This window comes from Platalea leucorodia (assembly GCF_965183815.1).
Source record: "Platalea leucorodia genome assembly, chromosome: Z".
Classification (NCBI taxonomy): Eukaryota; Metazoa; Chordata; class Aves; order Pelecaniformes; family Threskiornithidae; genus Platalea; species Platalea leucorodia.
Window position 1 is genome coordinate 38,050,385 of NC_138858.1, and position 270,899 is coordinate 38,321,283.

Genomic DNA, 270,899 nt, shown 5'->3' on the forward strand with positions numbered 1-270,899 from the left:
GGTTGTAGCGAGGTTGGGGTCAGTCTCTTCTCCCTAGTAATGAGTGATAGGATGAGAGGAAACGGCCTCAAGCTGCGCCAGGGGGGGTTTAGATTGGATATTAGGAGAAACTTCTTCACCGAAAGGGCAGTCAGGCACTAGAACAGGCTGCCCAGGGAAGTGGTTGAGTCTCCATCCCTGGAGGTATTTAAAAGATGGGTAGACATGGTGCTTGAGGACATGGTTTATTGGTGGACTTGGCAGTGCTAGGTTAACAGTTGGACTCGATGATCTTAAGGGTCTTTTCCAACCTTAATGATTCTATGATTCTATGAAGCTGGGATGACATTTAAGCAGCAGAAACGGCCAGTTACTGTCAAGTGCTTCAGGCCTTCACAACTTGAGGCTTGTCAGTCTTTCATCAAACTCCCTCATGTATGGCAGTCAGTTCATTAATTTGTTAGTAAAAATAAGAATACTAGACCCTGAAGACCTGTCTCTCTGAAGAAACTGATATGCATAGCACAAACTGGTAGCTTGTGGAGAAGATTCATAATAAACTAATCTTTTCAGGCCTGTTTTTAGGTAGGGAGCTTGGGAACAATTAGTCTTTTGCATTTTTTCTTTTATAATCTTGCCAGCATCACAATGACTTTGATTGATTGTTTTATCTCACTGCTTTTGTCACTGCTGTTTTTTTAATAATGCTGCCTGCTAAAAATATTACACTGCCTTCCTAATCTGCTGCCTTTAATGTGGCCTCTAGAAGAGGAGGCTGAAGGAGGGAGGGTGTAACAGGAACAAAAGCTTGCACCTGAGGAAACCCAAAGAAGCATGAACACAGGATTTGGGTTTGAAGCTGTAGGGAGGAGGGAACTGGTGTCTCCTGTGCCAAAATGAGGTGGGAAACTTGGGAGAATGTGATGGTAGAAGGCGACAGCAGAAGGAGCTGGCTTAAGGAAGCTCTGATCCTTCATGTGTTCAGAGCTACTATCAGAATACTAATTAGTGGTAGTTCTTCCCAGCTCTGCAGAGACAAACTACTGTCTACAAAGAAGAGTAAAGGAAAAGTCACTAACTTGCCAAGCTGGAGAAAATCTGATGGGGTCTGAAAAGAAACACAAAGGTCCTGCTTCTGGGTAGGAAAAATCTCATGCACCAGTGCAGGCTCAGGTCAGACTGGCTGGAGAGCAGCTGGGCAGGAAAAGATGTAGGGTTCCTGGTGGATGCCAACCTGACCATGCGCCAGCAGAGTGCCCTCACAGCCAAGCAGACCAACAGTGTCCTGGGGTGAACTAGGCAGAGCATTGCCAGTAAGTGGAGGGGGATGATCTTTCCCCTGTACTCAGTGCTGGTGCGGCATGTCTGGGTGCTATGCCCAAGCCTGGGCTGACCAGTACAAGAGAGACTTGGATATCCTGGAATGACTCCAGTGAAGGGCCACAAAGGTGATGAAGGGCTTGGAGCATCTGTCACACAAGGGGAGGCTGACTGAGCTGGCACTGTTCAGCCTAGAGAAAGCTTGGGAGCAAGGAGAATCTCATCCATGTGTCTAAATACCTGATGGGGTGGGTTGGGAGTAGAAAAGACAGCCAGGCTCTTCTCAGTGGTGACCTGTGCCAGAAGAGGCAACAGGCACAAACCCAAACTACAGGAAAATCCACTTAAATGTTTTAACTGTGAGGGTGGTGAAACACTGGAACAGGTCACCTGGAAGGTTGTGGAGTCTCCATCATTTAAAAAATGCTCAGACATGACTGGACACCACCCTGCTTCAGCAGGGGTTTGCACTGCAGACTTCCAGGGTTGCCAGCCAGTCTCAGTGGCTCTGTGGGGATGGGTGGCAGCCCAGAACTGCTGGGAGGAGCAGAGGCTGGCTTCACCTGGTTACCAGAGTAGTTTAGCAGGATGTTCTGCCATTTTTGCTTAGGTTTCCTCAAGTTGTTTTCCTTTGGCATTTTTTTCCCGTTTTTTCCTGTAGTGTCATATTGCCTGAATTCAGACCTTGCCAATTAAAACTCATTACATATATGTGTTCTGTTTCCTTGGGTTGCAGAGAGATGAAATAGCAACGTTTTGGGTTGTGACCAGAGTCCGTTACTTGCTCTGAAGCTTAAGGTATCTCTGAGTTTGCAGCTGAGCTTCAGGCTTGCTGAAAAGCTTTGTCCTTGAAGAGCAGAAATCCTGCCACAACTGCTGTTAAGTTCAAGGAAAAGCTGATGCTCCCAGATAGCACTTCTTGTTTGTCACCGTGTTTTGTATCACAGGTTTTGAACTGCTTTTAAGGTGTTAAGAGCCTTCTGCAGTTGCTGGCCTTGCAAAGTTTTATTGCAGACCCTACTATAGTAAACTCAGGAAGTGCACAGGGGCAGAGAGTGAGCAAGCACTGCCTCATTAACCTCTTCCAAGTTAGAGATTTTATTCATCCATGACCTAAAGCCATGGTGAAAGCAGGTTGACTGGGAAAATCCAGTATGGATTTACCAAAGGCAAATCATGCCCAACTAACTTGAATGCTTGCTACAACAGAATAACACCTGTCAAGAGGGGGAGAGCAGTGACTATTGTTTAGCTGGGCTTCAGCAAAGCATTCAACAGTTTCCCACAGCCTTCTCCTGGACAAACTGTCAAGATACAGACTGGATGGGTGGTCTGTGAGGTGGGTAGGAAATTGTCTCACAGGCCACACTCAGAGGGTGGTGATCAATGGTTTCTCCTCAGGCTGGCAGCCTGCCACAAGCGGGGTCCCCCACAGATCAATACTGGGACCCTCGCTGTTCAGCATCTTCATAAGTGATCTGGATGATAGGACTGAAAGCACCCTCACCAAGTTTGCTGATGACATGAAATTGGGTGGTGAGGTGGACGCGTCAGAAGGGAGAGTCATCTTTCAGAGAGACCTGGACAAGCTGGGAGAGTGGGCTAGCAAGAACTGCATGAAGGTCAACAAAGACAAGTGCAAAGTCCTGCATCTGGGAGGCATAACCAAAGAGCCCAGCACAGGCTCAGATCAGTGTGGCTGGGGAGCAGCCTTGCTGAGAGGGACCTGGGGGTTGCAGTGGACACCAAGCTGAACACAGTCAGTGGTGTGCTGCTGCAGCAGCCAAGGAAAATTGGGTCCTGAGCTGCGTCCACAGGAACATTACTAGCAGAGACAGAAACATGAACATCCCACTTCACTCAGTGCTGTCAGGCTGCACCTGGAGTACTGGGTCCAGTTCTGGGCTCCACAGTTCAAGAAAGATGCAGATGGGAGAGGGTCCAAAGGAGGGCCACAAAGATTATCAAAGGGCTGGACAGACTGCCATATGAGGAAAGACCAAAGGACTTTTACTTAGGTCTTTTCACCCTGGAGAAGGCCCAGGGGAGACATCATCACATACTTAAAGGGCGGCTACAAAGAGGACAGAGGGTCTTGCTTTGCAAGGAGCCACATGGAGAAGACAAGGGGCAACAGGTACAAGTTGCACCAGGAGAGGTTTCATTTCAGTGTAAGAAATTTTTTTACAGTGAAAACAATCACTCACCAGAACCACCTCCCTGGGGACATGGCAGATTCCCCATCACTGGACATTTTCAACATGTAAGTGGACAGGGCACTCAATCTCATCCAGGCTTTCTCTTGAAAGGTTGGACCAGGTGGTCTTCCAGGGTCCCTTCCAACCTGGGCTGTTCTGTAATTCTAAGTCACTGTGTGCCTGATTTCCACTTACAAACCCAGGACTGGTGAAGGAAGCAGCAGAGGCACCACAAAGGGAAAACCAAGGAAAAAATTCAAAGGAAAATTCAAGGAAACAAGTGATGGAAAACAGTGCAGGGAAGTTTTCTGTTATTGGGGATTAGACTATCATTTCCTGGCTCTGACAAGGCCACGCATTCTCACTGATGGCTTGACAAACATAACCAGCATCCTACCCACTTTTTCCACACATTAGTAATTAGCAGCCTATACAGTAGGATGTTCTTGTAAGAACACAGGTCTCTTCCAGGACACACTATGTGAGTGCTTGGTGACCTTGACCAGAGCAGGTGCCTCTGAATTGCATGGAAGTACCCGTTACTAGGATGCAAAAGAGAAGGCTAGACAGTGCTAAGAAGTTAGTCTTGTATATTTCTCTTCTGCAGATTACTGTAAAATCCTCAGCATTGTGAATTTAGTGAGTGCTAATCTCATACTTAAAACATGAGACCCCCTTTTGCTTCACAGTGCCTGTTGATGACTTCTTTACTGTAAACATTTGTAATGTGTGTGTGCAAGTTGTTTTTTAGTAAGCAGGTTAAGGATGTCATATGAAGAATATTTGACTGACAGATGATACACAGACTTACCCGTATTTTCTCCATAGCAATTTTTGCAGCTGAGACACTTAACATTAAATTATAAGGGGATGTGAAAGGTACACTTTTCATTTGAGTGAAGCTCAGGCTTAACAGGGCCTATATGGCTATCTTCACTACTAATAGAAAAGGCCCTCTTGTTTAAAGTGCAACTAAAAACAACACTGATATATCTAGTTCATCTTGTATGAAATAGTACCCTCTTAAAATTTTATGAAACTAGCCAGCATTCTTGTTGAACTCACGCTTAACTACTATTGCTAACCCTCTTTGTCTTTTCTGATTATGTAGTTCATTTGTCATTCAAAACTAGCCTATTATTCTTCCACCTGAACAGTTATGCTGTGCAAGACAGCTTAAATGGAAGCTTGGAGCAACTGCTTTGGCCAATTCTCTTGGTCTGAGGCTTCTATTGCACACACATGCCTCGCAGCAAATTCCACCCAGAGATCAGCATCCCTTCTCCCTAATACAAACCAAAGTTCAAGGATGGCAATTTGATCCTTCTGAGCCCATAACCTACTGCCAGCAAGTCATATGTTCCGCAACTCCCATTTTCTAGAGTCCAGATTCCACATTCAGTGTATTAGAAAAATTACCTCTAGACGGTCAGATGGGGTCCTGACTTAAAGAGCCTTGCCATGCACAAAGCAGGGGGGGGGGGGGAGGGCAGCGGAGGGAAGCTTCCTAAGGTTGTTATAAAGCTTAATGTATTGAAGCTTTTATACTGGAAATAGAAGCACCTATCTCAACAAAACCTGAAGTGGATCCTGATTACTATTTTAAGAACGACTAAGACAATCTATTTAGCCGCTGGCCATTCTAACATCAAACACTTAATGTGTATTCTTAAGTCAGAGCAGAATTCCCATCACCCTTACCCGGTACTACGTCTGCACAAAGTACAGTCTGAATACATAAAAACTGTAAAGTTTTTTTTATCCTTGAGTCATATTTGAGTCAAACCTTTTAATGGCTGGCTTAATCATGCTCAGTATTCAGTACGAATGTCAAGAGCAGAATGCTGAAATACTTAATAGAATCATATAATATGTTCAGTTGGAAGGGACCCATGAGGATCAAGTCCAACTCCCTGCTCCTTGCAGGACTACCTAGAACTAAACCATATGACTAAGAGCATCGTCCAGATGCTCCTTGAACTCTGACAGGCTTGCTGCTGCGACCACTTCCCTGGGGAGCCTGTTCCAGTGACTGACTTAATTGCACTTATTTCTGCCAAGAATCAGCTGATGGCTTTCCATTTTACCTATCTTACACTCAGTATCAAAAGCAAGTGACATGATTCCTCATCTGGAAACACTACCCTGTAATTAAGATTAAAAAAAAAAAAAAGAAACAAACCAAGTGAGTTCAACCCACCGCTCCTGAAGATTAGCTTAAGTTTAGTTCCTGTGGATGCTGCTGAACCATCACACAGGATTTTGCCGTTACAGGCAAATCCTGCTTGTAGAAAAATCAACATGCATGCACAAGGTTATTATAAATTGGAACATCACACTAAAGACAATATATATTACAAGTTCTCAAAAGAGAACTGAATCAAGACCAAGTGGTTCCAGTTTGGCCTACATGATGCAGTTAGTCTCGACTACTATTTATTTTAAGAGATGGCCAGTAACAATATGCACTGCAAAGTCTCATACTGAAAGTTAACCACAAAAAGGGTTTATTTCTAGTATCATGTACATCTTTACTTCTGACTTGACTCAGACTTAGATGTAGAAGCTCTCAATGAAGAAAGCCGGCGTCTCTTCGCAATCTGCTCCTGGCGTTTCTCCTTGGCTTCCTGAAAAGCAAAGCAGCATGAAGTGAGTACTGAGATGTTACGTGTAATCAAGTGCTTCAAAACAGCTACAAAGGAACAAACTAGGGAAAATGCAACTTGAAGAAAGCTACCGGAAAGAATGGATTCCTTAAGTCAATAAAGCAAAATAGTTTCCTTTCTTCACAGATCAGAATAATTCTACAAGTATCCTAACCTGTACAGATGCATGTCTCTAAACAATGTGGACTAGTGTCCAAATTACAGTAAAAACACTAAGGCAGAGTTCACGATATACTAGAGGTCTATCTACTCTCAGTTTCTGTCTGGAAGTCATGAAACACTCAAGTACTCTGTCAAATATTCCAACGGTATTGCTTCGGCAGTCACTGCTGTTTTAGGTGCAAAAGCAAACTAATCCAAACAAATAGCTTCTTGCCAAGTTACCTTCCATCCCAGTCAACTGCTGGATCCTGTTTCTCACACAGTCACTCTAATGCTTAGGCCTCTGAGTTCAACTACAATTCATTTGAACTAAAACTGCTTCCTGCAAAACTTATCTTCATGGGCTGTAACTGTTCATTGTCTTCTTCAAGATCAATTCTCAGTTAAAGTAATTGGTCTGGTTAATTTCCACTATTCTAGGACTAGCAAAAATGGATAGAAATTCTTGTAAAAACATTTGACCAGCAATGTTTATACTCACATTCAGGCATTCCTATTCAAAATGGGCTAGGTACAGAGCAGCTGTAAGTGTACAGTCAAGTTTACCAAGCCCCTCAGATGCTGGGGTATGAGGTATTCCATATAGCCAAATTATAAGGGCAAACGCACCTTCATTCTCTTGGCCAAGAGCTTCGCATATTCTGCCGCTTCCTCCTTATTCTTCTGAGTGCGCTGCTTCTTCAGAGCAATACGTCTGCGCTTATGTTGCAGAACTCGAGGGGTCACTAGTCGCTGGATCTTAGGAGCCTTGGTTCTGGGTTTCTTGCCTAAAAAAGCATTGCGAATCAGCAGAAGTGGTAGATTATCTTCTGAAGAAGAACTAGGAAACTTAAGAATAAGTTCCATTTACTACTATGGTAACATTATTTAGTGGATTGCATATTATAGCAACTTATACAGAGTTCAACCTCTTGACAGATTTTGCACGAAAAGCGATCAATTACTGTGAGACATAGCATTAACAAAATATAGTCATGATGCTCATTATTTATTATCAGCAATGAAGTGTAAGTAATGCATCCCTAACTCCCTGCATTTTTGTGAAAACTCCTAGTTTCTCAGCAGGCCTGCCTTCAATAATTCCCCCTAGACTTACAATGTTTAAAGAATATGGAAACTCATAATCTAGCTTACAGAACAAGCCATTATGCTGTCAGTGCCAGAAAGTTCTCTACAATTCTACATAGGCTTGACATGTGTCTCTCCAAAAAACAGATCTACATAGTGCATAACAAGCAAACAACACACAACACCACACACATCTGTAAAATTTCATTTCTCAATCCTGCCTGACTTCAGTAGTCACAAGCAACAGTCCAGTGTCCACCAGGATCACATTCTTTAATGGACAGAATAGTTCCAATGATGCAGAAAATAGTGGTCTTCTACCCAATAAGCTTTCACAATGCCCAAGCTTTATCATGTCCTTTCTGCTAAAAATCCTCCCCCCCTTGTTGTTCCCTGATCAAATGCAAAAGAACCCGGAATTAAAATCTTACACTGCAAAAGACAGGTGGTAAGCAAAACAGTGCCCTGCCAATAAAAGCTCATTTCGGAGACTGCCACAAGCAATGGGGAAAAATCTTAGTATCTTCTCTATATACTGCATTTTTCCTCCGCCTCTTAAAAACATTTCAAAAACATTCCACCTCATATTTAACCTTCTTTTAGTAACAATTATTTTTGCATTATTCTTAGAACCACTAGTAAATATTACTCCAGATTCTGTCAAACATTAAAAAACAAATTGTGCCACAGTAGATGGAAAGGGAAGAGAAAAGAAATGGTGCAACCAAGAAACTCCCCTTCTTATCCATAAGTTACAGCTGACAAAGCTTAAACACCATGTCAGTCAACTCCTGGATCTACTACTATAGTGTGCTTCATTCACTGCAGTAGGCTGGACACCTCTTTGCTGGTCATCACATGAAAGCAAAGAGTTGCAGAATTTGACTTCTTACCCTCTTTGTTCAGAGGCTTCCTCACAACATACTGGCGAACATCATCCTCCTTAGACAGGTTGAACAGCTTGCGGATTCTGCTAGCCCTCTTGGGACCAAGACGACGGGGCACAGTTGTGTCTGTCAGCCCAGGAATATCCTTTTCACCTTTGAGAACATAAGATTAAACATGCCAATTAATCCTGCATCTACCAAACACCTGCTTTGTTAGTGAATTTCAGTTATAAGTTTAAAATGCATAAAAATTCAAGATAATATCAGATAATCCTTGGGGTTCTACTACCAATAGTGCCACCCCTAGCTACACTTTGCTCATATAATATGATCAGATTGCTGGCAACAGTAAATGTTTCAATGATCAGTTTTAAAATTACAAGAATGTAATGCTGAGAGGCAATTTCAAGACACATTCACACTCTAAACTTGGGACTGCATTTGCATTCTACAGACCTCCTCAGCCACTAGCGAGCAGGCTCCTTCTGGGTGCCTACTTCTACCTATTACTTGCTTCATCCAGACTCTTACCCTTTTTCACTATGACCAAGTTCAGAACACTCAAGTTGGCATCAACGATGCAACCACGAACGGATTTGCGTTTTCTCTCTCCAGTTCTTCTGGGGCGATAGCAGGAGTGGCCCTTGCTGAGCAGAAGGCGGACACGTCCATGAGTCAGGACACCTTGCTTCATAGGGAAGCCTTGTTTGTCATTGCCACCACTGATCCGGACAACGTAGCCCTATGAAAACACAGAAATACGCTTAAGTTGCTCACATCTCTATTACTTCAATGAGAAGTAGTGGCTATCACAACACACTGTTCAAAACAATGGGGCACTGTGGCCATGACTCAGAAAAAGTCACTGATACTGCCCATGCAAACAACTTCTTTAACCAACACCACTCCAACAGTTCAGGAATTTTACTTAACAGATGTGAAAAATATCTGCGTGTACCAGAATTTACATTTATTCTACTTATTTTCAAATATATATGCAAAAATTAAATTCCTATCCATTCAAAGTTTTGTTTAAGCTACACCAGACTGAATTTTGTCCATTACTGTCTAGCTTTTCTTTAATCCTAAACCTAACCAAAGCCTGTTATCATCACAAACTGGAAAACTCCATACAACACAAGAACATCTGGAGTGGGGACACATGGGTATCACCTAGGAAGAGAAACCTAAAGCTTTTTTTATTGCCTTCCTTGTGGAGGTGGCAGCAGAAAAGATCAACTTACCCAAATTCAGCTGGACTGTCCATATTAACACTCAACTATTCCAAGCCCATCCACCAGGCCCAACATACTTTTTCCCATGCACTTGCAACAGTTTAAACACAATGAAGGCAATTTTGAACTTGTTGTTCAGTAAAGAAGGGATGACCAGTTTTACAGTATAGATTTAATTTGTCCTGAGTACCAAGATGGCACTCACATGAAGAACAGAAAACTACTGCAAAGAGCAGCAATAAACTCCAAAATCAAGGCTGAAAAAAAAAGGCACCTAGATAAATCAAAGTAGCAGAACAGGCTAGCCTAATCACCAAGTTCAGTATATACAGCAACAGAAACTTTCAACATACCTGCCAAATGTACACCATACAAGCACTCTACTGTGACAACTGCAAACTGGAGAAATTTTGTAATTTAAGCTCCTCGAATACAGCTCTGACACATCCTTCTACACTTCTTACCTTCCACTCCTCACCAAGAGAATCAGCTGCAACCTCCGTGGCCATCCGTTTCTCATAGAATGTTCTCAGCTTGCGCTCATCATCCACTTCAATGAGTTTCTGGCAGCCAGTGGCTGGGAAAGAGATGTTCAGCTAATAAAAGGGGGGAAAAAAGATTTAGTTGAAACCTCACCTGAGACATTTTAACAGAAAATTAGCATTTGTCTGCTGGTTTCATCTTAGCATTTCAAAGCTGAAATTCCCCATCTGCTTACATGAACGCTTACTAGCCGTAAGTTATCACTGCCATGCATGGAAAGGCAGGTAGGTCTGTCCTTGGCCACACTGGGCTGCATTACTCGTTCAGCTACACAGAAAACTGACTTTACCACAGTTAGAGCTTGATCACCTTCAAACAGACTGCAATCGAGCAAGTCAAGGTGAGGGCAGCAGAAACCTGTTCTCTCTTCTTCTGCAAGCCCTTCGCAGCACACACTGTATTACAAAATTGCATAAACAACCTAATGGAAGCGACACTTACCACTGGTTATTACTTGTGCTTCTTGGGGTCCGGGGCAAAGCCCAGAGCCTCGCGGACGCCTCCTAGCACTTCCCCCTCGAGCACGGCCTAGTATCAGCACAGGCCCAGCCCCAGCGCACACGGTGCCTCCCTGCTAGGCCCCACTCTCGACAGCGCAGGCCTCACACTCGCAAAAGGCCTTCTAAGCGCAGCAACCACCGCTACCGGCAGTTGGAGTGCCCTAGCCCGGCGGCAGGGGAGGCCGCACTGAAGGAGCGGGGCCCGCGCGGCCGCCATGTCACCCCGCCAACAATCCGCTCCCATCCACTCCGCAGCAGCGCTCCAGCGCCGCCACCAGAGACCATCGCCCTCCGCCAGCGGCCCCGCACGTAGCGATAAAGCCATTTGTGGCGGGGGAACCCGAACCCTCCCGGGACACGGCCCCGGCCCCAGCCCCCCGCGCCGACCCACCTTCATCCTCGCCGAGCCGCGCCGCCGCGAAAAAAGGCCGCACTTCCGCCCGCAGCCCGCAGATACATCCGCCAACTCTCGCGAGAACGGCACGGCCCCTGCCCCGCGTGACCGGGGCTAGCCAATGGAGAGCCAGGCTTCGCCAGCCGAGGGGCGTGGCGGGGAGGAGCCGGCTCTGGCCGTTGGCGGCGGAGCGTTTCGCCGTGTGGCGGCGCCCGCGGGCGGGCGGCGGGGTACGCCGCTCACCGGCTGTGCTGCGGCCGAGGAAGGAGGGCCTGCGGGCCGCGGCGGGCGGGAGCAGCCCGTCTGGCCGGGGGTGGCGGCAGCTGCCCGCGCGGAGGAGGGGAAAAAAGGAAAAAAAAAGGAAGAGATTCCTTGCAGATTTCGCTGACGATAAGAAAGTGCTGTTCGATGTCGGGACGAGCAGCAGAGTCGTAGCGGCTCCCAGCCGGCTGTGCTCCCCACCGCTACCGCCGGCTGTGCGCGTCAGGCGCTGGGCCGGCCGGCGAGGGGCGCGGGTCCCCGGGAAGCGCCCGTTCTCCGGAGAGGAAACCCCCGGTGCCCAACGCAGCAACAGCCCGGCCCGCGTTAGCCTCTCGCGTTCGGCAGGGGGTGACAGGCGCACCCGGCTGCCTCCCTGCGGGCGCCTGTGCTCGCAGCCCGCAGCAACCCGCCCCCCCGGCCCACAGCCGCAGCGGCGGTGGTGGCGGCGCTCCCCCTCCCACCTCGCCGGCCGCGCAGGAGAAGGCGAGCGGCTGCCGCTTGTTCCCGTCAAACTGTTTGAGCGAATATGCTTAAGGCGCACAAAGGAGGGGGGGAGGCCACCCGTGTGGGGAAGCGGGCTTCTCAGGGCCGCCGGGGGAGCAGGGAAGACGCGCCTCAGCCCGCCCGGCTTGCAGGGGTCCCCCCGGGCAGACAGCCCGGCCCCCGCCATCCACCGCCCCGACTGCCGGGCGGGCAGCGGGGCGGGCCTCGGCGAGCCGGGCCAGGCGGGGGGCTGCCTGGCCCGCCCGGCAGGCGCGGGGAGGCCGCCCCGCCCCGCCCCGCCCCGCCCCGCCCCGCCCCTCAGGCAGCCCGAGGCGCGGCGGGAGGCGGGCGGCAGAGGGGGGGAGGCAGGGCGGAGCGGCCGGGCCGGAGCGGCCGGGCCGAAGCGGCGGGCGGGCGCCATGGGCGTGCTGCTGTGGTGGGACCAGCTGCGGGCCGGCAGCTCGGAGGTGGACTGGTGCGAGGACAACTACACCATCGTCCCTGCCATCGCCGAGTTCTACAACACGGTGCGTGGCGGCGGCGGCCGCCTGGCGGTGCGGGAGCAGCGGCCGTCTCGGCGCCGGGGGGCGGCGAAGAGGCGCCGGCTCGGCGGGGCGCTCGGCGGCGGGGCGGCGGGTGGGCGAGGGTGCGGCGGCGGGCCGGCAGGCGGGTGGTCCCGCCGGAGCCCCGGGGCTCCTGCTGCCTGCCGAGTCCGTGTCATGCAGGGTTTCCATGGGATTGTAGAATGCCCTTCTGTCGCTGCCGGCTTCTTCCTTCTCCAGTCCCTGCTACGCCTGAAATTAAAGAAAAATGAGCGCTTTGGTGTTGTAGGTATGAAATCGGGAGGTTTAGAGAGGGCTCGTGTCAAGCCGCTCGGTAAACAGTGGGCAGCGGGCCCCCTCCTCGCCTGCGTGGAGGCTTGGGGCAGCCGAGCGCAGAACTTGTGGTGATGGGCTGCCGGTGTCCGCTACCCGTCCCACAGGTGTCAGCCACTTGACGGCATGCAAGGCGGTGATGGGTCAAGGAAAAAAACACGTTTGCCACCTTGTTTGGAGGCAAAACTGGGTTTCATCCGGGTAGGTTTGGCTCCAAGAAGGCAAAGCTTTCAAGAACAATCTGCCTTGAGGTTGCAGGATGAAGTCAGCAATGTACTTTTTGAAGAAGAGATTTAAGAAAGTTTGAGAGGGTTTAAGAAAGTAGCTGAAGAAATGAAGGAGAGGGAAGAGGACTAACGTAGTTATTGCTTCCTTCCAGTAAGCCATGGTTCACCCCTGAGTCCTCTCACGCCATCGCAATACCTTTCAGCTGCTGGAAGGAACTTGGGAAAACATAGCCCCAGCACCAGAGCCAGACTTCCCTGTACCACACATCTTGGAAAGGGAGCAATGCTCCTTACATCCTGTTGATGTAAAGAATTGCAGTGACAAGTAGATCCACCAGAGTGAGATAATGTGTCGGGCTTTCCAGTAGTTTGCCTTTTCATGAAAAACACATGTCCAGGAGTGAACCCTGCAAAAATTTTCTGTTCTGTAGCAGGTGGTGTGTGCACGAATGAGAAGCTTGGCCTTCTGCTTTGCCTCTTTTATACTTTAAAACGGTCTCTTAGGTTTTTTTCTCCCCAATTCTATCCTTGTCTGAGCTGTCTCTCCCTTTCAAGCTGTGTTTCTTTGACTGATAACATCCAGTGGAAGAAAGAATTAGGTGCCTGGCTTTACTCACTGGAGTGTGTATCGTGGGGGTTGCCACACATATAGAGCAAGTAATTCCATGGCACAGGGTGTACGTTGCTAACCTGTTGTTTTTTCTTATAGTTTGCTGCCAAAGTCGTCTGGGTGGTGGCTGGTCTGTGCCATTGGAGAACGTTGAGGGTGTGTGGGGGAAACTGTCTGCTTTCTTTGTGTCTGATGTCACTGTGCAAGAACCAAAAACAAAGGGAGGAAAAGGCCAGGATAAACAAATTTCATGAAGACATCAAGTGTGTTTTGGAGCCAGCTGTGCAGGGGGATGGGTATCCTTCTGACTGGACTGAGCTGATTAGCAGTGGTACAGAAGTTTGCAAAATGCTAGGAGCTGCAGGTATGTCTGGATGAATAACTGAGGTTGCAGACAGGTTAACAGAGAGACAGCAAAAAGTTTACTGTGAAGCAGGCTGTGTTGCGGCAGCTGTGTACAAATCAGTGAGCTGTACACCGAAAGGGGAGGAAAAAAGAGGCTGTGTTGAGGGTAGTTATGTTTCGCTTCTCTTCAATAGTAACAAGTCATTGTAAGGGTTTGACTCCTGTGTTAGCAGCTTCTGAAAATTAAGTGGCTTGCAGTGGATTGATGGGATTGTGGAACTGTACCCCCAGACAGCCAGATGCTCACAGGACAGCTGGGAAATTTTGGACCTACTGTAACAGGCACCTTAAGTGGAGTCTAAATTTTGTTCCTTCTAAGATGGTTCAGTTCTGACTCTGGCTCGAACCCTCTTGAAGCTTCAGGAAGGACTCTTCAGCAGACCTTAATCTGGCATCTGGGTCTTTAAGCTGTAGATTAAAACCTTGCTAATCCGTATTTTAAACTGTCATGGCTGAGGTCAGAGTTGTAGTTGAGGTCTCATGCAGTATTCACATAAGCACAAAACTGGAACAGCTTATCTGAAATGTATTTTTAAAAAATCATTAATTTATTCTTGTGGGACTCAATCTTCATGTGTTATGCATAAATTTAACTTGATTTAGTTAAAAAGCAAACCAAAGCGCTCAGCAGGATTAAATCAGTAGGAATATATCTGTTCAGAGGTTTAGTACAAATTGATCAGACTAATTTTTTAAAACATACATGAGCTAGACTAATGCGATTTTTTGTTCAGGCCTTAACACTCTCAGTAGAGGCCACGAAACACTTTGTAACTCAAATTGAAAGAATAGTTATAGGAAAACTAGCTTTTTCTTTTTTTTTTTTCCCCCGTGTAATGAGTAATGTGTCCTGATGCAGTGTAACCCTGCTCCAGAACATAAACAAATGCCTCCACATGATCAAAAGAATTTACCCTGTGCAGAGATATTTACAAAAAACCCTGTTGTCTGTGTTTTAAACACCTGAAGACAGTAACTTTTCTGTTGCTAGTAAAGTAAGTACTTTGCAGTTCAGTATGTTGCATTCAGTTGTGCATGTAATACATATTTCTTGCCAAATTTCCATCTATAGAGAGAATTGCCAGTGTTTTTATTCCTCTTCTTTTGTTCCCTAGTGGCATGGAGGTAAAAGTTTTAAAGAGCTATCAGATAGTCTTAAGAGTGTGCGAGAATGCTCGTACTCTCTCTACATCATCTTTTATACTACGGCAGTCTTTTAGTGTATGTGAGTGGCATGCTCATAGATCAGGATATAGAAGATACAAACCCTCTGAACTCACCGAGAGCCACTTAGTCCATTTTTGCTTTCTCCTCACAAGGAGGTAGTGCAATAACCCAGTGCCGTGGGGTTGAATGCTACAGCTGCTGTCTGGGAGATGTACCAGATAGAAAAGAATACTTGAGCTTTGGTAGGACTGCCAAAAACATCCTGTGTCAGGACTGTGGCCAGATGTGAGTGAAGTTACGTGGTCATGATCTGAGCAAGCCTCTGGCATTCCCTCTGTGGCCCATGTCCTATATTCCTTTCAGACAGTTAAGTAGTTGGAAATTAAAACTAAAGGTCCAGAATTGTATGAAGCCAGAGGATGGACTGTTACTCATGGACTGCTTACCTTTTTTCCAGAACTGTAACGTTTAATCATTGCCTTTTGCAGATCCCAAAGGAAATTCTCTGTACTACTGTTATTAATTTTTACACTAATCTTAACTGTATCAGCATTTGAATTGTATATTGTCAAACCATGCATGCCAACTGTGTATTAAATAAAAACTTGCAAGTGCCACATACTTCCTGAAACCGGACCCTAATGGATAGGTGCCTCACTGGCTTGGAAAGGGTGGTGTTAACAGTTGCAGTATATCTAAGGGTGTGGTCCTCGCAGGGAGCCAGGCTGGTATGAGAGTGTGAAATCCAGCAGGTCAGTTCTAGTGTTGATCTAGTTGACACTGAGCTTGAAACTAAGAGAATTTAAGCAACGTATTTCAGAATATGTTCGAGAGTCCTAATTTGAGTATCACTTGTGGAAAATACTATTTGTGGGATATGAGAAACAGAACTAAGCTATTGCATGAGAGATACATGATTATCACATTTTTTGTGAACTTAATAGAAAAGAATTTCAATACTAAAATTATTTCAACTTTAACAATGTTAGAAAATCTTCCTGGTGGCCATTGCAAAGAGTACAAGTCATAGCAAAGCTCGAGGTTGCAAGGGTTTTCTTGCATTTGCAGGCAGGACCTTAGCATGAATGGGAGTTCAGTGCCAGAAGAGCACTACTGTAGGGCAGAACTGCTCCCTTGTTGTCTAATCACTAGTATAAACCTGCATTGCTACAGGTATGGTAAGTAGGTGTGTTCCCTTTGTCATCTTGTTCCTAGGCAGAATAAGGACTTTCTAGCTAAATTTTTATAGACTGTGATTACCTGGTCTGATTTTCTTCTTTCGTCAGTTCTAGCTGTAGAGATGGAAAGGTTTTCTTCCACACTACTTTGTTTATAACCATCTTATTTTTTCCCCGTGACACCTCTCTTTGGCCTAACTGTGGCTAAAAGCCTAAAATGTCTAGAGCACTCCCAGATCCCCAGAGGACTTGCTCATACTCTGTCATCCCTGCTACCAGTCACTGTATGCTTCCTACCTGTTTTGGGGGTGAAGGGAGGCCTCCTGCTCTGTGCTTGTATCAGCACATCGCTCACTGGGATCCTGGTCCATGGCTGCATTCCCAATGTTGCTAACGGTTTCTGCTGCACGGAGCTGGTGGGTTTTTTATTAATGGAAGATGCTTGAGTGAGCCTGTTTGGTTGAACGTGTAGGTTGGTTTACATGGATTAAGCAAATTGATCTGCCTCTTAAAAATCTGCTAAAATAGGATATTAATTTATAAATAACTCTTTGGTCTTTACCTTGCCTCCCCAGGGTTGTGCAGTATACTGCCCTCTGACATTGCCGGGTGCCCCTGTTGTCAGCCTTCCACCATCTTAATTTGTGAATGACAAAGGCAAAATTTGCTGCCTTGGTGGGGTGAAGGATTTTCTCAAGATGAGTCCCTTTATTCCTGATGAAGAGGTGCTTGGTCCATGGCACTGTTCATCAGTTGGTGTCCCCACAGGTTTTTCACATCTGGTTTATGAGGCTGGCTTGTTACGTGGCAAAACACACTGTAGGAGCTGGTGATTGGTGAAAAGATTCAACCCTTGCGTTGGTTCAGAAAGGGCAGTCCAGCGGGAGGTGGCTCTCTGGCACCTTTCCCTGGAGTGACTGGTCAGTGTTGTGGCCTGACTGCAAGGAGGCCTCTGCATTAGCAAGTCCTTGCTTGAGCTGTGTGCTGTTACCAGGGTGCTTTTGGTAGAGATTTGCATAGTATTTGCATTATAAACTGTGTGGGTGATGGCTCTTTCCAAGTATTTTAATGAAATCTAAAAGCCAAGACTTTGGAAGGAAATACAGCTTGTCTGTGAGGATGTACCTTTAGCATGAGGGAAGGTGCCAGGCATGAAGTAGATGGTGCTGAGAAACTGCTTCTGTAATTATTGTCATTTTGAATGCCAGCCTAGGAATATGTTTTGATGAGCCTTGCAAATGTTAAATGAGATGTGTCCATTTTAATCATCGTAAGCTCTGTTCTGAGACCATGTTGAGTGAGTGATGGACAACAGTAGCTGAATGAACAAATGCCGCCTTCTTATGTCATTCTTGAATCCTTTCTCCACTAGATTTTCATTAATGTCAGTAAAAGTTTGTAAGTCTCTGTGAAGAGGGGATCTGTCCCAAAGGAGTGCTCTTGTCCCAGAGTTGTTTTCTGTGTCTGTTTTAGGGGAATGTTGCTGGGGATGATTTTCTCTTGTGCTTGGGCTAGGCAGGGGAACATGAGGAAGCTGAGGCTGGGGAACTCATCCTGTCCCACGTCCCGTTGTGAAGCAGCAGTAAAGTCTTTCTGTAACTGCTCAGTTCATAGTGTCATGGCTGGCCCTCAGCACTGGCAGCTCCTTCCAGGGAGAACCAAGTGATCACTACAGTCACAGCTCCTGTTAATTGCGGTAAAGTGTTTTCAGCGTTTGACTAGAGAATCAGGCTTTGGATTGTTGGTAAGCAAGAGAAAATATGTCTTTGTTCAGCTCTTACATACTAAATTAAAAAAAGCTAGCAATGGTCTGAATTACGAGACTTTTCACCTTCTTCTAACTAGTTTTCAATCACATTCAGTTGTTTCTGTAATGGAGAACCCAGACAAAAAATGAAGTGTGAAAGGATTTCCAGCTTCAGGGTCTCTTTACCCTTCACAAAAAGGGTTCTAACTCTTTTAGCTTAGCTTTGTATTTCAGACCTTCCAGACTATAGCTATTGCTCAGTGACTTGACTTCCACAAAGCTAGATTAGCCCTGTCTAGTGCCAGTACTTCTAGTGCTTTTTCCATGCTAGGCTTGACAGCCATTGAGAGGACAGGTCGCTTGACAGGACATCCTGTTCCTCAGCTGCTTGCTTTTGTAGGCAACAATTGCAACAGTCTTGAGTATTTCTAGACTCTCAATAAAATTCCTCTGGGAATAGACTTGAAAGGTAATTTAAAGATGTGACTAGCCACATTTTACGTTGCTTAAAGTTTTTATGCTGTTATTAGTTTAATGATGTTAAACAAAACAAGTTCGCAAAAACAGGTCAGCTTTCGCAGAAATTGAGGGCCATAATTTGTTGAGCTGGGGCTTTACTGGATGACACAATGTTTTTCTAGATGCTTTAGGTGGCCTATGAATATTTAAGGTTTGTTTATTTTCTGTCCTTCTGATACTGTTTTTTTTTCCCCTAGATAAGCAACATCTTGTTTTTTGTTTTACCACCCATATGTATGTGCTTGTTCCGTCAATACGCAACCTGCTTCAACAGTGGAATATATTTAATATGGACTCTGCTAGTTGTGGTTGGTAAGTTGGTTAGTCTCTGTATGCCTGCTCGTGCATGAACTGAGAAAGGCAATCAGTTTTTCCTGTTTGCGCTTGATTGTTTTGCAAAACAAAGCAATCCTGACATCTACAGAGGAATTTGCTTGTACTTGCTTGAAACTGCAGCAGCCATCCTTTCTGAAAGGAAAATGCCTTTTGCAATTTGAGGTTGGTGGGAACTTTGGCTTTAGTTCTGTTCCCTTCCTGTCCTTCCTTTGCATAACCTCTTTTGTTTATGTCTAGGCTTACTCTACAGCAGTGCTGACCCTCCTTCCTCTGTTGTTGTTGCTTAAATGAGAGCTGAAAGTGTCCAGCACAACTGAAGAGGATAACAGGTTTTGCATTGTAGTGAGAAGGCCCAAAGGCTTAGCTGTTTTGTAGATGTGAGATTCTTAAACTTTTTCATTCCTGGAGGCACTGAGAACTTTTAAAGGAATAATCAGAGCCCTGTGGGGCAGTGTGACACTTTCCGCCTGTAAACCTGTATCATGGAGTAGTCATCAGATGCTGCTTTTCATCTTTGTCTTACCTGTTGTTGAGCTATTGAGAACATTCAGAAACAGTATTTGCCTTTTATTTCTTAATTGATTTTGCATTTAACTTTACCACCTGATGTTTTTTCACATATATCTGCTTTTCTAGTAGAAGCTGGCATCTTGAGCTGCTGCTTTTGTAATGTGTTTGCTTCGTAATGAGTGAGGTGCTGATGATTTAGATTGCCTTCTTAGGGAACCTGGCATTTGTTTTCCAGTTTTCTTTTTTTTTTTTAACCTTTTCTACACCAAATGATATCCACCATTTGCTATGAAGTTCTGAACTTGAGCAGTGTGTTTTAGTGTATACAGTACTGCAACTATTCGTATTGCCTTTTGATTGATTCTTCCAGGAATTGGATCTGTTTACTTTCACGCCACCCTCAGTTTCCTGGGCCAGATGCTGGATGAGCTGGCTATTCTCTGGGTCCTGATGTGTGCTCTTGCCATGTGGTTCCCTAGGAGATACCTGCCCAGAGTTTTTCGGAATGACAGGTAATCATACAATCATACATGTACACTTTGATGTTTCTTGAAACTTCTTATGCTAACACCTCAACCTGCATGTAATGGCACTGAGTTATCATCCAACCTTACCACTGCCACCACTATCTTTTCTCACTCCGTTCTCTTCCTGTTGCTTGTATCTCAGCCCATTTTGTTCAGAATTCCTGAGTCTGCAGTTGCTGATGGTGGGGTTTACACCCTGTAACTTTAGATCTTGGGATGAGGTGACTAGCCTCTGGAAGTGCCTCTTCTTGTTGATTCTAGGGAGACCTTTATATGAGTAGTTTATATAAGTTGCAGCTAAAGTAAAGTAAGAGACACCATCTTTACCTCTTCCTTTTGTGTATCCTCAAGTGTACATACAAGCAGACCTATGGAAGTCAGCTGAATTTTCAGCTGAATATTTAAGGCAGTGGTTAAGGATGGTGTTTAAGTATTCAAAGGCTAAGTGTTTAGAAGCCTATTGTTGTAAAAGGCTTTTTTTTTTTTTTCTTTTTCTTGCAGGATTAAAAAAGGTGCATTGTAGCCAGTTTAAAGAATCTGGTTGTGGTTTGTCCCCCCTAAAAAAAATGTGCTATAATCTTTGCACACATTGCTCTTTTATGCAGTAAAGAAGTTGAGGTGGTGGAGAGGTTTGAATGGCAGCACCAATGTTCTTCTCTCTGAAAATTGCTAAGGCTGCTGCCTCTTGCCTTCTTAAACTGTGACTATCATCTGGGGGGTTTTCATGGTTTTTTTTCCCCTTGATGTGTACCTGGTTAGAAGTTGCTGTGGGGAAGAGGGGAGAGAAGGTTGATGCCTAGATTGACCATTCCTCAAAATAGCTTGCACTGAGAAAAGTGTGTCTTGACGTACCATGTACAGTCTATGCAGTCTAATGGCTTTGTCATGGTGTGAATTTAGTACTTCAGCGATTGCAACACAGTGCTATTACAGGACACCATCAACTTAACAAACAAACAGGTTTTACTGGGGTGTTTTGGTCAATGACATGATTTTTAGACATTTAGTTCAAGTGAAAAAGAGTTCAGAGTCTTGAAGAATTTCTGTGACTGCATGTAAATTATTCCTCACAAGTCTAAGGGGGTCATTATATGTCATCTATCACTATCTTCTGATAGCGTGCTGGGTAGGTTCATAGTATGGGCCAAGAGGTTAAACAGTATGCTTTTTAAAAGGAATAGTAACACTTTTGGGGTGAAATCCTGTTTCTATTGAACTTGATGTTAAAACTATAAATAATAATCTCCCAGGTTATAACTGATTCATTAAAATACTGAGATGAGGTGAAGGATGTCCCTTATCTTAAATTTCTCAGAACACTTCTTCCTTAGAATCTGTCAAGGCAGTTACGTGTTAAGGTCTTGATTCCTTTCTGAAGTGTACAGAAGAAGGATGTACTGGGCAACAAACCCTAGTGCAGAACAGGTTTGGTTTCTATTTTTGGTTTTTTCTTTGCCTAGCTAATCCTCTGATATTATATCTATCCTGTGCTCACTGCTGTGGTCTTCACTTTCTTCATCCTCAATCACACTCTGGATTTTCAATGCTGCAAATGTTATTGTCTACCATGACCAATTTGTGGTCTCTTTAGTTATTAAGACATTCATGTCAGATCATAACTGCCTACTTAAGTAACTTGTTGCCTTCCAGCAGAAGGAAAAGCTTTAAAGCAAAAGGCAGATGGAAGGAGCTAGGTGAAGGTGAAGGTGATGACACTTGTGGCCAGGGAGTGGTGCTGCACAAGTATACTGAGACCCTACTTCAGACATAGAATAAAGGACAGAAGAGCCATCCTTGGACAGAAACTAGTTTTATAAAGCTATGGGCCAGTAGTTGAAGGGCAGCGTGATGATCCTCTGTCTGCCATAGTCCTGCCACAGACTGGAAATGCATTGTTTGAACTCCAAACTTGAGGTTTAAACAACAGTGAACATATATTTAATTTAAAAGTTGTCAGGCTGTCTATACAGGGCCTAATTGTGATTTCATTTATGCTAAGAATATACCAAACTGTAATCTTTAAAAAGTGTGGGAATCCCTCACCTACTCTTGAATTTGGTTAAAAGAAATGTTCTTAGTTACCTTGTAGTTTTCAGTGTCTTTAAGGCTTAAAAGAGATAGAGGAAAGAAAATAGACTGTAACACGACTCTAACATTGGGGCATTAATGGTAACAAAATATCCTAAAAATCCATGTTAAAAGAACGAAGAAAGATGACACAACACTGCTTTGAGGAAGTACAGTGCTGTGCGCAGAGATAGACTTGTTCCTGACTTATTGTGGGAGGAGGAAGACTGGAGTGTCACCTCTGGATTTTGAAACCAGTGATCAGTGTGTGTGTGTGTGTGTGTGTGCACGTGTATGTATACACACACATGGCTGCTTCAGAAGACCACAGTCCATCAAAGATTTGTGTATATGACTAGCTCTGCATGCACATGCAAGTCTGTGCAAGATCCACATCCATTTTATGCACATTGTCATTGCACCTCCTGAACACACCTAGAGAAACCTATATTTTGTTACATTATTAAAATAATTTTAAGATTTCTGGTTTTAGTAATTAAAAGTTTTTAATTAAAAGCAGTTTTTCTCCTGAAAAAAAACTTATTCAGGAGCCGATTTAAAGCTGCTGTGGGTGTCCTCTCTGGAGTTACTACCTGCCTCGCCTTCATTAAGCCTGCCATCAACAACATCTCACTAATGACTCTGGGTGTTCCCTGCACAGCTTTGCTCATTGCTGAGTTGAAGAGGTGAGTACGTTTCTCCTGAATGCAGCATTGCCGTCTCAGATCCTTAGGCCACTGTGTGATCATACACTAGATATGGCTTCAGTGCTTGTGATAGCAGATGAGAAATGCTTCTCCCACATGCAAGCACAGATCTGGTATAAATTTGCTCTGCCAGTTCAGACATTTTGGGCAAGGATGTTTTTTTTTTTTTTCCTAGGCCATTATACTAGGTCAGATGTTATCTGTCTTCTTGTGACATATCTCTTGCTGCAACCTGATCCAACTCAAATTTGTTTGTTTATTGTGGAATCAGGGCAAGGGTTTCGCTCTACTGACAGTGTTTCTGCTATATAGTCTGCATAAGGGTGAGGTGATTGCATGATCATGGTCTGGGTACAAGAGGGAATGTGGAGCAAGGCCCCAGTATGCGTGGAAGATGTTCCAGCTCTCAAAGTTGTACTGTGAGCCTTACACCATTTTGTCTTCTGAAATGGGTAATATGATGGAGTCAGACTGAAAAAGACAAGGTTAATCACTAGGTTGTAGAGGATAGCTATCCATCAAGGCCTATAATTTCTACTATAAAACCAGAATCTAAACAGACAAGAACCTGAGACTGATCTTAACATTTTAAAGAGTCCTACTGTGATGGCGATACCGGCAGCTGTCCAGAGACTTTTTTTTATTTTGCATCTCTTCACCCACTGAATAAAGGACCAGGCGAGTACCAGCATATGAACTTGTCCTTTCCCCCTCTTCTCCAGTGTCTGAGAAGGATTTTGCAACTCATGTTGGCTCTTACATATTGCATATGTAAATGCCCATCAAAAGAAACAAGAGTAGGACCAAATGTCTGCATTCTGGCTGCTGCTGTTAGAACAGAGATTCTCTTGTTTGCTACCTTACCCTATTCTGCTGTTGCTTCTCCGTACCGTGGAAGCCTCTGCTAACAATGTTTTGTGAAGGTGTTCATGAGTCTTTTCTCATTAGAAGTCCTGCTGGGCAGCATTTTTTTCTGTGGTCAAAGAAACTTGGGGAGCAGCGCACAAGTTAGTTGTAGACAGTAGTTGTAGGTCAGTAGTTGAAGAATGTTGGTGGAGGTGTCTCATTTTGATGAAAGTACCAAGGAACTACTGACAGGGCAAATGGAGATCTGGTTGTGGCATTGAATAATTTATGTGAACTCTCTACATATCAGTTTTCCAGGCATCAGCTCCTGAGAAACTTAAAAGGATGAATAGTTAGTGTCTCATAAGTTTGACTGCTATTGCATCAAATCTAGGAATTGGTATGCCTACAGACGTTTCCTTTTTAAAACTCCTTCTGAAAGGTCATATCTTACAAAAATGTGTGGAATTTCCCTGTCTGTTTTTTCAGAGAGAATTAAGGACACGGATAAACCTTCTTTTGAATTAGTGATTAAAAAGGGACCTAAAGTGACATATGGCCCTCTTAATTGTGCATTGGGATGATGTAATACCTATGATATTTTTTGATGAATTCCTACGTGTAAAAGGCAAATAATTAAAGGTTTTATTTTAAGCTATGCTGATCCCTAGGAGATTCAAATGAGATATATTCTTGTAAACCCAGAGGAGAGGAGTCATCTCATCCCTTTTTTACAGGAGAAAAAATAATTAAGCATTATTTAAAATGCCTGCGATTCTCCCATTCTCTACTAGCACAGTCAGTAAGGGGCTACACATCCAAGTTCTGGCAGTCTGCAGTGGAAATTTATCTGTGAAACAGGTGTTTGGGGAAGGAAGGAGAAAAGCCTCCAGAGCAGCCTTCCGTGCTGAAGTTTGTGATGTGTTAGACCAAAACTCCCTGTTGTTATTCCTGTTCTAGGCTGGTGTCAATCTTGTACAGAATGCTGGTGAATCAGAACCACTGTGTTTTCAAATGAGAGTTTTCTGCCTCTCATTTGTCCTTGATGAGGAGATAATGTCATGAAAGAGCATTATGTTATTAAATGCGGAGCTGGTAGGGTAGAGTGTATGCTAGGAAGTATGGGTGGGAGATGATCAAAACCGCAAAAGCTAGTTAAGTGCATACTTGTCCTTGAAAGACAAAGAAATTGTAAAACTTTATTCTCATTTCTGTCCAAACAAATCCATTCATTTGTTTCATTAAAAAAAAAAAAAAAGCTCTCCTTGGGGATGGTATCAGGAAGAAAGTGGATGTGAATCCTTTGTTTTGCTGGTCCAAGCCAAATAACCATTGAGATTATAATGTAATCAAACTAGTATGATTTAGTGAGTCATCGTCAGGCATGTAACTACCTCCATGTGCAGATAGATGCTAGAATATTGTTGCTCAGCTGACATATGAGCCTTGAGCAGTGAAGGTTTACCCTAGCTTCAGGTCTGTCCATTCATATTTGATTTTCCTACTAGAAATCCGGCTGAGGGGGAGCCCTGCTTCACTGTCGAAGGTTGCTCACAGTTCCCTTATTTCCTTGACTAAAAGGTTAAGCTAAGTTAAAAATTTAAAATATTCCTTAGCATATAAAGGGAGATACCTGTGTCAAAAAGAATCAAGCGGTTCATTGACATCCAGCAACTTGCACTGGTTTGAAGAAAAGCTGGTATGTTTTGATGGGGGTGCCATGACACTGGAAGATAAAGCTGCTGAAGTGTGTACCAGCCCAGTCCCTCAGATAGCAAATGGCTGGGGCACACCAAACTGCTGTTTGTGTTAAACCAAGAACACTGTGCGTTGTATAGGCAAAAGGCGCAAATGGAAATGCAAGCTTTGTGGGGTCCAGTTTCTTTCAGACTAGTGTAGGGAAGGAGCATGCCACAGATCTCTGCACAGCAGCAAGAACACCCCTTTTAGACCCTCAGCTGACAGGTTCTGTTTCAGTGGTAGTTTGAATGATCAGTACCCGTGTCTAGTGAGAAATAAAACAAATGGTTCGTGTCTGTGTCTCTTGCCAGCGTCCAGGTGGTATTTGCATTACATCTCTGAATTGTGGTAAAAGCAGTGGCAGGTAGGAAGTTTTGCAGTCCCCTGTCTCCTCAGCAAGCCCATCCAAAGCACAGTCAGTGCAGGAACTGAAGACTTCATGATGCGTGATCAGAGAAAACCTGGGAGTATTGCACAGATCAGCAGTGCTCTCCTCATTGCGCTTGACTCTTTCTGTCTTAGAGTAGTCTTTTGCAGTACACCCTGCAGCATGTAGTCTTAAGTTTATAAAAGTAAATTGCAGTACCTGATGGTAGTACTGAGCAAGACTGTCATTTCAATCTACCATTTCTATGGCTGATCTTGCGTTGGGAAAGTTTCTTCAAGTCAGCTTTCAGTTTTCCTTTGCAGCCTTGAACAATTTGAACCATGCATGTTAATTGTCCTCTCCTCTTGGTATTCAAACTAGTCAGATACTGACAGGCATGGTCACTGACTAAAGGAGCTGGATGTTTGAGGCCAAGCCTCTTATCTTAAATGGCATGCAGTTGCACATGTTTGTTTATGTCCTTCAGACAAGTCCAGGAAAGCCTCTGTGTTCTCAATACACACACCCTTTCCTCTGTCGGAATGCATTGGAAAATGAGGAGGATTTGCCAGTATAGTTTTACTGATAGAACTGTGCCAAATCTTGGATGTATTTCTTACTGGGGTGTCTCATAATGGAGTGTAAGGAAGAATGCATGTAGCTGTGCTCTGGCACTTGATAGGCAACTCAAAAATCTCCTTACCCTTTCTTTTCTTCATGCTCCTTGTAGCCTTTTTAAATTTAAAGGCACTATTTCAGAGAAACAAGCCTTTTTTACAGTATGCAGCACAGACAATCTTGAAGCCATCCTGGGCAAGCCCTGTCTCCTCTGACTGTGTGTTGGTGGTTTGCCAAATGGATTGGAGGATTCAGGCCTAAGAAAAAAGCCATTTTGGTTTATATGCTATGTAGAATATTAAGTTTTGTGGCAGTCATGTAGGTGTTTTTGTTATGAAAACAACTATTGTGATAGCTTTCTTGTGGAGATTACAGTTTAGTCAGTAGTTGAAGCACTTTTTTGAATTATAAAGATAGGTGTGATGATTTTGAATGCAACATTATTTACAGATGGCTTAAAAAAAATGCCAGACCCTAAAACCAACTGTGCAAAGGACACTGGAGAAAATCCTCCATCAACAAGATTAGGCAGTTGGTAGCTTTTCTGTCATTAATCCAGTAGCTATAAAGGTGCCTTCTGCTCAGCCTTAGGAGTTCCTTAATCCCAAATGCCTGTTAAAATGTCAACTGAAATAGCATTTCAAGAGTGAAAAAAATATCCTACAGGGAAAACTGTACTAATTCTTTAGCTTGCAATACACCAGAGCCAGGTGTACCGCTGCTCCTGCAATACATTCAGAAAAGTGTTCGTGGACAGAGCACTCTGTGTATGTGTTTAATTTTTCTGAATGCTTAGCTAGGCTCCGTTAGCAAAGCTCCAGTACCAGTGGCAGTTCTGCTTTTCCACCACTGGAAGTGGAATGCAGGAGTCGTTTTCTGCCCCGTCCTCCTCCAACTGAGTAGTTGAAGATCATCTCACACGTGTGGGGAGAGTGTAGTGACAAATTTTAGCTTGGGGAAAGAGCTGGCATTACTACTTCCCTGACAGTGCATGCAGGGTAGCCTGTGGCTTGCAGGCTGTGTGTGGCCATGGAGATAGTTAGCAGTAAATGTTGGAAAAATTAGAACTCTGTAAACGTATCAAATGACAACAACAGGTTTCAGGCTGACAAGTATTTTGTGTGAAAGACAGAAGAACCAAAGAGCTTTTTGGTCTGTGCGGCACTGGGCTAGTCAGTTGTCAAGGACAGTCATGTATAAAGAAGTTCAGGGACCATAAATACACACAGTAAAGATGTGTTTGCCTATTCTAGCTCCCTCCTCCAGGGATACACATTTTAATTACTTCTGAGTGTCACAAAGAGAAGTGTCCCTTTAAAGGACCTGCTTGCCAGCCATTGCTCACCCTCCAGATGCAGTGAATGAGCCCAAGAATTGTGTGGAAGAGGACTGGTGATTCAGTGTTTAGTCTACTGGAGTGACTGGAGCAGAGAAAGGTTGGCTTGTGATCTGCTGGAGAGGAAGAGGCATGCAGACATTACCAGTAACTTTTTGGCAGAGATGTAATACATAAAAGATGAGTGTGGATTAGAGGAGCCACCCTTGAAGACCTTGGGACAGAGGAAGGGATTGTGGGGCACTTGGCATTAACTTGTTTTCCTTCTAGGATGTATAAGGAGAAGATAGGGGCCTGTAACCCTGATGAAGGCTGAGTATTCCTTGTTGTACTGGCTAGAGATTTGGCTTATTGGTTTACTCTTGAGATGTAGCTCAAACAAGTCACTTTAAACAAATCATTCTGTCATCTGATTAGTAGGTTTGGGAGTGCTTTGAGAGGTCATATCAGTGACCTGAGAAAAGCAGTTCATTGAAGCAAGAATTTTCCAAGTGCACTGAATGGTTCTCAGATCCTTGGGAAATTCAGCAAGAGTTTAACAACAAGAACAAGAAAAAGCAGGGGGGAAAATCCCAAATCATAGCTTTGTTCTTGCAGAAGGCAGAGGAGCTGAACCACGCCTTCCCTTGGTCATGTAGGGCTGGTCACGTCCTGATCTAGCATTGCTTTATAGGTATCGGTAACAGCAGAGCTGCATTTACTGGCACCAAGAAGCGTAACCCCAAAATAGCAAGTATAGGTAGACAGCAAATTATTGACCTTAATAGCATTTTGGGACCTGAAGATTATATTGATGCTTCCTTTTTCCTGATTGTACTGTTTTGAGCAAAGCTGCACAGTTGTTAGGATAGTTCCAAGACGTGGAAAAGAACAGAGCATCATACAGGGAAATAAAATTGTGAGCTTTTGAGTAGACCTGCAACAGAGGTAATGCTATGCAAGTATCCTGGCATCTGCTGTTGTGTTCATTGATGGTCAACTACAGACCACGTTGCATGTGACCACAGCAAATGGTTTGTGCTTTCTTTCTCTCTGGTGTACCTCTGTATGAACAAGTCAGGTTTCTTGTGCAGGAAGAGAACTGCAGCTTAGTCAACAAGAGGAATTCTGTCTGAGATGTGGATGCCTGTGCCATCTACTAAAGCATGCCCTCTGAGTAGAGGCTCTTACATTAGAAGTTCTCTGGAACTGTTACATTGTACAATACTAACTTTAGGGGGGAAAAAATCAACTAACCAATTAAAAAAAAAAAGCCTCATCCAGTTCTTTTTTTACTAGTCTTTATACAGTGACAAACAAACAAATCTGAGCACTTGCTGTGTGGCTGGTTGTTACCAGACAGTTACAGTGTGTAACTAATCGCTAGTTGTCCTAGATACCTCTCCCTAGGTATGGGAATGCTTTGATGTTTGCCCACCATTTGCACGTTGGTATTTAAGATAATACCTAAAACACAGCTACTGATTGAAAGATTTGTTTTGTCACCTCACCACTGCCTTGCATCAGAGCCATATTTATTGTAAGTAAAGTTCCTCTGTTAAGGATATTTACAGTGGAGCCATTTTAAAGATGTGTGCCTGGCAGTATGAATCCTACCCTAAAACACATACAGCCAAAAAGCATCAAGCTGCCATTGAAAAGCAAATTTTGTTTTGTTTTATAACAACTTACTTGTATTTTTCTCCTCAGGTGTGAAAACATGCGTGTGTACAAACTGGGTCTCTTTTCAGGTCTTTGGTGGATGCTTGCACTTTTCTGCTGGATCAGTGACAAAGCATTTTGTGAGATCTGGTCCTCATTTAACTTCCCCTATTTGCACTGTGTATGGTAAGTGTTGCGTATAAACTCCACAGTTTGATTCAAATGTGATATGTCCTCACTGCATTACCCTTGTGTGCTGCCTCATGGCTATTTCTGGTTAGTGCTAGATAGAATTACTGGTAAGATTTTAAGCCCAGAGCAAGTCTCACACTATCCAAGGTGGCAGATTTAGGAGTCTCTTTGGCCTGGTCAGATTCTTCAGACTCGAAGTTCATTAATTATAACTGATTTCCTTGCCCTACTGGTTACTAAAAATCCCACAGCACTGCTCAACTGAAGCAGTTACTGTGAAAGCTTAAACTTCCACTGTTAACAGCTGAGGGTGAAGTGGGGGAGCAGTGAAGGGGTTTGATGCCTTTTCTCTTTTACCACCCAGCAAATTGTGCTCTCTTATTCAAGGTGCCATATCTCAGCATTTCTGCGCAAACCTGTCAGGTGCAGAGAGGCCAAAAAGCTGCAGCCAGTTTAGACCAAGTATAAGCTACGGTTTTGTAGTTTTCCTTATTCTCTATATTCTTTGCCTGCATGCAGAGGGCAGACAGCAATGCTATGGGGGACTCAGGGGAAGGTGGTGAAGGACAGACTGATTTTAAAGCATGGTGATATATTTGATTGCTTTATTGAAGTCATGTTATTGATTTTCTCTTTTTTTGGGGCGGGGGTTGGGGGCGGGTGTCTATTCTCAGGCACATTTTGATTTGCCTTGCGGCGTACCTGGGCTGTGTCTGCTTTGCTTACTTCGATGCTGCCTCTGAGATCCCTGAGCAGGGCCCTGTCATAAAGTTCTGGCCCAGTGAAAGATGGGCGTTCATTGGGGTTCCCTACGTCACCCTCCTCTGCGCGCACAAGAAGTCACCTGTGAAGATCACATGAAGTTGGCCATGGAGTGGGGATGGAGTTTCAACTTACATTCCAGCACAGACACTATTTAAATAATGATAAATGAATAGGGTTGTATTTTATCTTCTTCCTAAGATATGCAGCACTTCAGGTGTCATAGAAAGAGGAGGCAAGTGTGTTCTTTCCTCTCTCTGGAGAGGAGAGAGGAAGCAGGAAGGTGGAGGCTCTTGAACACAAAAGTAACCACTAGCTTCTCTGGTTGGCTCTGTTTTGCACTGTGTTTTCAATGTAGCATTTCTCTTGATAAAAGCTCTTTGCGAATACCAGGGTCAAGAATGATATTTCTGCAGTAGGTCACCTCTGGTGCTTGATTCACTTCTTTTGTAACTTCTGGCTTAAGGTCTTTGTGAAAGAAGCCAGTCCAAGATGCCTACATGCCGTCCTGTGTCCTTCTCAGCTCTGATTTTGATGTGATTGCACTTGGCCACAAGAGTGTGCTCGAAGCACATGCTCCTCCCAGCCTGGTGTGTAACAGAGGGAGGCCGGCTCTGCATCACATTGGATCACGGAGTATGTGATTGCTTCCCCAAGTACAGCAGGAGGCCAGTACAAGGTGATTGCAACTGGGTAGCTGAATCAGTGCAGTTAGGCAGTGTAAATGCAGGAATAGCTGACAGAAGATTCAGTCCCTGAAACTAAATAGGATTTCAAGGGTTTGGAATTTTCCTGTATTTCCACTGACCTGTGGACATTTGTATGCTGCATATTTCCCTCTTACAGAACTGTCACAGAAATCCCTCTCTACCTCTGCAGACACATTTGGTCTTGAATTTGGCGTTGAAGCTCACACAGAAGCGTGAACATTAACTTCAGTAAGAGCTCAGGTCAGCATGGATTGACAGTGTGATTAAAGTATAAAAACTCGTAGGTGCCTAGCTGTATGTCTAATTTGAGAGTTGACTTCTCACCAATGCATTGCAAAGTGACATGAACAATAGTCCAGTCCTCTGCTAGTTATACTTAGGAAAAAAGTAGATAGCCGCTTAAAAACCAAGCTGAAGGCTTAGATTTCAGTGATCAATGAAATATGACATTGAGTCTTGCATTCTTACAAAAGAATAGTAGATTCAAATTTTCTGTTTGTTTTCAGCCTGCTTTGTAAAGATAAGGGATGTCTAGATCCATTTAGTTTTAAGGTTATACTTTGGGGTTGAGGTTCAGGAATGGCTGTGGTTCTTGCAAGCAGTTTATGCTAGGTGTGTTTAAAAAATGATGAAAAGTGCAGGCATATTTTTCAAATATTATCAATTGGAGCTGCTAATAGCTGCAAGTCTTGGAGAAAATAGGGTCTGCTTACATTCCACCTAATATCAGAGCTGTAAGTGAGTAAAGGCTTTGGATGTATGCTTTTATTAATAAGTGATACTTCCTTTTGAATATTGCACCAGGACATACCATTTCCTCTGTGCAATGTTAAGTCTTATGTTGTATTTCTTTATTATCACTGTGAAGATGTATTCTCTAGAGTATCATCTTTAGGAAAGTGGCTTTCAACAAAGAGCTTTGGGGTGAATTAACTTTAAAGCATCATGAAACCTTTCAGATAACTTTTGTACTCAAATTTATGCTTAGAAAAGAAGAGCTAAGGTGTATGCTGTTACACTTACAGCAGAGTTTTTAGTGGGAGATATGACTGTCTTCTTGAGAACTTCAAAGTGGGTAAGTAGCCTACTGTCAGATTAACTGATAGATCATAAAAGCAGCAAAATCCATCCAGTGGAACAATGCAGATATATACTTGCTAGTAGATTTGTCTGAGAGAAATGTGTTTTTTTGGACACACAGTCATATAATTTTTGTATGAAACTTGTTTGTAAAAATTCATACAGTAATATTTTTTTTGAAACACAGCTGCTTTTTCCTTTTCCTTCCTCTCTCCCTAACTATGAAATGCTCAGTTTCAAACACTTCTCAGGTGTTAAAAGTCATATGATTACATCCTTATACAGATAGGCTTGCTGGCTGGAACCCAGCTAAGGTTGCTGATGCCTGCCATGGCCCTGCTTTGAGTAAGATTTTTCAATATTGTTTCCTAAATTATTATGTTATGGTAAATAAATTCTTTTCAGTATTGCTTGGCAAATTAGTAACTGCAGACATAACGTACTACTCAAAATGACTGAAGCCTTCCTACTTAATATTTTGTTTGAAAGCAACCTCTGACTCAAAGGGCTCTAATCAACCTGCTGTCAGCTGCTGTCTTCTGCTCTGCAGAGTCTGACTGCTCTTAAAGAAGTGATTTTATAATTTAAATAATGGCAGTAGTGCATTCAGCTATTGCAGAGGTGAAGGAATGCAGGTACAGGCCAAGAATCATCTCCCGTAGTTTTATTAACTAACCCCTAGCCTTCGTACTCTTCATAGGAGATTGTGTGGACAAAGATCACTATCTGATATTCAAAGCTCCACTGTAGAACTGGTTGGGAGTATTCCACTGTAACAGCAGCCCACCACTTTAGATGTAGCTACTGCACTTTACATTAAATTAATATTAACTTACATGTTCTGACAAAAGCTACATTTATTTCAAAAAAGAAAAAACTTGCGGTTTTTACCAGATTCACAGCTTTACAGATTGCACTTTGGACTAAGGCTTCAGTTCACAATAACGTTAGTACCCAAAGAAAGAAGTGTGTGATTGGTATACAGAGGGGTTTGTGCACTGCCCTGATCATACAGATGAATAGACATGCGCACAAGTAGCTGTATTATGTTGGAGTATAAAGTGATGTATATGCACCCTCAGGTTTTAAAGCCCCAGAATGCTTTCTTCCCTTGCTGGCAGGAAGTGAGTGTGGGTTCCTAGTCCTTAGGTTCAATTAGTAGTTTAGTTTAATTAGTGGGATGCAATAGTGTGTTGAGCATAATGTATATCCTGTATATTGGCGTGTGATATCCGTCATTCCTTGAATGTTAAACTCTAGGTTATTTAAGAAAGGGTGTTTAGCTCTCAGTGATGGCAAACACTTGCCCAATTCACAGTCACTAAAAACTCAATAAATAATACTAAAGGAGTGGTGTTGTTTTGTTTTTTTTTCCCCGTCTCCATTGAAGTCTGTATGCTGAATGTTTGTGGAAAGCATGTAATACTTTGCAACATTAAATTGCATTCAGAATAAATATTGTTTGCCTTTTCATACATCATGTTTGTGGAGAAGAATGCAGCTGCCAGTATAATGCCTCGAAGTATAGTAAGGATAACTTCTCCTTCACACAAGTAACAGAAGTTCTGACTCTTAGAGAGGGAGGGAGACTGCATTAGATAGAAGACCATTAATTGATGAGATAGAGATTACTTTGCTGAGCAAACTGATTTTTTGCAAGTAGAGCAAATACTTGGAAAACTGCAGGCCCATGAATCAACAGGGACAAGTAGCAAGAAATGGCAGAAAATGAGTGGTCGGTATTTGCACAAATCCAGCAAACTGGGTCAGAGTGAGTATGTCTGGGAGAACAAAGTGTGAATCTTCAGTATTAGTTACCCAAGACTGTGTTCCCAACTTAGGGAGGGAGATAATGGCTGTATAGTAGCCTTGTACCTGCCCCTCCACTCCTATCTCCCCTTTACCACAGTTCCCCTTGCTCCACGTAAAAGGCCTTCTTTGAGACATTTGCGCATCCCCATAAGCCAGTGTGATCGGGCTTGAAATAACTGTTGTGTGAAAGCATAGCTATAATTCAAGAATGTTACTCAGTCAGTGTTAATGTCTGCAGTTGGCAAGATTTCAAAAACAGCTGGTGGATTGGCTCATATATCCTCTTGTCAATCAGCCTGCTCTATCTGGAGATTATTGACATGGTTTCCCATAGAAACAAGGGGAACATCGTCATACCACTGCATTTCTCTGATAACTTCAGAGCTCCTGGTTTATTTTGACCAAATCTGACAGAGGCAAGAGTCTTAGAGATGATTTCCTACAAGCTGTGCAAGACAGATGGTCAGGTAGAGAAGCCAGGCCTCTGAGACAAGCTGTCTCAAGAACCATGTTGTTAAAATAACAGAGAACTTACCCAGGAAGGAAACAAAAGCAATGCTCATGTTCTGGATGGGCTTTGATTGCGGCTCATACCAGCTGCAGCATGAGGAGCCAGTTATACATGGAAGGAGTTTCACAGCCTTCTGTTCCAGAGACGGAGGAATTACTTCGACGTAACACACACAAACCTGCCTTTTTCTCCAGACTTTTGTGGTAGAAACTTCCCCAAGAGGGGCAGTTGGAAATCTCGTATCACCATACACTTGGCTGTCAGTTAAACACAGTGCAAGCTGAGAAAGACTGAAGTTTGAAGGAGATGACTTCTGTGCCCACAAACTCAAGAACCATAAAAAATTGTAAACTCACAGCATATAACAAGGAGGTGAGTAAGAGTTTGTCAAGAACAAGTTGTGTCTACCTGATTTAGTTTCTTCTGCGATAGGATATTTGCTGTCCCTGTGGCTATGGAAGAAACAGTATACTGTTAGATTTTCACACTGATAAGATTTCTAGCACTATCTGACAGGACATTATTATAAAAGTGCTAGAAAACGTGGGTTTGATGATAAAAATTCTGTGGATTAGTGTGAAATTGTTTGGATAGCTGCTTCTGAGCTGTTCTACGTGGTCCATCATAAAATCAGAAGAAGGTGTCGAGTGGAGTTCAGCAGGGAGTCTCTCGTGGGTCACCTCCTGTTTAATTGCTCAGCAGTGCGCACATGGAAGGTATTGATAAACTAAAGTCTGGGAAGGTTCACGAATACCTTGAAAAACAGGGCTAAAATCCAAAGGTAGCTTGTTGAATTGTAGAAAATTGAACAAAATTGAGTAACAGCAAGGTATTACACATATATAGGCATCATTGACAACACTGAATGAAGAATAACTAGGTAAGCAGCAGTTCTTCATACAAGAAACTGAAGGGTCAGTGTGCATCAGGAGCGAAATATAATACAGTAAGGCATCACTGCATTAAAAAGAAAAAAGATAACATCATATTGAAAAAAAAAATCTGTAAACCAGGAAGAAATCCTTTCCCTCAGAGAAGGGTAGTAATGAGGATTACCAGCAGTTGCAAAAAAAATGGCCTGTGTGGAGAAACAGGCTTAGCCTTAAAAATCAGTGTGAGATGGGTGTTAACAGGATGTAAGTATGTAGAAAGAAGTGTGCAAAGATTCAGACAGGGCATTAGGAGAAGTGAGGTGCCGGAGGCACAGGACTAGACTGACTGTGGGGGCTCAGAACCTCTGTCTCTTCACAGAGACAGCTGTTTAAGGAGCAGTTGGAGAAGCTATAGGCATTTATATAGGCCATGGGCATAGCTGATCCTGCCTTGGGACAGGGGCATGGGGTGGTTGCTGACAGCGTGGTGACTCAGACACTGAATTTTTTTCCTCTCATTTCTATGCTTACGCACACAGGCTGGACACAGAATGGATTGTGGACAGAGCTGGAGAGACAAGGACTTGGCCTGATTGCCCTGGCAGGGAAATACCAACTGTAAATGAGAGCATCTGTGCTCTCTGAAAAGGCTGGGCTTTGTAAATTGTCAGTGTCCCAGCTTATTTCCCATAAGCATGATCACGGCTAGACCTTCATGTTCCTGGACTGTCCTAACTTAAGAGTCCACAGAAATCACAATGGAAATTAGTTTCCAGTAATGCTCACAATGCTTACCAGTGGGAGGGGACAAAGGGGCAACCCAGAGAAAATTCAGTGGTATGTATACTGTGGAGCACACATATTTAATCACTTTCCTAGCCCATATTCTGACTGGCTCACTCTCTCCTTGCTGCTTTTATTACCCTCAGCATGCAGAAAGTTGCCTAGAGAGACACTGCCTGCTCCGTGTCCAGCTTTCTCCAACATAAGTACTTTTCTTTTAAAATGTATGTCTTCTGGAAAGTTTACCATTTCATTCCTGATGCAATAATTAGTTCAAACAAAGCAAAGGCCTATATAGAGGCAGCCCAAAGCCTGGCTTTCTCAAAGCACAGGCAGAAAAAAACCTGTGTCTTCTTGCCTATACTCACCCTCAAGCACAGTGTCTTTTAAGCTTTCAATAGCTGATTTGTCATGTAGGGCTGACATAGGATGTATTTCTCTTAAGCCCAAGAGGAACATGACTGGCACAGTATCAGACCCTGTAGTATCTGGATGCTGTCTGAACCTTAGCTTTGGCAAGAAGTTGGTCCCTGGTCACCATTTTTATTAGCTGCCAGGACTTGCTCATACTGAGGGGCTTTCCCCTACCAAGGAGACCTGACATTCCCTTGTTCAATATTCTAATCATTTCAGGGGTTTCAAAGGTTCCCAGGTCCCTGGTTCACAATTTAATTTGTGAGAATTTGCCCCAAGAGACTCAGCAGTAAGAGAAAGCATGCTGTATGACATCATAGCTTGTTGTTGACCACAATGTACTTGACTGCCAATTTAGAAACCAGATTGCATGTGTCATGTTATCACATACATTAATTCGTTCAATCTGTGACTTACCAGAGTTACAGGATTTATCTTTCTGAAGTACTCAGTGTCAGCTTTTAAAGTGTCAAAATGCAGACTCCTTTTTAAAGCATCTAGCTTACTTCTCTGCATTGTTTTTAGAATTCGAAAAGAAGCTCTGAAATTTGAAATTTCTCTACATCATTATTAACTATTCATGTTTCTTCTTCATATGCTTGACCAGAAAAAAAAGAGGTAACCAGTGAGTAGAGAGTCCACACAGCATTCTTTGAGTTCATTGGTTTTTACGTGTGCTTCTGCCAGAGTCTGGAATGGTCTACTGAAATAGTCTCAATTATCTTTGAAAAGTTACCAAAGGAGTTACTCTACTTCTCCTCCTCCATAGCTTCTTACAAAACATTGAGAAGTACTGTGGTTCTGTCTCTACTCCCATTATCCCAAATATCTTTGTTTATGTCAGGGTTCCCACCTCAATGCCAAAGTAAGTATAGCACCTTTATTTTGTTGCATGGATTCTGTTAGGTCAGTTAATCCTGTAAAATTTATTTTTCATTTATTTCATAGACTATGTGAAACATTCTTACACTTACAAAATGATCAGTTTAATAAATACTAAAGAAGAATGAAAATACCTGCAACTCAAAAAAGCAAGAACAAAATTCTAAGCAAGTTGTTTTGATGCTCTTGTTCTGTACAATCTTGGTATCAGCAGGGAACATGGAGAGTTCAAGGAATCTAAAGAGTCTGGAAGTTCTTTTTGAATGACTTGCATGGGACTGGATAAAATATAAAACATATTTTGGTCAAGAAAGAACAGCGCAATACAGTCAGGGCATGGAAAATTCAAGTGTTAAAAGACACATAGTAACTATGTAAATACAAAATGAAAGCAAAAACAAATGGATAAAAAAGTAGACATTTAATGTAAAAAGGTAAAGGTTATTCTAAAACACTAAATACACTCAATATTTACATTATTGGCTGTAGGACCTCACTACGTTTGAAATGTATGACTTGTATCCACATTTGTCAGGTGCTCTTTCTCCACAGAAAGGAAGCTACAAGCCCTTGCAGATGCTAGTTTACATTGACAAGTGAGTGACATGGCCTGGAAGAAACTGTTTTCTGAGAGGGAAAAAAAAAAAAAAGAGTGCATTTCTAAACAATGAACAAGAGGGCAAAACCTATGAAAGGCTGGATATTGTGTTTGCACAGAAGTGAGGGAGGCAGTCCTGAAGGGCAAAGGAGTCCAGGAAGGCTGGACGTTATTCAAGGAGGAAATCTCAAAGGCACAGGAGCAGGCCGTCCCCATGTGCCGCAAGTTGAGCAGGCTGGGGAGAAGACCGGCCTGGCTGAACAGAGAGCTTTGGCTGGAACTCAGGAAAAAAAGGAGAGCCTACCGCCTTTGGAAGAATCATAGAATCATAGAATCATAGAATGTCAAGGTTGGAAAAGACCCTTAAGATCATCGAGTCCAACCGTTAACCTAACACTGCCAAGTCCATCTATACCATGTCCTCGAGCACCACATCTAGCCGTTCTTTAAATACCTCCTGGGATGGAGACTCAACCACTTCCCTGGGCAGCCTGTTCCAATGCTTGACCACCCTTTTGGTGGAGAAGTTTTTCCTAATGTCTAACCTAAACCTCCCCTGGTGCAGCTTGAGGCCGTTTCCTCTTGTCCTATCACTCATTACTAGGGAGAAGAGACCAACACCCACCTCACTATGACCTCCTTTCAGGTAGTTGTAGAGAGCAATAAGGTCTCCCCTCAGCCTCCTCTTCTCCAGACTAAACAACCCCAGTTCCCTCAGCCGCTCCTCATAAGACTTGTGCTCTAGACCCTTCACCAGCTTTGTTGCCCTTCTTTGGACACACTCCAGCACCTCGATGTCCTTCTTGCAGTGAGGGGCCCAAAACTGAACCCAGTACTCGAGGTGCAGCCTCACCAATGCCAAGTACAGGGGCACTATCACCTCCCTGGTCCTGCTGGCCACACTATTCCTGATACAAGCCAGGATGCCATTGGCCCTCTTGGCCACCTGAGCACACTGCTGGCTCATGTTCAGGCGGCTGTCAACCAACACCCCCAGGTCCTCTTCGGCCAGGCAGCTCTCCAGCCACTCCTCCCCCAGCCTGTAGCGTTGCGTGGGCTGGGGAGGCTGAGGGGAGACCTTATTGCTCTCTACAACTACCTGAAAGGAGGTTGTAGCGAGGTTGGGGTTGGTCTCTTCTCCCTAGAAACGAGTGAAAGGACGAGAGGAAATGGCCTCAAGCTGCGCCAGTGGAAGTTTAGTTTGGACATTAGGAAAAACTTCTTCACCGAAAGGGTGGTCAAGCATTGGAACAGGCTGCCCAGGGAAGTGGTTGAGTCTCCATCCCAGGAGGTATTTAAAGAATGACTAGATGTGGTTCTCGAGGACATGGTATGGATGGACTTGGCAGTGACAGGTTAACGGTTGGACTCGATGATCTTAAGGGTCCTTTCCAACCTTGACGATTCTGTGATTCTATGATACCCATTATTGACATTAATGACTACTTGGAGAAATTACTTAAAAGCTGGGATGCAAAACAAGTGCCTTGCTAGACATCTGTGGGGAAAAAAAGAGCTGTGGAGGAGGTGACTGTCAGTTCAGGGAAGATGTTCCACTGACAAGAGAAAACTGCTAAGTTGCCCATGAAAGAGGTGGGAAGCAGGCTGTGAATGATAGCCTTACTGGTAGGTAAGAGGGAAAAAGTCATAAGCACACAGCTGCTTAGGGAGAGACTGTGCAGGGAAAAACCTCAAAGGGAAAGTGGGAATTGTAAGAGGACTGCAGAGAAGGGCAGATGACCTACTTTATTGCAGCAGCCCATCCAGCACTGCAACGTGATTTTCCATGTGAACATTTTGGAGTGAAACACTCCTTATGCTCCTGTCTACAGGGAGGTGGTCTGCTTCTCAGCTGACAGTGCACAGAGCGATGATCGCAGTGTCCTAGGCAAACAGATAACACTATGTTTCAATATTGTACCATCACAGCTGCGCACAGTATCTCCATAGAGGTATGATGTGGTCTATCTTGCTGACCACAGTGCCTGGACAACCTTTGTTAATCGCTAATCTCCTTTGCGAAAAGGAGAGAAGTTGATCAAGACAGCAAAATCAATGTATGAAGTCTGCTCTCAAGAAGTCATAGCAAAATAGGGCTAGAAAGGTTCTCAGGAAGTTGTCTAAACCACCAGCAGCTCAAAAGCAGGCTCAGCCCTTCAAAAATGCCCCAGGAAGATTTTTGTCTAGCCTGTTCGTCAAAGCTTCCAGTGCTCCAATACCCACATTTTCCCTTGGTTCCAGTCATACAAGCAGAAGGGACCGGTGGACAAACAGGCTGCAAGCCTTTTACTGTCAGCACATTTGTACAAATGTATGAGGAAGAACGATGCAGCAGGGGAAGGCCTCTCTGCTGGTCCTGCACTCACACGTCTGGCTTGGCCAGAGCTTTAACAGTGCAGAAGCACCCTGAGTAATGTGCCAGCTAATTTGCCACCTCTGCAAACTGCAGTGAAAGGGATGGGTCAGGCAAAGGGTAGGAAGATTCTAACTCAGCCTTATTTTCTAATTTAAGCCATCAAAAAAAAAAACCAAACCCAAACCCAAAACAAAACAAAAAACATGGCAAAAGGGACTCACTAAAGTACTGACACCTATTACATCTTCCTGTAAAAACAGATAGGTGCAATCACAACATGACTTTTACTAATCCACTTTTGTAATCTGAATAAGCTCTGATCCAGAAAAAGGGAGGACATGACAGCTACCTTTGAAGTCCCATTATGGTATTTAGAATAAATCAAGAGTTAGCGATGTAAAGAGTAGGTTAATTCAAAACTTAGACTGAAGCAATCTGTTTCCAGAACCTGCCCTTGACAGTTTTTTTGTAAACTTCGCAGTTATTAGGGCCACTAATATGGACCATTATGCCCTAACTTGTGGTTTTCCTGGTATTCATGAAGCTGCAGTCTTATGAAGAGCTGCTGAATTGATTTTTGTGGCTGTATTAAAGTACTGTCACACTTTTGAAAGTCAATGTAAATCCTGCATCTGGTGGCATGTAATCAGGCAGAGGGCTCCAATGCCTTTAAAAGCATACCACCAATGGGACTGCTCTGGCATATTCATGTATGTGTTTGTGTGAATCCCCTGAAATGCCTCTGTAACCATATGGCATACCTGCAGGGTCTTGCTGATAATGCTACCCTCAAATAAAGCTCTGTCTCACTGCTCACAGGTGATTAGGGAAATCCCCATCAAATTCAGTGATACTCTCCTGTGCATTAGAAATCGGAGGACCAGGTATGAAGGCAAGACAGGCAAGCTCAAGAGATGTTATTGTGAGTCTTTCCATGAGGTAGTGAAAAAGTTTGTGTCAAAATGCTATACTATTTTAAACTGTATGAAAGTGAGACTTCATTCTGGTGTTAGCTCACACACACATACAATGTCTCCATTCCTTGCTTTGAAATAAGAGCTACGCCTTTGAGCCAGAAGTCAACAGTCCATGTTATTTCTATGGAACCAGGTATCACAATCGATACATAGAACTGAGGCAAGAAGTTTGAGTGACCTCAGACCTTCATCCATTCAGGAGAATTAAGTTCTCTCTGGCTCAGCTATCCTGGTCTCTGAACTGCAGCATGATGTCAATTCCCAGAGAGTGCATGTTTCTTTTCACGCTGTGAGGTTGTGCCCTTGTCAAAATAAGATGCATTTATAAAAGGTTTAAAGATAAATAAAGATCCTTGCACCCGATTTCCACCACATGAAGTGTTTGCTCAGCTGAGATAATGAGGAGCAGACTGGGTAAGTGGCACAAGGGAGAGGAAGAGGGTTAATGACACAGAGCAATGCCTCACAGAGCACCATGTAAGGCACCCGGCAAAGGAGAGGCTACGTCTGCTCTCTAACAAATGCTCTCTTCTTACTTCATGCTCCGTGTTCGTTTTGTGTCACTTCCCGAACTGTGATGGACAGCACTATGTATTTCCACTGAGGGAAAGGGGTAATTAGCCTGGAGAGGGAAGATGCCTACTGCACCAGAAAACAGCTGTGATGTGTGTTGCCAGTACCAGTTTCAGCTCACCTGCAGAAAGGAGAAACACTGCAAGGAGAAAAATACATAGGTAAGGAAAAAAACCCACAGTATCATAACTGATGTTGGTGAGAGTGCTTGTGGTGCTTTGCAATCGGACACCATGTGGCCCAACAGCCTTGTCCTTTGGCCTTGCTGCTCAGTGATTTTTCCGCAAATCTTTTCATGCTGGTCATCTGTTTCGCTTGTTACCCTGATGTGTGGTTGTCCAATTTGACATTTCTTTGAATTTCTCCTCTTTTCCTCTCTCTCTTGCTCTCTGCAGCAAATAAAACTGGTGTGTCCTGGCTTTCAAGCTAGCACCTGTGATAGCAGTTATTCAATCTTTAATTCTTTGTCTGTGCAACTACTGCCAGTGATTGCGGCACTGAAAACTAATACAGACAGGAGAGCTACATGATACCTTCTAACCTGCTAACACTGGTGGCAGTTTGTAGCCGCAGTGTTCAGCAACATAGAAATACCTACATACACTAACATACATTGGACCTGAGTATACAAAGTGTAAGAAATTTTACTGTAAGCTGTAATATATAGACCCATCCACAAGGAGTGCTCTGCTTGTGCCAAAAGTGAAAGGTCTTGCAAGGGAGATCCGCTTCTGCTTAATGACTATGTTATTTTAATGCTGCACATTGCTGTCATTTATATGAAGGGCCAGTCCTCCACTGAGCCGTGATGAATGCCTGGCTTCGAATATACCTTGTAGCTATGAGCATCAGAATTTAATTGTAAAATGTGAGGGTTTGTTCCTTTTTAAAAGTGCTAAATCTTTTGATTCATTATTTTTATACTGGGGAAAAATGAGGAATACAACTCAAGATTTGTCTATCCTCAGACTGTAACATGCTGTTTTACAGCTGATAATTACCTACAATAATGAAGAATAATTAAGATATAACTTAAAAATGGGTGTTTTATCCTGGTCAGTAATTAGATGCAAGGATTAGGTTTTGTTGTAAGGCTCTGGCTTTTTTCTAATAAAGCTGAGCATTTATATAAGCAAATAATTATGAGAATTTTAATTAACCACAGCTAATTTCCTGCTTATCTACCACTAGAGAATTATATTATCTGTTAATACTACTACTTCCTTTTGGGAAACTTAGATATGGCATTTGTAATACAATTCATTGTCTGTGTACTGTGGTCACTGCAGCAATCAAAGCTATAGCACAGGCAGGACAATGACAACTGTAACATGGAGTGGAAGACAGACTGGGGAAAATTGCAAAACTCTTCCCATCTGCCAGCCCTGACTGGCGTTTGTGGCAGATTAAAGTATTACATCATAGAAAAAGGCCCTGTATGCGGCATTAGCGATGTTATTAATTGGACCTAAACAGCCTTTAAGAAGTACATGCAACCTTGGGAATTTCAGCCCATTTAGTACCTCAGCTGGATTCAGAAATGGAAGGGACAGGAATGCAGTAAGAACTGCCATTTTTTGTTATCATTTAACTTTAATGGGTGGGTGATAGCATCTTGATAGTGTGAAAAAATACATAGAAAAAAACCACTAGACTGTGAAAACAGCTTTGAAATCACTGACAGAGGTTTGCAGCTGGATGCCAGCTTAGGTTCTCCATGAGAGCTCATGTCAAGCTCTCTCTGTGAGGAACCATCTCTGTTTCTTTTTTATGCAGAACTGGCATAATGGAATATGTGATGACCCTTAAACTGAGCCTAGCAATAGCCACACTGGCAGGAAAGAATGGACATCCTAATGGAAAAAAACTTGGAAATATTCTGCAGTGATCTCATGTTTTGCTCTGTTGCCATTGCTCCTCCCTTCTCTGACCCCAAATGTTCGTTCTAGGAAAAGGACAACTCACACAACAGAAAACTGCCTGAGGTGAATGTGGGCATGTATGGCATTATTTGTGACCATATAAATGTGCATCTTAAAAGGTTGTGCAGCCCTGGACCTTGCTTTAAAAGCAGAAAGGTCTTATAAGGTTAAAGCATTCAGAAAAATGGGTGAGACATTGCTTTCTGTACGTACCACAGTATCTGAGTACCAAAATGCATGCTAGCTGATAGAGAAGATGAAACTGATATTTGTGTCATCTAACATAGATACTTCTTTGTTTCTTGTAGCAGAGGTTTGGGGTTTGGTTTTGGTTTTTTTTTTTATAACCGGAGGATTTTACAGTTCTGTTAAACACAGGAGTACTTCTTGGTGCCTCTCATCACTCGGCTAGGAAAGCCAGTGATAGGGACCCTACTATGGTATATAGGATGCAGACATTCAAAAGTGTTTCTTTCAACATCTCACCTTACAGACCCCAGACAAAGTGGAGGGTGCTGTTCCTTTTGGATTAGCTGTATGGTGAGGGAAGGAATGGGACTGGTAGCTGTTAACTGCTGTTGGGTCTGAGCACTTTACGAATAGCCCAGCCGCTCCATCACCCCTTCCAAAACTCTTGGTGTGAACTCTTCCCCTCCGTGGTTCCAGGGGAAGAGAGTTGCTCTCTGAGGTTGTCACTCCCATTCCATGAAATGTCACTGAAGAGAATGGACAAACCTGGTAACTTGACCTTGCATGTGACAGAGACAGGCTGTGGATGCTATAATGGTTTGTGTTCCTGACTAAATGGCAGATGATAAGTGGAGGGTTAAATCCAAGCAGCAAGGAGTTCCTTATGGTACTTTTACCTCTTCTTTAGCACTATCTGTGAGTTTACTGCACTAGATTTATCATCAACCGTATGACTGTCATCTGGATGCTACTGTTCTTCAGAGAGAAAGAAGAATGGGAATGGTGCAGTCTGACAGACATTTCAGTTCTGTCCAAATCATCCAAATATTCTGTCATTTGAGTCTCTGTTGTCTTCACATGAACCTTATCAGCACCAAATAGGATCTGCAAAAAGAATCTTTTTTCTTTATGCTGCTGTCAGATAGGCTTTTTAAATGAAGCAATAGTTCACAACAATGATTTTTCTTTCATGGTCTGGTTGGTGCAGCCTGCAAATGACTCGGCTGTATTTTGTAATCCAGGACAGAAATATTTGACAGTAGTATTATTTCCTGAAAAGCATAAACAGACCTAGTAGTATGATTATCCCTAACTGGATGAACAGGATACTTAAGAAAGATTTCAGTAGGCTTGCTTCTAGAAAAAGAGTGATGAACTACTAAGTTATAGTTTGTGAGGTTAGCTGAATCTATCAATAATTTCCTGAGCACTGTTGAGACTATTTTGTTCTTTTAGGTGGTGGTAATTTTTACCTTAGAAGGTTTAGGATGTCTGGGTTTAAGTGTTACTGGTGTTCTTACCTTTCCTCCATTGCCAGGATGTACCCATGACATCAAATTTACAATTAGCAGAATCGTGGGGAAGAATCTGAAAATTCTGTTAGGCTCTGCCAGGGCAAGTTAGGAAACAGAAAGTCTGTTTATTTGGTCTATGTTTGGCATGTTGCCACTGTTGTCAAAATCAGTCTTGTTGATGGAATGCAGGATAGCTTCTCTGTGAGCTAGATTACTCATTCCTTGCTGCAAGAGGTTGTGGGCTTTAAAGAAAATAAAACTCAATGGGTGAGGATTTATAATGCAAACTTATCAGGCCATTGCTCAGTGGATGCTAGGGGGAAGACCTGTTGCAAGGATTCTGCTTTCAATCAGCGCTGGTGTGGGGGCTCAGGCTGTGATAAATGTCTTTTGAGTCTAATTCTTTTGCTGCTAGAGATCCATAAGAAAACCAAGGGTACTGGCAGATTACCACACATTTCTGTTGAAGTTAATCACTAGGGAGAGAGAGAATTCATCTTTTTTCTCCCTGAAAACATGCTTAGCTGTACTTTAATCAGAAGGCTAGGAATTAACCCAATAGGCAACCTTCCAAGAAAGAAGAGTTTACAAAAATGTCATCAGCCATCAGTATTAGGCGTGCAATTCAGATACAAAGGTCATCTTTCTTTTTGCATGTTTCCTTTCAGATATCCTCAATAGGAGAACTCCAACATCAAATTTCCTTCTTAATATAATCTCTATAGCCTTTTTAATAAAGAGTGTGGAAATACTTTCTAAACTATAAGAAGTTGCTTAGTCCACCCAGATGAAGAAACTTGTCATGTTAAGCAAATAAAGGTCTCTGATAAATGTTAGCCTTTGATGGTGTTTAAACCTGCCCCCCCCCCCCCCCCCCCCCCCCATATTCAGCCAGGATACACCTCAGAGATGTATGTGGTGTAATACACATAGAGGAACGGCCCAAATATTACCCCATTGCAATGAAGCATGATATGCAGGTTGGCTTTTTCTTGTTGTTCAGAAGTTCTTACATTTCTTCCTCTCAGGAGACTGATTTTATACTTAGCACTGCCAAACTGCTAGCCTTGCTGGAGAACGATCATCTGGGATAACTCACAGTCCTCCTCCCCATGCTGCCTGCTCATGGCTGGCACTGCTGCAGGGAAGGTGCCTGCCTCAGCCCCAGCCTGGGGACTCTGGGCAGCAGCTTGTAGCAAGCAAACAGTGTCTTCAGACCCGTATCCTCCAATGCTCCACAGTTTTCCTAACCCCACACACTACTTGCAGGACTGCTGCTACAGAAGAGGCTTTAGTCACTATAAGAGCTAGCCAGCCAAGGAAAGCAAAGGATGCATGAAGCTCCACAAACTGATGAAGCTGGACTTACTACAGTTCTCTGCCTTACACACAAATTGAGAGACTTCATGTCACTGAGGTACTTATAAGGTCTCTGGCTCTCCCTCCTGTGACTTCTCTATGTCTAATAGCGCAGAAAGTCATTCACCTCTTTTTAAACAGAGGCACTTGATAGCAACTCTTTCCTCCGCGCTAAGGTGGCTGCTTCCATGAAGCTCATGGGAACTGAATTGCCTTTGAGATATTTGACTTTCTGTCAAATCTGAGTGAAACCAGCCAATGAGTAAAATACAGGAAAAAGTCCTGACTGGGAGAGGCGTAGGGGCAGGCAACCTGCCATGTTTCCTAAGAGATCATATAAGATTTTCAAAGGAAACATGGACAACTGAGATATTTGGGTAATGTATTTGCTATTGATCCCCTATTATTTTGACTGCAGTAGACTTAATACTTTCAGGTTATTTCTTCATTACACGTTGCAAGACTGAGGTAATTGTCTAAAATCAGCAATTACTGTTCCACAGGATGCATTTTATATTTTTTTTTTTTGCCCACAACAATATAACGAATTTGAACTCCATGTACTGTCTCCCCAGCCCTTTGGTTCGTGAAGTACTGCACAAACTGTGTTCCTCTGTGTGTGTTTTTAATCTTTCATCTTCACTAATGGATTTATCTTGCTTTCAGTTCTCTTGATACAATCTCTGAAAGCAGCAGTCCAACAACTAAGACACAAAGTCACTCTTTTAGACTCACTCTTCGTGCATCTACTACATCTCCCACTGTGAAGCCAATGGACATTTTGCTACGACTGGGGGCAAGACCAGGCGTGTAGAGGCTGTTTAGACTATGAAACAAGCTAGCTTGATAGTTAACTCAGGCTGCACTACAAAATTAAAGACAATACAGACTCCAGTAGGAGTAATGCAGACCTGTTAAAGGGGATAAAGAACTATAGACCTGACAGAAACAAAACAAGGGACTGTGTCATGCAGAAAAGAAAATGCCCCCCATCTCTCCTTCCTTTTCTGCCATACATCTCTCTCCCTTTTGTATTCTCTCCCTGACCTCTTCTGCCTGTAACTATGGGATGATTATCACTCAAGCAGCAGAGCTGTGCTGTCTGTGGCTTTGATCTGAGGGCTTTAGGGAATCCTGTCATTGAGGTCTCCTGCCTGAACTTTTCCCCATTGTCCTCCAGACAAAGGCACTGAAGGTAAAGCGAATAGATTGTTCTTCACAGCTACTCAAGGGGCATTCCGCCCCCCCCCCCCCCGCGAATCCTATGATTCCCAGTATTGCCCTTGACCCAGATAACGTCCCACAGTTAGGGGAACTCGCAGACCCTTTTCAGCCTCAAGGTCTGAACATTGTTTATCCATGACAGAAATAACTTCCTTCAGACACAGTCATGTAAAAAGACTGGCAATTATGGAAATGTGCAATGTATTGCTTTGGGTAGGGGTCTCAAGGATGAGAGATCGTCACTCCTCATGGGTTCTCACCCATGATGCTGTGAATAGAAAGCTGAAATGCGTGCTAGAGTGTCTGGTATCAGACTGAAGAGAAGTCAGTAGCAGGAATGCTATAGTCAAGCCTATTTTAGCAGAGGGTGCTCTGTTACTTAGCATGTGTTGCACTGAAAAATGAAATACACACTGGTTTCCAGCAGCATTTGATTTTTAAGATGTAAAAACTGTCTCAGGCTAATAATGCACATAGAAAACACATGTGTTTGTTCTGATAGATTTTCATCCTGTGTTAGCTACCACACCCCAGTTAGGAGGGTGTAAGGGGAGAAAGATGTTAACACAGCCCGCCAATGCAAGGGAACCAAGTTTTCCTCTCCCATAGGTTTCTGTATCTGTTCTTGTGAGAGTCCAGAGAGACTGGACACCTTAGGCCAGAGGAGGGTTTTGCCCTAAAGCAAATGTTCACAACTGATAAAAATGAGCATCTTTGCAGGATGACTTTCAGTAGAACAAAACAAGTGATTAACTATTTCATAAACTGGAGGACAGACACAGATGAGGAGCTGTAACCTCAGGAACTCACTGTGCTATTACTCACAGGTTAAAAAAAACAGGCAAGCAAGACAGTTACACCAGGAAAGCACTGAGGTCTACAGCAGTCTGATGAACGTAATACATGGGAAGCAATGCATAAACACTGAATGCCTGAAAATTGCATCATAAGCTATATTCCAGCAGCATATGTGAAAAAAGTTGTCAGACAACCTGTAACTACAGCATGTTCTATCCCATTTATGTCACAGCAGACAGGGGTATGGGAGGGGTTAAATTCAAGGGACACCACTGCTACGTTAGGGCAAGGCTTACTCCAAGTGAAGTTAACTACTGCTTACGATAAAGCACAGAAGTATTTTTAATAGCTATTTTGTAATTCTTGTGGAATCAAACATACATTTTCACTATTTAAAATATTCTGAATAGCTGAGATCCTTGGCACCGTTTTTTTTTTTTTGCAATTTTGGTATCACAAAGTGGATTGCATTTACCTTATTCCACAGCAAATACCTCCATATTAGCATGCAAAGCATACTCCCCTAGCAACAAACTCACATGCCCAGATGGTGCCTCCCAGTTCCACAGAAATTCCAGTCCAAATATACTCACTAGATTTCTCCTAGTTCTGGTTTGACAGCCTTTTCCAGAGACAAATAAAGGTATTATCTTCTCAAACTAACTCTGCCCACAGTAAATGGGAAGTCCAGGAAGAAGTGAAGTTTTGGCTAGAAAAATTACCTGCCCTATATGAATTTTCCTGGTTGCTAGTTCATTCAAATTAGCTGCATATTAACTGAGATTAAAACAAGACTCCAACCTAGGGGATAGAGAGAGATTCATTGAGCCTCCTCCCTTTGCTGTCTCTAGCTCTGTGTAGGCTGATACTATCCCCTTCCCAGCTTCTCAAAGACATCAAAGCCTTTTTCACTCTGCTGCTGACTCACTGGTGGTCTGCAGAGAAAAATCAGCATGGCCTATGCCTTCAGATGCAACCAGTCTGGACAAATCACTCCCTGAGGCCTGCTGGCAGGTTGTGGGTTGCATGGTGAGTTTGTGTAGCTCTGGATGCTGAGCAGATGTGTGCTTTCACCCAGGGCCCTCCTGCAGGTGCATGGAAACCTTCACCATCCCTTCCTCAGGAAATGATGGGATATGCTCCGTTACTTGGCATGCAATCAGGACACGTAGTGAACAGGAGAAGGAAATCTGTTGAATTCTCAGTGTAGAAGGAAAACACCATCTGCAGCTCTTCACAGGTGTGTGGCGGGGCTGAGGAAATTCACACAGTGTGAGTCTAAGTGAGAAGCCACTCCCTACATGGTTGATGAAGAAAGGCAATGATCCGTGTAAGTCCAGCTGCTGTCTGACTTACCTGGGACTGGTGCAGGAGCCTAGAGAAACCTAGAGCAGTGTTTAGGCACCTACTCTGAATTGGCAGATGTAGTCAGTATTTACTGCACTCTCCGTATTATCTCTGTCACTGCCCTTATTCTGTGATATTCAGAATTGAAATCAGCCCAAAGGATGATGCTTTTGTCGCAAGGAAGGCCAGCAGGGATTTTGACTGGGAAGGAAAACAGCTGCTGTAACGCTAAGAGAAGTATATATTCGGAACAAGGACACAGGGAGGTGTACCATCCTGCTTACTGTGCTTGCCTTGGCTGCATGTTGCTTTCTCCTGCATTATGGGTTTTATTAGTATCTCCCTGTTGTCAGCAGGGATGATTGCTTGCAAATGTCTGCAAACACACCTGCTGCTGGACACTTTGGTATCGAGGTAATTCCAAGAAAATGAGAGCTTCAGCAACCATGCTGGCACGAGTTATTAATCCAGATAAGCCACCTTCTGTGCACTGAGGACATGACCTGTTTATGTTGCGGTCCACCTACCTCCCCTGGCACTTCCAAAGACTAGTGCCTTTCTGGGAGATCACCGTGCCCACCTCTTCCTGATGCAGTTTGTGGCAGAGCTGGTGGCTGGCAGATTTTATTTTTTTGCCCCTTCCCAGAAGTGTCTGCTCACAAGGTCTGCATGTTGGGGTCTGTGCCTTTAGCTGCTCTAGACAAGATGGAACAGGTGCCAAAGCACCATTATGCCGATAAATAGTTTCTATTTCCCTTCTGTAAGCCAGGAGTGGTAGAGCTCAGCAGGGCAGGTGAAGCAGCAGGTGCATGTACATAGTGTCACCTTTCTATTGGTATCCAGACTTTGGCACAAACCCACTGTGAAACGACTGAGGACGCCCTGCTTATGCCAATTGGTCTCTGCTCCTTCTATGACGCCTGGTGGTGCCTGCAGAGCTGACCCTCACCACTGTACTTTCAGCTGCCAAGTGATACCAAAGACAGCTAAAAGTAGGGTCAGTTGTGCTGCCAGCTGGGGCAAACTGGCCTTGCCTGGAGGACAGTAGTCCCTGCAACGTACCTGAAGGAGTACTGCGTTGGCATCAGTCTCTTATGCTGCTCTTTTCTGTAAGCAAAATCCACACTTCTCTCACGGGTCTAACAGATTACAAAAGCCTAAGTAAGTGGCCTACTGGGATGCTAATTAAGATGAAAAAGGGTGAAAATCCCAGGTAAAAATAAAAGAAAACTTCAAGCAGAGAACCTGAGTTACAACAAGACTGTTTCATGCCTGTTTAGCCAGGGCTATGGATTTACTTCTAGATGGGGGGTCTTTCCCACTGCCTGAACCTTATGAACGGTAAAAAAGGCCTGAGCCCTTCATGCTCTGAGCATCGCCTGCCCTCCACTTGCTGGGGCACCCCTTGTGACAGCATTTATTTTGGATGCTGGGCAGTGTGGGGAGCAGAGAGGAGAGCAGTGTAGAGGGGACTGGGGCAGTAAAACGGGGCTGCGGACAGGACAGGTTTGGCTCCACCATGCTTGCCCCTGCCCTTCTCAGGACAACACCCTGGCAGGTTTTAAACAGGTTTTTAGCAGGGCAGGTGGTGGTGGTGGGGAGAGGTTGTCCAGGAAACTTCTTTTTGGAGGAAAAATTGTTTATTAATAATAATGAACCTTAAGGAATTTCTGTTTTTCAGTCAGTTTCTGGTAAGAGCTTTGCTGAAAATCATGGTTCTGAGTAGAGAGTAAACTGGGTTTTTAGGAAATATTTTTTTTAAAATAGGCTATAAAATAGAACAGAAGACGGGTTTACTGACACTTTTGACAGAGGCACAAATGCTGAACAATACAGCACGTTAGCCTGGAAGGAGTTAATGCTTCCAATACCCAAACTAATTTTTCTTGAATAGTCTTGCATGTTGTGAGATATGTAAGTCAAGTTCTTTAGAGCTACTTTTGGCTAGAAGTATCTCATAGCTACAAAGGATCAGGCTACGATCCCTTAGTCAAGAAAATGCAAATACCAAATTAGCAAGAGTTGGTCATTGCCATGGGAGGCAAATTCTGACCAGCAATATGGCAAGGTATCAAGGCAGGTAGTACATGATGACAAGAGTAGGTCTAGATCTTCACAGGGGCGCAGAAAATTCTGCGTGTAGTTTCCCTTTTCCTTCATCCTATTTAGCAACCAAGAATAGGAAATAAGTGGAGGAGGTGGTGGCGGGGGTGGTGGTGGAGGGGAGCAGTGTTTTTTTTCGATGTCACCAAATTGAAACAGCGCACAAAACCATTCCTTTGTTTGCAATAGAATTAAACTGGGCTGCAGAAAGACAGGAAGGAAACTAGTGTATTAAGTGTCCTTTTAGACATAAATTGTATCTGATAATTTTCTTATAATTTTCCTCACAGTCTTCCCCTCCTGCCCTGCTCTCTGGAATACAGCATCAAACTCAAGGCCCGGTGGAGTATTTTCCCTAGCAAGACAGTACATACAAACGTACCCTCACACTCACCTCCTCCTCTGCCTCAGACAGCAAGCCAGACCTCCTCTTCGGCTCTGACCCACCCCCCCGCAGGCAATCCTCCATTACAGAGAAACTAGCACATGCAGTTTTACACATTTATGGCAGCAGTTAGAGGAAAGTTGTAGTGGAGGGCTGGTATTTACTCATCATTGCTGGTGAACAGGTGAAAAGTGGTTGCAGGTAACAAAGCTTTGTGGGACACCTTGTTCATTCAAAGATCCTCATCAATCTGTTGCTTAAACATCCAGTTTGGTACTCTTTAACTTAGGGGATGCTGGTAACTTGTCTGCCTATGACCCTGCTATTTAGCATGCGAGAAATGGTGCAGTTTGGGTTTGAGGTCTCAGAGGTAATACTGTAGATTTACAGACTAATCACTGGTAACTCATCACCCTGCACAAAAAAAACCTTGCCCACAACAAATGTATGTTATCCAAACTGTGATGAGGAAATTTGCATAAATAGGAGACGAAGGAATGATTAAAATGTCTCTTTAGGGCTATAATTTGTAGTCTCTCTCTCTCTGTATTCTTTGCAAGTATCTGGCACAAATACTTATTTCTCTGAGACGTGTTGACAGGAACGGAATTCCCTGTTTTAAAAAGGGAAGCTCTGAAGTCTTTGCAGGGGAGGGATCAAATACTCAGTTTTAACAACACACATCGCTTTTCTTCCTGTCAATAAACACGCCAAATATAACTAATTGTAAATGAAAAAGTAATAGTGAATGAACAGAGGTTTGTTTCTTCGGGCACTACAGATAAGGCAGTGAAGTACTTGTTCATGGAAGGGGACACATGTGGCAAGGAAATGTGCCATCATTCCCCCAGGCAGGATTGAGGAGGATATTTAATTTAGTTTTCTTCTTTCCCTGCTGACACCAGTCATATACCATCAAGGCCTGCTGTGGTAATGAACGATTTTAAATTCCATTCAAAAGTGGCTGAAGTTGAGGCAGGGATCAAGTGTTACCAAGCACTGGGTTAAGACAACACACACCCACAGAGCACAGCTGTGAACATCTCTGTGTGTGTATGTGTGTGTATGCATATTCACTTCTCAGATAAAGCCTAACACAGTCTTTCTTTCAAACTCTCCAATGTAAATTTCAAAGCATCCCACATGTGCCATTGTGACTTGCAGCATACACCAACTTTGCCTCTTGTAGGATGTGTTTGATGTTGTCGTTTTTCCCATTTAGCAGGCAGGAATGTCTCAGGACAATCACGATTCTCAACTCTTAGTCTATTTGCAAATTTCTTCAGTTGTTTCCAATCTAAAATTTTAAAGCTCTAGTATGGTTAAAGATGAATGAAAAATCTCTGTCCTGAGCTCACATTTTTAGGGTTGGCACAATGCGTCATAAAAAATGTCTTAATTCACTGTGGAGGACGACTTCCTGGGGCTACTATGGGAGAAATAGTAAGTAATAATGTCTATTGCAACCTTTTATAACTTATGAAGATGGAAAGTTTGGTTGATTACGGGAAATTTTTAACATTACCAATTTTCTTTTGCTGTTATTTATTGAAGATCATTCTTTTGTTTAAAAGTATCATTCATCCAATGACAGACTAAAAAAAGGACAAACATCCTAGCTGGCAAGGATGACAGACTGTGCAGCCTGAAGATTAAACGAGAAGGTGTCAAACTGAAGAATGGCATCCAAAACAACCTGTGAGCAAATGTGTCAGTAAAGAAATGTAGGTGCACTTGGCCCAAATGGGACCACAGGTCTCCAGGCATACACAGCTCCAAGAAGTTGTCATCTGGTAGATTCACACTGGGCTGTAGATGTAAAGTCCTTGTTTAACTAAATATTAAGTTCACTGGAACACAGATGTTTTCCTTACTCTGTGTATGCACAGCAGGTAGCACAGTGACATGGCAAGAGGCAGTTAGTGCTGCCTGAGCACTTATGATGACGAGTAGCATGGCAGATTATCATTCAATCCAGAGCAGGTAGTTAAAATACTATTTTCAGAGCCATAGCAAGTCCAAGACAATTAAGACAGAAGATACTGAGGAAAATGACACATTGTTAAGTCTTTTTATTAGTATTTATTGTTGTTATCGTTATTCACACTTAGACAACTCAATTATTACATAGTGATTTATATGAAGAGCTCTGTATCAATATCATAAGGTGAGAAAGTGTACATGCCACAGTGAAACATTCTGTAGATACAGTGAAGTAAGACCTTTGATAGAAGGGATTATTTCCGAGAGCCTATGTACAAATAAAGGTAGCTTTCATACTATATACAAACTTACATTCACAGAAAATATACTGATTCAGAGATACAAGAGTTTAATCTAGTGAATAATGATCCATACACATAAACACATGAGAAAAACCAGAATTTTCAGGGGGTTGCCCGGATTGCCTTCCATGGCAATGTCTTTTTTTTAAGTTTGAAATGAGTCAGATGGGGGACTTCTTCAGATTTTTCTTACAGTAACTTGAAAATGAGAGGTGCAAGAGTATGAAAACTACAAAGTGAAACAAACAAGCTAAAAAAGCTTTATTACAAAAATAGCATCTGATTGTCAGTTATAACACGCTACTATTATTTTCACATGACAATACAGTGGCCTGATCTTGCCATCGCAAGTGACAGAAATAATTTCTATGCATGTGAGTCAACTCCCCAGAGTCAGGATTGCAAAATAAAAACTGTGTTGATAATGGAAACTAACACAAAACCAAGTGATATCCCTTTGGCATTACTTAATTTTGATGGGGGATTAAAATAAATGGTTGATTTCTATTGGATAGCCTGACCCTGAAAACTTTATCTCTTTCGTAAAACAGATGGAACAGAAGTAACTCATCTCATGAACTTACTAAAATATGAGGAGCTTCCTTTGCTGTGATCTTAGTGGGAGAAAGCATTAGAGTAACACGATGATTTAATTGCTTCATTGGGCTTGACTCTGCAACAATTGTGTTCCTTCTTCTGGGGTGAACAAGGATGGCAGGATTGAGCCCCTGCTGCAAAGGCAGCGTGCAGCATTTTGTACCGTCCCAGAGGGAAGCTCAAGAGAATGAGCAAACTCCCCCTGACTAACTCACAGCTTCACTAAGGCAAAACCAGATCCTGCTTTACTGTACATTTATTTGACAGTATTTTACATTATACCTTAAACAGAGACATGAAATGGATTTTTTACTTTAAAATTAATGATCCCCTTATTTAGAAACCCCATACTAGTCTTCTGGGTTTTTTATGGCTTCTTTTTGCATTAAGACAACTATGTGACATAAAATAAAAGTAAAAAAAATAGTAAAGTGCAAGATCTTTAAAAATGTATACAAATTTCATTGTTTGGATTGGTTTTGTGTTTGATGAGCAGTGAATTTACAATAAATCTACACGAATGTACAGTTCATTTACCAAGCTTGAATTATATTATTTCTTACTTGTCCTGGGCCACTTATGGCTCATATAGGAACAATGTGGCCATTTGTGTGTCTGGCCTACCCATACTCCAGGTGGTTACATGGCTTCTAGGCTGGGGCTGACCTGCATCTGGCTGGCTGGGAACATGGGCTCAGCGCCACGCTAATGTGATTACATGGCTTCTGGAGAAGACATGGCTTACGTCCAGCCAGGCAGGAGCATGGGCAGAGGAACGCGGAAACTAGCTGCACCCATCCAGGCAGACAAGTCCTGAGATGCCATACACTGACAACTAGCAACACATAGCAGATCTACAGGATGACTTGTCTGGACTACAGGACTGTGATCCATATACAACTTCTGTATTGGACAGGTGCACTGAATTGCATAACTTCAATCTGGACGTTATTCTCCCCAGTCCTAATGGAAATGATAAATATTTCAATACTGATATTCCTGTAACTGATGGCAACAGATCCAAGAAGGATCATCTTAACATCAACCAGGAGTGAAACCCACATCTGTTGCAGGGCTGGAGCAGAACTCTTCTCCATACTGTTGAGTGCAAACTATCCCATTTGCTAATCTCAAAATCACTTTCTGCAGATATGTTTCCAGCTGCAAGTTCTTGCATCAAACTTTCCAGGAATAGCAGGAAAACAATAATCATCTGCTCAAAGGAACTAACCATGCCTCCTTCTCAGTTAGTTGTGTCATTGTTATTTACAAGAGGTAAAATGGTTTCCAAGAATACAAGTGAATGCAATTTTTCTCTTTGTACATAGCTCCCAGGACAACTATATTTGTTACACCAATGCATTCATGAAATATGGGATCCTAAGATAAAAATCTATATCTTGCCCAAGTTAATGGCAGAAATGTTCTGGATTTCAGTGGGCCAGTTGTTGGAGAAGGGATTATTTCTTTGTTATAAATTAAATAAATCCATCTGATACAGACTCATATTTGATTCAGAACATAAGTTATATGGACCACGAGATGCTATTTTAAGGAATTACTGCTGAAAGAAGAATAATTAAAAAACATTGTATATCCCCTTTTTTGTGAAATATGTAATGAAGTAAAAGACAACCAGAGAAATAATCCCTTAAAAAACACCCAAATATTAAGAATATTTCTAAGCATCTATTTTTTACAGTACTCGGATTAACCACATGTTTAACCTACTGCTTTGTGGACCTTCATATCCACACACAACAGTACCATGAGTGACAGTGACCATAAACTACTTCAGAGTAGCACATGTGGAAATTACATGGTAGGTTCATTGCCATTACAAACATCAAATGACATCTAAATAAGCTTCTTTGTCACCCACTGTGCTTTATGCTTCATGAAGATTATGCAGACAGCCACATCAATTGAATAAATAAGCAGAGGCGTACAGACACAGAGAGCCTGTCTGCACTACAAGAAAGTACTAGGTTTCAGTATAGTTAATTTAAAATACACAGAGCTTTGCTGAAACATTTTTCCATGTCTACACGTAGTTCTTGAGGAGATCATCCTCATACCACACTTTTTATCACACTTTTATAGCATTTACCCTACACATTCGACCATGCTGTCTTCTACAGAAGGAAGCTGGCTTTTTTTTTTTTTTAGTGGAAAACAGCAAATACTTGTAGGACTCCAGTGGTATTTTGTACTGATGGGGCCCATTCTCTTCTTTAATTCCAATGAAGTTAGTGCAGAAAATCTTTATAACGGGTTACAACCTGACCCACAATCCTACTCAAATGCTACTGGAAATCCCTTCCAAAAATCATGTACCACATTGGTTCTGTTCAGGTGTGATGGTGCCACAGACAGTTGGCTATTTAACCTGAAGTTGCATTCTTATCTTACTTACTGTGTTGCCAACCTGGTGTTGTCCTGAAAACACTAAGCTAGAACGGGATCTTGATCATAACACCAATTCCTGTATTAACTATTCATTTATGCTTCATAAGGATTATGCAGACAGCAGCATCAATTGAATAAATGAGCACAGGCATACAGGCAGGTGGAAGAGGCTTCAACACCAACCAACTTGCTGTAGAATTCAGGCAGGTTGTGAGACCAGGTCCCTAGTGAAGCCATTCAGAGCCTTGACTGAAGAAAATAGAATTTAATTTGGACTTCTAGCCTACAATGTTGAGAAACGTTCATAGATCCCACACTGAAACAGTTATGAACAATGAGAAACACTTTATGCTGGGAAATGGCTGTCATAGTAAAATAGGAGTGTCCTAAGAAGTGGTGTGCATTTTTGGCAGCATTGAGCCTGGACAGCTTATGGACATCCAGTCACTGGGTTGCAGCAGCTCTCAGCTGTTCTCTCAGCACTCCAGTTTAAGTTTTTCAAACTCCTCCTGCATGGGATAAAGGCCATGCTTCTCCCTCCATCGCATTCCTCTCTGTTCTCCACCAGCACAGCTGTTGCCTTATAATCAAAGAGCACATCAGCGTGCAAGTAACGTGAAACAGTTCTCCCCAGCAGTCAGCCAGAAAGCTGCCTTGGTAAGTATAACCAGATTTCACAGCCAGCCTCCACAGAAAGCACCACGCAACTGAAATCTCTCCTATTACTTCTGGAGTTGAGCTGCCACTGACCACACAATTATTCAGCCACTTGAATCATGGTCTGCTCAGCAGACACAAGGCAGTGGGAGCTACGAGGTGTCTCATTCCTGAGGGGAAAAAATTACTTTTAATACCTTCCAAGATAAATATGTTGACAGGGGCAAGCAGACACAGGAAAGAAATGAGTCAGATATATTTTAAGACAGTATACAAATCCCATTACAGGATACCAGCCCTTAGTCCTACACATGAAATTCTTCAAGCTGTTGATGCCAGCTTTGGACTGAAATATTCCCCGCGTGTAGGGCTTTTGATCAGTTCCTCTTTTCTCAGTAGTGTCTGCCCTCACTTTGCAGAGTACACCAGTGTGCTCTTACAGCTCTCAAGGTCAGGCAGGGCTTTTTGCTTTCCAGTGTGGGAATTACACCATGCTGGCCACGAAGTAATTTTAAAAAAAAAGCGGGGGGGGGGGGGGGGGGGGGGGGAGAAAAAGAAAAAGGAGTAATGTACTGAACAGAGATCAGGCTGTTGCCCTTCCTTGGTTTCTTGATTTGAAATGTCAGACCAGTGAATCTGGGCATCTTTGTATATTGTAAGCACCCATATACACAGACCTATCATGATTCTGTACACACTCTTTTAGATTGCTGTGTCTTATTCTGCTCACTTGGGAAAGGATTGCCTGTTTTGAGCACTGTCATCAGAAATAAAAGCATTTGGTGACTCCTCTGGGACAGATTACACTGTGGAGTCAGGTCTGTATTTTGGGACAGCTGTCCCATTTGAGCTCAAGAATTTGGGTTACAGATTTGCTTTTGCAAGATTGCTGTTCTTGTCAGTAGAGGGCAATGTAGGTATGTATATACCTATCTTTCCATTGTGTACACCCGTAGAAACAGATGTTAAGAGGTGGGCAGCACTATCATTACGACAGGTGAGGATTCTGGAGCAATGAGGGATCTTAAATACACAGACAAATTTTTGCTCACAATGAGAGAAGCTCACATTAAAAAGCACTAAGAAGCAAGAGATGTTGCAAATATATGGTCAAGATAAAATACTGATTCTGGATGTAGCTAGGACTTAATACCTTAGGACAAGACACAAGTAGCAGACATTGTAACTCCTAGTTTTCTTGCTTTTGTTCATTAGTATCTCACTTTTTTCTTCATGATATCGTATAATATTAACATTTTAGTAATTTTAATACATATTTTTTACTGTTTTCTCTACCATTGTTTTCTGTCAAGTCCTTACTCTCTAACCAGATACTGTTACATACAACCACATATAACAGGAAAACAGTGAAGGACAAAAGGGATGAGTGAGAAGCAAACAGCATGGAACACAGGAAAACAGACAAGACAAAGTGTGCTGAGCCTTCTGGTACACAGTTGTGAGCGTGGCATTGCCATTGTGAGCACAATATGAATACAAAACAAGGCTGAAACAGGTCACAGAAATGCGCTGAAATTTCATGAACTCTAACTGCATAAAAGACTTGAACAAACAAATGACAATTACTTGAAATAATTTCTTAACACCCATTCCAGTCCTCCCATTTTTTTTTTTTTTTTAATCATCCAAACTACAGGAAAGATGAACACTTTGTTCCTTTCTCCCTCCTTATTTTTTTGTTTTAGATTTGGACCTTCTCTTTTTCTCAGGATTTCAGTAAAAGAATATTTCATTTTCACTCCTTCCTGGGCTTCTTTAGACATTTACACTTCCAGCAATACTGAAAAATGTTCATGTAGGTTTCCTGCAGCTCCACTATATTTAAATTGTTAGTTTCTCCTACCTAGTTTTAAGATTTATAAGAGCAAATATGAACTGCCCCAGCTTTGTACATCAGCTGGGAATCTCTTCCAGCAACGGCTATATGTAGCTGTGAAGGTCCTTATACCCCAAGTAATAGTGAAAGATAGCCTGTAAAACATATATCCACTTCAGCAACTAGGCTGCCACTTTACAACTACTTTTATTTTCTGTATGGAATACTATGCATAAGCAAGTTAGCCTTTTTCTTCTGGCATGAAGAGGCAAACTTGTAATGATAACAGCATCTTAAAGCCATTGGTACTGTTGTTGGTATTGCTGCATTAGAAAAAACAGTGTGTTCACATAGTAGTTGTATGATCTCTCTGCATGCTGCGTTGCTATTAGAGAAGAAAGAGTATCCCCATTCTGGTCTTTGCATGTGAATGCAATGAAAATCTGCACCAGTTACAAAATGGCCAGGCAGCATGGCCCCTTCAGTGCCAGAGCCAGAGTTCCTGGAATCTGAAGAGTTTTGCAAGACGTAATAAACCACCATTAACATCCTGCTGATTGCCTTTACACACCTGTGATGCAGAGGATCAAAACACCGATGAACTCCCTGGCTTTGCTGAAATCACATCATATAAAGCCACTTATACGAAGAGATGTGCAAGCTCTTCTGTGTCTGTGACTTATGCACTCGACATATGCTTTCCACTCAGGAGTTTCAGCAGATTATCAGAAAAATCCCATACCAGGGTGTGTGTGGGGTGGTGCCTCCACAAAGTTAATATTAGCATTCCCCTTAGAAGATGAGAGCTTTAAGAACTGAGCACGCTGTATGTCTGTGTGTACTACTACAGAGAACAAGAAGTCTGCAGATATGTACCATAGGCCTAGGAGAAGCAGTAGCTTTCACAATTTCCATGTGTGCGCAGCATCTCCCGTACTGAGTGGCGAGGATGTTCTGCAGCAGACAAAGAAAACCTCAGCGCAGCTGGACTCAGCCCTTCATGTGTGACTGCACTGTCCAGCATCGGTCATTCTTCAGCTCTGAGATCCACCCTTTGTATCCTTTTCTTTCTTTCTCTCTTTTAAAATTGAGGGAGAGGAAATGTACAAATCCATGGGTTATTCTCATAGAAGCTTTCAATTGTGTTTTTTTGCTGTTTCTTTTTTTTTTTTTTTCCCCCTCCAGAAACAGCACTTTCCACTAGATGGAGACGGGACACTGGATCACTTTGTCCTCCAGGAGGACACTGACAATCAGGAACACAAAATAAAGCCCAAACATGAGAAAGCCCAGGATTTTATTCATCCTCCACTTGCAGAAAGCGATGGAGAGGATGACAAAGAGCAGCATGATGAAGAGGAGGACAATCGCACAGAACAGACCATTGCTGCTGACTGTCACCGGGGCAAAGCTGTTAATCACAGCATACAGGAGCCATGGAAGAGGAAGGCTGTTAAGAAAGAGAAAAATAAATTGGAAACATTGCAGAGGTGCAGAACGGAGCACTAGAAAGTTTCTGGACGCACTTCAAAATACAACCAGAGGCTTCCTGCATAAAGTGAGGCAGGAAGAGTTTCAACTCTTCTAATATGTACATAAATCTAATTTGTCAGCTTGCTTGTGGTTCTTGGGAAGAACACATGGGATTTAGGCTCCTCACTCTTCCACCAGTTACATTGGTGAACTATATTTCCCTTGACTGACAAATCACCTAGCACCTTGTCTGTGAGCAGGAAGACCCCTTTCATTTGTTTCTGGATTTCAGACCATCTGCGGAAGAATCTACTTTCACTCTCTTTCCAAGAGCCTGCATGACGAGAGAGTGGGTTGCGTAAAGACATGTCCTTGCCATGAAGAACTGGAACTCTGCAAGGCACTGCCCCAAAAATTTGGCCCTTAAAGGCCTTGATCCACATTTACTGTATAAACCTGTGTTAAAATGTGAACTTCAACTGAACTCCAGCTTAATTTCTATTTCTGTATTTCCTGTCATTGCATTTTTCATCTCTGATGCCACAGTACGAGGCAACATCCCTCTGGAAGATGTCAAGCTGAAATAAATATTTAAGCCACTGATCGGAGCTTAGCAGGCTTAGAAGGCGTGAAGAGAGCTGTCAGAAGCTCACAACATTCAAACTTTGAATAAGCAGCTCAAGAGAGAATAATTTATTACAGCCTCAGTACTAACTACACCAGCCTACACCTCAACTGTGCTGTTTCTGTTGTAAATATACCAGGTCTAGCAGACTGCTACAGGACAATGCCATTTCCATTGGCAGGAAGATTAAAAATTTTAAGAAAAGTAAGAAAGCATTGCAAAAGAGGAAAGTTTTGCAATGCACCCTATGTGCTCTAAGTTGAAGCATGTGGTAGTGAATGTTTTCATATATTTTGCAGGTCTGCTGCTTATAGGTGTTATTTCAATCACTTCATGCTTCTGGATTAACAGAAAAAAGTGGCCCAGTTTTTCTGCTGTGTCCAAAGGTACTGCCATTAGCCAACAGATGTAGTAAAAAAGCCATTTACTATCCAGTCTAACTTCAGGATCCATTTTTGTACTTGTGCAGTTGCTGGTATATTTTCAGCAGCAAAAACCATGATCTGTTCTATGACTAGGCTGTTTGGGACTATGACTCTGACTAGACCTGTTCTTCTGTGTATGTGATAGCAAGAAACAATAAAAGATGGAGAAACTGAGAGTATGGACATGACTCTCAGTGCCTCTATCCTGTGTTGAAGATGGGAATAAAGGAATAAAGACAGAGTTTGTCTGCATATTTCCTGGACATTTTTGAAACACTGAGGCATAGATTACAACCGTTCTGGACCTGATCTAGCTCAAAAGGTCAAAAAGGAATTTGAATTCCAACCCCATGCCACACATCATTATCCTAGAGCTGCCGTGAAGCAGTAAGGTGTAAATAGCACTTTTCTGCACAATCTTTCATTGCTTCACATTGTCACAGCTATATAAACGGTCCTTTGTATTAATAGAGAATTGGTTTGTAATTTGTGACTTTCCAGGTATATAAAAAAATCACATGTCAACAACAGCCTAAATAAGCTACACAGGACAATGACATTCTGTTTTTATTACAGCAAATGTGCTGAATACTGCAGAGACAATGAATTGTTCCCATTCATCATTTATAAAGAAAGCTCTAGTATAAGCACAATGAGTGGTAACATAAGCAAACAACAGCAACCTGACAAAATCATAAAAAGCTTCAGAAATTCCTTCTTTGAACAATGCTCTTGCATACTTTTTTAAGTGCAATTCACTTGCCCAGGCAGCTCTGCAATGTATCAAAGAGAGAATTAGGCAACAAATATGTAACAATTCCGTCATGCAGATGTCTATAAATTTCTGAGCACTTGAAATAGTTAACAACCGTTGCATGTTTGCATCACTCTCATTTTTAAGCATCAATGGCAGAAAATTGTTGTAGGCAACACTGTGGCAAAACCACGGCAACATGCAAAGAACAAAGGACTTGTTAAAATAGACACACTTTTCTTGCTGTAGGACTTACCCCACTGTGATGTCAAATATGTTGCTTCCAACAGAACTGGATACAGCCATGTCACCCAGACCTTTGCGTGCTACAATAACACTGGTAATAAGGTCAGGAATAGATGTGCCAGCAGCTAGAATAGTCAATCCCATGATTTCTTCGCTAATACCAATGGTCTCTCCAACCTAAAAGGGTTTAAGCAAAAACAGCAAAAACATGTCCTGCGGTGAAGAAATGCTTCCACTGTAAACCTGTTTAACCAGGAATATTATCCTGGAGCTTGACAACTAGCTTGGAGAATACAGGCAAGATTGGAGAATTACTCGTTTTCACAGATTTCCACATTTCAGGAGAAAGATAAGATTGTCAAATAGAACCAGTAGGTATTGACAAGTTGTTGCTGGTGGCTCTGATGTTACCAGAATGATCAAGTCCTGTGGTCAGGACAACCACAGCTCTCTGAACTACTTTCCATTTACTGAGTAGTGATTTACTTCATCCATGGTTGCAGCTCCTAAAATAAAGCACTACTCAGCATGAGACAGATGATGGACTCTGATTCTAAATGATCTCTCACAGTGCAAAATGCAATGCAGGGCTTCTATTTTGTACCAGTATCACCTCCTTACCTGATGTGCCCACCAGACCATTAAGTAAGAAAAAAATGCAATCCAGCTGATAGAGCCAAAAAATGTGATAGGAAAAAATTTTCTTGACCTCTGAAACAGAAACAAAGAGAAACAGTGAACACCTATGTTGAAGGCTGACATACTGTACTCTTATTTGCCTCTCAAAATGAGAGTGGCCTCTCATTTTTTCTGACCAACTATTCTGATCATCATCAGATGATCAAAATAAATGTCAAGAATGGTAAGAAACTGACTCCCTATACTGGTATATACTTACCTATGCCTCATTCTTCCAACCACTTCAGTTGTAAAGTAACACCTCCTAACAAGTTGTATAATGAATGGCAAGTTTTGGGTTGTCATTTGTATCATATTCTGTTATGCCGCAGTTTGCATATGTGTTTAGCTGAATGGTGGTTTGACTTCTAAATTTCTTAATAACTTCACGCTTATTCACAAAGAATGTTTTCAAATTGCTAAAACAGGTACCTGTACCTTTCATTCATACATCAGTAACTTTGTGCAACACCTTCCACAGTCAGTATAACAAAGGCTGCCATATGACAGAGCTAAAAACCCACACATCTAAAATTTAATAGATCATTTGCTTTTCTTGGGAAAACAACCCACTTTCTCAGTCAGAACAGAAGACACATTAAGCACATATTTGCCATGCTTTGTTTTGTAGTGAAGTTTGTTATAAAAACATGTAAAACACTCTGAGGACCTTCAATGAATTAAAAAATCTGTATAACATGAAAGTAACTTCATTTTCATTTTCAGTGTCTCCCTCATTAATGTCAAACTTCAAATAGATAGTGTTCTTGCAGCCAGTGAATGGGTTATATTCAGATTAATGACTTATTTTGGTTTCTGTTCTTTCCAGTCTTTTACATCATCCATATTTCCTATTGGCTAGCTAGATCTGTATAACAAAAAGAGATCAATTTAACTACTAAAGGAAGGAAACACGACTGCAGTACTGCACCAGGCAATCACTGTCTAAATCAAATTAGTGTTTAAAATTAAACTTTTACTGTGAATGAATGCTACCAGTCTTGAATGAAACCATAATCTTTACGGGCATTGGCCTTCTGAACACAGATCCTCAAGATGACTTCTGATGTGCCACGAGCAGAGTCCTACAAATTTTCATGAATAACCAATAGGAGTGTTCATGGAAGTAAGTTATACCACTTTGAATACTTGTTCCAGCTGCTGCTCAATCCTGCACTACCTTTTCCTGTTAAGTCCTCACTAAATCCACTTCCACTTCGTGATCTGCAGGGGCCTCCAGAATTTTTGGGCAGCGCACCTTGCCTGTACCCCTCTGCACTGCAGGACATGCCCCTGCTGCACCAGGAGACTCATTAGCCTGTGGGTCATTCCCAGGTGTTGTGGGAGCAGACAGGACTGCAGGGCTTTCCCTGAACATGATTTTTGGAGAGAAAATACTATTTGGATTTTTCCAATTCAGCTTGCTCAAGCCATGATAAAGCCCTCTTTTTTAGGGAGTTTACAGAGCTGCATAGCCAGCTTTTCTTGTATAACAGACACAAGAGGCATTTATATGGGAGAGTGTCACATTTTGGAATTGATCAGCATGGGTGGCTGTGGACTAAGAGCTGCTCAGTGAATTGGGCTGGCCATTAGAGCTGGTCATGTGGGAATGATGCTGGCTTTTGTTAGCTGAACCAGAAAAGAGTGAGGCTGGTCTGCAGTGCGTTGAAATTGTGTAGACTCTTTCTGCTGACGTAAATGCAACAAGATCAGGTAATGATGGGAAAAAGGTAAAGCCAGCAATGGCAATTGTGCACACTCATCTACAGGACGGGACAATTAAAAGGTCCATATCTGCTCTAGCAGCAGGTGCAGCTGTAGGCTGTGCTGCAGAACTCTTGCTCACTCCCTGTGGGCACTTTGCATAATGCTAAATGCCCCCCTGAAAACTGAGCTCATAAACATTGACTAAGATGATCTATGCAACTCCACAACTGAATATACATAGGAACACACATTAAAGATGGTACAGATTTAACAACACTCCCAACCCCCCTCATATATAAATAAATAACTGAAATTCATTTGGAGTAAGAAAATAATTCCAGTAGGTGTTTTAAATGAATTACCTTTAAGTATAGGCATAAATAGCCACAATGGCACGCGGAAACATCCTTTTCCTCTAAATTCCATTACTGTCACAAGTACTGTTTCTAGAACTGCCCATAGTACTTTGGTTGATCTGCTTCTTAACTGCTTCTTAACTCTTTACAGAGCAAACAGAGTTACTTTTTCAAGAGAGTCCTAAATTTTTATCAAATCAGAAAATCTGATAATGACCTTCTGATGTTTAAACCTACTCAGATGGACTTCTAAGTTTAAAATCAAAACTTTACATGCATTGGGGGACAGAAGACCTTAGTCTGAAAAGGAACACAATTTGAAAGGAATACAAAGATGGCTGTTAAAATAGTGGTCTGACACCAGTGGGAGCAGAATTGAGTCCAGAAGGGATAAATGAATCTAAACAGCAATTTCCTTTTTTTGAACTAAATAGCTAGCACTTCTTTTTCACCATTCTTAGTAGCCAACTCTTTCAACTTCCAACATTTTTTGTCTTTCTTGTAAAAACTGGGATTTTCTGGCAACACGTATGGTGAATGAGATGATGAAGTGACACGCTTGTTGCAGCTGGTCACAAAATCTACACAGAGCACTTCATAGCAATGCCATTTGAATAATCACTATACAACACTCAAGATATAAGCATACATTGGCTTATGCAAAACTAATACAGCAAGTGTTCTATTGGCTAGTAATAGCTCTCTATCAGTGCGATGCTATATACCAAATGGTTCTTGCAAAATAATGAGACATTGCCTATCTGAGTCAGACACCCACAGAGTTTGGATGGCTAAGAATTACGAGTCAGTAACTTTGCAGCGTGTGTACTCCTAGCCTGTCCTAGCAAATCGTCTCCCAGTAAAATTAACTGATAAGCAGCAGTTCAAGAATAAGAGTACTTTAATAGGCTTAACAGTTTAATTGCCTATTTTAAAAGGGGGAACATTTAAACTCAAAAAGGGCAAAATTTAAAGCTTCTACATATTACAGGTGATGAAATCAGGAATGGACTCCATAGATGCTGCTATATAATTTGCATATAGATGAAATTTTTAAAAAGCAGTAATGAGTGCTGATTCTTCTTTGGATGCTGGATTTTATTTCCAGAGTATAATAATCATCATGCTTATTTTGTAACTAATGACAGCATTCTTTTGAGATTGATCTCATTGCAACTCCCTAGCTCTTGGAAATATAGAGAGCTGCCAATTCCAAGCATTTTCCTAGAAGAATTAGTCACAGACAGCCGACAGTGATACTTCTCTCCACCTTTTCTGGTAACTGTTGTGATGGTTGCGTTGTAAAGACAGAGAGCCCACTTTATTACCAATTGGTTCTGTTGTGGTCATGGTAACAGACAAATGAGAAAAGCCATGTCTCATTCAGTTCATATGCTATTTTCCTTTAACAAAACAGAAAGAATTTTGTAGTTTCATTGTAGACTGGTTGGATTGGTACTGTTCCTGTCTATCAGCAATCTTCTTGGTACATTTTTGTAGACATTTTTCTTGGTACCTTTCTGTATTGATTTCATGGCAATACATTTCTGTATTGATTTCATGACAGTGTCTGAAAAACAGGACTTTTTAAGTAGCAAGAATGATCCAAGCATGAAGGTTTTTCTTCTAAGAGCCTGATCCTGAAACATAGTGAACACTTAATAATTTGCAAAATAACTGTCTTAATTTTAGCCAGTATTATTACCAACATCTTTACTTTACCTTTAACCTGAATGAATCATTATGTTTGTCTTGTACGTAAACTTATCTGCATTACAAGCTTTGATTTTCCTTTCATACTTGACAGTGCTTAAATCCGATTACTCAGAACCTGCTCCTGTAACTGGATCTGTGCAGGAACATCTTGTCCTTGTCCCCTTGGTAACAGTGCATCTCTGTACGGCAACAAGAGTTCATGTAAGTTGTACCTCTTTGTTGGTAATGGAAATTTGCAGAGATACAATGAACTGCCCCATATGGGTCCAGTGACAGTAGGACTGGAGCCCTGATAGCCATTTTTCTGGCCTGTAACACAAAGGGATGGACAGAGCAGTATGGCTATAACAAAAGAGATGGTGTTTAATATCTAACACTAACCCACTGGCCACCCTGGTCACGTAATTTTCCTTTCAATCTTTCAATATCCCTTACTGTAGGAGGTGGACAGTTACGTTTGTGGCCTTTACAGAGCCACTGGGGAAATAAGATACTAGTACAGAAAAAATACCCATTATTGTTCAAAACACCTGAACAAAAAGTCAGGTACAAAATTCCCCAAGGGCACACCTACCTCTGGTGTACTGCCAGCAACATTATTGATGTTATAGTAAGGATTTTAATATATACTGGCTTAATGTAAGCAGGTATTATTAAGCTACTAAACACACATTAAAACATGCCAGCTATTGAATCAGCTGAGAGTTAGTTGAACTAATGCATAATCTACTCTAAGTATATAAAAATATGCATATGTGTACACCAGAGCATAATAAGGCAGCAAGGATTTTGCTAACTTTATAACCAGGGACCTTGTACATGAAATAATTTTTCCAGAGCTTCTGGGTCTCATGGAGCTAGATATAGCCTGGTATAGTACAAGTAAATGCAGCCAAACCATCTCCATTATGTGGAGATAAAATATACTTTAGAAAAGAGACTCTAGAAGGAAAGGAGAACTCATTTTTTTAAGAGTGGACACCCACAGAGGATGTCAAAGGCTCCATATGGTCTCTCAAATCAGTATATAGCACACAAGTGTTCATTTTATATATCCACATGCTAATCTGAGCATCCTGATGCAGAATTTGGGTTTCTGACTATAATTACCACACTTGCAAATCAAGACCCTGACGATAGGCCTACCTACAAAATCTATTTAAGTATTATTTTAGGTTTGTTTTAACTTTTGCCTCACAGATTTCATGGAAAATTGTTTTCCGATGCACATGCTGAGCTGTGATATTGGGTTTTGTTTTTGTTAGGAAGGGAATAGCGGGGATGGCACACAGGCATAAGTGAGAATATTTTAGAGAGAAACACACTAATGAAGTGTCCTTGAAAAGTTAGACAGTTTATGCAACCATCTGGTTAATTCTTTGACAGGAATGATCAAAGTAAGCAGCTTGTCATACTGATACAGCCTGTTACCTCTTCTAGTATTACCACATGTAATTACAAACTACATTTCTTTTACTTCTGTATAAAATGCTACTCCTTTCATTGAATGAAATTTTAAAACTTTGTTGCCCATTGACGTGTCTGGCATATACCACTGTGCTTATTCTTTGTGTTACAGCAGGATATTTTATCTGTAGGATGCCAGTTCTGTTGTGAACAATACTAGTGTTAATAATCACACTCATCACACAGCTGCACTCAACTTCTTGAGATATATGCTTTCCAAAACGGTTATTGTAACAACTGTTCTCATTTATGCAGTGCAGAATATTGGATAAGGCTACATGTCTATTGATGTTAACTTCAGATTTTCAAAATTCAAAATAATGCACATTATTTCTTAGCAGTACTTGCTCATTTGGGGCCAAATTATTTAAAACATTACAGGGACTATTTTGAATGATAAAAGGAGGGCATAAATACAGAAATAAACAATCTTGAAATTCATGTAGTATGCTCTCTGTGTTACCAAACAAAAAGTGTTTACCAGAGTTGTTTGAAAACTTTAAGAGAAGAAAGCTTAAAGATTGGAAGGGAAAATGTCAGTTTATATCCTTTGAGAAACCTTTATCTAAAAATAAATCAGAGGTCTTATTTTAGCTTGTTTCTTGCACTGAACTGCAGTTTCTCAGTGTGTGGGATGGGAAAGTTTTTCAGTGTGTGTGATGAGGAAGAAAGAATTCAGGGTGTTGATTTATAATCTTATAAGCTGTGCATCCCTGTCTTGGAGCAGTTTTAAATTTATTTTTTATCCAGAAAGGAAAAGAGATTAAAACACTGCTAAAGGATTTTTTCATCTCTTAACTTTTTTCTTTTACTTTCCATGAGCCTCCCCAGTGAGGTCTATTTGAATATGTGAATATAAAGTGGCAAGACTTGATAACTTGTCACAATAAGTCACTTGTATTAATTATCAGTCTTACATTACTTCAAGCTCTGTTTGGGACAAAACTAGCAAGAATTTTACACATGGAAGGACTTATGGGTCTTGTTCTAGTATGAAAATTAAAAGATGACAAGCAGAAGACAAAGGTCTAATAGAACATGCATTTAAGAGAAATGCATATCATTATTTTTGAACCACAGAGAAAATTTAGACAGTCTAAAATGTTTCCAGTTGTAGCCTTTAGGGCACTGAAGATAGACAGACTTCCTCAGCACTTATGTGATATTCAGTCAAGATACAGAAATGCAGATGTGAAGGCCCCAAAAAAGTTTTAAGAGCTTCTACTCTTTGTCATAAAATATTAGTGAATACAAATGGCTATCTTTATAGAGCTATTACTGACCAGTGGCCCATAAACACCCATTTGAAGATCTGAAGACTGATGTTGTGACCTCTTCTTCAAAGAAGAAACTATTCAAAAAAATCATTAGCTCTATTTTTACGTAAATCCACTATAGTCCCTTTTTCGCATTTAGCTAGAGAGCCGCCCTGTTGTGCAGAACACACCAACTTACAACAACAGTTACTTACAGGTTTTCTGACATCTGGGAGGGAAGCCCACAGTGGAAAAACAATGGGTAATACAAGAAGGTAGGTGAGCTGCTTGCGTGGGGTGTCAGGCCAGGCCAGGCTGAGAGGCTGGTCCTCATCCTCTTCATTCTGTAAGAAAAGCTGCAGTGAGCAGAATGTTGAAGTGGATGAATGAGGTTAGGGATTCTTTAAAGAGGAGTCCTGAGGACTGTGCTGTGTTTCAGTGAGAACCTATTGGGTCTGAAAACATTAACACGACACCTACCTAACAACATTAGCTAGGACACAGTAAAAGGATTTTGGCCAGATTATGAGGCATCCCTGCAGCAGAGGCTGCCTGAGGCCATCCATTTGCAGCTATGCTGACAGTGATGCTGGTCCCTTGGGATGCACAGAGTAGTGTCATGCCTTCTCCCTGGAGGGGAACCTTGTGCCTCTGACACATTTTCCCATGGGCTCTCCCTTGGGATGTGGGCTAGTCCAGTCAGGGATCAAAACTGGTCTGGACTGCATCAAGCCTGGACACATAGAGATAGGGATAGGCATAGGGATAGGGATATGGATAGGAATAGGGTTAGGGATAGGGATAGGGTTAGGGACTCGGGGGGAGGGGGGAGAGAGAGAGAGAGATATGTGCACGTGTGTGTGTGTGTACACACACACAAACATATATATGCATATAAATAGAAATATATATGTGTGTGTGCATCTATATGTGTACATATATCTAACTCTTTAAGCTTTTGTAACTTAAAAAGTTACTATTTAAGATATATATATATGTATGTATGTATATATGTATTTTCTTGTTCATAGGATCATAGGGTAATTCAGGAATTCAGGCTGGCAGGGACCTGGGGAGCTCCATTGCTCAGCTGGGGGGGGGTGGTCAGACCAGATTGCTCAGGGCTCTGCCTGGTCAAGCTGTGAAACCACCAAGGATGGAGATGGCCCAGCCTCCCTGGGCCCCGGTTCCACCGCTGGACTGTCCTCGTGGGGAAAAGGCTTCTCCTTATCTACAGCCTGAGCCTCTCATATTTAGACCAGCCACAACGTAACAGTCTTCTTCACAGCTTGATGATAAAACTAAAGGAAAGACCTTCTTCTCCTATTTGTGGAGCTGACTTTCACAACTGTCTGTAGTCTCCTTTTGTGATTATGCTGTTCACCTGTCATCTCTATTACAGAGTATGTGCATAGGGACCTTCTCCCACAATGGAAAACCTTTTGGCTGCCACATGTTTCTCTTTCCTTAGACTGCTTCTGCTAACAAAATGGAACTCTCTCAGACTGCCACAGAAAGAAAGCGAAGTGAGCATGATTCATCCTTTTGGGTGTATGTATTAAAATAATTTTTTAACTTTTAACAAATCTAGGCAATGTCTCCAGAATTGCACATGGATCTAACTTATATCACAGAATAAGGCCACAGAAAAAAATGGCCTAAATGGTTCTTTCACATAGATGTGTGTAATGCAAACCCTTTGAGGCTGTGGAAAGATGCCTAAAGAGCTCAGTGAAAGCTAAAGAAGTCCAAAAAAGAGTACCTGGTGAAAACTGTGTTTGTCCGAGAGCATGAGAGGTATACAACTACTTTGTCATGTGGTGTTCTTGTTTTCTTCTTCTGCTAAAGGTAATAATTGAGAATTCAGTCCTCCCTGCAGTGTGCAAGTTACTGCTCCCGTAGATTTATAATACAGGTTTCTTGTCAGTTATTGCCTTGTCTTAAGATTGCTTGCACAAACCTTATGACAATGCTATAAGAAGTCGTCATTTGAATGACCACGTCAGTTATTTTTTTCAAAGCAAAAGAGTTCTTGATGAAATGCCACCATATGTTGGTACTGTTCATAATGTTTTCTACTTACTGCTAATTTTGATTGAAGAACAGGTCTTAATTATTCCACTATTATGAGCTCCTGAATTGTTCAACTACTCAGCTACCTGAAGTGATCAGTACCTACAGAAGCAAGCCCAACTCTTAGCTCAGGCTCTTCCATCATGACTGTATCACCTGACACCGATGGACTGGAAGCAAATCCCTATTTACCTCTTGACACATTGATAGGCTGTAGCTACTTTGACAGTTATGTGTTGATGTCAACAGAAGACAATATTTTGTTAACCCCTGTACTTTGTGAAACTCCCAAGTTGCATGATTGTAAGATGACAGTAAAGTGAACAGGTCATAATGGGTATAATCATTAAAAGATTTAAAAAACGTACATAGGCACAATTTGTCACACTCCACACAGTACTTAAGAGGCTCTTGAGCAGCTCAAGAGGCTAGCTTTTGCCTTCAGCTTTCAGCTCTTTGCCAAAGGGGGCAGATGATGTGCACTTCACTGCTGCAATCTATTAAAGCCTAACTTCTGGGGGACTGGGCTGGTGCAGAAGTTTGTGCGGCTACTTCCTAAAAACCAGATCCATTCCTTTTCCATTCTGGTAGATGCTGGCGGGGTGGGAAAATCAACCTGAGATGGATGCTCAGCTTTGAAATATGACGACTGAGGTAAAACTTGAGCACAAAAGGACCAATTGAAGGGTTGCCTAGGTAACTCTTTCTGAGTGGCCTGTGTGTAATTCAAGCAGCGGACTCAGCTGGAATAAAGCTCCATAAATGACTGCTTCATAAACAGCACTGAGTGACAAAGTACTTCCTGAATTGCCATCTTTAGAGATTAGCCCTGATTAACAACTGTATTTAATGACAACAAAAGCTTTACATTAGTGTGAGTTTGCACATGAGTCTGCAAAATGCATGGAAATTAGTACCTAAGTTGGTTCATGCAGTACTGTACCAGTACACACCGTACTTCAACACTGGGCCTCATTCTGGTCTCATGTCTGTGTCAAACAGCAATGGACTAGTGTAAGCACACAGGCAACATGAGTGGCTGCAGCAAAGGACCACAAAGAATTACATGTGGAGATTTCCAGATGTCTCCTGAGAAACCTTGATCCATCTGTTTGAGATCTTTTCACCTTCAGGTTGTACTGCCTCATCCCTCTCCCCAAGACAACTATCCTCAAAATATTAGGCCAAACTCGAGCTCACAGTGCAGTAGGGCAAACCCCTTTTTCTCCCTAGTTTAACTCCAGGACGCATTACAGATGCTACAGACTGGATCTCCATTTCCTATTTCATGAATCGAAATCGGCATCTGATTTTCAAATGCTGATCTTTGAAAAATCAGTGGAAGTAAGGAAGTTCAATGTATTTGTAAATCTAGCTTCCCTGAATTTCAAAGCAATGCTGAACTATCCACTGAGGTTGAAGTCATGAAAGGGAAATAATTTTGGCAGCTATAAAACCATGCAAATGTGAGTGTCATGCTCTGGACTAAGCAGCAGTGATATAAAATGACTCAGCACAGATTTATGGCAGAGATTGCCTGCACTGTCTGTGGCTCCAACCTATCTGCAATGCACGTACTGAATACACATTCTCACAGTTTGTAGAAACTGATATTGAAACTATAGTTTTGATTTGGTTTAGTCTGTATGATGAAAACTCATTACTTGCAATGTTCAGTATGATTCTCTTCTGCAATGGTAAGAAGAAAAACACAATGATAACATGATGGGTAGTCAGGCACTGGAACAGGGTGCCCGGGGAAGTGGTTGAGTGACCATCCCTGGAGGTATTTAGAAGATGGGTAGATGTGGTGCTTAGGGACATGGTTTAGTGGTGGACTTGGCAGTGCTAGGTTAACGGTTGGATGTGATGATCTTAAAGGTCTTTTCCAGCCTAAACGATTCTATGATTCTATGATATACACACTGGAATTCAGTTGCCTAAACATACATATGATGGTGCCATTTTAGATACCTTCTATTATCTCACTTGACCTCCACATGCTCCATCAGAAGTGGATAATATTCTGCTCGTTTATGACGTACCTGCCACCACTATGCAAAAATCTCCATTTCTTTAGGCCAGCTCAGGCGGTACTACCTACCCAACTATACGCAAACGAGTCCTACCCCAAAACTCATTCCCTGCTATGACTCTGTAGCTAATCAGCTTTAAAGATACTGGAGTGAACATATGGGAAAGTTGCATTAGTTGACATTATGAGTATGTCAACACACATATACACAAAGTTTCATGTGAACCTAAATTTAACTGCTGTCACAAAAACACAGGTCATATTACAGTGAAGTAAAACCTGAAGCTGTACAGATAATCACAGTTCTCCTACATTTCCAAGTCCATTTTGGTGACTTGTCTGAAAGGATTGTCCAGAATATGCTAATGAACATAGAATTGAACAGTTTACTTATATTAATACAAATAGCATTCATTATAAGTGTTCTAGATAGTTATTAAATACATCCATACTGTTCCTGGCAGAAATGACTGGCACCAGTATCACTTTCTCTTAACCGGCATGATCATCTGAAGACCTTTTCCCAGGCCGCATTTAAAGGTTGATGTCTGGTAGGTAATAAGTGATTTGGGGGAGGTGGGAGAGCATAAAGTAGTGTAAAATCTCTACAGTTTTTTATAATACGGTAAGATTGACTGGACTAAGAAGACAGGAACAGTCACATTAAGTCAGACCACAGGCCCATTTACACCAGTATCTTGCTTCTGGCAATGGGCACTCAGGGAAGAAGTATTGGAATGTGGCATATTTTTTCATCTGCCACAAATTCATGGAACCATAAAATCATAAAATAATTTAGGTTGGAAAAGACCTTTAAGCTCATTGAGTCCAACCATAAACCTAACACTGCCAAGTCCACCGTTACACCATGTCCCTAAGTGCCACATCTACCGGTCTTCTAAATACCTCCAGGGATGGTCACTCAACCACTTCCCTGGGCAGCCTGTTCCAGTGCCTGACTGCCCTTTCGGTGAAGAAATTTTTCCTAATATCCAATCTAAACCTCCCCTGCTGTAACTTGAGGCCGTTTCCTCTTGTCCTATCACTTGCTACTTGTGAGAAGAGACTGATACTCACCTCACTACAACCAGCGAAGCTGGTCCTGATCACTTAAGCAGTCTGGAGAAACTGTCTGCTCATGGCTTGACCAGGCATATGCTTTGCTGGGTAAAAAACTGGCTGGATGGCTGGGTCCAAAGAGTGGTAGTGAATGGAGTTAAATCCAGAAAAAAATGATTTTTTGATTCTATGATTCTTTGATTAAAGGTTTAGACATAAGCTGCATTAGATCTTCATATATAACAGTCATTAATGCATTTCTGTGAAATTCTCATTAGTTGTCATAATTCTTTCCACTCTTTATTTATTGTATCCTCATTTTTTTCTTGCTTGTGCTTGGGACTGTCTTTTTGTTACATATACATTTGCAGTGGTGAATATCATTTCTATTCTCATGCCTAGATGGGATGGACGTGGTCCCCTAGCACATATTAATTAGTAATGATAACTATATTAATTCTCTCATAGGAAAATGTTCCCTTTGCATATTCTACCAGGGCTGATGAGGTACATCTTTAAACTACAAAAAATATATTTATGATTCCCTATTTTCATGAAATGAGATTAGAAGTGTTCATTTGCTCCATTCTTTTATACATCTGTAGCAAATATTCTTTTTTTTTTAAACCAATCTATGTATATTCATAACCCTATTCTGGCTACTTCAATTCTTCTTCTATGTAACTCATTACAAACAATGAAAAAGGTACCAAATCTCTGGACACTTCATCTTTCATAAGTTCTTCATCCAAGAACATCTATCCAATACTTGTCTGTAATTCCACAGAAGAAATCTCTTACTGGTTTGCTCAGGACTGGTCTGACAACTTTTCTCAATCTCCCAAGAAAATTTTTCTGAACAGAGGAAATGATGGTGTGTTTCACATTATATAAACAATACAAACATATGGTGACATTTCATCAATAACTATTTTGTTTATAAACAACAGCTTATAGCAAACTCCATCTGCCAAAGTCACAATGTAGTCACTGCTTCCAGCAAACATCAGACAATCATTGTCTCCATGGATGCTTACGCTCGTATTATCTAAGGAAAAACAGTTGCTTTTCTGGCACAACACCAAACTGCATTTTTATACTTTCTTCCTGACAGTAGGACAAAATGGAAAACAAGTACAATGAACCACCTCAAGCTTGTCTCAAATACTGAATCTGCCACTATTTACCAACTAGTCTGTACTGTGTAACAGCTAGAGCATATGAATTATAAATATTATATTCTGAGGATTATTCTGTTAGCTCAACTAAGCCAACGAGCTGAGCTATAAATTCTCATGCTTGTCCATTTCTTGTGCATTTTGACTTCTGATATCATTAATCAGTACAGAGCTAGCATTAGGACTCCAGAAGAAAGGAAACTGCAGCAGGAACTATTCAGAGTTCAATTTGCTTATGTTAAAGTATAGATATTATACCACCTATAAAAAGGCAATTTCTTTCTTTGCCTGATAGTGCTGCAAAGCACTGTTGAGGTTTTTTTTTTCCCTGGAAGTGAAGAGCTCTGTACAACCCAACTTCTCACAATGAGTGAATCAGGAAAAAATTATGACATCTCAAAATGTTACCTGTCTCAGAAGTAGGTACTGATTTTCAGAACTGAGATTGATTTTTTTCTTTAGAATAGCAAATCTCACATTAATTTATTTCACTAGAAAGGCGGAGGACAAAGGGAATTGGAGCCCTATTGTGAAGCGCCTCAAGTCTCTGCTTTCTGTTTCTTGTCTGTAACTTGAATCGCTCAATTTATCTTCTCCTACCTCTCATTTGGAAAAAAAATATGTGAAAGAAGATGAGATAGTAAGGTAGTACAGTACTATGCAATTTCTATGGGGTAACTAAGACAGAAAACATCTTTCCTCATGAATTCTTGAGTGAAATTCAAGCAGGGAGTAAAATTAAATCCCTGAGTTTTCAGAATGCATTCTGTACATATGGATACTCTTCTTAGGGCAGCTAATTTGTATTAATTCTCTCTGCACCATGAACTCACTGAAAAGAGCTACCTTTTGAGTGGAGCCTATGGGAAGGAGCAAGGCTCAGGTAGTTATTTGCTCCAGATTCTGCTGTTGCTGCTTGTGTCCTCTTGAGCTCTTGCACAAATACCTGAAAGCACAGCTCCTGGAGCTTATATGCAGTTTTTTATGCCCATGTTACTGCCAGCACTCTTTGGGGAATTTGAAAAGAAATACTCAGAATGTCATAGTCAGAACTGCAGTCAGCCCACCAGGATAAGTAACAGCCATGGTGTGATGGAGATACATCTGAACAATAAGCCTTTGTCTTCACACCATTTTTCACTATCCTAGTTTTCAAGTGAGTCAAACTGGTATACAGCAGAAAAAAATGTGGAATAGGCAACAGAGCAGCCTTGGAGAAATAAAGCTCAATCCCTTTTGATGGCAGTGCCATTCTCATTAAGTTACAAAGAGCTATACCGGCAAACAAGATGCAGGCATTTACTTTAGACTGAGTGTGGCAACTGAAAAAACGTTTGGGCTTTGGAAAATGCATTTTTAATGATCAATTAAACAAATACCAGGGATGCTGGAATATATTGTGGCCTTACAACAAAGGCTACTGTAATCTCCTCTACCCTCTCTCTACAAAATAGAAATGTTTAATATAGCCCAGAATCATAGCCTGAGACAGAGAACACAACGCTACTCAGATTTACATCATGCTAATTTGATTCAAACAGAGTGAGTAGTCCAGAGCAGGGGAGATCTGTCCCCACCAGTGGCTCTGTCCTGAAATGCAGTGCACTGTCCTGCTGCTCTTTGGTGGGGAAGGCAAAACATGCTTTACCACACTGCTGCTCAGGCAAGTGGATTAGATCCAATGAAAACAATAAAGCATTTGTGGCATTTTCCTACGACATAAAAGTTGCCTTATATTTTCATGGAAAAGTTATGTCTGACATCGTTGGCATGTACATGTTTTCCAGTGGGGTTTCCATGGAAACAGGTAAAAGTGTGCGCATGTGTACGTGTGCGTGCCTCCATATGCATGTGTCCGTGTGCCTGTGTAGGTGAGAGGAAAAGGTGTTATCTTGAGATTGGAAGCTATTTTTAGGAAAGCCACAGGTTAAAACGACTATGACTGAACACAATCAAATGCTTGTTAAGAAGGTGGCAGGGGGCAGGGGAGGGGAGACAATTGGACTTCTCAGAAGGATCATTTCTGCGAAGGGCACCCTATAAAACATTTAATGAGACAGTCAGTGTCCTTTTAGTCATCTTTCATTTCCTCATACACGCTCGGTACCACTCTATGTAGTTTTATATAACAGAGGCTGCTCCTTTGTGGCAAACTGCTAAAGGTTAAGAGACAGAATGCTGTAAGTAGAACAAATTCCCTGAGGAAGATGCAATATCCAGCAGGAGGGAAGGCAATTTCTGGCTGCAAATGAAGCGGGAACATCTTCAGACTGTATGGTGGGAGGAGGTATTGTTCCCTGCTGTGCTGGTTAGGGGCTGGGAAGGAGACCACAGCCGTCTGTCCTTCTCAGCTGAGGATCCCAGTCTTATCAAAGTGTAGGAGATCTGCTGCTGCTTGCAGTGGGATTATGAGAGTCTTACTGTCTGGGACAAATGACTGGGTTGCTGGGGACATTTTCTGGAAAGCCTTTTTGTACTTCTGCAAGCAGCATCAGGACAGAGTTTATCTTGTTGCTCAAAGGCGTGGGGCAGCAAGAGGACAGCTGAGGTTCCCTGGAGGAGACTGGAGTAAGAAGACTGGAGTTAAGGGCCTGGGAAAAAGGGAAAAGCAAGACAGTGGAGTTTGGAAGAGACGAATGAAGAAATTAAAAGGAAAAAAAAAAAAGAAAAGGAAATAAAGTGAAATTCACCTAGTTCATGAAACCTTGTGAAAGTCATTAACAGACAGTGTCCTCAACTCTGTCTTTTGTAGTGTTTCAGCCTTGTGCAATTAAAAAAGAAGGAAAGGAGGAAAGAGTAAGAGTCTGGAAAAAATATAAAGATGATCAAAAAAAACCCTAAAGAAATCAGGAGAGGTATAAGGAAAACTAAATCACGGCATTTGGAGCATTATGTTTTTTTAAAAAGAAGTTTAATTTACAAATATATGAAAACTAAAATACAACATAAAACCTATTTTTTTCCTCTTTTCTTGCTTTCTTTTCTTTCTTTTAGCCTGAGACCTTCCTTTCACAGGGGTCCTTTGCTCAGCATCACACTTTTAAAAGAATAGGGGTTTTATAAGTAAGATGGATTTATTTGCATATTCTCTTTGTACTAGTGGAACATAAAATTTTTAATGTACTTATTTTCAGACAATTCTAACTCCAGTACAGAACTTCATATTACTAAAATGCTTATGTCTAGGGATTTAGACCCAGGCACCATAATCTGCACCAGTGAAAAGTAAGAAAAAACACAAATATGACTATGCTTGTTTTGCAAGAGGGAAAAGCATGACAACCATAGTGGAACTTGACAATAGAGGAGAAAGAATTAGGTCCCTATGCATGTCTTCTGTATCCTCACTGCAAACGTGTTTTAGGAATACTTGATGACCTGCTATGTGAGTACACTCATTTCCCAGTCCACAGTTTTCAGGACATTTTTTCCCCCAAAGGCGCATTTGCAGCTTGGTTCCTCAAGACGGACAGTGCCTCTAATCTTCTCAGTTCTAAATGATCATCACTGGGACATGGAGGCACTAATGCTAAGTTTTCTTAAGAGATTTTCTAAACAGCGCTTATGGATCACAAAAATATATCTTTGGACATACACAGGTGTAAAATTGGAAAGAAGCAATTTTATATTATATTTCCAAATTCTGACACTACAGCACTTCCTTTTGCATCACAGTAAGGAAAAATCATCAAAAATTCAAGCCGCCAGATTGACTTTTGCTCATGGAACAGAAGCAAATGATGTTCTCAGTGTAAAATGGAGAATACTTGTTCACAAAAAGATCAAAATTCAGGAGCATTTTTAGGTCAAGATTGAGCTGTAATGAGTTTGTTCTTGTCGCTCAGCTTTAATGAGAGAGTTTTTGAAAGAGAAGGATAAGCGACTGATGAGGACTGTCTGGCATACTATCCTGTGCCTTCAGTATTACCTTCTTGAACAGAGCTGCTCTTAGAACTGATACCATTGTCTTTGAAGATATACTATTTCCTAGAGGTATGTAGTGTCTGCATAAAGTTTGGAAAAGCTAGAGAGAAGGCTTGGGAGGACAGAGACTGATTTCCCTTCCTCAAATTCTAATCTCCATCAAAGAAAAAGGTCACACAAATGCTGTGTTTGTGATTCTGTCATTGCCTACACTTCTATAAATCAGGAGTAATCTTATTAGTGTCCATGAAGTCAATATACAAAGCAGAAGGAAACTGAATAGCCCAGTGTTAGCTTCAGAGTGATGCCACAGCTTGGGAAAGTGTGTATCAGGAAGCTGTGCACAAAAAGCTAGGCTATACATTGAGGAAGAGTCCCTGTACAGTACAGAGTAGGCAGAGAACCTCACAGCGAAGTAGGGTCCTAAGTATCATCAAGACCTATTTATTTGTTACATGGAAGAGTAGACTATTTTATTATAACTTTTCAAAAATTCAAATATATACTTTTAAATTACAAACTAGGTTCCAGCATATCAATAACTGAAGCAGCCTAAGACAGCAGCAGCTGTCAGGTTATCACTGGAAGAAGACAAAATTAGAAAGGCCACTGGGGAGGAACCCAGCATGGGCCATCTCAAAATGTTATTAGGGGATTGCTATCTTTTATTGTGACAGCAGACACCTAAAATCCTTTCCTTCAGATTGATGGAGCTAAATATGCAGAATCACTCCTCCATCAGTTACAAATCTCCCTGCTTGCTCCATCTTGTCATTTGGAAAAGGATAAATAATGTATCCCTCTTCTGATACAGCACAATAGTTTTTCAGAATGCCGTAATACTTGCTGAAATTAACATAAAAGTTCCAAACCCTGCCTCACTGAAAATTTAAAATGTCTAAAGGGAGATGAGAGGAAGATATTGCTGAGTAATGCACTCTTGCAATAATTTCCCCTCCTTACCCTGCAGTTGCTTGAAACTGAAACCATTGTGTTGAATGATGAGACTGCTTGACCTTGCAGATTTCTGAACAAGCTTAGAAACTGCTTCATTACAATGCAAAATGATAGCATACGGACATTGCTGTGAGATGTGATTGCTTAAGATTGCTTTTCCTTCATTGTTTTCACTGAAATCTCAGTGGAAAAAATCTTACAAAGCAAGACCAGTTTCTTTCTTAAGCTACTGAACTCTATTAGAGTCTATTAGAGTTTTCATACATCCCACAGACTGATTTATGTACACCCTAACAGGTTACACCAGGCTACATCATCCCTTATTGACCTTTGAGAACAGAAGTCTAAAAGCCACTCTGCTTTGGATTTTGTTATTTTTTTTTGCTGAAGTTAAAAAAGAGTTTAAAGACATATTTCACTGCAGTGATGAGATTGGACTCTTGGAACAGGATCCAAATAGATCTGAAAATTGACCTTTCCTTACCTTAGAATACTGAGTGTTGAAGTGCGGTGCTGAGATTTTTTATGACATAAATTTTACTCATCTCATTTACATAAGGGTTGGGCTTTGTTGGGCTGACAAGGATCTTTAAGTGGCATGTCAGTCTGAACAACTTAGATTAACAGAAAAGGTAATTTAATGTTGTACTATGCTCTCCTTTCCACGGCAGATTCATTATCATTACTGATCATTCAGGATATCAAAAACTACTCACCTCTTTTAGATTGTCAATTAGATCCTCAATTTCTATTCCCAGAGACTAAAATTACCTGCAAACAGTGAAGAACTAAAGCTATCTGCCAATATTGGGTGCACTGACACACCAGCTGGCCAGAATCATCTTGTCATTTCTCCATCCCCAGCTGTGTAAAGCAAACAGAATCTTTTCCCAAAGATTCACCCTACTAAACACTGCAGTGTTTTTTCCCAGTCTTGCAGAAAAAATTGGATAACCTCTCCCTGTTATAAGTATGTTTCAGTATAAATTATGCTCCTTGTGAGGGATAATTGTGTTTAGGAAGCAGCCAACAGACATAAACACACTCTGTTACTTGTACAGAACTTCTAATTTTTCCTATGGCTTACAGAACCTTTCAAGGAAAGAATTTCACCTACAGTGATAATGCTCAGGTCATGAAGAAGGCAAGATGATCTCTGACTTGGACTAACAATTTTGCTAAATGATAAACAAGTGAAAGCAACTAAAATATCAGAACCTAAACCTGACATGATTCAAAACAAAACATGGCCATTGCCTTTTTTGTGTGATTTTGCTGTATGTAAATGCAACACAACTCATCCCACTTTGAATAAGGGGAAGCTCATGTTATGGAATAGACCACTGCTCAGCCATCTTTTGCAGTACCTTTCTTGTGTCACTATAGCCTAAGGAGAAGGCTAAGAAGTAAACTGTACAAACAAAAGCATTATAAAAGCTTCTGTGTCAAGGATTATTTTTAACATGACTTTCTCTCTTTATGCAGGTTTTGCTGACTCAGTTTAAAAGAGCAGTGCCCAAGTTTAGCAAAATCAATTCACCAGCATTTTTCTACGTGTTTGCCTACTTGGGATGCAGGTGGTATTAATAAGCTTTTTAAAAAATTAGAAGACGTTAAAAAAGCACTTGGCAGGGCCAGATTTTACAGTCAGCTGCTCTTGAGCATTACAGCTTATTTAAGAAAGAAGCTAGCTCAACTGTATAGCTATTGCAGTAGCCATTGTGCAAGTTAGACACAGTTATGCAGTTACTTATTATCTACAAAAGGTGTAAGTTAAAATAAATACATTTAAGTGTTTACTTCTTTTGCAGATTTTAACCGTATACAATAAGAGTCATAGAAACACTAGTATACTGTATCTCATTCAGCTTAATTTGTTATTTATTTGTCTCAAGAAAATAGAAGGCAGGATGGAGAAGTTTGTGTACAACTCCTCTTTTATAACTACTTTTAACTATCCCATGAAGCAAAACATGACAGGCTACTCTCTTAAGAGAACAGGTTTTGTGCAATGTGATGACAATCAGACAAGCAATTTCCATTAGCTATATTTAGGGCTGCAAACATCTTATCTGATAAGTAAAAATACATTTCTTGAAAGAATACATACCAGACTATCATCTTACCTTACACTGAAGTGCAGTGGCACAAGAGAAGAGCTTTTATATATGGCTAACCATACATTGGGTTCAGTTGTAAATGAAGATTAAATATATTGTAGACAGTTCATATTAACAGCTTCTTGCTATTAAGATGTATACTTTCAGTGAAAAGCACAATCAAGCATGTAATATATTTACCAATATAAAAATAAAAAAGAAGAATAAAAAAGACATTAACCTCTTCTTCAACATTATGGGCAATTCCATTCTGCATTGGTCCTGAATCACTCGGTGGTGTTACTGCAACTTCCACTTTTGCACTTTTTTCTGTGGCGTCATCCATAAACAAGAGTGGGAAAACAACAGAACAGAATATTAAGTAACAAATCTATTAGTGAAACTGCTGTCATATATTCAGTCTGTGTATAGCATCAAATACTGAAGGTGGACCAACAACTGCCTTTAAAAGAGAGAGATAAAAATTCTGTCTTCCGTTTGACCAGTAAACATTTTGAATAAAATTCTTATGAGGGGTGAGCTTGCATTTGAACAAACTGTTCTACTGGTACTCATGTCCTAGAAAAAATTACGTTCTTTGCAATATTCACTGGTCTTTGTTTATGCTAAATTCACTGAGTCTAATACTTCAGGTAAAAAGTGATATATAGCATTCTCCCCAGACATTAAAGAATGCAAGATGTTGCATTTACAGGTGAGGGGATATATTCAGCAAGATATAACTTTTATAACACACTAACCCTTGCAATTATTAAAGTTACTTCCAAGCTGTAATCATGCTCTTTCTCTAGCAAAAATGTGGGGAAAAAAGTAAATGGATGGTCTAATAACATCCAATAACAGAGGATGATCTTTAAAACATCCTGTAGTCCTTGTGCTAAACCTTTACAGGAATTAAAGGGATAAATTTGGGCCTTTTGTTTCTGATGCCAAATTTATTCAAATTTATTCTTACTTTGACTATCTTGGAATTCTCTAAACAGTAATTATTTCTTTAAGTATGTACTAGATAAAATATCAATGGCTGAAAATCCCTTGGACAATATAAAGTTATGGGGAATAGCAATATGAAATACCTAACTCAAGTTCAACATGCCTTACAGTATGCTCTTGTGCACAGCAGTAAATACAGCTGTCTAGATACATTACTGCTATCCTGAGATTCTTCTAAATTAAAAATCTGAGATCACAGTCACAGCAGAGTGTCAGACTATCTGTAATTATTTCAGTGCATGTGTGTTGTCTCTTAACCCCACAGCCAGCATTATGGTTTATTAACAGAGTGTCCCATCCAACTGCTTGATTCTGGAAGCAAATAGCATCTACATACAGCACAAGGTCAGAAAAAGTGTCAACTAATAAAATGATTCAGCTTTCATCAGACACTTTCGCATCTGGTTTTCTAATGCAGAGAACATGTCGAGGTAAAGTAGAGAAAAGCAGACATAGTACAAACTTTCTTTTAGTATAGGAACTTTTGAACCAAAATACAAATTCTTATCCTTAATGGAAAACCATATTAAGCTAATTTTGCACAATTAGCACAGATGGGCCTAAATGACTCTCAGCAAGTAGTAGATAGACAAATCAAATCTTAAATATGAAGGTTGTTTCTTTTTGTGACAAGGGTGATATCACATAAAACACATATTCTCCTAATGCAGCTAAATAAATTCATTAAATTTTCACATATAAACTGTGAGTAAGTTTTGTCTCTCTATTTCTGTCAGTTGAACACATATCTAAAATCAGAATTCCTTTTTTTCTTTTCAACCCTGCCAGGAGGCCTTCTAGATGCCTTAACTGACTTTCCCTTCTTGCATTTAACTCCTGTCCTGTCCAGAAGTTTCATACTCTTTTGCATAGGGAATCAGAATATTTTTACTATGATAGCATAAATGAAATCCCTAAGGATTTTCAAGCAAAATGAAACAGTGAAAAAGGGTCTCAGGAACAGGTGATAAATCTGTACCACTGCACTCACCATGACTAGCAGCTCCATTCTGCCTCTCGCTGTCTTCCACCTGGCACTTCTTTTTGGCGATCTTATGCAGAATTGAGGCCCTTTCCTTGAACTTTCCTAAAATAAAGCATTGTTATTATTAAAATGCAGCCATTTTGAGAAGCAAAGCTTCTTTGCCATAGCTTAGGCTCCATAAATCAGTGCCGATAATCCATTTCCATCCCTCCTCAAACAGCAAACGCTATTAAACACTGTCTGATATTCTCATATATACTTTCTTTTTCTTTTTAGTGGAAATAAAAATGTAATTTTTTTTTAGTGGAAATAAAAATGTAATCTTTTTTTTCTATTCTGAGAACTCAGCAACAAATTGAACAAGAAATTGCAAACAAAACTTTTCTTCGGAAGCAGTCAGTAAAGTTCCACGTATAAACGTGCTGGTGTAGGATTTCAGCCTGAACAGAAGATGAATACAGATGAATAAAGATATTATAAACAAACACAAACAGTTTCAGGTCTCAATTAGTAGCACAGTAACACAGAATTTCAGACAAACCCATATATTGCATCATGGTGACTGTGGTCAACTTTGTCACTTTGCACTCAGCTATGTGTCTGTGACTTCTACAGATACTTCAGAAAGGGAAGAAGAGATCTCCAGAATACATGATTTCCATACCAGCTTCTCAAAGGTAAATTTTCTTCTCAACCTGCCAGGTGGTTTTTGTCTCCTGTAAGGTTAACCATGCAGCTCATCATCTAGACTGCTTCCAGGGCAACCCATCCTGTCCTAAGAGAGGTCCCAGGTCCTGTCACTCTTTATTGACTACTGAGTCCAAATGACACATTCAAACTAGGCAATGTCAAAGATGGCAAATATTAAGTGAAATTAATTTAACCCTTCCTCTTCATTGGTTGATCTTTCTATGTAAGGACTCTTTGGACAGCTTATGACAGTCAATGTCGCGTAGAAAGATGATGTATCTGCCTTTTTTGTTATCCTCATTGCTACTGCTTTTTAAGTCTTTTTAAATCTTTTTTAAAAGTATAACTGGTGGCTATAGTACAGTACACTTCTAATTAAGAACACTATTACCATACAGGGCCCGTGACTGTTTTAAATCTTCATCTCCAGTTAAAAAAATTCATTTAAAACTGTTGGTGTCCCTGCAGCAAAAACAGCACAGGTTTAGGACCAAAAGATATTTCAATGGAATCACATAATTGATTAACAGTGGGAAGTAATAGTGAGAAGTCACGAATGAACTCAGTTAGTTGGATAACAGCCACTGTTTCAAAACTAAAACAAGACACACAAGAATAAATCATTAGTCAAGAAAGAAATCCTCTCCCCCATCTCACAAATGGAAGCTTCAAACCCCTGTATCAACACTTTTGTGTGTGAAGAAGCAAATGCACAGTCCACAGAGACTAGCAGCTATCATTTGCTGGGAAGTGGAATTAATTTGCCAACAGCAAATCATTTGGAAAGTAATAAAAATACCACAAAGATTTAATAAGCAATACTGTCCTTTCAGCAGCCCCTGCCTTTTCACAAACACATCATGCTCCAAAAAAATAATTAGCCATTCACAATATATTGCAAAGATTATCTTTTTTGGTACATGGTACCTAGAGTAAAATTGCCTGCAGAAAAGTATCTAAGCATAGAATATGACCATAAATAGCAAGTCATCTCATTGTATCAGCGCACAGGGTCAGTGGCAGAGATTTTGGTTAGAAGGGGAAGAAGGAACAAAGAGTTAAAGCAAGAAAAAGAGAGAGAGAGAGAAAGGAAACTGCTTGGGATATCAGATAAGAGAAAATAAAAACAGAGGAAAAAATGCAAATCATATTACCAAATATTTTAAGCTGAAATGCTAAGAGTCAAATCTGTTCCTAACTTCTTTGAAACACTAGGGGCATTTTAAAAGTTCTTATCCAGAAGCTTGTGTAGATACTGAAAGGTGCCTGCATAATCTTCATACAACATGTATGTCAGTTTTGCTTTAGGTTTCAGACTCCAACTCAGTTTCATACGTTTGAGAATTTGGCTTGTGATGTCCCAAATACACAAATGCATTTTTCGCAAGAGATGCAAATGATGCAATTGAGACATTTTCTGAGAAATATCTGTGGGACCATCCATGTCTCCACCTACTCCAGGATGGTGTAGGGCCTTTTTATTTAAGGTTCAATTTAAAAACTTAAATTAAAGTGATGCAGAATTCTATTAGGATACTCCAGCCTTTTGTTTGAGATTGTTATTGCTTGAAATTGTTTAGGTTTTTTTTAATAGAGAAACTTGAGCCGTTATTGAACTGAAAAGAAAACATCTCCATAGACATTGACACTGTTTTAGATGAGTTTAATTGAAGTTGTCTTCAATTTTTTTCACATTTTCAAAAGCCTCCTCCCATCTTTAGGAAGAATTTCTTACATTGGCTTTTAACATTGTAATTTACACTGCTTCATTCAGGAGACTATTCCACAGTTATAAGTCACTGTCATGGAAATTAACCTCAACATTTGAAATGGAAACTGTATTTTGGTTTATTTTTATTTCTCAGTACACACATGGTTCAGCTTACATTGTTTTACATCATTGGCTTCCATTTGATTCACTCAGTGTAGGTAACAAATAGTGTGAGGAAATTATTAAAAGACATAATATTGTCTATCAAAAGCATGAAACTGAGGAAAGTTGCAGTACTAGCTTTCATGAAGACAGTGAGATATTAAAAGACAGCAGAGCTATGCCTCCTCCTACCCTTTCCCTGCCATTTTCCTCCTTCAAACCAAATCAAAACCTGTTCAGTGAAGGGGAGGCACAGAGCCACCAGGAAAAAGGACCGGCTCAGGATATTTCTAAGTCATTCAAATTTACAGAAACCCCTAAAGATTTCCTCTTAGGCATAGGTCTTCTCTCATGCCTTTTTTCTCATCTTTAGGTAGGGTTACTAAAATAATCCATAGGAATTTTATGTTACTGTTCTTATTTCTAGGAGAAGGTAGGAGCTTATGTTTCCTCTTTAACAGTCCTATGTACTATGGATTTGACTACCTAAGAGTAATTTTCACACCATCTGGTACCATGAGAGTTTAGGTGAATGAAAATGCTTGATGCCACAGACCCAAAATAGGACAGATTGTTACAGAAAATTCTTAATTAACCTTGATTCACTGAACTCAGACAGATTTTGCAGCTCATTTTAGTTTACAAAGGATGGGGTAGAAGGAACAGGAGATCAAGGCCAGGTGATGAGCAAAGAAGGTAGCTTAAAAACTAAATTGGTTTTATTTGAATATATGCAAACAAATCAGCATTGTATAATATAGATATGCCTTGACCTGCATGAGTAACTCCAGCTGTTGGCATCAGTTGGCAGACATTCTCCTCCTGATCAAGGATATATTAAAAAGCCAATTCTTTGACTACAATCTAAATTGCAGACTACAGATTCCCTGGGTCAGAAAAACTTTTGATTTGATGAGAAAATAGTTTATCTTCAGAAATTCACTCGTTTAAAAAATTCAAGTCTCTACCATTTGTCTAGTTTTCAGTCTCTGATCAAATGCAAATTACTACATCTATGCAGCTATAGCCAAGCTTTCATGAGTCTGAAGATGTCAAATCTGTGGCTGTTTAGCAGTCTGAACTGTACCTAACCATTTTGCTCATGACCAGTTGTGGAATACAACTGTTCAATTCCAGAAATCCACCTCATGTGCTTTCTCCTTTAACTTCAAAATCCTGCAGAAGCATCAAATGAAAATATATGCAGTTTTGTCATGTTGTAGGCTGTTGGTGGAAGTTACTCGACAGCACAAGATTGCTGTGAGGGTCTCTTCCCATCTAGTAGGGTTTAGTTTCTCTCCCAGTTGGGCCTGATCAACTTGCAATTAATTTAAAGTCAGTTTCAGACCAAATAGGAGCAAACAAAACAATACAGATCAGTTTCTAAGACCTGGAGCACAATGGCCCTCTGGCCATTAGGCTATATCTGATTGTGTATTGTGACCTAACCATTACTTTTTGTCTCTGATTGTTCTGATGTAGCAGCAAGAATAGATGCCTGTACTTCTCCACTGGAGGACTGAAAGATTTGCTACCTAACTCCACTCAGGGTTTGAGGACCTGGAGATAAGGCTGAACTATATTAGAAAAAAATCCATGGATTTCTAACTGGGTTTATGTGTTCCTGTGACTAACTTTCTGTACAAAATGAATAAAAAGTTCAGTCAAAAAAGTAAGAGAAAGAGAAAAACGGATAATGCAAATAAGTGTGATGCAGAGTGATAGTGATTATACTTTTGAGAATCCAAACAGAAAGTTCAAAATATAGCACACTTTGATCTAAATACAGCTTCTGGGATAAACTATTCATTACTTGCTTTGTGAAAGACATGTGAAAAAGATGATGACAGTTGTATTTGAGAAGGCAAACTGTATCATAGACTCTTGTCAGTGTTAATACTCCTAAAGACAAAGAGCTTCCTGTCTTATTTTTGCTACTGGAAGATTTTTCCTATTGGATTTTTGCTATTGCTACAGTATGGTCCTGGATAATTTATTAATGAGGAGTGCTTTCTGAGATGACACTGAATATTAACAGCATTACTTCAGCATAGGCACAGTATTAATATTTACATATATTGTATGTATCATACTTGCATGGGTATTTTCCCACAAATAGCTACATTTAACTGTCAGTAGAGTATTTATGAATATCAGAAGGCTACTAATGTAGTGACTACTTTTGAAATGGTAGATTTAATACTTCAGCATAAAAAAATAAAAACCTTAACATACCCAATTCTGAGGCTACAATGAGAAATGACCTTCTCATCTTGATTGTAATGAAGACTGAGATAAGACATACTGCAAAAGCTTTAGCTCTGGTAGCCATATCTGAATGGCCTGGGTTAATGACTCATTTCAGGTGCTTGAGAGGTGTATTTAAACAACATAGACACCACTGTTTGCCTCGTAAAATCTCCTCTCAGGCATCTTTTCTTATATCTGTGCCAACCCTGTGAATCAGCTCGTGAATCTGGGCAACGGAGGGCAGTGAGGCAAGACTGCCCTATGAGCTCACGCCTGCTACAGAGGAAAACAGCATCTTCTAACATCAGGCACAAAGGTGGAAGGTACCATCTGCTACAGCCAGCCCCAGGATAGTATGGTTATATTTGAGTCTCAACAGCAGATACAGAAAATGGGAAACAGTCAGAAGTTATCAGGTTTTTTGCCCTCCCTGGGGAAATGACCATGAGCAAGTCATATAGTGAAGGTTTTCTTAAAACCTTTTTAACTTCAAGATTAATTTAAACTAGAAAATAACTTTTGTTTTTAAAAACAGAGAACTAAGGTATTTGCCTTATATTCCCAACATTAAAAATAAGCAGGAATAGGCGGATAACTTTTCTACAGGACTCAAGCTTATCTCCATCCTCAAACACGCCACTAATTATTAAACTGAACATTCATGAAATGCCATCTGTCTGACATTATAATCAAGAGAGCTGGACAAGAGGCCTTGATCCTACAAACAATCAGTTCTCAGTTTAGGGAAACTTCCAAATTATAGAAATGCTGACTGCACTAGGACTGAAAGCATGTGCTGGAAATTTAGTACACAGTTAACTGCTTTCCTGAATTAGTATAATAAACTGCAATGCTTTTGAATCAGCAGAAAAATTTCCTGAGATTTCACTGAGCCCTGATTCAGGCCCTAATTACTTCCTTCTTGTATTGCTAGAATCAGGATTTAAAATTGCATAATTTTTGCATTGCAATTAAGCATACAATAATACTCCAGGAATAGTCATGCCTAGTTTTTAAAGTTTATTCATTACTTTTGAATAATACAGTAAACTGAAGTCACTTAATAATTGTTCTCAAACTGAGTGATTTGAACATCCATAAATTAATTAATGTTCTTGAATGCATTGTAAAACATGGCATAAAATAAGCATCTACAATCTATGTTATACTGTGCTGTATAATTCGCAAGTGTGGTTTTGCATGTATGTTCTTTAATAAAAGCATTCCATTGTATTTCCTTATCTGAAATAGCAAAACTGAAATGCTGAAAACAAAACCTGAAAGAAGAGCCATAATTGATCGCGCCATCAATGAAGACATGCAAAAAGGAGTTATTAAAAAAAGGAGAAACTGAAAATAGGACTAAGAAAAATGAAGGAAAAAGTAAACACATAAAAGGCGCTTAAAGGGCTTCAAAAAAAGCTGATACAAACAATTCTAAAATATTTCTTACCTTCTTCAGTCATTGTGTCATAATATTTTAGGTTTCCATATGATCCAAGCTCTACAACATCACAGTAAAAGACACAAAGATAAGGAACCAGCAGACATTCAAGAAATGTACATGTTTTTGCATGTGCTTCATGAACTCCAACAGTGATTATGCAAAAAATTCTGCAGGACAGCGAAACATGGATTACAGAAATGGCAGTGCCTTTCCCCCCCAGAAACTTCACAAATCACTGGCTTTAGATAGGTAACTTGCTAAAGTGAGATGTAGGAGAAGCACTGAAATCTAAAATCCAGCCTTTTCCAGGTGATTGCCAATCTGGTGCCTCTACATTTGGGAAACCATAATAAACCTTGACAGTACCTAATCAGAAGGAGCTTTGGAAACTAAGCTCTTTTAACATTCCCCAGGATAGACATTCAAATACTTACGCATCCAAATTAAACAAAAAATCTCAAAACATATAATCTAAGGAACTGTTCATAATGCTGTTCCACAAACATTGTTTTGATACCAGTGCTGACGTTGACTTGCTTTAGAGGGGTTACTTAATTTAACCACTCTCTTGTCACTTATGAAATCAGCAAAAAAGTATTTACTCACTTCACCAGGTGGTATGAGACCTAAATTAATTAAATCATTACACAGATCTGAATACATTGCGTTACTATATTCTAGCAGGGCAGAGAAAAGAATGGAATGCAGATATCTCCAGATCTTTAGGGCTACTATTATTTTTCTGTGTGATACAATCTTGCATGAAATCACCTTTTTTTCTCCAGATGTTGCTTTACACTTCATTGCTTAAAGTACTTTTTTCTTAAAGTTTGGCATATATGTAAAGACATATATAAATACAATAATTAATGTAGGTCTACAAAACAGGACAGAGAAAAATTAAGCACAAGGAGGAATTTGTAAATTATTTGTGTGAGGAATTTGTGGATGATTTCACTCATCATTTTTATGTAAAGTTTGACAACTGAGCTTCTGAGCATCCAACCTTTGATAGAGTGTAATCATTAAAAATGGATACTTAACAGTTTGGTGGTACTGTTTTCTTTGGAAATATTCACTCTTCGTGTTTATGAAACAGCTTAAGCAATTAAATGTACAAATGCTGTCCAATTATTTTGGTTTTAGCTGATGCACCTCATGATCTTTCAATATTTTTCCACAGAGGTGAATTTCAATAGAGGTCTGGCTATTAGTTTTTAACTGTAAAATACTGTGATGATATGCAAATCTGATACTTTGAAAGATCTTTTTTTTTTTTTTATTATATTTGCAGATACCTGAATCTGCCAAAAGAACATTTGTTACATCATTTGCAGAGACAGAGAAAGCTTTATGTAACTAAAAAATACAGGATATTATCACTATTAAATTTTTAAAATAATTATGATTGGATTGTAATGATTTTTTCATAGACATACTTTATCAAAACCAGTTACAAATATTGACATACTCTCGCTCGTACAATGCAATGTCTTACTTGCACATAAGTATGCCCAATAGAATATCACACTACTCTATCTTAAAGCAAAGATGGACGTCCTTTATAGATAGAATTTAATATATTGTTTTATAATGATACACAATGCATCTACTGCTTTGTAAAAATGTTCTTAGTGTTGCAACATAATCTTTGTAGCTGCTTTTACATAAGAGATGCTGTTGTCCTACCATCTTGATTTTAGTCCTAAAGATTTGAATTCGTTACCTGGGAAGAGCTCCCAATAACTTCAGTATGGACTTCCCTGCATACAGCATTTGGGACCACATGTACTGTTTAATTAGGGCTCAGTATCTGCTGTCTCTATGGCCACCACCTTTGTTTAAACTTATTCTCTGCCTTGATGTGTCTGGGGTCCGCTTTGCTAGAACCTGGGGTGAGGCATCCACTGGAGCATGAGGACAGGAGTGGAAAACACATGTCAAATGAAGTCCAAGAGTGATCAGAGAAATTGAAGTACATGCAGGAGACAACACTGCCAGAGAAGGGCTGTATAAACTCATGGAGAAAAAAGATATGGATGCAGGTGCAGGAGGACGAAGTTGAGAAGAAGGCTGTACTATAACAACAAACTTAAGAATTAACAGAATGATAGCATGAGGCCTCTGACTTAATGGATGAAGCAGGAGAGGTTTCAGAGGAAGCCAACAACAATGGTGAATTATGTTAAATCTCCAGAAGAAATAAAAGCAGCAGAAAGGCAGGGCACTTGACATACTGGCAAATCGGTTTAGATCTATATGCTTCTCATCTGAAGTGAGCGATACAAGACAAACAGGAAAGAAGAAAGGAGACTTTGACATTACAAAGACCAAAGAGAAAAGAAACAAGGAGATGCATGAGAGTGCATGATGCTGATGATAATCATGTTCTGGGCACTTCAGCATATGCCAAGGATTAAACTGGGTTAATTCTTGCAGTTAGCAAAATTATTTCCAAGAAAACTCTAATCTTGCTGGTGATATTACGTTCCTCAAAGCTTTTATAGTCCTATACCCAGAGCAGAACATTTTATACAATCACCAGCCCACTGACTGCAATGCACAATGATGATGCCAGGAAATGTCAGCTGCACATACTCACATGAATTATTTGTGGATTTCAAGATCAGTTGGGCCAGTGCTGCTCAGCAACATGAAAGTTCTGCCTCTATACAGTCCGCATCCAATATATTGCACTGGCTTCTGCTGTAAAATTTGGACTAAATCTGTTCTTTGGTATTTATTTTTGAATTTTCCTGTTATAATAAGATTCTGTTCAATATGACTCTAAGAAAACTCAAACTGAATTGAAGTACTTTTTGAAAAAATATTGTATTGAAAAAAGTTCTCAGCTTTTAAAATAAACTGATTTTATATGGAATTGGAAATCTGAATTACTGTGATAAAGGGTACTTGAAAAAATACCCCAAAATCCAACACTATTAAAATTTGGTAATTCCAGTTTCATGAACATGCTATGTGGTTCCCACGGGGAGGTCATAGCAGACAGACTGGCTGACAGCCAGTACCTGCATCCCTGCTGGTCGTATGAAACAAAGAGGATGCAGAGATGCGGCTTAACAGCTGATCCTCAACAGTGACAGAGTTATTGAATTAGTTTGTTCCCTTCTGCATATTTTTACACCAGAAGAGAACAGAGGGTTCCTGGTAATCCTGTCTGACATTCCTGAACGATTACAACAACATTTGCCTTATTACCTACCGTTCTCTACTGTGTATGTAGGTGCCACACCGTATCAAAGTAAACAGAAAGAAGTTAGTCAACAGTACTACATTATTTGTAATTTCCAATTACATTTGAGACAGCCAGCATGGCTTCACCAAGGGCAATTCTTGCCTGACCAACCTAATGGCCTTCTATGATGGAGTGACTACATCAGTGGACAAGGGAAGAGCTATGGATGTCACCTATCTGGACTTCTGTAATGCCTTTGACACAGTCTCCCGCAACATCCTTCTCTCTAAATTGGAGACATATGGATTCCAGCCTGGGGGTCCTCAGCACTGACCTCTTGGAGCAGGTCCAGAGGAGGGCCACAAAACTGATCAGAGGGATGGAACATCTCTCCTATGAAGAAAGGCTGAGAGAGCTGGGGTTGTTCAGCCTGGAGAAGAAAAGGCTCCAAGGAGACCTTATTGCAGCCTTTCAGTACTTAAAGGGGGACTATAAGAAAGATGGGGACAAACTTTTTAGTAGGATCTGTTACAATAGGACAAGGGATAAGGGTTTTACACTAAAAGAGGGTAGATTTAAACTAGATATAAGGAAGAAACTTTTTCCAATGAGGGTGGTAACACTGGAACAGGTTGCCCAGAGAAGTTGTGAATGCCCCATTCTGAAAACATTCAAGGTCAGGTTGGATGGGGCCTGAGCAACCTAATCTAGTTGAAGATGTTCCTGGTCATTGCAGAGGGGGTTGGACTAGATGACCTTTAAAGGTCCATTCCAAGCCAAACTATTCTATGATTCTATGATTCTGTGAAACAATATACCTAATTACTCAGTTTATTTTCAATGTTCACTCACTAAGTGTTGTAGGTACGCTCTGTGGTGAAATACTAATTTCTGCCGTTTAAGCACAGTGCTCCAGGCTGCCACAGAAGGAAAGTGTAGCCAGTATTTCTCTTTGCCCTCCTGCTATGATGATCTCAGATACAGACTGCAGTTGTCCCTAGTTATGTCAGAAATGAGCCTGGCTCAGAGTTTCTCAAAACACTCATAAGACATACAGCTATTTTAGAGATAGCAACCTGCATTGCTAAAGGTGTGTATCTCTTCATGAAAAATGTGAACTCAGACTCTCAAAACAAAGTAATGCATTGTGAGTTTCTTCAACAAGCATAAGATTTTCACTTTGCATAAAAAATATTTGTATGAAAATTCATGTCACGCTTCTCCAAGGTAATTAAACAGCTTCAAAGTTGACGTATCTTTTATATAAAACAAAACTACTAAAGAGAAATCACTGAAGGCAATCCCTGAATTTTTAGTGCAATTCCACTGTTGCATTTACTTGACCTTCCTTGTGTTTGACTTCCACAGTCATGAAGGCGTCAAGGCATAATCCTTCATCAGCATCAGTGGGAGCTTGGCTTAAAAGGAATTGTGAGGCATTCGGGAACAAGCGGATGGAGAGCATATATTTTTCTTCAGTTTTCATACCCATAATTCAGCCTACCAAAAGGCTGAATATGTAAGACATAAGGGAGAAGTGACATGAGAGAGTAAGGGCTCAAATCTGATAATGAAATTAAGAATGAGCATTCAGCCAAGAACTGCAACTTAAAAGCAAGCAAATAATTATTAAAAAGGTTGTAAACATGAAACCTAACCGAGTACTGGAGACAGAAGAGAACTTTTGTGCAAGAGGTTGCACGCATAATTCTGAAAGTCAGCAAGTTTCTGACAGTCAAAGACATTAATTTGGTAATCCACTCTTCCCCTTTACATCCTTCTGATATGACCTCTGATTTGCACTTACTGTTGTCACCATGCTTAACAGGATCCCCTTTTTTTATTTGCATTTTTTTTAAAGAAGGCTGAGGAGTTAGGCCAAAGGACTTAGAATAATTCATATTATAACATGAAGGAAGAGTAGGTTGTCTTTCCCTAATCTTTACTGTAATTTCTTCTAGCTGTCATGGTCTTGAGAAAATTCAATTAGATGATCAGAGACCCATCCATAAACAAAGAAGGAGGCCACTTCAAAAGTCTTGCTAGATAAGTTGTAGTGGCTATCCAATCTAAAATGGAATCAAAGCTTGACTTGGTTTCATCAGTGATGTTAGATGAGGAACAAAGAACTCTCAGTGCTAAAAACTTGTGAAAGAGCTAGTGGAGATTAACATTACAGGTGTAAAATAAGAGTCCTAACCTCTACCAAATCTTTTAATAAAAGGTAATGCCTTTGTATATAAACTATTCGAGGCAAAACACAAAAAATCTCACCGACTGAAGGATATCAGGCATTCTGAATTTTAAAAAGGAAGAATTCTTTTGAAATAATTTTCTTTCAGTGAATCTCATCTTAATTTTGACTCCAACCTTTTATGAACTCCATAACCCTCTTAATTTTCTAATAGAGTACTTATATCCCATCTGGAATAGATTGGGACTGCTGTGGGAGTTTGTATGTATTATCACTGCAGAATGCAGAGGAGAGAAAACAAATATAGTTTTAAAAAGCAAAAGACTTTTTCTCCTACTACCTCCAAATAATCCGAACTATGCAAGTTATAATTAAATGCTGTAGCCTACTTTTTTACTTGTGGACATTCAAGCTGCCAGTTCTTGCAAAATGGAAGCTTTGCCACTGAGCTGGTGCAGTGGAAAATACAAAGGGACCTCTTCTGGATCTGAGTAATACAGCAAATAATAATAGTTGCATGAATTTTAGAATTACATCTTTTTGGATTATGCTACTACCAGTGCTGCTTTATTAACACTCCTAAGCAAATAAAGAAAATCATATAAAAGAAGACTTTCAGGTACTTGACCAGTAAGCAGCACATTGGGAGTAACTAAATTATGTAATACTTTGTGCATCTGAGCTCCAAAAACACTAGTAGTCAAGTGTGCTTACTCTGTTTTTTATTGTAGGTGTTTTTGTCCTGATAATAATCTTATTAAAGTTTTCTGCTTTTATTATAATGAGTTTATTGCAATTTTATCAAATTGGAGTGTGAATAGAAATATAATTAGAAATTTCTATGATCATATCAGTAGAATTCTGGGCAGCTCAGGATAGTCACAACACCCAAAAGCAAGATCTGCCTATTACTTTGCTCTTAGTGCAGCATTTAAAATGAAGGCTGAAACCCCACTGTTCTTGCAGTCCACACTGTCTAGCAAATCTTCTCGTGGTGACAAAAGGAGATTTGTCAGAGGATCCACAGGGTTTTAATTGATATGGGTTAAAGAGCAAATATTTTTAAGGAGGTGATCAATGGCATGTTATTAACACACATACACAACAGAGAAGAAGGTAATTTAAATGACTATTATGTGTCAGACCCTGATTTTGATATTTTTAGGTGATTTATTTTTTAATTTAAGAAAAGCATGAAGTTGCTTGTTCCTGAGGGCTTTGTTTCCTTTTCCATCTTCTTTCACTCATAAATCACCTTTGTGCCATCTGCCACCAAACTCTTGAAAACAGGTGCCATACATTCTCTAGAATGTAATAACACCAAAAGACAACGAATATATAACAGAATTGACCCTGCCTGGATCAAACACAATTCCTGCTGACTTTGTAGGGGGTATTTATCTTTGAAGAATTTTCAAATAGTCACAAAAATGGGAATTCCAAGATGTAGAACTGAAAACCTCGTCCTACTGATGATATTGGGAGCTTTACCACTGATTCTGATGGGGTCAGGATTTCACTGAGTGTCTGTGGGGCCAGGCACTGTGGGGTACTGGATACATACAACTCCAACTGCAATAAATTCCAGCTGTTCTGGTTTTCAGCATGTCCAAGGAGACTAATGCAAGGGCAGCATACGTTCCTCTCACTATCCAGTCATAAAATCCAACCAACCTGTGGAGGATGAAGTTGTCTGCCATGTGCAAACTATACTAAAGGAAGTCTTCCACCTTCAACTTCAATAGAAAGTCCCTCATAGCTACTACTATTCCCTGATCTGTACAGGTTTATGAATTCATGATCTTTGTTGTTAATATTCTTAACAAGAATATTCCGAGTTAGGAAGAAACTTAAAATGAAGCCAAAGCCATTGAGTATGGACATGCATAGTCAGGACAGCTGTATCCTGCTCTGGAATCGTGCTTGTATTGAAATATTCGTGCATTCCTTGCACACTCTGTAGGGAATCCCAAGAAGAACATGCTGTCTGAAGAACAGGGCATCACTGGAAAATATCATGGAGATAAGAGGCAAGAATTTTGCCTGCAGTGAGCAGCTTGATTAGATTCTAGTTAAAAGAATAAAACATGGCATGCAGAAATGAATTGTTGTGAAAACTAACATTTACCACAAAACAAACAGAAGGATTAAATTTCAGATTCTCAAAAATAAATTTAAAAAAACTTCCATTATTTAAAAATTCCATTATTTAAAAATTTGTCACCTACAAAGAGCAATACTGATTTTAAAGGGAGACCTGTTCTTCAATTTTTAAGTAGCTAGAAATTCTATCGGTGATACTAGCAATGAGTGCTGCCTTCTCCCTGTATTTTGGGACCATCTGAAGTTAAACAGACCTGACATTTATTGCTGCAGAGTTTGAAAGTATCACAACAAGGAACTACATTTTGCCATTGAACTGCCCATTCTGAGAGAAATTTCTAAGGGTTTCTTTGCACCCCAAGTTATGTATAACAAAAACATACCCAATTTTTGACACATGTCACTAACTATAGACACATTCTGTGGACAGGATAAAAGTTGCAAGGCTGCTCACCCTACAGTCATGGAATTGCAGCCACTGTCTTTAGAAAAAGCAAGACCAACATCCCCAAAATATGACAAGAATGAAGTGGTCCCTGCATGTATGCTAAATAAACCCACTCAGTAAAATAATTTAGACTTCAGAAGTATACTTCTTTGGTTGTACATTTCTGATTGACATTTAGATAAATCATCTGAACCAAAACTTCATAATAAAATTCTCTTCATTAACCTAAGATATCATTTTCTCTATGCCAAAAGCACACATCTTTGTAGACAGCTCAGGTTGCACAGGTGTTACATTGACATTTATATCTTACGTATGCTACATGGAAGTTTGTAAGTTCAACTGCTATCCATTTTTGGCTTTAAAATCTTAAGTAATACTGAGGGAAACAGCTATTTAATTTCCCTCTCTCTCAACTTTTCTGTCAGATATTAACAGGGCTATCTAAAATACCATCTCTGCCTATTTAAACAGATCTGCCCTTAGCTGCACATAACTGACAGTTTCTACTCTGCCTATGCTGTTGCTCACTCTGGGAGTGTGGGGAGTTCTACCTACAGTTTCTGAATTCAGTTTGATGTTGGAGATATCTGTAAAAATACTCATCTCATCCACATTAACCATGCAACCTCAGGTACCCAAATTAGGAACAAAATTTCTGTGGTCTCTACCATAGCTGACAGGTAAACAAAGGGGAAAAGAGGCCTCACTGGACAGTGATGTACCTCATCGCTTCACCAATCTAATTTAGCTGTTTAAAATCTTCCCTTTAGCTTTGTTCTTGCTAATGATTGTGCAGAGAACCGCACCACTGAAAGCTGAGCTAGCGATGTGCCCTTGCAGCAAAGGCGGCCAACAGCATCCTTGGCTCCACTAGGCAAAGCATTGCCAGCAGGTCAAGGGAGGTGATACTTTCCCTCCACCCAGGGTTGGTGAGACACGTCTGGGAGCTAGGTTCAGTCCTGGGCTTGCCAGTACAGGAAAGTCGTGGACATACCGGAGCAAGTCCAGCATTGGGCCACAAAGATCATGAAGGGACTGGAGCATCTCTTATGTAAGGAGACACTGAGAGAGTTGGGGCTGTTCAGCCTCGGGGAGAGAAGGGTCAGGGAGATCTTATCCACATGTATAAATACCTGATGGGAGGGAAAGAAGAAGAGGGAACAAGACTCTTCTCAGAAGTGCCCATTGACAAGGGGAGAGTCAATGGGCACAAATTAAAAACAAGAAAATTCCATCTGGACACAAGAAAACACCTTTTACTGTGATGATGATCAAACACTGGAATGGGTTTCCCAGAAAGATTGTGGAGTCTCCATTTGTGGAGATACTCAAAACATGACCGGACACAGTCCTGGGCAACCTGCTCTAGCTGATCCGGCTTGAGCAGGGGTTTGAACTAGCTGAATTTTTTAATTTAAGAGATCCCGTCCAACCTACATGAAAAAAGAAACCAATCCTGTGAAACCTAGCTGCATAAAGAGGGTATGAATATCTCCCTTTGTAAGACATGACACTCCATTTTGAAGGTAAGCCTAATTGTCCTTTTTTTTTGTTTCCTATCTTCATATCAGACTGAGATACCATGGGATAGAGATAATGGGAACACACTAGATTATGACTAACAGCTATTAATTAGTATGTGAGCCTGGCAGGGAGCCCCCATCTTGTCTGGCAGAAGTCCCATGCAAACATTCAGCCTTCAGCAGAGGAGAAAGACAAAATGCTCTGAGCACCCTGTTCAGAGGGCTGTTTTTCCCTGTTGGGTCAGAAGAGGAAGCAAGAACTGTTACAAGCTGGGTAAGAACAAGCGTGCAAGAAGGATGCTGAGCTCCTTTGCAAGCCCATGGGTACGCCTAAAGGACACTCAAGAATGATGAAGGATCTAGAGCAGAGATAGTTAATAATATACATAATTATTTTTATTAGTTTTGTCTAGGTTTGCGTATTACCTCATGTTAGATAAAATGCTGTTGTGCTTATAAGCCACTGAAGAATTCTTTCTTTCATCTCTGGCATGGTGCTAGGAAGTACACTGAAGTCCTGCAGCATCGACACACTGAAACTGAGGAAAGTGGAAGTGTTCAGGTTACTTCAGCAATGCAGGAGCTGAGCATTACCCACAATTTGGTGTAAGCTAAGCTGCCTGGCTTTACTTCTCCAAGGATATAACAAATAAACAGCTTTAGCCAAAAAATATTCCCAATGGGAGTGAGCACAGACATCATGGTGCAGCTTACCCAGGCCAACAGAAGAACAAGAGCACAAGGGTTTTGCAAAATGAGACCAAAGCTGGGAGCCTCCTGAGTGGCCAGGCAGGTGAAGGTTATCCAACCTGCGGCAGCTGTCTTTGGGGTAAGCTGACATTTTTCATGACATCTCAGAAAAGAACACAAGTAGCACTAGCACATTCAGCAAAATAGTCTGAGATGAATCGAAAAGCTGGGAAATTCTTAAGATCAGTATCTAGGAACACAACAGGATCTAGTGAGTAATTATAAATAATTCACTACTGTGTCAAAAACTTTGAGGATCACATCATTCTTTATTTTCCTGAGAAGCATGAATGCAGGTTTCTCTTTTTAGTTTGTCAGAGCAGACAGTGACAGTACAGTATTTTTCTACATTCAGTGAAGGAAGTGACAGAATTGTCAGCTCAGCTTTATGTAACAGAAGGTTACTTCTCTCACCAATAACATGCACCATATTTATGTTTAAAAAAAAAGTAAAGCATGTAAGACAAATAACAACTTTTCTGCAGAAGTACATCCTGTAGTTTTCCATTTTGGAAATAGGACTAGAGACGGGAATAGGAGAGAATTGCCAAAGAAACCTACTTCAGACTGGGGACTGAGCCATGACAGAGATTTATATCACACTGATTTTCGTGCAGAGAATGCCATTTGCATATGAGTTATATCTTTGTCACACGGGAGCAACAGAGGCAGCATCTAGCTAAATCCTCCCTTGTGGAAGATGTTTTGTTGGCCTGTGGCACCTTATCAGCAGACAGAAAAGGGGTGGCATGATAAGCAAAAGATCTCATTCTTCCCATACCCTGCTAAAGCTGTTGTACTGGTGCTCTGAATCCATGACCAGTATCTTCCCTTTTCAACAGAGTAGCTGTAGGAGCCTCCAGAGAGGAAAACCCCTCTCCACAATCCTGAAGGAATCACTCTTTAAGGTAATCTACAGCTTGTAGGGAGAAGGTAGGCTTACTATTCATGGCAGATACTTTTCATACAAAATATTTTCCATGCTTTTCCCTCTCCTGCTTCCACTGCAAAACGACAGCCCTCTTCTATTAAAAAATGTGAAGAGATCTTTGTAAATCCTACACTTTCATAACCCCAGAATGTCTGTTTCAAAACTAGGACAAAAGTATCTGAGGTACACGATTCAGAACTAAAAAAGCCACAAATGATCAATGATTACCATGATTTATGTTCAAGTTGCTTGGATTTTGGATTGGGGCCTAACCAACACAGCAGGTCTGATGATGCCATCGTTATTCATATGAGTAATGCTGTCATGAACAGTCCAGTTCACTACTCGGTGCATAAAGGATTGCCAGACCAGCACTTAAGCAGAAGCAAATATGGCACAGGATTTCCTCGGGATTAATGACTGGCTGGGAGTTGATGATAGCCTGATGCACAGGCAGTCATTAATCTTAATCCTCAGGAAATTATCTGTACCAAGGTCATTATTTCTGAAAGAAGATAAAAGCAAACAAAAAACTAATGTCATATAGAATTATATTTTTAGTGAACGATGAGGTTTCAACTGTAATGTAAAGTTCACGTCCCATTAACAAATACCCTACACATTCGCCTGTTAGAGTGGCTGAACTCTTATCTTCTTAGCAGCTTTATGCTGAGACCAAGATTTGGCAAAGGAGAAGCCTTCTTTGTCTTAGACTGTTAAATCCACAGCACAGCCACACACTTTCCTGAATGTAAAGTGTCAAACGTCCAGCAACTCCCACTGATCTCAGCTGTTACTCATCTGTTAGAGGTGTTACTCATCTGAACACTTTGCAAGCCCACTGATTCCAGAGAGTTTACAAGCTGACTTTCACAAGACAGGCATAAGCCATGGAAAAACCACATTTGTGTGGAACGGGAAAAGGAAGGACAGGTTCACAAGTGTGTAATCATATATCAGCATCACTCTGTTTATCTACATTTTGTGGAAAGTAAAAATTTCTTAAAGTAATTTCTCTCATTTCATATTTTCCTACTTACAATCAAGTGCATTTTTAAGAAGCTCTCAATTAAAGTAGAAGTTAGTTCTGACTTCACAAATGAATTATTCAGGAGTAAATATGATAAGCTGGTTTTCTATAAATACCTTGCCTGTTAATATAACAATAACACTGTGTAGGTCAAGCTGACCTTTAATAGTCAGGCAGCCTGTTCATACATTCTATATTGCTTATGCTATCAAGAGGACTTAGATGGGGCTTCTTTTCTGTCAACCTTGCAAAGGCCACACAAGCCCAAATGACAGAGCAGTGTGCTTTTTCATGCCCCCATTTTCCTTGCAATTGTTCAAGAGAATGTAACAGTGAACTTTATTATTGACGTAAAGAGAAAGAAAAGCTGGATCTTCCAGAAGCAGTGCAACAACTAGAAATTTTACTTCTAATGGCAACATTTGATCTGGAAGCTGTGAAGAGTCAAGCACAGAGCTCCCAGAATTTATGAGTGCTCTTCCAGAGACTGAAAACCCAGTTCACTTTGCTGTGCCAGCTGCAGGGCTGCTGGCATCTGCCTGAGAAGTGCCTTCTCCTTCTGCAGTCCAGAAGGAGAGCAAGCACTGAGGAAGCCATCCTATGGGAAGAGGCTGAAAGAAGGTGGGTGCAGATGAGTGAGATGCAGTATAAGGAAAGGCAAAGGAAGTAAACAGTAGAAAAATGGGGAAAGAGGAAAGGAGAGGGGGAGGAGGACAGGAGTATGCTCAAGTGCAGGGGGTGCCAGAGTACCTGTGTATGTGTCAGCTTTGATTTACACTTTTCACACTTTTTTCCTTTGAGAATGGCACTTTGTAATGTTCTCAAATACTGTTCTTTTGCTGCAAATCCAACAAATACAGCTAATGACACAATGTTTTTGACCTATTTATCTAAGTCATCATCTGGCAGAAATACTGAGGGGATCTAAGCTGACTAAAATGGGAGAGAAAAATGCTCAGAACCTCTTTCTGCTATTCCTTTGAGTCTGATCCATACGTGTACTAAATGATTTGGAAGAAATCCTTTGACCTCACAGGTCATGCACCAGGTCCATTGTCTTTCATTACATGAGTGCAACAGAGCTAATTTCTTTTGCTTACACAAAACTCAAACCTAACATGAATCACTCGTTTATTTCTTTATTATGTTTGGGTTTTTTTTGTAGCAGAAAAGGGCGTGTGAAGTGGAGAAAGCAATATGGGCCAAAGAAGGCACGAGGTAATCCTTTACATTTCTACATCCCCCCCAGATGACAGGTTTATAGAGCAAAGGACTACACTTCTCAGACGCTTCTGATAAATACTATCTCTTCTTTTAGTTCTTAACAATGAAATGCTATCAGCCTAAAAAATTACTTAGCTAGCATGATAAAGGTCTGTTAAAGTAAACGTGATGCATCAGTTGATTATTTGATGTTCACTATACACAGGGAGATTAGAACGCAAGAACACGGTGGGCAAAATTCATATAGAGCCAAATAGATAATCAATATTGCATACAGCAGGTACCCATATCCCTTATCACACATATTTCTGAATTGAATGTAAGATTCAAGCACAATGCCATCCAAATTTGTTAACTAGTATTACCTACCTTGGCCAGCCACAGTATTTACATCAAACTACAGTACCTTTTCTTTTATGGAGGTTTGCAGAATTATCTGAATACAGAATAATGAATGTGGGCACTTAAAAGCTCAAAGCTTCAGGAAACAATATGAGTGTTCAGTGGAGATATCCAATACTCCCTGTGTCTGCCTTCCAAACTGCCTGCAGTGCAAAAGATCTTGAAAGCCAAGCCTGCCTACAAATGAGGTGGTGCCTCAGAAATGGTTAATGACCATAATGTGTGACAGAAAAGTGGGTGGATTTTTTTCACATTGCTCCTACAAATCTGGGCATATTTGTAAAAAACTAAAACCCGCGTTCATGTAAAAATATTTACTGAATTGCACTCCTATATTGGCACTTTCGTGTTCTCATTAATTAAAGTTTGAATTTTGTCAAGTCAGTGGAAATTTGAAATATTAGCTCCTTTGATATTAACACCAATTTAGATGTCTGCACATACATAGGCTATTTTCCAGTGTCATCTTGGCCATTTCTTCATGAAAGTTGTGCATTAAAATACAATATTTACTGCAAATATAGGTAATTTTTTTCTCCCTTCGTAAATTTTAACTCAGTCTGTCAGTTTTAATGAAACGTACAGGCGGTTACTGCCTTGCACTTATTTAAAGGCCACAAGACCTTTATATTCCATTTTTTGAAGAATATTAATTCTTAATAGGATATTAATATTAATATTAATATTAATTCTTAATAGGACAAATATAAGAGTTTGGAGAGGGAAAAAACCAAACAAATAGTAAAGTATTATGAGAAAAGAAACCTTGAAGAAAATTTTACTGGAGTAATTTAAAGAAGATTCATCCATTGCAATCATCTCTATCAATCCACATTGATCCCAAGTGTTTTACTGACATAATGAAGAACAGCTTTGAGTGACTTGATAAACTTAATTATAATACCTAATTCTCAAAAGTGCTGGGCTTCTGTGTCTCCCAAGATGGATTTCAGATTTCAAACCCCTTTTTTCCTGCGCTGTCGTGAAGGATGAAGCCGCTGGATCACACTACATGGTGCAAGCTTGCTACAGGATAAAAGTAGTCAGAAAAGGTCTGAACACTGAACAAGCTATGTCTAGGAAACAACTGAAATAAACTTGAGCAATGGAAAAGTACCTGACAGCTGATCTTATTTCTGAATCTTCCTTAACACCAAACTGAACTGCAGTCAACATTTCTACCTTTCCTGTGGTCTTCAATCTGTTATAAAGGTTCTGTCCCTGCTAACGAGCTCTTCCCAACCTGCTTTTGTTATCTATTATTTTTAAAAAATATTTGATGAAGTCTATTTACTCCTTCAGATGTTCATTATTTTTGTTTGTGTTAGCACTATTTGAGACACCACAGATGCATCTGCAGCCCAGGAGCTTTGCTTTAAGGGAAAAGAGGAGTGAAAATGATTCTAACGAAAAATTATAATTTTTCATTAAAAAGTGAAAAATTGAGATTAGAAGTCTTTTCTTCTTCTAGCAGAGTGAAAAGCTTAGCTATCAGGTGGGTAAAGATGAGACTTAATGGGTGCAGCAGTTAGAAAGCCTGCTCACCTGCTGTAGCGATGCAAATAAAGGAAGCCAAATGTATAACTGCAATAAATTTCTTATGTCCGTTTTTGGCATTGAATGGGAATAGATTGGGCACAGTCTGTTGATGACTCCACTCTAAAAGGCACCAGACTTCAGCAGTGAATAGTCCAGCATTAACCAAAGAGAGAAGTGATGTGAATCATGATCAGAGTAGAAATAATGGTGTGGAGATTGCAAGGGCTAAAATTGCCCTTGTGTTGCCAAAATGAGTGTCGGCTTCAGCTTTTGAAGAGGGACATAGAAAAGATTTGCCTTGTCCAAGAGATACAGAGCAATTTAAAAAGCTGTGTGCAATGTTGCAATGAGAAACATAAAGGAACTTAAATGCAAGGAAGTGATACGTATACTTTTTGATCACTGAAGTTTGGAAGGTCTCACTGTCAGTAATATTTTAGGTCTCTTTAGTCCCTCACAATTCCTTCACAAGTGCTATTTCTCAAGACATTTATTAGTACAGCAAGAAAAGTCCTACAGACACACATTCACCAAATAAACACCTGGCCTTAGATTTTTTTGGAAGTCTACCAGAAGCTAAGATTCAAATCACCCCACAATTGCAAAGCAATTATGGTTTTCCTGCCAGCTTCTCAGACCAAAGCAATCATGGGCTTCCTGCTAACTTCTCAAAGAAAAAAAAAAATTACACCACACTTGGATAAAGCAAGCAAATTCTTAGCATGCATGTAACACAGAGGGATGTTTGTTGCATTTTTTCTAATGTCAGCGTTTAACCACCGGAAGTCAAACCAGCAGAGTCTCATTCTTTTCTATATTCCATATGACAAATTGGCTTTTTTTTCCTGATGTACTAAAATAAAAACCAGGAAAGAGAACAAAAAAAACCTGTACGAAAGTATAAGAGAATAGAGCTTTTGCAACTTTTAAATTGCTGCTGAAGCCGGAGGCGAAACGAAACAGTAGTTATGATACGCATCAACCAAGTGATCAGTTTTAGTTAGCACCGCAATGAACACATTTCCTAAGTTGCAAGTCTTGTTGGGAGTATGTACACCATGCCATAAGAGTCCAAAACTCTCTCAGAAAATTCAGACACATTCAGAAAAGACTGGTGAAAGCAACAGAAATGCAAAAAATAGTTTCCTGGGGAGAAGGGAAAACGAAAGTATTTGTTTGCTTTTGCAACAGAAAACGAAAAGAATTAATAGGAATACCTTCAGCAAGCGGGTCAAGTGTGTGAATCATGAGTTGGAAGATGCTGTTCCTCATTAGACTGTTGTGGAGAGATGCAGAGCTTCCTCCCCGCTGGAGCCGTGGCTTGGTCTAGGTGGAAAAATAAGGGAATTAATTTAGAGTTTTTTTGTTGTTTGTGTGGAAACAGGTCTGAAACACTACGAGTTAATCATCTCACATCTCACTACACAGTGAAACATTTTCAACCATCACCTATAGCAGATTATATTAATCTATACGCTGTTTTAAACATTGCCATATATATAAACAATTTCTCTGGAGGGGATGGATCATCAGATTAGTCATTAGTCTCCCAGGGCTCAGGAAAAGATCAGGGGAAAAAAAGAATCCTTCTCTGTGAAAACTCTTAAAATGTTAAGAAAATAAAAACCTCATACTTGCACCAGGAAGAATTCACAATTTGTTTCTTTGTAGAACCTTGTGGTTGAATCCCTGAAGTAAGGTCTAATTTTTATTGCCTTGGTACATTGCAAATATGCATAGTAACAAAATTATGGAGAAAAAGGGCAGAGAGTACCCTTTTTTAATGGCAAAATCCTAAAGCTCAGTCAGAGTGAAACATACTCCTCACTTTGGTTCAATCCATTAAGTACTGATTGCAAAAACGTTGCCAGTGTGGTAAGGCAGTGCAGACACCTACAGCAATGGAGCTAACATACAAGCATCTTTTACGTGCTTTTAAAGAAATTTAAAACATAGTCTGAGGTTATTTTCCCCACGCCATTGTCTAGTACAATAATCAATGCATTTAATACATCCCATAGAGTAAGACTGCTTTGTGGATGACTGTCTGCTTGTTTCAATAAAAAGGATAATCAGAGCCAATAGACTGCTGACTAATATGACCCTGAAATCCAATTACAGGGAAAAATAATCCTGAAGAAAATAGTATTTTGCAATAATATATGGTACATGGATTAATCTTTGGTGTCATACAAATACTAAATGAAAAATGATAGAAACTGAATAAGAAAATTAATTCACCGCTTTGCCTTTGGAAATAAATTATTTAAATTCTATAGCAGCATAGGAGGAAGAAAGAAATCCCAGTAATTTAGAAAAATGCTGATGTGTGCCAAACCAAAGTAAGGCTTTTCTCACCACCCTCCTGAGAAATAAATGCTCAGACACATATTAATTGCTCCCTACCGTCAGTGTTTGGTCATCCTTGTCGCCAGCATTAGGTGACTGCATGAATGGGAAAAAGAACAAAAAGAAGCGTCAGATGGACCATGCATGGAATGGAAAGGCAGTAAAACACCACAAATGTCTGATCCTACGAATGATGCTGTGCTAAGTTTTTGAACCACCCGAATTAAAGCATCCTAGTGATCCAGTAAATCAGTAAATTCACACTGCAATGTTGCAGGAGTCTTTTATTCTTGTTAGTTTCTTGGACAGGAAATGTTGTAATTTCAGGGCCTGGCACACAGCAGCTGGGCTGCAGATCACAATGTTCATTTCATACAAATTACGCAGGGAGGCAAACTCCCTGTACATCAACCTGTTTGAGAGAGTGAGGACTGAAAAACCAAAAGCGATAAGAAACTCAGGATTGACCAACTCTTCAATGAAAAGCCTAAAATGGAGTAACATTACCTTGGTATTTTTCAGGAAGGGACTAGGCAAAGAAATGAAAAAAAGGTGTTTCAGTTGAACCACTCCCAGCAAATGCCCATTTAGCCCACACTGTCAGCTCTCGTTAAAAGCAGGCAACATGGCACATACTGCTCTTCCATGAAGAAAAATGAGACTCTGAATGGATTTTAAAGGCTATTAACGGTTTTAAGTAAGTGACATATACTGGAGATGATTTGTGATTTGTACGTCCTACCCCTAGGAGAACAGCAGCAGAGCACATCACCAGGAGACACTTCTGAGGGAGAACAGAATTTGCACTGAAAACAAGCAAATGCAAAATTTTGTATCCGATTTCTAGTCCCAAGTTTTGCTTGTTTCTTTAGTAGAATTAACATGTGTGTTAAAAGGGAACCCAGAACTTTTGTCATGGAACATGTTTCCATGACATCTTGAAAGTGCTATGATAAAGTAACATTAATTCTTAAGTCATTCTGCTCATCCTGAGGAAGGAAAGTTAACATCAGAATACACAAAATATGAAACTCCAGTCATCAAGTACTAATTAAAACAGGACACAGCGCAAACTCCAGCTGTCTCATATTCATTCTTACTTGATCATAACCCCTCCCCTGCAAGCTGGCATATAAATAATTTCCTCAAGGCTCTTGTTTCATGCATTACATAGAAAACAAATTACATCGCAACTGTTCTTTGGAACAATCGGCCCAGTGCAGTGAAACCCAGTTTTTGGACACACATCAACACTAACTTTCAGGACATGCCTTTTGAGTTAGTGAATTAACCTTGAATGTTAACTGGAAGGCAAGCGGTTATGAGCAAACACTGATAACAGAACAGATCCTTTCTGTTCCATAATAAGTAAAGAATAACCAGAACCGAACTCTTTGTCAAAAAGGTAGCCCCCCCAGCTGTGAATATTAACTTAAAGAAGAGACAATGAGGCAAAGAAACGATCTTTGTTCTGATAAAGGAACTACCTGTCACCTCTGAAATTAGACTGCCCTCGTGTAAGAAATGGCTAGGAAAAAAATGTTCTACGCCTCTGTTGAAGACAACCATCACGGAAAGAACTTTTAACAGAGTGGAAAGAAAAGGAAAGTAAAAGAAAATACAAAATCTGTGTTCTAAAATGTCATTAAAACAGTGGATGCTTCTTACCAAACTTTTGCATAATGTGCATATATATGCGTATATATATGTGTACATATACCCACATGCTCTTTCAGATACAAATCCACACACACACACGCAAATCCTATGACTTATCTGTGCATACTTTGAGGGACCTTCGTGGGAGGGAAAACTTATCTTGCAGCAAAATTTGCAAGAAAGCAAAAAGGACAAACCAGGAAAAATTCTTCTTGTCTCCAAAGAAGCAATTTAGGACAGTTAAATCCTAAAGATCAGTGCGTATAGTTACAGAAGTAAAGTCTGTGAGATATGGATGAGTGTTCAGAACTGGAACATTAATAAAAGTTTAAAAAATTATTATTTGGGACCTTGAACATTTGAAGATAGGAAATTTGTTCCTTCATTTTAATATTGAAAGATATGAGAATATATGATTGATAAATCTGTGTAACTTGTCGTGTTCTACCTGAAGGGCTGAAGAATATCACTTTTCTTACGGCCAAGAGAGCATTCAGCATGCCTCAAAAATACTGAGCATGCTCTAGGCTTAATATGAGGGCATTCATTAAAAAAAAAAAAAAAAAAAAATCATGTTGAAGGAAACACTGTCATTTACTTGACAGGGAATGGGATGAAGCAGCATGAATGTATAAAAACTAGATGATAATTTGTACCATATAATTTAACTTGTAGAAGGTAATTATGTTATAAAGAGAAAGAATAATTAAATACATTTTGCATATGTTAAGGAAATAAGAGTGAAAAACACATCTGAAATAATTCAATTCTTTATCGGCACAGAATTGGATATAACACAGTGAAACAGATTTTTTAAATTCTTTTTTCCACACATGATTAGTAACACAATTGTTTCTGAGCTTAACTCAACAGTCAAGTTAGTTACGTTCTAGGAGAAACGTTCAAGACTGGAATATAAATAGAATTTTAAGCAGAAGTGCCTCCACAGTTTTAAAAACAGGAATGTAAACAATGGTTTGGCATTTTGGTTATGCTAAATACTTATAATGCCTGGATTATCATAGAATCATAGAATGCTTTGGGATGTAAGGGACCTTTAAAGGTCATCTAGTCCAACCCCTCTGCAATTGGCAGGGACATCTACAACTAGGTCAGGTCGCTCGGAGCCCCATCCAGCCTGTCCTTGAATGTTTCCAAGGATGGGACATCTACCACCTCTCTGGGCAACCCATTCCAGTGTTTCACCACCCTCATCGTAAAAAATTTTTTCCTTGTGTTTAGTCTAAATCTACCCTCCTTTAGTTTAAAACCATTACCCCCTGTCCTGTCTTGCTAAAAAGTCTGTCCCCATCTTTCTTGTAGGTCCCCTTTAAGTACTGAAAGGCCGCAATAAGGTCTCCCCACAGCCTTCTCTTCTCCAGGCTGAACAACCCCAGCTCTTTCAGCCTTTCCTCATAGGAGAGATTATCTCCTGGATTAACAATAATAACACCTTAAAATAGTGTTTTAAACTATGGCAGTGAAAAATTCAGTTGTGGTGTTGCTGTTCACATCATGTATTTGATGGCATTTTGTCCCCATTATGATGGCAAATTAAACTATTTTCCTATTGTTTGCAGTGAGGTTTGCATTAACATGTTCATTGCTACGTAATTTGGGTATTACACACTGCATGGCAAACTATTTAAAGTATCATTTTTCCCTGGTAGAAACATTTAGTATTCAGATATTTTATACAACCTTTTCATTTAAGACAACATTTTAAAACTGGTCCAAGGTTAAAATGGTTGTGTTTCTTTGCACTGGCAGTGAATACTCTATTTTTGGACATACTCAATACTGATTTCTTTAAAGAAAAAACATATTTTCTGTAAAGGTAAATTTGCTCTTAAATCACGGCAACTGTTGCATATTTGTTCCCTCAGGATCAGAAAGAGACATAAATTCCATGTCATCTGTGCATTAGATATATTTCTCAAGGAATTACTATTAAAAAAATGTATTTTGCCATTACATGTCATAATTTCTTTAAAACCATGAATTTATTATAGTTCTGCTATACAAAAATGAAAACGATGCGTTCTAGTATACTCTCTTATTCAAAAGTATCTGGGGCACAATCCCTTATTATGTTTTTATCAGAATTATAAAAAGAGTAATCATGAGACAGTTCACTAATTTTTTTAGACAATCCACCAAAATATTTGTTGGTTCTCCTGTATGCCATGGCAGTACGTAAGAGTTTGTCCACCCTTCTGCCTCTATCGGTGGTCATGCATTCAAGTTCACTCCACCTGTAATAAAAGTCTTAAAACATTTTATTTCAGGAATAATAATTAAAAAAAAAGTCTACTTGCTATGAAGAAACAGTCTATGATATCCTTTTCACACATCTCTTTGTCTCAGTAACATAAGTCATATCATAATCAGTGATTAAGCCTGATATCTTCTTTGCCTTATTTGGGAATGTGTGTTCTTGAGAAACAGGCTCCTGAAGTAATTAATGCTAGAGATGATGCCTCACTAACTACGTAGCAAATCTCCTCATGCTTTCCTTTAAAATAAAGGGCATCATGACAGTCAAATGAAGAGCAGAATCTATAAAAAGCTCTAGGTATTTGATACAGAATATCCTTGTTAATAAAATATGGCTAGTAACTTGAATCATCTATTAGATTGTGTATTCCAAAACCAGAATCAGAGAGCTGACTGCCTGCAGCTCTAAGTGTTGCTGCTTTAGTTGAAGTTTCTGTGTTACTGGCTCAACAGCCTGAAACAATTAGCAAACTGGACTGCCCACCCCCTTCTCCTGACATTAGAAAAGCAGGCTGTCAAACAACAGCAGGTAAAAACATAACTGGATTTCAATACCCTTTCTGCCGTGTGGGTTCACATCTCTTTCCTGCTTGCTAGATGTTTTCCAACTATAATAACTAAAAAGCTATTTTTTTTTAGTCAGCTTTTATGGTAATAATGAAAGTTCATGATGTTTGGTTGCTGGCAGCGTGGTGCTGAACGCAATATGGTGTCTCTAATTATTGTAGAATATGATCCCAGATAGGATTTGCTAAATTGTCTCAAGATGTTTTATAGTGAAGGACGACTTCTACTCTGTCTTATGCCTGTTTTCAAAAGCAGCATCTGAACTCTGCAATTTTATACCTATCAGTGAGTAATTGCTTATCAGTCCTGAAGCAAATTACAGGTGATAGTTTTCTTGGTGCACAGGGCTCTCTAATCTTTGCAAGACACTTACGCTTAAGGTCTGTGGGTTTTTTGTTACGCTGAACTTCAGAAAAATGAGATGCATTTCAAAGGCAGCCACCGAAGTCAATCTAGTTAACTTAAGAGGGTCTAGATAATTTCTAAAAATCAGTATACTAAGGAGTGCTAGCAATGTACTTGGAATAGGACTGTTCTGCATTTATTTGAAATTAGATGATAAGTTAGATTAACGCATAACTAAAATCCAAAGCAACTAAGTCAGCTAGACAGATTTCAGAAATAAGCCTAATGAGCTCAGTGAAGGAACAAAAAAATGAAGTAAGGTGTTATTTTACCTAGTTCTCTTAACACATACATCTTTGGATTTTACCAAATTAGAATCTCTTAGACCTCCCTTCTGTGAATATCCCAAAAGAATCCCGTGTTATAACCCTCCTCTACTCCATGGGTAGGATTTAAATGGTTGGCAGGAAGCTCAAAAGTGCAAGTCCTAGTGGTCTCAACATACTTAAATAAAATTCTTCTAGATATCCATAGAAATAAAAGTTGACCATCACCACCACAGTCTACAGAAGCTCTGTCAGGTGCTGCATTGGGGCCAGTACAGCTTACTAACTGAAGATGATGCATCTCTTTACCCCACTCTCTAGATTAATTACATAGAAAGGCTGCAAGTGGCTATAGGGGAACATTTCTTTATTTAAGTTATAGTAAAGTGATGGTAAGGATTTTAACTTACATATTACTGCTTAGTAGATCACTACCTGAATCCAGACTGTGAACTGACCCTGAGTACAGAACCTTGGATCTTATTTAAAACAGAGGAGGAAAAAGCTTTAGTAAGCACACTGTACAAATATAAACTAAAATTCCCTTTCACTTCGCCTGCCTTCTTCCCCCTTTCACCTCTCTATTTCCTAAAAGTAAAGTAAAACAAGGAGTTCTACCTAAATAAGTAGACTTCCGTATTGTTGCAGAAAATAAATATGATTCACAAGAACCATAGCCAAAATTAAATTAAGGTTGTATGCTTGCTTTACTCATCAAAATAAAGAATTTATTAAATTAAGCTTGAACTTTTGAAGACATTGAGCTGGACCATCACATTGGGATACCTGGCTACATTTACAACTGCTTGTTTACATGCACCTAGTGTGAAAGTTGTAGCCCTGGGCAAAGCAGAATGGCTTTGTTCACTCAGATCAGCTGCCTCTTTTATGCCAGTCTGTTCACGCAATTATCCAATGTGCATACACATAAATCCTCATAAATGTTCAGAAGACATGCATCTCAGCTGATTCGAGCAGTGATAAATGGATGGTTTAAGGTATCAGTTGCTAAATCACGTGCTAATGTTAGGTCAACTGATTTAATTCCAGATTTTTATGCATACCATTATATGAAATAGGACTCTTCCAGTCAGCCTGTAGGACCAATCATATGATATTTAGTTATTCAACATGTGTAAGAAAGTCAGAGTCTGCCCCATGTCTCTTACCTTCTCTGAACTTGCTTAAAGTCAGGTATCTTTGGCTTAGGATGGCAAGGTAATAGCTCAAGCTTAAAGACTTGATGAGTTCTTAATCACCTTAGTGTCAGAAGTAATTATGCAGTTTTAAGTTGTCCTCTTATCCTCATTTCAAGATTTGTCAATGAAGTCACCTTTTTCTATTTTTTAAATTATATAAATTAGCACCATAGCTCTGTATATCTATGTAACTTTCAGGGGGACAAAAGAATCGTTTAAAAAAAAAAAAACAAAACCAAAACCAAAAACTAAAGCTAGGTACTTGCAGCGGTCATTAGATACTCATGCAAACAAAACATTTGTTCACAAGTGACAGTTTAAATACTTCAGTATGGATTTATGTGGCTAGCTTTAAAATACCTGGATTTAAAGTGTTTAATATTCTGCTACTTCATAAACAACATTGCATGGGAAAGCATTAGGAAGTGTTCCAAGATTAAGTTCTCAAAATTTAAAAAATGCCTGAATTAAAATCACCCATGAAACAAGCTGCAAATGCTAGGCAGGGGGCTTAGGAAGGTTTTCAGCTGAACTCCAACTACACCATAGAGACTACTGACAGGAGATGCCTGCTCTTCATTTCTTAGAACTCAATCAAACATGAACGGCTTAGCAAGAAGCCAGCAAAAAACCATTTCGTAGGACTTCTGCTTACCTAAATACACAAAGAATCTGCTACAGATTATGAAGGTTTTAGAGTTTGCCTTAAAAGTTTTCACAGTAATTCCCAGAGAGGAAAGTGTTTGACAAATGTTAGTGCTTGCTGATGCTATGCCAGTTTGCAACTACCGAATAAATCTCATTGCAGTAAGTTGCCTTTACATTGCAGAGGATTCATCACAAGGGCGAAAAGGCTGCAGTTTCACTGCCTTTCCACCTCCAACACCCTGGAGATCCTGAAGGACATGGGCAGCTCCAGCTGCAGAGAAGAACCCAGCGTGCACAGCCTGTAGGGAGGAAATGCTGAATCACTGCATCCTCAGCTACCCTGGTCATGTCCCCTTTCCACCAAGCTCTGCTCACTTCTCTGTCTTATTTCACACCTGCCTTTCCCCTTCAGGTGACTTTTTGTCACCAGGATCTCTGCCGACTTTATTGTCAGCTGGCAGAAACTCACGCCGGATCTAGCTCTCGGGAGAGTGACTGCAAGAAGAATGTAATCAAATGTGAGAGGGGCATAAAAAAAAAATTATGATATTGAGAAAACTAGCTGAGCATTGCTAATAGGTGATGTTTCCCACAGTGTCAGAAGGAGACAGAGAATAGAAGGTAGAACGTTGGCCCTTAAAGGAGACAAAGGGAAAGCCTTGGCATGCTGTATCTATCCTCTGGGACTACCTTTTCCATGAAACAGTAGTAACATTTACGGTGGTCTACCTCACACATTTTAAGAAAAGAGGGAGCCGGGAGAAAGGAAAGGATCACCAAAACAATTAGGATGATGCTTAAGGTACAAATGTTTCAGATAACTGTGCTTCAATATGTAAAATCCTCAGTCGTCAGTAGCTCCAGGCTGCAGGACTCTGCGTGTCAGTTTTACACCAGCCTAATAGGTAAAATCTAGCAGTTGGCTTCTGTTCCTCCATTTCCCCATCCATAAACTAGGAATAGAGACACTGCTTATAAAGATCTTTGCTCTGATGAAGATGGCTGATTGCTTTAGGGGCAGGTTATCAGATATGACTGCCTTCTCTTCAGCAATTAACTGTGCTCTTTGGGTTTTGCATCTTCTATTTAGCACAACATACATGTTCATTGCAATAAGCTACAAAGCAGAACTTCTCTCAGAGCAGCATCTCCAATAGCTATAGGTAAAGGATCAAAATATACCTCTTGCAATGTTTTGTTAGCTAACAAACATAAAAGATTTTTTAAATTTTTTGACTATTTATGTCTCTAACAGGTCTGAGACTATGGGTTTACATGACTATATGACAATCAGTGCAAACAAAGCACACAAAACACTTGTACTTTTTACATCCAATAGGATGTTAGACTGATTCTTCAAAATTGTAAAAGGAAAACCAATGAAAATATGTTGGGTTTATCTTTTTATTCACCCACTAACTGGATTATATTACACTTTCTCAGTTTTAAAATGGGAAACTACACATTAAGTCTTTGACAAAACAAAGTATTACTAAAAGCAAATACCTTAATTTTGCCTATTTGACTCAACAGTATTTTAGGCTCACTGTAACTGACATTGAATACCATCTGCCTCCATATTCATCCTTCAGATGATAACCATTTTCAGCTTTTTTCACCACTGCCTCCTGGGTCTTTCTGATAACCTGAAACATGCAAATGCCACCTAAGGCATTTGTCTTATACCTGGCGATTGTGTAAGAAATAGTAGGGAGAAAAACTCTTAAAAAGAAATAGAAAACAAATTTTACAGAACAACCTGCAGATAAGACACCAGCACTGTGCTGCCAGTGAGCCTCATCGAGCTGTGAACAGAAAAGCAAGTCCAAATTTCCAAATGTCATCTACAACCATAAAGCAAAACCAAATTGTTTTCTTCACATTGGCTGAAGAAAAAAAAAGGACCACATCAGCTTCTGTGTTACTCTGATTCTTCCTGCCATAAAAATATGCCTCCTCATATTTTTCTACAATGATCTGCTTTGCATTAAGATGAAAGAGAAGATCTGTGGCTCTGAAATCAAAAGCATCCCTGTATGCTGGGATTCTGGAGACCACCAGGCATGTGTTCTGGAGAATCTGCAGCATGCACATGCCATGTTACTTTTAACTCCTTTGGAGCCAAGAGATGAAACTGAGGCAGGAAGACCTGAATAGCACTGTTTCTAAATGCAGAGTTACAACATTAAGAACTTAAATCAGACCTCCCCCATTTTGGCTTTCAGTGTTTGGACACATCATTTGGGGAATTATGTCCCACATGGCATAGCAAAGGATAGACAGAAAATCTTTTGTTCTCACCTTCCTTCATCAGTCTGCTATTTCACACTGCCTTTCATACTATGGATCTGTCTCTGCAGCTATGAACCAGATGCCTGCACGCAACCCATTGCCACACATAAAGCAGAAGCAGTGGCTCTGTTGCTCTCCTCTGCAAAGCCTGGTCCTCCCAGAACAGCTTCCTCATATTTAAGGTAAACCTACAGCTCCAAGGAGAATTCCCACTGTGATCAAAGAGAATAAGGCATTAGGGGAAACAGATGCTCTGGAGTTAGGGAGGACTGAATCATGGAAGGGTGTAGTAGGAGACCATAGCTAGAAGAAAGCATGAGGCAGTTCATAATGAAGTAGTGAGAGTGGCAGCTTAAGCAGCTAGCAGCCCTAGCTCAGGCTAATTTCTGCTTTCCACGTCTTTTTCCCATTTACAGCCCAGGACAAAAGCATTTCTTTACCTCCAAGCTGCCAGGTGAGCTTCATTGCAAATCATGAGACTTCTCAGAGACTTTTGCTGAGATACGTTACTTTGGACACCAGCCAAAATCACAGTCTGCAAGATCTTTCAATTAGAGAAACTCACTGTTACTCCACCTATCTTTTATGTAATCCCATTCCACTACAAAAAAACCTTAAAGCCTCGTTTCTCTAAGCACTGTAGGAGTCACAAGCAGGAGACCATGTGTCCTGGTTTCAGCTGGGATAGAGTTAATTTTCATCTTGGTAGCCGGTATGGGGCTGTGTTTTGGGTTTAGGATGAGAACAATGTCGATGATACACTGATGCTTTGGTTCTTGCTAAGTAGTGCTAAGCTGCCTCTAAATAGGTGCTAAGTGGCGCTCACACTGGTCAAGGACTTTTCAGCTTCCCCTGCTCTGCCGGGGGCACAAGAAGCTGGGAGGGGGCACAGCCAGGGGGAGTGCTGGCCCAGACTGGCCAAAGGGCTATTCCATACCATATGACGTCATGCTCAGTATATATAAGCTGGGGGAAGAAGAAGGAAGGAGGGACATTAGGTGCGATGGCGTTTGTCTTCCCAAGTAACCGTTACGCGTGATGGAGCCCTGCTTTCCTGGGGATGGCTGAACACCTGCCTGCCCATGGGAAGTAGTGAATGAATTCCTTGTTTTGTTTTGTTTGCGTGCACGGTTTTTGCTTTGCCTGTTTAACTGTTCTAATTTATTTTACTTCAATTATTAAACTGTTCTTATCTCAAGCCACGAGTTTTCTCCCTTTTACCCTTCTGATTCTCTCCCCCATCCCACTGGTGGGGAGTGAGCGAGCGGCTGCGTGGTGCTTAGTTGCTGGCTGGGGTTAAACCACGACACCATGCTATTACCCGCAGCTGTAAGCCTCCTTTTAGCCAACAGTTGCTCCCCAAATGCTCAATCTGCCTCTGTCTATTCCTCCCATGCTTTTTCTCCCAGAACCTGTGCTTCTTTCATCATGTCTTGGTCTTTCCTGCTGCCTTTTTTCTTCCTTTCTTTGGCAAGCACATCACACAACGCCCATGGAAACCCAGTCCACCATGAACACCTCTGTTCCAGAGACTGGCACACCTCTTTATCTGAGGTGGATGCTCCTACTGTTTCAGCTATCTGCTTTCATTAAAAAGAGCCATCATAACTATCTGCATTTACCAAGGAGAGGGCTATTACATCCCACTGGTTTCAATATTGTGCAGCTCTACTAGGCTTTGTACAGTGTAAAAGGTAGAAGAAATGGAAGGATCAGGGGAAGCCTTTAACAAAAACTATGCCCTTGCATTAAGGGAAGTCACCATGACAGAGGGGATATGAAAACAAGACTTGGACTTGCATAGCAATGCTGTGCCTTCATAATGAAATATATTGCATATGAATTCCATTAAAAAAAACAAGAATACTTTCTGAGCCTCAGTATAAATACTTGCTGGCTATTTAATAGCCAAACTCCAGTTCCTGTGGCTATGTTCTAGGTTCGTATGTTTTTAGCTTTAATGACATCCCAGTGTAAATACCTGTTTTCAGGTAATGCACATACTGCTGGATCTAAAAAAAATCTGGTTTTTCCAAGAGAGAACAACCTAGTTCCCTAGGATAAACCTTTAATACAACTGAATTAGTCAAATAAAGAAAACTGTTGGGTAAGGTAAACCAGAAATCATTATGTGCTTTGCAGTCTGGAAGTAATCCATACTAGTTTTTGTTTCTATAGAAAATTCCCATTGATACGAATCTACACATTTCTGTTTTGACGTGACTCTGCAATCATCCTGCAAGCATGTAAAAACTTCAGTAAACAATGCACACATGATTCTCTTCAAAATATTCACTTGAACTTCGGGAAACTGCAATCTCTATCAAGCTAAATTGTCAGTACACATGGCTCTCTCATGTGGGAGTTTGTGAGGCTCCAATTTGGACATTATGAATTTAAGCTACTTCTTATTATATTGTGTTCTATACATGGTCTTTTATGTTAACCAGCTTTTGCACTTACAATGCTGACCAAGGGAGTCAGAGAGAAAAAATGTATTTGATTCTTGAAATATCATCTTTCCATTTGTAAAACGCTGTGTGGCCAAAATGAAAAGAAACACAGATTAAAACTTCCTTAATCTGTCTGCCTCCTGTTTGTTTTACTGGCAATTTTACTGTAGATATCTCTGTGCATATACATTTTTAATATGCTTCATAAATAGTATTCCTGCAGTCCCGCTGTGGATGTCTGTGGCAATATCTGAAGACTGCTTTTCATACTAAACTATTTTTTTTGCCTTTTAATTCAAAACTGTGCTTATTGAATGGGAAAGAATCATTAGGACTGTTACTGTCCAATTCCTCTTAACTGTGTTCTATTTCCAAACTGAATTCCCTTATAGACAATCAGAAATCTCTTCAAACCATTCATGGTTTTAAAAATTCTGGTTAAATCTGAACTATCAAACCCCTTTCATTCTGGTTTATAGAGATTTAACAATTACATGACAAAAATTAAGAAGGTCAGGTAAAATCACGATCTTAACATAAGTAAAGCAATAACAAGCACAGGGGACAATGTCATGGAAAACCTCAAACAGAACAGAAAAAACCTGGCTCGAAGTCTGATTTCACACCACTGTGAATTAATTCCATGGGATTAGCATACAACTAAATGAATTGAGAGCAGGATCTGGTCGAGCATGCAGGAAGAGATGAGATATTTATTCCACAGCACATTGAAGCAAGGTGTCAGTCTCATAATTTGTTACATATAAAGCAAAATACAATGAAAATAAAAGACGCATTTTGCAGTACGAATGTTTTCCACCCTCGGGGGTCTACTGGCTAACAGATCCTACTGCATTTGCAGCTGTAAGAATCACATAAAGCATTAGCTATCATATGCTACTAAATAAAAAGCCTCTCTCCGCTTATTAAGCTGTGGTTTTACCTAAATTCATCCGTAGGAGGCGCTCCTATTTCACACCTTCTCCCAGACCTCGCCTGAGAAGGGCTTTTTCAGTCACACAGTCAGGCGCTTCCCCCACCCTGCGGATTGTCAGGACTTTGCCAGCTCAGCCTGGAGCCTCACCCAGAGCTAGCAAGCATCATAGCCAGATGCAAAAATTTTGAGACCTTTTTGTAGTTTAAAGTCACATATCCCCGCCATGGAACACTGCAACAACCAGAGCTGAGAAAACTGGGGGCTCTTGATCCAGCTGCTTACCCTGACAAGCAAGATCAGACTGGGTTGGGGATCTGGAGAGTTCAAATGCTCTAACAGTATCAACTTCTACAATATTTTTGGAAAAAGCATTTAAGTAACTTCATGTCCCACCTACGTTAGTCAGCTCTCACAGCAACAGCCATTAAAACAACAACAACAACAACAACAACAACCAAACAAACCATGTTTAAAATTGCTTTCTTAATGCTATGGCAAATTATTGTGAGTTGTGCCACTGTTTCTCCCAGCTGAAGGACTGCCCGGCCACTCTGATTAGCAGCACCCAGAGCAGCTTTACACAACACCAGCGCAGTCACGCTGTGGCTTAGCCAGCCTCCACATCCCTCACTGCTTTCACTCCTGCCCTCCACCACATTCAGAGTCACAGGCAAGTAAGGACAACATCATAAACTACTCACTGAGCTCATTAAAGGATGGCAAAGCAGGAACTATAACAGGATGCAAACCCTTTCATGTCTCATTTCTAGCTGAAAGCTCGTTCAGGTTGGGAATAAACAAGAGCTTCTCCTGTCTGCTGGATTAATAGTGCCATCTGTGAAACAAGGACTGGAGAATTGACCCAGGTGATAGCAGATTTTGGTGTACTAACAGAATCTATTGCAACACTGGCAATGCCTAGCAATCTTCCAAGCACAGCCAAAGAAAAGAAAAATACAGATTTGCACAGGGACAGACTGGTCATTTCACCAAAGACCTTGGACCTAAAAGCCAGCACAGAGTCAAAGTTTTTGCATAGCCTTTGGAAAAACTGCTCTCCAGACTCTTATCTGTCCTGTGGAAGAGCTACACATATTCATTCCTCTGATGGAAATAAGCTAGTTAACACAACTGTACAAGCCTTCTTTACAATTATATTAACACAGAAAAGGCTTATCCTTTGGTTTAGACCACAGAGAATGATGAGATATCTTGGATGAAAACAAGTCTAGAGATATGGAACTAAAAAAGACAAAAATGCTGCCAAAATACAGAAAGTACAAATTTTTGTGAGCATGAAGAAAGTCTTCTACCCACAGAAGCAGGGGTGCTTTTGTCTATCCTCTTATTCAATAAGGACATACACTGACAGCCTGAAAATTCTGTCTTACAAAGCCTTTCTTTTCTGCCTAAGAAGCAGCCACAGACCCAGGGGCAGATTGAATTCTAACCATTGATTTTTTGGGGGAAGGTGCTGAATTTATGTTATTTAGCTCTTGCAAACATGGGACAGAAATCTTCCTGAGAAATGTAGACCTGTTGGCTAAATCTTTCCAACCATGACTTGACATGTAAAATTAATCCTGAGATCTAAGACTACATCTTTTTGTATACAAATCATAGTGAAATGTTTGTGGAGCAAGATAACTATGCCTTCCTGGACCATGAAAGAATACCCAACAAAGGGACTTTCATATGTCTCTGATGAAAGTACTGTGAAAAAGCTAATAATAGAAAGACTGCATCTCTTATACCTAAAGACAATTAAATAAATCAGAACAACAAAGAACTATAAGTAGCAATGTCCCAAACAAACAAAACCCCATCACTTGCGTCACAAGTTCTACAAAAAGAAGTCAGGCTATACACAGAGTTGTGAAAGTCTGATGTGGCAATTTCAATTCTACTTACATAAAATTTATTTAGAAAGATAAATTTCTTCACTGTCATCACTGCGCTATGAATTTCCTATAGTAATACCCTGCTTGCTATTGAATTGAAACAGAGCGATTTAAAGGTTTTGCAGCAAATCTTTCATTATCAATTTTTATGTAATTCCTCCTACTGGGAATTGGGGCATTATTTTGTTTAATTATTTCAGGCATTTTATCTCTTGTACTGTGAACTCCTATATAGAAAGGAGAATTAGAATAATCTCTGCACTTTGTTTTCTGTCATTTAGGACCTCAGAGTTTATTGTGATGTGTGTGTGCATGACTTCTTTAGAAAACATACATTAAATTTTTCTTAATTCATTTGCTCCCTTCTTTCATTAGTTGAAGAGAAATCTGGTTCTGTGATCTAAATACTATGAGTCGCTTTTTGCTGCTGACAAAAAGTATTTCATCTGCTAGGTCATTTATCTCCTCTAAATTTGTCTAATTTATCACTTATGCAAACTAATGCCTAGTGTCTAATACCTACAAATTCTTCTGATTTCAGGAGGAAGCTAAGCCATGAAGATGAATCTCAGTTTCATTTATAAAATAATATTTTTGCTGCTTTATCCGTGCGAAGACAACCTTGTAAACGTAGACTGGCATAAGCCACTTACTAGGATTAAACAAGTTAAATCAAGCAAGTTTCATTTCTGCATTAAAAGGCTGAGTGGTAGTGTGGTCACATGCAAGAGCTAGTCCAGCACACAGCAAGAAGCAAACCTTCTTCTTATACATTATATTCCATATTTTTGTATTTATCTTCCCCAAGGTATCAGCAAAAATTTTCAGCAATGACTGCACCAAGATCAAGGGTTCCTTAAAAAAGTCATTAACAGAAGGTATTGGCTTCTTGATAGTTGCTGTTTCTTACATTCTTCTTAGTGAAACTTCAGCTTTAAGTAGTAAGTGACTCACTCTTGCAAATGAACAAAAAATGAACTTTTCCTATGCCTTTTTAAAGTCCTTTAAAGATAATTACAATTTTAGGGTGTTAAGCAGAAATAATCCCATTCCACACACTTAATGAACTAGGTTTCAGAATCTCCTGCAGAAGAGGTTTGATGCAGGATTCTTAGCCTGGTTCGTTTGGTCTTCAGTCTGATATCCTCAGAAGAACAACCATTTGATTGTGTTTGTTTTTTTCTCAATACTTTCTGAATCAGTCTTGCTTTCTGCCCCCCCTTCTTTTGATAAAGTCTACACCACTAACATATTCACTGTCCTGTCTTGCATTTTTCTTTAAAACTGCCATTTTTTCTGTAAGGTCTATCAATGACCTCAAGACTAAAAGTTACATATGACCTTTGCTGTGGTCAGAAATATCTGACAGAACTTTTAATCCCGGAGTGGAAAATGCCATGCAGTGCAAATCTCACTTCTTCGCAAGAGATCGACAGAACTATTCAAAAAACCGCTGATAGCAGTGAATTCATCTGCTGCAGATGAAACAGGCTCAGTTTTGAGTAAGTGTCATGGAGAGATGCAATTATGACTCCTGTCTGTTCACTCCAAATGTACACATTTATGCTACTTGAGCCAGAAAAGCTCGCAGCGATAGTTGGTCATTATTTCTTCCCTGAGCTACGCTACTGAAGGCAAGAAACGTCTGGAGGAAAAGCCTATAGAAATATCCAAACGACAGAAAGTTGTCAGTGTTAGAAAAACAATGCAGCCCATGAGCTGGAGAGCCCTGGACACTGAAGAATCATCAGGTTGTGTACAGTTTTCATAAGTAACTCTTCATTACAACTCGACAGATGTTTTCAGGGCTATAGCTACAGTAGCTCCCGCCGGAAATGGAATCATGTGGTAGAACTCCCATCAGCATCGATTTTGGATCATAGATGACAGTATAAAGACAGACTCAATGTCAGCTTAATGGTCCAGGATACTTGGTCTAATATAAAAAGATTAACATCACAAGGCAAAACAAAAAGCAAGGCTAGAAAACCTTGTGATACCCAAAGGTATCGCACCTGCACCCAGCACTTCAGGGGACGGAGGCACTGTAACTTAATCCCTGGGAAAGCCATGGCAAACTAGGTGAGATTTATCTTTGAGTAGATTCATGCCTGCTTGTGAGGGGCTGGTTGTCTGAATTCAAATGCAGCTGAACAGACTTTGTAGCCTGACACTCCTACAGGAGAACTAACTCCTGCGCTGTGCCTGCTCTAGGTGAGAACTCCTGTTTATCATCAATATCACCCAAACCCACAGTTTTTAAATAAATAACGGTTTCAATTAACATCTACGATATACAATCCATTTGCTTTTTGGTTAGCTACAGCATGAATGCAAATGGGGCAAAAATCCTTGGAAAGGGACCGAGTGGATTGGAACACGATCATATTACAGAGTAATTGGCTCCCCTTGGGAACTTATCGCACTTGCCTTTCTTCTACAGTATTTTTGCAAGCACAGGATGGCGATCGTGCAGACCCTTAAAGATCAATGGCATTAAATCAGGCAACTCACCAAGGGGCTCATGCAAGTAAGAGTTTTTGGGACTGAGCTCATAATTTCTAAGAGCAAATACATTAGGATTTTATAAGCTCAAAAAGGCTTGTGAGAGTAATAATCCATAAAGCCTATTAAGCTATTAAGGTAACCAAATAAAGCATCTGCGTTTTGATCTGTCTCCAATCTAAATGCTCAGCATGAAGCTTTCTTAGTGATATAAAGAAAGCTGAAGAAATCATCCTCCATAAGACAAGTTTCTATGTTTCAGCTTCTGTTAGAAAAGAATATAAATCCCAGAAACTTCTTCCACTTTTATAACATCTTATATCGGTGTTATGCTTTCAATATTTGAAAATGTCTTCTCTGTTACAAGGATTTTTCATTCCTTAAGACAAAGGATAAAATAGACTGGTTCTTCTAGCCTATTTATATTTTCACATGTTTGCACTGTTTCACCTGCTGCAAAATCCATCAGCCACGCTACTCCCATGGCCATCTCTGCTCCACTTACTACTTGTTACTACTGCTCCACACTATTGGCTGGATGTTCTCCACAAGCATTTGCTTCTTTTTCATTCTTTTTACTTTCATTCAGAATCTGCTTAAAGACAAATTTCTGTGCTGATCATAACAGGCAAGTTCATGACCTAACAAAACTAAACTAAATGCAACTTTTTAGCTAATGTTATTTAGAGATTGCCATTTTGCATCCCAATGATTTTGTTTTTTAACTCAGTGAAGCGGGAAGGTTCTTAGACTCGATATTCTTTTGGTACATCAAGTAGGGCCAAACACACAGCTATAGCTAGCTTACAACATATTTCTTAAAATTTTTTATTGAGTGGCATGTGTTAACATCACAAGCAGTAATCCTGGCTTTTCTGCCATAAGCAAATAGGCGCAGGTTTGCTGCCCTCAGCAGCAGTCTATTTAATTTATGTTGTAAAACAAACTTTCATCCTTCAGAATGAAAATGGTTTACAGTCTTGGTTTTATACTTGTGAAATTGTATTCTCAGATGTGAGATTTCGTACATGTATCTTGAAATAATCATAATCAAATGACAGGAAAAATAGTAATGCATTCAGCATACTTTGCAACAGCATTCACCAGTTCATCCAGTATTAGTTGCAGAAATACGTTTGGTATTTCTCATCTCCAAAACTCTACTATTTCAGAGTCACAGAAATGCCATTCTTTTGTCTTTCTAGTAAATGTGGTTAAATTGAAGCCATTCGATAAGATAATGTACTGTTTCTCACTGTTTCTCACTTAATTGCGAAGTCCTCATTTTGGCAAACTATTTCTTTACATTTCCTTTAATTTTAATTTTCTTTCCTTTTCCAGCCCTGGAAAAGTTTTAATTCCAGGACTATGTGCAATTATAATCCAAAAATAAAGACTAGAAAGGCTGTAAAGATAAGCCAACCAAACAATATTGATCATGAGAGGAAATAAAAAGATGAGTCTATTTCCATACTAAAATGTAACTACTATATTGAACACAGGCACTGAAGCAACAAACAGAACCTGCAGCGAAGACATCTTCTGCCCAAGCCCAACAACAGGCCAGAGTTGATCTTCGTAAGTAATGCTGATTTTATTATTTTTCCCCTTTACTTTTTTCATGCCAGGTGATGTTTAATTACCACACACCATGTCAAATGAAGATATGTGTGAGAAAGTCTTGGATGACAAAAACTGGTGGTTCAGAAAGTTTATTTGGAGGATGAATTGAGAGGACACAGAAATACTTCCTTCATCATGTTTATCATTTTTACTCTCATCCAAATGACTGAGCACTATTCAGAATGAGTGGGCATGGTGAGCTTGGATTTCTACAGAATATATCATAAGCACTTGTTAAGGGTACAATTAAATGTTTTTTACATTTTTCCTCCACTATATTCAGATACAGGCATTCCAGGTTTAGTCTCAATGACACAAAATTAATAAAAATATTTTTGCAGTGTAAGCTAAAATAAAGTACCCTTATCCCAAAACCAAGCCTTTGCTTTGTTCAGTCAGATGGCTTGCAGGAGGAAAGATTGTAACAATTTAATTTCAGTCATTTCATTTATTCTAAGCCTCATGTAAATAACTGTAATGATTGTGTATTTATTTTACAAAGCATTTTTCAAAAAGTGGACTGAAAACCACTAGGCTTGTTCCTGAAGCGTTAAAAACAAACTTCTACTGATTTTAATGCCTGTAGTTCTCTTGGACCATCAAAGAAAATCACTTTATTTACCACTGAAATATCTCTGGCTGAAAGGTGGCTACAGTTCACTGTAAAACGACACAATAATTTGAGACAGGGAGAGGCCAAGAAACCACTTGGGAAAATTGGGTGATAGGGCCTATTTGGTCTATATTACATATTTATTGAACAGCTTAATATTTTTCTTCATTTTTATTTACATTGCCACACACTGTTGTAGTACGTTGCTACATGCCCGCTGTGTTCCACCTGCATTTTGCACATCTGTCAAGTGGCTTATGAAGTACTCTACATGTATTTTACAGTATTCCTCATTGAGAATCTTTTTCTCAGTAACATGTAACAGCAGCTGCTCCTTCCAATGTTTTATTATTAAAAGACTTTTTATATAAATCTCAGAAAGGCTAAGCCAAATCTCAATGGAGGCTCTACGCTTCCGTGCTGTGATTAGAGAGGTTTCTTTCCTTGCTGTGTACTGCTTCCAATAACATCTCTGGTACAGCTACACAGGACCAAAGGCAGATGTCCCATCATTCCTGGGGACTTCTAATTGTTGTCTCCTGTCCTACATCTTAATATAATGAATGCTTATACAAATCAGCAGATTAGACTAACATATCAGAAATTTTGCTTAGGCACTTTTACTGCAGTTGACTATAAACCACTAAAGTGAGAAAAAGGGCAGTGCCCTGTGGATTACCCTGGGATTTGGGGCAAACACTCACCTGCTATTTCTCCCGCACAGATGATAAGCACCAAAAGGAAACAGCAGGGTTAGAGGGGAAGACTGTCCCTACAGTCCCCTGAATCCATGGAAACACTAATGAAATTCCACTTCCATCTGTATCTGAAATTTGCTGCACCCAACAAGTTAGATAAAGAAGTTCTAAGTAATTTTGCATAAATATCTTTGCTTCAAATGGAATAAAATTAGTAGTGGAGTTTAGTCGCATTTAAATATAAGATCATTAGGCTATCCAAATCACTCTTACCAGAGGTGCTTTACAGTCAGCTTAGATCAGCTGTGCTGTCCCCTATGCAAATGGAAAGGATAAGCAAGATCTGGCATTTGATCAGCCAAATTTGTGACATCTCATTCCTCCCTGTGAGCTGTTGGGGCACAGCTGGGACATAACTTTCCCTGGCAGGAGCGAGGGAACAAGACCTTGCTTGCATTTCTTCTATAAGAACAAGCACTTCATTCATCCCTGGACACTTCCTGCTTGCACTCTTGTAGCTCTCTGGGTACTCTATAATTTTTCTCTTAAAAGCCTCAGAACTCTTTCACATACTTTTTTAAGAAGAAAAGCTATTCCCACATTGTGTGAGAATATCCATTTCTTCTCTGGGTACTCTATCATTTTTCTCTTAAAAGCCTCAGAACTCTTTCACATACTTTTTTAAGAAGAAAAGCTATTCCCACATTGTGTGAGAATATCCATTTCTTACAGCCTTATGGATCTACATTTCACTCTGCTGGAAGATAAGAGAGCCTAATCCTAGCTCCATAATAAGAAAGGTGTCTTCCCCTCAATGCATCCACATTTTTATTTAAACAATGTTAATTCCCAAGTTTACTTCGTTGTCAGAAAATTGAGCACCAGAGGAACTCCATTCACCTCAGTAAAGCAGCTCCAGATTTCCCATGTAATGGTTACAGAATTTGGCTCAGTATACTGTATCTTATTAATATTTTCTTTAAAGAGGGGCTACTTACCTGCCAATCTATATGTTTTGGTCAGAGCTGTTCCGTAGTGAAGGCTGAGTCCTGGATTTATCACCTAGGGGAGTGCCCAGACAAAGCCCTAAGGAGGCTGCAAGGAGTACAGCAACTAGCACTTCATACCAGTGCTTTATAGGATACAAATAGCTCTAGAGGATCTGACACAATCTTTGAAAGTTTTAGCATTTGCTCTGTTTTGGTTAGGTAAGTGTTATGCACTATAAATTATGCACTATAAGGAAGAGCTAGAAAGAAATGTGAGTCCTAACAAAGAAGGTGTCAACTTCTTGAGCTAGATTTAGGTCCAGTTTTCCTGTTTCCAAACAGAAAATTGAACTGCATTTTTTATACTGCTGCTGAATTCTTAGTTCAAATGCTGGTACAGACCCGCACAGCACCAACTAGTGCTGCTGAATCCCATACATCCTACCACTTCTCAACCTCAATGAGCAAAGGCAGAGACGGAACTTCTCCTACAAGGCTGAGGGCAGGAAATGGTCCTACAAGCTACTGAAAGCTCCCATGTTTCAGTTTGGAAGTAGCTAAGCAGACACCTATGTAAAATTTGTATATGAATTTATTTAATTCTTTAAAATAGAAAAGGAAAAATATTATTGATCCAATGATGAGCATTACTATGTGTAGCAACGTTTATATTCCTGTAAGGCAGGAGCTGATCTAAACTCTTCTTTATTTGCCAATAAATGGCAGTTTTAAAAATGTTTTCAAGCCACTGGTTCTAGTCCTGCAAGGATAATGGTGACCTAAAGTAGGAGGATCTCGGCTTTATTGAGAGCTTTATTGATTACTAAGACAGGCAAGACTTGGATGACCTTGGCAGTCCTAGCAGAGGTGGAGGAGGAAAGAGTACAGAGACGCTTACAAGCACTTCCTGTGATATAGCTAGCAAAAGACAGTAAAATATTAGGATTGAGGTAATACTGGTAATGTGAGTTGAAGCTAAGAACAAAGCCACTTTCTGCCTGTAACTGGTATATTCCCTTCCCCCTGTGCAGGCTCTGCAGCCATGCAGAATGCTTGCATTTCTCCACATGCTGAAAACTTGCAGGGCCTATTCTGAAACTGAAAATCTCATTAAGAGTATCTTGATCCCACTAAAATGTGTGCTTAAGAATCTTTGTGAAATAGGTCCTCAGTGAATACCGTGGCTTTTTGATTAGCCACAGAAAATATGAAAACAGCAAGACAAACCTGCCAAGACATAAATTTATCTTGTCTGTGTTGATCTCCCTTCTAGAGAGGGCTGCACCATTGCTGTACATTTAGGACAAACTACAGAGTTTTAAATTCCTACAAATAAGCACTACTTACTCACACCAAACAGTCAAAAGATTAAGGAGTATTTTTAGTTCCCCTTTTGATGTACCGTATTGCTGTTTGTTTCCCCATCTGCAAAATTAAGATAATATGGACTTTTTATGAAATGCTTTGCCAGTCACACATGGAAAATTCAATGAATGAGATAAATATTTGGTTCAATCATCCAGTACCTTCATTATTCCCTTGTCAACTGATATTTCCATCTGCTTCTAGTTAAATCCCATGCATCTTAGGCAATGTTTTTGTTTGGTGATGAAAACAAACATTTGAAGAGCTACTTTTTCTTGGTGATGCTCAGAATGCTTTTTATTGTTCAAATGCATATATAAATTCAAACAAGAGATTCAAAGTATGTCTTAGTCTAACCCTAAATCCTACATACCAGAAATATTTACTTCTGATTTTATGAAATTTACAAAACAAAACATCCTTTCAACACTGTACTGAAAGTCTGCCTAGCAATAAGCATGTACCAACATGTTAACCTGTTATAAGCAGGGACCAAATCAATGTAAGCAGAATCATCACCAGAGTGGTGAAATAAACACGTAAAACCCCCCTTTCATATTTTCTGGAGTTCTGCTGCTATGGCCAATAAACTTTCCAGTTAATTCTCTAGAAGGCAGGAGTCTTCTGAGCAGAGCAAAAGGGAAGCCTGCTCATGAGCTGGATCATGTCCACCTGAAAACTCTTCTCGTTGTACTTTTTTACACTGATCTAGATGGGTGCTTGTGTCAGCAAGGCCCTGTCAGTCACGCAGGCCAGGCACTTTATGCTGTTTACATGAGAGCCCTTAGATCCTACACTTTTTTATGCATCCTTGGCCAGAACACTGTTATCTGGGTAATGGCAAAACCTATCAAGGAATGAGCAAGCCCCTCCAGTCAAAATGAAGGCATGAACTTGTTTTCTCTGGAAGCAACAGTAAAATATCTAACTGATTGCATCAGGGACCCACCCCTAGAGTTGATATTGCTCTGTACCCTTTAGAGAATGCTGCAGAAGAGCAGGATCCTGTCCTTTGGGTGTGCACTTGCTAGTGTTGCTTCTGAAGTCTTGGAATGAAACAAGAATAAATTCCAAATTAAATCTTGCTCACAAACTACAAGAAGGAGTTCTGACATTGAATAGGCTAAGAGGGCCAAAGTAGCATTTTTGAAGTTTTGTAAATCTCAGATTTAGTAGAAGTCACATTATCAATTCCTTTAGAAGTCTTGGTCTTTGTTGCTTATGCAGTTAGTGATAATCAGGGAAATGAAGCCACAGTTTTCACTGTGGCGATCATTGAAACTGTGTGACATCAGAGTTCTAAAAATGCACTGCTTTAAGGTACCTCTAGTCATTACAACAGCATTATCAACACATGAGCAGTTCTTGTATAGACCTATCTTTTCACAGAGGTTGCAGGCATTGTGAGATATGAGAGAGGGACGTTGACATTGCATTAACCTTGGCATGGATAGCTTCAGTTTTCTTAGTTGATGTACACGAGGCCAGACTGTTAAAATAGCAGGTTCTATCAATCTCAGTTCAAGATCTGTTCTGTTCTTGCTTTAGTTAAATCTTTCTCCTACATCTTATGTTGCTGTACCAGCATTTTTTATGTTCACTGTTCAATGAATAAAATGCATGTGCATTGCTGTTTCTTGCTCTGCAGAAAATAGCTATAATTACAGGTGCATGCATAGTGCATCTTCCAATTGTTCAAGTGTTTTTTGGCTTTATTTACTGATTTCAAGGATGCACACAATATGGTGCAGGGAAAAATGAAGCCTTAATGTACACACTGCATGAATTTTCTTTTTTCTATCAAACCTTCAGAGAAAGATTTGTTCAAAAGGGTCATTTTCTTGTCATTTTTATATACCTTCCCCATCCACTGCTTTTCTCCTTAATTCCAGTCCCACTTGGTGGAATTTTAATTAATGCAATGTTTTTCATTGCATTAACTGCAGTGGAATGGAGAGTTGTTTATTTTTGTTTTGGTTTCTTTTGTTTCAGTACGTATTTTCTGCATTCTCCAGAAATAGTGCAAGGCAGGCTGGTTTTCAGCTTTTTTCACTTGTCTGTTACCATCTTGTGATTTGTTGGACTTCATGAAGAATGTTGAGGCTTAAATACTGCATTTGGCAATATCAGTCATTTGATTGAAGAGTTCTTTGTACTAATGAGGCACTGGAAATCAGTCCATGTCCTTCTCTGCATGTGTCATAACATGGCTCTTACTGTGCAGATAAGGCAGCCAGGCTGACAACACTGACTGCAGTCTGTTCTTGTTTGATGAAAACAGTGCAGATGTTCCCCTTCAGACATGAAAAGGTCAAGAAAGCAACTGAATGGTGCCTTAAAAGAGACATACTCGGGCATTAGTATTTTTCATTTGAATTGTTTGGTGACTTAATGAAAAAGGAAGCACATGAGTTACAGATGAGTTCAGCTTTTTTTTTTTAACCATTTGTAAAGCTTTCAAAGCATTTCATAGGACCTAATTTGCAACCTTACAAAAATTATATGTTGGTTAAGAAATACACATCAGCAACAACAGCCTATGAGAAGACAATGGGAAAAAACCTACCATTCTGTGCATACCATCTGCCCTTAGACATTTACTGGGGCAGAAAGCTGCAAATCAAGATATATTGTCCCTATCTTGCTTGCTTCGCATTTTTACTCCCTGAAGTACTCAGGAAGCCAAACATGATGGCTAATCAAATCTGTGAATTCAGTATTCTTGTTTTATTAAAACATTGTTCAAATTTAACAAAACGATAATGGAATTCTTTAGCATGATTTCTAATGAGTTTTTGGTCCATGGATGGACTTCATTGCTTTCACCAGCTTGCTGTGAAAACAAGGATATCCATCTGCTTTCAGAAGTCACCTACGATAACTGAACAGTGAAAATCACCGAAATTATATTGCTAAGTAATAGGTTGCATATTTTGGATAGGTCTCTACAATTATGTCCATATACAGAAAAGTGTTTTATAAAGATACTCCATTATCCCCATTACACGTCACTGGTCAAAACCTAGAGAATCACAGTTCAGTAAGTAGTAACATAACTGTGCCATAGTTTCTTCTATCAGCAAGGAGCTTATCAGTAAGAAATGATGGAAAAGGAGAAAGGTCATATTCTGTCACAGGATGATGATGAGGTTGTACATTTTTTCACTGTGGAAAAGCTAAATACTATGATGTGTCAAGAAAAGTATTTCCAATAGAGATTGGCAGACCTTCAAAAGGCACTGACAAAGGCTCAACTGCAAGATGGTGAATAGCTCTAGTCGTCTGCCAAGAGGAAATATGGGTTCTGACTAGGGCAGGTGCTGGGAAGGACACGCAGGTGAACAGGAGACAAGAGGAGACCTCAGAGTTTCCTCTATATAGGAAAAATGGCAGAATGGGGACGGAAAGGCATTTTAGAAATTTATCAGTGAAACGAAGACAGAACAAAAGGATATAAACTGGCCACAGAAACAATTAGTCTAGAAATGAGAAGGGTTTACATATGTGGGAATCGTGAAATTCTGAGCACTGGCACTTCTATCTCCCTTTTTCTTGGGGCTTTGACAAGTGTATACAAAGGATAGCATAACATAATTGCCTCTGATCGCAAGCAACAGGACACAAATCCATCCCAGTGCTATGTTGTCAGGTTTTGCAAGGAGTACTTGCAGCATATCCTGATGAAAATCTAGGAGGAGATTCTAATTTTACTAGGATTTGTCAAAAGAGCATTTCATCCATTTGGTGATTATGTGCAAGTAACCAAATTCTCCTTCATTATAAAATGGAAACTGCTGATATTCATAGTAGCAAATTCAACACACACATACACTCCCCACCCCCAAAAATACTCCACTTTAGAATGAAGCAGAATTTGTTTTTTATTTATTTAGGCATTTTATTTTAATAAGCAAAACCTCCTATTTTTTCTGAATTGCCTTCTAGCCAACATGATTCACTGGTGATTCATCACTTCAACAGTTGTTGATAGACTTCTGCAGAGTCATGGTAGGATACAATCTCATCGTCTCTGCTCCCCATTTAAAACATGGAAGTGGGGAAGAGAAGATTGACAAACTGGGGTAAATGATGTCCCAGGAAGGAAGTCTAGGCAGAAAGGATACTTTGGAAGGCTTCACAGTGATTTACAAAAATAAATCTCAATTACAGAAAATCAGCAAATTTTTGCACCTCAGTGATGTGTTATGTGTCACTTTGAGAAATCTGCTGCTTTTCAGGATGGAAGAGCAAGAAGATTCATATAATTGCTTTCTCTGTGTATGGTAAATTAAAATTTTGAAACAAACACCTCTGCCCTGAAGCAGGTTTTGACGATAGTCAGAGCTACTGCAAGTGAACTAGAACTGCACGTGAAGTGACAATCAGAGTTAATTCAAGCTTATATGCTATTTCATGGCTATATAAAATTTTTGTTCATTCTAGTAGTACCTAGATGTGATATTTTGTGCTTAAGCCATGGAAGATAGCAACTAACTTCAAGGACTCAGCCGAGGACTATATTTATGTCACTGCCTTTTAAATCCTGTGATCCTAGCAATTGTAAAAGGCCATCTTTACTGTGCTATAATAGCACTTAAAATTAAGGGCAGTATATATTTTGCTAGATGCAGCAGCATTAATTCCCGTGGAAATCATGTGGTTGACTAAGTCTAGCATGTAAATGTAATAGTATATTTAATTTATCAGAACCTGTGCCCATTAAAATACTTAGCCATATTAATAAAATATTACAAAATCACATGAAAAATTAAAAGAGAAATTTGATTTACTTAAAATATTATACTTTGACAACATAGTCCTGAATTATTGTGTTCACATAATAAACCCACTTAGCACACTTTGTGAAATAATCTCACATGGCAGAACTAAAAATTATATGACAGGAAGTCTGAATAAATATTACTCTAATGCTTCCATTTAAAGCCAGACTATTTAATTTGGATTTTATAAATGTTAGTTCCTGTAATACTTAATAAGAATGCAGCTATTAATTTGGATGCAAAATGACCATAGTGATAAGATATGAAATAATGACTTTCAAATGCAAATAAAAAATAAACCATTTTACTAAAACAACAGGAGAGGACACTGCCTTGAATACCCATATTTGCACATAAGAATATTTAGGTAACTCTTCTAAGAGTTGGAAGTCTGACACAGGAACCCCTTACTCCTCCCTTGTCCTAACACACATGCACGTGCACACATGGATGTGCACACACTGCTGTCCATGGTTTTGAAAAGAGATAGCAAAGCCAGAAAAACCAACCCATAAACCCCCATTTAGTTCTAATAAGTTAGTTTTATCTAATTTTATGAAATATCCTTCAAAACCAGTAATGCTAAAGTATGCAAGGACCTCCTTATGCTTAACTAAACATAAAGTGCTTAGATTTAAGTCAGAGTGACACTGAGAAAACGTACCTTAAAACAGTACTAAAAGATAGAGATGTGATCATTTCTGTAATTTCCCCTTCGTTAAAAAAAAACACCATCAGCCCCCAACATGGATTCATTCCAGTGAGCATTCAATGCACCATTCTCAGTCATACCTCTGGGGTCTGGCAAGCATCAAGCTGTGGAAACCAGATGACATTTTAAAATTCAAACATAGCTTGGGTTCCTTAAGGAGTCTGGGTGGCTAAAGACACCTTAAGCCCATTGTACCTTGGCACCTTGCCTTGCGTAGCAAATATCTTAAACTCCTCCACAGCCATTTATGCACTCTAATCTAAGGGTGTTCATGAGTTAAGGTGTAGACAGGCCAGGAAACTGACTTAGAAACCTATCTCCCCAAAAAACCCTCATTCAATTTCCCCTCAAACTTCTGATAAGGCAGAAGCTTAAACTTTTAGAAGTGGCACCTATGAAAGTTCAAGCAGAAGTAGCTTTGGGAAGAACTGCACATGTGATATTAAATTGCAGAAGAGAATATTCCTTCCTCCATTGGGCAAATGTTCTTGTCTCCTGTTTTCCCCAGTCCACTTCTTCAGAGGTTGTTCTCTTAGGTCTTATCTCTCAGACAAAAAAAAAATTAAGGGTGAGGTTTTATCAGGAAAAACTCTAACTAAGACCAAAATTTTCCTTCTTTTTTCTCTTTCTCCTCCCGCTCCCCCTCCAGAAGGGAGCAAAAGTTCAGCCCCTGCAGCTCAGAGATTAGGTGATGCAAGGCTTCACTACGTAGCAGTGTCTACCCTTTTTCTTCCCATTTTTTTGGTTTGTTTTTTGAAGAAGGAGATTACTTGCTAGTGAAAAAGCTTTTTGGATGACAGAATCTGCTTATTTGTTCATAACATTCCTATGGAGTTATTTCAATGTATAATTCATTTCTTTTTGACCTTTGACTGAAAATTACTTTAAGCAAGAACAGCAGCTAAATTCCTGCTTAAAATTTACATATATAGTCTTGGGAAAAAAGCATAGCCAATTTACTTCTTTCACTACTTCTGCCTTTATATTCTTTTGCCAGCAATAGCATTGCAATGTGATAATGTGATACGGTGGTATCATAACTTAAGTAAATTTTTGGCTAAGCCAGAGACATGGACTTCAAGAATACCATGACGTACACTTTCATCTTTCAAAATGCAAAAAACCCATGTATCAAAGCTATTATAAAGATGGATAAAAAGCTAGAATAGCTTGTAGCAGTGAATAGTCCTGTCTCTAGTGCAAGGGGAAGGACGGAATTAAATCCCCAAGGCAGAAATCATGGCCCATGAACATTTCTTTATGAAAATAATGGTTTAGAATGTCTATTATTCTTTTTCAAGGACTGGAAAAAGAGATCCTGATTTCATATTTCATGACTTTTACAAGGGGCTTCAGGTAAAACCACATAAGCCATTGTGCAATGGCTTTCTGATCATGCCTGCTTCCTCTAGGACCTTCCATGGGATCAGGCAGAGACATTTTGCTGACTCAATCCCATCTGTAGCAACCTCCTAATATTGTTATTCCACAGAAACCACTAGAATGTTGCATCACTGTAACAAATTGTTCATTAGAGTTATTTCACAAAAGGGATATAAAATGCACTAATGAAAACTGTTGCATATTGATGAATCTGAATGTAAGAAAGCATGAACCGAGTTAAAATATGATCATTTCCAAGCACTACCTGTCACTGCACAGACCCAGCTTAGTCACATAGGAAATCATTTCCACTCTTGTGGTTGTAACATGAACGGCATCAATATTTTGCTGCAAAGCGTAAGGCTTCAAGGAATCCTCAGCGTGAATGGCTGGGTGCTAAAAAGATATGCAAAGTAAGCAGAAAGGGGAGAGATCCTTTCATGTGGATACTCAACAATTATTTCAGTTGTTGGCAAAAATGGCATTTCACATTTCTAGAAGAAAAAGTGAACCAGTGCATGAGCAGAGCTGTTAACAGGGACCCCCATAGCGAACGGCAGCTCACTACATCCACCAGGTGCACTGTGGTGCCATGGAGAGCACTGGCACAAGGGGCTGCACCCCACTAGGCCATCCTGTCCCTATGGGATGGTACCACTTCGTTTGCCAAGTGGACCTCTGCAGCTGCAGAGAATTATTTGTTTGATAGTACTAATATGTAAGTTAAAAGCAGGCAGTCAGAAGAGTAAAGCACTTCAAAATGTAATTTGCTCACTTCACAATTGCAGCAGAATGTTAATTATTTATGATAACATCTCAGAATGCACTAACTGTATGCAACAGACATTGTAAAAAATAATGGCTTAGGAATCCTGGCTACAGCAACCTGCTGTTAAGTCTTTCCTGAGAAGAGGGGAGACACTGCCAATTTTTGTGTGGATTAGCCATATGTGGATTATTGTGGGTCTGCTGTATTGTCATTTTTAAGTCATCTTATCAATTTTAATTCTTTTTAAACTAATCCCCTTGGTAAACAGGTCCCAAAGAACACTTAATTTAAAAAAAAAAAATCACAAATTCATCTTAAAAAATTAAATAGCTTACACAATTTCAGCAGCTGACTAATTTAGAATCAGTTTTCCATAATGATATTAAAATATTTCATTAAGAATGTTGTTTATAAAAGAAGTCAAACCCTAATCAGCTGTATTGTTGCAGCCTATTGTCTAATATAATAGATTGTAATCTTATTCATAGAAGAATATTTTATGGCAAGTGTTTCAATAGGAGGACCAAATTCATCACTTGCATAAATCTACTACAATGAATATAAATTGGAAAACCACATGAACCATTCTGTGTCTTATTATGGCAAAATTATTTTACCTTGAATAAATTGTTTTACTTAACACCTACAATATTCTGTAGATAAAAAGTCAGTATGCACACAGTAACATTTAGATAACTGAAAACGTTTCACTTGCAATTTTGAGTTCATGAATTACAAGTGACAACTTAAAGACCAAGGAAATAAAATAAACATCATAAAATTACGTAAATTAGAACAATAAATGCAAAACAAGCATAGCTCTTTTCCCATCTCACAAAGAATTCTGCTTATGCTTTGGATGTACAGAAATTACTCATAAATACGTATACTGACAATTCTTTTTGGAATTTGGAAAATCCTCAGTTAAAAACAGCCCACAAGCGAGCCAAGAACTTCTGAAGTTAAACATGTCATCCTGTTCTTTTCTTGGAACAGGACTATTAATTTAAACTATCCTGCACAGAACTAATTTGCCAGCAGCTGTGTAGCAGAAAATGATTTAACCATCCTATTTGAAATTAATAAGGACTGAAAAAAATTCTTTTCATTTGGCTCTACCTCTGCAGGCTTTTCAGACACTGAAAGTAATGTCACCCTCAGTAACCTGTGTTTCTACATCGTCCCTTACCATCCTGTCAATAGTTCTTGCTTCGCAGGACACGGTTTACATAGCAAAGGAGCTGTATTCCAATGTATGCTGAGCAAAAACATAGCAGAGACTACACAGACTTGGGGACAGCTCCCAGAAAAGTCTTCAGGCCCGTGGACATGTTTTAGGTACCTGAACCCAGAACCGAATTCCTAAGTGAGGTCCATAGGCTTCCCATTCAGTGCATGAAACAAGTGCCTCAAAATGGGGTCCCGGTCAGCCCAGGACCCTGAGCAGGGAACTTCCCAAGACAGACAGTAGGACACGGTGAGGTTGGGGACACAGACAGAGGAAGGTTTTGGTACCTCATCCCAGGTAGCAGGAAGGTGCACCTTTTTGTTTATGTGCCCCAGCTCATGGCTGGCACAATTGCTCTGATAGCTGGGCAGGCATTGCTCCTGCCTTCTGAAAGGCCACTTCTATTGCTGCTACCCACATTTCAGTGGAGAAGTGCCCACACTGTGGTGCAGCAAGCCACTTTAAAGCTTATAGGCACCACACAGCCACCACTGCCTCTGCTGTTGAGGAAAAATACACGTGTAGCCCCTTCACCTTGTGTTCCCCTCACTGGTTCTCCTCCTCCTCTGCCTCTCCCTTGCCCAGAAACAGAGTAATCCAGGTCCATGAAAATAAAGAATTCAAAATTAATTTCAATACTGTTCACAGAAATGCATAAGACATCTGTCATGCTGGAGCCCTCTCTAGGAGATAGGGGTGGCCTGGCTGCAAGCCCAGAGTCACACTGCCCCATGCTTCATCCCTGGATTGGCAAATCAATGGCAGACGTTCCTGCAAAAAAGCAGAAGTGTGGCCCCAATGGTTTGAGCCTACAGCCTGATGGTTAAAATACCCTCCTGGGAGCCAAGAGAGACAGCACTGTTGAGGCAGCACTGAGATCATCCCACAGGCCAAACTGAAGTTAGGTTCCCAACTTGCTTGTTGTGGACACTGAATTTCAAGGGTGTTAGAGGCATTTGTGCTGGAAGGAGCCCAAGAAGCTCTCTAGGTCAAGCCCATGCTTGAAGTAAGCGCAACACTGAATTCAGCCCCAGATGTTCAGGCCGTGTCCAGTCAGATCTCGAAAACCTCTGAGGTACCTCATTTTGTGTGAAGCCCAGTCCTCCTGTGTGTATGTTGGCTGACCCATAAAAGTGTTCCTTAAACAGATGCCTCAGGCACCATGTCAGAGGATGGCTAAGTTTCCACACTGTGCCTAGGCTGATGTACAAGCTAGCTGCCTAGCTATCAAACACTACTGATAGAGAAGAGTTACGTATGCAGATCCACAGTTCAGGAACACTGGTGTTAAGTCCTTCTAAGATTAGCAAACAATTTCAAAATCATCAAAATTCTACACTTATGCACTTAATCCCCATTTGATGAGATGCAGCCATTTCTACCTAAATAACTCTCCTAACAACAGACACTATAATTCATAAATCCACTCTTGGTTAACATCACTTACCTAAGAATGACTGAATGATATTAAAGTTTTCAGAAAAATGAATATAAAGGAATCGTAGTGCTGTTGTTGGCTTATCTGATGGCTAAAATCAGCCCAGTACCCAAATGAGATGACAGATACTGTAATGCAGCAATGTAATAATTAAAAACTTAAGTGTTTCTATTGAGAGACTCGGTAGTTACTCAACAGTTGGTTGACTTTGTCAAAGAATCACCCTTGCCAATCAGCAGTGCTGCCAAATACAGACTTTCATTTAAAAACCAAGTAACCACTCCTCATGGTGGCAACAATTCCATTCCAAGCTAAACCTACACAATGCTCTCCTTGTTCAGACACCAGGAACTGTGGCTGCAAGCTGTGTAACCAAGCTCCACTCAACAAAATGGGGTATAACACAGTTTACATAACAGCGCTGCCAAATGCCAAGTCTGTGTAAGGTGAAGAGTGGTGCCTAAAGCAGGAAAAGACTAAAATGGTACTAAATGAAGTATTTCTGCTTCCTGCTGGATGGCTGGAAGAAATGGTATTTCTACATAAAGACACAGGCATGTCTGTTAAAAGGCAGCTTTGCTTTGAATCACCAGGACCAATGACCTGCCTGGAATTGAACATTCTGTGAAATGCCATTTTCTCTCCCTTCACAGTGCTGAACTGTTTTATTAACCAGCAGGTATCCACATATCTATCTGGTACCTGCTGGTTAATAAAACAATTCAGCTCTGAATTTCTAGCTGTCATGCAGATACTCACTTGAAGTAATTACTAGGCTTTCTAAGCTTTTAATATAACAGACGAAACATTATCCTTGGTAGCTAGCTTCCTTAAAATTAATTGCCCATTATTCACCATTGTTTCACGAGTTTTTGCATAGAATAAGATGATGTAGGGTCTAAGGACTGATTAAAACATGTGGGACTGTGCTGTGTCCCCAGACTTTGAGCAATGGTGCTGTGGTAGAACTACACACCACTCAGTAAAACTTGTTAATCAAAAAAGTACCTTTGACTCAGAAATAGGTTTACTCCATTTCTTCCTTGTTCCAAAGGATGGATACAATATAATTTGTTTGGTTTGTTCCCACAGCAATTTGCAGACCGTTCACATGAGCTCAGAGGTTCCAGCTCCCTTGTCTAACCTTGATTCTCTAAACACACAGCCTTAGTGACCTGCTTTTCAGAACAACTTCTGCAAACTTTAACCATTCATGCCCCACACATTAATTGGCATCCCAGGAGATCTTTTATTTTGTTAATATGTAAAGGAAGTCCTGCTTCATTTATCTTCTTGTTTACTAGAGAACGTGACTGAAGAAGTGCATGGGCTCCATGCCCTGGCTGTTTATTCACTCTTGATTTCAGGACTCAAATACCTTCTCTGTGAAAAACGTGTTTTCTTGTACCAAGAGAGGAGGATTCCCTATGGACCTTTAAAATAAAGTTGTCTTCATTGTTATATTTCTTTTCATTCTGTGCCTGAGGTATCATACACAAGTCTTAATAGCCTCCTATAAGAATCTAAAAAGATTAAAGTCTAGGAAGGACAGAGATAGGGTCACAAATAGGAAGGTTTTGTAGTATTGCTTTCAATGTCTCCGTTTTCTTATCATCTTTCTGTATACAGGATGAAAGACCACACTCTGCCTGTGAGGACAGAAAAATTACCTTCTACCCAGAGAACCATCAAATAGCCAGCTGGATTGATAAAAAACAGATATTTTGAGAGCTTCCATGACAGAAGAAATAAACACATGACCCAGCAATATTTAGGTCTTCTCCAAGAATTAGTTTTCCCCAAATGTTTTCAGTCAGGTATCACAGAGTCTTAGCTCACCATTACCATCATCCATTGCCTTTATCTTATAGTGAGACACAAGGACAAAATGCCAAAGCATCCTCAGATGCACACTGCTATTGGGCAGGCTTCTACAGCAAGAAGCCTGTTTACAGGAAGTTTAACTGAATGACTTTACACTGCTTATCAGCATGAAGCAACCTGCCTTTGGCTATACAAGCTGCCAGAGTAGAAGGGATTGGTCTTAGAAACAGCAAGTATACCTAGTTGCAAAGTGCTCTTGCTTCACAGTCCATATTATGATAGTGTGTGGTAGAACAGATATGTTTCTGCCGCTCTTGAATAACAACCCCGCACAGCCCTACTTAGTTCCACCCTAATTTATGCAGAGTGCCTAGATAATTGCGATTCAGTGAGGACTCCTACACAGATAAAACTCCTTGCAAGAAAAATTTAAATCTTACCACATTTGAACTAGGCAACTGCTTTAAAATTGCCCCTTGACTGCTGAATGCAAACAACACTGCAATGTCACAGCAGCTCCTGCAGATAACTGAAACCACTACAGTGCACTGAATATTGGTGCAACAGACATTAGCAAACCACAGCTTTCACTGCCCTCTGCACCACATCGTAGCGGTGAGAAAGTGTGTAATTTTTTGTAATTCCTATGGAAGTTTAAGCGTTGGTGTATCTTAAAGAGGATTTATTATAAATACTTCTATGTTTAGCACACGGGCATAAAGCTAGGAGTAGAAAAACCTGAAATAAGTAAACTGTTGTGTGTGTCTGTTTCAGTCAAGCCCACAGTGGCCACTGCCTGTTCCTGCCTATTCCTAAGCAACTCATTAAAAACTGCAATTAACGCTTTTGCTTGATGGCTGCCATTCATCCTGTTTAACTCCTTGGTAAACGACTTCTATTTTTATAAAGATTTAGGATATTTTTCTATCATTGGTACATTGTAGATAGAAAACGGCAACACTACGATGCCTGCCAGCTCATTTTTCTACTCCCTCTCCCTCCTCTTGATCATTTACAGTGCATTTGGCAGTCACTTATTACAATTCAATTGTTTTAATCTTTCTTCTCCTCCTGATGTGGTGATGTACTTTCTGCTGGGGAACAAAGAGGGTGGTAATTGAAATCCCTGTGACTCTGTGATTTGGATACTGAAGGTATTCACCAGTTTCTTGCAATAACTGAAATAAGTTATTAATATTTTATAAATTAATATTATTATAAATGAGTCTGATTTAAGGCTTCTTGGCAATGCCCTCCTAATACCTGCCACACATTAAGCAGAAAACCATGTCCTACCTACCCATCATGGTTCCTAGCTAAAGGCTCCCAGACAGAGGTCAATCCCGTATTAGTAACCTTGGTCACTCTTCTGAGGACTGTTTGTGCTGCTGTATGTAAAGAGTCTTGCTGGGGTAGTGAACAAAATGGACCTCAAAAAGGTGCGCTGAAGCACCCCACTGCACCTCACCTCATGTCTTGGATACCTGCTCAGTTACTTGTCTCTTTTAAAAAGATTGTCACGTTTAGGGACCGTCAGACATGGTCCAGTAATTGGAAGGAAAGTAGCTGATGCTAGGGCTGTTTAATTAATTGATGATTTTTGGTTTAGCCACCAAATATAAAAAAAAAAACCAAACCAGAAATGTTTTCCTAGCAAGTTTGTTCTGAAATTGGCCCTAAAATTGACTGAAACCTCATTACAGTGAGGAAAGAATTTAAAAAAAAACTTTTTTCAGGTGACTGAGATGGAGTGCATCTGTCTAAATATAGCCGTCTACCTCTGATCGAGTTCTATAGTTTCCCCCTGCACATAATAGAGAAAAAAGCATTTCCTGGATGCAACGCAGGAATTTTTGTCTTAGATATTCACTGTAGATGCATCTAATACCTGCCATGGGCTGTAAAGTCAGATCACAATACACATACTGGAGGAGTCTTACGCCAGACAAATCTTACTTTGCTGCAAGTGCAAGCAAGCAGATGTGACCTTCTATGCCTTTTTATTGCCCTTCAAATTGAAAATGCTGCTGTAACTGTAGGGAAATGTAAGGGTGGGCTTTTTTCATTCTAAGAGGAAAAATGTCAAAAATCTGTGAGGCACAAAGGATAAATGTGTTGAGGAAGAAACAGCTGGTAAAATAAAGGTGATAATAAACTTATTTTCATTTAATGAGAAAAAAACACAGTTGCTGAGAAACAGGCTCTGTTACTAGTAATTTCAACAAAACATGAGGGAGACAACTTAATTTTAATGCTGTTGAGAGCTGCTTGGAAGTCCAAGTTCTCGATGAGATGTCACTCCTATGGTAAACGGATCCATTCAGTTACTCCTAGTTAATACTTCAGAGATTGCTCAGAGAGAAGGCGTTTGGCTTCCACTGTGACAAGTTAGTGTTGCCAGTTCATAATAGCAATCAAACAACTCATTTTGATCTTCTTTATGTTGTGCCTGAACAAAAGTTCAGCAGAGATTGGTAGTTTTCTCTATATGACTTTAGAGTGGGAAATTCAATTGCTTAAAGTAATTCCTGGAACGTAGTCACATCATTGTTTCATCTGTTTTCTCCTATAGCTGGCCAGGTACTCAGGTACGATTCTACAAGCAAAGTATTAACTGTTTGCATTGGGTATAAATATTTTTCACATGGTTTGTAGTTTATCATCATTGAAATTGTATTTCCTTATGTCTCATTGGAATAATTCCTTTACTTACACACAAATCTTATGTGCTTTCCTTCTATCTTGCACACAAGAGTCTTCATAGGAATCAAGCAACAACAAAAACAATATGCCAAAACTGCACGTGTCTACTGCAAAACCAAGTTCTTACCAGAAGATGGGTGACTGAATATAGCTGCCTGTTTCTGCTAGCAGATCACAAAGTTCCTGCTGTGATGGACAATATACCTGCCCTGCTAAATAATGGCTACCAAAACTTCTCAAAAACTTTCCCTTGTGTCAATGGTCTTTAAAAACTGAGTCTACAATTAAGAAAGCAAAATTTCAGAAATGTTGACACTAGGCTGCTTGGTTTTAGATATAATCACACGTAAAATAAAAGTTGGTTTTGTCCCCATTAACCTTGTTTCTTCATAATCTCAAGGATACTTCATACCAGGCTCATGCACCAACAGAAATCAGAGAGATTAAAGGATCTCTATAATGTACATCAGCTCTCCAGAACTTGGTGTTAGTGGTGCTTCAGGATACCTTGCTTTTTGTTCTCCTAGACTGAATCTTTTCTGGCAGCTCTGCACTCCTCAGTTTCTCCAGCAAAACGAAGTCATGGGGCTGTCCTGTGCAAGACAGCCAAACAGATCTGTAGGAATGGGTTCATGCTATTAAAAAGTGGCACATGTCAAGCATTTTCAATTAACATCATCTACTTTGTAGCCCCGTAAGAAAAGTGCCCCATTCCCCACTCATTCTCATTCCATTTGCACCAGAAGGACAGGTTGTTCTCCTTTGGATTATGTCATGCTCTTCATGGACATCAGTTAAGGAGTTCTTTTATTTCCTCTCCATATACACTTTTTTTGTGTGTTTTCTCTAAGGTATCTTAAATGGACAGCAGGAAGTCCTGGAGACCAATGTTAAAGCAACTTTCCATATCATTCCCTCAAACCTAGTGCTGCGCAGAGAACGGCTTCCCCTTCTGAACAGTTATTTAAGCTGAAATACATCAGAACACATTTAATGTACAAAATCTAAAACATTGGTCTAGGACAAGAGTATCTATAACACATAATACACAACATACAAATACACATTGCCCATTCTTACTGCAAAGTGGCTAAAAACTGGACTCTGAGGTTACTAACAAGAATTTTGCCTGATGCACAATTAGCTACCTTGATACAGGGACTGTGTATGTGACTTAGCTTTATTTAATTTCTTGCTTCCTTTTCATTTCATCTATGAAACAAACGTGAGGAGAGTCTGTATAAAATTAATGGCTATCTCAGACAAACCATAGAAAATTAATAATCATCAGATACGAAAATCACAACCTAAAATATTGACACTTTTCAGTCTCAGGAAAGAGGCTAAATTCCTGGATTTGTACATAGGGAAGAAAAATAATTGTCCGTTTACCATTCCAGGTGTTCAGGGTAGTATGCAGACCAAAGCGTGTCACAGGAGGAGAGGCTGAGAGAGCTGGGGCTGGTCGGTCTGGACGAGAGAAGGCTGAGGGAGATCTTACACGTGTGCGTAAACACCTGACAGGAGGGTGTAAAGGAGCCATACCCTTCTCAGTGGTGTCCAGGGAAAGGACAGGAAGCAATGGCACAGACTGAAATACTAGAAACTTCTTCTTAACCTTTGGAAAAAAAATCTTTTTTTTTACTGTGAGGCTGGTCAAACAGTGGAACAGGTTTCCCAGGGGCAGTGTGGAGTCTCCCTCTTTGGAGATATCCAAATCTAACCAGGTATGGCCCTGAGCAACCTGTGGGAGGGTTGGCTGAGGTGGGGTGGGACTGGACAATCTCCAGAGGTAGCGTCAGCCTCGGCCCTGGCGTGATTCTAAATGCACAACCTCATTAGAGGTACTTTAATGAAAGCGGTTTATTTCAATAAGCTTGCTTACATTCTCTGTGGTCGGCGCAGCAATATATACAATCAAGTTCCTTCAATAAAAAAAGAAAGCTAAAAACTGAAATTATTATAATCTTGTCCTTCAAGCTCACAAAATACAACATAGGCATCTGACTTCCAGAATTTAAGATCCTGAAGTGCAAAATACTTTTGGTGTGTCTCTTGCAGTATTTCTTTTTACCGCTGCCAGAAACTAAAATCATACTATTTGTGGCTATAGTCTGCCTGTTAATAAAGTACTTATTTATTTGTATATTTATGTTTATATCTGCAACATTGATAACTTAGTGAAAATCATCCCACAAACATCTGGGCCTTTACATCAACTTATTTGTTGTACACAATGTATACGATGACTGATCTGTGCTGGCATTTATTACCTTCTGGCCTAAAGTCTAGATAACCAATTATCTGCATAGTCAGGTGAGGGGTGTTTCTTATTACAAGTGACTATAATTACTGGGAAGGAAATGTGATGCCGTATTTTATTATAACTACAGTGTACATGCACTAGTTTTCTGTTACTTAGGTCTCAAACCAAAACAATCGTATCTCCTTTCCCCCACCCTCTAAAAACAAGAAGGTGGAGAAAATAGGAAACATATCTAGAAAAAAAATGTTTAAGATGATCTTTCATTATCTCAACTGCTGTTGAGCAAGACATATTATCAGGTTTCTTGCCTCTCCTCTGAGTAGGCCCAGCCAGGACACAAAGACAAAATTCCAAGCCATTCACCTGCAAAGCTAGGAGCCTGTATTTATATTTTATTGTTGCTCTTTTCAGCTGGGAAGTTGAGTAGGATCTTAAGCCCCATTAGCTAAGGATCAAGCAAGCTACTGTGTGCCATGGCTTGCAGCAGTGCAGAGAATCTGCTGCTCCCAAAGGAGATCAAGCCCTACGACCAACGCCATGACAGAACAGCTCTAATCAACAACAGCATTACAGGAGGTATCATCCCACTTGCTAGAGAAACAGTGTTTTAATAATAATCTGATTTCATCATCAAACTGTCTGGGCACCACAGATCTCAGCTGAAGTGAGAAGTCACATGTGCCTATCAGGATATGTAAAAATTGCTCTATTTTTTCAATGCCAGTATCACTAGAGAAATAAACACGCTCCAGCATTTTATACCCATGCTGAAACAGCATACCATCAGCTCTCTCTAACAGTCTGAAACAATATCCTCTCTTGAAAACTCTGAACTTTGAGGGAGTTTGAATCTAAAAAATTAAGTTTAAAGGCTTTTTGTGTTTCTAAGTGAAATGTCTTATGTTGAATCACATAGTTTCACTCCACGATCCGAAAGAAGGTCACCAGATGGCACTATTACACATTGTCTTTCTGATTTCAGTCTCTTAATACACACGAAAAGTTTTAATTGTGGAAGAACTGGTAGTACTGTTACTGTAGCACTACATTTATTTGGGGATAAGTGTGATGAGTAGCATCTCTATTTTAATCTCTGCAACCTTCACAAATTCTTCCAGAGGAGCTGTCCTCTGAGAACCACATGCTCTTTCACGGATTTAAATACAGACATAAAAAAATGGAAGGGACTGTTCTGTTATTTATGCCTCTCTCTGCTCAAGGACTAGCATGTATCTGTAATGGGAGCACATCACAGCAGGAATGCACACGCATTTGGCTATGCTGATTTCTCCTCTTTGGTAAGCAGAAACCCTCTGCTGTCATTATACTGAGATTAAATGCCCTAGGCATACTGTAAATACATACTTTTCTCAATTATACTGACAGAGAGCCAGCATAACCAAGCTGCATCTTGGACCCAATTAAAATGCATCTGCACACCTATCAGCAAAACACTGTATATATGACAGTGAAAGCTGACATTCAAACCTCTCTCTTGATTGTCCTCAGCTCTTCTTTTAACAACATGAGCAGAAATATTAACCTCAAGACTCCTAATTGACATGACACTTACAAATGGCCTGAGCAACTCTTGATATGTGTATTTTATAGTAGCAAACCACTGCTCATTTCTGTGGCTACTAATTTGTGATCCACTCATATGTGAGTCATGATTAATTCCATAGCATGTTAGAAGAGTAATTTAGAGTAGTAATTTAGACTTGCTAATGCTTTAAGGTTGTGGGGTTCTCTTAGATTTGTTCAGATACGGTTTTGTTGAAACCTTATATAAGCTGCATATCAGGTTTTTCCTGACTCATAGGACAAAGAAATAGACTCAGTAAATTATTATTTTGCTTTCCACATATCCCATTATATAGATTTTTTTTTTTTTTTTGTGAACTATATCTTATACTCCAGCAAACTCCTAACTGGTGAAACAGTGAAAAAAATCAGGCCATGACCTTTTAAGTACGTGATGGAAATGGCCAACTGTCACAAAAAGTCCAGAACTACACGATTGACTCGATCTGCCTGTGACAAAACACAGTCACTCCTCCTATATCTTGACTGGGATTTATGTGAGAGCACCATTAATAAAAAGAAGTTTACTTCATGTCAAGTGTATCATTGGCATACGTGCCAACTGGAGATGCTAGCAACCTTGCTAAAGAAAAAACATCAGAAACACACTTGTTTCTACTGATAAGGAGCCTAACTCTTCAGTATTCATTTAATCTTACCTTCTGATCTCAATTTATCTTTTTCTCCTAAGTTCCAGTTTGGAGGGTTCATGCTGGCCTGGACATACAGTACCCAAGTGGAACTAACCAAAACCAACAGAACTGCCACCACAGGCCCAGGGGAGCACTGCCAGCAGTCACCACACACAGTTCAATCACATGAAAAACATTTCTCCTATATTTCTTTTTTAAGCTTTTATGCATTTTATGAAGAATAAATTCACTTAGTGGACATACAACTTTGTCTATAGTAGCACCATATTTTGGAAGTACACTGAATAAGGCAGCAGAATTTTTCACAGGAAATGGTGCTGCATTTTACCAAAAGTAAAATTCATAAACACAGATATATTCTGTATATATTTCTGCTCACAGAAATGAGCAGTCCTGCTCAACACTGAGCTTTATATCCATCCCATGTAGCTTCATGAACTTAAGTAAGCTTCTTACATTAGGAGCATAGCACACATCCTGTGATAGTAGTTCTGTTTTTCTCAGGCCTAGAAACACTAGATTGCCAGCAAAGTTGTCCCTGCTAGGTGGCTTAATATTGGGCAATATAGCTCCCTTCAAATACAAAAAGTCGTCAAGGTACAGGATGTCACGCAGAGTTAGAAAGTCCTGCTTCTCTTTTCCACAATGTTTGCTGCCAAGCAGCACCTTAATGGTCATCACTTTCTCCACAGAGTATGTCGCAATTACACAAGTTCTTCTAGCACTCTGAATCTATCCAAAATCCATTAAAACTAACAATGGTGATACCCATCTACTGCAAACAGAAAGTCAGCCCCATGCAGTTGGTCAGCTCTCTGCAACACACAATCCCTGGCTGACGTTTGGAGCTGAAAGAACAGATTCTTCTCCTGCTCTTGGCATCAGGAAGCACTTTGCTATGTGGTCTTTCACAGGCTGCCAGAAAGGGTTTCTTGGCCCACACTTCAGGAAACAGCAATGCAACAATCTCAGCCCCTGACAGCATCTGGCAAACCTGACACATCAGAAGAGAAATGTCAAGATATGAGGAAAACTCATAAGTCACATCTCCTTGCCCAAAACCTGCTGGTTTTCCTTATTCTCTGTTTGCTGTTAGAGGCTTCATGAACAAATTGCAACCAGCGTTGGCCCTAGAAGAGGTCAGGGAACACTGGCTGAGGCTTGGCATTGGCCGGTCCTCTGCACCCCATCCCAAACACTTAGGAAGAACGTACTCATGTCTCAGAGGGGCGCACAGCAAAGGGAAGACAGTAAATTTCAGGTTTTCCACGGCAAATGGACAGTGGTATGTATGGTACAAAATCTGTGGCTCGTATGAAATAATACATGCATAAAAATGAGGTATGGCACCAAACCCTTAACATAATGGGAGGAATTTTGACTTTTAGAAAATACCTATTTCCTATCTTTATGCCTTACTCTTTTATCCTTATACTGATACAAGATGGCGCTACAATCGCTACTTTGACAATTCATTGATGATGTCAAAAAAGGCTAGTGGTCAGAACACACTGCAACAGGAATAAACAGACGATGCTCTTAATTTTTTTGAGTGGAATGCCACTGTCTTCTTGCTACACCCAGATGTTGTAGCACTGATTATTTTAATGGGGTGGCATCCAAGGACATCCAGGGTTTTTTTCATAAACTAATACGGCAGGTGTATGATTTTACAAGTCTGAGAGGATCTGAGATGTAGTGAAAGAAATTACTTGCCCAAACTCAACCAACAAGTCTGAATGAGCCAGGACTGCAACCTGACTTCCTTTTGTTAAAGGACTGTGTGCACACATGCTTCCTCATGGCAGCCTCTCTTCCCCCATTATATTGCAAAATATTTGAAAACAACAATTAGCATTTAATTGTGAAGAACAAACTTCCAAAGGCAGTGAAAAGCAGATGAAGCAAGAACAATGTAATCTGAATTTTCATAATTAAGGATTCATTTGTCCTTTGGAATCTGGAGTTGCAGAATCCGAGCAAGGGTTTCCTTGTTATTTTAGGAGCCATATACAATTTAATTCATTCATTGTAAATGTTCAGTCATCCACATTGAAGGCTAATGAAAATGTAATTAATTAAAGAATGGGTTAATTAGTTAACCAATACTGTAATTCTCTGAAAGTTAAAACTATACCTCATCTTATAAAAAAGAGAATCCAGAAGAATCTGCTATGAATCACATATGTTAACAGCCTCTGTGGCTGCAGTGCCAGTGACTTTTCTATAAATAACAGTAAGACTCACTTAATACCTTATTTGCCACATGCACCTCTTTGGAACCACATGTGATATCTACATACTGACCTGAACACCAAGGGACCAAATGAAATGTTCACACACTTGATTAACACCTAAATAAACATTTTATTTTGCTTAGTGGCAGAGAAAACCAGTAATTTGGAATCACCCCTATCTCAAAGGTGACGCCCTGCAAAATGACATCAGGTTGTCACCCTCACCACAGCCTGACACAATTTCAGGTGTTAGAAAAGGCAACACCACGATATGTAGTCAGACTATTGCAATAAAATCACAGGAGATGGCTTTTCAGATTTTACCAACCTTTTGCTGCAGGTGATGGTCCAGATTAATTTTGCCCAATTTCAGGTCAAGAGAGGCTTAATCCTTATAATAAAGATCCAAGTCACACTTTAAAAATGGCCATTTCTCTGTAGTGATCACAGAACTGACCTGAAGAGACTATATTCATAGGTCAGCAGCACAGCTAAGCCAGATGAATCTGGGGCCAAGTGCTGGATTCAGCAATTGTCTAAGTCTAGAACTTCTTACTGGCAATTTTGAATGCAGATCAACTAAATTTTAAAATTAGTTAGTCTGCTATTTTATGTTTGCATATTATTTTTTCCATAGGAAGACCAGGTTATTTACAGAGAAGAGTTCTCTTCCACTGTATTACTCACAAAAATGTGCCTGTATGTGTACTAATTAACTAATTGCAGAGCAGTAGCTTTTCCTACATTTCAGAAAGGAATTAACTGACTTTACATATATCCAGTATTCCCCTTAAAGAGATGGACCCCGAAAAATGATGAAGGCAGCAGTGGTTTCTAGGGATGAGGTGTCTGAGAAAAGACTATTATGGGCCCACCATATAATAATTGCTTTGAGATTTATCAATAATCCAACACCAGGACAGATCAGACTGTGAAACACTGAGTGCCCTTTTCCAATTAAAGTTCAAGGGCACAGAAGGCTGATAAAGCCTGTTTTGCTGGCTCTGAGTCCAAAAGAAATTGTTCTGTTTGTTTGCTAGAGGTGATTTAATGTGGAAGGAGAGCAGCTCAGAGGCTTGGAATTATACAGTGGCACGGAGAGACCAGAGAAGCAGCAACGTCATAATTCTCAATGTCCTGACTTTTGGGCTTAATTTCACTTTCATCAAAACCAACAGCGAAACTTGCCATCAACTTCAAACCTACCTTATATTCAGTGTAGTCTTTTCCCTTTAAAAAAAAAAAAAAAAAATCTTGGAATTATAAAAATCTACACCTACAGGTTTGTTGAAGTCCAATTTCACTTTTTTCCCTACTATTTCTCCTAATGTTTTTAAGGGGGGACAATAATGTTAATGATAGCAAGAATTCTTAAGCAGGAAATCTACTAACATTTAAAACTTGGGCAAAAATGGCTGCTAACAAGACTATGCGTACCAAGGTGCTTCAAAAATAGCATGCCGCTAAATGAGGGCCTCATATATGGTAGCTGGTTTGTTTGCCAGTTTCCACCAAGCCTCGCCACTGCTGTATCTACCACCTTTCTCTCAGATGCCACACGTTCCGCCTTGCCTCAAGACCATTTTACTGTCAATATGCTGACCATTTTTTTTCTTGCTCACAATAATCCAATCGAGCAAGCAGAAATAAACCTTCCTACAGCACACTGTACAATATTCTACAAGGCTTGAAAGCCAAGGGTTTCTAAGAAGATTAAATGAAAGAGAAAACCACATCTCGACCCTTAAATCCAAAACAAAGGCATGAGTTTGCAATTCAGTCCATGCCTGTTACTAAGCCTATCGCTGTTATTTAAGATGAGAGTCTGTATTTCTTTATGCATGTCCACGTGTGAGATTATAAATCAACATTTATTTCCCATGGTCCTTAAAATGAAAGAAGAGGTTGCATGTTTGTTGGATGCTAAATATATATACTATATATTACATTCTAAATACCCTTATGGAATTGCTTGCAAGCAAACAATGGACAAAGAAATTTATCCAAATAATTCATTAAGTCATTTCAATACTAATACATTTTAAAATACTGATTTTCAATATTGGTATTTGCAAATAATTACTAATATATTTGCAAATGTATGTACTAATAGATTTGCAAATAATTAGGGAATGAGTCTGATGACTTTTTTGTTCATTTGCTTAAGATGACTTATGCTTTCTGGGGAGATAATTTAAGTGAAGAAAGTAATACTTTAAATTCACATCCCAACTTACTGCACAGTTTCTTGCTTATGTAACAAATTTTAGTTACTGTCATTCCAGCTGTTGGTCTTTCCTCTGAATAAGAAATGGCCTTTTCTCTGCATGAAATGTCATGCAGGAAAAACTAGTGCTCTGGGCCATTCCCATGATAGAATCAAGTCCTGATTACCTCACTGGAAAGTGAGAAACTCATCCCTCTCCAGTGATGCAGACCTCCAGATCCTGTTAGAGGCACAGGATAGCAGGAATTACTAATATGACATATTAAGGTATAATGAAATATGTCATTAGCTCAGTACGTCGTGTCCTCGGCCTCAGGCGGGAGTGATCTGTTGCTTGGAAGGAGTCCAAATTTAAGGAGAAAACACAGGCATACTTCTCTGAACAGCTAATCTGGAAAAAACCTACAAGAAATATGCTGCTCAGAAATTTTAAATATTTGAGTAAGTTGTATGGAAATGGGTTACTAGGCAGAGGACAGGTGAAATGATGTAGGAAGCATGCAAATTGCCACCCTATGGATCTGCACTGTATTTCATCGACCTTTTATATGGCCTGCATCGCACCTTTCAGACTCATGATTATGTGTGCATGTGAATACATAGGTGTGCCTTTGCACACACACACACAAATGGTAAATTGTTCCAGTCCAGATTGAGAACAAGAGTTAAAAGTTTACAAAATCACTTCATTATAATGTGTAGAGCAGGATTCTCAGTGTCAGCAAGTAGTGATTTTATCTCAGAAAGTGAACACAAAAACCAATGGCAATATTCCTCCAAAATTTATTCCATGATCACTCTCTGACTAAATTTTTGAGGAATTTTGCCATTGGTTTTGAGAGGAGACTCAGGTATTCTGTCTGTGACTTCTGGAGAGAAACTAGCATTTCTGTACCTGCTTCCAAGATACATATCGGTCAAAAACTCATTCTGAACTGAAAAACTTAACTGTTTTTCATGGTTTTCAATATAGAGAGGAAATAATAACCACTTCTTCATCCAACCTTTGCAGAGTATTTCATAATTATTTATATCACTGCAGCATTTAAAAATGAAGCCTTCAAACAGGATATGCCTCCACCCAGAAACATTCTAATTTAAAACAAAGTATAGCAAATAAATACAATGAATATTAAGAATAAGGCAGAAAAATAGGAATATTTAAATAGCAATAAAATTATACAGAAACAAAAAATAGCTGCTAGACAGCATGATGCTTTCAAATTACTTCAGATGACTGCTTTAACAATGTGTAAGTAACTTAATAATACGAACTATTTTTACCTATTCCTAGACAAAGCAATTTCTGGAGTTCCAAAATATGGGTTTTTTTTCCACTCAAACATATCATTGCCATAAATTTTAGCTAAATGATAACTTGGTGATTGTGCCTGGTAGCAATAAAAGGAATTTAATTGGTGATTTGATAAAATTAAACAACAAAATTAACATCTGGTTAATCCCAAAAGAGATGCTCATCCTTTAGCATTACAAACCCTGCAAATGTCAACCTTCTCCCTCAGGCAAAAGTCTACATAACTGGACAGGTCTCAAACAATGCCCTGAAGGTCACCAAACACAGGCTGTGACAGCGGATGTGCCTTTTCCTTAGTGTTCTGTATCCACTAGAGCTGTTTTACAGCAATGTGAGAGGGTGAAAAGTTTACGCTAGCTGGTTATGCAATAAATGTCACTGGTATTACCACTGACTTTAGACTAGACTCCCAGCAGTAAGCAGTTAAGAGGTGATAAAGCAGGATTAATTCCTGAGGAAAATTTATGATTAATTTGTCAGTGTACTATGCAGTACAAATTCCCTGCTATCTTTATCCTTCCTCGAACAAGAAATTATTTTGCACCAATCTATTCATCCCATAAGTGTAGCACTTCATGGTGGTGTTAATATCATTGCACATGCACCTTTAAGCCTATGCTCACATGGTCACCTTAAAAGAAGTCATCCAAGATCATTGCTATTTATGGCTATTCATGTAAATGAATACAACTTCAGTGATACAGAGGACAGTGGAATAGCAATGGAATAGTGCAAAACACAGTAACTGAGCAGTAACTATTCTTTGGACTGCCCTGATGACATTGTATCTGACAGGGACAGTAAAATTATCCAAAGTGAGCCACTGTTGACTCTGGCAGAGCAATAGTTATACCGCTAGGTAAAGCTGCTTTGGAGGCAACGTGAGCTCTGAACTCTCCACCTGCTGGAGAAACAAGTATACGATCAACACTTAAAACTCTCATTGCCCTCCCAATTCTACTGCCAGCAAGGCAATGTCTGTTTTTCCAAGACTGCATTTTTTTCATTTCCTCTTTTCAGATAGGAACACATGTAAGCCAGCAAACCACCAATGACAGCAAATAGCAACTGTATTTCCTCAAAGTTACAGGTATTCCTTGAAAAAATAATGAAATATGTGGTAATGTCTACAATATATTTTCTGTCAGATGTAATTGGTTTGCCAAAAGCATGCCCTAGGGCTGCTCTAAGTTAGGATTTTCAGTTTCCCTGCGACGGTGACCTGTGCTTAACAATATAATTGCAAGAATTTCACATGCACAAATTTACAACAAAACCAAACTAAGCCCAAACCATTTGATCTGCCTGTTTTCCCAAAAAGTAGAATAGAGCATCAACACTACTACTTTGACTTAGGTCCTATTATACAAAAGATGCTGCCTTCTACTCAATACATCATTGACTGATACTTGCAAAGATCTATTGCTACATCATACAGAGCAATAAACTATTTCTTTAAATTATGTCCTGGACATCTATGTGTAATAAATAATCAGCAACTCAGTGACAGCTTGGATGATGAGGAAAAGGCTGATGGTATGCTAACTATATAGAAGGGTAAGCATATATCAATGTACATAAAATTATATACATGATGAATCATATTCTTACCATGTACTCTGAATGGCATTTGTCTTTTTCCACCATGAGCTACTGAGGGGAGGACCTGTGATTTCATACAGTTGTCTAAGCACCTAGTGTGATGGAGACTGGATTATCATCGCAGTACTTTGGTATGAAATTTAATAATAGTTAGAACATTTGTGTCTGTGTTAAAACAACAATGTATAGCTTCAAGAGCATTCTGTAAGAAGGAGTTCTCATTGACAGCCCAAATTTCCAGAATTTTGACATGCACAGCTAAGTATTACTAAGGTATTTGGTTTGTACTGATAATGGAAGATAGCAGTTTTCAAGATAAATACTTAATGATGAGTTTGGGATTAAAAATCACAAAACCAGTCACCTTTCTTTTTCTAAACCACCTGTATCTCACCTTATGATGCATAACAACTGATCTGTGCATAATAAATTCATTACAATTATCTGATTTTGCTCTATCTTGTCATTTTTGGTTCTAAAAAAGCTGCCAGTGCCAAGAAAGAATTTGAATCTCTAGTTTGTGCCAATAGCACACTTACTGCTGCAGAGATTACTGGAACCAGCCATTAAGTTAAATAATAAAAAGTGGCATTTAAATAAGAGCTGGCTGAAATAAAATGGAATATGGCTAATCTAGGTTAAGGTGAAGGAAACACCATTCTTTAATCTACAGAATTAGTAACACCACACTAGTCATAGTTTGCAAGTTAGGCAAAACATTGTGGATGACTGGGGAGAATAAGAACTCTTACTGTTTAATATAAAGTTTATTTTATAAATAGAAAAAAAGGTTGCTAAATAGATAAAAGATGTCTTAATCAATTGTTATAGGTATTACAGCTGTTTACTTATCTCTAATACATCTTTCCATCTGTTCTATACCTCATTTATAAAACACTTTTAATACTCATTCATCCCACATAGATCTTTTAAAGTGTAAACTTTCAGACTTCTTTTGTCTCGGTATTTCTTTGCTTTGCTGACTAAAATGAGATTTTGAGTTTTGGTCAAAAGGACCAAGGGAAGCTATTTTAATTTTGAAATACTGGTACTGTATTAATTGCTCTTTACCAGAAAGCACTCACTGGTTTATGTTTGTTGTCTGTACCTAAGGAATAAAAGGTTAATAAATGTCCGAATCCCACGTTGCCTTACACCATCTTTATAAAATATACAAATGTCCAACCACAAGCGACAGAGAACAGGAGCCCAGACCGTCCACTTTAGGTTTAGTCCGTTCAAAAGCATTCTGCACAGAAGGTCTTTTAACTTCTATGGTTAAAAAGCCTGGCTTTCAACAAACACCAGAAAAGCATGGGCACGTACCTTATTTTTAAGAACTGTCCTGACCATTACACTTATCCACTTCTACATCACTTTTGCTATAGGACTTTCTTCAGTATGAACATACTGTCTATTATGCAGTAACAAATTCAAATTGGTTATAATCTTATTCTACAGTTACAAAAGCAAAATGCCTGAATTCTTGGAAACAATTCCAGAAGGAGAAAGGACCCAAAAGGGGCTGTTTTCTCACTTCTGCAGTTGGCAGTGGAAAACTGACTCCTGCTAATAAAACCAGCAAAACTCCATATCATTAACAGTGCAGAAGCACTTCATCAGACCTAATTTTTTGTCATGTGGCCCTGGTGGTGTAGTGCTGGCTGCCAAGGGAGTGTCACCACTCAGAATGGCCAAGGCCACCCTAAAGTCAGCAGTGCCCAAAACATGACTGTACTGTGGCATTCTCAACACTGCAACAAGCACTGCACTAGGGCAGCTTCCACCACCCATAACCCACCCTTTAGAAAAGATAGGTACCTACAGCCGCTCTTTAAAAACATGGTGTGGAGGGCTCACTATTTCCTTTTAAAACAATGCCAGAAAAAGTAGGGGAGTCAGCTGTGCCTTGCCATCTAAAACTTTTATACGATGAGTGGGGCACCACATAAACTGAGCAGTGAATGTGGGAGATCTGTATATAATGCATAGAAGTTGAGCACTCTCACCACCAGAATCTGAACAGCTTGTAAAAGCCACTGGATTTTGTTAAATATTAGTCTGAGAGGTAAATTTGGAGAAGTAGCTTTGGGAAAAAAAGTAGAGGAATGTACATTAAATGAAAAAGCAGTACCATGCTGCTCCACCTGGGTCTGGCATTTCTGAGCAAGTCTGGAAGCAAAACTATGGCATCTGAAGATCTTCTCTGTTTAAAAGTGAAGTTCCTTCAGAGTTTAAGTGCCCCCAAGCAGGCAGATTTTTTGAGGTCTGGTATACTGATTAGGGGATTGAAATTCCACCTACAGTCTCCCATAGCTCCTGCATTCTGTTGAGGATCTGGACCAAAGTACCCAAGATTGAGATGACAGAAGGAAAAATATTTATAAAGTCTCTAGACTTTGGGACTGCATATTCCTCTCTTTGTACAGCTTCTAGCACAACAAATTTAATCATCTCTGGAGTTCTTCCGAAATACAGCATGTTGAACATTTGCCAACACAGCTGGTTTTGTGCAGCATCTAAGAAGTAACATCTGACTTCTTTTTAATTACATATGCTTTTTATTTTTAAATATATTGATGGATATGTTGTCCTCTTGCTGTTAATTAAAGGTGGCACAGTTTTAGCCTTCCTTTTCCCAGCACAATTAGCAAGGGTTGCCTAATGAATCTTAGTGGATGGCCACGATTTAAGAGCATTCTATCTGTACTGTACTTCCATGCTGTCACTTTCTGCTCATTACCAGGGTACATACACAGAAAACCAAGAGACTCCAGTGGTGAAAACCACTATAATCATTGATTTGTAGTCAATAAATTACTGAGAGGTGCTAAAATAATCTGAGAATAGTATCCATTTCACTGTACTAATGGTTGCATGTAAAGTATCAGCCTTTGAATATGTTAATAATAGACCTAAATTGAATCAACAATGCTAAATACTCAAGGCAAATTAACTAACAGTTATTGCTACTGGAGTAACATTAAGTTAACACAGAAGTAACTTGACAGTTTTTGAGATAATAAAGCCAGATAAAATGTAACACAAAACCAGGCTTTTCTCAAAACAAGACATGGTACAAAGACAGTGATGATGCTCATGTTCCAAATGCACTGAAAACAGTGCAACCATCCTGCATACATTGGTATGCAAGATCCAGATACTTATAGCTCTATATTCACACACATGCTTGCACAAGTAGACCAACTGTAGAATGCCTGTAGAATAAGACTCCAATCTCCCTATGAACTATGAAACACTGCTTTAACATATCTTTTGTTGGTGGTAAGAGAGGAAAGGCTATTCTATAGATAGAGTTACAGTTACTGGGTCTGTGCATTCAACGTTAAGAAGCCCTGAAAATGAACTGTTCAGGAATTCAAATGAACTACATACTCGGACCATTTGCAGATTCCAGTTTTTCCTGTATGCATGCAGGTAATTTGTGTTTTTCCTTAAACAAACACATATTAGATCATACATTATAACAGTGACTGTACGTGTGCAGTTTTAATACAGCCACCAAGTAGACAACTACCTAAAAATACTGTTAACAACCTTTCCTTTAGAATGCAAACACTGCCATTAAATACAATGTGGCAACACTTGAGATGAGTATAGATCTTAAAATATCACACACAAGCTATTCAAGTTTCTTAAGACAACAAAATTGGCAATAAAATAATGTCAAAATATGTCTTGTTGGTAAAAATAGCTCATTTTCCAAATGCAGTTCTCTGTAAATGTAGAAAAACTGTAACTGTCTTGTATATACCATAAGCTATTTATCTAAAACGGTACTGTCAGTGAAACAGATGTCATTGCACAATATCCCTGTGCCACCCACATTCTGTTCTCCTAGTTGCCAAACAGAACTGTTTTGAGTTATTTACTGAGCTATCAGATTCAAGTATTTCTGCAATGATCTCCATGCTGCATTAAAGAAAAAAAAAGGTACTTAAAAACTGAAATGTAATTTCACATGATGTTTTACCATGATCTAATACATTCAATATGCCTTCACCAGTACAGACTATGAAGAAAAGACTGAAACCTTAGCAGAAGGTCAAAAAAGTCTTGTTTTTAAGAACTTTGTACATAATTTTTTTTCATTATCCTCTTGCTGTCCATTATACTCAATTTCAAGCTTCTGTTTTTAAGCGTCTTCACTCAACGAAGGAAGATGTAGAATTAATATCAAAGTTTCCTCCCCAGTCCTAAAAAATCATCTGTTCTTTGCAGGATAACTACATAAAACCTAAAAATCACATCACAGAATAAATTAGGCTGGAAGGGACTTTTGGAGCTATCTGGTGGGGGAGGGTCACACTACCTACAGTAGGGCCCATTCAGGACAGCCCACAGGGCTCAGTGTCACTTGTCAGGAACCCATCTTGGACTGCATATGCCATATGCCACCCTACATTATAGAGCTTAGCCATCTGAGTTTTATTCTGTCTTTTCATGCTGTCTTGCTTTTTCATCTTTCCTCCTTTTTTCCATCCTTGTCACAGTGATTTCTGGAGTTCATCAGTATCAGACTGCCGTCAGGCTTCCTTGAGGGTAAGACAGGGCACAAGACTATCCACAGTTCAAACAGGACCTTGCCAACATACCCCATGAACTCTAAATGCAGAAAGCTTGTAGTCTGTTCTCATCAGTATCACCAAATTGTTGCCAAAATTCCAGTTACCAGATTTTGTCAACCTGTACCGTTTTAAGAACACCGACTGTATTTGTTTGAAAGCTTGTGAAGGAAGATAGTGAGTGCAATAAAATTCATATCAAATACTGTGTCTGCGTTCATATTTGTACAAGTTACTGACACACTAAAGAAAATAAGATCAGAAAAAGTAGTTATGTTTGAATATTCACAGTTTTCTAGTAGAAAAAAGTGCTTTAATTCTTAAAAATGGGGAAGAGAGAAAGGAATCTAAAAGACATCTAGAGATACATATGCATTCTAGCAACCCAGTGAATATATCTAGAGCAAATGATAGCTAAGCAGAAAAATAATTTCGTATCTAAGACCTTTTTCTCATGGGAAACACTGTCCTTCTTGAGAATGTACAAGTTTCTTCAACCTTTCAAGATTACTGACAATAAAAGTACTGAAATTAACATTAAAATACTTTTTAGTGTCTCAAGACATTTTTCATCTGATCATATTTTTACTCTGATACTTGTTTGCTAATAACCCTTAAACTATCCAGCTTTATGATGCCTTATTTAGATCTCTCAACTTTGTTGAGCTGCTTTCAGACTACAACACAAAGTCTTAAAGATAAATACAGCAGGCACGTTTTGTTAGCAGAACACTTGCCAGTTTGGCAACAGAAGAATCAACAACAGATAGGCAGAAGGAGTATTGGTTAGAGGAAAGAAGAGATTTTCTATACACTCCTGAAATAAAGTTCTTTCAAGACACTCCAACTCACCTATTCCAGAGAGCTGCCTAGCAATTCTCTGCCCTAATGGGGGGGGGGGAAATGGAAAAAATTTCCATTAGAAACAATTGAGATCACAAATTCTGCATTCGATATACTAATTTGATTATATACAATTTTATTTTGCATTGGCGTAGCACACTCTTGATGACTGGAAGCAATCTAGGCTAACAGCTAACACTGTAGAAATGAAGCATCCTTCGCCACCAAAAGCAAAGACTATCACTTCTGCAATACTTACAATCCCCACTGGTTTGGAAATAAGCACCCATGTGTGTTGCATTCACTACTACGCACCACATCTCAGGCTACAAAAACATTTCATCCTTTGCTTTAGGCAGTAACTTTCAAGCTAGAAATCCTAGGCATTTCTATCAGGCTTGGGACTACAACATGCCATAGTCTTTCTTTTTTTCTTTTAATTTAAAAAGCAACAAAACCAATTCTCTAATAATGGTAATTACATGAACACGTAACTTCAGTGAGATTCCTTCCAAAGAACATAATTTGTGACATCCTTCCTATCAGAAAATCAGTTCATTCATCCTGCTAAATGATGTTCAACTGAATAGTAAAATAATTCATGAGTTATAATTTCAAAGTGTTAGCTGAATATTAAAAAATCTGTCTTTACAGCATGGCTTATAGAAGAAATACATGTTCTGATACCTTCAGAAGCTATTTTCTCCAGGAAGCAGAAAATACGTATTAGCTAAATTGCAACAAAATTAGAGCATCTCTTTCATGCCCCTCTACCCCACAATGATTTACAAATACATTATTTTATCATTTTAATTAACTTCAAGGTAATTAATGAAAAATATCTTTATGAAACATATGATGTAAAGCTTGTGTTCTTAGGAAAAGTAGCCAGTTTTCTGATTTTTTCATCCCTATCTGAATTCGGTGCACCCGTAATATGAATAAACTCTAAGAAAAAGTAATTAATATATCAAACAATAAATGAGTGCTCCTAAAAGGTATCTTTTTAAAACCAAGTCCATCTAGAGTACTTTAAACATTTATTATGCTCAATATGACTCGCAAATGATTTATTTTTCTACCCAGTCAAAAATGATTGAGTGCTTACCATGGTATACAACTACTCTATCCCACCTTGTAGTCTGGATAACCCAACCCAAGGCAGTTGCTTTTCATACTATTATTTAAGAGCAGTTATAGATTAGATCTCCTTCAAATCCAGTTTATGGACAGATGAAGGTGCATTAAACAGTTGCTTCATACACCATAGTCTCTTCCTATCATCACACACATTTAGCACAAACTGTGAAAGTACTTCCAATGCACTGTGAAATCTTACATTATTTAGAAACCAACTAATGTAGTTAAAGAAGCCCTTCTTTCACTAGGGCAAATACTTTGTTGGTGTTGACGCTTCTTTTCATTTACTTATAAAATCCCAATTATGCATTTTGAGAACGATGAAGATGAGTACACTGATTTTGGAAAAGGAAGGGAACAAAAAGGAAAACATAGAATTACAAGTTAAGTGTATAGATGTTAAACTTGGTTAGAAAACTAAAAAATTGAGAATTTTCTGGTTTTATTTTTGGTGGACTTTTTTGTGGTTTGTCCTAAAACTGAAAGCACCTGTCTGTACTGCTAAAATATCAATCTCTCTCTTCAAAGTTAGGCATATAGGCAGAAGCATCAGTTTTCTGTGAGTCAGAGGCAAGTAGCCCCTCTCTGTAGTTATATGTGCTCTGTCTCTCTATCCTCCTGTTTATATGCCTGTACACTTGCATCAGTGGATTGTGTCTCTTCTGAACCACTCATACAGGGCTGTTAAATGAAAGAAACAAAACAGTGAACAGTTCCCCCATACTCTGAATAATTACTGGATAATACAACCTTATCTGCTGTTTATATTGTCATATAAAACCAGACATTTCAATTTCAGTATTAAACATTCAATTAACACAGTGCTACATACATAAGTATTTCTGGGTTCACCTTCATAAGTCCCTTAAATATAGCCTGCTTTAAGAAGAGAGCTGTTTAAAAGATGATAATAATTGCTGAAGACCCACCAGTCCATAAATTCCCTTCTCTACTTGTGGCCAGGTATTAGGCCAAAAATTAGTTTGTGTAGTTGCAAATACCGTAAATGGGAAACCATCCTGCTTAAACAGAGGACCTCTGCCTTTTCCTATTGCAGTCACTGTTTTTCCAGAGATTTTTTTTCATGCAATTGCCACATTACAACTGGAAGTTAATACTGTACATCAGCATCTGTAGATGAAAAACATGTACAAAAATACCTTTGTATACTGTTCTGAGTTATTTGCTTTTTTGAGGAAGAAAGTGCATTAGAAGTCTTTAAAAAGCTAAACTTTGTCACGAGATCCTCCCCAGATACTGTTACTGCTTAATCCAAAAGCTTCGGGAAAAAAATAGTAGCTATCTCTCAGACCTCATATGCCAAAATGCTGAGTAAAGTTTTATGTCTCTCTGCTGGCATTTTTTCTTACTTTCTGTGTGATTACGATTGTTCTGGAGTTAAAAGCTATTGATTTACCAGAAGGCTACCTCATGTTCTATATTTTCCATCCTATTGGACTGATTAAACAAAAAGACCTTTTCGCAAAGCATGGAACTTTTTTATATTGCTTACTCTACTATATTAGGATCCTTATGACATAGAAGGGCTCAGCACTTACAAGGACATTATTACACATACACTAATTAAAAATTGACCTACCTTTCCTTCAGCACCTGCTGTTGTTACCTTCTCAACCTTGTTTCTGTTTAAAAATTTCTTCACCCATTCTTCTACTTGAACATTGAACTTCATGAAAGTCACATAGCAAAAATAAGCTGTCAGGAGCGTTAAGCTTTCCCACCACATGATCAAGTTATCCAGAAAAAAGATGATTAGCAAGATCAAGTCAATGATGTAAAAGGACACATCTCGAAAGAGTGGCCACCAAGTGAGGTTCAAGATCTCTGTAGAAAATAAAGCACACATTCCAATAACAAACAGGATATTGAACACAGCTGATCCCACTATTGTACCAATGCCGACATTGCTGTGGGATATAAACACTCCTATTAAAGAAGTGAAGAGTTCTGGGGCTGACCCACCAGCAGCCATGAAGGTTGCCCCTGCCACATCATCAGATATGGTCAGTTTTTCAGTGATGACAGTCAAGGAAGGAACAAAGAACTCATCGCAGACTATGGCTAAGGCTATAAACATGTAAATCATTCCAACTACATGGAGGATCACTGCTCCCTTTCTTCTCTCCTCAAGAGAGAAAAGGTCCCTGGGGTACTCTCCCTTGGCATGACCATCTGTTGCATTATCGTGCTCAGCTTCGTATTTCATAAAAGTGTGTGGGTCTGGAGTGACGTTTTCATTCTGTTCCGTGAAATCCAACAGAGTTCTTTGGTGCCCACGCACCAGCTTTTGGCTACCTAGGCTGCTGGCCAATGCCATGCTATGTGGTTCCATCTTGAAAAAGGCACTAATTGAAAGAGAGAAAGTACTAATGGCCACTACACTGACAAGAAGCCCTATAATTCGTATCAGTCTCAGTTTTTTCCTAACATTCTGGTGCCATCTGCAACCGAACAGCAGTTCCTCCAAACACCACTCCTCCAAGACACCAGCAACAGTTTTTTTCTGAAGAGCCATTTTGTGTTCCCTGTGAGATGCTGAGGGAGTCAGATGGATTGTTCCTTCATACTTTTCTTCAGCTTTGAAGTTAGAAGTGCTTTAAGAGTTTTCCCACAATCAAGTACTTCTACTCTTCATAGGAAGTATTTTCTTCATTCACCTTAAAAGGACAAACAGGTATTGTTACTATTAGTGAAACAGCATGTGATTAGAAGCTTCTAAAAAGCATTTTACAGACTGTGTTAAATTCAGAATTTAAAGCAGATATTACCAACTGTAACATAAAACCCGGTCACATCCCATCAGACACAGCAACGATACATTTGTTTCAGCAGTAACACTGCAGATAACAGTCTATCAATACTCAGGCCATTTTATGCCTCTTATATGCCTCTGAGCCACTGCTCCTCCTCAGTTGCTGACAAAAAATCCTAGTGGAAAGTAAAAACTGTCCCCAGATGTTGCGTAGAACTGAAGAAACTACTATTTTAATGGATACAGCAAAGATTATTACCTTCTGTAATTACTTTCCACCATGATCATGTAACGTCCAAATCCCAAATGCAGGGACAATAACGTATGAAAAAGCAATCAAAGTGCTAACAAGCATCTCATCAGACCTTTAGGCAGCTGAGGTGGTATTAATTGAAACGTTATGCATGCATAGGGCAACAGTCATTGATATGAAGGTAAAACACTATGTCATTGGAACAGGATCGAAATGAAGATCTAACACATCCACAGTTTCTTTAATTCCTCTACAAAATTGACTCAAGTTTACACAGAGAACTCAGCTTGCTTCTGATCAGACCTAGGACACTAGCTTGGACTAGCTAAGACAAAATTTTAATAAACCTCTGGTTTTGTCTTTGTTTATATCACACATTCAGCTATAAATGTAGGAAGTTACTAAGAATACCTATGTGGTAAGTATCTTTTAAAAGTGCTCCTCTTACAGATCCTTAAGAAAACAGTTTAAATTTACATAAGAGTTGATCCTGAAACAAATGAAACGGTGAGAAATTAAACTATGTGAGAAGGACTATTCATGTGTGACAGAGCTCAGCATATTAGACCAACAGCACTTCTAAAACAGGAAAAAAACACTATGTAATAACAGGTGCATTGGTTACTGAATTTGAAGAATTATGTAATGTGGAAATTAGTTACATATGCATTACGCATAGTAAGTTCCATTTGATATGACACAAAATAGAAAATACTTTCTGAATAAAATTGATCATTAGTCCTTACTATTACAGTAAAAAAACACGTTGTTGCACCACTTATTCATTTGTAGTAATAGCTGAATACTGAACAATCTATTAATCAGTAGAATATTGACTTTGTACTCCCAAATACAGAATGACACCTATTACATGCAGCTATTTACATAAAAGTTATTAAGTCACGTGCAGTTTCTCCTGATTTTTACAAACATCTTCCATACTAAGAACATGTCATAGAGACATACTCCATCTGCAAGCTACAGCACCACAGTGGAGATATTTTATTTTCCACCTTAGACTTACTGCTCAGCGGACTGCCATAAAAACATTAAGCAGGAAAGATACGGCAACGCCATTACCGCCACTGTGCCCCATTTACGGCGGATGCGCCGATCACCCCGCACCGTTATAAATCACGCGAACGGGAAATGGGAAAAGCGCCCGGGCTGTCCTCTGCCCTGAAACTCGGGCAGCAGCGCCCAGCCGGACCGCTCCCGACACCGCCTCCCCGCCCGCCGCCGGCCCCGTCCCCGGTGGAGCGCAGCCCCCCGAGGCCTCGCCGCCCCGCGCAGCGCAGCCCCATCCTCCCCGTCCCCCCGCGGAGATGTCGCGGAGCCTCGCCTAACTCAGCCCAAGTTCGCACCGCTCCGCTCCGCTCCGCACCCCTCCGCGCCGCACAAACTTTCCTCTCCGAAAGAGGAGCCTGTCCAGCCCCGCAGAGTCCCCCAGCCCCAACCGCGGAAAGCCGCGGAGGCACTGACCGACCGGCCGGCTCGGGGCGCAGGGGACCCCTCACCAGCCGGGTACCACCCACGGGGGGCGGGCAGTGGGGAGGGGAGAGCCGCACCGCCGCAGCCCAACCCCCGCCCGCGCAAGCCGCCGTCGCTCACCGGGAGTTGAGCTGCGCTGCGCGCCGGCCCGTGGGCGCCCGGGGCAGGGGCAGGGGAACGGGCACGGGCACGGACCGCCACAGCCACGGCCCCTCGCCGCGCCGTCTGCGGCGGGCGGCGGCCGCGGGCTCCGCCCCGCGCCGCCCCGCGCCGCCCCGCACCGCCCCGCGCAGGCGGGGCAGCCGGCGGCCCGCCCCCGGCCCGGGCCGCCGGGGCTGTCACTGCGCACGGTAGCAGCCCACTCCCGCCGCGCTCGCCACGGAGAGTTTCGTTAGTGGCGAAACGAGAGCGGCGAGGATTATTTTTTTCTTCCTTTTCCCCTTTATCTTGAGTTAGCCGGTGCAGATTAATTGAGGTAAAATTCAGCGCTTCTAGCAAAGATGATAAGCCTCGAGGAGTGGGGTAATTTTAAAAAGAAGAGGTCTTCTGATCAAAATATCCTTTATTCCAAATGTTTTCTGAAGGGAAATCAGGAAATGAAAGAAAAGGACGTTGCATGTTGGTTTTGGTTTTAAGGAAGGTGACATGTCCACTATAAAGTTATTATTCATCATTAATTTACTCATGAACAGAAACTTCTGCAAACTGCACTTCAAAGTTGTCGCAGAGAACAATAAAGATGCACTGAACACCTGAGAAAACGGGAAGTTCATAGCCAGAACTCTCCCTTTCTATTTTGGTGTCCGTTTTTCAACATAGGTATTTCCCCAATAACTTGTGCATCATTAAGTAATTACTTCAAGATTCAAATACAATGGAATTGTTACAATGCAGCTCTACCATAGCTAATTCCTGTTGCTATGTGCTGTAGATCCAGTAGAGTATACAGGTGCTGCTCATTTGAAATACCACTTGCACTCCTACTCTATGCCATTGTTAGAAAAAAAAAATTATATGGTAATCCGTGGATAAACTGGAGTAATCTAGTGTAGGTGGGCCAACACCCCAGGAAGACCCTCACTGGGCCAGGGCAGCTGGGAAAGACCTCCATGTGGAAATCCTTGAATAATGGAGACCCCAGGCAAGAGCAGGGGGATTTGACAGGTTGGATGGGGTGAATGGGACAGAGGTTGAGATCTGGGAAGCGTACAGTAAGCAGCTCGCTAGCACTGATCGGGTTTCAGTGACATCCTTTTCACATTCTGAAAAAGTTTACTGTAAAGGGTGAACTCTCAGTCTCTTTGGGCTAAAGAATAACTTTGATTTTTACAACTTCTACCTTCTTCATTTTGAACTCTGATTTCATCATGTGGCAAATGGAAATTAACTGTTACTCAGTGCTTCATGAAGAATACAAAAATGTAAGGTTTTTTATTAAGTGATGAAACACAGACATTGTAAGTATCTTCAAAGTTATTATTAGGATATCACATGAAAAATAAGGATTGTCTGGGTAGGCCTGGGGTGCATCTCCACACTGGCATTTTGCAGCACCTGGGCTGTTTGTGTTGCCTTGGCGTTGACGGGAAACCTGTAAGTTCTTCTAAAGAGTTACGAGATGGCAAAACCAGATACACCAAACCACAACAGGCATCTTAGAGACTATGTGGACATGCAAGAGTTGCAAAATGTTCAGAAGAAATTTCAACTATTTCCAGTGAGAGCCACGGATGACTCACACATACAAAGTGCCCTTCAAAGCCAGAGTTTGCACAGGTGGTTTACATTTATTTCACATTACACATTGGGAGGTTCTCATTAGTGGCTGACAGCTGATAGAGAGTGCCTGTTGATTATCCAGACTTGCATTGTTCCGGCTCAGGATGATGCAGAGAGACATGTGGCGATTGTTTTAACCATCCTTCTAGAGCTACCACATAGATTAGTATTAGTTAAAATACAGATTTGCTGTCTGTATCCACATATGCAAGACACAGATGAAGTGGCTACGTTTCAAATATCCAACCTGTACCTGCTATACAGTGATGACAGAGATTAAAGGTAAGCATGCTTGTATGATTTCTTGTGGCTTCTGTATTGTTGGCTTGCAACCTGTGAGAAGTGCCCGCTTGAAAAAGATACCTAAGGGATGTTTTCACAGCTTCACAAATGCCCAGAGGCAGGCTGGGATATGTGTGTAGTACCCCAACTTCTATCAATTTCTGAAATAAAAGTGGAAGCAGGTGAGTTTTGCAAATGACCACAGGGAGAATATGTATAAAATCCCCTATAATTATAATATCCCCTATAATTACATTATCTACTAAGCAAAAGTCCATGTATCTGAATTGTAATATCCATCTGTTTCTCTGTACTTGTAATAATGATTTTTCTCCTGACAATAAACATGTATTGTAAGCCAAGGACAATAAATTCTGTAACGAGAATGATGTGGCTCACAGATGGGTTATCTCTACCAATAACTTAAGCATTTTGAATCAGCTGATCTGTTCTTGCGTAAATGCTGCATAATAATGATAAAAAACAAAAAGCACAGTTAAATTAGTATAAGGATGATAGCTAACAATGAAATAAATTCCATATTTTTCTCACAAAATTAAATGTCAGAGCAGATCCTGGTTAAATACAGAATAATTAGATTATTTGAATGAAACAGTCTTTGGCTTACATCTGGTTCAATGATTCTCTTAAGTGAGGAAAGAAGAGACATCTGCTAAGTACTTGGATTCTGCATCTACACGTTTGTATATACAACTAGGCTTTCATTTTTACACACGCTGAATATGTAGCTTTTAATAGCTTATATGTAGTTTACTGCACCATGTGTGATGAGCCCTCTGAAATCATAAGTCACTCTTCTCACCACTTCTTATTTCCAGGAAGCTCCATGAAGTAGAACTTTTTTTTTTGTTGTTACAGTATTTCCATTTTGGCTCTTCTCTTGCTGTTGCAAACCTTCAACTTGGTAAAAGCAAGCACAGAAGTGTATTTTGTGCAGGAAAGGGAAGGAGGAGGGAGCCAAATGAAAAATCCTGAATGACAACATCTCCAAGTACCACAGCAGTACCTTCTAAAGCTGGAAGATAAAGCTGACAAGGAGGTTACCATGACTACAGAGGCGGCATATTTGAATGAAAATTGGTGTTAAGCTTTTAAATGCTAATTGCAGCTGAGAACAGGTGACATTTGAAATATCAAAATTATTTCAACACTTTGCAATGTATAACAAGTGAAAGAGGGTGAAAAAGATGACAACACAGAGTTAAATTAAAACACTGATACAGTCTTTATCATTAAAGTAAGTTACATCATTTACTTGTTTGTAGTAATAAGCACATAATAAATCACAGTGCCTGAGGGGCAGAAACTGTTTATATTACCTGAGTAATACATTCTTGAGGAATATATTGAGCAAAATTAAGCAGGCTTCTTTAAATTAACTACAATAACAAGTTTACAGGAGCCCACATTAAAGAGGCTATTAAAACTTAATATTCAGAAACTACTTTAAAGTCTCAGGGACTAGTAAATCTCACAAGTGCCTGAAGTCAGGAATGTTTCTTATTTCCACCCCATACATTGGGAAAGAAAAGGTGAACATATACACAATGGTACAGAGTCCTCACTAGAGTCAAAACTGTCAGCTAAAATGGCATGTAGACCAGTATCACTGTGTAACTACTGCAATTTGCTGTCACACCAACATCTAACCAGCCTTAAGGCTTTAGCTGTAAAAGATGCAAAAGATGTGCTTTACCTTCAACTGTAAGCATTGGCTTGCTATTAAGCCTCAAAGATAATCTGATATTTCTGCTTCACTTGCAGTGGCTTAAATTCTACTTGCTAATGCATGCCTTTTGCAACAGTCTCAATACCATTACTATATGTCATGATCAGCTGTAATGCAAATTTACATTTTGTAACAAATGATTGATTTGAAAAGCTTTGAGAGTTTCTGAGGGGTTTTTTTGTTTTTAATAGGTAAGATGAGAAATCTGTGGGCTTTACCTGTGTTCTGCATAGTTGCAATGAGCACTGTAAACACCTTTATTAAGGAGGCTAAATCTAACTGCTTTTTTGATTCCAGTTTCTGCCAGTGAACACAGTGACAGGAAAATATAAATTAAGTATACCTTTAAAAGACAAAAGCTTTTTTGGCCATGTTTGCAGAACACTAAATAACATGTTTTTCTAATGTAATGTTTAAAATACTAATTAGACATACGGCAACTGTAAATGTTGTCATCATAGCATGCCAGTCTCTTTAGAGGATGGTCTCCTTCAATGAAAGTACAAATCTTCCTCCTCTGTATCTAGTCTTGAGAGGTCCATATCAGAGTAGAACCACCACAGCCTAACATCTAGTGATATCACAGAAAAAATACTGTATGGGATTTCATTATTGAAATCCACTTAAAAATCTGGGTATCTTATATCCAGATGATTATTTTTACTTACAGGGCAGTTGCATTTTCCTAAAAACAGCAGGATGGAGCAACGTGACTTTGTCTTTCAGATGACTTTCTCTTTCAGACTTGATAATTTGCTGCTCTGAAGCTCCTTGTATCTAAGTGCTGTAATGTAACCCCAGTGAGCTGCCCTGAAGTCAACGGGAGTGCTTATTTCGCTATAATCTGTGCCCTACCAGCCTCATTTATAAGAACACCTGCAAGCTGGCAAGTCAGCAGCCTTAGGAACAATTGTTGGTTTGGTGGATAAACTCCAACGTCCTTGCCAATATCCCAGCAGTTTCACATATCATGTTGCTTGGAGCCTCAGCTTGAAACTCTCTGCTCCCTGTGACTTGCAACACTTAGGAGTGCCTCAGGGATAGAGGTCAAACTTCATATTAGCTACAACTCTGATTTCTTACAGAATTTATTTCTGACTAGGCCATTGTCCAGGCAGAGCTGGAGGGAAATGTCTCCCACTGACCATACTCCTCACAAATTAAATTATCTTCGTTGCTATACCATCACACAGTAATTACCTTTTTCTTCCTTTTCTCTATCCTTATGTTCAGCCTTCTCATATTCCTTGCACTTGATGAATTACAAGCTATTTGTCTTCATCTCTGCAGTAATCTAGTTTTCAAGTAATCTCCTCCACCCTCTGGAATGTTTCAGGGAAATAAATATAAGGTAAAAATTGTCCTCAAAAAGTGAGATGTGAAATGGTGGGAATTTATGAAATAAGCATTACTGTCTGCTGATTAACTAACTATGCACAGAGCTGGTGTGCAGAGAAAGCAGAATGAAAGAGAAAAAGATGACAAAAACATTTTAGGACTGAAGTCAATGCTAACCCCTTGCCATTTCCAATGAAAAGAAAGGTAAGTCATGGAGTCATTTCCCTTTTACATCGATAGGTCCCTGTGTGCCTAGTACCAATTAGCATTGCCCCGTTTAAGAGTCCTGCACATATGCACTGAAAGTGCTTATACCATGGACTAAACCATGCCCAGGTCAATAGACCAGAGACCCCATCTATCAGCAGTTTCAAAATTTTCAGTGGTTGCAATAGAAACAAAAGTCTTTCAAAGAATAGCTGACATATTGGGTTTTGTATTTGGTAGTGGTCACAGCACTGAGTCATGCTATATTGAATTTTAGAGTAAGATCAAAAGAGTGGTTTAAAGCAGCACCACAAAATTAGTCCCATCAGCTGGAAAAAACCCAGGCCTTTCAAACTAATAAGAGAATCTGGAATCAGAACATAAAAGGAAAGTTGGAACCGAAATAAATGGATGTTTTGAGAAGCTTTCAGAAGACAAGATACCAAGATTTTTTAAATGGAAGACTCTCTATCACAAACTAAATAATTCAAGTATGTGTAATCTTCCTGCATTCATTAAGAGCTTTTTACAGAAATTCATCCTAAAACCTCACCAAATTTCCCAAGCTTACAAACCTGTATTCCGTAGGATAATTCTGATCACAGATGAAGTGCAACGATCTTTTTGGTATATTGCAGTAGCTTTTTTAAGACTCAGACAAACAAAACAGACCAACATAGCAGTTCAAGAGAAGCAGCAAAGAATTATTTCTACAGTTGAGTTTTAAGAGAAAATACAATAATGGGATCTGGAATTAACCATATGAGGTTGTTGGGTTTTTTTAAATCCATCCTGATTATGACGCAGTTTAATGCGCAGGCTGAGATAGGAATAAACAAATGAGACATAATTTGGAATGTGGCTTAAATATTCAAAAAGCTCAAATGCATCACCCATTAGACATTCTAAAGGTCACTGTAACATGTTCATTATATTAAGAACAATTTAAGACGACAGATGCAATTACTTCATTACTGTTTTTTTTTCCCAGATATGTGATCCTGAATGCTGAGAACCTCTGCTCTATGTCAGATCTAAAAGATGTTGACTTTTGCAGCTGTCTCCAGCTGGACCACCAGCATCAGTTCCTGCAGAATCTGAAAGTCTCCCTCTGAATACCAAATGGTCAGTGCCACCCTGAATGCAACCTTCAGTGATCAGTATTTGATGCTAATAGAGCTGGGAAGGTGCTGGTCAGACTTGTTTTTCCATTGCTTTCAGACAGATTTGAACTCTCCCATTGACTATTACTGACTTGTAACAGCTTGCTCTATCTCTTTATCTATGTTTGAGACATGGCATTACATATAAATATAAATAATACCTTAAAATACTTAGTGTGTTACAAATTATATTCCATTTAGCTCTATTTTAATGCCAAGAATGAGTAAAGATCTTCACTGATTTCTGTAATTGCTGGAAAAGTGTAGCCCTTTTATAATTTCTTCACATCTGACAGTAAATAGTATGCACCATGCCCAAGGTCAGAGAAGATTTAACATGTACACACACAGTTAAAATTAAACCAAGCACTATGGTATAAAATACAGGTTGGTTCCCCTTTAAATTTGGTACTCAAGATATGTATTTTTCAGCACTAGCAAGAGAAAGAAAACTAAGGACATTCTTGCAGCTTATGAAGTCTTTATCACATACATCCATGATCCTTTCTGCGAATGGAAGTCCAATTTGTGAGAAACACCTATGTCATCAATAGGTATGACATTGACTACGCAATGTTTCTTCAGGTGAGTGAACAGTTTTAAGCTTGATATTGGACTATAACAGCCTTAGGTCCATCATTTTAGCTAAACTTGTAAAAACTCTGAGGAGATGAAAGTGGGACTAACCAATGCTATCACTGGAACTGAGGTTCAAGCCAGGACTATACCACAGTGTGAGAAAGGAGAGGATCTTTACAGACTTTTTGACAGTGCTGATGTTGCAGCTGATGCTACAAGGGCAAGCATTCAACAAAGTAAGAGAAAGGTGATACTCTTCACAAAACCAACACGCAATGTTTCGCACAAAAGCTCTGGTTCGGGTTTGAAACAGAAGCTTTTCTTACTATGGGCTGTATAAAGAGTTTGAGCCACAAATGCTCAGGGTTAAGAGCATCTCTGCTTGCACAACAAGAAAGAAGTCTGCCTCTGCAGACTGTGCCTGTGGGGCAACAAGGAGGCAAGAAAGGGAAGCAGCGCCTTGTGGTACTCTCCACCTACCTGACAGCCCCTCCAGCAGGACCCAGGTAATGAGGGTTCATACAACTTGTCCGCTGTCCCTGAATGTGCAGAGCAAATGATTGCCAACCCTTTGCTGACCTGAAGACAGTTCTAGTCATCTTACTGGCATAGTGCAAGAAAAGAACAACCTAAAAGCACAAGAAAAGAACAACGTAAAAACCACAGGATGTTTTGTGATGAAAGCTGTACCTCTTGCTTGAAGTTTTCTTACCTTTTATAACATGCACAGTTTTGGCATTTCTTTAGGAAGAACGGGCCTGAAAATCAGCGTGGTGGTACACAGCTACTTAAGAACAGTGTTGCTGATTGTCATGCATCTACTGGGCAGGTATCAAGCAGGCCAGCCTATGACAGTATGATATTTTTTCAGCAATTAGTATATTGTCAGACCTTCTTGGAAGAATGGTGAATGAACAGAATACCATGTTAAGTGGCGGTTTCGCATGATTTGAGGAAAAGGGTGGCTGTGTGCTGAGATTTTGTGTGCCTAAGCTCAAGTGAAAGACTGGAAAACCCTCCTGGCAAAAGAAGGGCAAATTGCAAATCTACTTTTCTGGAGAAATTCCTTCCTTTTGTCCTTTAAGGGGACGTCCTCATTCAGTCATGTACAGCAAGAACTTGCAGGGTCAAGCAGTTCAACACTGGCGTTCAGGCATAAAGCACTGTGTCTGTCATTACTTGTAGCTGCCCAACATGTGGATAAGAGATCTGCATGGCCTTTGCTAGCGTGAGCATTGATGTTTCATAGTTTGCATGGAAATTTACTGCTCCAAACCTTATCCTTTGCATACAGGCTGTTTGTTGTGTTGTACCAATGTATAATGTACAGATGTACCAATACAAAAAGGTTTGGGACTGGCAGAAACATTGTTTAGCAAAGGCTGTACCTTAGTAAACGGACATTTTGGGGAGGAATGCTAGGTGTGGGAAGTAAGCTTGTGCTGGACACATGCAGCGTTGAAAGTCACTTGGGTCAGTGTAGGAGTTGATACAGTAAATAAAGAATTTGAGTTTTAAGTGCCTTCAGGACGAAGCCAGCTCCACTGAAGTGGCTTGTGTGGGCTTGCTTGCAAAACGTAAAAGCCAAACCTACTTTGGCAAAATTGTTCCCTCTGTGAGTGATTTTTACCACCTCCTAGAGAGCTCAGGAAATATGTTTTGTTTTCTTTAATCTGTGGCCTAGTTAGTCCAAGAGTTCAAATTGGATGAATCAGTCATGGGATTTACCTGAATTGCTGACGTTTTGTGTGGTGTCTGAAATCCTGCCAACCTAGTTGTAACTCAGTTTTATCCCAGCTTGGTGTTTTATTTCGAGGGAGTGAGATGGAGAGGTTGGCTGCTTGTGATGCTACTTTGAAATCGGAGGACTTTGCTGGCAATAGAAACTGGAAGTGTAATTATTTATTGGATTTGTTTTCACATCAGACACATTCTGTCAGTAATTTTGTTAAACTGCTGATTAATACATTTTAAAAACCAAAATTAAATATGCAGACATGTTATACACTTCTTCATGTAGGCATGCTACACTTATCTTCAAAGTTCATTTTCTGAAACTTTATTTGGAACAGAAATTAATGCTTTCTCTTAATAAATCAACACATTTTAGTGCCAAACAGTTTCTCTGCTCTCTAGAAAACTTAAATTTCCCATAAATAAGCAGAGCACATGTCATGAGACTCAGAGGGGAGTAAAAGACGTAAACATGGTAGTGGGACTGCAAGGAGAGGGATAATGATCAGGATGCTTCCCCTTTCACAGCAGTACCACATGCTCTATGGCACATCTTCCTTCAGTCTCCATTTCGTTCTTCAGGAATTCCCCATAGAAACTGCAGCCGAGCTGCTAGGCAGTGTTGCACAGCTGGTCTTGCATGACTGGCCTTGGGACAGCCTTGTCAGGCAGAGCTTCTGGGGCAGCCATAAGCATCCATGAGAGGTCGAGCAGCCATGGCTTGGTGCAGCCCACAGGTGTGTGCCCTGCAGAGGGAAGGCGCAAGGCAGAGAGGAGCCCTGCTCCCCAGTTGCTCCTTGCAAGTGTGGAGGAGCTGCCTGGCCCATGGGTGCTGCACAGCATGTTGGAAGCCACCATATGTGGAGGGACCCAGCTCTCACCGCCTGTCGGACCACTGTGAAGTCCCAGAGGGGGCTGCATGTTTTCAAACACCGGCAGTCACAAATTGTTGCAGGTCCCAAAGCTCTGGAAGAACATGTGCTTTTCTAAGCAATAGGTCAACTACTGCAGCAGACCTCCATGAGATTTCCTAATTTTCTTAAAGCTTCAGCTCTCAATATCATACCTGTTTTTTCCAAAGCATATTACTGCTTAAACATTTTATAACATGCACTGTCAAATATGTACAGTTAGTCAACTAATTAAGTTTTCTAACTCTTTTCATTTGATCGCTAAGTATCTCATTCAGTTGCTAGGACTTTCAGGAGGTGGTAATTTCTTTTTTTCTATAGCGGGAGATATTCTGGGCTACGTTGATGTGGGTGTTGCTGAATTTGGGCTCTCCCACGTGCTATAACATATCTCTTCATGTCTCTTTTCCCTCTTCCTTCTGAAAGCAAAGGTATCAGCTATTCTTTTGGTCAGTCTATGTGACGCTCTCTGGTTTTCAACCATTGATTTCCATCATAAATATATAAATAGGTGACAGCTCCCGTAACTCCAAATAGTTTGTTTTTTCTTGGGTGCAGCTTTGTTAATTTTTTTCATAATCCTGTGAATCATCAGATTGCAGCCCTCAGTTTAACAATATATTCCCATTTTCAAATTGCTGTCACCAAAAACCTCTGTAGTGGCAAACCATGATTTACTGATGCTATGTGACCATTTAACAGTGCTAACTATCTTCCAAAGCTGACATCAAATGCCATTTTAGGTGGCTGCTTCATTATTTTTATATCATTTTCCACCAACCTATTGAATTAGTTTCAGCAGGGTCTCTCAATTACAAAATCTACCTTCTGTGGCAAGTGCCTAAACTGATGACTGTTATACAACGTCCCACTGTCAGACATCATCAGTTGTATAGTATCTGGCAAGAAAGACTTTGATAAACAATCATGTAGCGGTCTGTGATCTGTTTTCTAGCAAAGCAGTCTCTGAGATGTTAGAATAATAATGCAATTCCCAGTCAACAAAACCCAAGTTCTGTAAAGGCGAGAAATTTTTCCTGATATTCAAAGTAAACATTTTTGGTGTTGGCTTGGCCTGTACCTCTGACACACAGAACAAATTTTAACATTTTTGTTGAAAACAGAGCTGTTGGATGAGACCTTTCACTTTGGTAGTAGTTGTGCAACTTCCACTGTGTGTCAACTCTTGCTTTTACAGGATAGAGTTTTCTTTCATTGAGTATGAAAAGGAAGAAAAGACTGTATTTGCTGACTTAGAAAAACAGGAAGTTTATTTTTCCTCCTGACCAATAAAACTGCATTGCTTTACATAGCATACAGGAAGAAATTGAGAAAGGGAAATGACATTTAGGAAATAATTTCAGAGGCAATGTTCAACACAGAATGCATCTTCAACTCCTGATTATATAGGTGATTATGGCTTTGGCCCTTTTAAAGTGTATTATTTCCCCTACATGCATATGCAGGTCCAATGCTCATGTGCTCTTCTGGTTTCATGATTGAGAAAGCAAACTTATGCCTACATGAGAATCACAGACAACAGGAAGAAGGTAAGTCTGGGTTTTCCTACCATTCACAAAGTCATATGTATTTAAAGGAAAAAAACCCAGAAAGAATATTTGTCAAAAATTCTGAGAGAGCTGTGGCATGAATTGTATAAGATGAAAGTTTAGCAACAAAATTACCTTAACAAGTTACAGCTCCATTTTCAGCCATTAAGATAAATGAAGAACCAATCATTCTGCGAAGCAACTTAGGACTCAAAATAATGTATTATTACATGAAGTTACAATCAGGCAGAAATTGGAATATGTTAGCCATGTAGCCTGCCAATCACGTTTTACAAAATGAGCATAGCTGGGCACCAAGACATTGAAATGCTTGTTATTCAGTAACTATACTTTCCATTATCACACTAACCACAGTATTTGTATGATTCAATCTAATGGAGTAAGTGAATATATCTGAGTAGTAGAAAATATTTTCTATAATGACATGGTGAATAAAGTAACTTTGCAGGTCCTTACAGCCTTTTGAAACGAGTGAAAAAATAAATGTCTACATTATTTACCATGCCAAAATTTCTGAATAATTACAAGTGACACAAGCAGTCTTCAAGGAAAACCTTACGTGCACTACAGCCACAAAAAAATTAATTAACCATGCTTTCTGATAAGGTGGGAATGCAAGGTAACTTCTCAGAGAGAGATGGGAAATTATTATAATGTGCTGATGACTGCAATAACACTGCTTTTTTATTTTCCTGTATTCATGGAGTTGTATATGCTAAGATTATAAATGATGAACTTGCTGATAGAATTAAAAATCTTAAATTTTATGGACTGATACTGATATCCTCACACATTCTCATTTAGTGAGATACTTGATACTTTCAATGGATGCATTTTCCCTTCGAGTAAAAAGATTATGGGAGCTCATCCCATAGGGTTAAGAAAATGTAATTAGACATATCACGAAAAGTACCTTCTGTTGCTTCCACTGACAATTTTTTAAGAACTCAATCAACTCTTTAACATGCACTTTTGTCTTTTGAGAGGGTTTTTCTTTGCTCTGATACCCCATTGGGACCAAAGACAAACCTTAACTGCTAGAGAAGGTAAGGATCTAACCTTGGTTGTTGAATGATTCTCAGACCTCCGTTAGGAAATAACGTCACTCAAAAGATAACTCCCTGCATCACTGGAGTGAAATGGCCAAGTTTCATCCCAAAGCTGAGAAGTCTTGAAATCTACTTGCAGCATAACCTGGCATTATTGCTAGCATGGGCAGTACTGCAACCCAGGACAAAATTCCAGGTTTTCTTCTCAGTTGTTCTACTTCTACACTTCAGTAGAGTTATTCCAGGTTTATACTGAGCTGGTGAGACTGACCTTGTTAATTACTTTAGCCACAGCATGACCTCACCTAGAGCAGGCTGAAATCCAGGACAGCAGCCAAGCAGACTCTCTGTGCAAAAACAGCACTTTCAGAACTCTCTCCCTGTAGAGCTTTTCACTGCATGCTACCAGTGATTGATATATTATATCATCCTTATCATTGACAGTTATATTATTTTTTGCATTTCATAGAACCTGGATAATGAGAACACATTGACCAAGTAATTTTGCTCTTTTTACTTCCACTTGTAGGCTCACATTACAATCTTATTGCTTTAACATAAAAATACTTTGTCGAGACTGAAAATACTACAGAAAATGACTTTACTGAAAATACTAGGAAAAAAAAACCAGAAGAGTACTATTAGTTTAATTTGCTTTTTGGCAATCCTTATGCTTGGCTTCATCACAAATCACATTTGAGGCATATCATTTGGATCATGTAGACATGTTTGTTTCTGTGGTATCTGTATGTTGAACCAAGATGGATTGAAAACATCTTAGTTTTGCACAATTAGCACTCGCACGTGTTTAAGGATGAGAAAACATTTTAAAAGAAACCTTGGTAATAAAACAGGTGAAATTTAAACACTTTATTAAATGTACAGCTTGACAGTTTCCAGTTATTTAAATCTGCTTTAGTTTTATTGCTGTAGTAAATGGAAAATACATGCAGATGAATGAGAAAAAAACCACCCATTCTGATATCTGTATTCATGTGTTCCATATGTAGAGTAACAATTTAGATCTGGCTCCAGGAAATAATATACTCAAAGTCTGGTTTCAAAACTGTCACAGGGACAAAAAAAAAAAAAAAAAAATCAACAAATGCCTTATGTATATTGATGTATAAGTCCCATGGCCACTGCAAGACACTATTTCCACCTAGTGATTTTTGCAAAAGAACAGTAGAAGAGTTCATCTGCAGAGGTTATTCTCCCGATCAGATGAGCTCTAATCCCATTTTAATCTCAGTGGGCTATATTAAACAAAAGCAGAAGGTCTGGATTTTAGAACAGATTAGCCTTGACCTCACAGAGATCAGACTTACTAAGTAATCAGGTGTACATAAATTGCCACCAACCAGGGCTTCTAATGATGCATTGTGGGTAGTAATACAGGAACAAAGTAGAACTTCTTTGTACTACAAAGCAAGAGAGAAAAGTACAGCAATCACTGCACTGCTAAATTGTACTGAAGTGCATACCGTTTACAGTAAGCTCCCCTCTCTCTATCAAATATTTTATTGCTCCTTAAGGAAGAAAATTTACTTTCTGTAGGTATTAAGAAAGGATGAGGAAAAAACTCTACGTGGGAGCTACAGAGGACTAAGTGTTTAGAGTTTGTGAAAACTTTATAATACAATCCGTAAAAGACACAAACTGCAAAAGGGGTAATATTTTTTTAAGACTCACTAGATTGACCATGATGTTCAGCAGAAACACTCACAAGTAGCTGCTCACCATCTGGTTATCATTTGTATCTTTACTGCTGCAAAACCTGCTACACAGGACTGGGGATAAACTCCAAGGTTACATAGCCCAATTGTCTGCTATATCACCTAATTTTGCATGTGGCAGTATGTTAAAGGCTTCAGAAAAAGTCTACTCAGAGGAGCTCTAAGAGATTTTACTTGTCTGGGAAACAGGAAACTTCAGGTACTCTGTTAAACAAAGATACCACATTGTCATTTCATTTACAGTTTCTACAACTGGTCTTTGTTTTGTTCCATTTGCCTCCAAGTTTTTAACTATTCTCTTGTTCAAAATTTGCTCTGAAAACTTATGTGATATTAAGGTTATGTTAGGCAGTGGTCATGTTACAGTAAATCCAGTTTCAAAGGACCGGTTCAAAACCTTATCTATGTAAAGCAAAGCAGTGAGTTGGTCTTAAATCTCTCCACCAGTTCAAGACTATTCTAGGCTTTTTTTTGAAGGGAGCTCAGCAGATTGTATTCTAGATCAAGTATTATCTGTCTTCCTACAGACAGTGTAAAGCTGACATAAACACAGTATCGTATATGCTGGCTAATTCAACAGAAACAGGAATCATGCATTCCCTCTGGTCCAGCTCAGCTTTCCTCTGCCAGATGATCTACCACTGTGCAAATGTGACCTTAATCAACATATAACCACAGCCTAGTGGCTGGATCTGCATTTTCCTTTTTTTAAATACAGGTGCTATTGGTACTATTTTCTAGTTTCATGGTACCAACCTCAAAAAGCTTATTTTGTAAATAAATAATAAATATATTCAAAAAAGTATTTATTAAATACTCTGTATTTAGCCCTAATCTTGCTACTTGGGCTATAATTTCCCTTTCCATATCCTTATTTGCATTCTCTGTTTCCATGTTCAATATCACCATCTTTATTAAAAAATCAAGTCAAAATACTCATTTTATTTTGCAGCGTATGGAGATTCACCTTAATCTTTACTTCAGCCTTGCAGAGAGCTGTCCCATCTCTTTTTTTGTTGTTATTTTCTTTCCGCATGTAGCACTGGTGACTACAAACTTTAATTTCCTTTAAAAGTTCAAACTTACATTGAATTTTGGCAATCCTAATTTCATTCCTAACGGCACAGGCATAACTTCCTTTGCTGGCAGATTCCTCATCCTCTTCCTCTTTCTCTTCCTCTTCCTCTCCCTCATGTTCTCTGTTACTTTTAAAGACTTTTCCATGTGTTTATCTTTTCAGTAAGGTCCTAAGCCCTTTCCTAGAAGCTTAGGCATAAGAAAATATCAGGCCTGCACTGTATTCAAGTCCTCCAGTGCTGCTGATGTCACTAACAAGTCCCTTTCCCTTATTTTACTGAGGATGTCTCTGCACATGGACATGCAAATTTATTAGCCAGCGTTTACAGTGATTACAGCTTTGAGAGACGTATTACTACCAAAAAAGCAACACAGAGACAGACAGAGAAGGGTGACTAAACTGACTGGAAAAAAAATTAAATTTTATATCTGTGAACCAGAATATGGTTTCCCATTTGTCTCATCAGCCTAGTACGTTAAAAGAATTTTCTCATCTTCTCATCTCTCTTCTTTCTCATCTCTGAAGATACTCACCCAAAACAGATAGTATTTTTTCATCTCATCTACCTCTCTGCTCATATACTCATCTGACCTCTTATTCAACCAACGGTAGCCATACTGCCTTGCAATTTTATGTCAGTGATCTCCTGCTTAACTGCTAGCAGCTGTCGCAGCCTCAGCATGTCTGCTCTGGAGTGGTGGGGTATAAGCTACAGCTTATGATTATGGTCCACAGCTTCTGGTTCTTCTCTGAGCCTTGCAGAAACTCAGAGCTTATAATGGGTTTCTTCTTATTCCAGATGCCCTCTTCAGAATGGTATATTTCATCATTGTCTGCTGTGTTTTTTCATGTTGAGCAGTGCCTTGGGTACTCAGCCTTGTGCCTCCCTTAGGGGGAACCCCCTCTTTGAAGGTGCGCGGCCCAAGTCCCTTGCTCTGCAAGCATTGACTCTATTGCTGTTGGGAACACCTCTGCTGGCTGTATGTCTGTCAGCAGTTCAACGGGCAGGGAAGCTTTGCAGGTTAGGATTCTCTGAGTCAAAGAGTGCAGGATAAGCGTGAGGAGGAAAAGGAGCATCACACAGAGAGGTGTTTCTCTTCCCTGCAGGGTATTTTAGAAACACAGAAAACAACCAGTAAACCTCCTAATCGTGGTTGGATTCTTATTGCTCCCTGTGAAGTTAGGTTCTTGTTGGGTTTTGATATTATTGTGATAATGATTGTCAAGTTAATAGGACAAATATCAAAAAGAAACAAGGAATTAAAGACAGAAACAGAAGCCTGAGACAGAGGTAATTTTTAACTTTTTTTTTAATAGGACTCTGGTCCATACTAGGATATTTCTATTACTCTTATTGTTGTTCTTGTTGGATCTTTCTTTCTAAGCTACAACCACATAGGAAGAAAGCTGCATCTTCCCAGTTATGACATATGAATAGATTGCTTTACAATCCGCATGTGCTGCTGCTCCACTGGGTTCTGATCAGTGGCTGGAGTCCATCTGCAACAAGGCACAGGCAGCAGAGGTGTCTCTAATGAATCTCTTATTTTTAAATAGTACTGGAATTAAACACTGAAATCTGATTTCTTGCCAGCTTGATTCAGAAAACAGCAGAAGACTTACAGCAGGTTTAACCAGGCATTCAGCTATAGAAAGGGGTCAGAACAAAAATTCAGATTCAGAGAACAGCAGTGGCAGTCACAGAGGTTTTGTGCAGGAAACTTCTAATTAGTACTTGCAACATTTTTGGGTCATGTTTTCTCTTGTCACATCACAAAAAGTGTATGTACACACACACACAGAGACACACACATATATAAGAAGAAAGTACTTTTCTTACTGCAGATTAGCTTCTGAAAACACAAAGTGATTTTCTAAATCAAGCCACCACAAGTAGCTGAGTTATGGTAATTGTCCATGTTGATACTCTTAACCGACTGCAGAGGTAAGGAAAAAAAAAGTCTTCCACTGGGTGAGCATGCTTTGCTGTGGGTTTTCTGCTAAGAAACAACATGTATTTATTGCAGTTCAGTATGTGAATAGGAATTTCTTTAGCTACTCTTCTTCACTCAGAGATAAACCTGTTCCCACTAGCATCTCTGGGAATGGCATCTTCCCACTCTCCTCTAAATATTAAGCAGAAGCCTCAGGAGAGGACTCGCCGTTCTCTGTCCATCTGTTCATAGCTTCCTAAAGCAACTGGAAAAAATGTCTGTCCCCACTACTAGTCATGAGGTATCAGCAACTGCTCTGTGAAGTGTGCAGTGTGAAGTAGTCACTGAAATGCTCCTTGCACTGAGGGTGATTTTGTGTGCTTACCCTCCTGTGTCTGCAAGCCATCAGACAGATTTTGTTTCATTTGTGAATGCAGGAGGGTCTGTGGGTACCAGTACGGAAATGGTTCTCCTGAAGAGTGTTTGACATAGGAGCTGTGGCTCACCACTCCTGCATGCCAGAGAGGGTCATAAGATACCTGCCAGAGTGGAAATGGGAATGTAACTATGGGAATGGGTGTCTGTAAGATATATGTATCTATTTTTTAGGCTCTCTTCTTTGCAAAAGGGAGCAATGACTGCACAACCTGCAGGAGACCTGCAGCCACAATGCTTTCAAAGGCTTTCCTGTGCCTGTTGAGATCCTTTGCCTAAAAGCTGTTTTACTCAAACATGATGCAGGATATAGGATTTGGCCCTTCTGAGAAATTTTTGAGAATGGCAGAGAAAAATGTCACCTTATTTTCTGTGTCTTTTACAAGGGAACCTGTCAGTGCTCTCCTGTGTGGAACCTGTCCCTGGGTGAACTGTGCTGAAGAAAGACAAACAGTTTCTCCTTCGTCACTAAGAGGAGCCTTATATAGCTCCTCCTCACTGATTGCACAGATGCATTCAAAAAGCCCTGTATAATTCATTCATTCTCTTATATGCATAGCTCAGCACTGATGTGACACGGCATTTTTGCAAGTGGTGTGGAAGTTACTGTAGGTTAATTGTCTTTGTGGTCAGCCTGGATTTTGAGATGTCAGCAACTTTCACCTGGTTTTAGATCAGGACAGTAAGCAGTGGTGTGAAGTAGCTATGCTTTTTAAGGTCCTACGCCACTGTTTCATTGTTCTTTTTACTGCCATTAGCTGAATGTTAGCCACTTGAAAAGATGTCGACTGCGCGCGTTTGGATTGCTTTTAAAGCAGCCTAATTCTTGGTGTTTCAATCTTTACCGTTTACCCTCTAGTGAAGGTACTTCTCCCTGTGCCCCACCACTTCCTGCCATTCTCTGTGGAGCTCCTGGAGCCCTTCAAGGAATCACGGAGCAGGCAGAGTGGGCAGGAGGGAGGGCAGAGCAAATGCCAGGCTGTAGTTACTGTGGCACCGTGGGTACATCTGTGCCAGCTGTGCCATGCTGTGCTATGGAATGGCTAGCACACTCCTGGGCACAGGTTTTGGTCTGTTTTGCCTTCTCTTAGCCTAATATGACTTAAGATCACTAGTTCATTGATACCGCTAGTGATAATGTATGCAGAAATATTTTTCCAGTTTATATAGATGTACATTTACTAAATGTTTTGCAAATGTTGTGGTTTAATCTAGCAGGCAGCTAAACACCACACAGCCATTCACTCACTCCCTGCCCCTCACAGTGGGATGGAGGAGAGAATCGAGAAAAAAAAAAAGTAAAATTCATGAGTTGAGATAAAGACAGTTTAATAGGAAAGAAAAGGAAGAGAGAATAATAATAATGATAAAAGAATATAGGAAATAAGTGATGCACAATGCAATTGCTCACCACCCACTGACAAATGCCCAGCCAGTTCCCTAACAGTGGTTGCCATCCCCCCAGCCAACTCCCCCAGTTTATATACGGAGCATGATGTCATATGGTATGGCTACCCTTTGGCCAGTTTGGGTCGGCTGTCCTGGCTGTGCCCTCTCCCAGCTTCCTGCTGGCAGAGCATGGGAAGCTGAAAAGTCCTTGACTAGTGTAAGCACTACTTAGCAATAACTAAAACATCAGTCCATTATCAACATTATTCTCATACTAAATCCAAAACATAGCACTGTACCAGCTACTAAGAAGAAAATTAACTCTATCCCAGCCAAAACCCGGACAGCAGACCACTATCAGCAGAGTTCTGGTACCACACATTTCAGCTCCTGGGTGCTGAGTGCATCTTGCTCTGCTGTAGCTTTACTGCTTTCCAAGTGAGACAGATATTTCTGTGAACAGCAGTCACGCCTTGGATCTGCAGTGCAGAAGTACCTCTAGCGTGAGAGGCATTAGAGTTGTTAGCATTTTCATGCACTGCATGAATTAACATCACATCCTAGAAGAGCCTCTTAGGATAAAGGGAGAGAGCTTATAAAAAGGAAATTGACTTTCACGGCATTTGCCATCCCCATAATGATTCTTCCCATACTCAGAACTGGATCCTCATGAGATGAAAAAGCTTTTATTTTTAAAATAACAATATACCTGACTTCCACACACACAAAAGAGAAAGTACTTCTTCTTTTTTCTAAAAAATAATATCCTGTTCTTTTATACACACAGGTCTTTTTCTTAACCACTTTTTCTGTTGGTTAATGGCCTGGTATATAGTATGTTCAATAATTTAAGACTGAGCTAAAAATGGGTTTGATCTACTTTCTTGGAATACCCTCTGGGAATATGCAGAAGAGAATTGGAGAAGCAATTATTTCATGCCACAGCCGTATATTTAACTGCTTTCTTTCTCACTCAAGTGGCATCTTGCATTCTCACAGCTGAGGTAATGGAGGAAGTTGGGATTCTTAAATGCATCAGTGAGTCCATAGTGAGGTGATTAGCACAGCAGCCTGGAACTTATCTCCTTCATGCCAGGCAGTTCTTTGTGTGGACCATTTCTGATGAAAGTGCTCAGCCTTCAACACACACCATCATCTATTGACTCAGGTCTCGATTAAAAAGTTAACTAATTAATCAGTTGATGATGGCCCTGTCCATACATCCTCTTTTGACTCAGTGTGCATGAAGGTGAATCAGGCTGAAATCACGCTCATTTTTATTCTGAGGGAACAGAGGCTGCTGTATGATTTGTTTCATTTCTGTAGCACATCTGTACAGGCTGAAGATAGCACAGGCATTGTCACAAGAGGCTGCTTCCAGACGATCAGGTCTGCAGTGGTAATACTTACACTCCACATCTCATCTGGGGAACCAATAAATTACTTATATCATTTTTTGCCTCCTTGGCACCAGTCTTTTCCTTGAACATGCTATGGGCTGGCTCAGTGGAAATGACAGAGCAAAACATCCCCAGCAGCACAAACAAGGTACAAGATGCAGGACGCAAAAGGCAGTGAAGATCAAGAAGACTCTGGGTCTAGCCTGATGAGTACTCTGTGTGTGAAAGAGCATCCTACTTCCTTGACAAGGCATGAGCTCGCATTTCAGCCACTCACCTCTGAACACTGCAACAAGAGAAAAGGAAGCTCTGCTCTCTGACACAGCCATGCAAAGTTGCAGGAGGACACTTAATCAGTAGATGAATCAGTTACCGAAAGCAAAATTGCAGGGCATTGGAGCCCATGACATTATACTGAGGTTCTGACTCCTATAGGACCTATATATTCAGTGCAGAACAAACTCCTGTCAGTGCCATCTAAAGAATAATGTCAGACCAGCTTAACTCTCTTGAAGCCTGTACAGCTAACAGAACATGCATATACAACATTTTTATAAGGCAGGCAGCCTTGCGCTATGCAAGAAATAGGTAGAACAGCTGCAGTGCAGGGGCATGACCTTTGGCAATGTGACCACTGTGCATGATTTCAAGGCAGCAATCCCAAATACACAAAGGGCTTCCAAAATCCTAAGATTAAAGAAATGCAGAAAAATGCAGAGACTTTTTAGTATATTTTCTCCCCAATTGACTCACAAACTCTTTGTAGAAATGCAAATGGGTAAAAAATAATTGCAAGTGGAAGGTTAATGCTTATAGCCTGTGTCTCTTCTACGTTTGCCAGTAGATTACTGGCAGGAAAAGCATTTTGCAGTACTAAGCAGCTGAACTCAGAAGGCCTAGTTCTCTTCCACTAGTAGGTAACTTGGTGCTTTAAATTTTGCCAATTACTTTTTTATGATCACTGTTAATAAGTAATACTGCAAAGACACGATTGCAGGTGGCACACACTGCATCTAAGCTTTTAATCTATTATGAATGGTACACAGACTCCATCTCCTATATCTTATTCAGCACCTTAGGTTCGCCTGATGAAGCATCATTCTATTTTATCTCAGTCTTGTGCTACTCTTTCAATGTTCAGAAACCTTATGAAGTACTCCTGCATTTCACCAAAGGCAATAAATGCAAGAAAGTTGTTTGTAGAATATAGTAAGATTAATAATCACACAAATTTGCCAGAGAGGCAACTGAGAAGTCTCCAGAGATGGTCCAAAGTGAATTCCCTCATCATACAGGAAGAAAACAACCACTGCAGCATGAAAGATCAGAGGTTCATTGAGCCCAGCAGCTGAAGGGGGCTGCCGGAGGAAGAGTCAACTCACAGAAGCATTTTCCCAGCATGCTCTCCCAGACTGCAACATTTTCAAGGACTTAACCAGAGGTGCTTTTTTTTCCCTTCCCATTTAAGGGCCTCACTGGGTTTGTCTTCCATGAGGCAGTCTCCCCTTAAGCACATTAAAAAACATCCTGTGGCTGTGAGCTCCACAGCTTTATTCATGAGACAGGTGAAAAAACTGCTAAGTGAGGTTTCAGTTTTATGCCTCCTGTTTCATGACTTCTTTTGACAGAGAGAAGTAGATACCTGCTTTTCACATCACCCATAAAGATGTGGGCTCTGTCATAGTGTCCCCACTCATCTCTTTTTCAGGCTGAAGCATAGGATATGCCTTAGTCCTTCAACAGCCTAGCAGAAGGAAAGTTTCTCCTTGCCCAACGAGAGGATAAAATTGAGAATGCTAGACAAAGTTGTCCTCAGTATTTCTCCAGTCTTATTTCAAAAGGACAGACTCCAGAAGGCAGTTTCTTTCCTGTAAAGCTTTAGCTAAACAGTGCCAGATGGGATTGCACTTCCTGAGGTGTTAACAAGGACATGGCCTGTCCTCTCCAACAGCAGAGACCCTACTGCTTTCAGACAGCAATGATTCAGTCTGTGCTATTGATCTGGAAGTGTCAGTTACCACACGGGGACAAGCCATTTTATCCCAGGGATATAAATAACAATCTGAGCATACAAGGAAGAGAGTGCTCTTGGTCTAGAACCAGATTCTTCTTTACAAGCTTAATCTTTAACATCTGGTCCAGCTCACAGGGACCTGCAGTGTGTCCTGACAGATATTGTTCCTTCTTATGTTCTTCTTCAGTCTTCTAATATTTAGCTGTTGTAGGGTTCAGCTTTGACCTTGCACTCTCACTCAAGGTGATGGCCAATCTTGCACTAATGTAGCTGTTAAAACACATGCACCTTAGTTAACTTACAGTACTAAGTTACCTTGAGTAAAGGCAGAACAGATCTGGCCTCTGGGCTCAACTGAACTCATAAATGTCGTCATTTAAAAGTACTTCTTTGTCAAATAAATTATCAGCTACAAGCCAAGAAACAAACCAGGCTGCTGGCAAAAATTGCCATCAGCATTCAGCTACCCTGCATCTTGGAAGAGGGAATAAACTGGGGCCTTGTGAAAGTCTACAGCTAAATTGGTAAAAATTTCAGGCACAAAATCCATAGTGCATTCCCCAGAAACTTTAGTAAAAGTACTTCATGTCTCATAAGAAAATATAGCTGTAACATAAATGTTGACAACACATTCACTGCTTTCTTGCTGGGTCTGTACATTTATATGTTGCATGCTTCTAACCTTATTCCTTTGGATAAATGGTAATTTTTAGAGAGAGAGGCAGTATTGCTGTTGTTGTGCTTTTCTGGCTTGGTGCATCTGCACAGGGATGTGTGCATTTATTACAAGCATGGTATTCATACTTCTGTTCCTACTGACCAACCCATTTATTGGCCTAGTATGAAACCTTACGTTCCCAGGGAGATCTGAAGGATCCAGGATGATGAAAATTTGGGAAACAGATAACGAAGGACAAAGTAAAAGTATGTTTTACACATCTTTAAAGCTTAAGGTTTTGGTTAATACTGCCAAGAAATTCCCATTGTGTCAAGAGAAGTACAGGTTAAATCATCTTTGCACAGTCTGAGCTAGATCTAGATAATTCTCCATCTGACCTTCTCAAACTTCAGGGAAACTTTTGTTCATATCTCTCATAAAGAGTTAGACTAAAACTGTGCATTTGAATAATTTGTTATTATGTATCCCACAATATACATCATCTAATCCTTTATACATGGGAGACTATACTCCTCTGCCAGGCGTCATTTCAAACACTGCACCATTTCTGCATGTGTACAGACTGCCTGGATGTGTCTGTCTCCTTTGGCGGCAGGATGGCAGTGCCTATAGCCCTTGGCATGACCAGAGGGCTGTTTCTTCCCACGTGAAGGGTCAGCATACCCACCACATGGCTGCTTTGGGGTAGATCACAGGGATGAAGGCCATGCCAAGCTGGAAATCCCTTCTGTACTGGCAATTTTCTTGCCTCACTTTGTTTAAGAAGGCTGCAACAAGTGTGGATGTGTCCAGAAGGAGTCCACCAGAGGGGTTTCTCTGGGTATGGAGCAGACAGCTATTGTAGACATCAAGGTCCTTCCATCACCAGGGAGATAAGCAGATTACGGGTGTTACTGCAGGCTGGAAAGATGTACCGACCCTTTAGGATTTACAAAAGCCTGGAAGGTTTTCTCCTTGTGAGCTGCTTTCTGTGGAGAGACGCTTGTGCCTCGCAGACAGCGGGACCCAGCGATATCCACAGCGTTTTACCACCACCCAGTGGGGAGCACGGGGAAAGCCCCAACCGGGGAGGGCGAGGTGCGCCTCGGCAGATCCCCGTCCCACGGACCCAGGGATTTATTCACCCTGCCGGGGGCATGCATAGCTCCCGTTTATATTAACTGGGCATGCACACTCGCACTCAGCGAACAATGGGGCTTATATGTAAAAGTGAGTTTCCCATATATCTTTTTTGTGTGCGGTAGCTGATGCTGCAAGTTTTGATTTTTTTTTTTTTTTTAATGTACTTATTCATAGAAAATATAACTGGCCTTGGGAACTTCATATGGTGAATTGGTCTGGAGATAGACTTCTGAAATGTTCAGTTATTCAGCACTGAATTCTGTTACCAGTTTTTCATTCTCTAGCCTTTTCGTGGGCTAAGCTGTAAAAATGGGAAGCTACTTCAACAGTCCCACCTGGAAGCCACATGTACTGAATGCAAACACAGGACCACGTTTTCTCGGTGGCTGCAATCCTTCTCTGGTGGTTAAGGCACTTACAACAGCTAGGTGGTTGCTCATTTGCCCTAGTAAACAGTGAAAATCAGTGATGAGCTTGGGACATCCTGCACACAGATCCTACAATACTAAGTCTGCACGAAACACTGCCCCTTCACTGAAACACCTCTACTTTGAAAGCAAGAGATGTACTACCTCGTGGCAGGCTGCACCAAAGGCATTGCACTGGCCTATATGTAAAGCCTGGTAGCCATGGTAATAAAAACGATGTATTAGCCAGATTTCTTATAGCTTCTTAAGATGAAGATAACAGATATTCAATTGGCCAGATGTTCTAGCAGCATATGGGGACCATAAGGAAAATAAGAACGGTCATATCACATCAGATCAAAGGTCTATCCGGTTTAGTGATTCTGTTTCCAAGTGTAACCAATAGCAGATGCCTCAGGAAGACTATAACAAAGCAAGCATGTATTGCTACTTTTCCGGATTGCTCACTCATACTCCACAGATTTGGGGCTTACGGGTCTCTGAACTTGATGGGATGCATAGCCCTCTGTACTTTATCTTCTCTTCCCTGCCATAAGTAAACTTTTAATGTCCATTGCGATCTGAGTTAAGGAGTTCCAGTTTGATTGTATCCTGTTTGCTTTGAAGCCCTTAGTTCCTCTTTTCATTTGATGCTTCCTCTGCTGCGTTATTAGAAGAGACATTAAACAAGCTCCTTCTCCAGCTACAGATGATGCTATATATTTCTTCTATACTCCCCTTTTCCTTCCCTTTATGGAGTGAAGCACCTAAGCAAAGAGTTTTCCATGTGTGGAAACCATCATGCCTAGGATCACCCTTCACGCTTTAGCTCTCCTGTACGCTTTTTTGAGCTGGTGGACCAAACAAGACCAGAAATTTCATTAAGATTGTGACTGAATGAATGAACTGCATGGAAGAAATGGAATCCATTCCTTTATGGAGGGGTGTGCTGGGCTAAGAAAAAAAAAAAAAAAAAAGCAGGTGGGCAGCAATCTGATACTCCAGATATTAAACCACAATCTAAGGAAAGTTAAAATGTGGAAGGTGCAAAAGTGGCTTAAAGCCTCCAATTCACAACTAAGTGTAAGAGAAACACAGAATACAGGTGGGCTTTTAAAAATTATTTTTATGCTGAAATATGAAGATAAAACACACAAGAAAACTGTTTTCTGGGATGCTATCTTTATGTCTCAAGCCTGCGTTGTGGCACCACTTCAGGTATAGCAGGTTAGCACACCTATAAAGCTACTTTATACACACAGGCCCACCACATCTGACAGAAGATGATTACATACAATGAAGCACACAGAACTTACTTATTTGTTATACAGCTGAGTCCAAAGCTTCTTTCTTGTCTTGGCATATTTTTGGCTTTAAATGGAACACCATGGTTCTGAGATAAGTTTTTCTGTGCACAGATTGAAACCGTTTCCCTGCTGGCTGTTTCCAAAGATGGTTCTTTGTCTTCTTGGCAAGTACCAAGGCACCTAGCAAGATCACACTTTGAAAACTGAAACTACTGGGGTAGTTTCACTTACATTACTCATTTGCTTCCTCTTATTTAATAAAAGAAACATCAGCTAAAACAGCAATAGTCTGTTCTGAAAAAGTAGACCTTTACCATGTAGGGAAAAAAGTAATTCCCTTGGACTATACCTCAAGAGGGGCAGCTTGCACAACTTTTGGCTTTGGGAACCTGCTTAATATTGTCAGCGTGTAACTGCTGTAGTATATAACAGGACCTTTTAGAAGAAATGTGCCATCCCTGCCCTGTTGCCAGCTGCAAGGGAAGGACCTCATTTCTACAGTCATACACGCAAAGTTGGGGACTGTAAGGAAGGCAGTTATAAAACATCCAAATAGCAAGACCCCCCTCTTCTCCTCCCCCTTGAGAAACATTTGATACTAGAAAATACTAGCTTCCTCTCTTAAGTCCTATTGAACTATTCCCTGCAGAATTATGCAAAACATTCCACCAAGAGCTGCCACTCAGAAAGGAAATATTTGAGCTCAGAGAGTTAATCAGGGGATGTATTTGAAGTAAGGCATTAAAGGCTTGAAGGAGCAGACATGACTCTCTATGGGATTTGAGGCAGTGCAGAAAAAAATGGATACCTAACATCACAGGGAAAACAGATAAAAAATAGACAACAGATAACAACTGCATCAGACAAGAAACATAGTACCTTCCAGAAAAAATCTATTTCATAGAAGTAGATTGGAGAGATGAGTTAGACAATCAAACGACCTTAATATCACATGCAAGGTCAATACTAGCTCTCATCTAATATCCAGGGTCATAATTTCAGCTACCAGCAATTTTACAATGAGGATAATAAATTCTCAGTATTCTCATCTTGCAAAAAAGTCAATGTAATTTAAAATTAAAAAAATAGGGGTAGAGGAGTGGGAGGAAGGGTGTCTTCCTTTGCCAAACAAATACAGTATCAAAAATAACAGAGATATGAATGGAAAAGTGATATTCCTGTGTACCTTTGGCTCACAGTCTTTTCACTGAATTCCCTTGAATGAAATAAGTTTATTTGAAGGAGACCATGCTGCCAAAGAGCTGTGAGCTCTAGTGTGGCCAAGGGAGCACAAGCAGAGAACAGAAGGCACACACTGTGTGGGGAGAACCAGAAGGTGGTACTTCTGCCAGTGTTCGTAACATTTGTGATCGGCTGCTGGCCTGGGAATGGAAAGATTTATTCTGCAGGCTCTGTGGGTGCAAGGAAAAATTAGGGAGTTGAAACTGATCTCTTCTGAAACTATAAGTTAATCTTGTATGTACAAGATCAGACTTCCTAACTCCAAAATGCATTTGTCTTAGTCACATGGAAAGGTGGGAGAATTCATGAAGTAAAAATAATGTAATGCTTATACAACATTAAAATACACATAGGCAGTCAAGCCTGCAAGGTGTGAGAACTCTGGCTCTCATTCCATTACCTGTGTAAAGGTATTCAATCCAACTGATAAATAAGTTAAATGTATTTAGGGTAATATCACCTGCATGCTTAACTCAGTAACTGTCTTTGTTGAACAGTGATTTTCAAAGAATCTTATACCAAAATTGACCACTCTGTGTAAAGGTACTGTTGGTACAGGCAAGACATATACTTCACTTTTTTTGATTCATATTGAATGGTGTTAAGAGACTTATTTCTCAAGCTCTGGATAAAAGGAATGTCAAAACGAGCCGAGGTCTCAGTGCAATTGTGCTATGTGGCTTTCCTGCTCCATCTCTTATCCAGTGTTTAGAGAAGACTCAGCACATTTGAGGGGGGAGGAGGAAGGAGGGGAAAGGAGCATTTATGTTGTCTGAGAGTCTACAGGCAAACAAATGTACATCCTGACTGATTTAAAAGATAATTTAGTTTGGAGCTTTTCATTCAGCACCTGGCAGAAGATAAACCAGAGTTAGGCATTAAAGAAAGTTCATTATGAGCACTTCAAAACTTTCCTCCCTTCTCCACGCTGTCTTCCTCTAGGACTTTTGTATAATAAATGTCCTCATCTTTGTCTTCAAGGGTCTCCTGAAATGTGATTCTGCTTGTCTAAGGCACAAAAAAATTCTCCAGGGGCCTGTGAATGGCAGGCTGAACTTTCAGAGTTGCTAGCTGGGGGTTAAGAAATTAACTCCACTGTAAACCAAGGACTCACCCCTACAGATTTGTTAATGCTGTTGTTTCACTGAGACTGAAGGTAAAATGTAGCACACATACATAGTGATTATTGGAGGGCAGGTAAACCCTGGTTGCTCAGTACACCAACTGCTCTGGGATTGTGTAGATTTTTACTAAGTTCTTCTCCCAATGCAAGTTGTTTATCAACCTTGATCTTGATAGCACAGAAGCAGCATATTAAAGAAAAGGAAGCACTGTGTAGCGCAGTGGAGACATAAGAGGTGATACAGGAGTCCCATATTGTTGTTACTGGCCCTGCAAGACAGTTGACACCAGAGCAGACTATTCTGGACAAAAGGAGAAGGCAGGATAAGAAGCTGAGCTGTTAATGTTAGCTGAGGTGCTCCAATGCTACGTTTGCTGCGTGAGAACTGAGCAAGGCAGAGGTATCTTCCTCAAACACGCCTGTCGGTAGAATAGCTGGGTGCCGAGACACAGAGCTGCCATTAACACAGCTGTGCTATCTCCTCCCACACAGCCTGGGGGATGTAGGCGCACTGATTACAACGTGCCGCTTTTGGAAAGCCTCATAAAGCAGGTCTGCACTGCCCAGAGGTATGCAGACCAGGCTAGACTAAAGTGCAAAGGTTAACAGTTTTGCTGATTAGAGCAGCTGTAATCGAGTTAAGGACCATGCCTGTTATTCACTTAAGGCTGTGCTTGACTTGAATCACATGCTCGTCAGTGTGTGGCTCTCCCTTTATCTTTCCCAGAGGAAGGGTAAAAAGCTCCTGTTATCTTATGAGCACTTCTGAATATCTTCCTGTTGTGAGCCATCCCAGTGTCATAAGGCCACCAGACCCTGTCTGCCAGAACACCTTCAGATAACTCTCTTCAGATGTCTGCAGGGAAAGTGTCAAGGCTAACACAAACATACATAAAACGGGCTTTCACAGAAGATGTGTGATCCAGCAGCGGGGAGCGGTCAGGTTGGCTGGAGAGAGGGCTGTTAAAATCTCTAATGAGCAATAGCTTCTCCAGGGAAAAGGAAAAGGACAGGAGAGAAGTTACAGGCAGCCAAACAATCCCTTGATGCAATTACAGCCATGAACCCAAACCTAAGAGTTAGTTACATGGAAGTAACAAAAGAAGGAGATATAACACATTGCACCCATTGTGCCTACCACTGTCAGTTCCTGAATATCACAGTGTTCATGCAGCTGGGACCAAAACACCAGTTTTTCTTTATTGCTGATATGATTACTAATAATGCTTTCAATTTTGAAATTTTAAAAAAGAACAAAAATCTGCTACATTTTCTTCAAAATTTCCCATTTTGCTATCAACTGGATGTTGGCAGTAGTTGAAAATTAATGTTTTTAAAATAGAAGTAGAGTTTTTAAAATGGTGATTTCACCACTTTCTCATGTAACAGTTTTCATTCTGTGTATGCCTAAGTTCTATACATAAAGAAAGAGAGAATTAAGCTCCCTCTGTCTATACTTAAACACAGACATCCCTGAAAATACTGAAAGGTAGGATCTGACTGTCTCCCACCAGTTTTAAGCTGTTTTAAAATGAGAGATTTAAGGGAGATTTTGGATTTAAATGAAAATGGAAACAGACATTTATATACATACACACAGGTACAGAAATGCATGTATACATATCTCTGCCCACAAATACATCCTACGTGTTAATAAGAAATTAAAATATGTATATTTCACATTGCTTGAAAACTATTGCCATACTAATAATGATTCAGCAGCTCCACTCTAAACAGTTCTTGCCTTCATCCTTTATAATTTGATATGACAGTACAAACCTTTGTGCAATTTCAGTGGTACAATATTCTTTTTTTTGCTTTTATATACTTTTTAATGATTATTCTCACTCTTTCAAATTTTGCTTTGGCATCAAGGCACTCATGATCTAACCAGCTTTCTGTTATGCTAGCAAATAAATTCTTAAAAGACATTTTTTTCCCCCAATAAATTATTAATAGTCTATTCATGGCTAATTTATCTCCATCCTTTCATAGTGATTGCTTAGAACATTCAACGTGTATTTCACTATACCTATCCATGTTGTCTTTTTTTCTCATCAGTACTGATTTCCTGAATGAAAGCTGAAACTGACTGAGAGCTGCTCCTTCTTGAAGACACCAGGTGATGACAGTTCTGAAGGATGTACATGAATCCTTGGGAAAGGGAAGATGGAACCTGTCAGGTAACATTTTAGTTGGTGGTTCTGAAAAGGAAGTAATACATGTAGGGCTCCATCTATTTCAAACTTGTTTTAGAAAACCTCCACAGCAGCTCTTACCTTGCAAATGACTTTTTTTAATGATCTGCACATTACTACTGCCTACAATGGTTTTATGATATGGCTTATTCTTCAAGAGCACTGTTCACTGTTGTAATAGTTGTCACCTACACTGCCAGTAGTGTTATTATTTAAGCAGATCATCAGGAAAGGAATGGTCGTCTAATCCGGGAGTTCAAAGCGCTCCTTTATAAGCATGTTGATCCCTTATGTTACCTTCTTGTAAAGCCCAGCAATGCAAGGAAAACTGGGAAACTAGCTCCGGGTTTTATTGTGGTCCTGATCATTCTGAAAGTAATTTCCTTCTCTTTCAGAGATATAAAGAGGCATATATTATGTGGGCAGAAGATTCTGTGTTCTGGTCAATAACAGGCCACAGAGGTCAATGGCATTCAGGCAAGCCCGCCTGAAAGCCCCTATAAATTTTCAAAAGTGAAGGAGGAAGATTTAGAGACTGGATGTGTTCTGCCTGTGCAGGAGGAAAGATAAAATGCCACTCTGTAAAGGGGAACAGAATATTAAGTCCCATAAAAACCTTAAGAGGCTATACAGTCTCCTCAATGGGGGAAGAATTTTGCCCACCCACGTTTTATTTTACTGCAGGGACACATAAAAGGGTACTTGAAATTAATGCTTAGAACACAACTGATGCACCAAGGCAAAAGCTAAAGCTTTCTTTCAGCCTCCTCTTCTGCCCCCATTCCTCTTTTGTCACCACCTATTTTGATGCAACACCTTCAGAAGAGGCAGTTAGTCATTGACACAGTGATGAAAACTCTCACCATCCCTCCTTTCCAGATGTTTCTCGCATTCTGCTTCCAAATCAACGTTGGCACAGGCCCAAAGAAATACATATATTCTCACTCTGCTTAGGAGTAGAAGTACTATTTTATGAGCTATGAATCCAGCTTAGGTTATTTCCTATGTTTCATAAAAACTAGTCCTGTCAGAAAAATTTTTGGGACTCTCTTCTATAGCAATACAGTAAGGCAGGCCATGAAACATCTTGAATAACTCAGCTGGATATATGAGGAATAAAATATCCCTCTCTTTTTCCTATATATGGAATAATACTGGATATTTAAAGTCAATTTATATATGTATGTGTAATAATATATATGTTGAAGCAGTGCAATGAAAACAGAAAATACACTTTTCATCCATATGTCCTGAAGTACTAGCCGCTGGAATGGGTTTGTTGCCATTTTTCACAGTGAAACTAAGTCCGAGAGACAATTACAAGATGTTGCAAACACTGACTCAAGCCATATACAGAATAGGAAACTGAACTCAAGTCTTCAGATTCCCAAGCAATTTAATCCAACTAGGCATTGCCCCATATTTTGATAATTTTGATTTTCCTGTGATACCTGTGATCTCCTTAAAAAACATTTAAGTCAGTACCAGCTCGTTAACCAGTCCTGCAATCTTACGCAAAAGACCCTTATAATCAATAACAATCAAATAAGCATCCAACATATACTGGGACTTGCTCAGTATCTTTTCTAGGATCCAGCCTTAGCATTACAAGAAAATGTACTGCATTGATCTGTATTTTCTGTGTTTTTTTCGGGAGCTGGTAGGTGCTAATTTTCCATCATCTTCAGCAATAACAGGAACATATTCCTACAAGGGAGCATCCAAGCCATTTTATGTTTGCTAAATCTATTGACTTGTCATTTTTTATTTGTTTCTTTTGTTTATTTCTCAACACATACAAGGACCAATGCTTGTTGCCTCCTGATCAGCTGCATAACATTTTAAAATGTTTGGGATTGCTCTCTGACAAGGTAAAGCATGGGCTGCAGAGATACAGCAAGAGTGAGGGGAAGAAGAGTGAGAAAGGGCAAACCACAGAATGACAGGTGGAAAATTTGGGACATGCTTTAAAAAATCCATAGTTTCCAGGACCTTGCTGGGAGACATAGCTGAGGAGTTTCCAAGCAAAAAGGAATTGTATATGCACATGGTACTCATCTGCTGTAAGTTAAGACAGTTCTCACAGACTTTTTGTTGGGAAAAATGAGGACTATTTGGAGGTAGTCAATGTTGTTTTTTTTTTCCCCGGCTCTGTGGCTGTGCACAGGACACAGGGTGAGACTGTTTCGATTCCAGTGACTCCCAGTACAATTTTGAGCCTACTTTTGGAGCACTGGTGGAAGGAAGCTGTGTCAAAACTGACAGTATTTGCTCTCTTATTAAAATTTCTCATTTTAAATGGAGAGAAAAGTAGGGATGCAGACCAAGAGAAGGCCTCTTTTTCCTGCCCTAGGGTATAATGGTTGATATGCATACTACATATACATCGAGCTAGAGTAAGTAACCCAGAGGATCTCTTGCTGTTGGCAGACCATTACTTGTTTGGGATGTCAGTAGAGGGTTAGAACAAAGAGGAAAAAGAAGGAGTAGAGAATCAGGGTCAGAGAGAACAGTAGTGTAAGCACTAGACATATGGATCTTCACATTTGTTACATCTTACGAATAGACTATTTTAGAATGATAAATGTCCTAGGCAGAAATAGGTGTATCATAGAGAAAATACAGACAGAATGACGCAGCATATATTGGTTCATTTTCCCCTGAGCTTTTGCAATATTGTTTACAGATGTGAATTTGAGATCAATATTCAAGATGTAAAAAAGAACCACATTCTGGAGAAAGGGAGACATATAGCTGAATGCCGTTTCCCCCAGCTACTTTTCTTTGACTTAAAGAATCGGAACACCGCCAGAGAAAACGTTTTGTTCAGTAGAGTATGTATTTGTCAGAAACAAGCAGGAGGGACAGTCAATTGCAAAGCAAGGTCAGAACAATTTTGCTTTCAATTTCTCTGAATGGGTGAAAATATTTTTTCTTTTGTAAAAGGAAAGAAGGAAGGAAATTTTTTCTTCAAAAATAAAAATACAGAGAGCAAGGCACAGCACTATTTTTGTGAGGGTGAGTTGTCAGAAAATAAGAAGAATCATCCATTCGTATTGCTCTTTGAAGAGCTGAAATATCTGCATGCATTTCAATTAAAGGGATTTTGTACTGGGAGGATTCTTAGTTCTCTGTCTTCAAGATGCTTATACTTTTCTTCTGTTCCCTTTGCCTTGTAGGTAATAGTAACCTAGTTTCCCTAGGTGGAATTAACGCAACCAAACATGCATGGCACATATCTCCACTTGAAACAGTTCAGGCTGCCTGATTTGAAAAGGTAGACAGAAAGGTAGAAGGAAAGAAGCACTCTTGCAGACAATGTATTATTTAATTATTTATTCTTTTACATTAACTATTCTGATAGGTGATAATTGATGCCTTAATGGCATCTGCTTCTCTAAAGTCTATAAAGTGAGTATGGGTGACATACTAGAAAGCAGATATCCAAGGCTGAACAAGATGGATCTGAACCCTGTGGAATGAAATTTTGTTCTCTCCAGTCTAGGACACTCGTACAGTGCCAAGGTGGCCTTAAGCAATTTTAGAACATAGCATAGTGTGACTGAATAATTTGTAATGTCCAAGCTTCATGAACGTTAAGTTCTTCCAGGATCCTATCACCTGCTTATGAAATTTCTCATCTAAAGGATTATGCCTCTGTAAAGGGAGTAGGAGGTCATGTTAGGAGAATCTGCAGTACTGGTGAATCATTTTAGGTTGTGCCATCCCTTACATAGAATCTATTTGCTAATCTAAGATAATTCTAAATTCTAAAATTAATCTAAATTCTAGAATGAATCTAAATTAACCCCATTAACAACTTCTGGTGATCCATCCAGCCTACCTGTAAAAAAACTTTTTGTCACACCTCCTCAACTCTAAATTATTTCTGAACCTACTACGAATAATCTGGACATTGAATAATTAAATACGAAAAGGGCTTTTTGCTTCAACATGCATCTTTCCAATGTTGCTGCATAACAAACTGAAAAATGCAGTTTTCCAGAACACAGCACAATTATGTCAAGATTTGAGGCTTGGTATTGGAGACATCTTTTAGGAAATAACTTTTGAGCACTGGAAAAATCATCAAGAAGTGAACAGTTCACCCACCCTCTGGAAAACATGACAATAAGGTGTGTAACCAGACAGAATGCAGTTTATTGATCTATGGTAGCATACACATATTTAAAGTGTTCCACATTGCTTTTTTGTTTGCTTGTTTCTCTTTCACTATAACTCAGCATAACATTAATTTCAAATCAGTGTTTCAAATTCAGGGATAGAAGCAACTAAGTATGATTTCCAATGCAAGCCTGGAAGCAAGGTGACAGGTAGTCAATAGTGTCAAAGTCTGTCTGTATCTACTAGTGACTGTGGCCCAAGACCTCCAAAAAGCATGGGCGTTTTTCCACGACTAGTAAAGCTTCATGTGTTATAAGATTGCATCAGTGATGGATTTTGTTCAACCGGAACAATACCAACAACAGGATTCATGGCTGCAAATGTAAGGGACACCATAAAAATCCCACAGGTCTACATTGTCCTGAACTGATGTGTACAATGCTTCTTCAGGCACCCCATGCTGGGTCACAAGATCTGAATTCTCCATCATGTGTCTTTGATAAATTATCTGCTGAAATTGGGGGCTGAAATTATTTTCATATAAGAGTGCTGGTTCTGAGTACTGCAAGCATGGTTATTAGAAATTATATTAAGCAATGCCATAGCTTTATGTTTTTGACAAAGTGTTTTGTATGCACTTCTAGAAAAAGCCCATGAGGCTACACTTCCAAATACTTCATTATGATGACTGTATGCACACCATACAACCACACACTTACATGTAACAGCTACTTTGTTGATAAACACATGAAGTCTAACACAGTCAGGATATTTTCTGCCAAAATAGGCCCAAGCAAATACTTGTCTCTTGCTGAATTTTTAACAGATGAGAAACTCCAGTCAGGGTGACTTAACCGTTGAGCAAATATAAACAAAATATGGAGGCCTGAGAGACTGATTCATGATTTTGGACAGAAAGCAGCAAAAAGCAGCACCTCACCCAGCTGTGCACCAGGATGCACTAGCAGGCCTAAATTCCAGATCCCCACTTGCCCAGCTGATTTTCACAATGGTTTGGCTTGGTGTGGCACAGTAACAAAGCAAAAGCTAGTACAAGCCCTTCTGTATCAAGACAGTAGATGTTAGCTATCTCAAAACCCCATGTACCACTCTGACTAAACAATGCAAGCACACATACAAAACAAACTGGCAATGGCATGCTGCACAGAGATAACTGTATCACTGATCTCAGTCCCATTCCCAGTGGACAAACATGTTTGCCACAAAAAAACCCACTATAGTTCTCACTAATTGGTGCCTTTGTTACTATTTTCTGGAGACTGAACAGATCCCTAGTCGTCTTAGATGTTCTCCCCAGACCAGCACTGAACTGAATTAAAACTGTGGAAACCATTACATTCTCCTGTATCCTTGCATTTGGACTTCTCTTTTGTCCCCCAACTCATTGTGGCTTGCATTTTCTTTCACAAATTAGCTATGCAAAGCTCCTCTTTTCAGTCACCTCAGCATGAGATTATGTATATGTAGGATCAGAACTGGGAGAGACAAGGTTCCCACTGCTTCCAGGCTCTTCATCACATTGTGTTGCATAAAGAGCCAAATATTGCTTCCTTTTACCAGCAGAGGACGGTACCTCATCTGCTTAAATGAGACCCGCTGCTGTGGCAGTCGCTAAGGTTTTGCTTGCAAACCGCTGATACTTGCTCTGCTTTCTAGAGGTTCAGGAGAAAAAAATGCAGCACGATTATCTCATATCACTTCTGCTGCATTCAGTCACATACAATGTGGGTGTCAGACAGCTGCTGGTCTGCCCATCACCTCAATACCTACAGCCCCCAAAACTCCCACAGTGCAACTATGGGATCATGTGTGGTGACACAGGGATCTTAGCTCATAAATTTACTTACTCACTTACTTACTTTATTTTTAGAGGTTCTATTTATTCCATGGAAGGTTTTCCTTTGTGAATTTCGTTCATGAAGGGATACTAGGCAGTATGGAGGCTGATCTCTTTCTCTGCAGAAGAGCAGTGGCATGGACCATAAAGTCTGTCATCTAGGGTCCAGTTCTGAGGAAGCACTTGCAAGCACTGCCATAGGAGCTGGGATCTCAACAGCAATAGGATCAGTTACATCCCATGAATAGTTATTGGGCAGTGTTTTATATTGTGCATGTATACATCACTTTGTCCAGCCATTTTGCACTCAGATAATAATTCTCAGCCTGCCATAGCTATATGGCTCATATTTATGTACTTGACATGCTCCTTAGCACACACGTGTGACCAATGTACTCTTATTCTCACCTGGGCGCCGACTCAGGCAGAACAAAAGGAAGGATTCACCTCACATCAGCTGTTCAAAAACTAGGGTTGTCCTACTTCAGTGAAAGTGATGCTGGCATTTTCAGGTGGCGATTCATCCTAATGGTAGGAAGTATTTGTACTGTAGAAGTAACTCCCCTCTGAAGCTGCTTCTATTGAAAATCAAGCTAACAGAGCTCACTTAGACCAGACATTTCACTTTCAAACACATAAAAAAGGCAGCATTAATCCTACCATAACTGCCTTGTCCAGCATCTCACAGGAAGTTTGTCATGCCACAAACATGAACCTAAAGCCTGAGGTTTCTTAAGTCCCAGCCCAGACGCTTAACCACTGAGCTTTCCCAAACCTTTCTTTAGTAATTTCCTGGCACATACAAGTTGCCTTAGACAATCAAGCCAAATGATATAGTATGAGAATATACTACAAGTCATGTGCAAGGAAAGCTATGGCTATAGATGCATTTAAAATAATTTTACAAACTTGGAGCTCCTTGGAATTCTTGCTTTCCTCATTACTCCTATCAATGGTACTAAGACTCATTTCTGAATAAAGAAAGCAGATTGGACCTCTGCAATAGCATGAAATGAAAATCACATTTTCTTCCCATTTGTATGTACTTTCAGTGTGTTTATAAAAGCTACTGAATTTATAGGCCCAGAGTTTCACTTTACCATGCATCAAATACAAACAGAAATAATGGCTTTGTTTCCACAGTTTTAATTCACTTCAGTGCTCATCTGGGGAGACTATCCTAGTCCATTCAGGGTCTGTTCAGTCTCCTCAAATCAGCAACAAAGGTGCCAATTAGTGAGACTTCTAGCGTTTTTTTGTGACAAACATATTTTTCGGCTGGGAATGGGACTGAGATCAAACAGCTTTCGTGTAGGGAATTTTATAGGCATCAAAACACAGCAACTTTTCTGGAGTGGATTCCAACCTAGAAATAAAAAGATGCATGGCACTATTGCCAATCTCCTTAGCTTACAATCTCTTTCTAAAACACAGTTCATCACAACACCCCATCACAGTTTGGTGTGGGTTTTTTTTGGTTTTTTTTTATAATATAATTGCCAAAAAGCAGAGCTATAAAATGTGTGAGATTTGACAACTAGCATTGCAATTATTAAAAATGGAAACCTTTAATGAGTACAGTTTAAATAATATCAAGTTAGGCAGTCACCAGTTTCTTACTAAAACTCCATGTCATTACAGATGGTTTGGTGGCTGAGTATTAGAAGAATCCTTTCTATGACATGTCTAATACCCTCACTGTAAAACCATAAAAGGACATGTTAGAATTTCTTCTTTCTCTGTAATAAAAACAAAACAGCCATGGATAGATTCTAAGGATGAACAATCATACCAAAAACTCAGGAAAACTGAAGGATGGTGGCGAGAACAAGTAAAAAGTCCAGACCCTCACACACTCCACAGAACTGAAGTGCCTCACAGACAGTGATATAATGAGAGATGTGGCACCTCACCAGTCCCTATTGTTCAAAACTGGGATGGAGAGACTTCAATAATTCTCACACTGGGAGTTTTCAAATAAATTTGTAGATTAAAAACCCCCAGCATTCCAGCCCTGACTGAACTGTCTGTGATAGCAGAGCTCTATTTGTGAAACACAAAGTTTTCCCGCGTGAATTTAGGTTAGCGTTGCTGAGGGAGGTACAGTGTGAGCTATGTTCAGCTTGACTAACAGAGGCCAACTAGAAGGCGAAGAGGACATTTATAGGGTTGATTAAAAAAACCAAGGATACCATCTGTTCTTTAAAACTAACAGAAATACTACCTTTGGGTGGTAGAAAATAGGTCCACTTAAGAAAACAGGCCACTCCAGGCTTCTTAGCAATATAGGAAATATTGAAATTTGTTGGTCCCAGAAAGAAAGGCTGGGGCATTCCTACCATGGAAATGGAAGGTAAGCGTAGGGGAAAGGAGAAAGAGAGAGATAAGAGCTTTGGAGGCTGGGATGACTGTTCTGGTGCTTTGGGGAAGCCTAACCCTGTAAGGCAGAGACAGCTATGCATCAAACAGTTTCTTGCTATGGACAGCATCACTATTACTATTATGTTTACTTATGTTTATTACAATTACTCTTATGTCCTAAGGGATGAACATTACCTAAGGCAAATCTAGAAATATTCATCATATTTACAATCCCTTTAAAGTCTTGCCATTTTGGTTATAGCTCTGTTTGAATGAGCCTGGACCATCTGACATTAACTGGGATGTTTGACCACCTCATGAAAAACAAAACTCATGTATGCTTTACACCTCTGAAGAGCTTCCAGCCCAGTAAGTAGCAGTGTTTTTTGCTGTTAACCTTGAGAAACAGAGATGCTCTTCAGTGAGCTAGTTTTGTTTTTTCTTAAAAATCCAATAGCTTTTGTTAACTGGACTTTTCTGTTCCAGGGCTCTCGCATGTCAGGTTTCTGCATCTGCAGTTTCATAACAGGACAAGTCCAGCATTCATGTAGATGATAGTCAAAAGGCAAGATGAACAGGCAAGGGCTATGAAATACTCAGAAATAAACAAGCATTGAGCTTCTCTAGCCTGATTCAGCATATTCATGTTCTATGCAGGAAAGTTGCAAGCTTATAAGGAAAACACCTATCCTTGTGCTATAGTCTTAAGTACTTTTTAGTTTCCTTAATAATGTTACCAAAAGGAAAAACACTGGCCAAAATTGTATTTGGTTTTGAAGTATATTGCATCATTTCCTCTTTGTCAGCAAAATGAAATTTCTGAGGAAGGTTGCCATCAGCAAACAGGTGACATTTAGATTTTTTAAAAAAAGGATGTAGCAATTCAAATTATTTTCAATATTTTCAGGGAGTGAGGATGAAGTTTCCTGTCCTCGATTGGAAGAAGTCAGTAGGGGCAACATGCTAAAATGATGAAAAGTCATTTGGGAAATCAAAATTAGCACAACCTGAAACAAAACTTTTAAAACAGCAAGGACAGATATATCTATCATTTGTCTGTACGGAAAGTTTTTCACTCAACGAGACATTCAACTTTTTTTTTTTCATTCTACTTTTTTTTCTCCCCAGACAATCAGACATTAGAAATGTTAGCGACAGGAGCCAAAATTCTAAGGTTCTTTGTGTTTTTACCAAGATTACCTTTCTGACAAAATGGAGCAAGCAGCATTGGTCAGCATATTGGCATGACAGTAACGTCACAAAAAAGGATGCTGAAAGTAGAACAAGAGCCTCAAAAATTGTATAGCCTATCCCTTAATGCACAAACTCATAATAATTTTATTTTGCTACAGGTCAATACTTCCCTGATATCCAGGTGTGCAGGTAAAGCATTTGTCTATGGGGCAGCTTGCCAGCCAGCTGGCTTACCTGACATGATCTGGCCTGCCCTCCACACCTGAGAAGTGTTGGTGGGATACAAATTGACGGAGCTGGGGAGGAAGCAAGCTGTCTCTTCTCTGACTGAGCTTTCTAAACAAATCAGTTCCTCTACCCAGAGGTGGCCCTCTTTCCCTCCAGGCCATTTCTTCTCCACTCAGTGGTCTGCAACATGACTGTACTCTAAGCCTGACACAAAAAGCCTGTGAGCTTGCTTTGCTGTTTACCTAATAATTTGTGTGGAGAATGCTTTTCTTTCAAACCCTGCAGGCACATTGCTGAAGCCAACAGTTTGTGAAAATTGGTCTCATTATTCCGGCTGGTAATTGTACTTGAGGATGGATGAGTTTGCTTTGTCTAATTTTGAAAAGCTTCTTACAAACCAGGCATTTGAAAGATGGACTTAGGTTCAAATGTTTCTGAGTTCCTCTGCTTGGAATGAATTGCAGTAAGAAGAGATAGAGAGAGGGAAGAAAAGTTAGGATGAAACAGAGCAGGCAGGGTGAAAAATACAGAAGGGTACTGTGAAAGCTGGAAAACAGATGGAGAGAGGAGCAGATTTTAATCTTAAGCATAGATGGTATAGCCAGGGAGGGATTTGCTGTCAATACTGAGTGGATGAAATCCAGACCTAAGCAGTACTGTTGTTACTACTACCACTAATATGCCTCCCTGACATGAGGCAGACATCACCTCTGTTGATACAAAACTCAGTGGAAGAGAGTGGGAGGGAAAAGGTGGGAGCAAAGAGGAGGAAGGCAAAGGCTTCTACTATAAAGCATGCTTTACAAACTTACTTGTATCTAAGATGACCACTGTAGTCCTAAGCAAAGACAAATACCTACAAAGAAATTGACAATTTGCAGCCCCTGAGACCACACCTGGTTTAGTCAAGGTAAGTCTACCCTTGAATTATTCCAAAAAAGAGTTGCACCAGCTGCTGGCACCTCCTGCTCTCGCCAGACTAGCCTCTCCTCCTGCTCCGGCATTCAGAGGCTCTGTCTGCGCTCTGAGCCTCCAAACTGAATTCCTTCGTTGCATGCCAACAGCTCCTTAGTCCTCCAGCATTCACTCCTTACTTCTATAACAAAATACCTTGCTCCTTGGTATGTTTGTTGTGTGGCAGCATATATTCATGAGACATAGTTTACAGTGGTAAGCATCAATAAAACCTTATCTAGAATTTTGTCCGCAATCTCGGTCCGCTGAGGGGAACTCACACTGGAAAAGGTTCAGAGAAGAGGACTCTAATAGAACTAGGCAAGAATATCAGAGCAAGGCTGAGAGGGATGTAGCTGGTCTATACATAATCTGAGGAAGAGTAGAAGAGTTATTTCTGGAGAATAACTCTAGCTGAGAGGAAAAAAATGCTATGAGCCAGTCATTTCCCACATGTCATCTGGGAATTACAATAGTCCTAATAATCAGAGTAACAAGCCTCTGGAAACAGCCTTCCCATTAGAGCTGTGGAGACCAAAAGCCTAACTAATCTACATCTGAAGCTTAACAAATTTATGCAAAAGAAAGGAGTAAGAAACCACGGTTGCAGGGAATGGGCTTAATGATAGCAAACTTTATGTTGGTGTGATCTTAAATATTTAAAAGTGATGCTTTTTGCATTTTCTTCCATGAGAAGAATGGCAAATGGCAAAACATTTGCAATTAATTTTTAAAATTTATCAATAGATTTTTTTGAAATCTATGTAATATACTACATTAAGTTGTCATATTTCTTCTATTTTGATAAATCTCATGCAAAAGGACATGATCTTGTGTATGCATTAGAGCAAGCTTACCTTTGCAACCAAGAATACACTCCTATCCAAACTTTCAGGTTTGCCAAACAATACCTACTTTCCATAAAATGATTTTATTGCCCTCAGTAATTGCAGAAAATGGAAATTAATTGCTAACAGAGTCCTGTCTGAAATTTTTCCTCATTTTATGCAAGGCTCTAAACCCCATGCATTACATTGCATCTTCAGTGGATTAGACAGTACCTCAGCAACATTCCTTTGAAACTCATGGGAGTAAACCAGTTAGTTCCTGCAGACATAAAGTGTTTAACTTCAGAAGTTGTTATTGAATATCCTCTTGGATTAGTGCTGGAAATGGAAGGATTTTATTGTCACTTGAAGAAGCAAATACATCATCCAGCTCATTTCCAAATGCAGAACCCAGAAGTCCACATGGATTGAAACCCAAGTGTCTGAGCCAGCTCATCCTGTGAGTCTGCCATTACACTCACAGCCATGATAAACACCAGACCAGAAAATCCTGGTGTTCTTAAATGACTATCCAACACATCTCAAGTGTTAGGGTTTGCCAGGAGTTCAGGAAGAGATATTGAACCCAGTGTATTTTTGTAGGCATATTTGTTCTTCTTGACATCATGACCACTGGGCATTGCTTTAAAACAGAGCAGTAATTAGAACAGAAAGAAGAGGTGCATTCACCATTAAAGGGATATTTGTTTATTGATGGGAATGGAGTTCTGTTAGTGTCCTTTTTCACTATCCTGAAACCTATACACACCATTTTCTTTCTTTGATGAGGTTGATTGGACAGCAGCTCCTGGAAAAGTTTTCCTTTTTCTAATTTAATTACTTTTCCCTGTTTCCCTTTTTGTCTTTGTAGCTGATTTAGTGCCACACAGTGTCCCAGATGGTCAGTCTGGAAAGTAGACACGGACGTTTACAAAGAGACAATGTTGATTCCCTTTGGACCCAGAATGACCTCCTCCTCCCACCACCCCCATCCACACTCATTCACAGAGTTTAATCTCCAATAAACACAGTATTTAAATATGGGGAGAAAGGTGGGCCACAACTTGAAACCAGCTAAGGACACAGAGAACCATAGCTGGCATCAGCAGAATGTTATTTAGCAGAGGCCAGTACCGTTGTTTGAAGCATGGATAAAAACAGCTGGCCATGTTATGCTTGACTGAGAACTAGACAAGGGAGGGAGGATCACATGTGAATAGGAAGTGATACGAGAGGAGATGAAGAAAGAAAACTGGCATGCTCAAGACAAGGTCTGAGAAAGAGAAAATTGATGAAAGCCTTCTTGAATATTTTAATCCATGCCAATAACAGCAAAATTCACTACCCCTTTCTGCCCATGTGCAAAATATAGAAACAAAAGAAGCGTTTTGGTATAAATTTGCAACAGAGGAAATACAGGTACTGTATAATGTGGAGTACTAACTTGCTTGACTGTGCACAACTCTGTCTTACAGATATTTCTTTTAAAACCAGATATACATCAGTAGGAAGTCCACCTGGTTATTTTGTCACTCATTCTGACTTGATAACTTTAGTACTACATAAACAAATAGGTATCTGCATTTAATTTAAGCTCTTGAAGTTGAGAAAAGTGAAAGGAAGGCACAATAAAGCTCAAAACTAGATATTTTGCAGCAATATCAAAACTGAAGTGTTGTTAGCTGTGAAAGTGTGGTTTATTTTGCATAACTCCTAGTGATTTCTTCCCACCACTGAAAAAAAGGAAAATATTGTGTACTATGTGAAATTCTTTGATAGCTTATGTAAGAGAATTACTAAATAACTGCACCTGAGGGCTGCAACTACAGGAATATGAAATGATACTGCACAAGTAGAGATAAGATTGTTTTTTCTAGTATCATATTGAAAAGTTTTATGCTGTGCTTTTGATTACAAGCAGGAGATTTTCACTGTATATATAGTGCCAAACAATAATTTCCTCTCATTAGCTACCTGTCAGTGTTTATTTTCTCTACTGCAGGGAGGGGGGTGATGACAACGACACACAAATCAAAATGGTGAAAAAACAAAAAGGGCAACATGTATTCCTTTGTTTCAGGAATGGAGCATTCTTACAGCACCCTGTTCCAAATTAAAACAGGCAACATAATGAAGAGTGTTTAGGAAAAATGGAATGCACCAAAAGCACTTGATGAGAAATTAGGGTACAGTACCAAGAAATCTTCCGAAGGCTTGGTCTACAATTCAACATTTTATTGCTGTGAATTACGGGTTTTCAATGAGATTTCCTTAGAGAATGAGGTATGTACAGTTATGCTTTCTCTGCCTTATGGGTCCATTGACCAACGCAATAGAGGGATACTAGGCTCAGGAATATGAAGTATTTACAAATACCATGAAGATCAGCAGCTGGTAAAATGAGAAAGAATCTACTAAATGCCTCCACTGAGTGGGGGAAGGCTGCAGTGCTGTTGCATTGGCCCAGCCTGTCAGTGCACTTACTCAGCATTCAATGCAGAGAACACAGGTGAAGGAACTGGCCATAGTGGGAGAAGCAGGACCTGTGAGGTCGAACGAAGCCTGCAAAGGAACTAAACTTATTGTGGCAAGCATGATGTAGGGGGGTAGGATATCATCCATTGAAAATCGGGGTTCATTAATTCCAGTATTTACAAAACAAGTTGCTTTGATTAGCATAGTTGTGCCCAGAAAATCCCTATTGAGAATTTAGTTACATTAGAAAAAGAATGACTTACAGTGCAACAGTTAAGCCTTTTTCTTTTTCAGATATACTATATCAGTCTAGGCTCTTTTCAATTGCTAACACGATGTTAGTGCACAGAGACTGACAGTCAAATAGTGTTGCTCTGTATGCAGAAAAGCCTTAAGGAATTTCCTGCAGTCAGTGAGATATCTGTTGTTCTAATACATACCACAAAATGTTACTATGCCTCAATGTGATTTAGTATGGTCTTTAACAAAGGCATTTGGCAGTTTTTCTGGTCTGGCAAACTCCCTTGAAATCTAAGCACGTCTGCTTTTTCTTTAGTGCATCACCCTGTTTGAATGGGACCACAACTGCTCCACCAACTTTTGTGCACAGCAGATGTTAGGCACATATCATGCATACATGTCAACTGTACGTACATATCAGTCAACCCTACTTCAGCTTCTTCCTCAGATATCAGACATGCCTCTTCCAAATTTAGTGATCTCATCTGAAAAGTTCTAAAAAAATTTGCAGACCTTTAAGCTGCATAGTGGAAACAAACATTCAAACAAGATGACTGCCTTCTACAAACCCTGCATGAGCAGGACCGGAGAAAAGGCCTGTGCCTGAGTGCAGCAGAAGCAGAGGCAACTGCTAGTAAGGCGCTTCTGTTTTCTGATGGAGGGGCCAGCTTGCACAAACTTGAAAACATTGCTGCAGCAATTGCAGAGGGGAGTCAATTAGCAGCACAAAAAAACCCAATATCCCTCCTCAGCAGGCTCCATGGTGGAGCTGGAACACATCTCTTTCTCCCCATAACTCTTAGCTATGATGTTGAGTGCTTGCCGCTTTCTCCACAATCCAATGACAGTTTGTTTTCATTTGAATTTTAAGTTCTTGTTCAGCTGCCCACAGCAACTGGTAATGGGCTTTTAGTTGCTCATTTAGTGAATGAGGAGTAAGGTATAGACTGAAAAAGGCTTTGATGATACTTAAAAGGCCTTGAGTTTTCTCTAAAGATGAGCCCAAGCTCAATTCCTAGAGTGACCCTTCACCCCCTGAATTCTGGCAAGGTTTCAAAACTTTGTCTGTCCTTTTTAATTCTCATTATCAGAAAGCTCTGATTGTCATTGGAGGCAAAAATTAAAATCCCAGCTTCCCTGCACTCCAAACTCCAGATTATACCAGGCATGGAGCTCGATGTGGGTCATATTTAACTGAAGACTGGTAGCTGGGATGGGGAAGAGAGTGGTTTAAAGAAGGATGTAATGGTAGTAGCTACCATGAATGTTCCTGAGAACAACTTGTTGCAGGACTCAGGATAATATTTTTAATGCCAATAAGATTCTGTGGTAAAATATGGGGGAAACAGGAATGAAATAACCCATCTTGTTGTGTGATTCTCTGACCAAATGTATTCATATTTTACTGAGACATCGAAAGACAGTTAAATAGGCACTTGGCTGAGCAAATCAAGGCATTTGGTTACCCACAGGCTCATTCAAAGATGAAATTTGGGTGTTTTAATAAAGACTGAAATCTTCTATATTTTGAAGCAAAAGGAGCTAAGACACTAGTTGGGTTAAATTATAAAACACAGCAGAAGCATTTTCTCCTATTTGTACTTTGTAGCTGTGCCTGTACTGAAAGAAAATCATCACTGGTATATTTGAAGGTAAGAGACCATATTCTCTGTTACTAGGACTTAAGCACTTTTGCCAGAGTTCTCTCCAATTCAGCCATTGGTACCTCATCTTAATATCCAAAAATCTCTCTTGAAGTTAATTACTTAAGCAGAGTCACAGCAAAACTCCACACCAACCTGTATTATGCAGGAGAACTGGAGAGGCTAGAGCTCAGATGTGAGAAATTGGGCATGTGGGTCCCACTGAAATCCAGAGCTGGGCTCTGGTGTCATTTTCTGCATGTAAGGTTCTGACCAAGCAGAAAGCAGATGTAGAGCCTTCACCAATGCCCTAGTCACTTGACCATCCTTCTCTGCTCTTAGGGAACTCAGAGTATACAGTTAGCTGGGACATCACCTCTGTTTGCCACTTCCAGGTCACAGCTACCAACAGCCTTGCACCTGAGGAAAGTCATGTGGAAACAGTTAATGATGTCAGTGAAGCTGCTGGGATCAGAAATAGTTTTCCAATCAGTCAAGTTGCCTTGGTTTTCTGGTCTAAGTCTAAAACTCTGCACCACAAATTTCCCACTGAAACAATACTAGCAAAGGCCTAAATTTCCATGCAGCTGTGAAATACACATCTGGTTTCCAAGTCAGCAGATAATCATTAGAGGAAGCTGATAGGAATGTAAAATGAAATGATGTTTTCTACTTGCTGTCAGTGGTCATCTTCTTAACTCTCAAAGGCACTGAAGAGACAGATAGATGTTAAGCTTATACTGAGTGGCACTTTCTGTTTCCCTCGAACTTAGGGCAAAAATCCCATGAGCCTCAGTGGGTGCAGGCTAACACATGGCATTTTTACATTCCATCTCCAATGAGCTTTTAGGTCAATGTTCACAGTAGGGCATATCCTACCTAGCTGGGGCCTTGTGGGGACAATATTCCACTGATCTGCTTAACTGGTAGGCCCAAACTGGCATGGATTACATTATTTTTAAACTACCTAATCGTGCACCATTTTTTCTGGTGTCTTGAAAATTACACAGCAAGATATATCATGAAAGACCAGTTGTTATAAATCAGATTATACAGCCTATATTTATTATAAACACAGGATTAAAAACATTTGTGCTTTATTTAAAAGATAATTTACACTTATTTCCTCATTTCCACTCTTAATTTTCAGGCAGAAGGAAAAGCCTCCCAAGCCCCCCAAATCTTTTCCAGTTACTTTCTGACTGGGAATTCATAATTCATGTTCTTGATCTTTGTTGGTGGCAAGCTGAAACCATTTGCTTTTAAATAGTGATTGACTACCATTTTTGTTTAACAGTAATGGCACTGCTTTTCCATGACCTCAGAAATTACATTTGTAACATATAGCCAGCCGCGTAACATACCACCAGCAACAGAGGGATTCAATTAACTGCAACAGGGAGTCCAGTGTGGTTAGAGGTAGTCCTTCCCAACAGCTGAAGGTAAAAAGAGAAGTAAATAACAATGAAAAAAGAAATAAGAACCAAAATACCTCACCTGTTGTCCCAAATCAAGCCACCCTCACCATCTTTAGATGTTGAGCCACCATTAGGTACATATCATTGATCATTACAGACCAAAGATTTTAGGAAACACTCTAACATGGGGGTATCTGTAACCTGAAAATCAGCCCATATCAGTTTGTGATTTTCATGCAAAATACCATGATTGATCTCTGATCTGTTGAGTGGTTGTCTGTGGTTTTCTTAGGGATTATTTTTTTATACATTAAAAACACAGGCATGAGAATTTGGTAGTAATTACATTCTTAGGCAATTGGTATGTCTTTTTAGGGCAGCCCAAAGAATTATGTTAGGTCTGGGAGCTGTGTAGCAATGATTTGATATATAGGGATTAACCCACAGTGTCTAATTGTCCTGGTTTTGGCTGGGATAAAGTTAATTTTCTTATCATAGAATCATAGAATGCTTTGGGATGGAAGGGACCTTTAAAGGTCATCTAGTCCATCCCCCTGCAAGTGGCAGGGACATCTACAACTAGATCAAGGTGCTCAGAGCCCCATCCAGCCTGTCCTTGAATGTTTCCAAGGATGGGGAGTCTACCACTTCTCTGGGCCATCCATTCCAGTGTTTCACTACCCTGCTTGTAAAAAATTTCTTCCTTATATCTAGTCTGAATCTACCCTCTTTTAGTTTAAAACCATTACCCTTTGTCCTATCGCTATTGGCCCTGCTAAAATGTCTGTCCCCATCTTTCTTATAAGCCCCCTTTAAGTATTGAAAGGCTGCAATAAGGTCTCCCCACAGCCTTCTCTTCTCCAGGTCAAACAACCCCAAATCTCTCAGCCCTTCCTCATAGCAGAGGTGTTCCATCCCTCTGATCATCTTTGTGGCCCTCCTCTGGACCTGCTCCAACAGGTCCATGTCCTTCCTGTACTGAGGACCCCAGAGCTAGACGCAATGCTCCAGGTGGGATCTCACCAGACCTGAGTAGAGGGGTAGAATCACCTCCCTCACCCTGCTGGCCACGCTTCCTTTGATGCAGCCCAGGATATGGTTAGCTTTCTGGGCTGTGAGAGCACATTGCCGGCTCACGTCCAGCTTTTCATCCACCAGTACCCCCAAATCCTTCTCGTCAGGGCTGCTCTCAATCCCTTCATCCCTCAGCCTGTATTGATACCGGAGATTGCCCTGACCCAGGTGCAGGACCTTGCACTTCTTCCTAGTAGCTGATACAGTGCTGTGTTTTGGATTTAGTTTGAGAATAATGTTGATAACACACTGATGTTTTAGTTATTGCTGAGCAGTGCTTACACTAAGTCAAGGACTTTTCAGCTTCTCATGCACTACTGACTGAGAAGGCTGGAGATGCATAAGAAAGTGGGAGGGGACACAGTCAGGACAGCTGACCCAAACTGGCCAAAGGGATATTCCATACCATATAACGTCATGCTCAGTATATAAACTAAGGGAAAGCTGTCCAGGGAGCTGCTGCCTAGAAAGTGGTTGGGCGTCGGTTGGTGGGTAGTGGGCAATTGCATTGTATATCACTTATTTTGTATATTCTTTTATTATTATTATTATTATTATTATTATTATTATTATTATTATTATTATTATTATTACTATCCCTTTCTTTTCTGTCCTATTAAACTGTCTTTACCTCAACCCACAAATCTTACTTTTTTTTTTTCCCCATTCTCTCCCCCATCCCACTGCGGGGTGGAGGGAGTGAGCAAACAGCTGTATGGTGTTTAGCTGTCTGCCAAGTTAAACCACAACACTAATGCTTTATAATAAATATTTCAGAGAAGAAAAGTCAGGGAAAACTACATATTTCATTTTACTAGCAGCAAGCTACAAAAGGCTAAATCAACTGGTGGTTGTGTATGAGAAGGATGTGGTCTAAATAGATTTGTATGTCTGGGCAATTCCTCCTAACAGGAAGATTCTTAGCTGTCATTGTATCCTATGCGCAGTGTTAAATCAGCAGTAATATCGACTGACCCATGTCTGCTCCATAAAATCTTCCAAACTAAGAAAAGGTGAGCATGAATACCTGCAGAAACTTTGTCCTGGCTGGTAAAGATCACTTATGAGATGCTTTCCTGAGACTTTTTAAAATAGGAGCAAAGTTTTGTCCCACCTTGACAAGCAGAGGATCTATCAGCATGCAGCTGTCACTAACAGACCTCTTTGTTGATCCAGTTACACTGGCAAACATCTCCATGGTACAGGCCTGATGTTCCAAGACTGGTGCCAGGATATCTTTATGTCCCATACTTGACAAGAGGAAATAAAAATCTCTAAACATGCTTTTGGCATGCTTGTCTTGTCTTGTTTATGCCATCTGAGGCAAAGGGGTTTCTCCTTCAGAGGTTTAATCCTGAAGACATTAGTCACATATAGCTCCACAGACTGAGTAAAGCTCACAGGAGTCAGAGATAAGCTACTCCCAGCTGGAGCCTCTGAACTCCAGAATGATAAATAGAAGTGAATAAAACTGAGCCAAAGCAGACCATGTACAGAGAATATGGCTATTTCCACATTTTTGCAGAACTATACCGCTACATAAAGGCCATGATTTAAAAGGAAGAAAGAGGAGGGAGAAAATCTGAGCTGCCAACAACTGTTGTTTCAGAAGCAATGAAAGTGAGTGAGAAGTCTGTATGAGTACAGCCTTCTGTCTGGCACTCAGGTATTGCAATGGCAGAGGTGGCCCAACAATACAATTACAGGGGGCATGAAGGGAAAAAAAGTGATGCTGGAAAAGAATCTTCTTCATAACTTTGACCTGAGGCTCAGTGTTTAACAGTCAGGAACAACACAGCTCTCAAGTTCACCGTTGCTCGGATCATCACACATTCTCTTGTCCTCTGCCTCCATGCACACATTTATTATAAGCTATTCTTGTCATGGTGACACCTGCACCATCCTCATCTCTTTTCCATTTTACATTCCTCTCCTTCTTCAGTCTCCTCTGCCTCAATTTCTTCTTTAGCTATATCAGTCTGTGGAACCACATGTCACTTATCCTCATACTGCATGCAAAGCAATATCTCCTGTAATTGTATCTTCTCTCTAGAGACTTGGGTTGACTAGGCTGTGATTCTATCTCAGTTGTCATGTCTGCTTTGTGATTTTCTGTAAGGAGCTTATCTGAGCCAACTGCAAGCGAAGACTGTTTAATTTAGCCCACAATTAGCATAGTTATAGTGCTAAATAATAAAGTATTCATTGTACTTTTTTTCTGGACGTATTTTATTAGGACCACAGTTTTTTCTTATTTCTCATGTTAAATGTAATAGAGGACTACATCATATGTTCACTCTCTTATATACTATTTTTGATTACAGGTGGCAGTGGCTATCCTGGAGGCAGAGAGAAACCACTTTGGAGCATAACCTGGTCATGGGTAGCATTTTCTCCTAAAATTTATCAATGAAAGCAGGGGGATTTCTCTCTCTCTCTTAGCACATGTATACATGCATGCATTTCCTACCTTCTGAAACTAGAGACTTTCTCATTATCCATTGAAACCTTTAATCCTTCTGGGATCCTACTAAAGTGCCTGGTCTTAGTGATATCTTGCTGCAGTGAGTAACACAAGCTAATTATACCTTATCAGTGAGGGTGGGAAAAAAGCCTTCCTTTTTCAAGGATTAAATTGTGCTATCAGCACAAACATTGCACAGATACTTGCCTCTTTCCTGAGCACAGAAAAAGCAATAGAAGACTTTTATGCTCTGGTTTTTCTCTGCTACTGTCTTGTACACATATAGGTGTAACAGGAATACTGTAACAGTATAATAACAGCCAGGAACTCTCTCACACTTAGACAGATGCAGTTGGTCCATTGACTGTGCTGAAAACGGATTTGGTCTTAATTAAACTCAGTGGCAATTTGTTACCATTGAACAAGAGCACTGAACATCTTTCCTCGAGACAGAATGTCCCACAAAGATGAGTTATTTCATGTCTGTAAGCCCTGGAGAAAGACTTCAAGACAAAGCTTAAATCAACTGCTTCTTTTAAGCAGGCCCTATGGGGACATGTAATAAAATGTGCTCGCCCCTGCCCTCCATGCAATGTAAAAGCAATGGAAAACTATAGGGTTTGAATCAGCCATCAGGCAGTGCCCACTTCATTCTTTAAATGGAGCAATAAGATTTATATTGACATAGAAAAATAAACATTGCTGCAGCATTGACGCTGTCAGAAACAAACTCCACTCTCTAATACAATCCTGCCCTTCCTGATGAAATGAGCTAGAGCTGCATGTATAGTAGGTTCATTTTCACCCCTTGCCTGCTATGACTTGTTCAAAAGCCCTGGAAATCAATGGGAGCTTTTTCCATCAATTTCCAGCTGGCTTGTGATCAGACATGCAGTGTTCAATATGTGATCCACTGAAGCACATACTGGAGTGGCTAGCTCTATCGAAAGTGAGTAGAGCTGTACAAGGAAGCTACGTATTTAATCTGCTTATGATGCAGGAGATATGGTCACCTTCACTGACAGTGAGATGTGTCACGTCATCTTTCTTTGCCTCAGTTTTCTTTGTTAGATGGTGATCACTGTCTTTTGTGGTGATGTACTTTGTCACACACAGGTGGAAAACTCTGTTTAGGCGTGAACTATAGTCAACATTAGCCTGATGAATTCATGCAGAAACAGAATCTGCTACAGTTAAGGGATTGCTCATATGCCGTCAAAGTCAGTGCCTGTGCTGGGTGAAGTGAGAATGGATCTGGTCTCACATTAACAGTAAGAGACGATATGAGCTGAAGAACCCTATGCAAATACAGGCCTGGAGGATCTTCATTCTTGAATTGGTTCTGTGTGAGCCCGCTGCAGCACTGGAGGAGTCACTGCATGGGAGTATCAGAGCTGGTCCCTGCCTCTGCCAGTGTGGATCTGGGGACAGAACAGCCCTGAAGTTAGCTGTGCTCCCAACCCTGTTTGACTCATCCTGCTTTTGGGCAATCCACTTAATGAAAAGAGAAAACAGTATTATAGGAGATATTGCAACAGCAACCACAACAAAAACTGGATGAAAGCAGCTTCTCATTGAGGAGAAAACACTCATTTTATAATCTTAAACAGGGGAAATACCCATCAGATGGAGCAAAGTCAATTGACTGGCATTTATACTTGATGCAAGTCCAAATACCACAGTGTATCTGATTCTCAAACTCTGAGAAGGAAGGCACACCAGTGTAAGGCAGAGATTACAGGCTCAGAAATCAATCCATTTCATAACTTTGGTGGTGCTACAGGAAAAAAAGTCAAATACAGCACCATTGGATAGCACAGATAAAGGCATTAAGCATAATTTTGTCTAGTTTAATTTTTCCCCCTTTCCCCTTTCTTCTAATTCTATTACCTCTTTAGAGGATGTGTCTATGGGAACAGAAGGGGTACAATGAAAGTGAGGTGCACTGATGGTAAGTAATAAAAATCACAAAGGATAAAAATTAGCAGGTTTTGTTATTTCAAATAATTACCTGGTTACTCTTCAGTCATTTTGTCTGTCATTTGGGAAAGGACAGAATGAGGCTATTCGGGTTCACTTTATTTAAAATCATTAGAGGGATTACACATAATACAGACTTCCAAAACCAGAAACACCAAGACGAAACAGTTTAATCTGTAAGCAAAGTAAAACATTAATCACTGGAAAGAATGTAACTACAAACAATGTTGAACAACACTATTTTTCAAGAAGCACCACAGATGATGGTACACGGATAAACAAGAGAGAGGTGTGTTTTACAGTTAGATTCAAATGAGGCATAGAGAAGACATCAATAGAGAACCAGTATGACAAATTGAAGAAGATCTGAAGGTAATATAATTCAAGTGACAGGATTACCATGGGTTATTTGATATTGCACATCTGCTTGGTTTTCTTTTTTTTCATTAAATTTTTTTAATTGCTTTTCTGCTTCTATTTGCATTGATTTATCATAGTGATTAAGGTAAAAACTGGAGGAATGATTCATTACTTGAAGCTACTGTCCCTCTGTCATAGTGACAAAAGGATTCATTGTGTTTCCCATCCACTGCATGACTTAATTTCACAGAGAAAGAAACTCAGGCTAAGGTAAATCAAGTGACTTGTCCATATTCCACCGGGCAAAGGATTCAGGAACTTTGTTCTACACAGGGCTGCAATCCCTCGAAATGATGGCAAAGCTGAACTTACACCTGAGAGAGCCATCAGGGATGGAGATTGTCTCAGGTTTTTTATTTACCTCCCTAAACTGCTTTCACACTCTGTTCATTTTATCAGAAAAGCAGTTATATGTCATACTTACACTTCATACAGAGCATGGAGGACAAAGGCTACGCATATTTCTTTAAGTCACTAGAGACAGTGGAAGGGGAGCAGAAAGCATGGAGGCAGAAGCTGAAAAAGTGAAGTAAGAATAGCAGGGATCACACAGAAACATACCAGTGATGAGCACTCTCTGTTTCTTTACAGTGTAAGTTTGCCTCCTGTTTGCCACAGTCAGCATAGATATTCTACACAAGAACAAAGAGCAGCAAACGGACAGGCCACTTTAGTTCCAGTAAATGGCATTACTAACATAACACAATGTTACCCTATTTGTGCTTGCAATCCAGTCATTGATCAATTGTCTTGATGGTATTTGCTGTAACATGCACTGGGAGTTTCCCTGCAACTTGGAAAACCTCACTGTGCCATTACCAGTGCTTGCTTTTACTGCCAGTTTTTAAACATTCCCATCTAAAATACATCTCAGACTGCTTCAACACATGAGGTAGACACTTTTCTTTCAGCAGTTCAGGGCATGTGCAAATAGGATTCACTTCTAATGACTTGGGAACACAGACTCTGTTAAAAGTAAGAGTTGAAATGCCACACTTTCTTGTATTTTACTCTTCACTAATGAATTCAGGCATCTGCAAAGAAAAACTCATATTTAGCTCTTGATTTTAACTGCCTGCAGGAGGAGAATATCCGCCAAGTCTGACCTCTTCTGTATTCTTAAAAAGCGTGAAGTAGTGTGAAATGTCTCTAAAGACACTGCCTTCTTGCAATATGCTGGTCACCCAGGTGCTAGGCACTTGCCTTTCTTGGACAAAGTCATTAAAAGGGTGTCTATTAAAACACATCATCACATTCAAATTTCATCATTGTCCTGGATACCCTGGGGACAGACTTTAGAACAACTCATGGAACACATAGCGTATTGATCAGTGATATTTTTGCACCCATGTAAATCAGCAATATTCATACTAGTTTTACTAAGTTAATCAGCTGCCACTATCAGAGTTACAAAGAACAAGCTGTGATCCAGTCTGTCTCTCCTACAAAGGGTAAGTGGGACAGTGATGCAAATAATTTTTTTCCGTGGTATTTATTTTATTTACCAAAATCATTTCAATGTGGAGATCCACAGAGCACAATCCTTTCCTGTTCAACATTTCCACTAAAACACTGGACTAAGGTTATGGTGAGCTGTTCACAGAAGTATATTAAACAGTTTTCAATTAAAAGTTTGAAAAAAGCGTATTGGAAACCAGAAAAACACTGAGGTCTGGCAGCAGCCCAGTGGTTTAAAACACTTTGAAACAGCTGTTCCAGAGACATAAAGAAAGTCTATGGACTCAAGTCTGAACAAAGCTGTTAGTGTATTGTATTTCACTCTCAGGAAGAGAGAGCACTGCCGTTACCAAAGATACGTGGAAATAGACAAAAATCTGTATGAAAATCTTCTAGCTATTTCCATTGTAGCTATTTGTTCATCGTCTGGTGCTAGAAATCAAGTTGTCAGTTGTCTTTTAAGAGAACAGCTTTCTATGCTCCAAGGCCCTCAGCAGCCCACCTGGTGGGCTACGTCTGAGGAGAGGTTGGCAGGACTTCTGATGTTACTGAATCAAAGTACCCTGCAAGAAAGGTAACTGGGGTTGCAGGCTCTAGTTTTCTGATTACCTCTGTAGGTTGCTGGGGACCTCAGGAAAGTTGGAAGAGCAAATCAACAAAGAATCCCAGTCTGGTTCTTATGAAGGAGAAAAGGTTTTCTTTAAGAACATCCTCTACCTGGGAAAGATTCACATATCTGAATTGTCACCCAACCAACTCAGAATACCAATTAAAAGAAGAAATGAACAAGGTTAGGAGAATGCAGAAATTTCCTTATTCCTTGAAAGGTTCCCTGCACAACCTGATTTTCTTTCACATGTTAAAAGCCATTTCTCTACCTGCAAAGCACATACTTCATTAAACACGGTTTCACTGCATTTTACTCTGTGCTTCAGCAGGGAAATTCTAGCCGCTGTGCCACCTGCATGCTGTTTTCCATTACCTGGCACATTGCATGGCAGCACACAACTGGTAATTGCCCCTGTGTGGTAAGAGGAGGTTGCTGACTCTGGCTGTGCTATCAAAACTTGCTCCTGCACTGGAGCCAAGTGCAGGTAGTGGGATTAGGATAAAAGCTCCCCAGATGATGACTGGCTGTTTTCCAGACACTTTGCACTGCTTGAGTGGCAGAACACAATAGAAAAACTGGCTTTACATGAAGGAAGGTAAATATAAACAGAAAAACTTGATGTGAGAACAATGTGGCTCAATTAAAATTATGTGAATAATTGTAGCCTTTGCATTGCATTAACTGCTGGACACTGGACAGAAGTTTAAAGACATGGATTGGTTTTCATTTCTTATTGTGGGAGAAAGTTTGCCAATATTTTCTCACCTCTTAAACAGCAAGAGTAGAAAGAGATGTACACCTTTTTTCACTGCAGGGATCTTGCATCTCTGAAGTGAAACCTGATTTGTGTATTGAGTGTAGCAAATGAACATGTAAGCAATCCTTCCTTCTGTCCTCCAGGATCAGTAGGAAATAAACCCCAGTTTCAGTTTCAGGAGGAAAAAATCTGTTTCTTAAATAAAAAATTAAAAACACTGAAATCTAGAAGAATTGTGTGAGAGAGAAGATAAAGCAAACCAGAAATTTTTTTCTTCCTATTTTAGCACCTATGGAAGTGATATCCAATTGCTGAATATTAACAGAAGTATTTGTTTAATGAAAAGCTGAGAGTAAAACAGGTGTTTAGAGTTCCCTTTGCAATTTCTCAATACATGCTATTGCAAAATTTCAGCCCAAGCATTAGCTCAAAAAACAAAAAACAAAAAACTAAAACAAAATCAAGAGTGGAATTTACTAGATTGCTCTTCAGAAGAATGGGGAATGCTTAAAGGAAAACTGAAAGATAAATGGTTTGCTAATTAGGTGAGACTGGAGGAGGAGGAAGATCAGTCCGTTTCCCCCCAGGTTTGCCAACGCGGTTCCAAGAGGTGGGAACTGGCCTGCCTGCACTTGGCCATGGGGCTGCAGCTCACCCAAACCTAAGGCGAGATCAACCTCCTCACAGTCGTTTTGCCTGTACACACAGGCTCAGTTACTTCCAAGATACAACATGTACAAAAAAACATGAGTGAAGGTGAGAGAGCAAACTTAAATGGTGGGTTTGAGTGATTAAATGTTTTTTTTGAGTGATTGTTTTTCCTGAAAAAATATTTTTTTTTTTTTTCTTTTCATCTCCTCACATTCAACATCCTTTAACAGACTGATTTTTTCGTATAAAATGGTGGATTGGGCTAGTTGAAATATGCTTACATGCACCTCTGCAAGAAGTTATCCTATACTTTGCATGTTAGAAAATGAAAACAATAGATTGCTCAGCTAAAAACCAAAAAAGAGAGTTCTTCCTGCACTCATCTTGTCTGTGGCTGGACACCAGAAAGTTTGTCCTTTCTACTGCTCTGTCTTTCTCCTGCTTGGTTCTCAAGTGATAAGGACATTAGTGCTAATTTTAAAGGGCACTTGATCACATCTCTGGAGAATATCGTGGAGCAAGGTGCAAGTACAAGTTGTGCCTTAAAACATACGTTTGAGATTACTAAGGGTGTTTTTACCCCCTACATAGGAGAAGAGAGATGAAGAGTTAGAGAAGAGAGCTCCAGATCTGCTTTCCTATATACCTGTAAAAAATAGGCATTCGTGCTGAAGTAACTGAAATTACACCACTCTGTAGAATAACTGCACCTGAAATCTGTACTCAGTTTTAAACAGTTTCTGAGGATATATAAGCTGTACAGTGCAAGCGTCAATAACTACACTTGGAGATCAATTTGGTATGCACAGATGCGGGCATTTTCCATCCAGTGTATATTGGCTGAGAATAACACAGCAATTGAATTGGAAAACAACATTCATGGTTGTACATCTTAGCCTTCTTCCAAGCTCTTTGAGTCCATTTCTCTGTATTTCAGACACTGGGTCCAGATGTGCAAAAAACAAAAGCTGTTGCCCTGTGTGCTGTCCTTCGCCCCTCACTCACCATTATTATGAAAAGCTGGATTTTAAAAAAAGAAATGGTACCATTCCAAAGAATGAATGAATGTTCATCACCTCCTCTTCCTTTTACCATTATCATTTAGGCATGTAGCAAGTATGCAGTGCATATTTGGAGACAGTTTTGAAGGTTGTCAGAGAATTCTCAATTTCTGTTTAAAGCTGTAAAGTAGCCTGCAATCGTTCCCCCATTTTCCTCCAACCTGAAACATTAGCAATCAATTACTGGCCTAGAAGCCATAAAGCAGACCCACAGGAGCCAGATGATGCTGTTATAAACCATCATACATCCATGCAGCCAAAGTGAAAGGAAAAGAGTCAAAAAGTCAGAACTGGACTACAGTTTTAAAGCCTATCAACATTTAATTTTTTTCTTTTGACTTAACAACCAAGCATGATAGTACATTTCTTTCCTGCAATGGAGTTCTACCAAGTTCTATCAAAATGTTGAAACTTAAGAATTCCTCTTTGTTGTTTCAACAATATGTTTGGCCCAGTGCAGGAAGGGAAGCAACATAGCAAGAATTTGAGGAGCTGCATTTTCTTTCTTCTATAAATCTAATTAAATGCATGAGTCTGGGAGATGCAAAGTGCTGTTCTTGGTACTTTTTGTGTTTAGTAATAACTATACCTAATTATAGTGTGCCAAGGCTGGAACAGTACTGTGGCAGGTGCTACAGAAACCAAGAGAAAAAAGACTTGATTTTACACTGTAGTTGTAGCTTTTCTGACTTCAGCGCTGTTATTCCTGGCATCCTCCAAAGTCGGCATGAGAATAATCACATGCAGAGAGTTTCAGCTGTTTTACCAGTAAAATAATAAGAGGCAGAAAGAGTGTTTTTTTCTGTCTAGCAGCGAAAAAACCAGATCTTTTAGAGATATGTGAGATAGCCTAGTCTTGCCACAGGAAAGTTTAGCGTAAAGTTCAAATATTCTTATCCATGCATGTCTTCTCAGTATCAATATTAAATACATACTTCTGTCCCTGGGCTCACTTTACATATGGGGAAATACCGCATATGGAAATACCACATATGGAAGAACGAGTGCATAGTACTGAACGCACTGAGAGAAGTCTTAATTACAAGCTCTTCTCAGACACAGAAAACACATGGCTGTGGTCTTGAAAGAGCAGCCTCTGAAGCTTATACAAGCTTGCAGAGAAGACCCGTTCCTTATCATAGTACTATGTCAGCTATGAGTACCTGGGCAACTGGTATCCTGTGTGCTATAGCAGGATGTTTTTGTGCTGTTCCAACAAACACACTCCTATCAGGTCTTGAAAGCATATGCAGGGTGTCCCAACGTGTGTCGTATGAGTATGCCCAGAATTGTTTGTGCATGTGTGATGGTATGAGCTTGCATGTATGTAAATGTGCATTCACATAGACTTCACCAGGATACCTCTTGCCTCCTAATATAAAGTGTATCTGTTCAACACAATTTCCTAAAATGGACTGTGACCCTTCCAAGGAAATGGTTATGGAAAACTGTCACAGATAACAGTTGCACACCAAGAGCTTCATACATAGGAGCACTGTAGAAAAAAAATCTGTTAAAACAGGCCATATGACAAGTTGTAGTGCCACAATCAGTTTGCTTTCTGCCCTGTTGCATTTGTTTCATGTGCAATGCATACGGAAGACCAGAAAAACAATGCAAATACAACTAAATCTCTGAATAATATGTCTCAGTGATTTACTTTTCCATCAGGGTGTGTCTCAGCATCTACCTTACCTATGTCATATTTTGAGGCCAGTTGTCCCTGAGTTTATCCAGCTTCAGGACTCCTTGGGTATTCTTCGCTAAAAAGATTCTTCCCGCAAAGAAAGAGAGCAATACATAAAATATCCTCGTACTGCAAAAGTTTTGAAGACATCAGGTACGTCTTCCCAAAGAAATGATGCAAACACCTTTTTTCATTGCTTTAAAGGCCACAGGAAGCCCACCAGGTCTGTGCAGCTCAGCCTCTAAGTAAAAGCCACAGTGAGCTCTCATCACTGTAAGATCGCACTGCACTGCACCTCAAAGGTACCAGGAAAGCCATGACCAAAAATAAGAGCATCTAAAACTCTATCCAGATTCTGGATGGATTCATCCAACCAAACCATAAATTTACACAAAATTCTACCTGTGTGTAGCACTCTGCTCTCACCTGACCTCTGTGATATTTATGACACGTTGGAGCACCTCCTCAATACCTGGGAGATGCAGAGGCAGAGACAGTGGAAGTAGGGAGCAGGGACCAGCCTGCACACTATGACATCCAGCCCCCTCCTCCCTCACGTCACAGAAACACAACACGTGTGACAGCTCATCTCGGCTATCTGTTGTAAGCTGGTTGATAAATATAGACAAGGCAGAAATCCTTCTGCAAATTACCCCCAGGAGATCAGGAAGAGAAGGAAAACAATGCCTTAGCACAGGTAGTCTTGAAAACAATGACTGCTTTGCCTTTTGAGACTCTCATTGATAGTGCTAGCAAGTGAAGAGGCAAGGGAGGCTACAGAGTCTCTCAGGTTGCTGTTCCCAGCTGGGTGGAACTGCAGGTAAAGGTGAGGGAGGAAGAAACATGGGGCATGTGTCCATGAAGAAAAGGGAAATAAATAAACCTGTGTACAGTGAGAAATAAGGCATGAGCTACAGTTGGAAATACTGTGTTGTCCTGAGGAAAAAAAGAAAAAATAAAGAAAGAAAGAAAAAAAAATTTTTTCAACTTTGCCCAGTCAAGTTTAAAAGAAACAAGATAATTTAAGATTAAATTGTTTCTAGGGTTAGGGTAGCTTCCATTGCTATTTCCCTTGAATCTCTCAACTCTGGTTTTGGATCTGCAGGTGCTGACAGCTCTAAGAAAGACTACCTGTTTTCTAGTGCATCTTTATAAGAAAGGCTTTTTCTAGGGAGTGAATAAGGAGTTTTGCAAGACAAGAAGGAAAGAGTACATAAAAAGAGGAAAAAGACAAATCAAAATGTTTGTTTAAAGTGCATGCATATTTCTTCTGAAGTATTCAACTGCTAAACAGCTGACAGACTTGCTCTGACACTTGACCTTCCAACTATTCTTCACTTCACAATCCTATACTTTAGAAAAGCACAGTTTGAGGGAATTCTGTCAACCTATGTATATTTTCCTTTGTCCTCAGAGAAAGGGGTATCATTGGTGCCTCTAGTGGTATTTCAAAAACAGTTAGCACTTGGCTTTTGAACAAATATTTTTGAGAGTGCCAGAGATTCTAACCCCACAAAGGGAGAACCATAAATCACTTCTGCATCTGCTTGCATCTGTAGAGTAGACATTTGATTTTCTTCTTTGATGAGCAAGTTTCTTGGAGAAATAGAGCAGAAGGGTTTTTGCATCCAAACACAGCATATGAGAACAAAAGGACAAATAGGATGCAAATTTTGTTCTTTCTCTTGAGGAATATAAGGTTACACTGATGCAATTTTGAGCTGTCTTGTCTTGGTTCATCTGAGTATACTACGAATAAAGAGACACAGTAGAATGCCAGACACAGTAGAATGATTTTGCTTCTTTTCTTTTGGCAACCAGTCCCTAACTAGGCAATCTCACAGAATAAGTTCTGAGTATTTTTGAAAATGATCTAATTGAATTAACTTTGGCTCAGCATCCCGCATAACCGGCAGAGACCAATATGATTGCAAAAAAGCTCCAGATGGATAGAACATCGAAAAAGGAGCTTTAAGATTTAGTGGGGAAGGACAAAATTTCTGTGTGGAGCCCAACTAATACAAATCTTTCTGTTTATTTACCACAGCTAGAATTATGTGATTTCATAGGCACACGGATAGTAACATGGAAATATTCAGCACAGTAGTGATGTCCATATAAAACAGATTTGACAGACAAAAACATCACTCAACTGTAATTACTTATCTTGAACATCAGATGACAGCAACATTTCAGTATGTACATGCTGTACCTCACAAGTACAGTTGCGTGCTCATGCTGTACTAAGACCTAACGTTCTTCTTCATAATGTTCTAGAAAACAACTCACAATGTGTGTTTAAAGGGTGCTTTCTCTGCTCCACAGCTGCTAGTAGAAATAACCTCTTCAGAAGGCTCTAAACCCAGAGGCTTTTCACCACCCTCAGAAGAGTTTTATTTTATATAAATGAAAAAGCATACATCATCCTGCCAAACAATATATATTTTTATTTATCTGTATTCATAGGCAGACTGGCAGTGTCCAACTCCTACACCTGTCTTGCTTTCTTCCAGGGGAACTGGTATCAGCTGCTTAAAAACTGCAATATAAAATTAATAGCTAAGTGGGAATGCTAACTTAGACAAAGTATTAAGGAGATGATAGGCAGGTAAGAAATCACAGAAGTGCCATAAAACATCACAGAAACACACAGAGGCATATAATTTAATTATTATATAGTACAATCTTTCATGTGGAGACTTTAGGTTTTACCCTACTCTTTCAACATAAAAAATAAATAGGTACATGTTTTTACTACTTTCATAAAAGAATCTTCTTCTGGCGTCAGATAATGACAGCACTTGAGGTGATCACGCCTGAGCTGAAATCGGTTTACAACATCCTGTGCTTGGTTTCTGTGACCTTTGACTTGCCAGCTTTGCAATACATTCAGCAATATGGTGTTAAGGACTTAATTGAAGTCAGCTTGGATGATGGGCTGGATGTGTAAGTCACTCTCTTTTGTTTAAGGAGGCCTCTGCAATGGGAGGCACTTTCCAGCCTGAAACGACAGGCTTGTGTTCAGAAGAGTGTGCAGCCATTTAGACTCTGCCCCAGTTACTTTGTCCTGAAAGAATCCATCCCACTGAAGGATTTCTGCTCCCTCAGCAGTCTGCTGCATTATGTTTCCAAGTGACTCATGCTTTAAGTAGTACATGCAGCAGTCCAGGTCAGGGCAGGTTGGATATTCCAGTTCAGTATTTTCTTAAGGAAAGCCCCCAAATGCTATTGAATGCAGAGCTGTATAGCAATATTAACAAGCCTCCTTCTTACAGTAGGTGGTTACCTGTTGCACCTACCGCAATGGCTCACTGCAGAACACAAAACTAAGACAGTCATGGCAACTAACACTGACTAACTCAATCCCTATGGTTTAATTAGTAATGAGAATAAACCTCAGTGATAGTTGTGCTGTAGCCTTAATGATCTAAAGAAACATGCAAAACAAGGTTTTTAGGTAAGTATTTCGTTAGGCTAACTGGTATCACTGCAAAAAAGTCCTTCTCCAGCTTGTGGCTCTCAAAATCTTCCTTCAGATTGTGGCTCTAAAGCTGCTTAGTTTTTTTTCTCATAACCATGGATGTTATTCATTCTAATAAAACACATCCCCACCACCCACAAAATTTGTCTTGTAAAAATGTTCTTCGCAATATTCTTGCTTATGAAACTCCTTTGATTCTTCCAAGCACTCTAACACCACAAAGATGACTGGAGTTCCTTTTGACTTTCTGCTAAAATAACATACTCTGTCATAGCAAGGCATGGTTTACAGACAAAAGGTAACATTCGACTCGATCAACTGGTACAGCTGAGGAAGAATACCAACTACAGAGAAGTTCTTCGGCACATAGAGGTTACTCAGGGTGCCTGCATTGATCAATCAGATACAACATGATCTCTCTACTTACGAAAATTATTCTGAATGAACAATCATAACCAATGTCACTTTTATTCAGGTATCAACTTCCCTCAATAGTGCTTGGACTGACTACATCAACACATCATTGTTGCTTTGGTACTTACTCTCAAAAGGAATTTTGTTTAGAATCTTCATTTCCATACTATTGCACTGGCACATAATTTGTATTTTGTTTATATGCACTTTCAAACTTTTTTGTGAGCATCTCTCAAGCATTTGCCTTACAGCACTCCAAAGAATCAGGAAAGTAGTTTTAGTATTCCCCTAATAACAGAAGTAAATCCAGAGAGATTCAGTAATATGCCCCAAGTCACAACATAAACCCATGACAGAGCTGGAAACAAAACCTATATTCTCCTGGCTGGCTCTCCAAGTCCCTAGAGACATGTCATTAAGGCTGCTTTGCAATGAAAGGTATGATTGCAACAGGAATAGAAACACACAGATTCACTTTAAGCTGGTTAAGAGGTCTAGGAACACCAGCACGAACTTTAGCAAAGGCAGTGCAAGTCAGCTATAAACTATGAATGGTTATTTATATTGCTAGCTTGTACTGATGTCTCCGGTGCGGTACAATCCATGTTGCTTATAGAAAAACAAGCAAAGCTAGGCCTCTATGGGCTGAAATTATCCTTCTGACTGTGCTTATACATAGCTACAGTCCACTCCTACATGCTTGATGTGTACCTTACAAACAGAGCTTGAGCCAAGCTCTCCTTCAAGACTAATAATTGTTTTTCATCCACCTCTCACAGGAAGAAGAATGAATCCATAAAGTAGCTTTTTCAAGCACTGTTGGTTTTTCAAGCACACTGTTCCTGTCACATCCTAATCAGCATTACAGCAACTAACTAGTTCATTATGGGTGAACTCTGAATGGCTGGTTTTTCAGTATCAGAGGGACTCTATGGCAAATCCACACAGTGAACAACTATCTGTCATATGGGCTGAGAATGCACCAATTGCTTTGCAATTTCTCTTGGTAGCATTGCATGTAAAAGCAGTTGTAAAGGACACAACTGCTTGGAAGGACCATCAGCCAGGAAATTCCTGTATGGAGAAAGCCCTGGACAGGAAAGAAAGTCACACTCAGTAGTTGCGAGGAGGAAAGAGTCAGACTGACCAGAACTGAATGCATTGGGCTTGCTCACCTCTCTGCCAGTGTTCATTTGCATTTACACCATGCATTTTCTCAGCGAGATTCCTCTGCAGCTGAGTGCTGGAGCCAGGAGCGCATTCCAGGCAAGAAGCTGCAGGCTTCTTTCTGTCAGCATTGAGAGCACCACTGACAAAATAATTCAGGTTTCAGTGCATATCCTTCTGTTGCCTTGCACTTCACTCTTCATCAGGAAGCATAACCCAAGAAAGCGGATGGGTGTTGGAGATAGATATTTTCCTTTCATATATTCATCCGTCTATGACATCAAACCCTTTAATGGATAGCTAGTCAGAGCTGGATGGCTTTGCCTTTGAACTGCTGGCATGCCAAAGGATTTGTTAGATGTTCAGGTGATTTAGAGTCTTTCCTCCAGAGACCCTGTGTGCAGCTCCTAATTGGAATACAAATGTTTGACCTCTGTCACTTCTCAAGTGTTCCTGGTATGTAAAGATGGGGAAGGAAAGAAGAAAGAAAGGAAGAAGGGTTGTGATGGTGGCAGAAGGAAGCTAGGATCAACAGTGAAATCTCTTCTCATTTTATCCCCCTGGTAATTTTGCATATTTTTATCTGTTCTGGCAGTGTAAGGGGTGGGAATTACCATTAGTGTGTAGAGTCTAAAGGAAACTCTGAAGTTAAATCAGGCTTGCTAATGTTAGTAAAACTTTAGCTAAGTGATTTGAGTACAGGGGAAAAATGTCCTAAAAAGCAGTTTCTTCCTGATTTCACAGCTTTCAACCAATGGCACCATTAACACTGTACCTACCAATTCCTTCATGTAGCACCCTCAGCAACAACCTAGGCAGGCCCAGAAAACACAGTATGATCATTCAGAACTGTCGCTAATGACTCATAAGCAAAAGAGGACTCTATAGAGGGCGTAAGCCAGAGGCTGCCACCAAATAGTTAGTGTTAATTTACTTACAGATAAGAATTTCAGTCAGGAGACATAAAGCATAAATCATGACCCTTCTGGGAAATTACAGCAGAAAGAGCAAGGTGAGAACTTACTATTTCTCACCAGAAGACTTTGCTCTAGGCTGCTTTTGATATTATTCCTTCTCTAATGTAGGATTACAGATGCAATAACAGCAAAACTGTAATTCATTCAAGTCTCCCAATGTCTAGGAATCATTTTAAGTGTAATTTGGGAATATGTTGATGGCTTTATGATAGCATGGTACCCATTCATATTATTATTAAACTCATACTTGCAGAGACTTGTGAAGGAAAAAGAGTAATCTTCTGCAAAAGAAGATGCTTCTGACTGTTCCTTTAGCAATTATTCATTTAGGAGCATCTTGCTATGCACTAAGGCATCAAATAAATTGGTGCTCACTAATCTGAACTCTATTGAGAAATGAACATTGAGTAGCTCAGACTATCATTATGTCTCCTTTGATTGGGAAGGTTTTTGTTCACACGTGGTAATGGGCGGTTGTATTCCTTAAGGAGAGTGACACTATTCAAATATTTGCTGTGATGCAGAAGTAATTTCCTTTCTTTCTCAGTTACCTGTTAACCCTCTTACAATGAATCTCCAGTCTGATTTTCTTGATAATGAGCAAACGCATCCAATCACCCCTCTGGCAGAAATGATGTTACAATGGTAAGGAAAACCTCAGCTTTATTAAAATGTCAGTGCTATATAAAAGCAACTCCCGTGGTGTATTTGTTCCCAAATCTGTTTGTATAAATGGCACTGTCAAGTCCCACACTGGAGGACCTCAGGCTTGACCATAGCAATTCCCCATTGCACCACAAAGGATTTTTACAGTGTGGTTTTGTTCTGTTCATCAGCTAGTGGAGAGGATGTGAGACTGGGTTTTGGCGGTTGTTGGCATCCCCCAGGCACTGCCAGCAGACGTGCTGGGGGTGCACACTGAGGGCTCACGAGGCTGGTGCTTATGCCCAGATGCCTGAGATCTTTAAGCGAGAGCTTCATCCACATGGCTCCCTTTGGATAAGGAGCGGATGTGCTATGTCTGCTACTCTTTCTACAGAGGTTTTCTCTGAACCTCTGACGTCATGATCTTTTGGGGGAATGGGGAGGAAAAGTGATTTCTGCCTGGAAGCAGCGCTCTGGCCATCAGCCCTTCTTTTCACCCCTAGATTCCCAAGAGAGGGCAAGGGCAAGAGCAGGGGAGAGGGCTGCATAAGCCTCAGAGCCGCATTCAGCTGAGGCAGGCTTGTGCTGGTCCCTGTCATAGGGCATGGTGCTCAGCACTGCCTAATTCTCTGTCACCTTCTCACACAACCACCTTCCTGTCCAGCTCAACCCAGCCTCTAAGTCTGATATGCCGTTCCTGAGACAAAGCAGAAGGTCTTTCCCTTTCATCCCCAAGATTTGACACTAAAATCATCTGCCCACACAGCCTGGAATTCAGCTGAGCTCACAAACATTTGTCATGGCTGCCTGTTACTGCTAGCATTCGTCTTCCCCACCTCTATCTTCACATCTCTCCATTGAATGCAAGTTCCTTGGGGCACTTACCACCTTCCCACCCTGTTTGAAATGTGTTGCTCACTACACAGCACCATGAACAGCCTATGCAAGTAGCCTGAGGAACAGCATGGTCTTACTATCCTATTTATCTATGTTTATTTTTATTTTGTTTGTACTTATTTATTATTCATTTCCACTGACATTTTATAGCTGCCAGCTGGCTCCCAGATTGAGAGCCAGCAAACATCCTTGGGGAGTTCCCAGCCTCACTTTTCTGAGCACTTCTTCTGCACTGTATGATGTTGGGAATTTTTTGAACAAGGTTTCTTCCGGTGCATAGGCCACAGATAGACTGGGTGAGGCACATGGGAAATAAACCTCTCTCTCCCAGTAGCCCTGGTAACAGACCTGAGTTTGTTCCAAACAGTAGCTCATCTTTGTGTTATTATTTTTAAGGTTCCTCCCTTCATATGGAACTGTGAATACAGTGGTAGCACTTCCCAGTGCAGGCTGCCTCACTGGCAAATGAGAATCATGTTGCTGTTTCTACACAAATGGATTTAATTACATTATTATAATCTGTTATTAGTAAAAGGCCTCAGCAGAAAAGCCTGACACTTCCTTAAGCTCCACTCCATCAGCAAAGCTGCTCTTCTAAACCTACATTACAGAGGACAGGAATTTCACGTGTCTAGACTGCGCTGTGCAAGAATTTCACAAGTGGAGAGCACCATAATTCAAAACCCCATCAACGGTGCAATAAACTAGATTTGAAATATGGTTTCAACCAAGTAACATTATACAGTGATTTTTGTCCAAAAATTGAGACTGGAAATACAATCACTTTCCCACTGAAACTTACATGTTAGCAGGACATTTTGGTCAGGAATGCATCACTAATATTGTCACCTGTATTGTGTGTTAAACACAATCAGCCCATGAGGGTTCTTGATAGGAGTTATGCCGTATAAAGCACCATGTTCACTGGCAGAAGTATATACATGATCTGAGCCCTATTTATGATTTTAAACAGTTGGGAAAGTTTATGAAAACCCAGGTGCCTCAGCCACTCAAGGTTATATTTAGGCATGAAAAAAAGTGATCTGACTTTTAAAGGTGTTGAGCAAAACACCTCCAACTGCAGTCAATTAGTGGCATATATAATTTCAAAGTGCATCCTGACCACACACAAACATAAAAATGCAGTTGGCCAGATTGTGAGCTAGCACATAAGCTTTATACCAGTTGAGAGCCCACCCTGATACCTCAAGAGATTTTGCTGTAATTATGTATGGTTTTAGGTGCCCTGCTTGCATTTTTGCATGCCATCTTTCAAGCACAGGACAAGTCCAACATCCAGAGGAGCTGCTTGTTCATTTTTCAGCCCTGTCTTTGTTTCTAGGCAGTTTAAATGTTTCAGGCCTTCAGCACCCCTGAACATAAACTGGTAGTAGTGTATTCATGCACATGGTGTAAGCATTGTCATTCAGTGAGCTGAAAATATTACCATTAAGAAGAAAAAGAAAGGATTTTTGTGTGATCTAAAAGCACCATGGCATGCAGAGAACCTGCACTGGATATTCCAGAAACACAGGCAAATAGGACCCTTCACAGAAATTACTTCATCCGTCATCAGAGAAACAGGAACACCACAGATCTCTTCCTAAAACACATCTCTCTGTGTTTGCCATTTTATTGTTTATCTGCAGAACAGAGACAAGGACAAATTTCAGAGACATTATTTCAGTAGTCACCTTTGGAAAAGACTTTCTAAAAATAAAATGAAGCATATAGTTGTGAAAATACTTTGCAATATGGATGGTCAACGTGGACAAATTCTACTTCTTTTTTTTCCCCCAAGAAACTTCTGATAAAAAAGCCCTTATTACCCAAATCAGGTTTTGCAACTCACAGTTTCTCCTATATTTCAAGTCCTTTTCAGCTAAGTGAGCAGGCTATAGAAGAAAGGAACTATTTCACTTACACTGTTTCTGCATCCTCATGTAGACATCCACCTGTACCACTTCAGGCAAACAGGATTTAGAGAACATCTGTCTACCCTGCAAAGCCTCTTAGCTGAAAACTCCTAGCAGTTTTTCTCTTATAGCATTCTAATAAAAAATCAGAAGGAAAGGGCACTATCTATCGCACAACACCATCTTTTCTTCAAATTCCAAACATAAACCATATGTGGCTTCTATTGCTTCCTTTTCCTTTGCATTCTTTACAGACGTTGTATCTCTAGAAATACTTATCTCAAAATAGTCACTCTGTTTTGATATTCTTTTCAGAAATGTGTTTTTAATTTTTATCTCATTTTTCCTGGAGTTTAAAGGGAAGCATTAAAGATGACCTAACATAATGACTGTGTATTTTGTAAACACACACAGTGAGAGAGGAAGAAGTGTTAGCAAATAACAATGCAGACTGGAACACAAGTAAAAGTAATTTTAAAACCAGTAAAAAAATATAGTTACAGCTTCAAAGGAAAGCAATCAAGTTTAAACCCAAATCCTGTTCAAACACTGTTAAAATTTTATTAGCTTTATTATAATACTATCATCAGACTGACATGCTCCATACGCAGAGCAGAAGTGTATGTCCAAACATTTTCAGTCATGTTAAACAATCTGACTCCAAAAGTAAGGAGAAAGTTGAATGAAATGGGATTACTGGAAGATATGTGGAAATGGTCATGCTGACTACCAGAATCTGGACTACAGTAAAAGGCAGGGAGTGTTTTAGGCAGAAGAGCTACCATTCCAGATTATCAAGACTGATTAAGTGGGAAAAAATACCGTATTAAGAATGGTTTAGAGGATGACAGTTTTGTTCTGTGTAAGCTGCAAAGTTTCAAAAGCTATTTTCTTAATTGGCACAGAAGTAAAACCTTTCAAAGCTTTTGTGAAATACAATGGTAAAGAATGCTGCATTTTCAGATAGAAAATACCAAGTGTTTGATTCAGGTCCCTCTCCCTCTTTTTCTCTCATCAGAAAGAACAAATAAGACCAGCACCTAAAAACTCCTTCTGTTGAACATTTCATCATAAATGACGGGTGTAAATGTTTGTGCTTTAAAAAAATTAGCTTTTTAGAAAAACAGTAATACACTGTCGAGAATACAATTTGCAACCCATTTAAAGAATGGAAGCAAGGAACAGAGAAGGCAAATGGCTGCTCAAGGCCACAGAGAAAGTCTTTTGAACCCAAATCTCCAACAATACAGTGCTTCAGTTACAAGAGCAAACATCCTCCCACTGTCGCCAAAACTGATGAACGTGCTGGAAGTACACATCATTTTTCTCAAAAGCTGCCAACTAATGTAAGAATTATCACTTGCTGTTAAAGTGTTTCAGATCTCTCCTTAAGAAATGTATTATTTATCGCACACAAGAGAATTTATTGCTAACAAGAGGGACAGCACCAAAACTATGCACCATCAAAATGCCTTTGTGAGTGTGAGGAAAGATTTCACCATATATATTTCTTGAGGGTTCAAGGACATAAAGGTAGAACTTGACCTCAGCAGTGGTAATAGATGGGAAACTTGAAACACAAATGTTTCCTTACCAGGCTGTCTAATGACAGATACTTCGCTGAGACAGTCTGATTTTAAAGTATGCTGACTTCTTAGGATGAGAAGTGCAAAGTGTCCCAGATACAGCTATCTTTAACTCATCATCTGCCTTGCTCTTGAGGCAAAGTCTAGTAAGATTTTTCGTAAGAAGAATCAGCAGTAAGTTTTTCAGTCAGCTAACCCGGAGTAACAAATGATTTTCTTCTGTCTCACATGAGCATGGTGGACTTCACCCAGTACAAGGGTCGGGGTGCAGAAAGTGAACCCTCAGGTAAGGGCTGCACCTCAGTCTTGCGTGGGGCTGCACTATGATATCCCTGCCTGTCGACAGCTCGGCGAGGGCAATGGGTTTGCAAAACAGCAGCCCTTACAGATGAGCCTGCACCGTTAAGAGGTGGAGAGGTGAAGCGGCCATCTGTGGGCAGAAAAGCCTCTTCTCCACAGGAGGCAATAGCTGTGGCAATCCCAGCACCCCAGGTCATAGCCACGGCACTGCACCTGTCATTGCTAGCTCACTGAATGAAGTCTGATCCAGTGACTCATGGAAACTCACACTCAAACCGAGGATTTGTTAGTTGACAAAACTTCCCAAACTGCAACAGCAGTCCCAGATTCTCAGTGCTAGTCCTCTCCTCTTTGCTTCCCAGCCATGTCACTCTCCCTTACCCATTTCAAGCCATGCAGGTCTAGCCACCACTGGTTTTCAAGAGCAAAGGACAAACATTGCAAATCAAACTTCCTTCCTAGACGTTTGTTGGCTAAGTGGCAAAGCCTCCTTCTTTGTCCCTAAGAGAGCACCTATGTTTCAAAGGGCAAACAAGTTAAGAGATTCCCCACTTGTCCACAGGAAACACGTTAAATCCTGTCAGCACAGATTATAGCCAATACTGTTGAAATATTGGCAACATATCATTCCCTGATACTACTGGAAGCTCTGTTTTCCATCTTAACCAACTCATTAAGAGGTAAGCCTAATTTTGACAGCTTTAGGCTTACTATATTACATTAATTTTAATTGCCTACCAGATGTAAGAGATCTAACTATGTCTACTCTTTCTGTGTCTTGTAAGTTAGCTGCATATAATTCTAGCCAATGAGGGTTTGTGAAAAAAACATATAATTCACTGTAACAGTCCCATCCACTATGCTTTCCCCGGCAAGCCCACCATGAAAGCAGTCCACAAGTATTCTTCCTAACTTATGGAAGTCCTCTTCCAGACCAAATCTTGCAGTTCAAACTCAGTCACATCTCCCACAGAAATCACTTTTTTTTTTACTGAAAAAAGGTTACGGAGTTTGGCCCAGGTTTACAAAATTATTACATCTGAATTAATTAGAGGGAGGGGATGTTTTAAATTGCCTGTTATGTTGGCATCTCCTTCAAAATGTTTACCTGTTTGAAACACATGTGGTTTTTATGTTTCTGTGTATTAAATAATCTGTTTGGCAGCTGGGACTGCTGCCGTTTTGTGAAATTAGGTTAATGCAGTCAGCTGCAAAAAAAGATACTAAATTGGTTCATGGGAACTCATCTTAGATTAAAGGAAAACAAAGAAATAACCTTTAAAAGACCATTCAGGGCAAAAAAAGGCAGAAGATTGCTTTTTGTATGCAGGAAAACCTGATGCTATTTCCTTTAATTTCCCTGAGCAACACATCCTTTAAGCTTTTTTATCTCCTGTCAGCTCTGCAGAAGACAGACCTAGGAAAGAAATCCAGGCCAGCAGGCAGAACATCATTTTGATTGCACAAACCTGATTAAAAGCAGAAAAATTAAAAGACTCTAAAAGCAGAGAGAACTGCAAAAATCAAAGCAAAAGAGAAAAATGTTTTGCCAAGTCTTGGCAATGAATAAAGCTGAGATTCTTAGTTCAGGATCAGCAGACGGTCAAGGTTTTAAAAGCGGGCAAACCGATAAAATTTGATCTTTGTTGGAGATGAGGTCAAGACATACAGAAAGACAAGGAACCATGTTTGAACCAGGCTGACATGAGTTTCTCTCATGAGAAAGTGGCACAAAATGACAGAAGTGTTGTGAGATTGGATTAGATTTTGGACTGAAATAACAGAACAACTGCTGGTCTTTACTGGTCTTTACTGGTTTGGGAATCTGAAAACCCAGGGGAACACCAGGCAACCAAGGCTCAGGCAGGGATATTGGAGTTGGGATTCCCTCAGTCTCAGCTCAAGGCTTCAAGGTCATCAGAGGCTCTGGTTACAAGACAGTGGCAGCCCTGGCAGATCAGGGGCAGTTGGAGACTTCATGTTTTAAGCCTTGCTTGTCTTCCCTGGCCCAGCAACCCTTGCTGGTTATCACCAATTCACATGGGCTCATGTTTATGCCTGTGAAATAGCATATCACAAACTTGCCCAGATTGGAAAGAAATGGCTGAGTTGAAGCAGTAGAAAGGACAGCTGTAGGCCATCTTTCTGCACTGATTTTTTCTCATGGCAATTCCAGATAGCCACTGTCACCTCTCAAAGTGCTTTACAAAATAGATAGTCTACCATTGTTATAGCAAAAATCATGTTGTTAGTAGCGTTATTGTTAATTTCAGCCATGAAGCAACAGTCACTATAAGGCACAGATTCTTTCTCATCCCACTTGCAGTCCAGAGCAACACTGAGCAAAAAGCAAAGCTGTATGTGCCAAAGGGATTCACTCATAACTGCAGAGTGACATGAATTGTCCTCTGAAATTCAGGATGGAAATTGCTCTGACTTTGCAAGCCATTTCGTCAAAATCTCAAAGGAAGCACTGCAACTGCAGTTGCCAGAGAAGGGTGGTTTGTGTGTGTGTGTGCTTGTATCTGACACATGCACATGTGTGTACAGTGGAAGATGCTGGGCTTGGTGCCACCGTATGCTGTTTACCTTCACAGCGGCTCGCACTGGATAATAGGCAGCAGAAAAAGAAACAACAGCTTTCTAAAGAACTAAATGTGTTTGTGAAGATGAACAGATGCACACGGCAGATTTCACTAACTCTGATAATCAAGTTCACAACGCTGGGTTATCAGCTGCGCTACAGAAGTTACTCTTCCTTGCCCTTTACCCAGGAGAAAAGACCAGGTATTTCTTGACCCACGCTCATTAAAACAATTGCTTGCAGGTTTAAGGAAGCTCATGTGACTAAGTTGTTGTTGCAAAAGCACTGCCTTCAGCTAAGCCATACAAGAAGCGCCTGAAGTCACTTGGTCTGTTCAGCCTGGAGAAGAGGAGACTGAGGGGAGACCTCATCGCGGTCCACAACTTCCTCACAAGGGAAGGAGGAGGGGCAGGTGCTGATCTCTTCTCCCTGGCGACCAGTGATAGAACCCGAGGGAACGGCAGGAAGATATGCCAGGGGAGGTTTAGGTTGGATATTAGGAAAAGGTTCTTCACCCAGAGGGTGGTGGAGCACTGGAACAGTCTCCCCAGGGAGGCAGTCACGGCCCGAAGCCTGACAATATTCAAGAAGCATTTGGACAACGGCCTCAGACGTATGGTGTGAATTTTGGGGTTGTCCTATGCAGGGACAGGAGTTGAAGTCGATGATCCTTCTGGATTCCTTCCAACTCAGGACATTCTATGGTTCTATGATTCTAACCAAGGTTCGACGGAGCCCAGCTTAGCTGGTCAGACAAATAGTCACTGCGTGTATACAAGATAAAAATATGCATTTGGCAGGGGGACAGGGGCTTCTCTCTTGTAAAATTTTGAGTAAGTTTTCCCCAAAAAAGAAATTTCCATTTTTTGCTCAGGTAAATATTACAGTTTGACTGTGCTTTGTAATACAATATTACTATTTCATTATGCTGTTCTTCATGCTTCAAGTGAAATGAGTGATGACATAAGGCCTTCTCAAGAGAGGTTTTATTTTTCATAGTTACTGTTAGACCTTTCCCCCCCCCAAAAAAAAAAACAAAACACCACACAAAAACTTGCATTGCACTTTCTCACAAGTAGTGAAGTGGGTTTTTTCCCACCCAAATTGCAAGTAAAAGAGAGATAATTGCACCGTCACAAGAAACACTCAGTGCAAACACACTGTTAATACAAGCACCGACTCCTTTGAAATGCCTGCTTCTTGGTAGCCAGACTCTTCTATTTTTGCTGAGTGTTGTGTCAATACAGAGAATCTGAAGTATTTCCAAGAGGTGGTCTAGAAAAGGCACTAATGCACAGGAATGAGCACTAAGATATTTTTCCCACATTTGACATAATCAAGAGAGCCCCAGTAACTCCAAATCTGTAGTGGACAGCAATTCACATACTGTGGCTAAGAAATCAGTTCCAGGTTTTGATGCTGACTGTCCTTTACTCAGACATTACTTTTTCAGCCCTGTGGGTTTGTTATTTAAGGTTGGAGGGGTCATTATTGCCTCCAGCATCAGCCTGTAACAGCCATATACATTGCAAAAACCATGAAACACAGGCAATACTCTGTATCAAGGTGCCCATGTGTAGAAGAGATCTCAAGCCACTGGGCTTTTATGATGGCTAGGCAGCCCTGTCTGATGCTGTTGCAACTAAGCAAAGCACGGTTTGCCATGGGTGACATGCAGTTAGCATGACATTTTGCTAATGTTACAACTGTTTTAAGGTCTGATGTTGCCAGTCACTAACACATAAAGTGACAAATGCTCATTCAGCAACCTGAAATCAATAAAAAATTTATTATTGCTTGCCAATATGTGAAAAGAAGCTGACTACACTACTTAGGCAAAGGAAGAGACTAAGAGGTGAGATTTTGTAAAAGTGAGTTTTAGCTAGTTAAGTAATCTTTGTGAAATTTAATGACACTATTAAAACTCTCTGGACTCAAGGGTGCCGTAAAGTATTCATATCACTTTAATATTGGTTTTGTTTTGATAGCCAAAAAATGGTTAAGTGTATCCCAGTTATAGTTATCATTTTAATTTTATTTCAAATTTGATGTTATTTACATTTTAAAATTGTGACAGATACATGAATAAAGTGCTGCTTGTACTGTTTCTTTTCAGTGAAATGACATCAAGCAAAGCTGGGATTTTCTGCACCAAAACACACATCAAAATCATAACCAACTCTCTTTAAATTATTTTCACTAAGGATTACTTTCCATTTCACACCTGAACTTAAAGATCTACCTGATAATATGAAATAGCATTTTCATACTAAGGATTTGTTGGATACTTCAGTTGAAAAGGTTCATTAAGTTGAAAGAGTAGCACACAATTTTCCCTTGCATTTAAAGGATAAAATTGTTTCAGTTTCATTCAGTGGGTGAGAACAGACTTTGACAGATGTAGGCTAATGCCTAAGTTTGTCTTTATTTATGAAATAGATTGGCTTCACTCAGGAAAGGCCAGTCATCATAGTATGGCTACCCACCCTCACGATTATAGTCAGGACAATAATTTCATCTATTCATGCCACACCAGCAGAATTAGACCAAATGTTTTGGAACTGCTTTGTGGCCCACCAACCACATTTTTCTCCCATTCGCAAGTAGCTTTTCAGGACATCTATGAGGCAGATTTCATTTTTTTAATCTGTCCTTCTAATTAAATTTGGCCTTAATGGAGGAGAAAAAAACAAAGGGAGAAAAATAATCTTTCTTGGTGCTTCTGCCCGCAAGGTACAACATGTTTTTAGAATTCAGGATAAGGAAAAGCGTGCTGGATTGATTCCAGTTACTTGAGTTATAGAGGGAATATCCATCCCCAAAATAGCTTTCATGGTTGTTACTTGCCAATTGACACAAATTAAGAGCAGACGGTTTTTCATTCAATTTCTTTTTTTTCTCAGGTCTCTGATTTCATATTCCTGCTATAGCTTCCCCATCTTATTCCCCATCTCCCTCACTTCCTTGCACACTGCTGTAAAAAGGAGCATTTTCTTCCTTCTTCAGTGCTCAGAAGCTTGATTCAGAGCTTGAGTATGACTAATGGAAAATAATGTTTACAAATTTAATTGAGTGAAGAAAGGTTTGGAAAGGATTTTCAGCGGGCATGCTTATGTTTGTTCTGATGTGGCTTTGTGTGATTTTTAGGCACTATTTAGTTAATCTGTAGAAAAGAAAAAAAATTGGTTTTCTGTAGCTTTCTGTTTATTAAGAAAAAAAAAGAGAGTTTAATCTCAGCAAAATATTCACCTTCCACAATTAACAGCAAGTATGAAAAAGAAAAAGGAAAATACTTGGTAGATCTACAGAAAACAGGGGGTTTAAGACAGACTAGGTGACATTATCATACCTCTGCGGAAGAGGATTTGTTTTTAAAATCAGGCACCAGGTCTAGAAATAAAACTGGTTTTGTTCCATCTTCCCTGCTATATAAAATTAATAAAAATTCACATTATCAATTTGATGTCTACTTGATCTCACATGCCAGGAGGCCTTCCTCTTCAATGCTCTTGTCCTGGCAATGAGAGATGTATGTGGACTGTAAGAGGGAGTAGATTTGCAGAGGAAGGAACACATGATGGGAAGTTCGGGACTATAGATGTGAGAGCTTAAAGAGGCCACTGTAATCACTCACGTGTTACTTAATATTTTTTAACAGCAACTGCTCCGCTCTGTACTCAAACACCTTTCATTGTAAGTTAACCAGGTTTCCAGTGTGGGGCTAGAACAAAGAGCACACATACTAGGACTTGTAGTACAGGTCTCATGTGCACTGCTGAACAGCAGCTTGTAAAGGACCAGCCCAGCTCATTTATTTCTCTATGACCTGACAGTTTAAACAAAACATATCAATAAGATTGTTAATGTTCAGTGGTAGTGAACAGCCCAAGCTTCCTGTAGGACAAAGGAACACTGCAGGCCTATTTCTGTTGATGGGCAACTTAAAAAGTTATTCTGAAATCACATGTATATAATAAAATAAACACATCAAGGTAATGATCAGTTATTTTCTAAACTGTTGTTAAAATTATAGGATGAGAGGGGGAATGTTGTGGGCTTAGATTAAAAAACAGCAGAAAGAAATTTGAACTGAATTTCAGTAGATTTAGCAAACCATTGGGGAACAGCTTAAAATGATTTGGAAACATTTAGGGATGGATACTACAGGTCTTCGCAGGCCATTAAGTTAGTGTAAGCCATGATGTCAAGAACCTGCTGTAAAGAAGCCTACAGCAGTTTCATAACCATGACCAGACATGGTGTGTATTTAATAGGCAATTAGTTACAGTTTAGTGTGACAAGTATATTTTTGTCTCTAGATCAAGCTGCCAACTTCTTCATTTTATTTTCCTCATTACAATTGGTAAAGAAATAAGAGAAGAATTAAAATGCAAAGGGACAAGCTAGGTGCAATTGCCATGTCTGCACCATGCTGGGCTGAAATCCCTCAGTGGACTGTCTTGCATCATGTAAGGTATTTGCATGCCCCTGGAGTGTCATTTATTCCTTATTCTTTTAGGTAAATTAAAGCAGTTGTTTGGTTTGTGAACAGCATGCTGTTAGTTTTTTCAGTTGTTTGCAGGGTGAAAGAGCATTCTGTTTAGAAATACATTATCGCAACAGGAGTATTCTCTGGAGCTATGTCCATAGCTAAAATATTGATACAAGGAAGAAGGGGCCTGAAAAAACCAGCCCTTTATGACAATGTGTAGGGCAGGGTCAATTTTGTTCCAGAAATGACCCTGATTGGGGCTACTTATATTAGCATTCAGCCTTTGTTGAATGCCTCCCTCATAAAATTGGCCTATCTCTGCATATTAATAAAGTATTTTGTTTCTCTGGACTCCTCATTAAAGGAGAAGCAACTCATCATGCCCAAGAGTTGCATTCAGCTCCCACCTCTCCTATTAAGTATTCCCAGGCCACTAGGTCTGTGGTAAAGTAACATTACCATAAATTTTCCAGGGAAAAGACTACAGCACAAACAGACTCTTAGAGAGAAAGAAAGATGCCCTAGCTAATGGCTAGGTTTACACACCGTGTCCTGCAACTCCTTCCGTATTCAGGGGACTTCACCAGCTGCTGAAAACCTGCTTGCACAAGGGGCAGCCTTGAGGTCAGAGACAAATTTGCAAAGCAAGTGTCATGACACTTTTTGGCAGAGATAGTACTGGGGGAAGATGAGACAATGTAAGTAATACAAATCAATAGATTTAAAAGTGCTGAACAGCACTGGTGAAAAACATTACAACTGTTATCTCAGATGTTTGTGCAACCTGCTGAGGGAACTGTATGCTAAAAAGTCTCATCAAACACAGGTTTAACAGCTCAGTCTATCTTGTCTGCCTCTGGTATAATAACCAGATTTTACTTCAGCGTGGGTCCTTTCTCAGACAAAAAATGAAAAATCTTTACTTGTGCCTACGTCTGCCTTCAGCGATGAGTTTCCATGTACTACTAATAACGTGGTGTTGAACAGACTGTCCATTCCCAGAAGCAGAAAGCATATAAACTTATCAAGGTGCTGCTGCACCTGAGCTAATCAGTGGCAGGACTAATGAGCCCAGGCAAAACCCCACATTAATTCGGTTTTCATGCTGTTAGGACCCAGGCGAGCATGTCTGCAGCACACGGCTGCACCAGCTCCCTTCGAGGCCTGCTGTGCTCTGCTCCACTGTGGGGTACATAGATGTCCTCCGTAGACATTCTCCATCTCACCTCTGTGTTGTAAGCTGTTGGGGTAGTGGAGGGGTAGGGGGGGCTTCTCATTTTGTGTCCCTGTGGAATTGAGTTTAGAACCCTTAAAATCTTTGATGGATTCTGTCTCACAGAATTACAGTAAATAACTGCATAATGGCATAATAGGGAACACATTTATGTCATAGATGCAATTTTTTCTAGTTGTAGAAAGTATGTGGAAAGCAAACTATGAAAATGAAAGGGTGCATTTGTACTAAAAACCTAATTTGAAAGTTATAGCTATCCAGTGTACCAAGTAATAGATAAAAATATGCAATTAATGTGACCAATAAAAAATTAAGCCCTTATTCAAGGGTAATAATTCTTTAAACAGTTTCAAAAAATGTTGAGGCTCACTTGTGGGAGGGAAGGAGAAAACAAAGGGAATAGCAGTTATTTTCTTTCTCCAAACTCTGTCATGCAAAGAATGGAGCTCTAAAATTCCTAGATGGGTTTTCCCCTGTGATGGAGAGTTTGTTCATGTCTGATGGTCCTCCTGAGGCAGCTCTCCTGGTAAGCTAGTCCTTCTCAAAGCAGTGCACAGGAGCGGCTGCTTCTGCTACAGCAGCAGCCAGGGCAGTGAATGGACTTATGTAAAATTTCTGTCATATTCAGGCTTTGCTCTGCTTCTTCTGGGTTGTCACTGCTCAAGTTAGTTGCTGGCCTTGGATTGACCGAAATAGGTGCTGCTCACACATAATGAGTCCCCAAAGGACCTACAACCCAGGTAAATACAGGCTGATGGACAGAGAGTAGTTATTGTTGTTTTATGAAGGGGAAGTGGGGGATTGAGGTCTGGGGCAGAGCTGGAAGGTGAAGGCAGGCCCCCAGGCACTGAGCCCTGCCTCCACCTCTGGAGGAGGCACCACCTCTGCCTCCTCAGCATAGCCGCAAACCTCCAACTCAAACCAAAGCTGTAGGTGTACTGCATGCTGCCAGCTTTTTGGAAGGCAAAGCATCTGGCTGCTATCAGCACACAAACCACAAACCCCACCACCTTTTTTTAGGTGTTCTGTGACCTGTCCAAGTTAGGTATTTCCTCTCATGAGCATGAAAAACATAGAAATGTAGTTTGAGAGCATTTACTCCCTCTCCCTAATGCCACTGTTCAAGGGGGTGTGGGCTGGGAGTGAAGCTGGCAACTCCAGACCAGTTCAGGTGTATGATGTTCACAATCACTTCAGTGGTAAGGGCCAGACATGTGGCAGACAGCAAAACATACCAAAAGTGGCAGGAAAAATAAAGAATGACAGGTTTAGATTTGTGGAGAGTCCTTGACTTTCTTGAGGCAACATCCGGTTGTGCAGCTTAACCTGTAGAAATGTGTCTTTTTGTATATTTGTCTACTTATCACAAATAAAGCTTAGGACTCCCTGAATTTCAGCTTATCAATGCATCAAACACACAGTTTTCCTCTGCTTATAAGCAACAAAATCATCTGCCAAGAGTAGAAAAGCAGGTAAGCTCACATGGTACTGTTCTTGCTGTGAACAGTAGAATGGAAGTAACTGAGATATTGCCAATATTAAACACAGACAAATTCTGTTTATCTGCACTTGTCCTCCATCATACTAATGACTCCATACCAGAAACGCATTATATTAAAAAAAAATTTTTAAAAAGAAAGAAAAAATGTCAAAGCGACCACAGTGGATGAATGCCAGTACATGGAGTTATAGACATGCAAAACCAGTTTATTCAGTTCCTTTCCTTTCTATGTGGAGGCCCCATGGCACTGCTGGGAACTCTGTTCAGTAGCATACTTTGTAATTCTGTGACTGGGATTTTCTGTGTCTATGTTATTAATGGTAAGTAGTTGGCAAACGTGTAAATCATTGCACATCGAGATAATACAGAACAGTACCCACTGTGGTATTATAAATCTCTAAAATTGATTCTTAAACTAGCTGAGATGCAGTCTAGGGTTGCTTGTTCAGGCTTAATTTGACTTATCAGCTATGATACCATCTGTATTTGAAGAGAAACAGCTGCATTTTCAGCTACTAAAGCTGACTTGAGCACTTTATAAGAGACCAGTTGAATCAACACAGATACAATCTCTTTCATATTCATTAACTCTCCCAGCTGAAAAATGTTCCAAAGCAAATAAATGAAGCAAAACCAAGAATAATACAAGTGTAGCATTTCAGTGAATGGAAAATTTTCTGTTTCTGAAACCAGTGAGACTCTTCCCCATCCCAGTGACAGAAGACTTTTTATCCAGGCATGCAAGTGACAAATGGGCTCCTAGAGGTCTTCTGAAGAAAAACGCTATTCCCTGTGTCTGCACACTGCTCCCTGCTGCCTGGACCTCCCGTGGCACAGACTGGGAGCCCACCAAAGCACACTGGCTCCCCGTGCTCGGTCCCGTCAGAGGAGGCTGGGACATGCAGAGGCCATGCACCACCATGCCCACCGAGGCCCATCGTGCTGCTGGGGAGCCACCGCTTCTCTCTTGGCTGGCCATCCACATGAGCAGGAGCAGGTAGTGCCCAGGTGCTTTGTCCTGCAACAGCTTTCCTGCAGCAGTCTCAGGACTCCCAGGCCAGGGATTCAGCTCTCACCATGAGACTCTCTTGAATGCAGCTTGGTTTATTTCAGACTGGGTTTTTTTAGGGAAAGGGATTAGTTTGAGATTTCCAGAAAGAACTGCTCTTTCAACTGGTTACATTTGACTGAAAGTTACATACCAGTACCCCTCAGAGAGGGCAATAAAAATCCAGGCCCAGAAGAGACTATTTTGCCTGCTGCTGTTTTGGTCTTTTGCCCACTGGAGACTGGGAGTCCCCAGGGTGGAATCTCATACATGCCTGAGGCTAGCTCCACTCCTGTGGGCTGTGCTGCGCATCTCAGGGGATGGCTTGCAGGATCTCATGCAGAACTGTAGCCAAGGGAGACAAGAAGGGACTGGCCCTGCAGTTAAAACCCCTCTGATGTTCAGGAGGCTGGAAGTATGACCACCTTGGGGACTCCAACATGCTTTTCGTCTGAGCAAGAGATCTGTCACAATCTTAATTTAAGAAATATTAAATCAATTAATATTAAAATATTAAATTAATATTAAAATATTAAATCAATTAATGTTATTGTTGTCCCCACTCTAGTGTACATTAGTACATTGTACTAATCATGATATCAAAAATAGAAACAAGTTTAAAATGATGCCTGAATACAGGCTTGGAAATTGCAGCCAGTCCCACACCTTTATCTACCGAGTGAAATGCAGGCACTTGGAAAGTGCTGAGGAAAGAAATCCTCTTTATCACTGTACTCCAGTTTCATTATTACTACTTTTGCCTGTGCTGAATGGAGATGAGGGAGATTATTAACTCCCTCTGAATAGCTGAGATCCCTAGGCAAAGCCCACCATGTAGCTAGCCAGCAGCTTCTCCATGACTACGAGAATGACAAGCTCCCAACCAACCCCAAACTTGTGCGGGATTTGCTGCTGCAGCTGGATCCCTTCAAGTCAATGGGCCCCGATGGGATTTATCTGAGGGTACTTAAAGAGCTGGCTGATGTCATAGTGAGACCTCTCTCAATGATTTTTCAATGCTCTTGGAAATTTGGAGAGGTCACAGTTGACTGGAAGCTGGTAAACATTGTCCCTTCAAGAAGGGCAATAAGGATGACCTTGGTAACTACAGGCCTGTCAGTCTCACCTCTGTGCCTGGCAAAATTATGGAGATTATTCTGGGAGTTATTGAAAAACACCTGAAAGACAATGCAGTCACTGGCCCCAGCCAGCACGGGTTCACAAGGGGAAAGTCCTGCTTAACAAACTTTATTTCCTTCTATGACAAAGTTACCCACCTAGTTGACCAGAGGAAGCCAGTCGATGTAATCTTGTTGGACTTTAGTAAAGCCTTCGATACTGTCTCTCACAGTATCCTCCTGGATAAAATGTCCAACATACAGCTGGATAAACACACAATGCAATGGGTGAGCAATTGGCTGACAGGTTGGGCTCAAAGGGTTATAGTAAATGGGGTTACATCGAGCTGGCAACCAGTCACTAGCAGGGTTCCGCAGGGATCCATCTTAGGGCCAGTGCTCTTTAATGTCTTCATAAATGACTTCGATGCAGGACTTGAAGGATTACTAAGTTTGCCAATGACACAAAACTGGGAGGAGCTGTTGACACTCTCGAGGACAGAGAGGCCCTGCAGAGAGATCTAGACAAATCAGAGAGCTAGGCAATCACCAACCATATGAAGTTTAACAAGGGCAAGTGCTGGATTTTGCACCTGGGATGTGGCAACCCCGGATGTATATACAGAGTGGGGAACAAGAGGCTGGAGACCAGCCCCATGAAGAGGGATCTGGGGGTTCTGGTCAACAGCAAGTTGACCATGAGCCAACAGTGTGCCCTGGCAGCCAAGAGGACCAACCATGTCCTGGGGCGCATCAAGCACTGCATTGCTAGCCGGTCGAGGGAGGTGATTGTCCTGCTCTACTCTGCACTGGTTCAGCCTCATCTTGAGTACTGTGTGCAGTTTTGGGCGCCACAGTACAAAAAGGATATGAAGCCACTAGAGAGTGTCCAGAGGAGAGCCACCAAGATGATGAAGGGTTTAGAGGGGAAGCCATACAAGAAGCGCCTGAAGTCACTTGGTCTGTTCAGCCTGGAGAAGAGGAGACTGAGGGGAGACCTCATCGCGGTCCACAACTTCCTCACAAGGGAAGGAGGAGGGGCAGGTGCTGATCTCTTCTCCCTGGCGACCAGTGATAGAACCCGAGGGAACGGCAGGAAGATATGCCAGGGGAGGTTTAGGTTGGATATTAGGAAAAGGTTCTTCACCCAGAGGGTGGTGGAGCACTGGAACAGTCTCCCCAGGGAGGCAGTCACGGCCCGAAGCCTGACAATATTCAAGAAGCATTTGGACAACGGCCTCAGACGTATGGTGTGAATTTTGGGGTTGTCCTATGCAGGGACAGGAGTTGAACTCGATGATCCTTCTGGATCCCTTCCAACTCAGGATATTCTATGATTCTATGATTCTATGATTCTCAAAGCTTTGCATGTGATGCTGACCTACAGCACAAGCGACCCAAATCCACCTTCTGTAAAACATGCTGGAATAATGCAGACCCTCCATGGGCCTTTTCCAAGCCTGGATGATGCTTCAGTACAGCCATCTGCGTCAGTCCACCTCACCACAGGACAGAGCCCAAACAGAGGGGATGAGGGGCATTTTTGTTTGTCTTCTAAAGACACCTTTCATCAAACACTGAACAAAACAGACATGCTGCCAAAGTTCCTTCCTCCAAACAGCTTCATAGAATGAACACATCCAGCTCCACAGGGAATTAAAACATTCAGTAATATTTTTATGTCTTACATTATGCACAACAGAAATCCTAAATAAAAAAGTGTCAAAACAAGACAAATAAGGCAATCTATTTGCTTGAGCAGGGATGGGCAGAACAGAGCCTCCCATTCCGTGAATATCACAAAACTAACTAACTGTAACAGCATACTCTGAAACCTTATTCCTCTGCACATCTTTCCTCTTACAGTGTTTACCTGGCCTACTTAAAAACCTTCCTAAGTTTCTTTTTTTTGTTTGTTTGTTTTTCTGTTTTGTTTTGTTTTCCTTTTTAAATACAATAGGCAGAATTCTTTATCCATGGATAATGTAGACAACATAGCAGGATAGTGCCACAAACAGCAGTGCGTGTTGGCAGGTTGGAGACCTTAGAGGGTGTAGTTTCTACTTCCAGTCACAGGGCCTGACGGGAATTACATGAAGCATAGTAGCAAAGCCACCACAAAGGTGATGTCTTTACTGAGCATTTTAATCCAGTATCCTCACTTTAATGAGGCATAGGGGAGAATCCTTATTTTGCAAACCTGTCGTATTATTCAGCTTACAATACAAGATACACACCCAGGCTTTAAACTCAGCTAAGCAGTAGAGACTGACTGGAGAACAGCATGTAAATACACTACTTAGCTGGAAATCTAGAATTTTTAATAAAGAAAAATAAAAAATGTTTCTCATATATTGTATCTGTTTCATATAACACACAGCAGAGCATTATAAAGGAAATGAGAATAATCAGTTGTAGCTTTGTTTATACAAGCAATGTATGACAGAACTCTGCTTTCCATGCAAACACTCCACTTGGAGAATCTTGTGAGCTATTACTAAGTCCAGTAGAAACTGATTTCTAATAACATCTGTGGCAGCTACTTAAAAAGAAGTGAATTTAAGTGCACACGTAATTGGAAAATATACACAGTTACAAGAAATGGATTTGAATTGAAAAGGGATGCTTCTCAGCTTTTCACTAAAGCATTTTTGAATCTTTGTTACTACAGAGCAAGCGTAATGAAGCCTGATGCAGAGAAATTGCAATGGCTCATTGCACAACTACTTTTCTTTCCTGCTACCTTCTGGAAGAATAGAAGTGAGATCTCACTCCACTCCTGACAGACCTGAGATGACACCAGTCATCATCTCTACTAGGGAGCTCATCATGGGCAGCTGAGAACTCCAGCTACCTGGAAAGCCAGTATCATAAGATGGCTCCTTAAGTGATGAGACAAACTACCATTTGCTCTGGGTAAAAGGGTGTGGGACAGGAAGAAAATATGAGCGTCTGCAAAGGAAAAACTGTAAGGAAATTATTTTGTGCATGTTGTAGCTGTGGCAGAGTCACCGTGCTGAGAAATGTGTTCTCAGGTAAAATTGAATACTTGGACACTGATGTCCTTAGCAAGAGCCAGAACACCAGGGAGAATGGCAATGATAACCAGTGTGTTGTTGAAGTGGAAGGGCACACAAGGAGAAGGTCAGCTGCCAGGCAAAGGATCTCCCTTCATCATTCATTGATCACGTGTCAGGAAGTTATCATCAATGCACTCGAGAGACTCCCTGGATTGCTTGTGCCCTGTTGGGTTGTCCCTCCAGCAGTTACTAGCATGGCTGAAGTCCTCTGTGAGGACCAGGACCTGCAAATGTGAGGCTTCTTGCAGATGTCTTGGAAACCTCATCTTCTTACACTTCCTGGTCAGGTGATCTGCAACAGATGCCCACTACAATGTAGCTCGTATGTTGCTGTGCTCACTAATCCCGACCCACAAGCTCTCAGCTGGCTTACCACCCATCCCAAGGCAAAGCTCCTTCCATTCCCACCACTCTCTCACAGAAAGGGCTCACAAAAACTCCTCCTCACCTTCCTGGCTTGTTCCTCTAAAAAGCCTGTATTCACCCATGGCAGCGCTCCTGTTATGCGGACCATACCACCACATCTCCATGATCCGTGAGACCATAAACCTGCAGATGCAGACAGACCTCTAATTCCACCTGTATTCCCCCCCCAGGCTGTGGGCATTAATGTACGGGCACTTCTGACAGGCACCCAGTCGTGCTGGTTTCCCAGAAAGGATGTGGTAACTTTCGTCACAGTGCTATGGTATTTTGACTTAACCCCCATAACATGCAAGGGTTTTGCTGACACAGCACAGGCTGTACAGAGTCATTCAAATCAGACTATTAATGTTTTCCATTTTAGTAATGGAATATTACTATGGACCTCTCTAGCAAACACACGTATATATGCACACACCTATAAAAACAGAAAAATCACACATTAGCCAGAAATACTAAGTCATAATAATGACAGGCAGCACACTAACGAAGAGCTAAGTTAGCTGCCTCTAGTAAGATTCAGTATGTCTGCCTGAACAATAAATTATTGTTGCTTTATTGGGTGTTTGTGAGAAATGCAATGCCATTTATTCCCCACATGTAACGATTTGGGGTATTTGTTACGGATTCGTGTTATGAGAATGGCTGCTCTGAAATAGCCACCTGATGTATCTTACAAATCCCCAACAAAACTAATGGTGTAGACAAGAAATAAATCTACTTTTTTGTTTGCACCAGGAATCATTTCATTTGGTTTGTTGGTTTTTTGCTTTCCTGGAGATGGCTGAACACCTGCCCGCTGATGGGAAGTAGTGAATGAATTCCTTATTTTGCTTTGCTTGCATACACAGCTTTTGCTTTATCTATTAAACTGTCTTTATCTCAACCCATGAGTTTTCTCACTTTTACCCTTCTTATTCTTTCCCCCATCCCACTGGGGAGGAGTAAGCAAGGAACTGTGTGGGGCTTAACTACCAGTCGGAGTTAAACCATGACAGAACCATTCTCTGTAATGGGTATTCTGCAATGGATAACCCAGCAAGGGCTGATATATCTCGACATGGTTAAGGTAACATGGTGTTTTAATTGTCTGACTCCACCTTCAAATCAGGTACTTAGGCATCTGGGGCCTGGTGATGCAATCACACTGCACCTGCAACTATTTGCTTTGGCAGCTTTCCAGCACACACACAAAAAGATAATAATCCAGTTTCTAAAATCTGTCTGTAAAAGAAACACAAAACAATTAGAGAAGGGTGACAGAAGACCATTTCTGCTGGACCTCCAGAAGATGAAGAACAGACTTTTCATTTACCAGCCAACTACACTAAATTCAAAAAGTGGGAAACAGAAAAAATCCAGACTTCCACAATTTGCAGTGATGGAAGGGTATTTATTACAAAAACTAGAACTCAGCAGGTTTAAATGATTGTGGATTAAAACAACAATGTCCATTACTGTTCTGCCTAGCCTAAAACATCTTATGAATACATCCCATCCATCGCTAGGGCTATGTAAGACTTAGTGATTGTTAGAAGCTTCAGCAAATGTGTCAACTGTGTACAGAACCTGACAAATAAGAAATCTGGAGAATAAGAAATTATCTGAAGGATAGAAAAACATTTCCCTTACATTTTCTGCATTCCACTTTCAGAACATAGCAAACTTTCCACTTCTAAAGATTGTTATCAAATATTTTCATATTGAAAATGAAATTTTGATTAGGCTGAAGACATGGCTGTGTGTTTCAGGAGACACTTCAATAATATTTTTGTTGTTATAGTCAGTAAAGAGTTTGATGAAAACACCACAAAGTTGATGCAAAGAAAGGAGAAATATCAAAACACTATTAATTTGTAGTTTCCAAAAAAAGGAAATCCCTACAATCTCTGCTCTTAGCTGAGTACAAATGGACATGTTAAAAATAGATACATTAATTGCATTAAAAACACCTTTTGACAGTTTATGTCTTGAAAACAAAAAGGATACTCAGATTGCTGTGATTGTCAAAAAAAGGAACAAAAGTGCAAAGTACGTTATCATGTTCACTCCTTATTAGTCTCCTATTAGTTGCATTATCTGAATGTTCTTTTATGTTTGTTTCAGGGCCATCACCAAGTGCAACTAGCAACTAGCTACTACACTTAGCTAATACAAGGACTATTTGGTCCTGAAATAACACAGTAGGAAAGACGCGGACTGAAAAAACGGTATTTGCAAGAGGAAATACAAAAGATAAAAATTCTGGAAAATAAGAGATCATTAGTAAGTTATTAGTAAGTTAAAAGACTCTGTCCCTACATTGCTGACACCAGCTATAATGTGACATCAGTCTGTAAGACAGTGAAAGGCAGTACATCTGGCACAGTTCAAATCATGAAATATGTCCAGTTATTCAGAGTTCCTATATGAGATATTGAAGATTACGGTGTAACTACTTTCTAGAAAACTGACTGAAGAGATGAAGTTCTTACTGTTTTTTTCATCTCTCTCATATAATAGCGTTTGGTTCTCATGTATAAAAAGAAGGGAAAGAGCTCAACAGATAAACTATTCAATTGAAAGCATGGAGCAGAGGATTAGGATTCCCCAAATCCTATATTCCCTGTTTCAGGTTCATTTCTTTTCATGGCAAATGTAGCAAAAGATTTCTCCCTCACCCTTTCATTGCCTTCCCCTCCTTGCCTACTAACCTGATCCTTCAGTTACCACACTTGTGTTATGCCACTAGAAATGTTTGAGGAAGCTCAGTATGAACTGGTCTTGCTGCCTCCACATAAGACCCCAGGTAGGCAGCAGAAGTCAAATTTTGGTGCTTACACAAGTCCAAGCACAGGCACCTCAAAAGCATCATGTCTTCAACAGACAAATTGTTCTTTGGGGAAGTCAATTCTTCCATTTGAGACTGAAAAGCAGCTGGAATAACAGCAATAGGTAAGTGTTATTGATACTACTTGATGAAGCTGGGACTATATAATCATTCTCATTCTATTTACACAGATAAAGGGGCCAGAGAATTGAGCCCAAATGCCCTCTGAAAACAGGTTCTGGAACAACTCAAAGCACCCTGCAGAAAATTTACTTTGAATTTGAGGTCCTGCCCAGGGACCACTGACATATTGAATCCCCACAAAGAGATCCCCAACAGATACTCCTTGGTGGATTTACATGTGGTAGACCTAGTGTGCAAGAGGTAAGCTGTGAGATGACACTATTCTCTTTACAGGAATTTCATTCACAGGATAAAATTGACTTAGCTTACAACTTGGAAATCTTTGTCTCTGTATAATCTTCCATCTCATGGAAAGGCAAGTAGGTTTTTTTCCTTATTATTTTTGGTAAAGGGAAGAATCCTACTGCCTTTCTCTCCAGCACGGTATCTGGGATAGGACTCCAGAGTAAAACTTCAAGATAGTGTTGTAATAAAATATAGGCATCCCCGTACACATTCAGGAATATTTATAAAAGTAACTAAATTTTTTCAGCTCCTATCATCATCAGGTGTTTTCATGGACTGGGTTTCTGTACACTTCTCTGATCTCTCAGCTGCTTCCTGTGATGTCTGAGTACCAAAGCTCTTTCTGTTTTCCTCTCTAGTCTCTCCCTGGCACTGAGACATCTGCAGACTTATGCTTATTATTGGCAGAAAGGCATAAGAATGCCTTTCTTCTGTTCTGCCCACTGTCTGAATGTTTCGTTTGGACTCTTAAATAGTCTAAACTTTTTTATATCCAGCTGAAATTTTCCACTTCACTGAAAACTTGAAAATATGTCAAATACTTTTAAATAATCCACGTATGTGTTCGTATCATTGAAAAGACTTTTCTTATTGCAAATACCCAGGCAAAAATTTTAGCAAATTATTGAGGACAGTTTGGGAAACAGTGAACACAGAGGTGAGACACGAACAGTGCTTACTGTGAAGAAACTTGTCTGCTTAGCCTAGCTAATTATTGTTTGTACAACATAAATTCTCATTTTTCTTCATTTGTCCATTCCTGTATCATTGGGATCCAGTGATTTAGTGAAGCTGGGCAAGGCCTCACCTTACTTTGAACAGGATGATTTTCTAGGTGATCTCCCTAGGGGAGAGATCACAGTTAACCATGTTCTCTTTCCAGTGAACTCATCACAAGGCTTCCAGCATCACTTGTGACTGTTAGACTCCCAGCACCTCAAAGAGTTTAGAGAGACAAACTGTCAAAATTTGTAACTTCCATGCAACTTTTTAGTACTTAATCTCACAGATTTGGCAACTTATCTTTGTGGCTTGCCCTGGGCAGGATTGTCTTTCTTTCTGAGGGTTAGTTAGAGAACCCAGAGTGCTGTGAAAGTCTGAAGACTCGGCATTGAAGGAAGACCTCCCGTTACTAGTAGAGCAACAAACCATCTCGTTCACTGTGCATGAACAACAGTTGATTTGCTAAGTGATACTTGAAGGTAAAATCAGAAAGTGTTTCAAGAAAATATAGATCTTAAGACTCATGCCACTGAAAAATGTCTATGCCTACCTTACCAAGGCAACTGTTCTTCTCTTTTGGAAATTATGTGACAAACAGCTTATCAATGAGTCTGGATTTAATCCTGTAGTCTGGACTATTGCAGGGATAAACAGCAGCTTGGTAGCAGCAGGTGTCTGAACTTAGGCAGCGTTTGCAGTGAGCCAGGCTGTGGAAATAAATATTGGTAATCCACCACTTCAGAAAACATACTGTCTTCACACCTGCCGCAGAGAGCACTAACACTTGCATTCAGACTGCTTCATATGCCTACTTTACCAACAGAATAAAGAAACATAAATTACTACCTGTTCAAATGTGTGCAGCTACTCAATGATCTCCTAAGTGACAATCAACATAAAGAATCAGACCCTAATGAATATTTGACCTCTTCATGAAGAAAAAAAAGGGAGCTTTCCTGGTGATAAGAGTGATGTAACTGTGCTTGCACACAGCAGAGATCTGCTCAGAGCAGAGATGTCCCATCACAAGCTATTTGTCAAACCAGCCAGCATTCAGCTGAATGTAGGCTCGGCATGCTGACACTGTTGGCACTGCAGCCTTCCTTCTCCCTTACACAATTTATCCTTTCCATCTGAATATTGCAGGACATGAACCAAATCTTTGAGTGCTCAGAAAAATTTCTACTGCAAAGATAGAGTCTCAGAAAAAGTCTGAGATCTATTCTTTCATTAAAAGCAACAAATAGAGGTGCTTGCCACCACATTTTTTAAGAGGAAATGTAGAGTCATCACTGGAACCTGCAGTAATTTTCATGTGTCCACTTATATTCAGAATTTGGAGCAGCCTAGCACTGAGGTGATATTGTGATTTACAGTTTCATACAGATTTGCTGGACAAAAATTCAAAAACATAATCACTAGAAAGAAGAAAAGTTCTGCTCAGCCACATATTTCAAATCATCAGTAATTACACTGTGGGGATAGTTTTAGAAGACAAGTACCTCCATCTGGTATATCAGGCTCATTTCTTTTGCCTTTATCTGAAATATCTGACCTTTAGTTACCTAAATAAAAGAGAAGGAGGACTCAGAGAGAGTAGGAAAGAAAATGTATGGATTACAAAAATGGTGCCTATTGATCAACCTTTAAAGATTCAAGAATATTTGAGAGATATGATGAGACAGGAAAACCTGAGTATTTCATCCTTAAATTTATTAAACTAGAAGATTTTGCAATGCATAGCCCACTTATTCTGAACTTTAATGTTATTATTTTTTTAAAATATATTGTTATTTGGGACTTGCTTATGGTTTGCAGTACAATCTTTGTACTCTCAGATCCCAGTTATTCTGTGAAGGCCAAAGCTCCCATACCAACAATGAAGACGTCATCCATTGTAATGAAGTAAATCAACAGTTTCAGGCTTCTGGATCTTGGCAACAAGGCTAATCAGTCATAGCACTCCAGGGGAAAAAAAAATCCTAAGGCAAAAATGTTTGAAAAAATAGTGGTTTCAATGAAAAAAAAAGATAAAAATACAAAAGTCAGTGCCGTCCCATGAGAACTTCAGAACTTTTCATTAGTGTTGGTTCATGGGGAAGCCTTAAAAAGCAGTGTTAGATCTGTCTCTACCATGAAACTCATTTGATATTATGAATCTTATGGATTGTTTGAGCTATGCATTTTGAAAGATCTCATCAAAAGGAAACCTTTTAAAGGCTTTACATTTAGCATAGCATGGTACTTCCTTTGGATAGCTAACAATGAGCTTGACCAGAGTCCTAAAGATTTTGAATACTACATAGTCTCCTTGGCACTCAAAGCTAAAACCTCTTAGCTTCCCAAGTAAAGCTGCTGCAGAATTCAGCTTTTGATACAAGTGACGTACTCTTAAAAACTCTTCAGTTTTCAGTGCAAGTCCTGTGCTCCTAAAACTCAGTTTTCCCCTAAATTTGTGCCCCAAAAAGAACTGATTGACCAGGAAAAGGAGAAAGTGTCGAGTTCTTTAAAACACTATCAAAATGGGCAGTCCTACCCAGTGGCATTTCTGTGGGTCTGGAGAGGGTTAAGGTCAGAAGAGCTACAGTTTAGAATTAGTGATGGTTGCAAAAGGAGAACTATGAAACTATCTGGGAGGAATTACAGCTTAATCTCAGGCCCCGCTGTGCAGCAGTGATACAGGTTAATTCATTTCACAGCCACACAACTTCCCGTGAGATCTTCTGATGGCTCACAGCTGTGCTAAACCACAGTATATCCAGGACCAGATCTCATGAAGGGAATGAAATTAACTTACGTGTCACTAGTCGTCACTGTGGGCACATCATCTTACTCTGTTTAACTCCAATTTTTTTTGAGTCTGATTACTCCTCTTTACACTAGAGGAGATCAGAATCAGACCCCAGCTTTCTCAGAGTCAGTCTCACTCATGCAGACAGACATGATAAAATGCAGGAGAAGCAAGACTAGGAAAAACTAGAGCAACCTCTCTTGAACGACAGAGTGAGTGACTGCCATAGTGTGGGATAGTAGGCATTTAGTCTAGAAAGACTTAATGGGAAATCCATTCTTTTGTTCTTTGGTGCATGACGCTGGCCAACAACTTTCATCATCTTGATGATACCATTCAGAGGTCACACACAGAGAAGCAGAAAGAGCTTTGCTCACTACATGGTGCTCATAGTTTACCTCACCCTTGTTTTTATAACTTGGTTACAGCACTTAAATATGTACGCAGATTGAACTTGTGTGTTTTGCAAGTTCTACAATTGTTAAGACTAGGCCATACAGCTAGAGAGACAAGGCTTGAAATGTACTTTTACTGCTCCAGAAAAATGATCATACAAATGGTCTTCCAGCAGTGTATATACTTGACATTGCTGGTCCAGAGGGGCAGTGTCCAAATGCAGTGCACTACCATCCTCCGTCTCCTCAATCTGCTGAGCATCTCCACTGAAGGCAGAAACTCAATTAACTGGTGGCACACAACAACCAATAAACTTGTGGAAGGATGAAATAAAACTAAAGTGATGTTTCCTGATAAACAGAAGGATAAATAAAACCAAATAAATATGGCAATAGATAATATCCAGGCAGGAACTCAAAGACATTTTCAGAAAGAAAAAGCTATTTGCTCTCTTGCGATTTAGGGAATTTGTATGAGATTACACTCCATTACATTGCCTACTAGACTCTCAGTTTGTTTTGCTGTGAACCAAAAACACATTTCAAGGAAGACTATAACACAACCTAGTGCACAAGTCAGCTCTGAAGCTGTGGACTTGGCTCATAAATTCACATGACAGAAAATAATATTTATAGAACTTTTGCGTCAAGATATTGTCTATATCAAGACAGCACAGAGGCATGACACACCTTGTGGAAAGAGTAGTACTTCAGTCTTTTGACCAAATCGCATCATTAAAATTATTTTCACATTTCAATGAATAGTTCCCTTTCTTCCTAAAGCATTCTTGAAATTCAAAAGCCCGGTGCTTGAAACTAGACTATGCTATACCACTACCTGGTAATATGCAGTTACACACACGTATTTCTAGCTCCTCTTTGCAGAGTGCTTTCTTCTTGGCAGGGGTGGCATTGAGAGACATTTCCCATATAATTGATTAACACAGTATTTTCTCTATCAGACTGGGACAACGTATAGCCAAATTTCCCAGAGATTCCAGGAAAAAATTCACTAAGGAAGAAACGCTGTTGTTCACATCTGAACTTTCTGTTCATTCTCAGAAGATAAAACAAACTCTACGTCCTTTCCCATCTAAGGAAAAAAAAAAAAGATCTGGGTTTCACATTTCCCCTCTCACCTCAGATTGTAACTTGCTCACAGCTGTCTCAATTTGTGATGGGGCACACATCAGCAGATGGTCTTTGAATCTCATCTGTTCCTTCTAGAAAACACAGCTCCTATGATATATATTTCCAATACTGAATCCAAAATCGTAGCTGGAAATCTACAGACACACCAGAAAGCAGGTTCTTTGTGGCAATGCTGTGAGTAGAAAGGGATAGCAGGGGCAGAATGATATTTCAGTTGAGGCAGTGTAGGCAAGTATGAAGATTTGGACAAAAGCAATTCCCATCATTCTGGATAAATATAGTAGCATGTCTGTTTGTTTGTATGTTTTAAACACAAATGTCTATGATAAGCACACAGTTCTGTGGAAGCAAGTAATTTTCACCCTAAAAAGACTTAAGCTGAGCTCTAGGTCCTCGATTTAATGGAAAAAATTAAAATTTCCTCTTTGACAAAGCTATGATATTTTTTTTGGCAAAGCTGTGAGAGCAAGTGGTAAGTGTCATTAGTCTAAATGTCACAATATCACCGCACACTTTCCCAAGGTGTACCATATACATAACAGTAAAAGCATGGAACTTGCATTTGTATATAAAAAGTAGATCATACTCACTGATTATGTGTGTTTGTGTATGAATTTCTGACACTGCAAACATATACAGACACCTTATTTAAATTTAATTTAGCCAGGCAGGACTTACATAGAATAGCAAGAACATATACATGTACTGAACAACTTCAAAGCTAAATAGTTCTTACATCACTGAAAAAAATGATCAGTGGAGTGTTTTAGCTATGGCACAGAAGGCATACTTAACATGTTGCTTATTAGCATGAGTAGCAACTGTAACCTTACCCCTGCTTCTAGTATGTCTAGAAAATCCTAGAAATCTAAGACAAAATTTTTCTACAGAAATTCTTATAATTTAGACACTTCTGAGGTCAGTTCTGTTCTGCTGAATTCAAATGGAACATTATACCATAGCTATTCGTCATCTAGACTAACATCTTACAAAATTTAAGACCAGGTACATAATTTATAAATAGTTCACAAACAGATAGTGGTGCTCTCGGCATTGAATTTTTCTTTATACATGGCACCTACTTTTCTTCTTGTAGTTGTAATATCTAAAAATGGGCAAGATTTTGATTCCAGACTTAAATTTTTGGCCTTTGGGCCAAATTCTGCCTTCAGCTGTGTTCATGAATTCCCTTCACCCCTCAACCTCAATGCATTGGATCTATTTCTGGAGAGCAGTGCAATAGTCTCATAGACAATAGGAATCCCTTCAACTATACCCACTGAAATCTGTTGATGTCCAAACACAGGGCTGTCAGCAAAAATGCAATCCAGAACCTCTGAGATGATCCGTGCTAACATTTCAGTTTCATTCTTTGTAAGTAGGAATAGCTATTAGAGATTTGGGCGTTGAGGTTGTATCTATTCCTGTTTCTGCTTTTTTCAGTGGTATAACAGATGGTCCACAATACAGGACAAATGATAGAGAAGAATTTATTTCATGAACAAAACTTGATGTAACCATTTTCAGCCATTCTGCTTTCACCATTTCAAACAAATCCCATCCTCACAAATTGAAGGCCCTTTTATCTACTTAAATTGAAAGATTTTTGAGATTAAGGAACCACAAAATTATCAAGTGTCCTCCATCTCACTTATTTTTAGCGCTAATTCTTCATTCATCTGAAATGCATGAAATCTAGACCTTTGAAAAGACAAGGGCAGGGAAATAGGGTGGCATTCACAGCTAAATACACTAACTAACGTGATAATGTTTAAAAGCTCATTTGCGAAGAGTCTTCCAAAGACTGAACTTCTCTGCAAGGTGGCAGCACATTTCTCAAAGCAGATGGAGAGACAAAAGCAGGAGCGTTTTTCGTTCCTAAGCTTCTTCCATGGCTCTAAATCCTGCCACTAAATCCATTTTCATACACTGTAAAAACTAAGCACCTAGCAGGTAACTGTCATGGATTGTGCTTTCTAGCTTCACATTAGCAAGAAACAACAGACAAGCAGTAGCAACATAGCTTCTCACTTTCCCTCTCTTGTTCCTTTTCCTTGTCTCCCAGTAAGCTTTGATTCAGCAAAGTACTGAAGCTTGTGGTTAACTTTAAACTGTGGTTTTAATCCTCGCTCCAGTGGCCTCCTCCCCACCATGAACACACATGTGGGTGAGTGCACAGCAAAACATGTGTTTTGCTGAATTAGGGCCTTGCACTGTTAAGTCTTCTGGGGAGGCACCACTCTTCCCATGCATTTGCAAAGTACTTAGCACCAAGACTTAAGCCTGTATGGACACTTTAAGGTGCTACACCGTGAACTGCAATGAAAGTGACAGCAGCTGCCAACTTCCATAGTTCGGCTGCCACATGGAACTAAGTGGAAACTCAGTTATGTCTTTATACATTGAAGAGATTCACTGGGGAGTCATAAAGACTAATATGACACATTTGAATATAGATTGGTATATGGTAGAGCGAAGGCCCCCTGAGGCCTACCATGTGCCCAGCACCAGAGGTACTATGGTCCCAGCTCATTACAAGCATCAGAATCTTCCTGTCTGGGGAGTAAGAGACATGGCAAACTGGAGTACATTGTTGGATTTGAAAATTTCCCTCCAAAGGAAGGAAAGGGTCACACTTCTGAGGTGCACAAGATAGCAGTGGCATGAAAATATCTAGATGCACTTATGAAGATCCCTCAGCCTTCTTTAGCGGACAGATGAGTGCAGTAGAGGTGGCAAGCTTACCTTGCTAATTGAGACACTCCTCATCGTTGTGGCTATGTGTAGGGTTCATACAAGTACTTAAAGCTGAGATGGTCACAGCGAGTTGTCAGCAAAATTTGCCTAATGAGCCAATAGTTACTGAATTATCTATGTCAATGTCCCCCTCTGTATGTAGCTCCCACTAAGTTAATGGATTTGCATGTGCTTGCTGACGTGAGCAAAAGCTGAGGTTCATTTTTAAGGCCCTCATTACATATTTTTGAGGCAGTGTGCTCCACATGTTTCCCATCCTAGGTATAAATACACAGATAGTACCAGATGTTGTCCACTGGACAGAAAGAAGCTAAGCTTCAAGTTGACAGCTGTAGCTGATGAGATCATCAATACAATTTAGAGATGGAAAGAGTTCACTGGAAAAAATAATGTCACTTTTTCTCTTGTTTGAAGGCACTGAGCTTCAGGGTTCAGGGGAATTGTTGCTTTGACTTTATTCTTCTGCAGGCGGGTGGCTGCCTGCCAGTGGCAGCTGCATATGGGATCATTTGCATTGCATGCGGAGTCTCTTGTTTAAAGAGAAGGCTCTTCCTTCCCTTAGATCATCTGCTTCTTTAGAGTCAGGGCCACTGTTTCACACAGATTGTATTCTTCCTTTAATCTTTTCTCCCTACTTACTCTGTACTGTTTAACAAGTATCCCAAAGCCAGGTCTAGCAGACTCATCTGGGATAGCTGAAAAAGGCAGTCTATGGACAAAGAGGGAATTATTTTATATTCCTGTGGTTACATACTTATATAAGAGGATTTTTGCAGTGCACATATGCTCTCTTACATCACCACTTTACAAGCAGGAGTCTAAAAAACTGTCATTTACTGCACACAGAGCACAAAATGGATATTAAACCTGTCTTGGGAACAGTGTTCTGTATTTGCACCTCATGCAGACAGTGGGGTACCCCTCCCAGAGCCCCACATCAAACAACTGAGTGACTTTCATCTCCAAGAGCAATGAAACTCCTTTCTTTTGCACCTGACAAATCAGGGCCAATCAACTATTTTAATGGGTTTTGTGGGAGGAGTAAGGAGTGAGGGAGAGAGGAAAAAAGTTCCCCTAAAATGACCTTATAAAAGCTGTGACTAACATATTAGCAATTTGGCTTCATACCCTGCATACAAGAGAGTGCCTAAAAGTAAAATAAGATGAAGTGACTATGATATAGCTCAGGTGCTTAAGTCCAACATTGCTGGACGATTGCCTTTTTCAGAGCTAAGGCACACACTGTAAACTCACTTCTTTCCATATTTAGGATACAAGTTGTCTTTCTATCCCCTTTTGTTTCCTCCACCTCCTCTTACTTCCCCCCCAGAACTTTCAGTATGCAAGAGTAGGTGCTTTCCTGTTGTCTGACATAGGTTTAAGACTTGCTGTGTGTGGCCTCTCTAGTTAAAGACAGCCAGCAAGACTCATGCACAAGTAATGGCTGCCTCTGAATCCCAGTCTGTAAAGTAATTTTTCCTTCAAAAGGGAAGAACCTCATAAATTATAAAAAAAAACAAAAGTGGACAGACCTAGTTAAAGTGCAATGGCTTTTTAATACACAGCATCTCATAAAGCAGAGCAGACATGGTTTTAATAAGATATTCCTTATTGTAATCTGCTGAGCCGATGAACAAAAGAGGAGAAAAAATAGACTTTTAAAAAGTCTTGTTAACCTGCCCTCTGTTTTGAAACTCCTTTACACCCACCCAAAAGAAAGGGAAAAAAAGAAACAAGGAGAACAAGCATGAGAACATGCTAGACAGTTTGCAAGTTCACTGTGTCTTTGCTGGATATATACACATCAGTGACTGACTAGAAAGGGGAAAAGAAAAAAAAAAAAAAAAAGCAAGAGGAAGCATGTCCAGGCATCTAATCTTTAGGAAGCTGGCCAGACTTCATTTATAGCCAGCCAATTCAGATTTGCCAGCTGAGACTCTCTCCCTCTCTGTGTCTGTAAGCTGGTCCAGACATGGTGAGTCAGGGAGTTGCAGTGAATTGCTGTGGAATACCGGGAAGAACAAAGTGCTGCTAGCAGTGGTTGCAACCCAAACACATATCAAAGAGCTACTTTTTGATTGTGATTTGTTCTAAAAGCAATTCCTATGTATCACAGAAAGAACGAAGAGAGGGTCCGATTACTGCTTGTTTTGTAGGTGGTTTCTTTTTTTTGTTAACACGGGCTCTGTTAAACCCCTGGTGTATAGTAACTGTGGATTCCACTTGGTTCATTCCCTTTGAAGTCAGTTTGCTTTTGTTCTTTACCTAACTTGATGCCATTTTCCACAAGCTAATTTGTATGCAACTCTGGCCAGAACCTGCCAACCCAGAATTCTGTATAGGAGTTTACCAGCAGGGACAATGAATTCACTGTAGGGATAGAGATGGATTTTGTGGGCTTGCGTGGCTGGAAAGTTGGGGGTAGAAGGAATTACAGAAAAGCACATAAAAGAGAAAGAAAGGAAAGAAAGGAAAGAAAGGAAGAAAGAGAAGAAAGGAAGAAAGGAAGAAAGGAAGAAAGGAAGAAAGAAGAAAGGAAGAAAGGAAGAAAGAAAGAAAGAAAGAAAGAAAGAAAGAAAAAGAAAGAAAGAAAGAAAGAAAGAAAGAAAAGAAAGAAAGAAAGAAAGAAAGAAAGAAAGAAAGAAAGGAAGAAAGGAAGAAAGAAAGGAAGAAAGGAAGAAAGAAAGGAAGAAAGAAAGAAAGAAAGAAAGGAAGAAAGGAAGAAAGAAAGGAAGAAAGGAAGAAAGAAAGGAGGAAAGGAAGAAAGAAAGAAAGGAAGAAAGGAAGAAAGGAAGAAAGGAAGAAAGGAAGAAAGGAAGGAAGGAAGAAAGGA

The 270,899-nt window shown here is 40.1% G+C and overlaps 3 protein-coding genes across 6 annotated transcripts; 1 reads left to right on the forward strand and 2 right to left on the reverse strand.

The window, feature by feature from the left end:
• Positions 1-5,975: 5,975 nt before the first annotated feature.
• RPS6 (ribosomal protein S6) lies at positions 5,976-11,056 on the reverse strand. Its single transcript, XM_082337142.1, has 6 exons — positions 10,950-11,056; positions 9,980-10,111; positions 8,812-9,022; positions 8,287-8,433; positions 6,935-7,092; positions 5,976-6,124 (listed from the first exon to the last, which is right to left on the reverse strand). Exons 1-6 carry the CDS (start codon positions 10,953-10,955, stop codon positions 6,029-6,031), a joined length of 750 nt encoding a protein of 249 aa, XP_082193268.1. The 5' UTR covers positions 10,956-11,056; the 3' UTR covers positions 5,976-6,028.
• Positions 11,057-12,062: 1,006 nt separating this feature from the next.
• ACER2 (alkaline ceramidase 2) lies at positions 12,063-33,127 on the forward strand. Of its 3 annotated transcripts, XR_014230709.1 has the most exons (7): positions 12,063-12,223; positions 18,622-18,736; positions 19,641-19,782; positions 22,413-22,550; positions 29,168-29,305; positions 29,986-30,752; positions 30,920-33,127. XR_014230709.1 is itself a non-coding variant. In XM_082336577.1 (6 exons), the coding sequence occupies exons 1-6, from the start codon at positions 12,116-12,118 to the stop codon at positions 30,170-30,172; spliced, it is 828 nt and encodes a 275-aa protein (XP_082192703.1). In that variant the 5' UTR covers positions 12,063-12,115; the 3' UTR covers positions 30,173-33,127. The 3 variants fall into 3 exon arrangements, 2 of the variants coding, with proteins under 2 accessions (XP_082192703.1, XP_082192704.1); XM_082336577.1 differs by having other exon boundaries at positions 29,986-33,127; XM_082336578.1 differs by lacking the exon at positions 12,063-12,223 and adding an exon at positions 13,395-13,772 and having other exon boundaries at positions 29,986-33,127.
• A 28,121-nt stretch (positions 33,128-61,248) lies between these two features.
• Positions 61,249-168,254, reverse strand: SLC24A2 (solute carrier family 24 member 2; the record flags this gene model as incomplete). Of its 2 annotated transcripts, XM_082336053.1 has the most annotated exons (10): positions 61,249-61,498; positions 63,582-63,748; positions 64,193-64,282; positions 70,970-71,098; positions 84,321-84,409; positions 86,085-86,180; positions 92,345-92,395; positions 108,899-109,007; positions 110,088-110,126; positions 167,319-168,254. In XM_082336053.1, 10 exons carry the CDS (start codon positions 168,252-168,254, stop codon positions 61,249-61,251), a joined length of 1,956 nt encoding a protein of 651 aa, XP_082192179.1. The 2 variants fall into 2 exon arrangements, with proteins under 2 accessions (XP_082192179.1, XP_082192180.1); XM_082336054.1 differs by lacking the exon at positions 92,345-92,395.
• Between the last annotated feature and the right edge of the window lie 102,645 nt (positions 168,255-270,899).

Coding starts and splice junctions, on each gene's coding strand:
- RPS6 (XM_082337142.1), bottom strand. Junction 9,023..9,979: donor CTCTTGGTGAGGAGTGGAAG/GTAAGAAGTGTA, acceptor GTGTTTTCATAG/GGCTACGTTGTCCGGATCAG. Junction 6,125..6,934: donor TCTTGGCCAAGAGAATGAAG/GTGCGTTTGCCC, acceptor TTTGCTTTTCAG/GAAGCCAAGGAGAAACGCCA.
- ACER2 (XM_082336577.1), top strand. CDS start 12,116: ATGGGCGTGCTGCTGTGGTGGGACCAGCTGCGGGCCGGCAGCTCGGAG. Junction 12,224..18,621: donor TCGCCGAGTTCTACAACACG/GTGCGTGGCGGC, acceptor TTTTTCCCCTAG/ATAAGCAACATCTTGTTTTT. Junction 18,737..19,640: donor GACTCTGCTAGTTGTGGTTG/GTAAGTTGGTTA, acceptor TGATTCTTCCAG/GAATTGGATCTGTTTACTTT.